General features: G+C 37.2%; 11 protein-coding genes, 1 long non-coding RNA gene, 1 other non-coding gene and 1 pseudogene across 20 annotated transcripts; 9 read left to right on the forward strand and 5 right to left on the reverse strand.

The window, feature by feature from the left end:
• Positions 1-9,503: 9,503 nt before the first annotated feature.
• On the forward strand, positions 9,504-16,707 carry AGO5 (Argonaute family protein). The gene is made up of 23 exons (XM_086654498.1): positions 9,504-10,114; positions 10,238-10,681; positions 11,662-11,855; positions 11,977-12,126; positions 12,210-12,343; positions 12,450-12,559; positions 12,703-12,806; positions 12,987-13,125; positions 13,225-13,341; positions 13,426-13,536; positions 13,621-13,692; positions 14,002-14,121; positions 14,188-14,344; positions 14,429-14,550; positions 14,694-14,831; positions 14,912-15,054; positions 15,146-15,208; positions 15,295-15,358; positions 15,459-15,594; positions 15,689-15,762; positions 15,854-15,948; positions 16,060-16,091; positions 16,188-16,707. The coding sequence occupies exons 2-23, from the start codon at positions 10,253-10,255 to the stop codon at positions 16,415-16,417; spliced, it is 2,934 nt and encodes a 977-aa protein (XP_086510624.1). The 5' UTR covers positions 9,504-10,114; positions 10,238-10,252; the 3' UTR covers positions 16,418-16,707.
• A 10,374-nt stretch (positions 16,708-27,081) lies between these two features.
• Positions 27,082-32,109, forward strand: LOC147568052 (aspartic proteinase 36-like). Its single transcript, XM_086654499.1, has 10 exons — positions 27,082-27,588; positions 28,964-29,093; positions 29,220-29,470; positions 29,563-29,790; positions 30,058-30,226; positions 30,600-30,676; positions 30,779-30,875; positions 30,985-31,048; positions 31,730-31,801; positions 31,884-32,109. The coding sequence occupies exons 1-10, from the start codon at positions 27,329-27,331 to the stop codon at positions 32,057-32,059; spliced, it is 1,524 nt and encodes a 507-aa protein (XP_086510625.1). The 5' UTR covers positions 27,082-27,328; the 3' UTR covers positions 32,060-32,109.
• Positions 32,110-33,397: 1,288 nt separating this feature from the next.
• Positions 33,398-37,824, forward strand: LOC147568053 (polyadenylate-binding protein 7-like). 2 transcript variants are annotated; one of them, XM_086654500.1, is made up of 10 exons: positions 33,398-34,123; positions 34,569-34,687; positions 34,788-34,981; positions 35,081-35,340; positions 35,430-35,536; positions 35,632-35,821; positions 36,262-36,545; positions 36,652-36,780; positions 37,032-37,241; positions 37,358-37,824. In XM_086654500.1, the coding sequence occupies exons 1-10, from the start codon at positions 33,670-33,672 to the stop codon at positions 37,556-37,558; spliced, it is 2,148 nt and encodes a 715-aa protein (XP_086510626.1). In that variant the 5' UTR covers positions 33,398-33,669; the 3' UTR covers positions 37,559-37,824. The 2 variants fall into 2 exon arrangements, with proteins under 2 accessions (XP_086510626.1, XP_086510627.1); XM_086654501.1 differs by having other exon boundaries at positions 33,472-34,123; positions 36,652-36,765.
• A 1,158-nt stretch (positions 37,825-38,982) lies between these two features.
• On the forward strand, positions 38,983-41,774 carry LOC147568054 (uncharacterized). The gene is made up of 3 exons (XM_086654502.1): positions 38,983-39,462; positions 40,645-40,975; positions 41,485-41,774. The coding sequence occupies exons 1-3, from the start codon at positions 39,191-39,193 to the stop codon at positions 41,569-41,571; spliced, it is 690 nt and encodes a 229-aa protein (XP_086510628.1). The 5' UTR covers positions 38,983-39,190; the 3' UTR covers positions 41,572-41,774.
• A 2,520-nt stretch (positions 41,775-44,294) lies between these two features.
• LOC147568055 (DNA binding protein) lies at positions 44,295-47,827 on the forward strand. 4 transcript variants are annotated; one of them, XM_086654503.1, is made up of 6 exons: positions 44,295-44,607; positions 45,346-45,420; positions 45,509-45,649; positions 45,768-46,644; positions 47,185-47,318; positions 47,437-47,827. In XM_086654503.1, exons 3-6 carry the CDS (start codon positions 45,516-45,518, stop codon positions 47,543-47,545), a joined length of 1,254 nt encoding a protein of 417 aa, XP_086510629.1. In that variant the 5' UTR covers positions 44,295-44,607; positions 45,346-45,420; positions 45,509-45,515; the 3' UTR covers positions 47,546-47,827. The 4 variants fall into 4 exon arrangements, 3 of the variants coding, with proteins under 3 accessions (XP_086510629.1, XP_086510630.1, XP_086510631.1); XR_015230947.1 differs by having other exon boundaries at positions 44,437-44,607; positions 45,768-46,961; positions 47,076-47,318; XM_086654504.1 differs by having other exon boundaries at positions 44,437-44,607; positions 45,768-46,626.
• A 6,008-nt stretch (positions 47,828-53,835) lies between these two features.
• On the reverse strand, positions 53,836-55,965 carry LOC147568056 (uncharacterized). Its single transcript, XM_086658939.1, has one exon. It carries the CDS (start codon positions 55,963-55,965, stop codon positions 53,836-53,838), a length of 2,130 nt encoding a protein of 709 aa, XP_086515065.1.
• Positions 55,966-87,397: 31,432 nt separating this feature from the next.
• On the forward strand, positions 87,398-102,268 carry LOC147568057 (coiled-coil protein). Of its 2 annotated transcripts, none has more exons than XM_086654506.1 (25): positions 87,398-87,983; positions 88,206-88,373; positions 89,940-90,014; positions 90,395-90,473; positions 91,098-91,162; positions 91,285-91,374; positions 91,748-91,837; positions 91,987-92,073; positions 92,328-92,411; positions 92,633-92,752; positions 92,910-92,941; positions 93,490-93,622; positions 95,553-96,107; positions 97,032-97,582; positions 97,681-97,744; positions 97,830-97,932; positions 98,050-98,201; positions 98,762-98,887; positions 99,078-99,148; positions 99,621-99,683; positions 100,184-100,256; positions 101,086-101,205; positions 101,616-101,693; positions 101,789-101,839; positions 101,938-102,268. In XM_086654506.1, the coding sequence occupies exons 1-25, from the start codon at positions 87,753-87,755 to the stop codon at positions 102,049-102,051; spliced, it is 3,375 nt and encodes a 1,124-aa protein (XP_086510632.1). In that variant the 5' UTR covers positions 87,398-87,752; the 3' UTR covers positions 102,052-102,268. The 2 variants fall into 2 exon arrangements, with proteins under 2 accessions (XP_086510632.1, XP_086510633.1); XM_086654507.1 differs by having other exon boundaries at positions 91,103-91,162.
• Positions 102,269-104,876: 2,608 nt separating this feature from the next.
• Positions 104,877-109,778, reverse strand: LOC147568058 (vacuolar protein-sorting-associated protein 37 homolog 1-like). Its single transcript, XM_086654508.1, has 7 exons — positions 109,498-109,778; positions 108,863-109,084; positions 108,554-108,641; positions 105,641-105,680; positions 105,519-105,565; positions 105,306-105,426; positions 104,877-105,192 (listed from the first exon to the last, which is right to left on the reverse strand). The coding sequence occupies exons 1-7, from the start codon at positions 109,512-109,514 to the stop codon at positions 105,032-105,034; spliced, it is 696 nt and encodes a 231-aa protein (XP_086510634.1). The 5' UTR covers positions 109,515-109,778; the 3' UTR covers positions 104,877-105,031.
• A 3,290-nt stretch (positions 109,779-113,068) lies between these two features.
• LOC147568059 (putative polygalacturonase) lies at positions 113,069-128,891 on the forward strand. Of its 2 annotated transcripts, XR_015230948.1 has the most exons (4): positions 113,069-113,453; positions 127,477-127,550; positions 127,632-128,506; positions 128,597-128,891. XR_015230948.1 is itself a non-coding variant. In XM_086654509.1 (3 exons), the coding sequence occupies exons 1-3, from the start codon at positions 113,377-113,379 to the stop codon at positions 128,279-128,281; spliced, it is 801 nt and encodes a 266-aa protein (XP_086510635.1). In that variant the 5' UTR covers positions 113,069-113,376; the 3' UTR covers positions 128,282-128,891. The 2 variants fall into 2 exon arrangements, 1 of the variants encoding a protein (XP_086510635.1); XM_086654509.1 differs by having other exon boundaries at positions 127,632-128,891.
• Positions 128,892-139,739: 10,848 nt separating this feature from the next.
• SCPL51 (serine carboxypeptidase-like 51) lies at positions 139,740-143,579 on the reverse strand. The gene is made up of 13 exons (XM_086654510.1): positions 143,337-143,579; positions 143,162-143,256; positions 142,966-143,073; positions 142,597-142,837; positions 142,404-142,447; positions 142,256-142,323; positions 142,053-142,158; positions 141,752-141,951; positions 141,562-141,631; positions 141,136-141,186; positions 140,928-140,980; positions 140,654-140,783; positions 139,740-140,114 (listed from the first exon to the last, which is right to left on the reverse strand). The coding sequence occupies exons 1-13, from the start codon at positions 143,470-143,472 to the stop codon at positions 140,037-140,039; spliced, it is 1,380 nt and encodes a 459-aa protein (XP_086510636.1). The 5' UTR covers positions 143,473-143,579; the 3' UTR covers positions 139,740-140,036.
• Positions 143,580-168,813: 25,234 nt separating this feature from the next.
• TRNAK-UUU (transfer RNA lysine (anticodon UUU)) lies at positions 168,814-168,886 on the reverse strand. Its single transcript has one exon. It is a non-coding gene; the product is annotated as a tRNA-Lys (tRNA).
• A 33,807-nt stretch (positions 168,887-202,693) lies between these two features.
• On the forward strand, positions 202,694-204,084 carry LOC147568062 (PLATZ transcription factor family protein). The gene is made up of 4 exons (XM_086670424.1): positions 202,694-202,890; positions 202,971-203,153; positions 203,238-203,462; positions 203,599-204,084. Exons 1-4 carry the CDS (start codon positions 202,888-202,890, stop codon positions 203,791-203,793), a joined length of 606 nt encoding a protein of 201 aa, XP_086526550.1. The 5' UTR covers positions 202,694-202,887; the 3' UTR covers positions 203,794-204,084.
• A 15,373-nt stretch (positions 204,085-219,457) lies between these two features.
• LOC147568063 (protein CLAVATA3 INSENSITIVE RECEPTOR KINASE 5-like) lies at positions 219,458-222,391 on the reverse strand (annotated as a pseudogene).
• A 21,926-nt stretch (positions 222,392-244,317) lies between these two features.
• Positions 244,318-247,244, forward strand: LOC147568064 (uncharacterized). 2 transcript variants are annotated; one of them, XR_015230949.1, is made up of 4 exons: positions 244,318-244,504; positions 244,578-244,636; positions 245,680-245,745; positions 246,809-247,244. It is a non-coding gene; the product is annotated as an uncharacterized LOC147568064 (long non-coding RNA). The 2 variants fall into 2 exon arrangements; XR_015230950.1 differs by lacking the exons at positions 244,318-244,504; positions 244,578-244,636 and adding an exon at positions 244,690-244,936.
• The last annotated feature ends 41,114 nt before the right edge of the window (positions 247,245-288,358 follow it).

Consider the following 288,358-nt stretch of genomic DNA (forward strand, 5'->3'; position numbering starts at 1 on the left):
ATTGCTACTTGTTCATTGTTTTTTTCCCCGTTTTCCTTTCTCATTCTTTTCTAGGTCATATGTTTGTTGATCATTGACCCAACTACAGTTTGTATCGAAAAACAACAGTTTGTATCCAAACTACTATTGTCTGTCTTGAACATACTACTGCCTGTCACGAATAAACTGTTATTTTCTTGAACAAGTTAATGTTCGTCTTGAACAAGTTAATGTTTGTCTTGAACAAACTAGCTGTTTGTTCATTGTTTTTTTATTTCTCTTTTCATTCTTTTCCAGATAACCTGTTTGTCCAATTGATCCAACTGTTTATACTGATCCAACAATAATATGTATTGAGTAAACAATATATAGTTGGTATCGAACGAGCAACTACTCTCTTATTAGTTTAGGAAATGGATTACAAATTGTATTATCTTCTTCTTCATCATAGGTTCTCTTATTAATTTGGGAAATCAATGGATTACAAATATTGAACTATATGTCCACAAAGTTCAATTTTACAGGGTAGTTTCATTTTGCCCACTAAAGATCACCAACTTTTTAAAACGACTCTTAGATATCACCAGCTTCCAAAATGTTTCCTTTTGCAAGTATTAACCGTTGACTTTTACTTTCATTTAGCCCCCTTTTTTTTCTTATTCTTATTCGTTAAAAGAAAATCGGCAGCAAATGGTCGGTCGGCCACCTGCCGGCGACCAATCTTCTCTTTTGCTCTTCATCCACCCTCCTCATTCCTACATCACCACTTCCTCCCACCATGACCACCAGATTCTCTTCCTCCCTCTCTCTCTCTCTCTCTCTCTCTCTCTCTCTCTCTTTATTTCTCTACAGAACCAACAAATCTTAGATATGTTGGGTAAGATGAAGACAAAGGGGGCGCCTCTTCGCCTTCATCGTTGCAGCAGGGCAACAGATATGCTGCGATTCTGTGAATACAGAGAGTTCATGATCATTTGTTTCAACAAGATAATAAATGAATGATTCCGATTGAGATTGATTTGTAGTTTCCAGTGCAGATTAAAGTTGGATCTATAAAAACATGGAAGATTACTCTTAAACATCACTATGAGATAATGGTAAATAAATTAGTTTCATCACATTCAAAAATTGTTTCTAAGGATTATGAGGTTAAAGTTAAGTCCAGGTGAGACTCATCTTAATAGATATTTATTGGTTATAAAATAAAATTTTAAACTGTTATACATCTATGTTAGGGATGTCAACGGGGCGGGTTTGGGACGGTTCATCCCCTTCCCAACTCCGTCCCGTTAGCAAACGGGTTTTACCATTACCGTCCCAATAATTATTCGGGGTGGATATTCAATTACCATACCCGCCCCAATTAAAAATTGCTAAACCATTACCGCCCCGCCCCGTTTAATACATTTTGTTTAACAAAAGTTAGTTTAGTTTGAAGTAATATAACAATCGTTAACAAAATTTTATGAGATTTTGAGTATATCAATCATAAACACTACAACAACTTAAATAATATATAACATAACATAGTTAAATTGATAATATAAGACTAAATTTTTTGAAACATAATCTTAAATAAAACATATATTTAATATATTCGTACTAATCGGTTCGGGGCGGAGTTTACTATCTAATACCAAACCCGCCCCGAACCCGATTATTTTTTTTAACTTCATACCAAACCCGAACCGTTTAATAAACGGGTCGGTAAAACCCGTTCCATTAGGGGCGGGTTTGGGAAAATACCCGCCGGTTCGGACCAAATTGCCACCCCTAATCTATGTACAGAAAATGTGGTAGAATTTTTTCTGTTCTTACTTCATGAAATTCTCTTTTCCTTTAAAACCAAAGAATCTACAGTAGAATCTTCTTTATTTTCCAGTTGAGATGAGGAAGACGATGGAGATGAAGAGAGATGGACTGAAAGAAAAAGAAAGTGTGTGTGCGTGTGTGTGTGTGAGAGAGAGGGAGAGGGAGAGGGAGATGGAGAGAGACTAATGGTGGGGGTTGGAGGGTGGTGGTGGAAGGTGGACAAAAGACGAAGAAGAACAAAAAGAACGTGGGTCGCCAACAGGTAGTCGATCATTTCCCCCTGCGCAGACAAAAAGGAGGAAGAAAAAAGGGTGAATATTTTTGAGAATAAGGGTAAAAAAGTAAATGTCAATTGTTAATATTGACTCACGGTTGACTGACAAAGAGTCACAAAATTGGAAGTTGATCATCTTTAAGGGATCATTTTAGTGAAGGGATAATTCCATTTTGGCCCCCTAAAAATGATAAGGTTCTATTTGGCTTCCTTTTTTATTTTTTTTGTTAGTCAACTTTGACGGTCAACATGATTTTTGCTATTTTACCCTTCGTTACAAAAAAATTCCTCCATGCCATTTTCTTTAAGTTTTTAGGTTAATTCAATTTTGGACCCCTTAAAGATGACCAACTCACCAAAATGGGCCCCTAAAGATGACCAGTTTCCAATTTGGTCTTTTTTTTCTATTTTCCGTTAGTGAGCTGACTTTTTATACCTAAAATGCCCATGCCCCAAGCTTTTGGGTATGAAAAAATCCAAGTTTGATAGATTTCTTAATTTTGGGTTTTAATAGTATTATGGTTGGAAGTGAGTGTTGATATATCTCTCCCCTCTAACACCACTGTCATCTTTCATCATCAATTATCATGGTTTCTTGGATACTTAGATCTTTTATTTGTGTAAATATTGGTTGGATGTTCCTCTCATTAGTTCCTATATTTCATACGCATTATTGCAGATTTATCATACTCAACTAGAGACATCAACCTTAAGAAGGAATTCTCACATTTTGGTGAAGTAGTAGAAGGTAAGCATGATCTTTAGACTCTAGTACACCTTTGTTTCTTCAGTTGTTTTTTTTTTAATGGTCAGGGTGCCTCGAACCTTTGACCTCTAAGGTGGAAGAGTAAACCTCTTACTATTCCAACCACGGGTTGTTGATGTTGTTTTGCTTTCTCGGTTCGTCTATCTCAGGTTTATGTTATACCGCAAGTTGTATTAGTGTAAAACTTATGATTTCATATTCTCTCGGTTCATTTATGTACCAAGAACATTTTTGATAAATCATGGCATAAGTTGCGCTTGTGTATTTCTTATTCCCTCGAGGTGTCAAAGAAGAGTAAAACTTAATTTTAAGGAGGAGACGTTGACACAATACTTGATGGTTAACCGTTGTGACAGTTAAACTAGCCTAAGATGAATTTGGAAAAAGATTAAAAGGGTATGATTTTATGCAATAAACTCCTCAAGATCATGCCATGTTAGCTTCAGACAACATGGATCACATGGTTAAGTGAACTTCCTTGCCTCTTCTTTCAACTTATTTTACTACTCTTGAATATGAAAACAATTAAAACTGGGTTGTCTTTTTGGTTGCAAAACATTATTGGATCGGTGGGTTGGGGAGAGAGTAGAAATTTAAAGAGTTGATGTGAAGAGAGAGAGAGAGAGAGAGACGAAAAGTAAACTTTAAAAATCAAGAAAAAACAAAGGGTTGATTTGACAGGTTATAATGAGTTTTGAAATCCAAAATAGTGTGGGTGACAAAAAAGTTGGGTCAGGGTAGTGTAGGTAGGAAAAGCCAGTTAGTTCATTAATGTTTGACGGAAAAAAAATAACCAAGAAATGAAAGGGGTCAAATTGGAAGCGGGTCATCTTTAGGGGTTATTTTGGTGAGTTGGTCATCTTTAAGGGGCCAAAATGGAATTAGCCGTTATTTTTTTCCTCCGATATGAGATGGCCGATGACTCCCATCACCCATAAAACTTTCTCCCTTCTTCTTCCCCGACTTCTCCTTCCACCACCTAACAACCACCACCACCATCATATCTCTTCTCCCCTTCTATTTTCTTAATCATCTCTAATATATCTTATTCCCCCACCCACTCCCATTTTTTCTCCCAAATCCCAAATCTAAGAGCAAAATTACATGCATTCCTATATTATAGAATAGTAGAAAAATTAGGAGATATAACAAACTGAAAATACCAATTGGCCGCAAAACATTAAAATCAAAATTCAAACCAAATCAATGCATTAGAAAGAGGGGGTTATGTGGTGGTGGAAGAGAATAGAGGGTTATGGAGGGAACAACTGAAAAAGAGAATCGACCAATTTCAAGAAGAATGCAACCATTGCTCGTTGAAGGACAAATATGTGATCGGATAAGAGAAAGAAAGAAGAGATATGATGGTGGTGATGGTTGTTTTGTGGTGGAAGGGAAAGAAAAAGAAATTCCAGGTGATAGGATCACTAGCGAGTCGTCGACGACCTCATCTTTGACGAAAAAATTAAAAAAAAAAAGAAGTAAAAGGAAGACTTTTTTTTTGTAATGAAGGAGAAAAAAGTATTAAAGTTGACTACAGGAAAAAAAAAATTGGGCATACATATAAGATCATCTTAGTGAATTAGTCATCTTTGAAAAGCCAAAATTAAATTAGGATTATTTCTCAAATGGTCCCATAATTTATGAACAGCTTCCCACCTAGCCCCCTAGTTTATCTAAAATACTTAGATGATCCCTTTTTGCAGTTTACGCCATAAGGTCGTTAAAGTCAACTTTTTTATTCCAAAGTTATCCTTTTTTAATTATTTCACATCAATTTTCTTTCTCTCTCCCAAAAAACTTTATCTCTCATCATCTATTTCTCTGTAAAACTCGCTCTTTATAAAAAAAAATTCAAAAGCCCATCTTCAAATGACTCAAATGCAATCAGATATGTCTTGGGATTCGCAAGAAGGTTGTGGAAGTCAACATAAGCAGGGTCAATATCTAAGCCTTAAATATGAGAAGGTAGAAGTGTGTAAAATGCTTATCGACGTAAGCCAGAATCTAATCAAATATCTCATTTGGTGAGGATCTTGAGTATTTGCCTAGCTTAGGCTTCAAGAGTCTCGAAGGAGGAAACTTCTCCTAAAGAATCAATCAACTCGGAAAGATATTTATCGAGGATCCTGGAACAGGAGAACTCCTAAATATCACGAGATGAACTCAAAAGGATCCCTCAACTACGCAATAGTAGTTCCAGTACAACATATTGAATCTCAACCGTCTCATCATCACCGTCTATTAACAGTCGGTCTAGAGCGGCATATAGAAGGTAATCAAATCACCTTAAAGAAGGTGTATTCACAAAAAGATTCAATCAACACTCAATCTTTTATCTCCAAGGCAATTTGGTTGTCTTAAGCGTCAAAGATATTTCTGAGGTCCTTGCAGATTTTTCCCCCAAGTTTCCAAGTGAAGAATATTCCTTTGTAAAGGAGATGTCCTTCGACCAAAGATGCAATCCGAGCAATTTTTCGAATATGACAATTGATGAAGAATATCATTAAGTCCGGTTGATTTAGGAGTCGTAGTGTTTAGCTAGAAACCAACTACGATCGTCGAATTACGAAGTAATTCGCGGCTAACTTCGACCGGATCCTACATTGGGTTACACATAAGAAAGTCTATTTGATCGGATGATATGACTGGTGGGAATAAGATATATAAACATGGGAGATCCCCATAAATATGTCTCGTAGGCCTAAAAGAAGTTTAGGAAAAGATTGTACAAAAGGTCCAAAAGAAGGGATTTTGGACTGGGTACCAAAAGGGTGTTTTGGGCCCAAAAGAGTGACCGACCATGATCAATGGGCTGCCCATAAGGGGCCAGCCAGATCTGGATATTCCCATGTGTATGGGACGTCCACACCTAAGGGAATTGAGAAAATAAAAACTAGTTTAAAATCAATGCGTGAATCATAACCCAACACCAAGAGTAGGAGCGGGATTGATCAAGGCGTGAATCAACAGATTAAAATCAATCAACTAGACGTGCTCCAACATCAAGTCTCTTTTATTCTGACTGCTACCAAGGTGACAAATTTTGACATCAGCAACAATCAAAACTAAGAATCTCATCATCGTGACCAAAGATTAATCATCATTATCTAGATTTTCTCGATATTTAATCCCTTACTGAAAGGGTAAAATTGTTTTAAATCTTAAAAACTCGTCATCATCATAACCAAAGGTTCATGTTCATCACTGTAGATTTAATTCCTTACTTAAAAGGTAAATCGGTTCAAATTTGTTCATGATGTCTGGATGTGAATTTCGTTTAGTTTATTCCAAAAGTCATTGTGGATCAAGGTTGGGTTTTGATTTTCCTTACATCGACTAAAAAATTTTCCTTTTTGGACCATTGATAGGTATAATCCCTCTAATTATGTTTATTGGGGTTTCTTGAATTCTTTAGCATCCCTTGATTGGTATAGACGAGAAAGATGAAGATGATACGAATAGGGAAGCTGCAGCGGTCATTTGTTCTTTTTTACTAAAATTCTTGAACTTTTATAGGTATAACTAGTATTTTTATTGGTATAACTTCAATAAAATAAAAACTTGTATTTTCAGAGAGAAAGCTTTTAGGAGAGAACGAGAGTTAATACGAAAGAATTAAAAGATTAGAAACTTTGAAATAAAAAAACAAACTTTACAGACGTATGACAATAATGACGAAAAAAAGATCATCTGGATATTTTCAAAAACTAGATAATTAGGCGAAAAATGGTTTGTAATTTGAAAAATAACACATAATATTATTCTTTTGGTGAATTGGTCATAGGCCAAAATAAAACTATCCTTTGTTTATGATTTTTTGTTTTTGATTCTTTTTTTTTATCTCAAGAAGTGATCAGAGATCATTAATGTGACATTAGCCTATCACATGTTAAAATATTGAAGGGTCATCAAAAAAATTTCGGTTCTGTTTTTTTGTTTCTTTCCTGGGTGGTGAAACATTCTGCGGGGACCTAAAGTATCATAGTTTCATTTAATGTGGCCCTCCCATTGGATGAACATCCCATTAATAACTTTCTATTTTAATCATACTGTTGCCAACTTTGGATCAGGTTAGTGGGTCCACCACGTCGACAATTAGCACGTCAGTAACAGACAGCAACGGCGCCAACACCTACTTTTACTTTTCCCGTACACCAATTACTTTACTTTCCTCAAAAAAAAAAAATTTTACTTTACTTTCCATTTTTACCCCTTTTTAGCTTCTTTTCTACTCTCTCTCTTGACATGATAAGCTCGGCAGCTTCGCAAGTTATGCTGTGTTTTTCCGGTTAAAAATGATTGTTTTCTACTCTCTCTCTTGTAATGCTTTCTCCTTGCTACCTATTCTAGTGTTAATCTCTACAACATATAATTATAGGCGGAGCCACGATTTGAACTCAGAAAACACTAACTTAAAATTACGAAGTTTGAAATTCTACCTTCAAAATATGTAGTACTTAGTACCTAAAATTTAAAAGTACTTTTTCATACAAAACTTTTTTATATTATACGCCTCATGGTATCGATATTTTCAAATTTTAGATTTCAAAATAAGTGAGTATGAAAAATAATAAAATGTAGGAAACAGAGTTCATCATAAAATAGAACTATGTCCAATTTGGTCTTGATAAGAAGAAGATGAGAAAAAAATACTTTTGAAGAAAATAATATATTGACTAGTGAAATATGATTTCAGAGATCATTTTTAAATATTAGACAAATACGGGAAGTTAAACTCTGAATAAGTCAAAAATTGAGGGCTGACAAATAGCGTGAGTTATACTCTGAATAAGTGAAAATTTTGGGGGCCAATTACAATAAACCTAAAAGAATAGAGACCAATAGCAAAAAGATTGTTAGGAAGCTTGAGGGAAAAGTGGAACTTGGGTCTTAGACACATTCATTCAACACTCCTGCCACAAGGCTAAAGGCCATTTCACTTTATAATGTCAGAGAAATTGACTATAGTACCCCAGGCTGGAGCCCTGTGCATTTTGCACAAAGCTCCGCCCCTGCACGCAACTGAGACAAAATGACTTATAAATGTGATTCAAAGTCATTTGATTTCATGTTTTGTCGGAAGTTAGATCAAAATGTCACTCAAAACAAAATCTTACTAGTTCTCAATGTTTTAAGCAAATGAAAGTTCTACGTAATTTCTTATTCTTTTATGGAATTTAGATCGAGGTGACTAATGTAATATGTCAAATCAAAATCTTACAAATTTATGCTTATTTTGAGTTTTGAACCTTAGGGCTTTAACTGTAGTGACAGTCAAAACAAAAACGAAGAAATTTCGAAGTTGTGCGAGATTCGATTGAAATAACAAGTCAAACGAAAATCGAAAGTAATTAAGTTTAGGCTTTAGGTCAAATCAAATTTCAAGTAACTTTTAAGTGAGTTTGGGCTCTTAATGAGAGTGATGCCTGAATCCAAACTCTAAACAATTGGAGAAGTTCAAAAGGTTCCACAAAATGTTACCTATCTCTTCTTTTTCTCGTACGCTTCTAAAACTGGTTTTAGAGAATGCGCCATTAACATTTATAGAGGACGCTTTTAATACTTCCCAAATAATTTTTAGTTGTTGCGGGCTTTAGGTCAAACTTAAGTCCTCAATAATTTTCATCAATTTTTAATTTTTGATTGAGGTGATGTATCACATCAAAGTCCAAGTAATTTTTAGCCTATCTCGCGCTTTACATTGAGACCGCGTCAAATCAAAGTCAAAGTAATTTTGAATCCATTTTGGGCTTAGATACAGACGTCTCAATATTGAAATCCAAATATTTTCTAGTTTGTCTTGTATTTTAAATGAGAAAATGTGTTAAATCAAAATCTAAGTGATTTCGTGTCTATTTTCGGCTTAGATTTAGGTAACACGTAAAATAAACGTCAAATTAATTTCCAGTCTATTTTGCAATATTGTATATTGAAGAAACAAGTCAATGAAAGTCAAAGTAATTTCCAGTCTATTTTGCAATATTGTGGATTGAAGAAACAAGTCAAATCAAAGTCCAAGTAGTTTCTAGTCGTTTTTGGGTCTACATTCTTTTTATATATCGAATCAAAGTGCAATTATTCCGTCTATCTTGTCTTGTAAATTGAGTAAATATGTTAAATGAAGATCCTAGTGATTCTTTTCAACAAAATCCAAGTGATTGTAGTCTATTTTCGAACTTAGTCGAGATAGGTGAACTCAATATGTTAAATGAAGATCCTAGTGATTCTTTTCAACAAAAAAAATCCAAGTGATTGTAGTCTATTTTCGAACTTAGTCGAGATAGGCGAACTCAATATGTTAAATGAAGATCCTAGTGATTCTTTTCAACAAAAAAAATCCAAGTGATTGTAGTCTATTTTCGAACTTAGTCGAGATAGGCGAACTCAATATGTTAAATGAAGATCCTAGTGATTCTTTTCAACCAAAAAAAATCCAACGGATTGTAGTCAATTTTCGAACCTAGTCGAGATAGGCGAACTCAATATGTTAAATGAAGATCCTAGTGATTCTTTTCAACAAAAAAAAAAATCCAAGTGATTGTAGTCTATTTTCGAACTTAGTCGAGATAGGTATCGTATCAAAGCCAAAGAAAATTTTAGTCTATATGCTAGGCACCCTCCATTGCATTTTTCTCTTATTAAATATTTAAAATACACAAATTATTACTTAATCTCCAAACCATATCTTTCTTAGAACAATTAATTATAAAGAAATCATTAACCTTCTTAACACACGTTGATTGGGCAATATACCTCGAGTCGAGCCATCACTAGGGAAGGAGAATAATAAACGTTCTCATTATCCAGAGAGAAAAACGCAGCATAGTTACTCAATAATTTACTAATTATAACCCTAATTAACCTCTAATCAATTGCTTTCAGCATTTAGAACAACGGTTAACCCAACTATTTTTTTCATTTCTCAATTATACCCTCACGATTTTACGTTCTTACCATTTGTGTTCTTTTACAAAGTTGGCGAATCACGCTTCCCGTACTTCCGTTTGATGTCAAAATAGTAAAATTTATTGGTTTTGAGGGTATAATTGACATTTGCGTTACAATATCCCTACTTTATTACCAACGTTTTTCTCTTTCTCTCTCGTCATTAGTTTTCTCTCTCTAGGTCATCTTTTTATCTTTCTCTCTCTATCTTTGTCCTATTTAAGGATAAAGACTTGATCAGTCCTCTCACTCAAAACTATTTCAGACCATCTTCTTCTTCCTCTCTCTTTCATCATCATCGTCTTCTCATTTTCCTTCTGAGTCTTCTTTACTAGGTTTTTCTCCGATCGTTCTCTGCTTCTTCTTCTTCTTCTTCTTCTTCTTCTTCTTCTATGTTTATATCTCTCTTGATTTGCATATTTTTCTAAGATCGCTTTGATTTTCTTCTCATTTTACAGGTTTTCTGAGAGAAAATGTCTAATCTAGGAAGAGGTAGAGGAAGATCTTCATCAGGATCTGCTCCATTTCCTCATGGAGACGGTGGAAGAGGTAGAGGACGGAACGGAGGCGTTGTAGGTCGTGGAACTGTTTCATCGACTGCTCCGCCTACTGCGTTTTCTCGCTCTGTAACTGAGATCGGTTCATCTTCATCAGCTGTTCCTCCTTTGACCGAAAAGTTGGAGCAGTCACTTACATTAACTGAGCGAGCCGATCCTTCACCAACTGTTCCTGTATCAGCGGCGGCTCCGGCATCAGCAACACATCCGGCGGTACCGCCGTCATCGACGAAGGATCAGAATCCTCCGAGGCGTCCTGGTCCCGGTACTGTTGGAACTCGCTGCTCTGTGAGAGCTAACCATTTTCTTGTCTCACTTGCTGACAAGGACCTCTATCACTATGATGTAAGCATTTTCTAGACTTCTCTTCTTCTTTATGTTATTTTCTGTTGAATGATCTGAAATTAAGTTGCCGATTCGTCTCTTGCTGAGTTTTACCTTTTCAAATTTCATCATGTTGAGTTAATCAGTTCATATCGTCTTTTTTTTTGTCTGTTCTTAATGTTATTTTGTTTTTCATGATTGATTTTCGATTTGTTTATTCTGTATGATCTGAAATTTGTTGAAGACTGTTGCCTTTTAGTCATGCTTTTTGATCCATCATTTCTCTGAAAAGATAAGTTTCGTCTTGTTTTTCATCATTTTCTTTGTAGGCTTTTCTATGCACAGATTTAAATACTCATACGTAGTCAATATTGTCTTGTTTTTCTGATTCTATGTTACTTTTTCATCATCTACTGTTACCTGGGATTATTTCATATTTTAAAAGTGTGATCCCCAAAGAAGTGGGCCGAAATCATAAGTGGATGGCCTAATTTCTCCCAATGGCACAATAAAAAAAAAGAGAGAAACGGGGCGAAATTCTATTTATCGGGCCCACTTTTTTGGCCCACTGTCATTTTTTTGTTGTTGTATTCAACTTTAGTTTCTGCAGAATTGAAATTCCTATAATGTTTTGTTTTGTTTTTTGTTGAATGTTTTGGACTCTTTCACTGATCATTTTCTTCAGGTTTCCCTGGCTTTAGATATTATTGTTTGTTTTCACTTTCAAGATTTATTTGGCACTCTGTGGTTTTTAGTGATATAATAGTTAATTAATGTTCTCTTAGTTCAGCAAAAAATATGTGAGATTAATACGTCGTTTCATGAATTTGTAATGCTTTTCATATTTCATCTTGTGTGAGTAAGGTTACACAAGTAGTTTTATATAAACTAAGATAAAGTGATCTTTTGTAGTTTAATAGTTGTTTCCAACTTCTCTGCTTGCTTTATAGTTGATTTTGATATTCTACTATTAGTGATAAATTGATTGTCTTAATGTATAGGTTGCGATTACTCCTGAGGTCACATCTAGAGGAGTAAACAGGGCTATAATAGGGGAGCTAACGAAGGCTTACCGTGCAAAACACTTGGGTAACAGACAGCCCGCATATGATGGTCGAAAGAGCCTCTTTACAGCGGGTCCCCTCCCGTTTAACTCAAAAGACTTTGTAATAGAGTTAGAGGACAAGCCAGGAAGGTTTGTTTGTTGATCCAGTATATTTGCTTCTAAGTTGTTTCTTTTCTCTGTAGCTTTTCAGATTTTGTTGATTCTTATGCTTGGTTTCTACTAAATTGTGTAATATTATGTGGGAATGCAGGGCCCCAAGGAAATTTCAGGTGACAATCAAGTTTGCGTCTCGTCCTGATTTGCACCACCTTCGTCAGTTTTTAGGTGGTCGGCAAAGGGATATACCCCAAGAAGCAATTCAAGTCCTCGACGTCGTGTTGAGGGAGTCACCTTCCAGAGAGTAAATCTATCTTTATGTTCCTCACTAGGTTTCTCTTATTTGTTAAGTGGTATATTAACTAACTAATTGAAATGTGGACACAGATATACTGTTGTAGGAAGATCTTTTTACTCCCCTGATCTTGGCCCAAGAGGAATCATTGGTGACGGTCTAGAGTGTTGGACTGGATACTATCAAAGTATCCGTCCTACCCAAATGGGACTGTCACTAAATATAGGTACATCTTCTCACGCATAATATTGAAATTGTATTGAAGTATTTCCAACATTATATTATATACGAAGTTACACTGTGTAATTTATTTTGTTGCTTAACTTATGCAGACGTTTCAGCTACATCGTTTTATGAGCCTATCAATGTCATAGACTATGTCATCAGCTATTTGAATGTTAGAGATCTCTCAAGGCCTCTGTCTGACACAGACCGTGTTAAGGTACAAATCTTGTTTTCCTTTATTTTAGTGTTCTGCTGTAGTTTTCCTTTCCTAAATCACTTCAACTTAACATCCTGATAGTATTGTATTTGTTTAATTGTTTCTGACAGCGACAAATTTTTTTTTCCCCATTATCCTGGCAGATCAAAAGGGCTTTGAAAGGAGTCAGAGTTCAGCTCAAACACAGAAATGACAATGTGCGCCAAAAAATTTCTGGTATTACGACTCTGCCAACAAACCAGTTAAGGTGAGTATATATACATGTTTTCTTAATACATCAAACTTATATAGTGATAGCTATGTTCACATGGGTATAATTTTTCTGAACCAATTTTCTTTTACTTTCCGTGTTTTTGTTCTTTGAGTTTTACACTCTGTTCTCTATACCCAAAACCAATATAATTTGTTATCTGTTCTCTTTGCTTAGGTTTCCTGTGGGGGACAAGGGAAACACCGAGTCAGTTGTGCAATACTTCTATGACAAATATCAAATTCCGCTAAAATTTTCTCATTTGCCTTGTCTTCAAGCTGGGAGCGATTCAAGACCTTCGTATTTGCCGATGGAGGTGTATATTTCCCACCTCCCCCTTGAGTATTTGTCTCTTTCAATTCTTTTAGATTCTAGTTAGCTTATCTGCTTTGGAATCTAATCCGTTTGATGACAGGTCTGCCAAATTGTTGAAGGGCAGAGATTCTCCAAGAAATTGAATGAGAAACAGGTAACAGGTCTCCTGAGAGCAGCTTGCAAGCGGCCAGCGGAAAGGGAAAGGACTGTTAGAGAGGTATTAATACTTCTGTTTAGCACTAGCCTTTCTGGGTAATTTTAGTGATTACTTTAGCTAATTGAACATAATATGCGTTTCCAGATGGTGGCTTACAACAATTACACGAACGATAGCTATGCTAAGGAATTTGGGATCGGTGTAACTGATAAACTTACAACCATCAACAATGCTCGAGTTTTGCCTCCTCCTATGGTAATTATTAGGTGCTAGATTGCTATTTAAGTTAGTGTTTTCATACTAATTTTTCATCTTCAAATTCTTCTTTTTGTGCTTCAGCTGAGGTATCATGATACTGGTCGGGAAGTTAAAGTTCAGCCTCGTGTTGGGCAGTGGAATATGATCAACTCGGTAAAACAAATAGACATTTATCTGATTTTTAGTTTGCTGGAATTATCTTCAATTTTAATTGCCTTCGTTTTCAATATTGTATTACTTTGCAAGGGATGATAGGAAGTAAACAGACAAGGAAGTCTTGTACTTGTTGTTTACATAGTTCAAATCACATCAATTTTCAGTACCTTCATTTCTGAACACAGCTAGATGTTTATAGCTTTTAAGCATCTTATGTTGATACCAAGTATTTATCAGTTTTGAAGTTTTTAGCAGGCGATTTTCAATCAGATTCATCAGAATATCATTATTGTAATTTGTGTGCAGAAAATGATTAATGGTGGAAAAGCTGATTGCTGGGCCTGCATCAACTTCTCCAGTATGCGACCAGATGAGGCTATCCGATTCTTTAAGGAACTGGTCGGCATGTGCTGTAGCAAAGGAATGGTAAATGCCCCTCTTCCTGTTGCTTTTTGGTCAAAGACAATTTACCAATGCTTTTCATTTTGTCAGGTTTTTAGCGGGAGTCCTGTAGTTCCGGTTCGGTCTGCACGTTCGAACCAAATCGAGTCAGCTCTTGCCAATCTCCATCGAGAGGCTCTTGCTAACTCGAAAGGGAGACGACTGCAGCTCCTCATAATCATATTGCCTGATTATACGGGAAGTTATGGTGAGCTGAACACCTTAATTTGACATGTAGGTTATCATATGCCTGCAAATTTGAAATCATGTTTTCTCATTGTTCTTTTTACAGGGATAATTAAGCGGGTATGTGAAACGGAACTAGGCATTGTCTCTCAATGCTGCCAACCCAGACAGGCAAAGAAGCTTAGCAAGCAGTATCTTGAAAACGTTGCTCTGAAGATCAACGTGAAGGTCTGTCCATTGAATTTTTAGTTCCATCTTCTTATGGTTTAACTTTTTGCTGAGTATGTAGTCTATTTTATTTCTGCAAGTTATAAATGTTGTTTCATTCTGAATATGACACATTAGTTTAATACTACTTGAATGAATGACAGGTAGGAGGGCGAAACACTGTTCTAGAAGATGCTGTAATGAGAAGAATTCCGATTGTTTCTGAAGAAACAACAATCATTTTTGGAGCTGATGTAACTCATCCTTCACCAGGCGAAGATTCCAGTCCTTCAATTGCAGCGGTTTGTCATTCAACTCTATCTTTATGAACATAAATAACTCATCGTTGGATCATGAGCTTTATCGAATGTCTATATTGCAGGTGGTTGCATCAATGGACTGGCCGGAAGTATCTAAATATAGATGTCTGGTTTCCGCTCAGCCTCACCGGGTAGAATTGATAAATGACCTGTACAAAGTAGTGCAAGATCCGGAAAAAGGCTTAGTTCACAGCGGAATGATTCGGTAATACTTTTTAAAACGCCAAGTGAAATGGTGTTTGGGTTAGTTTTCAATTTTTCTCATCTTTCGCTTTCTTTTCTCTGTCGTTTTTCAGGGACCATCTCATTGCTTTTAGGAGATCAACTGGATTAAAGCCTTCTAAGATTGTCTTCTACAGGTAACATTTAAAAACTTAACATTTCTTTTTACCTTTTTGTATTTCTCGAATTTTATAAGTGACAACTGTATCCTATATCGTTGCAGAGATGGAGTCAGTGAAGGCCAGTTTGCTCAAGTTCTGCTTCATGAAATCGATGCCATCCGACAGGTAATAACTAATCTATCTTAAACTAAAATAACGACTGTCATTTTCGCGCAGTTTTCTCTTACCTTCTGTTTTAACGAGTCTATTTTTTCCGTATGCCTAGGCATGTAATTCGTTGGAGCCAAATTACCTACCTCGAATCACCTTTGTAGTTGTGCAGAAGAGACACCACACTCGTCTCTTTCCTTCTAATCATAATGATAAGAATATGACTGATAGGAGCGGGAACATTCTACCAGGTTTAAATCATTGAATTTTAACACGAGAAGTTTCTTCCCCTTCTCCTACCGAAACAATATTATTTCTTAACATGAATTTTTATATTGGTATTAGGCACTGTCGTTGACACGACCATATGCCATCCATCTGAGTTCGACTTTTACCTCTGTAGCCACGCTGGCATTCAGGTAATTAAATCTGCCAATATTGAACAAAAGTATTATAATACTTGATCACAATATTAAGTTCTTATATCGTTTTTCTCCTAAATATTTGTAGGGTACTAGCAGGCCCACCCACTACCATGTTTTGTTTGATGAAAATAACTTCACTTCTGACGGATTGCAGATGTTGACTAATAGCCTCTGCTATACGTAAGTTTAAGAATTTATCTTTAAAATTTCTCCTTGTTTTTTCTTTTTCTTTCGGATAAGGTATTTACAAATAATAATAATAATAATATCATTTGTTTGAATATACTTCAGGTATGCTAGGTGCACCCGCAGCGTATCAGTAGGTTCGTTTTTTTGTCTTCTTGAACTTCATTTCTTTTCTCACATCTCATTTACATTGCTTATTAAGTGCTGACGATAGATGTTTTATTGTGTTTCAGTTCCTCCGGCTTACTATGCACATTTAGGTGCATTCAGAGCCCGCTACTACATCGAAGGTGAATTTGGAGATAGTGAATCATCGGTCCCTGGTGGTGGCGGTGGCGGTGCTGGTGGCGGTGCTGGTGGCAGCCGTGCTGGTGGTGGAAAAAACACAAGAGAGAGAAGTTCTGTGGTTCGTCCTCTCCCACAGATTAAGGAATCTGTGAGAGAGGTTATGTTTTTCTGTTGATGGATTATTTTATTCCAGTATCAAAGAAACTTCACTTCAGTTAGTTCTTCCTATTTGACTGGAGTTTTAAAACATAGGATATAGTAGAGTAATAGAAAGAGAGAGAGACAGATACTTATAGTTTGATCTGCTTTTTTGATGCTGAAAGGTTAATGGTCTGCTGGTGTAGGCCCTATATAGAGAGACGAAGATGTTTTGGTGCTTATTTTGTGATGATGTTTGGTTTCTGTTTTATGTGACAGTGAAGGTAAATTGATTTGTTTGAATCTAAAACATCATTTGGGGGCAAATTGATCTTTTTCAGATTGTTTTTCGGCTCTTATTTTGTTCCACTGATCAAGTTAAGTCTCAATTTCAAGGTTCAGTCCGAGTCAGACATCCAAACTAGTCAGATGAACGAAGTGTGGGTTGGATTAATTGATTGATTCAGATTTTGAGTTAGGTTTAAAGTATGATTTTCGAAAACAAAAAAGCACCTTTACCCAAGTTTGAGAGAGGGAGACAATGGCGTGAAAGATATTAGTATGTTCTATTGCTGAATTTGCTGTTCTTGTACATTTCCAAAACGGGAGGGGCTAAAGACCCCTGGTCGAAGTGTTGTAGGCACCTGAATTGCACATGGGACCTCTCCCAATGTGTGCTTAAATCGGGGGTTTACAACGGTTTGGCCGGGGGCTTACAGCGGTTTGGCCCGGGGCCTTTAGTCGCACATTGTGTAATAGCTTGAAATATAACTGAGCTGTGAACTATATAGTTAGTTTCAACAAGAAAGAAAAACTGTGACCTATATAGTTCTGCATTTTCTTGTTCTCTCTTGCTTTTGTCAGAGTGGGTCTTGTTTTGTGTTTTTCACGTATAAGCCCATTTTGTTAAGAGTTTATGGCTTTACAAAAATACACGTCTGAAACAAAAACAACTTTTTGACCATTTCATACCTCCAAATATTACAGGAAAGACAGTTTTAAAACGCCGCCCTTGGGTGAAACACGTAAAACTTATAGGGTAAAAATACCTAGGATTAAACTGATTCCTCTTTTCTCTCTCTGCATAACCGATTCTTCAGAATTTCCTAGATCTTCATATACCCTTGGGTGAAACACGTAAAACGCGTACGTCTCGGACTGGGACTTTCCAAACGCGTCCTACACGCGTCTGGGATGTCCGAGATTCGATAATCTCGGACTCCCAGTCCTGTTGGGACTAGGAATCCCGGTCCTACTCGGACTGTGACTTTCTGTCCCGTGTTTCTCGGTCTCGGGACAACAGCTAGCCGGTCCGGCCTATAGGTTTTTGGATTTTTTCAAAAACCTCCAACCGACTGTCTTCTTCCTTCTTCTTCCTTCTTCTTCCTAAAAACTGTTGTTTTTTCCATTATTCAACACCAAAACTTCATGATTTTGAAATTTCAAAATTTATAATCCGTTAGATCCGTTTCCGAAAACCCTTTTCAAAAACATCAAAATCTAATGATTTCATTCATTGAAGCTCTTTCAAATACATGTTTGATCATGTTTAAATCTAATTCAAAATAATCAAAGTTTTGTCCGAATATTTATTCAAACAATTCTGTCTATCAATCTCAAGTTTGGATCTAGTTCGTTCTAGCCAAAGATAGTTTCATGCAAACGGCTCGTGATGCCACTGTTGGGAATTAGATGTATCTAATACATATCCTAATAATGTTACCAGTATTGTAAGCGGAATCTCAATCATCATATGATTAACACTAAGTTGCCCAAGATCTATACATGAACTAATCTATGAACTAGAAGGAAGAAGAATAACTTTATTCGCTTTCCCACGAACTAAATTCAGACCAGTGTTCGGAAGATAAAGAGCTTCAAGTGTAGCTCCTCTACTCGAGACACCGAATGTATAACTCTAAACTCCCTCTTTTCAGTCAGCTAGGGCCTTCTTGAAGGTAGAGATGAAGAACTTCTTCTTCTAGACTTCGATAGATAGAACGGGGTCTTTTCTCTAAAATCCTCTCTCTACAATAGTTGTGTGAAGAGAGTGATTTCCTTATGAGAAATTTCCACACCTTTTCTGAACTCATAACTTGTCCTTATATAGGCATTACCTTAGTAGAGTTCTACTCAAATAAGGAATCCTAAAAGGTCCCTTAGAAAAGATAGGCACAAAAAGAGTTTAATTCTTCTGGGATTCCCTAATTAGGATAAACTCTAATTAGGGTTTGCCCTTTAGTGTGGCATGCCACAACAGCCCATAAGGGGAATCCCTTATATGGATTCCCTTCCCGACCCAAAAAGTGTGCTTTTGCCGGACTTCTCTTTCGAGCCCGATTCTTTTTTACCTTTTTAGTATCATCAGACTGGATCATATCCATCTATATACTAGTTCCCATCAGTCTATTCTCACTGTTCAAGTTATCATTCTTATGTCCAACTCGTTGTAGGACCCGGTCTATGTTAGCCGCGGAACGGCTTCTAGCTAAGCATTACGACTCCTAATTGAACCAGATTGATTGATCTGTTGGGATTGGTGGTGTCTACTAATGTTGTTAGCGGAATCTCAGACATCACATGTCTAACATTAGTATCCCAAGATCACATGCATAAACTAATAATCAACTAAGAGTTAGAGATTACTGATGTGACACGAAAATGTCACATTTGGAGAGCCTAACTTAGACTAACTAGTGCTTTTCGAGTGTTAGCAATAATATTTTATGTGTTTTTCTTGTTAGGTACCTATTTTGGAGTCAAGCGTGAGATTCGGAATAAAAGGAGTGAATTATCACTATCATTTCATGTGCCTAAAATAAGAGAAAATGACTTCAAGCAAATCAAATTACAAGTGGAGGTAATGACGAGTCCGACGGTGAAAACGGAAATCAATTTGAAGTTCGGACGGGAAAGTTGTGAATGAAAGAAGCCGAAGTCTTGTCTTGAAGTTAGATGGTAAAGAAGAAGCTAGAGGCACCCTCTTGGTTTATAAATCAAAGCCGAAAACCAAGTCCAAGCCCAAGAAATACTAAGAGAAGAAGAAATGTGTAGGGATTTTATGGGCACCCATTTGTGGTCTAAAGACTTAGTCAAGTTTGACTAAGTCTAGGGTTTTAATCAAGTTAGAGAAAAGGGTCAAAGGACTATTCATCTTCTTCCCCAAAAGTAAGAGAGAGAAAAGGAGGCAAAGAGGAAACTAGGGTTTTCTTGTTCTTGAGTCTTAAGGAGAGTTTGATAGAGAGAGCAAGAGAGGAAGAAGGAGGCCGGCCAAGCTTTGGCCGGCACAAGAGTGTGCACGGGATGCGACCAAAAGGGCGGGACATAGCTGCTGCTCGAGAAGCTTCCCGTGCTCGGACGGAAGCTTCCAGCAGCAGCAGCTGCTGAAGCGGAACAACAGCCGGAAGCTTCCAGTAACAGCAGCACGCGCGGACAGCAAGGAAGCAGAAACAGCTGCAACTCGCGAGCTCGGGCTGCAACTCGGACTTCACTCACGGACGCGGCTGCAGGTCGGACACGCTCGGGACAGCAGCTACCAGCTCGGGACGGCAGGAATGTGCACGGGAGCTGTTGGCCGGACCTTCATGGTTCTTGGCCGGAATTTCAAGCTTTCTTTGGCCGGATTTTTCTATACTTTCTGGTCACTTTCTTGACCGGAAACCTTAGAGCTTTGGTTCCCCTCATCCTTGGCTTGCTTCCCATGTGGTTTGATTTGATTTTGGTTGAAGATTTCTAGAAAGAGAAAACTAGGGTATAGCTTTAATGGAGGTTGAGTTCTAAATAGAGAAGATGATGATGGTCGTTATGGGGAACCCAAAATTTGCTAAGGGGAGATCGGCTGCAACTAAAAACTCATATTTTCCGACGATCTTAGCCTCGAACCACATCGAAAAAGGGGGATTCTCTCATCATTTTCTTTTCCATTTATTGTTCATTCAATATTTTAGTTAACTCTTGTATTCGAATACTTGTGAAGCATGATTTGATTTATGATGAATTACTTATTATTTCTTAAATGCGAGTTCAATAAACTTCGTCTAATTTTATGAATTAGAGGCCTCGATCTTAATCGTCGATTGACACGTAATTAGATAGTGCGTACATAGCTAGATAGTCGATGCATAGTAACTTGTGATCGATTATACTTATTGTGACGCATTATACTTTGGAATGTCATATTAGTTCATTGATACGTAATTAGATAGTGCGTACGTAGCTAGATAGTCGATGCATAGTAACTTGTGATCGATTATACTTATTGTGACGCATTATACTTTGGAGTGTCAATGTATGTGGGTGAAGTTAATTAACTTTCCATTCTAGTAGATAATTAGTAGAAATCGTTATCAATCTTGTGAACCAAAGTATCCCTCTCACTTGACTTTCACCCGAATCTTATCCGACTTCTTGCGACTCTTCTCCTGAATCTCTCTCACCTCTCACTTAGATAGTTTAGTTAGTTCTTTTTGTTTTCTTATTTCTTACCAATCAATCATCAAATTTATGAGTGGGGTGTGTGTGTGTTTTTTCTAAGTTAGTTATTGACATTTTGATTATTGGGCTAAACGCGCCGTCTATATCCGAAGTGCCTATCTATCCCTTGGGACGATTTCCCGATTTACTAACATACTATAACTTGACCCCGTATACTTGCGGGAATAGACCTATTTTTAGGCCTATCAATTACCTTAATCGCTAGTTTTTCCTCGAACCTCTCCAATCGTTTTGAGAAGATCAAGAGCTCCAATTGTAGCTCCTCTACTTGGGACACCGAATGGTCTACTTAATCTCCCACCTTGTAAGCTAGCTAGAACTCCAATGGTGGTTTGATAATAAGAAGAACTACTTCTTCTTTATTTGACTAGTTGATAGCTTTTGGGAATTAGCTTACTTTCTCATCTCTACTTGATGTTTAAGAGTAAGAAAGCTCTTAGAGAAATTCCACACCATATTCACTTCCCTAAGGGTCATTATATAGAACCCTAATAAGAGTCCCACTCAAATTTGGTTTCCTAAAAGACCCTTTTGAATAAGATTAAGGAAATAGTTGAAAATAGAAACTAGTTTATATTTTCTCAATTCCTTGATGAGGGGACGTCCAAACCAGACCAAAATTGGTACATCTAAACTTCCCTATTAAGGGAACCATGTAATGCCCCTATTTATCTAGTGGGTGCCTATAGCACCAACCCATAAACCTATTAATAGCCAAAAAAAACCTACTGCCCATTTCTTCTCCACCTTCATCCCTTAAACCGTGAGCTAGTGAGAGAAAGGGGGGTGGCGGGTATTGGATGCTCTTGTGAGTGGAGGCCAAGAAGAAGAAGAGGTAGATCAAGGTGTTGGTGGTTTTTTATTTCTTTGGTTCTTAGTGTGGGAGTTCCCCAACTTTCTTCATCTCTTCATTTTCTTAGTTTAGCCATTAGTGTTAGAGAGAGGGAGCTTGATTCTAAAGAGGGAAACTAGGGCAAGTAAAGGAGAAGAAGGAGGCATCAATCTTGGTGATTTTTCTTTGTTGTTCTTGGTGTGGAGCTTGGTTTACTTTGGATCTAAGGTAGATTTCTATCTCTCTAGGGCTTGAATTGCCATTTTTATAGCAAAACCTAGACAAATTAGATAACACTACAAACCCTATATTTTAGTATTACTTGAACATAGTTTAGGGTTCTTGACACAAATGTATATACTAGAAGTAGTAGATCCTTCATTTCTACAAACTCTTTTCTAGGTAACTCTGAAATCCTATCTATGTGTGTTAGGTTTTGTAGGATATTTTGCCCTAATGGCATACTTGATGAACCATACAATCTCTATTAACATTTTCATGCTACATTCATGTATTACAATGATATTTAGGGCTAGACCTCTTTATTTGCCATGATTTTAGTATATAACTCTTATAATTAGATGCCTCTCACTATTGGACAATATCCTTAATGTAGATACATGAACATGTGTTAGTACTCAACATGATATGGGAATCTTAGGCTATTGTTATACATCAATTCATTACTTGTAAAATATTATAAATATGAAACTCGTATGTCGTAATATACTAACGAATATGATTTTGATTTATGTATGTTGTGGTGTGATGCTATTATATGTGTGTGATGTGATGGAGTTGGTGGAGGGTTGTGAGAGTCTTGTGGTTGGTTCGACTCTCTCTACCGGATGTGATATAGGTATGGAGCGTATGGGGTCGGCGCTAACACAATGGATGACCTTGTGGACCACACTCTCATACAACGTGGATACCAACTTGTCATATTAGTTTTGGTTTTTTATTACAAATGGTGTGATATTATGTATGTGTGACGTGATGGAGTTGGTGAAGGGTTGTAAGAGTTTTGTGGTTGGTTCAACCCTCTCTACCGGATGTGATATAGGTATGGAGCGTATGGGGTCGGCGCTAACACAATGGATGACCTTGTGGACCACACTCTTACATAAGGTGGACACCAACTCGTCATGTCGCTTTTTGTTGTTTGTTACATATGTGTTACACTTTATTTCTAATGGTCACAACTCGGATACTATACTTGGACATCTTTACATGATATGTGGTTGTCTATTTGTTTTGGTAGCTCTTGAAACTGTCTATTGAGGCTTTAGAGGTTTCGAAATCTACTTGTTGGGGTCTGACCCAACCTTTTATTTTTCAGGACAAGGAAATCGGGAAGTGCCACCTGCTTGAGTCATAGTTAGCCGTTGAGGAGTTTCTTTAGTGGTTTTCTTTCTTTCTTTAGGTAGTTATTTGGAGTTGAATCTCCTAAATACTTGGTGTTGTTTTTGTTTCATCTTGTCCGACAGATGTGTCGATAATTTAGAGGCATCATGTGAGTTTTGAAAAACTTAGTAAAGTTTTATTAGATGATTTATTGTTACTTTTTGAGCTTCATGTTCGATACTATTTGTCTCCTTGATGAGTATATCGTATATGTTTACTGTTCTGCGGAGAAATGCTTTAAGTTTAGGTTTTCATGGCGGCCGACGTGGAAATCTGGATTTGGGGTGTTACAAAGTGGTATCAGAGCTCTAGGTTCATGAATCCTAGGGATTGTGTCTAGGGCTATTAGACAGTTAGAAGCAGTAGTGGCACTTTAATCTTTTCTTGGTTGTTGTGTGTGACTCTAATTTAGTTTATCTCCTTATTCTTCTCTTCATTAGATTCATGGACGGGGATGGAGTTATTGGTAGGGGACGTCGTAGTGCTCGCATCCGAGGCCGAGGTACAGGCCGAGGTGTAGGCAGGGGGAGAGGCCGAGGTGCAGGCAGGGCGATAGGTCGAGGAGTCTTTGCTGAGGATAGAGAATCAACAGAAACTGTGGGTACAACAACGCAAGCTGAGAGCAGTGCAACTCCAGTTCAAAACCCGAATGGAAGGGCAACGGTGACCATTGACGCAACTGCATTGCAAGATTTGATTAACATTGCAGCGGAGGCTAAACTGCGGGAGCGAGATCGAGTTCAGGTTCCAACACGGGAAACAGGAGGTCTTGTGGTACCTGTGGTGAATCAGAGACCACCGACTGAGATGACTTGGGTGCAGCATTATCACCATTTCAAGAAGATGGGGCCACCTGTATTTGATGGAATCGCAGGACCTTTAGGAGCACATGCATGGAGCAATATGAAATAATCTTCATCACCTACTACATCCCAAAAAATCTAAAGAAACAATATGAAATAATCTAAAGAAAAACAATAGATCTTCAAAAAACAGATCTTCATCTTCATCATCATCTATTCGTTGTTCTTCTTCTTTGTCATCCATTCGTTATTCTTTGTTCTTCTTCTTCTTCAACTTAGTTCTTCTTCTTCAACTTAGTTCTTTGTCTTCAAATTTGTTGTTCTTCTTCAACTTTGAGAGAACCCGTGAGACGAAAGAAAAAGAGATCTAGAGAGCTGGACAAAGACTATTCAGGAGACGAGAGAGATGAGTTCAGAGAGAAGTCTATGAGATGAAAGAGGAGACGAGAGAGAAGATGAGTTCGAGAGATGAGAGAGAAAGAGACATCTAGGTTATGAGGTTTTCTTCTTTAAAAAACCTATTTATACCCAGGGCGAAACCCTTAACCCAACGGTTGGTAATGTGACTTACGTCCTAATCTAGCGGTTCTTATGGCAACCGGTCCGGGCTCGGTCGGAGATCCGGACAACTTCAAAACTGAGACCGACCCGACAACTCTAATCAGTCGGTCCGGGTTTGGCCCGACCGGGTTTCAGACGATCTCGGGTGTCTCCAGACTCGGGTGGACACCGGGCGGCTCTCGATCAGCGAGTGTTTTTCCCAGCCTTAGTCCCAACCAGTTCAATACTGATTTCTGACAAGGGGATCTTCTCCTTCGTCGTAAAAACTGAAAAGAAAAGAAAAGGGGAGAAGAAGAGAGAGGGGGAAAAGAAATGGAGATGAAAGAAGAGAGAGAGAGAGAAAGAAAGAGAGAGAGAGAGAGAGTGGTGGGAGATGGTGGGCGGAGAAAAAAGATTTGTAAAAAGTTAAAGGTTGCCTATAATGGTTATTTGCCTGCTACCATCGCTCATATAGAAGAAAAATGGTGGAGTTGAGGGAACAAAAAGAAAAAACCAAAAGATTTCAGTTAAAATTATTTCTCCACAACAATTAGAAAATAAATTGGTCAACTAAAGTTCATTCCTTTAACCTAATCAAGTAAATCAGATCAAAATAGAGGGCCCGAAGTTCATTCCCCAAACATTTTTGCCCCGAGCCAAACCACCTCACCCATAGAACCTGTTTATTTTTTGGGTTATTTCCTAAATTTTCCCTAGTTTATCGAAAATACTGTGATCGTCCACATTTTGACGTTACCGTTCATTGATCGTTAACTTTTTTAAAATTTTCTAGAAATACCCTCTTTTATTACGACGTCGACACTCAACTCTCCTTTTTTTCACTTTACAAATTCTCTCTCTCCCATCATCTTTTTCTCCTTCTCTTCCTAAGATTTTCTCTCTCTCTAGAAGGCCATTTGGAAATTAAAAAAGGGCATTCATTCTCTTATCTATATCTCTCTAAGCTGACCTTCATGTCCTCCATTAATGGAGATCCTGAAGATCTTTTTATTCATTAAATTTAAAAATCAAATAAGAAGAGATTTTGATTCCAATTCTATTTTCACACATATACAACACCAGGACCTACATAGAATTAATACTTCAAAAAGAAAGCAGCACAACCATTCCTCATATGCTTTTAGTGGTTGATCAACAACCTCTTTCTATCATTACCACTCTTAAATTCTCCTTTTCTGGAAGCCATAATAATCCATTCCTCATAGCCATAATAATCCCCATTCAGGAAAGCTTACAATTAAAGCTCTAAAAGAATAAAAACCCTAAAATAAATCCAAGCACCAAGTAGATCAAAATTTACACAAATAAATGGAAAAGAAGAATAATCTCACATCTTATAGTAGAAACAGTGGATTCTCCAACTGATGATAAAGGAATAAGATGTTCTAGATCTGTCATGATATCATTGCAGATCTTTGTAATCTCGGATTCAACTCTCTGCTCATTTCCTTTACTCTCTTCCCTATCCTCAATCGAATATTAGATCGTCCGTGACACTCTCCGAGCTCCGATCACGTTCTTATAGCAAACAAAAAGTAGATATCGTTCCTCAACAGTTGATAAAAAATCAAAATGTATAAAAATAAACTCCAATCAGTTGAATATTTCAATAGAGAGAGAAAAAAAGGATCTGATGCTTAATTGGTCTATATTTTTCTACTCAATTACAAGGATTTTAACACAAGAAGACAAGATTACAACTGCGTGAAACTTCTTGAAATTATGATTACTCAAGAAATTCTTGAAATTAGATCACACTTTTAGTAGTTTATCTCATTTCACCCGTTGTTCAGTAAAGATATCTCCTAAACCTATCCCTAAAACATATTCCCATGAATCTGTTTGATCAATTTTTATAAGAAAATTACCCAATTAACAAATCTAGAGTGAAAAAATCCTCTTAGAGAGAGAAAAAAGAGAGAAGAAATGCCCTCTTCTAGAGAATTAGTGAAGAAAAAGGAAAAAAAAATATGATGGGAGAGATAAATTGAGAAATTTAGTGAATGATTTGAAGAAAAGTAATGAAGAATCTCAGAATGAAATCAATCAGATCTGGAAGGATTACGATTGTATTCTCGAACAGAAATCGGACTTGGAGATTAACTGTTATAATCTAGAGAGAGAAATGGTGAAAATTGTTAGAGAGATAAATGAACTTGAGAAAGAAAAGATTGATCGAGATGTTGAGATCAAGAAATTGCATAATCAGTTTGATATCGTTAAGAGAGCTAAATCGTGAAAGAAGTGTCTCTGAAGATTACATCTTTCTGTAAATTTATCTCATATGAGTTTTGGTGGGGGATTTGTTTTTGGTAGAGAAGTTGACATAATCAAAGATGAGAGAGAAAAAGTTCATTTAAGAAAGATAAACTCATAAATGATGAGACAGTTTTTAGAGGGAGGAAGAGATTTGACGTGAAAGAATTTAACGAAAGTTAATTTTAGGAGAGAACATATAAAGTTCACGGTCTTTCGACAGTAACGGCCAAAAAAAGACCATCTCGGTGTATTTGATAAATTAAGGAGCTACACGAGAAGCTAATCATCAGTTAAGGGGCCATTTGAGAAATAACCTTTATTTCTTAAGTTTTACGATTCCGAATATTTGTTCTCGAATTGTCACAAACACATATTGCTTTGTCTTTCCCCCTTTTCCTCGTCCTTTTTCACTTTCTCTCTCTCTCTCTCTAAAACTTTCACTTTCTCTCTCTCTAAAACTCTACCTTTCGCACTCTATGAGCTGCAAAGATGCAGAGAAATCCTCCGCCAGATCATCGCCATCTCTAAACTCATTCTCTTTTTTTCATTTCCTCCAACTTTTTGACAGAAGAGGAAAGTGAAAATTTGAACAGAAATGGTACCGGTACTTTACAATTTATGTTTCTTAGTACTTCTGTTTTCCGCATCACTGATGATCTTCTCCGTTAATAAAGTAGTTGATTGTAGTGATTTTCCGGCAACTCTGAAACTTGAAAGAGTTTTTCCGGCGAATAATAAAGTTGAATTGAGTGAACTTAGAGCTCGTGATCGAGCTCGTCATAATCGACTCTTACAGAGCTTCAGTGGTGTTATCAATTTTCCTCTTCATGGTTCATACGATCCATCCTCGTCAGGGTAAATTCTTATTGATAATTCGTTAATTACTTGTAAATTGGCTTGATCTCGGATTAATTTTTACTGATTTATAGTCATTAATTGTGGTTAATCACTCTCTTCCATTTCGGTTTTTGAGAAAGAGAGAGAGAGAGAGTGGTGGAGATGGAGATGGAGTGCTAGGGTTTCAGTTAGCTACAAAAACTTAAATCCTTGAGATATATTTGTAAACTTGTTCTTAATACATAGTGATAATCATCATCCCCATTATTAAGCTGTTGAGTAGGTCTCACCGGCAGAACCATGTAAATCTCTTCTATTCTGTATGATTGTTTACTTCTATTATTACTTTTATGGTTTCTTTAGATCCTTGTTATAACAGTTGACAAGAAGCTTCTTTGTTGCTTCTTCATGCTAGGATACCATTTGTAAATTGGTCTAGCTCTACTAGGATATGGCCATATGCCTACAATTCGGTAATACCATACCCCCTCAGTGTGGCATTTGCCCTTTCATAAGATTTAGAGATACCGCGAACCTTGGAATTTCGGACTACGACCCTCTTAAGGTCTTACTTCATACACAATGTATCATGAGCCTACACAAGTTTTTATTCTAAGCTTTAGAGTTCCACTTTTTAGCTTCAGACCGGATTACCCATTCCTTTCTAGTGTTTTCTACCGGAGTGCTGACTTTTTCCAGATGAATCATCAACTCCACAACTTAAACTTGCGCATATTCTTTGCTTTGCCAACTTCAGACCTTTCTCATGCCACTCGTGACTTTCGATCTTGGTTTCTGGCACTTATCTTGTTCGTTCTTTATGCAATTCGCAAAGTGAGCACAGGGAAGAACAAGATCAAAGACTTGAGGTCTGTTGGTTGAAAAGAGATAGGCTTACCGAGTTGTCCCATTAACCAGGCTACCTTTTGTAGTGATACTCCTATTTAGTGCCCTATTTTCTCCAGCAGTGGGAGTAATACTTGTATACTATAACTATTTTATTGTTTTTTACAATTTTATGTTTCTATCTTCAACCAGGTTCTGAAACTAAGGTATGTAAGATTTAAAAAACACAACCTGACAAGTTTTCTCTCAGTCTTTCTATGACTGTTTACGAAGGATTTCTTGTCAAATGGTTCGTATTCCTTATGCATTAAGATATGTAAACTTTCTTTACGAATAAATCTGGCATGGCATCTTATGCCGAAGGACATGTATGTTAGTTGATATTTCTCTTTGCTCTCATTTACCTTTTGATCTGGGTGTCAATTTTAGCCTGCCAGTGTTTCTCTTCTTTTATATTTCTCTGTTTTCTCTCATCATTCTTGTTTATCTTTTTATAGTATGATTCTCCCCATATGGTGGTTTATAATTAGTATTGATTTCGTTTTAGGCTTTACTCCACCAAAGTGACATTAGGCTCTCCTCCAAGAGAATTCCATGTGCAGATTGATACTGGAAGTGATGTCTTATGGGTCGCTTGTGATCCCTGCGATAATTGCCCAAAATCTAGTGTATTCAATGTAATTAACCCTTATCTCACCTCTTATAATTCCTTTCAGCTTTAAAAAATTCTTATCAAGTCTGTGAAACTAACAAATAGGATGTAGAGCTGAAATTCTTAAAACTAGTTTTTCTGTCTGTTACAGATCGAGTTTAGTTTCTTCAACCCAGATAGCTCGTCTTCAGCTTCTGTGGTTCCCTGTTCATCCAAGATGTGTGGTTCAGCCATCAAACCCACTGAATATGGTTGCTCTTCTCAGAACTCTCCATGTGGTTATTCTTTTGAGTATGGAGATGGCAGTGCAACATCAGGGTTTTATGTATCAGACGTTTTGTACTTCAATTCGTTCATTAGGGACTCTTTGACTGTAAACTCTTCAGCTCGCATTATTTTTGGGTGAGGTGTAACGAACGATTTTCTCCTGATTTTGTTACTTTTGACTCATTTATTTATGAATTTTTCGACTTGCTGTTGATGTTTAAAAATAGGTGTAGCAATTCTCAATCTGGGGACTTAGCAATGCCAACTAAAAGAGTTGATGGTATTTTTGGACTCGGGCAACACTCTGTTTCTGTCGTCTCGCAATTGTCTTCAGCAGGAATGGTACCAAGGGTGTTCGGACATTGCTTAAAGGGAGAGGACTATGGAGGAGGTTTTTTGATTCTTGGTGAGATTCAGGAACCGGGTATCGTTTATACCCCAATTGTTCCATCACAGTAGGTTATTTCTTTCCTTGCTAGATAGGAATGTAAAATGATTTATGGTTATGGTTCTGTCACAACAGTGCAGCTTTTCTTGTACAACTGTCATTTTTGGCGCATGACTATCTTGATACTTGCTAATTTCCGAGCTCTGAAAAGTTCCAACTATTTTGTTTTTTGTTTCTAGCTAGTTGCAATGAGCGTATGATAAAGATGCGACGTTTCATTATATATATGCTAATTGTGTGGCTCTTTGCTTGTTTTTCCCCTCCAAAATCCCAGGCCTCATTATAATTTGAATCTGCTAAGAATAGCTGTTGGTGAGCAAATTCTGCCCATTGATCCTTCCGTATTTGCTACATCAAGCAATGGATTACATGGAACAATAGTTGATTCTGGAACAACTTTAGCACACATTTCTGAAGAAGCTTATGATCCTCTTGTCAATTCTGTAAGTTAGTGCCCTTCAGTTTCTCTCTCTTACAGTAGCACAAAGTATTTATTATATACCATTTTCTTTGTGTCCTGGGTTTATTGCTAGATTTCACAAACACTTGGAGAAAGGTGTTTAATTCTATAAATTGATAAGTTAATAAAGTGACGAAGATGGAAAAAATCTACCTGGTGATTAAAAGTTTGACGTATTCCTTTATGTGAGGTTTTTTTTTCTTTGAATAAGAGAAAAAAAATATTACATTAATATGTCAAAGGTACAAGTTTGGGGCCAAATCTGCCCCAGCACTTCTCAAAAGGAAGCTCAAAACTACATTGTTGCAGAAAATTTCCTTCCAATCAACTCTTGTTCCCTTTTCTCTTACTTGCAGATAACAAGTGCTGTTTCACAATCTGCGAGTCCTACACCTAATTCCGAGAACTGGCAGTGTTATATGATCACAGACAGGTTCTTTTAGACGGAACATGATTCAATCTAACTCTGAAAAGTATCATCTTTCATTTGAGAGTTGTGGTACTAACCTTGTAATGCATTTTGTTCTGCTTTCAGTGTCGACTTGATATTTCCTCCGATTACTTTATTCTTCGAAGGTGGTGCATCCATGATTCTAAGACCTAGGGATTATCTTGTAGAGAGGCATTTTACTGTGAGTTGTTTGCCTTTCTTCCTTTTCTTTTTTATCATCTCTCATACCTGATTAAACTATATTCTATTTGATTTGGGCTCTGAGCGCTGACTTGTTTTTCTGACAACAGGATGGTCCCTCGTGGTGCATTGGCTTCCAGAAAGTAGTGGGACGAGGGTTAACAATTTTAGGAGGTATCATCAAGAAGCTACAAAGCCTTTTTTTCATTATTAGATACATGAAAAATGCTACCATAACATGCACAATCAAATTACTTATGGTTTTCATACATATTTCTGTCTACACTAAAATCCTGAGTTTTGATTAGGCCGAAGCCTTTTTGGTCTGGAATTCTATTGGGTTTTGTCGGGCTATGGGCACCAAAATCTTTGGAAGTGTCCAACCGAAGTCTCCTTAACAGTCCAATGGCAAGAAAATATTTAGCCCGCTCGGTCAGGCCCGATAAGATAACTACCAGTGTGTGCCTGACTTGGTTCAATTCCCACCCTTATTGGAGCATGTAAGATCGATTTGATCCTGGTGTTGCTCATTCACTTTTTTGATGAAAAACCTCCTTAGAAGCTTCAAGCAACGCGGTTACAATAGACAAGGACATCAATGTAGATAGGAAGATAGTTTGGTCAACATTATAAAAGAAGTTTGCTTGCTTTAGATGAAAGAATACCATGAAACTAAAGTTCTCATGTTTATACCTTCCTTGATATGCCCATGAATTTCATTTCTTACCGAACTTCGATTGAAATACTTGCATAAACACATACATATTATGAGAACACTATTTCAATTGTTTCTAAATACATCGACCTACATGGGCTGTTGTCTGAAAGAATATATATTCATTTCTTCTTTAACAGACCTTGTTCTAAAAGATAAGATCGTCATTTACGATCTTGCTCGTCAACGCATTGGATGGGTTAACTATGACTGTAAGTTATCCCAATACCCGATAATCTCTAATCTTTTCCGTAAACACTCTTAACTCTGTTTTTTTTTCCTTCCAAAATTCAGGTTCATCGACCGTCCACGTTTCCTCGACTTCTGGTAAGGATGAATTCGTTGGCACGGAACAGCAATCGAGTATGAGCAGCTCATCAGAAAATCTACTTTCGCTATTCATGACAACCGTCTTTCGATCTTTCGTTTTATACATACCATTATTATTATCTGGGTATCTATTGTTTTAACTTCTCTGAATGCACAAATTTTTGTTCTTCAAATATGGTTTTGCAGGCGAGTTTGTTTTCTTTTCAAGCCAAATGCAACTTTATATCTTACTTCTGACCTTCTCAAGGCCCAGATAAACATGGGCTCCTAGTAAAGGACATAGAATTCAGAAGTGGATAGTTTATACACGCCCCAACTCAGAATTGTTATAGGGGAAATTAGATAAGACCAAGTCTAAGTTTTATTGAACACACCAACCAAGGACCTCCTTCCCCATTTTCGTTGGCGACATCATCGACTACTTTCACTTCTCATTTAGCTCGCGGACCAAAACGAATAAGTAATTATTGAAATTTTGCCAAGATGTACAAAACAAATTTTGGTAAAAACTGAAATATGAGCTGGAATAGGTCGACGACCAAACCGAATAACTTTGATTTGGTGAAAATCTTCATAAGAGATGTTCTCTTTGGATCATAATATGTACGAAGTGAGGGTCAACTGGGCCAACTAGCAACTACTGTTGTGTTTTCTTCTCTTCCCCAAATCTCTAAGCAAGAGGGATAGATATCACGAATTTTATTACCATCGGCTGTAGTGTTGCCAGACTCTCTTCAACTATCATATTTAATGACTGTTGAGGAATTGTGGCAATCCTTTGCAGCAGTATTGCTATTACTAGATTCCAAGATTCCTAATGAAATCCATTGAGAAATTGAAGAAGCATGGTGCCAAATTATTTCAAATTTAAGAAACCAAAAATGTAAACCCTCTCCAATCCCAATTGATAAAGATATAAACATCAACACCGATAACAATAGCAAAAACAAATCGAAACTGTCAGAACGAGAGAGAGAGAGAGAGAGAACGCGAGGAAGCTAGCACAAAATTTGGATGAGCGTGGGAGATTGACTTTCCCACATTTTTGTAGTAAAATTTTGAGAGTTTTTTATCCCACTTTTTTTTTACGAGGAGAATTATTTTACCAAGTTTTTGTCCAAATCAATCAACATAAAATAGTTTTTGTCCAAATCAATCACATTTTTGTTGTGGCTTAGACTCTCTTTTCTGTTGGGTGGTGCCTCTCTCACCCCAAAAGCTAGCTCAAGAGGTAAGGCTTCTCCCACACTTAATAACACACAATATGTCCCTTCCACAATCAATGTGGGATTAACCTAACATTTTTTTTTTTTTTTTTGAACTTAACCTAACATTTTCTTAGAAAACAAAAATGATATAGGACCATTATCTTGCCTGAATTCTAATTAGATACGTGCTTGCAACAAAAAAACATCTCTCATCAAAAAAAAAAAACAAAAAAACATAGATATGTGGTCATCGGGTCTAGGTGACATTTCACAATTTCATGGAGGCGGTGATCTCGCATGGTATTCTAGAATTTCCGGTCCTCCAAATAGGAAAGATAGCTTTTCAGACAACAAAACGCAGAAGAAAACGGTTATTTTCGTGGGTCGACATTTGTAGTGAGATAAAGAGAGAGTGAAGCGGACTGACTTGGTCAGCCGGTAATGATTTGCCGAAATACCCTCACTGTCCACCCCGTTTTCTCTCTCTCTCTTCAACTGTCTCATCCGGTCAATTTATTACAACCACCAAGCTCATCCTTCCCATGCAAATCCACAAATTCCTCTCTCTCTCTCTCTCTCTCTCTCTCTCTACATTTTTGCACCTATATAAGTACTCACTTCCATCATTATTCACCATTCTGTTGTATTACCAAATAAGCAAATTCACTCACTACTTTCTCTCTCTCTCTCTAGACAGAGTAATCTCAGAAGGAAAAAAACAAATTAAATCAGCTTTTTCTTCTGTCTTTCTCTCTTCAGACGCTTTTATTGTATTGAAGCAGCTAGTTAGTTACAATTTCATGGAGGTTCCTCCTGATACTGTTTCTATTCCGGCTTCTCTTTACGTCGGAGATCTTCATCATGACGTTTCTGATTCACAACTCAGGGATGCCTTTAATGTCATTAATAATCTTTCTTCCGTACGAATTTGTAGAGATTCAACTTCTGGTAGATCGCTTGGTTATGGTTATGTCAACTTCTTAACCTCTGAAGACGGTAGTCATTTAAAACCTAATCACTCTCTCTCTCTCTCTTTTATTTTTCCTCTTCTTTTTCATTCTTCTTGATTCTTGAATATCTTGATTCTTCAATTTCTCTGTTTGTTTCGTACTGAAAATCTTCATTCTTGAATTTCTTCTCCCATTATGGACATTTCTTTGTTTTGATGTTCCCTTTTACTGTATGCGGTTTAGATTTGTTTGATTTTTTAGGTTTACTCTATTACATTTTAGGTTTAGGTTTTGCTTTATTCTTGTTGTTCTGTTCTTGAATGAATTTTAGGCAATTTGGGTGTAGGTTTAGCTCTATCTTGTTGTTCTGTTCTGTTCTTGAATGCATTTTAGGCAATTTAGGTTTAGGTTTTGCTCTATCTTGTAGTTCTGCATTTTATGTTTAGGTTTTCGTCATCTGTGATTTGATTGTTGTTTTCTTTATGACTTAGCAAACCAAGCTATTAAGGAACTGAATCATACTCTATTGAATGGGAAAATGATAAGAGTTATGTGGTGTCATCGGGATTCAGATGCAAGAAATAGTGGAGTTGGAAACCTATTTGTGAAGGTAAATGAATCTTGTCAAGTATTAGATTAGATGTGTCTGTTAATTACTCTTTTCTTTAGGGTTTTGAATGGAATGTTTGAGTTTGTGTTTTTATTGACAGAATCTGAATGATTCAATCAATAATGTGAAGCTTCATGAAATGTTTTCAAAGTTTGGGAACATCTTGTCTTGCAAAGTTGTTTTTTCTCAAGATGGTAAAAGCCAAGGTTATGGGTTTGTTCAATTTGAGACTGAGGAAGCTGCTAATAAGTCGATCGAAAATCTTAATGGATCGATGATGGAAGGCAAGCAAATGTATGTGCATCTTTTTATTTTCTCATTTACTTCAGTCTGTGATTCAGGTTTTATAGGAATTAAAATTAAATTCTTGTTTCGGGTTCTTGAACTGTATAGATATGTTGGCCATTTTGTGAAGAAGAGTGATCGATCTCCACCTCAAGCTGATGCTAAATTTACCAATTTGTATGTAAAGAATCTGGACCTAGATATCACAGAAGAGCTTCTTAAGGAGAAATTTTCTGAGTATGGAAAAGTTACAGAACTGGCTATCATGAAAGACAATGATGAGAAATCAAGGGGATTTGGCTTTGTGAACTTTGAGAGCCCTGACGAAGCAAAAGAGGCTATGGAGGCAATGAATGGAAAACAACTTGGTAAGTGTTCTTCCCTTTGATCTTGTTAAAATAATGTGAGCACAATCTCTATCTGACTTGCCATTTTATTTAATATTTGTGTCAAATAGGATCGAAAATCTTGTATGTTGCTAGGGCACAGAAAAAAGCAGAGCGCGAAAAGATATTATCTGAGATGTTCCAGGAACGGCGCAAGGAGCAAGAAGAGAAATTTAAGGTAGTAAATGCTCTCTCTCTGTCAATACACATATATTATGTATACACACTACATATACACTCCCTTATTTTTCTAATTATGTTCTTGGAATTCAGGGTTCGAATGTATATGTTAAGAACATTGATGACAGTGTTAATGATGATGAACTGAAAGATCGGTTCAGTCACTATGGTACAATCACTTCTGCAAAGATAATGCGAGATGACAAAGGAACGAGTAAGGGTTTTGGGTTTGTATGCTTCACAACTCCTGAAGCAGCCAAAGAAGCTGTGACGACTCTACACGGTAATTTAGTATCCTTCTTGCTCTGTATATATATACACATGGAAAACATAATAACATGATCCAATTCAGACATGAGTTATGGTATCTATTGGACACTAGCCAGAGGGAGTCAGTCAGGGCACCATGTTTAGGATACCCAAACCGAATATGGATGATAGAGTTATTTCTGCTCTCTCTTTTGTCTGTATGAATATTGATGAGGTGCCTTGAGCTAGATGACTCGATTAGCTAACTCAATGAATTAGACTGAATGTTGTTCTGCTTAGATTCAATTTATCAAGTTGCTTAATCCACAATAACAAATTGTAAGATGGGCAGCAGTTTCACGATACAAATTGTAGGAGATTTTGCTGCATTTTGCCGCAAATGAGTCAAAAGTACTTATGTTCATCTATGGTGCTTCCCTCATTCAGTGATCAATGTTTATTGCTATATGACAGGATACATGTTTCATGGGAAGCCTCTGTACGTAGCTATAGCCCAAAAGAAAGAGGAGAGACAAGCACAATTGCAGCTTCAGTTTTCACAGGGAATGGGAGGAATTGCAGTACAACCAGCTCCTGTCATCCCTGCTGGATATTCTCCTCTTTACTATACCGCTCCTCCTGGTGTAGTTCCACAGCAAGGGCTTATGTACCAACCTTTGGGACTCAGACCTGAATGGAGGACCAATAGATTTGTGCCTCCTCCCAGACCAACTCTTCAGCCGACACCACGTCCTACGGTGAGGGGCATAATATTTAGTTATTTTATTTCAACGCACTTTTGATAACCCATTGCCGATTTAGCAGATATACTTGGTTGGATATGCTTATTTTTCTATATTGCAGATGCTCAACACGTCCAGGCAATATAGGAAAAATAGGGGAAGGGTAAGCGGGCCAATGCTTCCTCAAAGTGGAGGTCAAACTGTGCCACAGTTGCAACAACCTGCATTACAAGATGTGAGCAATCAGCAGGTGCCTTCTCATCTTTGTGTGGAGTAAAGTGGATATAGAATTCTATTGCACTTCCCATTAGACATGCCTGTGTATGTGACTTTCGAGATTCATGACTCGTGCTTTTTGGTTGAAGACTCTCTTAGCTTTTCCTTCTCACTGCATCACGAAATTCCATTATTGATTGCTTCACCATAACATTTATCTTATTCCTGAATCAGAATGTGAGCTCAAGCTCTCATTTATCTGACGTCTTTTAATCTGGTCGACAGAACAACAATATAGCAAATGGCCAGACACGCGAGATGAACAATGGGCCTCGAGTTTCTTCTGGTATTTTCAAGTCTGCTGTTGGAGCACCTGCTGGATCGAAATCCCAAGGAACGTCTGAAATGTTGAGTAGTATACTTGCTGCTGCTTCTCCTGAGCACCAAAAACAGATGCTTGGTGAATGTCTCTACCCTCTTGTACTGAAACTCAAGGTAATCTTATTACTACAGGATGAATTGGCACTCGTGTTTCATGAAGCTTTATTTCCTTAAAGATTCACACTTGACCCAATTATTTCTTAATTGTGTTCTTCGTTTGGTGTTTTTAGCCCGATCTTGCGGCGAAGATAACAGGGATGCTATTGGAGATGGATAACTCGGAACTGCTTCTGTTATTGGAATCACCAGAATCGTTGGCTGCTAAAGTGGAGGAAGCAGTCCAGGTGCTGAAGCTGTCAAAGACGATATCTACTGGTGGCCAGGACACCCTTCAGGCCAATTTCTTATCAGCCCAGGTTGCTGTCAACTAATTAAGAAAGACAACAGACGGCTCCCAGCACGAATCTTTCTCTCTCTCTCTGTCTCTCTCAGGTTATGGCATATTTGGCCCAACAATGGGATTGTTGAAGATTTAAGTTTTGAGTAGCTAGCATTTAGAAAGTAAACGGCAGACTTGTTCAATTGTGGATGAGACTTTTCGAGTTTTCTTTCATAGTTTAGACGCTGTGATTTTCTTTCATAGTTTAGACGCTGTAATGTTTGAAGATCATCTATGGATTCTCTGTTTGATCTTGAATTTCAAGTACTATTCCGTTAGCACTTTTTTTGCTTTAAATATGTTAGTGAACAGGCCAGTTATGCCCAAGATGGAAATGGATTCCAGATCAGAACAGGCAAATATGAAACTCGGGACTGTTATAAGATTTTGGAGGAGATAGATAACACGTCCGGTTTTCAGGCATATGATTCAACTTTAAGTCACACGGCTAGCTAGTGTTCTTTAGCTTCTTCTATAACAACAAAGCTTTATGTTGCGGATTCTTGGCACGGTATATAGTTTGCCCATCTGGACAAAGAGAGCATTTCGTATTTCAGAGTTGGATAGTTTAAGTTTTGGATCCCCTGTATTTGTACCAACTAGGAAATCTGCACGCATAGTTTATCCAGCGCTCTAATCTGGCTCTGAAATATGATTGTAGTAGGCAAGTTTAACAAGCAACATTTTGTTTCATTTTTTGGCATTCTCTCCTTGTCCTACCCTCTTTCGCCTGGTTGAACAAAGTCGTTTGCCTTCCCCATCACCTCACTACTATCATTTTGTCCTCTCTCTCTCTCTCAAACTCTAAATTGGAGTTTAAATCGATTGATCTCTGCCTAAAACATCATGGAAGAGGAAGAAGATAGAAAAAAATAGTTGGAGGTTGCTGACGAATGTTTGGTCTACCATTTTTTGAATTGGTAAGCGTGTGCCTGGAACCTTTGACCTCTAAGTTGGAAGACTTACCTCTTACCACTTAAGCCAAGGGTTGTTGGCTCTTTGGTCTACCATTTACAAACTACCTATTGAAATATTTTACACGGGCAAAAATAGAAGAGAAATTATATTCATCCCTCGACTTGGTCCCTCTCCCAGCCCTCCACGTGATGTAGCGACATATCACTTGAGCATGAAACAAATGGAGAGAAAACGGTGAAAGTATATGTCAAGTGATATGTCGCCACATCAGACGGAGGGCTAAGGGGGACCAAAGGGACGGATGAATAAAATTTTTGAAAATAGAAAGAAAACCCTTGAATTTGATTAGGGCAATAATCATTTTAGAAACCAAATTAGAACTCTCCAGTCTCCACCACTATGGGTCCAAATTTTCCAATTGGGCACCAAGAGGCTGCCTATAGAACTCCCATACATGCAAAACTGCACACCAATAGAGCCTATAATGATTCTTTATTAGTCCGTTTGGGGATTGGTTGTTATAGAAAGTAGAGCCAAAATTGATTTGAGAACCATTTGACGGTTAAACTGATGACACGCGAGTCGCGAACCGACGCGTCAAATGATGTAACAGAGTCGGCGTGTCGGCGAGTATGAATCGTTAAAGCTAATTCTCAAGGAGCAACGTCGATCGAGAAGGAGATTTCCTCCCAGGTTGATCTTCCTAATGAGTTCAATCATGGCTTCGAGGTTGGGTAGAAGAACGATCCCAGCTATAGTAACAGTTGGATCATCGCCTCTCACGAAATCAAATTCACATATCCAGCAAAAAACCCGATTGGGTTCTTCTTCTTCACGAGCTCATTCCGAGCTGGAATCTGATTCCACCGCCACTTCCAAACCGGAGAAGAAGCTAGGTGATCGTTTATCTGCTGTTATCGACGCTGTCAATGATCGGAAACTCCCACCTGAACTTCGTGGCCAACGTAACGCCGTTAGGTATTCATCTTTTTCTAATCGTCTATTCCTTTGCTCATTTTGGTTAGGGTTTATACTTGTACATGATTACAGACCTTGAACCCTAGAAAGTTAATATGGAAATCTTCGTCATAAGTTTAGTATATCCTTCTATTTCATTTTTATGCGAGATGGAAACAGAGGTTTTTAATTTCATTAGATTATAGCCAAACATCAGATTATAGTCATGGAGTATGATTCTCAACCACAGTAGGGAATATGTATCAGAGGTTGTTATTTAGGTTTTTCTGCCTTTCTGAAAGAATGAATTGTGTGTACCAATTTCTTGTGTAAAACTTTGATAGATTAGGCATTTCCTTCGATTTAGTTTTTAGGGTTTTTGTTCATGGTTCATACTCCCAAATAATTAGCTGTTACACTATTCTTACCTAACAGGGTGATGCTATAGTACCTCAGAGTAGTTCGTGGTGTACCAATGATATTTAGCATGGTACAATCAATGTTTTAGGGTAGACGGTTTCTAGGGAGTCCCCAAATGGCGGGCTCCCTAGACTTTTTGTTTAGAATACATTTTTCGCCTGAAGGGGGTTTACTCTCACAAGGCGATGGGGCGCCTCGTGGTCCTTTTTTTTTAAGGAAAATGACATCAGTTGTGTAAAAACATATTACAGTTGTTTCTACTTTATTATTATAATATATAGTCTGAAGTGTTCAACAGAAAATACTAATGTTTGTATGTTGTCCAAAACTCGAAAACAGCGTGACTTCAGATGCACATGTTTTATTCTTGGGTTCAAATGCGTATGCCTTGAGGCATTAGGCAAGGCGCACCTCGAGGTGTACGGCTTCAACGTTTTTAAAACATTGCGTACAGTCATACTCTGAGTTAAAATCCTACTTAATGTCTTAATGTTGTATTGGTTTGATTTTCAGAAGAATATGTTAGAGCTCTTAGAACAGTTGACGTCTTTTAATCATTGTAATCTTATCTATACATCACTAGTTATGTCAGTTCCAATTATCTCAAGAAATATCTTCTTTAGGTTTTCTCTGTTTTGGTCGTACCCATGGGTTTTAGAAAATTGTCATGTAAGTCTACCAAAAAATATATTGAGAAGAAAAAAAGATGAAATGTTGTTTAGCATTTTAGCAAGTGCACGAAATTCAGCTACCTCTAATAGTCTGATATGTTGCAACTGACAGGTCCGAAACTGACATCATTAATGTGGTTGAGCAAAGAATATGGCAGTCGATGGAAGAAGGACAGTTTGAGAACTTACCCGGAAAAGGTAAACCCCTCGACCTTGCTACTAATCCTCATGCAGATCCAGCTGAAGACACTTTATACAGAATTCTCTCGCAGAATGGGTGTGCACCGGAGTGGGTCGAACTCAACAAAGAGATAAGGAGCAAAATTTCCGAGTGGCGAATGATCCTAAGAAGGGCACATACGAACAAATTAACTGGAGATGTCTCTGAATGGATCAAACATTCCGAAGCCCTCAAAATAGAGTTGCGTGCAATCAACGATAAGGTGAGTAATTAGCACCATCGCCAAAAATATGTATGAAAAATATTAGAGTAATTATAAATATACCTTCGCATTTAATCCACAAACTCGATAACTTATGTCTTTGCCTAAGCAGTTGGGGTTTTGATGAGGCATCTTAAGTCCTGAACTGGCTAAGTGACTGACTTGCCCGCCTGAATACCTACTTCGTGTATCTTTGATTTCTGCATATTTGAAGGGGTGGTGGGGACTAAACCAAGATCCATAAAACCTGATTTGGGCTATCGTGAGCCCAGGCAAACTAGCGAGCACAACTACTTCAAATTTACCTAGGAGAAATTAGCTTTACAAGGAAGAGACGAGTATAATAGGACATGGCCGAGCGGTCGAGCGGAGCATGTATTAACTTTTGTGGTTATGTTGGCACCTTGTATAGTTTAAGTTGGTACTGTCATGTTGCATTCTCAAAAGGCTTGAAGTAGAAACTAGTAGGACCCTCTTGTAACTAACTCACTTCATTGAACGAATTGCAGGTTTTCCGTTATAATCTCATTGTTCCTTTTGGTCGTCAGATGAATGGTCTGAAGTGGGAGAAAGAGATAGATCGATTGACAGAGTGATTCAATTTTGTTGTTCCCCTCATGGAAGAAGTAGATAAACTTAGGGCTTCGAACAACAATATCGTTCATTGTCTTGTATTTTTCCGCTTTTGTTGTAGAATATGAAAAGGTGCTCTTGTATTTTGTGGACTAGCTAATATTCACAAGTTCTTGTGATGAGATTATATATTGGGCACGTGAACTAGAAATGTTTCCTTGGTTAAGAATGTATTACAAGTAATCTTCATTTTTTTCCCTTTAAAGTCACTTCGGTTGTGTTTGATATCAGGGAAACAATTCCATGGAAATAAAAGAATTCCGTGGAAACTCTTCCACGGAATTTGTTATGTGGAAATAAGAGTTCTTTCGTTTGGTAGTCATTTATTATTCCGTGGAATTACGAACTCTGTTATTTGGTTGACAACTAACTTCTACGAATATAATATATAATTAAGAGTTTTATTTACTCTTTATATAGTCTAAATGATGATATTTTTACTTTTGCGAAAATTACATTTTCATCTTTATGTCTAAATTATATTTTCACCCTTATGTTTTCAAAATTATATTTTTACTCATATGTTGTAAAATTATTTAACCTTGTGTCACTTTACTAATTTAAAGGTAAAAATGTCATTTTGGTATTATACGAGGGTAAAAATGTCATTTTGACAACATAAGGGTAAAATGTAAATTTGATTTTATAAAAGGGCAAGAATGTAATTTTGGCTATAAAATTCCAAAATATCATTTTGACAACTTTGTAAACATGTCATTTGGTAAGCATTTGCCCAATGTATAAGTAAAAGTTTATTTTGCTAAATTTTATGGGTAAAAATATCATTTTGAACATATATGGAGATAAATATTAAGTTTCAAGTATCCGAATATATTAAAATATTTTTATTTTGATTTTTCGCTTTCCACGGAAACTAATTCCGAGGGGGGAGCAAGGAATTAAAAGTGGACTATTTCATGGAAACAGATTCCTTAGGGAATTAAAGCCATAGAATTACACTTCGTATCAAACGGTGGAAATACCTATTTCCATGGAAATTCTTTTATTTCCATGGAAATGGGAGATATCAAACATCCATTTCAATCATCAAAGTATTGGTGGAAGGTCTAAAATATGGACCCTAAGAGCATCTCCAATGGGACACTCAATCTTTAACACTTAGAGTGCCACATATGACTTTTTGGAGTTTTTGTTAAAAAACCATCTCCAATGGAACACTTTGTTAGACACTCTAATATGAGATGGACACATTTATTATACAGTGTCTAGAGAGAGAAACTCTAAAATGAGAGTGTCTACTTGAGACTCTCTAAGTGTTACTTTTAAATTTCAACCAATAGAAAATCTTGCTTTTCAACTACTTTTTATCTATTGAATTGAAGAAGGACTTGTGTATTAAATATAGACACTTTAGAGATCTCCATTGGAGACCAACAAAAATTAGAGTGTCTCTATATTGACATTCAGGAAAGAGAATCTCTATTGGTCCTTGACAACTAGGACTTTTAGAGTGTTTGTTAGAGTGTCCCATTGGAGATGCTTAGAGCATCTCCAATGGGACACTCAATCTCTAACACTTAGAGTGTCACACATGACTTTTTGGAGTTTTTGTTAAAAATCTATCTCCAATGGAACACTTTGTTAGACACTCTAATATGAGGTGGACACATTTATTATAGAGTGTCTAGAGAGAGAAACTCTAAAATGAGAGTGTCTACTTGAGACACTCTAAGTGTTACTTTTAAATTTCAACCAATAAAACATCTTGCTTTTCAACTACTTTTTATCAATTGAATTGAAGAAGGACATGTGTATTCAGTATAGACACTTTAGAGATCTCTATTGGAGACCAACAAAAATTAGAGTGTCTCTATATTGACATTTTGGAAAGAGAATCTCTATTGACCCTTGACAACTAGGACTTTTAGAGTGTTTGTTAGAGTGTCCCATTGGAGATGCTCTTAGGAAAGAGAATCTCTTTTGACCCTTGACACTTAGGATTTTTAGAGTGTTTGTTAAGTGTCCCATTGGAGATGCTCTTAGTTAGACACTCTAATATGAGATGGACACATTTATTATAGAATGTCTAGAGAGAGAATCTCTAAAATGAGAGTGTACAATAAGTCCACTATTAACACAAAATAGGCCAAAAGTCCAAAAAAAATCAAATTTTGAAATGCACCAAATAAATCATTTTTGCATATACTATTTTTTGAAATCCACAAAAAAAAATCATTTTTGGATGACAATGTTATTTTATTACATTAAACAAAATGTAAGTAATCCTGTACATTTTACTGTTAAACTCCACGCAATTTGGTCTGTGTTGCCTACAAAACAAACATATTTGTACACATATCTATAAATTCACTACATATTTATAAATTCACTAAACAATCAACACATTAGTGATACATTTGTGTATTTGTACGGCACAAAAACAAAATATACAAAAAGAGATGAACTTTTTACCTATTTTATATTAAGTTGCAACCTTAAACACAGTTAAATATTTATTTTGGACTTTTTGCCCACGACCCTTGAATCATACGGATTTCGATTCAGATTGAAGGCTAAATCACCTTTGCCCTTAGATAATAAGATTCACACTCTAAATCATAGTATATAAATTGCGAGCAAAGTATTTTAGATATCTCAATTAGAGACATGAAAAGTTTAGAGTCTCTTTTTTGCTACTTGAACAAAGAAAACCTTGATTGACATTGGACAACTAGAGTTTCAAAAAACTTTGTCTTCAGTGTCCATGGGACATTTTATTTTGTTGGAAGTGTCCCACGGGACATGCTAAAATATCAAAATTTCCTACACAACGACGCCAATTTCATAGAGATGTGTGATAGCTTTTCAGCGTCCAGGGTTTAGGGACGACAAAAGAAGGCACGGTCCTAGGGCTGACGGTTAAGTTGAACAAAATTACTGGAGCACCCTACTCGGTGCTCACTCAAGTGCTGGTATCGCGCCTTGTACCCTGTTAAGGGTTTTACTTCCTCTCTCTCTCTCTCGCTACAGAAATCCTGGTAAAGTCTTTCTCCCTTTCCTACAAATTTCTTGACTAGAGTTACTTAATGGCGCTCACTTCATCGCTGAATTCTTTTACTGGGGGTTCATAGTTCAATCATTTTGATGTGTTTCTTTTTTTGGATAAAATTGAGTGTTTAAACTTAAAATGTATGAATTTAGGTTTTCATTTGAATGTTTCGACGATTCTCTAGGGTTTTTGTTCTGGCTTGTGTTTTATGTTGTTACTTTTCTCTTTGCCATGGTCGATTGAAATGTGGTATTTATGAGTCATAGATTACAACTCGTTAGTAGTTATTGTTATTTGAGAACTTCAAAATGCTTTAAAGCTGAAGATGTTGATATAGGGTTAGGTTTAAGACAGTTCAACAATTGTTACAAACACTGTTAACGAAGAGCTAGTTTCAACCATTATTTCTATACCCTTAGTAACACAGTTTCAAAGTCTTGAGTTTCTACCTCCGATGAATGACAATCGAACTTGTGACCTCCGGGGTTTTCGAAGTGAGTAGTACATTTGAGACAATCCGACTATTGAAATGTCACATAACATGGGTTACGTTCCTAACTGTCAACGAGGTGCTTTTTTGAACTACACCATTTGTTATTCTTTACTATTGTTTGACTAATTGATTTATTATTTGCTCTCAAAGTATGACATGGTAGTTAAATACGTGATTCTTTACTATTTGTGTATTATTTTACAATGTTTAGTCGGATCTCTTATTTCCCTTTAGGGCTGAAACTGAATCATCGTTAGAGGTCCACGTCTCAGTTGGATCATCTCTTGGTCACAGCTTACTACTTGTGAGGTATTGTTTGAATATATTATATATTGAAATTGTTTGACGAATAAAACTTAAACCTGGACTTCTCCTCACCTTAATTGTGATATGGTAGGTTCCAAATGCAAGCTATGAAGGTTACCTGTCTAGGGCAAACGTTTGCCCTAGCCAACAACAGTGATTCTGGAGGTAAGAAATCACGGATTCGGCGATCAAAGGAGGAGAGGAAGGATATGGTTGTATCTTTTATAAAGAAGTAATGCCCTCTTTGAAGAACACTGTTGACTATACTTCTCCTGTTGATTTAACGTCAGTTTGTTAATTTCCAATCCGTAAACCAACTGTTCATGCAAACAATATTAACTTGTTTTCAGGTACCAGAATGCAAATGATGGAAGCTTTCCATCACTTAATCTCACACACAAAGAAGTTGGTGGATCTTTTTACACGGTCCGTGAAATTGTTCGAGAAGTAATTCAGGAAAATCGAGTGCTTGGTCCCGCAAAATTCACTTCAGATGAGCAGAAAAATGATGAATTTTCTGAACAATATCCTCTAGGATCAATTTCCACTCAACCTCCAAGTGATTTGAGCTTCTCTCCAAATGGAACCCATTTTGTTTCTCATGCTAACAGCGTAGAACTAATTAGTAATTCGACCGAGCAAATAAATGGTAAGCAGCAGCGGACATTTGACAATGATGAATCTAACAATGAGATTTTGGTGGATAAAGAAGTCAATGGAACTGATGCAACTAAATCTTCATCATCGGTGAATGGTGAGACGAAAGATTCGCATGTTGGAATCAACCATGAATTGCATGGTGAGTCGGAAAGGGTGGAAGAGTTTGTACGATCTCCCACTTCTAAAGTAACTTCTATAGCAACAGATGTTGTCGTGGAAACCTTTCCTTTAATATCTTCTCCCAAGCAGAAGCAAGGTGTGGATGAAACATCCGTTGAAGCAATAAACTCAACTACAGCTCTGGAAGAAGCATCTGAAACAGTCAAAACAGATTTATTAGAAAAAGTAGACTTATTGGAATCAGAAAATCAGCATTGTAGTTCCCTTGATGAAAAATCAACTAAAAAACCTGTTGATCCATTGTTTGAAAGTTCAAATTATTGTACAAGTGATAAAAATGTTATGGGTAGTAGTGTGGAGGAAACAGAAGTCCAAGTTGAGCCGTCTTCCGGTAATCTATCAACCTTACAGGATCCTCGTCAAAATCAGGTGGTTCCAGAAGTGGAGGTGAAAATCATTTTCCATTTTGCATGTTTATAATTATTCGTATTTTGCAACTTTTATGTTCATACACTCGATGTAGAGCAATAAAAGTTGTAAGACTGGGTCCTTGGGCCGTTTATTCTCTAAATATGACACAGTCAAAGCGTTACCAAAACCCTTATGGCTTTTGGTTGATTGTCCTATATAAATTTATACTCATAGGTCAGGTGAAGCTTTTTCATGCTGGAACTTGAAAACCACGATTAACACTTAACAGCCATTCAGTTGGTGGGTCTCCTCCGGGTTGCTCAATTTCTTAATCATGTCAATTTCTTGATCATGTCAATACCCAATCAGCCCAAGAATTTCCCATCTGTATCAGGAAGGTAGTTAATAGGTCACCATATATTCTTTTTCTTATCCACAAATAAGTCTACACATTAAGAAGGCCTTAGTTGTTGGGGTTTCTATGGGTATGGGGACCTTCAAATGTTAGTTGATTATGTATGTATCTCTTGTGAAGAGGACCTAAATTTTGTTGACGAATGTTCTGCTATGTTACAGACTAAACTTGCTCCAAACGGCATTGATGCCCAAAATAAAAACGCTAAAACAACTGTTACTGAAAGTACAGCGGTGACATCAGACAGCCTCAACACAGAGGAAGGAAGGAACTCCACGTTGAACCGGATTAACCTGTGAGTGTCTTTAGTGCTGGATTTTCAACTTACTAGCGTACTTTTCGTTTCCTGAAATTATTACAATTTACAACTCCTGTTCAAATATTTATCTTGTTTCTGGTGTTTCTTTGAGCAGTGAATCCTGGGACAGCGCATCCAAGAAACGTTTAGATGGTGAGACTAATCCAGCTTGGGCAATAATGAAAGCATTTATCAATGCCTTTGTGAAGTTTTGGACAGAATAAAGGCCTCCAGCATACTTCTAGCGTGAAATCTAGCAGGTTTTTGATCCAGTAACAAGTCTGAGTATGTCTTTTCATGTGCTGCCTTTGTTGTTCAAAATTCTTTGGTAGTTGTATTTTCTAGTGGTTGTTTTTGGTCGAGCCACAGTTTGTGCTTGAGAGCCCCGCCTGCTGAGTCAGTGTTATCTGAGTTGCCCTTGGTCTGATGTATTCTGTAGTAAATTCTAAAGATTTCTGGAAGGAAAACTATTTTGGAAATTGATGAAGGAGATAATGTTTCCCAGACCTCGTGGAGTTTGGTTATTGTTGCTGGTGACTTGATTTTTGTTGCTCAGACTCCATGGAGTTTCAAAATCTCATTCGTACATAATCTGATATCCCTTTTTGTTACTTAATTGTTACTATGAGAATCATTTAGGAAATTTTATGATCAAGTAAATAAAACCTAAGTTTCTTTACTCAGTGCCAGTTGGTTTGGTGTTCGATCTTAACAAACGCATGTGCTCTATGTCCCACAACAAGACATGTACGGCTCAAAGTGCTGCACTTGTGGGGGTGTGGGAGAATAGCGGAACACGGTCTGAATCTAACAATCGAGTTCGATAATGTATAGGAATGCTAGTTCTAAATGTCGTGATAACTTCATATAATTGATAGGGTTATTTCCCTAATGGCCCCCTACTTTGTGACCAGCTTCCTGCCTGGCCCCCTACTTTAGCAATAATTCCCGTATGGCCCCCTTTTTCCGTTATCTTTAACATTCCGTTACTCTCTCTCCTCCATCTCATTTTCTCTCTCTGCCACATCATCTTAGCACGACACATCATCATCTTCCCTGGCAAGGTCGCCGGCCGGCGACCTTCAAAAATATTAAAAAAAAAAAACATTTTTCTTTTATTTTCTCTCTCCTCTCTCTCTCTAATTTTTTTTTTTTTTTTTTTTTTAATATCATCTCTCTCTCTCCACACTCCGGCGAAGGGAAACCCTTCGCCGGAGTAGGTCTGTTCAAGAACAGACCTTCAAGGTCTTTTCTTGAACAGACCGTGATCTGTTCAAAGAACAAACCTTGAAGGTCTGTTCTTGAACAGATCGAGGTACTCCGGCGAAGGGAAACCCTTCGCCGGAGTGTGTAGAGAGAGAGAGAGAGGAAGAAGATGAGAGAGAGAGAGGAAGAAGATGAGAGAGAGAGGAAGAAGAAGAAGAGAGAGAAAATAGGAGAGAGAGAAGAAGAAGAGAGAGAAAATAGGAGAGAGAGAAGAAGAAGAGAATAAAAAAAAAATTTTTTTTTTTAGTTTGAAGGTCGCCGGCCGGCGACCTCTGCCGGAGAAGGTGATGAGGTGGCGTAACATATGATGTGGCGTGACATGGCAGAGAGAGAAAAAGAGATGGAGGAGAGAGAGTAACGGTGTTATAATGGAAGGGGGCCATATGGGAATTATTGCTAAAGTAGGGGGCCAGGCAGGAAGCTGGTCACAAAGTAGGGGGCCATTAGGGAAATAACCCTAATTGATAAGGATAGTAGATGTTGAAAAACCCACAATATGAGAGGTCTTGGAGTTTCTTTTTTTTTTTTGTTGAAGAGAGGTCTTAGAGTTGAACCTTGAGGCCCAATTTTCTCTCTTAGATCTGGTCTATTAATTTGTTGGTGAGCAAAACCTCTTTTGACCAAGTAGGCCGCGTGCAGTTGGCCCCGGAGATTGATAGTGTCTTTTTCTTCAGCTCGTCGAGCAGTAGCTTGTATTTTTCCATGGCACTTGTACAAATAATATTTTCATTGTTATGGGACTCTAGTTTGTAAGCTCATTTGAATTTTGATATCCACTCCTTTATGAATATCCTGATGTTATGATCTTTTGATTTAAGAAGACCGTGGAGTAGGGGTGGGATAACGGCCCAGAGGCCCGATACCCGCTTGGGTCCGCCCGGGTCCGTTAGGTACCGCAGGTACCCGATACCCGTGATGGGAAAAGCCCGGCCCGCCAGTCGGGTAGTTAGCAGGCGGGAAATGGTCATATTCCTTTGACCGGGTGACCGGACCGATTAACCCGTCCGATTAAAGACCGATGGTTAATACCGATATGCCCGACTATTAAGTACCGAAATAACAACCTACCCGACCGATAGGCCCGTCATATCCCTTTGTAACTAATATACTAATATCTCACTTTTCCCTTTTGTTAATTTAAATACCCCCAATATTGTAATGTTACTTTTTTTTTGTTGAAAGTATTATAGTCTTACATGTAAATTGTAAGTGACCAAGTCTAAGTCTAAGTGGTATTTAAGAGTATAAAAATAGTTAATGAAATCTAATTTTAACTTTTCATTTAGGTATTATTTAATTGTAAATTAGGTGGTTTGGCCCGATACCGTCCGACCGATACCGGTGAGTCCCGACCGGTCTCTCGGTCACAAGCGGGATTTGGTCAATAGAAATGTTGATTTTAACCGGACCGGACCGACCGAGTAAATAGGCGAACATTGATTTTGAGTGCCCGACCGAGACCGACCGATGAAGTTAAGGCCCGCGGTCGTCCCGACCGGACCGATTCCCACCCCTACCGTGGAGGATGATTGGATTAGAGGGTGAAAACTTTCTCTTGTAATGTCGAAACATTAAATTATTACTCCCTCAGTCCCAAAATGAATGACCTATTTTGAAAACCCAACTTATTAAGGGGACATCATTAATTGTTGTTTGACTTTCAAAAATAACATGATTTTTCCAATTGTATCCTTATTAATTTTTTTTATTTACAATGAAAAGTTGAACTTACCTTTAAATAAAGTTGTCATTAAATTTATAGTAATGGGTATTATTGGAAATAGCGAAAAGTTCATTTCTTTATTTTTAGAAATAGGACTCTAAAATGGGACAACCTAAAATAGAAATTAGGTCATTCATTTTGGGACGGAGGGAGTAGTATTATTCATTAAACACATAACCAACTCTCAACACGAGGGTATAACCGTAAATCCGTGTGCGGTGGAAACAAACAGTTGTATAATCTGAGCTCTTGGAGATAAGTTTAAGAGGTGTAATCATAGTCACTAAAGATATTTTAGGAGGTATAATCTTAACCTTTGGAGATAAATTCAAGAGATTTAATCTTAACTCCTGGAGATAAGTTTAGAAGGTTTAATCTTAACCATTGAAGAGGAGGGTATATTCTAAAAGATATACCCTCCTCCCTTATTATATACTAGGCATAACCCTCACCCTATGGGCGGGACAATATCCTTTACACAATACCGAAAAGTAGACATGATATTTGATTATATAATTTTTTTTCTCTATACATTTGGTACTTTCTCATCGTAATTTTAGTTTTTTGAGATTAGTACCCTCTTATGAAAAATATAGTTTTCTAGAGGTATAAAATTTATTGTAAATTATTTAAGATTTTTGAAATTACAAAACTTTTTTTGATAATCTTTTTAGAAATTTTTTTTAGAAAATCTTTTCAGAAAAGTTTCTAGTTTTCTTTTCTAGATAGCTCTCTGCCCCATGCTGGTTGAAGTCCAATTAAATGAAATCAATTTAGACCCCATTTAAAAAAAAACAACCCAAGGTGTAGCAGACATATATTTAAATTGTTTTGAAAAGTACAACTTACAAAAGAAATGAAAATTTGAACTCTACGATTCTAGTTTGTGCAAACAAAAATTCAATATAAAAACATAGAAGGCATCTCCGTTCTCAAAATGATCAATTCATAAAGAAGTGTTATTATATATTGTAACTTCACTTTCCTTGCTTTCTTGTTCACTGGATTATCAAACCGACTTCATATCACAACAACTCAAAGTAAAAACAGATTTTTAGCAAAAGTAAACTATGTGATAAATGAAGTTATGAGAGGGAAAGGAACACTTGTTTTTGTTTTTCTTTATAGGAAGGTAACACTTGATAATAAAATTAGATAAATGAAGGGTCAATGACGTGTACATAGAAAAAAATGATAATGAAGTATATATGGACATCCATATTTAATGTGGGAAAGAAAATGGATTGTTGGATTTGAACAAGAAGTGGTAATCCTAGTCATATGTCTGCCTGGTTGTCCAATCAACATCTAGTTTTTTTTATAATCAATCAACATCTAGTTGTCCTTATCATACTGATCTGTTTTGTATGATAGACTAGATATAACCCGTGCCTTCGACACATAATGTAAATTGAATGATTTATGTGTGTGAGGATGATTAAGTTATTATTTAACATAGTTTTGATATATAATGGATGAAGAAATTTACTTAGTAAATGACATTCATTAGTTGAAGTATTAATTTGATTCTTGGTTACATAATTATAACGAGAGAGATTTTTTATATTAAAAACTATTAAATCCAGATGTTGGAGACACCTAAGGAAGAGTTTTGAAATATATTAAATAACTACAACAAAACTTCATTATAAACAATATTGGTTGTACTAAAGAAATGCGATTGTTCAGACGATAATATATGCACTCTCTTGCGGTCAGTAGATCTAGACAGATCCACATATAATTGACTGTGACTAAATACTGGAAACCGCAGGTCTATTCCCACATGTATGACTGACTAACCTTGAGACTTGTTTATTGTCATTGCATATGCTAAACGAATAGAAAATTGACGTCTTGTGAATCGAATGTTCAACTCGGAAGAACTTGGGTTCAGAGAGATTCTAGGAATAGATACCATGTTACCACGTTTATCTCCAATCAAGATTTTTTGCTTCAAAAACTTGAGTTGCACAGTTGACAACCATCAATCTGGTAGTAACATAGTCAATCTTTCAGGGAAAAGTTCCTCAACAGCATAATTGGAGAACCGATTTTTAACTACAACTTGAATGGTGGTAATACGGAAGGATTAAGTGAGTTCAGGAACTCGTCTGCGTAGCGAGCATTTGAAGAGTAATCATTAACTTTAGTTTCGACCATTTTGTCAGCAGCCAGGTATGTGATCATTTCGCCAGGAGTTATGTTTAAAGTTGGAGTATTTATGGCTGACACATCTTTATTTCGCACAGACAAAATGGTTCGTTGTGTAAGATAATTCGCTGTAAGATTTTGATACATATTTAACTCGGGATAAACTGCATTTATGAGTTCTACCAGAGTACGACATCTATTTTGGTAAGAAGGTAATGATAAATTCTCCGAGTCATTTGTCTCTACCTACATAGGAAAGTGTAATATGTTATCATAAAAATATAACTCTTATTTTATAAATATTTTAATGTATAAAATAAATGTTAACAATAAGCTATGAAACTAAGTTTAAGAATATACATGTTCAAAGAAAGTCCGAAACATGTGATTGTCATTGTCATTCAATTGGAGGCGCATATTTTGTGAAAGAGTCAACACCTTAATGAGGCCCATACTATTTGCTCTCGCACTCCTTTTGGTACAACAGGAAGAATTTGACGAAAGTCACCACCAAAAACAACAGTCAGTTCGTCAAAAGGGTTTTGTTGTTATTACAAATATCTTGAAGTGAACGATCTACAACCTCGACGCAATACTTGTGTTGCATTGAAACGTCGTCCGATATAATCAATTTTGATGCTCAGAAAAATCGGCAAGTGCAGTTTGCTTACCAATGTTACAAACAGAATCTTCGTACACATCAAGAGGAATCCGAAAAGTTGAATGAGTTGTTCTCCCTCCGACCAGTAGTAATGTAGCAATACCGGATGAAGCAACAATAATAACTATATGCTCTTTTTCGACATGTTGCTACAATTGTGTTGTATAAAAATGTTTTTCCTATTCCTGCCCCACCATTGAGGAAAAATAGTAACCCTTCATTGTTATTTACATAACTAATAATAGCCTAAAAAGTGTGGCTTTCTGCACTATTCAAAAAGTTAACTTTTGAAGTCAATTCAGTATTACTTATTGATGTTTGTAGTTGCATATGTTCCCAGATAAACCGGTTGCCTGTAATTTGATTCCGTTGTTGATTAGGTTGAGGCATGGATGTGAAATCGTCTTTGAGGGATTTACCATACTCTAACAGGATTTCATTGAGGAGCAGTGGCGTGGCCGAGAATTTGGGGGCCCGGTGCGAAACTGCAGTATGGGGCCCTCCGTTCTATAATCGATAAATCGAATAAATCCACAAGTAAAAATTGAAAAGAAATTTTTAAACATTTTAATTAAATGAAAAATCGGATTTTAGATAAATTCAAACTACAAAGCAAACATAGCAAAAAATTGATAGAAAAACAAAATTAACAACTTCGTATCTTCATCATCTATTCAACTCTGTAATCCCTGGACTCCATGTAACAATCTTTACTTAAAATTTTTTCTTCTTGCATTTTTTGAAGCAAAATCATCTATCAAATCTTCATAATTGATATTGTCCAAAAATCCACTCTCGATAGTGAGCAAAGCTAACCCATTTAGTCTGTCTTGTAACATAGTCGATCTCAAGTATGATTTTAAAATTTTTAATTTTGAGAAGCTTCTTTCTGCTGATGAAACAGTCACTGGTATAGTTAACAAAATCCTGTACGCAATGCTAGCAGCAGGAAAACAATTCATTTTCTTCAAGAAATTCAATATCTCATCGACTTTTGTAATCTCAGTTGGCAAAACATCTTGCAAGAGTTTTAACTCGACAAATAATTCGTCCCCTTCAACGTCAAAATGATCATCTTTTTTTAGACTATTTGCAAGATTCTCACAAGAAACTTTTAATTCTTCATCATGATATCCACTTAACTTTTCCGGTCTCAACAAAAAACCAAATATTTTCTCATATACTTGATATTGTTCGAACCTTCTCTCCAATGAACCAATAGCTTGATCAACTAATAAAATGAAATAATGAACTTTAAAATATTCCTTACCAAATTGTGGAATTATTTGCGATGAGCTCTCAGCGGTCTCATCAAAATGTCTTTTTCGACGAATTACACGCCTCTCCGGAAACACTGGATCAACATCTAACTCATCAGCCATTCTCGTGGCATCGATCATTGCCTCTTCAAATCCAGTTTCTCTATACTTCTTGAACGAAGTAATTAAACCTTTTACAAGTGTCATAGCATCATCTATGTGAATATCCTTTGATTGCAAACATTTGCTGACCTTATTAACCATCACCAATATCTTGTACCAAATACAAATGCCTAATAAAAACTCGAAATCACCAAGCTCATGTCTTGCTATAGATTGTGCTTCACTTCTTGTTGTTGCCTCGGTGTCACTTTCTGCTAATTGAAGTAAAGCTTCTCTAATTTGTAGAGGTTGCGATATAATCGCTTTGACACTTTCAACACGACTTTCCCAACGTGTGGTTGATAGTGGTTTCAAAGTAACTCCTTTCAGATTCTCTTTTAAAATATGCCACCGCTTTGTAGAATTTGCGAATAAAGAATAAAGTCGTTGTACTACTCCAAAGAAGTCTTTAGCCTTACCATGACAATTTGCTATGTCACAAAGAGTCAAATTAAGACTATGACTACCACAAGGGGTGTAAAATGCTCTGGGATTTATATCTAAAATTCTTTTTTGTACTCCTTGTTTGCACCCTTTCATATTCGAACCATTATCGTATCCTTGTCCTCTCACATCATCAATCTCTAGACCCAAATTCTTTAAAGTTGTTTGTAGTTGTCCGAACAATCCAAGTCCAGTTGTGTCATTCACATTAACAAATTCAACAAAATATTCTTCTACTTTCACAGGAGTAGCAGACATATCTACACATCTTAAAATCAATGTCATTTGTTCTTCGTGATTCACATGAGGTGTACAATCAAGTATAATTGAAAAATACTTAGCTTCTCTAACTTTTTTAAGTATTGCACTTCTGACTTCGGCTGATAACAATTGTATCAACTCATTTTGAATTACATTACTTAAGTAATGGCATCGAATCTCATTATTTCGAATCCGACGGAGGTGTTCTTCCATAACTGGGTCATGTTCTGCTAACATTTCAACAAGCCCAACGAAGTTTCCATTGCTTTCCTGCCCAATCTTGTGTTTTCTTCCACGGAAAGCCAAAGTGTACTTGGAAAGATATTTTACTATTGAAATTAATCTTCGTAACAATAATCTCCAATGTTCTTTCTCCTTTTTAATACATTCTTGCACAGTTTTATCAATTGTTTGACTTTTTCCCAATCTAATTTGCGTCTCAATCCATGTAGCCATGTTAGCAATATGCTCAGTGGTAATCTCATGTTCTGTAAGTCTCACACCAAGATGTTGCCAATCTCCGTACCCGTCATTTGCTAATTGAGTTTTCAAAAACCTCTTCTTAAATAGTTTATAACAAAAACAAAATACTTTATCGGCATCTTTTGAATACACAAGCCAATTTCTATCATGCTTTTCTCCGTTTGATAAATATCGAGTATAGAATTCGGAAGAAAAATGTCTATTATTCCGATCATTGGGCCCACTTTTCATTGATAGATCTCTTATCGGACCTTTTTCAATTACTAAATCTCTCCATTTTCCCTCAAGATTATCCCAACTTCTAGGATCGTATATATTATCCAGAATTGGATCACACGGTTCTTCTTCAGAGTCATTAAAAACATCTTCGGAAATATCATTATCAAGGTCTTCACTCGCGGAACTATTACTAGAATTACCAATATAATGAAATTCATGATTTTGATGATCAACAATATTATTTTCATCTTGTATATGAGTTTCAATCAATTCTTTATCTTCATTTACTAAATCTTCATTTGAAGATGGTTGTTCTCTAACAATGAACTTGTCAAGAGCCCCTTTTTGTGTTTGGATAAATTGATTTTCTTTTTATTTCTCCCGCCTCTTCAAACTTCCGGACTTGTATTTCCTTGGTGCCATTGACTTTAACTATACAAAGAATAATATAAAATAAGTATATTAATACAAAATTACCATATAAAAAAGTAACTTTTATCTATCCAACAAGACAATAAACATAGAATCGTAGTTACAAGATAAAAAAAAAATATGCAATATTTGTAATCTATCTTTTAACTTCTAAGTTCTAACCCACATTATGGCAAATTAACAATTAAAAGTGCTTTTAAGTATTAAACAAACAATGAATCAAATATATAAAATAAAAAATAAGTGAGGGATTACGGGAGTACCTTTGCGATGGAAGACTTATGATTCACTACTTTGTCAATTCTAAAGAAATAAGAAAATTGTCTTGACTTGATCACTCGAAATTGAAATTTAGGAAAAAGAAAATCAATAAAATATGGATATGAGATGATCTACTTTACTTGAGTTCTCTGATGAGATGAGATAAAAAAAAAGATAAGAAAAGAACAAACATGGAAGATATATAAATAGTACACCACATTTAATGGGATATAACTAGTTTGAGAGAATTAATAGAGAAGTAAGTTAGAAAGATAGAAAGAGTCAAAGAAAAGGAATGTCCAACGGTCATTAGATAAAAAAAAGGACAAAAGTGAGAGAGAGAGAGAGAGAGAGAGAAAAACATTTAATAATGAGGTAAAGAAAAAGTTAGAAAGTTACACAATTAAAGTCCTAACCAGTATAAAGCTGCTGCTAGATGTACATTCCCAATGAGGATAGTACATTTTTTTTTTTGGAATACTTAGCATTACCTATTGGGTATAAAGGGGCCCCTGGGTAAAGTGGGGCCCGGTGCGACCGCACCGGATGCACCCCTGGGTAAAGTAGGGCCCGGTGCGACCGCACCGGATGCACCCCTTTACCCACGCCCCTGTTGAGGAGGTGCAATCCAGAAACCCGTATTTGAGAATCTGTTGGTTCTGTAATACCTCGTGTCGTACGAAGTTGATGTCCAAGATCATCAAAATGTTTAGGGCAAACCTATTCCATAAAGAAGATGGATTTAGTGGTACTCATTCTAATAGAATGATACAAAACAACCTTCGTAACTGGTAACCTGTATTTATTTTTGCAGCTTCTTCTAAACATAATATTCAGTCAGCATCATCTTCTAAAAGTCCACTGGCAACACATGCTGATTTGAAAGTGTCACGCACTTCACCATTTACTCTACGAAACTATTCGAATGATACTAGACTCTTCACAACAATTAATAATAACCGTAAATAGAGCCTTTCCCCTTCGTTAGGAATAACAAAATACATTCTTCTTATTGTAAATCTTTTTTTTCCTTTTCACCCAAAATTAGATTGTTTCTCCCACACATAGTGTTGAGGGAATTCTTGATAATTGTAATTTCTTGTCGTTGGATCTACGCCACAACAAAAGAAGAAATCCATTGAAGTGGATATTTGGTTATCAACTTTAAACTGGACGACATCTGGATTGTCCATAGGTTGAAAAACAACATGATGCGTACTAGGTAAATGCACAACCAACCTCACAACAGATGGATATTCTTCATTTAGTAAACGACCGAATAATCTTTATGCCGCCTCTCGTGGTGATATATATCGCGAGTCAAGATATTGTTGAATCTCATCTGTTGCACCCACAACCATTATAGTACAAACATCCCCATGTAGATATATTCGTTTATATATTTATCACAACGCACACTCGCACAAACTTCCACATTAATGTGACAATCATTACGGCGACGATATACTAGGTGTCCATCTTCTCCTATAGTTATTTTATTCACAAACTTACGAAGGTAACCTTTTGAACATTTTTTTCGTTTATCATACACGAAGACATCGGACATCGTAGACCACATGGACCGTGCACCATTCAACTTTTAACAGTCTCAAAAAACAGGGGATCTGCATGTTGATCTGGAAATTTAGGACAAATAAATTTATCAACTTGAGCAGGTGTGTGAATTTGTCTGGTTGTTGAAGGAAGATTAGAGCATGCATATGAGGTAATCTACGTTTCTGAAATTCTATTGTGCAAACATGAGCTACAACTTTTCCGAACAAACCATCCTTATTAATTACACTTATTAATTTTCTTTAACTCGAACACACGTGCAACTAAATCTGATCGATTAATAACGGTCTAATTGGGTAGTAGTGCAGTCATTATCTCTGGCCATTTTGGATTTGTAGTCATTGTTAAGAAAATATCTGATGGTGATAACGTGTGATTCTCGTGGAGTCTCGATATATTTCAAACAAATGTCTACTACTACCTGTAACGGATGAGGGTAATATAAACCGACGACCTACTTGATCAGGACGCGGCCTAGCACTTGCAATATTTGTGAGACCATTATACAGTTCGAAACATAACTTGCTCTGATTAAGTCTACTATAATTTAAGCGGTTCTGTTCAGTCGAGGCACATGCATCTGAAGGAGTTGAAGGAGATGTCCTTCGACCAAGATGGCAATGCGAGCAATTTGTCGGATAGGACAATTGATGTGGAAGATCATCAAGTCCGATTGATTTAGGGGTCGTAGAGTTGTAGCTAGAGACCAACTACGATCGTCGAATTACGAAGTAATTCGCGGCTAACTTCGATCGGATCTTACAACGGGTTACACATAAGAGTGACAAATTGATCTAGGATATGACTAGTGGGAGTGAGATATAATCATGGGAGTGTGCCATAGACATATCTCATAGGCCTAAAAAGGAATTAGGCAAAGATAGTACAAAAAGGCCAAAAACAGGGTTTTTGGGCCAGACCGGTTCGGGTACTTCTAGGACTCGGATTGGGCTGAATTTTGGAGGGTTAGTTTCTGATATAATAAACAGTATATCTGCTAATTTTCATGGTGTTTGGACGCTCTCTCCTTAGGGAATTGAGAAAATATCAATAGTTGCTATTTTCGACTATTTCCCTAAATCTTATTCTAAAGGGTGTTTTAGGAAACCTAAAAGGAGGTGGATTCTTATTAGGGTTATATATAAACACTCTTAGGGCAGAGAATAAGGTGTGGAATTTCTCTCTAAGCTTTCTTACTCTACTACATCAAGTAGAGAGGAGAAAGTGAGTTAATTCCCATTACTATCTACCTAGTCAAAGAAGAATGGTGTTCTTTTTCCAACCACCATTGGTGTGCTAGCTAAACAACAAGGTGGGAGATCAAGTTGATTGCTCGTGTCCCAAGTAGAGGAGCTACATTTGAAGCTCTTGGTCTTCTCAAAAGCGATTGGAAAGGTTCGAGGGAAAAAATAGCGAATAAGGTATTCATCTTCTAGTTTTTACTTGGTATTATTATGGGCTTATGCATGTGATCCTGGGAATACTAATGTAGACATTAGATGTCTTATTTCCGCCATAGACATTAGTATAAGGGTGTAAATCCCAACAGTGGTATCAAAGCCTCTTGCAATTAGCCTATCTTATATAAGTGTTGGACCAATTCCATGCTTTTCTAGATAGATAATGGTGTTTAAAAGTATTTCAAACACAAATTTGATTAATTGTGAATGGGATTCAAGAATTTTTCAAGTTGTTTTCAAAATTCGTTCTTGAAAGTGTTTCAAAAACCAAGATTTTGATCCAATCTATGCTTGTTCTAGATAGATTGTAATGTTTAAAAAAGTTTTAAACATAAAATTTGATTAATTTTGAATGAGATTCAAGAATTTTTCCAATTGGTTTCAAAATGCTTCTTGTAAAAAGTTTCAAAAACCTAGATTTTGATCCAAAATTGGTTTGATTAAAGAGTTGTTTTTGAGTTTTAGGAAACTCCCAAGAACAAAAATTTGGAATTTTAGAAGTGTTTTAAAAGGAGTTGTTTTGAGTTTGGGAATCTCCCAAAAACAAAATTTGGAAAATTTTAAATGCTTCTAAAAGTTTTGAAAAATTTTAGAAGTGTTCTAAAAAGATTTCAAAAGTTTAGAAAGAGTATTAAAATTGGAAATTTAGCAACTTAGAGTTGCAAAAAAAAAAAAAAAAATTGGAAACTAGAGTTTTTTGAAAACCCTAGTGTCCGGCCAGGAAGCTTCCTGGTCGGACCAGAAGCTCCTGGACGCGTCTTCTGGACGCGCCCAGAGCAGCTGCTGGACGCGACCAGCAGCTGCAACAAAAGCTTCTGGACGAGTCTTGGAGACGCGACCAGCAGCTGCAACGGAGCTTCCTGGACGCGTCTGGGAGGTTCTGGGTGTCTCGAACTAGGTCTGAGACACCTAGTGCTGGTCCGGTCCAGCACCAAAATTTCTTCCGATTCCAACCAAATAATTCCAAAGTTAATCCGGACCATCCGGAAGGCCAAAACGGATTTCTCTTTAAATTGATTTATGAAATCATTAAGAATCGAACCAAGTTTTTTCCGAAATTGACCCGGGCTTTCTCGAGCCCAAAACGGAGTTTTTCTTAAAGTTGATTTTAGAAATCATAAAAGATAAAACGAGAACGCACCATTAGTCGAATTCTTCGAATTTAGACTTAAGGTCCGTAATGTGACATGGGATGTCGACAAAAGTATCTCCCGAATTATCATGCATATATAATCTTAGCCTTGATATATTATATGATTGTATGTGGTGTGAATGTGGGAAACTAGTGTGGCCATAGATTTGTTTCTATATTCTTGTTTTAAGCACGGATGGGTGCATGCTTTGTAATTAATTTCAATTTCAAGTTTATACGATCTGCGAATCATTAGAGTCTTGTAATTAGAGTTTAGGGTCTATGAGTCCATTGAAGAAACTCAAGGATGGAATCCAAAGGCGAGTGGGAGAAATCAATGGAAGTTCAAAGATTTAGATCTAGACGAACCAAAAGGCGAAACAAGAAGCAAACCAAAGGATTTTAGATCTTTTAGGTTAGGGGTCATACTAGGATCCATGTCTGCTTGATTTACTTTCTCGCGCGCATTTACTTACTTATTTACGCTTTATGTCGTGGATGTTAGTTAGGCTAAATAGGTTCACTAACAAACGCCAGACTAGCGTAAAAGTCCCCAAAACGTAATCTTGAGTAATCGCCTATCCAGATTAAGACACTCGTTGCGCCCTTGTTCGAGGAAGGTGGGTCGGCCTTCGCAGAGTACCTCCTCTACCTTGGGACAATGCGGGTAGGTTTATAGAAGAGGCCTACATGTCTAAATGGTTCTACTCAACGAGATCAGCAAGAGAGTCTTGGATACTCGAGGCAAATTAAAGGATAGATTAGTCATTCATCAATGAAATCTATCAACCAAGAGTCATAAGGTATGATCAGTGAAGTAGTTCGCTCACCCGGAACGACGGAGTCAAAGGGTAGGGCCTTCGTCCGCTTTACTCCGAAGAACTGGGGTCTTGGAATCACTTATTCAATCGGGGACGATTTTATTGAATAATGTGGGAAAACTAATGTTTTTCAAAACTAAAGTTTTTCAAAAATGATAACGAGTTTTAAAACTTTGCCATTTCTTTATGTAGAATTAAGATGACCCATGAAAACAGTTTCAACATTGAATCACACCTAAAGGAGGTGTTGATCAACTTCCTAGAATGGAAGAATAAATCGAGTATGGTTCTCAGATTTAAAAGGAAAGCGTACTAGAATACCCAATCCCAATGTTGACTCATACCAAAGAAGGTCAAAAGCCATTTGCAAGCAATCGTATAACATTCTCTTTGGAAGAGTAATGAATGCTAGCATTACCATTAAGACACACTGAGGAAGAAATTCCTACAGAAGTCATAAATGGGGAGGTACGAGACCTCCAAGGTAATCTGAAAGTCATCCCAAGGGAAGACAACAAAATTCATCTATCACCCAATTCAATATCGATTGAACCTAGATAGAAAAGACCTTAGATGAGTCACTCAGATTGTTATGAACAACTGAGCAAAACACACGGGAACATCGAATCTAAGAAACAGTTCTTGAGATTCGATGGAAGGAATCTAAGAAAGAGTTCTTGAGATTCAAAAGGGCAAAGGATCAGTCAAGTGAGACAAATATTTGATCAAAGAAAAGCAGTTGCCGAGTACATGATCAAGAGTATTCCTCATTACTGTAAATGTTTCCAAATAATGGTTAGATCATTTAAAAAAGAAACTACCTTTAGCACCTGAAGGACAAAAGGAATGAAATTATGAATTCCGGTTCCAGTATCCTTGTTAACAAAGTTAAACAAGTATAATAGAATTCCTTTATCAGGTATTTAAGACCAGATGAGCGGCACAGTGGGAGCTGAAGGGAGTTATATACTTGACTAAAAGAAGTAAAGATCCAAGAGGGAGCAGAAGCTGAAATGCTAGGGATGCTGAAAGGGATCGAAGTCTTTTTTTAGACACCGATCTAGCTTAGAACTTAATAGTGATTATTTTGTTCTTCTAGAAACATCTGATGTTTTAAACCAGTGGTAAATTAACTAAAGGTTAACATTGATAATGGTTGATATCAAGAGATTCAAACTCATTAACTTCAGCATTGTCAATTAGGTCTTAAGGACTAAATTGACAAAGTCACCCTTTTCAAAAGGCATAGAGACTAGTAATCTATTAGGGCTCATACATTGTTATGCAGACCTATAAGTTTACTTGCAGAAGCTAACAAGAAAAACTTCAATACGTACTCTGACAACTTCATGAAGTATGGAAACATACAAATCATAAAGTATAAGTCGGAATGTTTGAAAGGTTCAAACGAAGTACACACCGAAGTAAAGAATCATTTTGACAAGAGAGTTTAAGTCATCCGATTAGATTGGAGTGGTAAAAACTTGTGTCAAACACTTGATAACCATCAAAGGAGTTGAGAAACCGTTTCCCAACTCGCTCCATAAGAACACATCTGAGGGATGGTGGATTCAGTGGGAGTAATCGAGCATTGCTATGCATGATTCGATCAATGATGGGTTTAAGCCAGTCTTCCAAATATTTTGGGATATATTCTAGAAACGATTGTTTTCACACTTACCAAAGTCCGTCTAACAGCTAAGCTTGTAAAAGCGTTACAAAAATCAGCTAAAGTCTGATGCAATTTCTTTAGAAGAAATTTGGGTTTTTTTTCCACAAGCAATCAAGAGAACAAAGTGTTTGTTGCTCATGATAGTATTCTTATAGTAATTAGCACACCTAGTAGTCTGGGAGAAAAGTGCTAATTGTTATAAGAATAAATGGGAGAAAAGTACAAGTCAAATTAATTCGATCATGAGAAAAATCATGAAGAGTCATGAAGAACAATCATGAAACTTGTACAGGACGATTAAGTTCGACCAAGAGCAACAAAACTGTTGAAAGACTATAAAACCGCAGTTCCTCGAAAAAGAAAAGGTAAAGATTAGATCTTAAAAACCTACCGCACAAAAGCGAATGTAACTCTCAAAGTAGTTGAAAGTGTCTCTAAAGGAATATCTCAAAGCCGTTGAGAATATTTCAAATTGTTGTTCAAAAGCCCTAAAAGGTCAAAAGTAAAATCTTAAAGATTCAGAAGATAAAGGTTATTTCTGAAGAGATAAAAAGACCGGCGCAGAGACGGAAAACTAACTCTAATTTTGGCATCTAGCCAAAACAATATGGAATCCACATCTCGTCAAGACATGTAGCTTGATAATTTAAGTCAACGGAAGACCTAAATTAGTTTTCCAGAGCAGAAAACTGAGAAGGATGGAAACATTCGAGTTTCCCGAAACTAGACAAAAGGAATTGGATTTCCCCAGTCTAGCTATGTCCATATGCATGCTTCAGGAATCCATCGACGGATTAAAACACGGAAGAGACGGAATCTTCGATTCACAGAGGCAATCAAAATGGTTTTGATTCCCGAGAAATGAGGAAATTCTTGAATCACAAAATTTCAAGAAGGCAAGTGAGAGTAAACAAACCTTCCGGGTCCGTATGCAGAGTACATACAAAAGACTGAGTACGACATAAGATGTTCTATAACAGTAACGAACTGACTCAATAAAGGACCACACACAAAAGGATAAAATGCCATTTTGGGCATCTAAAGGTCTACAAGCGTAGATAAAAAAAGATGATAGGATTAGAAATACTCAGTACGCTGAGACGCTTGAGATCCGAAACCGAAAATCTAAGACTCGGGAAAAGTCTAAAGGAATTTCGACCCAAAAACTCATGACAGAGAGCGTTGCGAGACTCGGAGTCTAAAGACACCGATGAGCAAGCAAGCATGAGAGAGACATTCATGTCAATCATGTTGGACATGATTAGCATTTAAACATCTGAATTCGGATTGGAAAACCGAAACACTACTTAGTATATCCTAGAAGGCTAAAGGATGAAGTAGTACAAAAGTTGAACATGTCATCGTAGCAAACTTCCAGACATGGAAGGAAAGTAGGCTAAAAGTGTTTAAGCCGAAAACTGTTGCAAATACTACACAAAGAATAAATAGCCTTAAATCTAGTAAAAGTTACTAGAAATTATCAACGTTGAAGAAAGCAATCTTCAAATTAATTGATGATTAGCAAAGTTTAAAACGGACTACATACGTAGTCAAACTAAACTGTCACCTAAGACATAGTATGAGACTCAGTCTAAGGCATGAGGTAAATTTGGAATAAACCTCGACGAGTAAAACTGAGTGGGTAAAAGGAGTTTTACGGAAGAGGCTCAGATTTACAACTCTCGTTATCGGAAATAATAGAGTTATTTCACAGTCGTCTAAATTTGGTTTAGTATTTAAACGACAGTCCATCGATAATAAAACGTTCCGAATAGGTTTGTCAGATACGTGATCTGATGAATGAAACCCTACTAAGTGAACTTGGAATATTTATTATCAAATCCCTGGTCCAGGTCATTGCATGGACAACAATGACTCACAAAGACTAGCACGGGAGTCGATGGGATAGCGCAATTTCATGGGCTATAGGAATAGTATATTCTATTCGACTACGTGGGTGTGTAAAAGGTTTATACACTGGATAACCCTCAAATGAGAAGTACATCACTCGTGATGAACGTCAATACTTCTCAAAAAGACAAGATTGGAGAGATTCCTCAAAACATGAGTGCTCCACTCATCTTATCTAAGGAATGTCCGAATTTGGTTCCGTCAAACACCGCGCCGTAAAAGGAGGTTATAAAGACAGATACTGGGAAGGACAGGATAGACATGAAGTTAAGTGGGAGCGCAAGAATCGATTGTGTCATCCTAATCACATTAGGTACAAAGTGTCTCAAGACCACTTGATGAGTAGCAACTGAAAATGCGTGGCCACGCTCAAACGGATTAAAAGTTAATCGTTTGTCTTTTAGAGTTGTACTCGGAGATCAAGAAAGTCTGAATGACTTGACGTATCAGATGGGATACTAAATTGACACGGGAATCGAGGCATTGCACTTGTTCTAAGTCCAAGTGGGAGTCTGAAGGTGTTGAAGGAGTCCTTCGATCAAGATGGTAATGCGAGCAATTTGTCGGATAGGACAATTGATGTGGAAGATCATCAAGTCCGATTGATTTAGGGATCGTAGAGTTGTAGCTAGAGACCAACTACGATTGTCGAATTACGAAGTAATTCGCGGCTAACTTCGATCGGATCCTACAACGGGTTACACATAAGAGTGACAAATTGATCTAGGATATGTCTAGTGGGAGTGAGATATAATCATGGGAGTGTCCCATAAACATATCTCATAGGCCTAAAAAGGAATTAGGCAAAGATAGTACAAAAAGGCAAAAAACAGGGTTTTTGGGCCTAGACCGGTTCGGGTACTTCTAGGACTCGGATTGGGCTGAATTTTGTAGGGTTAGTTCCTGATATAATAAAAAGTATATCTGCCAATTTTCGTGGTGTTTGGACGCTCCCTCCTTAGGTAATTGAGAAAATATTAATAGTTGCTATTTTCGACTATTTCCCTAAACCTTATTCTAAAGAGTGTTTTAGGAAACCTTAAAGGAGGTGGATTCTTATTAGGGTTCTATATAAACACTCTTAGAGCAGAGAATAAGGTGTGGAATTTCTCTCTAAGCTTTCTTACTCTACCACATCAAGTAGAGAGGAGAAAGTGAGCTAATTCCCATTAGTATCTACCTAGTCAAAGAAGAATTAATGGTGTTCTTCTTCCAACCACCATTGGTGTGCTAGCTAAAAAACAAGGTGGGAGATCAAGTTGATTGCTCGTGTCCCAAGTAGAGGAGCTACGTTTGAAGCTCTTGGTCTTCTCAAAAGCGATTGGAAAGGTTCGAGGGAAAAAATAGCGAATAAGGTATTCATCTTCTTGTTATTACTTGGTATTATTATGGGCTTATGCATGTGATCCTGGGAATACTAATGTAGACATTAGATATCTTATTTCCACCATATACATTAGTATAAGGGTGTAAATCCCAACAACATCTACCAAGAACTCTTCGAATAAATTACACTCCCTTAATATAGTTGAATATTCATCAAGACGCTAGAATAGACGATGACTGAAAAACTGAATTTGAGTTAGACCTTTTCTACTTATCTGGTTCAATTTTATATCCTATTGTTTTAGTTAGGTATACCATCTCAACTCTCCATACAAAAAAAATAAAGCATAATGTATCGAATAAGCAGGGTGACCGTCAGATATTCTCATTAATTCAGTATCCCCTTTCAAATGCAAGACTATATCACGAGATGAAGATATTTCACTGCCATCGCCAGGGGTTACTATAGCAATTTCACCAGTTGTAGGTAGTTATAACGTCGTATATCGGTTGATGCATTATATTGAAGACTAACGGACATGTCTTTGTCTGACGAATTCAAATGGACTAAAATTTCGCGAGATTGGAAAAAATGCATTATGATCTATTAAAGTGTCCTGGATAATTTAGAGGATTGAAACATCTAAACCGTTATTTCTACGACTACTGACGTTTAAAGCAGATGATGGATCATAAATATAAAGTTGAGCATATGAGGGAGTTGCTCCTAGCTCTGGTAAGAGTGATCCGGTTATGTGACACAATTCTTTATGTATAGTGAATGAAATATGTAACACCCAAATCTTTGAGTCAGAGAATCGGACGAGTTAGAGCGCCGAGCGGATTCAATGGTTTCTTTGGGGTTTGGTATTGGATACGTATTTTGATTGATTCAGATAACTCATTGAATAGTTCTCGAAAAATTATGAATTTTGACTGGTCACACGAAAAGATCGGACATTGTTTGGCTATCGTTTCGTATTCGGTAATTTTCTTCCAGGTCGAATTAATATTCATGGTTAGTTGTGGGATGAGAAAAAATCAAATTGAGTTTATAAGGTAATTAATACGGGCTGAATAAGTAAGATATAAATGTGGGGGGTTTTGTTTACGAGGAATATATAAATTAGGGACTGAAAAGTAATTAAATTTTTGTGGCCACTTTATACTGCGACATGTGGCACCCTATTTGCAATCCAAGTTTATGCCTTAACCGCGCATGTGTGACGCGTTTTGGAAGGGAATTAGTTTTATATCTCATGTGGACCCCACCTTAGACAATTAAGCCTGTTTCCCTTTGATTTCAAAATCAATTTGAAACCCATTCATCTGCGAGATCAAAAGAGAGTTATTTGGCCGTGAAATATTCCAATTTTCGTCTGTGGATTTCTTGGCGTCCGGTGGTCGGAATTCAATGAAACTTGTTCCAGGTAATTTTATTTGACTTGTTTTACATATCTAGCGGTTCAGAAATTTCTATTTCGTCCGGATTTGATGGTTTTATGATTATTATTTTGTATACTGTATAGTTATACTAATTTCATTTGGGATCGAAATTTGGAGCTATTTAGACGATTATTATTCAATTTCTTCGAATGATTTGTGTTCAGAAACATGTGTAGGAGATTATGGACTAATTCGGGGTGTCCAAATATAGATGGGGTGTTGCCGAATTATTTTAGTGTTCGAATTTCATATTTGGAATAGTTTGAAAATGAATTGGAATAGAGATAGTTCCCGAATTTTGTCATATTTCACCTAAATGGATAGTTTGAGTTATGAATTCGTAACATTGGGGTAATTTCATGATTTGATAGTTCTAGCTTCATAGTATTGAGTTCGTTATATAATTTGTCAGCTTATGAAGACTCGGAAATGTAAAATAGAATTTATGGGAAGTTGGTTGGTTGGTTTGTATGAATTTCAGGTATCCGGCGGAATGTTTCTGTGATCTGTATAGTGCCGATAGGACATTCTTAGTCTAGTTTCATTCATTTTATGCATTCTTGCTCTGCAAGAGGGCTCTTGACAGTTATGTAACTGTCAAATGACCGTTTTGTCTCTTTATATTCCAGTTGGACTAATGTACTGCAATAGGGAGCTCGAGGAGAAGTGGAGCTTAGTCAGGAGCATTGTTGGAAGCGCAAGAAGAGGTAGGATCCTATGAATCTTACTTGGAGCACGGGTATTCCCCGTTCCACTATTATATATATATTCAGTTATTATCTTCTTTTTATCTTTATCTAAATCAAATTATGATATGATATGGGATGACGTGAATGTATGTGGTCTGCTCTATGTTATGAATGTTTCTCTTTTAAAAAAAAAAATAGTTTTTCTGAAAGATAATCACATGGAGGCGGAATCACTTGATCTGTGTGATCGTTTTGTGTGAATTGTAAACACGTGGAGGCGGAATCGCTTGAGCTGCGTGTATAACATGGAGGCGGAATCGCTTGATCTGTGTTACGTGTATTGATTATTTGACGTCGGGCATTGGTTGGTCCCCTTGTTTATATTTCTGTTATGGATTAGCCATGAATTCATGTTAAGGGTTACACTCGCTGCGTGTGGTCAGCCGTTTGGTAACGACCATTCTTGTTTACCCGGAATGGGGTCCGAGAGAGATTGGGAGTTGGGGTATTCCGACCCTTGTAGTGATTAGGGGACTGACCAGTGCCATGTTTGTTATTCTGCTAAGCCACTGGTGAGTGTGGTTTGAATTCTGTAATGACATGTGGTTGATACTTACAATGTTTTCACCGAACTGAAAGTGGGTGTTTACTCGAGTTTTCTTAATAAGAAAATACTTAATCCCTGAAAGTGGACACTTATAAAAGCTTGGCTTTAAACAGGGTTTACCCTACCTTGAGAGACAAGAACGCTATTCTTCTTCGGTTGATGGGACTTGTTAGGAGGGCTCTGTTCTTGTAGCTTTGGGAGCCTATCGGATCATTTAATATTATTATAGGTTCATGCATATGTTTGGGTATTCTTCGAATGGTCAATGAGTTACCTTGCGAGGAAGCGTCAGATCTGGCCGGAGATAGGACGTGCCTCAAGACGAGATAATTGTATCGCCGTGGGTATATGGCTCTACTACGCGACGATACTCTTATAGTCGTTTGGGTAAGTCATGACATATTCTATGTGTATCATTGTTTGGGTGAGATTTACTATTCGATGCGTATTGAGATCACAAGCCAGCCCGATGGGCGATGATGACGAAGGGAGAGTTACGGAAGCTCTTACCGGGGTATTACGTGGATCCATGTGTACACTGCAGTAGTCAAACGTTCGAATAAGGCGCCGCCTGCCTACGCACTAACAAAGGCCTACCGGTTCTTCCTAGCCGAATAGTAGGTGACCCTGACTGAGGGCGTATTCAGTCGTGATCTTGGTAAGCTAGAAGAATTATCTTGCTATATTGCTTTGCTTCGTGTGCATATTGATATCTCTGTATATATGTAACACTTATAACTATTGATATATTAAGATGTTGATGTGTGTGGTGCGGGTAGGATGTCTAGGTATCCTACTGAGTTGACCTTCGGGTTATCTCATTCCTATTTGTTGTTGTTCAGTTGCAGGTATTGGTGACCCGGAGTGACATAGTTTACTACCACGGCTCACATTATGTAAGATTATAATTTATATTATATTTTCAACATAATCACAACGTTAATATTATATATGTATCATCTAGAATAGTTAGGATCGTTCTCTCACTCGTTTGCGATTGTACGCATGTAAATAGTATGCACATTATCACTTTTTATTTGATGCTATTGTTATTTAGAAGTTTGTGAGATATGTATGAATGTTGACAGGTTTTTCAGGTTTGATATGTTCAATTTATAGGGGAGACTCTGTCCAAATCCAGTCCCTTCTGTGAATTGTTCATATAAATGAATTCAAATTGTTCTCATTTTTATGAAAAACTATTTTTGGGTTACATATATTTTCCGAGCATATTTTCAAAAGGTTTAAACTATATTTGATGTTCCGCTGTGTTTTTTCTTGATTTGTAACCCGTGATGAGAGTTTTGGCTTGGGTTTATATTTGAAACTGGTTTGAGTTAGTATTAGACCGAGTTTCTTTTATAAACTGTCGGGCAAACCGTGATTCGAAATACGGGGCGTCACAAAATAGGACTTTGACCATTGAAATTTCCGTGATCCAAGATGCATCCTAGATTTATGAGCATTTAATGCGCTGTGACGTCGAATATTACATCGAAATGTTTACATTTAGCATCAGTGTCATCATATACTTCTTTTAATGACAAAGGGGGTTCACGCAGTTGGGGTAGTTGAATTTTCTCTTGTAATCAACATGTCCCAAATAATGGACCATTTGTACGAGAATTATTTAACTTTTCATCAAGCTAGTGGAGTGCTTTGTAATGTGGACAAACAACTTCCATTACTCCGAGGGAATGATGGTCCAAACTCACAGATGGTGTGCCCCCAATGATTAAAGATGCAAGCGGGGGGGATTCATCAACCGTATTGTCAGACGTGGTTCGAGAGCGGTTGGATGGTTCACCCTCTTCATAACAATTAAAATTAAACCCTACACGCTTAGCCAAATGTGTATGTTGATCTGCCGTGATGATTGCATATTCAAGTGTATATATATATACTAGTAGAGAAGATTTGATTTTGAATTAATATACAAGCTATACGAAGGTTGTTCGGAGATGTATTTCTTTACATCAAGAAAAAGATAATATCCGAATGGAAAGAGACCAAGAAGAGATGCTGGAGATGGTTGGTGGAAAGCTACTGGAACAGACACGATCATAGATTGTGGACATGGCACCCAAAGTGGTCGTAAGAAAGTTTTAGTTTTTCATAGAGGAAAAGATGACTTAAGACTGATTGGGTTATGCATGAATATGAGCTCTCTAACAAAGGTGACAAAATCAAGGTATATAATCAAGTCTTTAGCTCTTATTATTAATTACTTTTTTTTATTAATTTACATGAATTTGCAGCAAAGATTCAATTTCGCTTTAGTCTTTATTAAAATATACATGTAAAGATCTTTTTAGATTTTTGTATAAAGAATGACTTTTGTCTGATTTTAATGCTTAGGTTTATAATGTTTAACTCGTTCGAATGATTGATGTATTATTCTTGTTTTCTTATGCAGTTTGAGAGCACAACTCTTTGTAAGATTTATAAGAAACCTAATAATGTTGAAGATGAACCAGTAGTGGAGAAATGAACTCATCCGTCAATGGAGGTTGAAGCTGAGGTGAACGCTCCTGTTGAAGATCGAATGAATGACAATGTTGTTTCTGATCCCACCAACTTTAACAATTCGAGATACAATTTGGCTCCTAACATGTCCCATGTCCAATATCGGGTGAACGATAATGTTGCTTCTGATCATACTTGCTCTAGTTATTCGACGAACAACTTGCCATCTGCTCCAATGTATGTGGGGAACAATCAAGAGATGACTCATTCAGTAAACGTCGTGGTGAATGGGTTGTTCAACAATCAGACGGGGAATGTTGAAGATCTCATGAATGCGAATGATCCAGTTAACAGTTACCAACAATTTCTTATGCACTATAATAATCAGGTGAATGTTGAGATTCCAGTGAACAACCATGTTGCATCTGATAGGACGAACTTTAACAATTCGACATACAATCTGGTGAACAACCATGTTGCCTCTGATATGTATGTTGGGTATCCGGTGAATAAGAATGTTGCTACTACTAATGAGAGTCACTTCAACGATCCGGTGAACAACGTAGTTTTTAGTCCGATCAATTTCACTGCAAATCGGATGAACTCCTACTGTCCAGTGACAGTTGCGGCTTCAAGTCGGGTGACAAATGAAGCTCTAAACCCGATGAACTTGGACAATCGGGTGACAAATGCAACTTTAAGTCGTCGGATGACAAATGCAGCTTTTAGACGTCGGATGACAATGCAACTTTAAATCGTCGGATGGCAAATGCAGCTTTAAATCGTCGGATGGCAAGTGCAGCTTTAAATCGTCGGATGACAAGTGCAGCTCCAAATCTGTAGTCAAATTGTACAGTGAAAGTTTTCGACCACGACTGGTGTAAGCCCGGCGGAATCGACCGCACTCGCAGGACGCGGGAGGTACCTAGTTATTTATAAGGACAATAAAAAACCATTTCATTTACAGCTAGTGATTATACACGGAAGACTATGAGCAAGAAATTAGAATGTCCAGACAATAACCAATAAAAAATACAATGAGATTCAACATTAGAGATTAAAAAAAAATAAAAATACAACTATTATGGAATCAAAGAGGAAATGACTACAGACCCTACAATTGTGAAGTTCATCATCATATAACAAAGTCTTAAACCTAAAGATTTAGTAACATTAATTAGAAATATCTGTAGTCAAATTGATCATATCCCTCAGTACCATATCAAAATATTTTATGAGTTCTTTCGTTGATGTTTCGAGATTGTTATACCTGTCAACAGTTGGTAGCCCAAGTGATTCCAAGGTGTTGACATAAACTCCAGAAATTCCTGGAGGTCCCAGGTTCGAATCCCAGAGAAGGTGAATCTTTGGTTATTTGAATTGGGGTTATTAGGGTGTAAATAATGTCTTGTTGGGCTATAGGCCCGGTTCTGTTAGTGTTTGAGTAGGCGGTTATCGAGCTTATCACATCTATGATGTATCAAGTGCCAAATGTAACGACATATGTAGATCGTAGTCGACTTCCAAAAAAAAAAAAAAAGAGATTGTTATACCTGACCAAGAAACAAAAAACTAATTAATGTAACGGGAAACCTTGCCTCATTTACTACTTCATTGCACCTTTGCGAGATCCATTTGGTTTCATTTCAACTTTCGAACTGATGGTGTTATCTCGGTGCTGGAATGGATTCAGACCTGGCCAGCATTGGTTGATCCAACTATGGCGCTCCTCGCCAAAATCATGTGGTTTATCTGGAAAGCAAGATGTGATAAGTGCTTTGGAAGAACAGATAGTGTGCCTCAGCAGGTGATTAGGAAGATTCAATGTTATACTACAAGCGTCCAGGACGATCAAACTCCTACACACAAGGCCCCCCTTCAGATATGGCGGCCGCCACCTCACTCCTTCCTCAAAATAAATGTTAATGCTTCCTTCAGCATATACACAGATCCTGTAGGTATAGGTTGCATCATTCATGATGAAAACGGAGATTTCATTATAGCTAAGGCAGAGCCCGTTAGGGGACAGACGGCGGAGGAATGCGAATGTTTGGCAATTCTGAAGGCAGTACAATGGGTTGCGGAGCTCAAAATCTCTCATCTCTTCATCGAAAGCGATAATAATTAACAATCTGATAAATCATATCAAGGACAACAGCACGACAATAAACTGGCAGTCACTTCATCACATGGAAAGCATCAAAGCCCTCTGTATCAACTTCGAGCAAATACTATTTCACTACAGCCCGAGACAGACAAATATTTTAGCTGATGCTTTAGCCAAGTGGGGCAGAAAACAGGGGATCAGTCGTACGTGGCATTCGAAGGAGAGAATGAAGTGTGAGTTGAAGGTGTAACTACTTTGTAGTTTCGTTTTTTTGTGTTTTCCTCAACAAAAAAAAAAACTAAAAGAAGAAATGAGAGAGAGAGTTCTTTCCATTGAGCAAAATTGACATATGGACAAAAAAAATTGAATGAACTTACCAATTAAATTAATTTGTAAATGTATCTGCGAGTTGATTTTGAGAGTTCTTTTCATTTAGAAAATTTAAATCACATTAATCAACAACAACATTCAAAACATCCAGAACGAACAAAAAATTGAAAACGTACCAGTTACTGATTATAATAATTTCTATCTTCCTTTCTCCAACATGTTTAACAGAAAGTACTCATACATCAGTAACTTATAAGTAGCCAAATTTATCATATTATAGCTACATTGATTATGAGAGTGGATCAAGGGTGCAGTTATTGTTTCAGTTTTAGAAAAAAGCTACGGAAGAAACAGAATAAACCACTAAAAACTTATAGAAAAAGTTGTTAAAGAAGTAAATAAGAAAATTATAATTATAAGAAACTTAGAATTTCAATTGACGAATTTTCCAAATTCTAGTAAGACATTATTGTAAATAATGGTTCATAAATGTTTTAGCATTTGGAATAAGAGAAGTTGGAAAAATGTTTTAGAATGTGAAAGAACTAAAGAAATTACTAAATTTTAGAAAGATAATATTGGGTAGTTAACTTTCCGATGTATAATTGAAAAATTTGCATAGGAGTTGTAATATAAAGGTAATTATCATTTCTCATTTAGAAACATTAGATGAAGAAGAAGAGACACCACCTTCAAAGAAGGATGTGAAGTCATGTTTGCAGATAAAGCCTTCTAAACAATTCAAAATAATTCAATTAAACCAATTGACATAAAGAATTGAGAAGGAAAAAAAAAAGATAGATCACTGACATAATTCAACTTATTTTCTATTGTATTGATTGAACATAGTTCGAGAGAGTTAGAGAGTCAGAGAGTTCGATACCAAGATTACCATAAATATGATGATCTTCTTATCAGCCATCAAAAGATAGGAAGATTTTTAAAATGCAAAAGAAAATTGTAGTTTGATTAAGTAATTTCTTTTTTGCACTATTATCATAACAAAACATAACAACAATAGAATAAATTACCAAAATAATAAGGAATTACATGTATCTTTTCAATAACATTGATTTCTTTGAAGAATTTCATACAACTTTTACTCTCATCTCCATTCATTCTTGCAAAGGTATAGAATCCACCATTTGCTTTCAAATTCTTCTTACTTCTTCGACAAAAGATTTAACACCGTTCATTCGAAACTATTTGTACTAAAATGTGGGAGTTTCTCTACTCTCTAGCACAAAGTTTATCTTCTCCATTAATCATTTTTTCTTTATCTCCTTTTCTCCTTGGTAACAAAATAAACAAATTTTTTTAAAAGTTCTGCACAAACCACGCGTTGAGAAAATATTAATAATAACATCATATGCAAAAACAAAGAAGATTGTACAAAGTAAAGAAATTGAATGAAGGAGATTTGAAAAAATTAAAACTTTAAAAGAAAAAAATAATTTCCCTACAAAAAAAAAGATAAAATAAAATAAAATTTCACAAACGAATAGTTGTCTTAATTTCATAGTACGATTGGAGCTTATTTTTTCTAAAAAAACAAAGAAGATTGGTACAAAGTAAAGAAATTGAATCAAAGAGATTCGAAAAAATTAAAACTTTAAAAGAAAAAAATACTTTCTCAGCAAAAAAAAAAATTTCAGATACGATTGGGACTTCTTTCAATAGTCAAAAATTGAACCTAACGTCAATTAGCAAACCATGATTTATTATGGACAACAAAAATTCTTGCAAAGAGGAAAAAGATTTAGATGAAAATTCTTCTCATTCTGACTCCACCCAACTCACAATTCTTGTTCTTCTTGCCTCCTCTATCAATAGCATCATCATTGACCCATTCTTCTCTTCCAAACCCCCTTTATTTGCTCAAAATTAAACAATCACATATTCACTCCATAATATAGGAAAAAAAATGCAAAGAACATGAAAATGTGAAGTTAATGTGTGAGAGAGAGAAAGAGACTTACATGAACCAATCTAAACATGAAAAGGTGAAGTTAAAATAGGAAGAGAGCCGATCAGGTTTTTTTTGTTGGTCGATCAGTTTGGGTTCTTTTGCCCAAGAAGATGACATTACCTGCAAAAAAATTAGATAAAAAGAAATAGATGAGATCGAATCAACAATTTTAAGTGATGATCAATGACCAAAAAAAAAAGTAAAAGAGAAGCAAAACTGAAATTTTAAAACATGGGAGTTTGATGAATCACCCGTATATTAATCTCTCCACTTTTTCTCTCTCCCACGATTTCCTCCCATGTTTTAGGAGTTAAATGTTAAATGATGATAATACCCCTTCAAATATATTTTTAGATGTTAACCTACATGTTATTTTTGAAAAAAAATTAGGGTATAAAATTAATGTGACAGTTTTGATAACAAATAAACAACCGATTAGATCATGCTTGGAAGCTTCTAAAACAATGGTTAGGATTCACAAACGAAGATTGAACGGCCAAGATTTATAGAAATTGTTTATGACATGGCACTAAAACCTAGCTGAATTGTTATATATATATATATATATATATATATATATATATATATATATATACTAGGGTATATCCCGTGCCCTAGGTCACGAACAATTGTAAATCAAATTTGACGAATTTATTTTCTGTGTTTTATTTTTTTTAAATTGGTTATTTTAAATTAGTTAAAAGACTATTTTAAATTAGTTTTTTTAGATTAGTTATTTTTTTTTAAAGAGAGAGATTTCAATTTCTTGTTTTTTAACCCTTCCAATATCTTATGTTTCTTTTTTTTTTAAATTAGTCATTTTATTTTTAAGAAAGACACAGTTTTTTCCTTAAATGGGTTATTATATATTTCTAAAAAGGACTATAATTTAAATTTCGAGAAGGGCTTCTAGACAATATATTTTATTAAAAAATTATGTTTGTCTCAGTCATCGTTTTCCCTTCTGCTTTATTATATATATATATATATATATTTATGTAAGATAATATGAGTAATTGAGGGACACTAATTTTTAATTAAGATAATAGGACATACCTCAGGTTGAATTGCTATCGCTTTTCCGTTTCGACGTGTTACCCTTTCACTCCGGCGACGCGTGCGTTGAGATATACTTCGACTCTATATTGATATTATTGCGAATGTGTATTTATATTTATTATATTGGTGGAGATATTTCAAATTTAAAGCTCAAAGAGTGATGAATTAAAAAAATGACATGCCTGGGGTTGATTTGTCACTATTTTTTCTGCTCGTTGGTCTGTTACCATATCATTCCGACGACGCATGCGTTGAGATGTACTTCGAATCTATATTAATATTAAATAAACCAATTGAAATCTTGACAATAATTATTTTTTCTTAAATGAAATTTATGTAAGAAAATTTATGTTCGTAGAAGGGGATAAGGATGCGTTAACCGTATTATTAGACGTTCGAGAGCGGCTGAATATTTCACCTTCTTCATAACAACTATCAATAAACCTTGTACGATCACGCAAATGGGTACATTTATATGTCACGATGACTAGAGTTGGGAATCGGGACGTGCGGACCAGGCGCGGGCAATACATGTGTCAGGTCAGGCGGGTACGAGCAACCTAATGCAATGACCGCCAAATTATTTAGGCGGGTCAGGCAGGCAAGACACTTCTTTAGGTGCACCGTTACCCGCCCGTGCCCGCTTAAGCTACCGGGTTGATGAAGTAACGGGCGGGTAATGGTCGGGCAAATCCGAAAGCGCCCCTAAACACTTCAGCCAATGTCCCATTTTTTTTTTTTACTTCATATTGGAAGCCCAAAGAGCATGAGTAAATGCCATGAAGTTTGAATTTGCATGTAAAATGTACATGGAAACTTATATAAGAGCTCAAACTTCTTTTGGTCATTAACAATTTTCTACGTTGGACTTTGCTTGTCTTATAAATATGAGTTTCTTATGTTATTCGTTAGTCCAACACGGAAGGATGATAGAAACGAGAAGAGTTTTGAACATTATAATAGCTTCCAAACTTGTAAATATGAGTAATTAATTAATCCCACATGAAAAGATGAAAGAAATGAGAGGCGTTATGTGCATCATAATACTTCCCACTTGAAGCTATCTATTTATATGAAGTAGCCAATTTCTTGCTTCATATAGGAAGGCCAAATGACGTGGAAAATGTCATGCAATTTGAGTTTGTGCAACGATTGTATGTGGAAGCCTAAATATATGCTCAAGCTTCATTTGTTTATTAAGAATTTCCTATATAATAAGACTTTGCTTGTCTTGTAAATATGAGTTTGTTATGTTTTTCCTTCGTCCCACACTCAGATTTCTTGACAATGTAATAGGAGAGTTTTGAACGTTATAACAACTTCCAAAGAAATATTTGAATCTAATAAATTAGTCCCTGATGGAGAGATGAAAAAATTGAGAGGGTTATGTGCATTATAATATCTCTTACTTAAAGCTAATAATGCATAAGAAGTAGCTAATTTCTTGCTTCACATAGGAAACCCAAATAACATGGGAAATGCCATGAAATTTGAGACTGCGGAAAGGTTGTATGTGGAAGCCTATATATAAGTTCAAACTTATTTTGTTTAATACCAATTTTTTATGTGGGGCTTGTCTTGTAAATATGATCTTTTTATCTTTTTCCTCAGTTTCACACGAAAGGATGATAGTAAGGAAATGAGTTTTGAGCATTATAATAGCTTCAAAGATGAGAATTGAGTTTTAATAAGTTTGTCTCACACAGAATGATGAAAGAAATGAGAGGATTTATGTGTATTATAATACCTCCCACTTGATTCTAAGCATGCAGACATAGCAATTCCCGTAATCGGGCTTTATCGGGCCACAAAACGGTCCGCGATCGGGCGGACTGTCGGTTATGCTTTTAAACCTGAGCCCGCCCATTTTCTCATTTCAGGATGGGTCGGCTATTGCCTAGATCGGGCAACGGGACCAGTTTTGCATGACAGGTCACGGGTACCAGCGGGTTTTATTCCCACCTCTAACGATGACTGTCTATTCAAGTGAATATATGATGAAAAAACACATAAGTCAACTAAATTAGATGCATTATGTAGAAAAATCATGTGTACATATATTATTATACTTCTGTTGACCGTTTAAATTTACAGGTTTAAAAATGATACATTATAAAAAGCAGATACATTTGTTTCTCATACCTCTCGGGTGGATTTACTGTCGCTTTTCCTTTTTGTTGGCGTGTTAGTGTTTCATTTTGACAACGCGTTCATTGAGTTGTACTTCGATTCTATATTATTAAACAAATTAGTTGAAACATACAACTTATTTTTTATTCTTAATTTAAGATGTATGAACGAAAGATTACCTTCGTAGAAAGAGGTGCGTTAACTACTTGCGTTGTCTCTGACAACGACCATGACGCCCGTTTCCTTGCACGTCGAAGGCGTTGAGATAATGCGCGAGCCTTTTAAGTAAGACTTGTAATAAATATAAATATACTTAAATATATGCATTTAATTATTGTTTATACGAGGAAGTCCATCAATTCAACTATCAAAAGAAGTTGTACTTAAAGGAAATTTAGAGACATACATTTAGTTGTGGTGATTGTGAAGTTTCCAACGCATTATTCTGAAAATAAGAAAGTTGTGTACGGGCAGAATTATCCATTGAATTTGATAGTACATCCTTTGGAGAAGAGGGTAAAATCAAATACATTTGCAAAAGAGTATATGATAAAAATTAACAAGTAATTTATAACATTGAAAAACACTCAACATTAGTTAAAATCAACTGCTACACTATTATGAAATCAGAGTTGGGTAAACAATTCAAATATATTAGTGTATTTCAAATAACAATAAGGAAAGACTCATAATACATGGTAATTTTGTAATGAATACACATAAGCATTGCGGAAAAACAATGAAAAATACACGGTAGTAATATGATCAGAACAATAAAAGTTACAAAGATAAACTTCACATTTGAACAACCATTAACCGGACCTTGTAAATTAGTTGACTAAATTTAATCACTTGAAATGTTGTAATATGCAATTATGTCTAAATCATTATAAGTCAGGTAAATAAAGGAACAACAAATTGAAACAACTAAAACAATGCTAAAGCAAACCTGTCAAATGAATTAACTAAAACACTTAAAATGAATTAACTTCACTTTGTAGATTCAGAATCTGCAACGATAGCGTCAATTGAATCAAGAAGAATTTTGGACTCCATTCTGTAATTCAATTTCTCAGCCTTCATCACAACTACTCTCACTTGTTTTTCATCATTGAAAGTTTATTCTTTCACTCTTCGATGTAAGATATAAGGTGTTGAAATAACATTATTAATGGTGTATGTGAAATTTTCTTCATCTTTTTAATTCAAACAATACAAAGCTTCTGCTGAAATGCCCATGATATACTCGCCAGATTCCTGAAATGCAGTCACGTATGTAGCACCAGTGGAGTCGTGTAATTATAATTGCAGAATATACCTGTAGTTGCAATCAGCAAACAGGGCCGTGCCTGAGAATTTGGGGGCCCAGTGCAAAAGTTTAGTTTGGGCCCTTCGTATAATCAAAATATAAAAAAATTAGGCACAAAATGATAACGAATTCAAAATAATTTGACTATAAAGATAATTGATCGTTTATTTATCAACTCAAAATGTATTATTTAATAAAAGAAAAACTCAAAATGTATTTAAAAAGTATTTGAAGCAAAAAATATTACTTAAAATTTGTTCTCCTTGCATTTTTTGAAGCAAAATCATCAACTAAATGTTCGTAATCAATCTTGTCTAAGAACCCACTTTCAATGCTGAGCAAAGCTAATCCATTTAGTCTGTCTTGCGACATGCTTGATCTCAAGTATGATTTTAAGAGCTTTAACTTTGAGAAACTCCTTTCTGCTGATGCAACTGTGACTGGTATAATCAATAAAATTCTGTAAGCAATGCTACTAGCTGGAAAACAATTCATCTTCTTCAAAAATCTAATACATCAGTAGCTTTCGTAATCTCTCTTGGCAAAATAGTTTGCAAGAGAGAAAGGTGATTCCCTTGTAAGGAAAGGAAAGGAAAGGAAAGAGTAAAAGAAAATTGCCAAAAGAATATGGAGAGAGAAAGGGTAATAATCTAGAAAAGAAAGTAGAGAGAGAATTAGTAACTAGCCAGGAAAAAGAAAGTAGAGAGAGAAAGAGATATTCTTGGCTTCTTGCGTCAATGTTAGTGGAGAGTGGGCCCCTTCATTTACTTAAATATATATACCCTGGTTTTTTTTATGGAGTTTGACTTGTTCAAACTTCTTTTTTTGTTTTTTAATTGCTTTTTAATGGGAGTATGGGACACGGAACACAAGACTACAAGAGTATTAAAAATTTTTTTGGGCCCCTCATTTGTGCGGGGCCCAGTGCAGGCGCCCTGCCCGCACTGGGTACCGCACGGGCCTGTCAGCAAATGCCTTATCACATTTAGTGCAATGTTAGACCGTCGTCATTCATAATTACCTTCTTGTTGCATTGGCGTGTCCCGTTTTGTAGGGGACAAGCTGTATAAGCAAAGGTTTCAGTTTTGCAGATGATATTGTGACATTGATAGTGATGAAGTCAGGTTTTTCAGATGTTCTTAGTTGATCGCCTTTGATTTTGCATATAAATGTACAACATTTATTCATCATTCCCTGCGGATCCTTGGATAGCGAGATGGAATGGACATTGCTTTCCACTGTGTTAAACCAATTTTTAATTTCGCGGGCCTTTGGAAGGTCTGGATCCACGAACATTTAACTCGATGAAAGCATTCACAGTGATTTTCCATTAAAATCTGTAACTCTTTCCGACTTTACACACAAAACAGGAAACACTCCAGAGTCGACCATATGATGAATCTCCTGGCTTTCTTCAATTGCAGAATTTACCCCATAGAGTTAGGTCCACAGTATATCCAGAGTTATATCTCTTAATTGAAAAGTTCATTTCCGCATTTAGTACCATCTTTTTTCGTTACAGGTGTAGTAACATTTATTATGAGACCATCCCAATTATATCCACAACTGAATCAGATTGAATGGTTTTAATGTCACTAATGGGTATGAACTGAAAATGATATTAGAGGTATACGCATAACATCCTCTAGACACTTCTAAATCTTAGAGTATTTTTCTAGATACAACTCGTAATCGTTTTTCATGTAATTGAAATTCTGCGAGACCGGTTTCAATACTCCATTAGAAATCAAATAGACGTTGCCAACTTCGATGTAGTTGTAGAATTTATCGGTTACATCGCTAAAACATGTTACATGAAGTTCTCCATATTAAAAATCAAGGATATCGACTGAAAATAATTTTCCTTGTACCTGGGCAATACTGTATGTTTCGAGGGAACTTTTTGTTGTTACCTTCACTGTCCACCTTTTCAGGTAAGGGCCCGAGACCTAATGAGTAATACCTTTGATGGAGTTCCTTTCATATATACCAATGTCTGGCTCTTGGCTTTGATCTGACACACATTTCCTCTTCCTTGTCTACACAACATTTGCTAAGATTAATGATGATAAATATCTAACCACGTAAAAGGAAACCCACTGATAATAAACTATATCAAATTCTATCTCTAAAACAATGCTAGGAGAAAATTTCAGAGTGCATGAAACCTATATCAAATTATTACTATTAGAGAGGAATTGATTATAATTAAGACCTTCGACGACACATTCAATAATTTTATATAATAGATTGTTACTATAATGTAATCATTTGATCACTAATTGAAAATGAATTTAGAGCCATTCAAGTAATGAAATAAAGTACATATATGTGTTCATTTAGAAAATTGTTCGGAAGGGGGAAAATTTGATACATTAGGAATACTTTTGCATATATATTTATTGTCAACAATGGAGTTGATAAAAAAGGGATAAGTCTTACCTAAGAAAATACAGTTAGTGATCCGTATTGAGGATGTATCAAACTAAAAAATATGTAGAAAATATTTAGCGAGGTAAAGATAATCAACATATTGTATTTGGTCAATAAGGGCTATTTTGTTTTTTTTTCTTTCCCTCGATTGAATTGATAACCAACCATCCGATAAGATATCTTGAGGAAAAATAATGTTCCAGCACCAGGAAATGACAATATTCTCAATGCAATAGTTGGTTGAGAAAATATAATAACGGTAAATAAAGGAAACACAATTATAAAAGAAACAATCTACTCAAATTGTAATTAAGTGAAACCATGACATAAATAACAACGTCACCAATAACCAAGTTGTGAAAATAATTTCAACGGACTAACCACCCTTTATTTAATAAAAAAAAAGAACCAAACACAGAAGAGAATAGTTTTATTTAAAAAAATTACCAAATACAGAAGAAAATAGTTTCTTTCAATTCAACGATTGTAAGAAAAAGAGTCATTCTCAAACTAAACTGCAAGATTAAAGCTCGACATAAAAGTCATCATCGTTCTTATGGCGAAAGAGGCTCAGAAGAGCACGTTAGTTTATGGGTCTTCACATTCCGACTTAGCATAGTGTACTTTCGTTGGCATTTTTTACAACATATCACCATGTACATCATGCTCACCCCCTTGAATTTTCAGATATCATGCCACGGTGTATGACATCTAAGGCAAGGCGACTAACAAAAATATTCATGTTGTGGGTGGGCGTAGACGTTGTGGTGGGGGTATAACAAATAATGGAGATGAAGGGAAGTACACTGATAATGAAGATGAATACGACAACGTAGGGGATGACAGACTATTAACGGACGGTGATGACGCAACCGATGACAATGGCGAGGACGAGCGATTAATAGATGGTAAAGAAGCCAATTGTGGTTCAACTAGAATTGTTTTTCTCTTTTAGTGGAATGTGTTGTCTTCTTTTGCAGTAAATGGTAACATGTTTGAAAACTTTTGTTTCTCTTTTGAAAACATTGTGGGCCGTCAAAAAATTAGCTGGTGGGAACGTCCGAGAAAGCGAAACCTCCACATGCAAGATACAAAAGGGTTATAAGGAAAATATGGCAGGATAGTTCTGAGAAATTAAAATTAAGTAAACCAATTTATATAAAGAGATGAGATGAAAAACAACAATTTAGCTACTAAGTGACCCAATCTTCAGAATAAACTTTTGTCATTAAGTAAACAGAAGCGACTAAGGAACTAATGCAAGATATATATTTAATCAAAGACACTATGAGGGTATTCTTCAATACAAATTATTAATTTATCTGATTATTCCTTTTAGGTAAGAGTGGAAGACTCACAGTTTGGTTCTTAGAGTGACATTATATCAACACACTTTAGCATAAAATAAAAACCTAGAGCATGATGCACACCTTTAAGTTTATATAAAACTTTAACTAACATTCTATTGTCAGTAATATCACATAAAATAGCAGCAATATCATACTATGAACAGTGATGTTATGAAAGACTTGTCCGAAACAAATCCGATGGATATAGTTTAGTGTTGGTTGGAAATTAAACTATGAAAAATCGATACAAACAAACCTAATAGGTATAGTAAACACTTATCAGTTTCAAGTAAATGGGCTCCCTATATCTATTTCTTGGCAGGTTGCAACAATGACTACAAGGTCAGTATAGCCCTCATCTAAAGATTTAAATTATATCCTAATAGGTATTTACTTTCACTCCATCCCCACACAGGACGTGCTCCAAAGCAGGGAGTTTTGAATTTCTATTAGGTATTTACTTTCACTCAATAGAGTACTTTCGTTGTAATTTTGACAACATACCATCATGTGCATCATGATCACCCCCTTGAATTTTTAGATATCATGGCACAGTGTATGAGATTTGGGGCAAGACGGTCAATGAAAGTAGTCATAGGTTGTAGGTGGCCGTGGAAGTTGGGCGTGGCCAACAAAAGTAATTCTGGGAATCACATTCCATTCTCGCACACCAAACATAGCCGAAAAATCCAATTTTCCACTTGATTAGAAAGTGAAAGTCAAACTAAAATTAACCCAAAATACTAATGCTTTGAGCTAGAAATGGAAATAGAATACATTCACATAGAGAGCGATAAATATCTTTAATCGATTACCTGCACAAGCCAAAGACAACAATACATTGGCAAGCTATAGCGCACTTGACACAGATACAGATAAAAGAAACTGAATTTAAAGGAACCCGATTCACTTTTATCCCAAGGGAAGCAAATGTGAAAGCAGTTCAACTAGCTAAATGGGCAAATGAATGACAATGGATCTTCGAATTGGAATACCGCCCCTAGTTTCCTTTTATTGTAATTTTTCTATTGTACTAAAAAAAATGCTTGGCTTCTATACAGGGGCGGCCCAGGCCCAAAGCAGCCAAAGTGGCTGCTTTGGGCCCCTTTTTTGGGAGGGCCCCAAAATATTAGAGGCAGCCCCTAGAAGAAATAGTTTAAGCCCAACTAAACGCTAATCCTAGTTGAATCGTGGCCCAGAGTCTTTCGCTACTTTTCTTTTGCTTGCAAATTACTGTTCGCCTGGGAGGTGGAAACCAATTAAAGCGTGGGGTTCAGAAAGACAATTTAGAAACCTAGTCTACCCTGCCCGCCTAAATACTTTATTCTTTCTCTCTGGATGAATTTTTGTTGTCTCCATTCACTCTTTTTTTTGTTGCAATATCTCTTTACACTCTACATGCTACAAATCCTCTCTTTTCTACCTTGTTTCCTCTATTTTTGTGATATTTGTTCTTTTCTTTTCTGCTTCTTTAGTTTATTATATTTGATGTTCTCCTTTAGAAAGAATTAATTAATATCTTATTGTTAGAGAAATATTAATTTTATTAGTTTTAAAATTAGATCTCTACGAACAACAATTGTATTATCTGGTTCTCACATATTGTGATCTATTGATCTCCTCCACTCATTATAAGGCGTGTGTTTGAAAAACTATCAAAGCTAATTGTTTCTTATATATCGTCGATCAAGGTTGTATTTCATTGAAGACTAGGTTTGGGCAGTTTCAAGTTTATGGCGAAAATTTTGGGTTTTTATTTGGCCAGCGCTTTGGGGAAAGCTAAATAGTTTCCGGGGTAAGAAATTTTAAAGGGAATATGTAAAATTTTAGAGATTTTCCGGGGAAATAAATTTTAAGGGGAAATAAAAAAAAATACTCCACCTCACCTCAATCTATCTCCACCTCACCTCACCTCTTTGTCTTCTCCGATTTGGTCGCCGGCCGGAAAATTTTCCGGCCGGCGACCATTAAAAAAAAAAATATATTTTTTTCACTCTCTCTCTCTCTAGAAACTCCGGCGAAGGGCCCTTCGCCGGAGTCCCGGTCTGTTGACGATCTGGTCTGTTGAAGAACAGACCGGAACTCCGGCGAAGGGAAACCCCTTCGCCGGAGTTTCTAGAGAGAGAGAGTGAAAAAGAAATTTTTTTTTTTTTTTTAATGGTCGTCGGAGAAGATAGAGGTGAGGTGGAGAGAGAGTGAGGTGAGGTGGAGAGAGAGTGAGGTGAGGTGGAGAAGTATTTTGCTTTCCCCCTAAATAAAATTGGTCCAAGTCTTCACACCCCGGAAACTTTTTAGCTTTCCCCAAAGCGCTGGCCTTTTATTTGATCTGAAAATATTCACTATTACAGATGAAAGCTTAGAAGAATTTTGTCTTAAACTCGAAGGTTATTTGAAGTATGGCATGCGATCTGATATTGATGGAACTCATCAACTGTTTGCGGAACTCAAAGCTCTACAATTGATTGTACAACATAAGAAAAGCGATTGAAGTGATTGATTTCATTAGTTCTGATTATAGAGAGTTACATTTTCCAAATGCTTGGATTTCTTACAAGATTCTATTGACTATACCAATCACTGTAGCCTCTACTGAGAGAAGTTTTTCTAAGCTAAAATTGATCATGTCTTATCTTCGTTCCACCATGTCACAAGAAAGATGGAACGGGTAGCTAAGTTATCAATTTAACAAGATACGACGGAAGAATTTGACTATGAACGCATAATTAGTAATTTTGCATCTCGAAACGCAAGCAGAATGTTTTTGAAACATATCCCTTAGTTCATCTCTGTATGTAAATTGGATCTTCTTATATAATATATAGTTCAGGTTTACAGCAAAAAATTTATTTTTTTTTATAGCGAATTTGAGAAGGGTCCCAAGGTTTTCTTCGGTTTAGGCCCCTCAAATACTTGGGCCGGCCGTCCAGTTCTATATTAGTGCCCTCTGGCTCTTGCCTTCTATATTAGTGTCCTGTCACCATTTTGGAAGTCCCCAGAGCATCCTAAATTGTTCCAAGAAATTACTACTTACTTATTAATACCCTTCAGGGAGGGAACACAAGAAAGTAAACAGTAAACAATCCAACAATTGTTGCAGAGAAGAGAGAGAAAGATTAAAAAGAAAAAAGAATTTACCAACCCGATATCTTATTATTGTTCTCTTTCGACGAACTTCCTCCAACTTTCAACTCACCACAATTGGATCTGATCTCTGAAATTTCACAAAATTTTTTTCCCTAATTCAAATGAATGAGTTAATAATCGATTAAAAAGGATGGAGTTTCTTTCTCTTAATCTTGGAGCTATTAGTTAAAAATGCATTCAGAATCATCGTCGGCTTTCAATGAACAACTGATTGAGGGCTTTGGTAGTCCCTCTAGGGTTTTGTTCTTCGCTTCTTTTTTGTTTTCTCAAGCCGGTAGAGGAGTTGTATCAACCGGAGAAGGTGAAGGAATGGATTTGTCTAAGGTTGGAGAAAGGATTCTTAATTCTGTTCGATCTGCTAGATCTCTTGGCCTTTTACCTTCTACTTCTGATCGACCTGAGGTTTTCTTCTTTTCTCTTGATCTTCATTGGAATGATTCATGTTAAATTGTTATAGTTTTGTTTTCTAAGCAATTTATATTGACCTACTAAAATGTGGATTCATTCTTATGATCTTTTACCTATAGAATAAGAAGATAGTAAAATGAAACATGACTAGAATTTCTTAAGCTAATTGATGAAGTTTGAATGAAACGAGTTAGTTAAGCTGATCACTTGTTGCAGGTACCAGCACGGGTAGCTCAAGCAGCTGCTGTAGCGCGAGCTATTGCGTCACTCCCTCCCCATCAAAGACTATCTCTTCCATCAAGTTCTGAAGAATTGGTTTCCATTTATGGAAGCAGACCTCGTGGTCAGATCGTTGAGGAGCTAGAGGAAGACTTCTATGAAGAGGTTGGTCCATTGGTTCTAGTCTGTACTACTTGAGCTGTCTGTTTACAAAGTTCTTCCCGCCATCGACCTGGTCATGTTTAGTGTTTTGAGTCTGTTCTAGAATGAAATGAAACATCTTATGCTTAATGGCTAATGAGGTATATGAGATAGTGGTTGCTATTATTCTATAAACTATCAGCCTGTGGTGTGGCTGAGAATTTGGGGGCATGATGTGAAATTTTTTTTGGGGAAATTTTTTCTTTACGAGTAATGTATTTAGCAAAAATCCATAACGAACTAAGAGGGTGTATGATTTCCTAGCACTTATAAGATGAATCTAAGTTGGGTATTTCACTATTTTTTGCTCCTATATACTTTTAAGCAAGAACCACACACACTGAACTACACTTATTCCATAAAAACAATTAACAATAGCTACTGATTATCCATAACTAATGGTTGTTACTAATAGTTCGACATAATAATGAGTTGAGAAAATAAGCAAAAAGTTAATGAGGGAGAGTGTTGAACTTGTGACCTCATGCTTGCTGTTTAAGATGTAAACCGATGAAGCTACATTTCTTTTTTGAATCATTTCAGACTGTCAAATTATTAGATTTAAATTATGTATTTAGGAGCCCTTTGTTATTTGGGAAACTCTTGTAGTTTGAGGGGGCTGGAGTGACCGCTCTGGTCGCACCCCATCAAAGATCACCATGCCACTCTATTTTGAGCAATTTTACTTAATTATTTTTCAGTCTCCAAATCATCTCATAGTTTTTGACACGACTCGTGACTAGGTTCATCATAGGCTTCCCATTACATATTAGGCCATCAACCCATGAGAAAACCTTATCACCATTGTCGCTGATTGTGTAGAGCCAAACCAGTTCAGTTCACTTGCATTACATGAGCAGTAACTCAGAACCTTAAACAGTTGAGAAAACATGCTAATTGATGACGATTCTTATGCTGATGAAGATCATGAACTGGAACAAAAGAAAGGAGACAATTTTGACAGTATCAATGATCAGTCCCAATGAATAGGATAGAATGGAAAATCCACTCACTATCTAAAAAAGACCGCTATTGTGTAAAAAAGTTTATGGTTTCCCTTGGTAGAAAAACATTTGTTTAAAAGAAGTGTCAAATGTTTGCTTCAAGAATTGGGTCTTCTTTCTTCACTTATAATTTCTTCAAACTGTTTGATTCAGTTTTATTATATGTATATTCGTTTCTTTATCTCGTGTAGTTTGATCTGGTGGTATTTCATGGTTTACACATTAATGATTTTATAGATTCCTGTTGGTCTCATACAAACTGAAGAAAATATTAGTATAATGATATGCAAACTGGTGGTCTCATACAAGCTGCTGGACGATTCTATTTGAATAGTTGAGCATTCTCAATATTATTTTTGCTAACATGCATTTTATTTGTGTGTTATCCTCTTAACTTGCATAAAAGCATTATGCATTTCACTATTATGGATATCCACCAACAAGACTGAAGAAATTTTTCTACAGCATTCTCTTAGTTCTTATTTATTGTATTTGAATAAAAAATTGTTACATTTCATGTATGCAGGATTTTGATCCAGTTAAACATGTTTTAGACCATATTCCATCTGAAGAGAGTGATGCAACCTATTTTGAGGAAAAGGTAATACTGCAACATATTGTTGAGATTTGTCTTTCCTGAAGGTATCACGTTACTGCACAATGAACAATATCTATTTAAGAAATGTCTTCTTTTCCTGTTCCCGTGGTAGTTGTATATCGTGGATGCACTTTACTGATAACTGGCCGTCTACTACCCTATATAATTTTATTACGTGATACAGTTCATCTGAAGGCCGTCTATCATGCCGAAACAGTTACGGATTATTCTTCTTTCTTTTTGCCCGTCCGATTAGTTCCTCTTTTGTTTTTTTTGTATCAACAGGTTGTTGGTCTTTTGTCGTAGTCTCGTACATAATTATTCCTGAGACTGGTACATTTTATTCATGAATTATCAGCAGTTTGCATTCTTTCCTTTTACAGGCCACAACTAGATTAGCACAACTGGATCGGATATCTGAACGTTTGTCACGCCATGTTATGGAGCATCATGAAGAAATGGGTATGATATTCAAGTAAATCTACTGTGTACACATTATTTTGGTGGCTTCCAGGGCGCTAATTTGTGGAATACAACACATTAAAGTTCTGAGATGAGTCCATACTGCTTTATTTTTAGCTGCTTGTGGAATATCTCTAAACTTTGAGTTATACTGCCCTCCTGGTGTCCATCGATGAGACCTCATAGGCGCTCCATAAGATTAAGGGTGGAGAATCTTGTTGTGTGCATTCAAGTTTCTGTATGAACCATTTCTTATAAAACACAAGCAAGATATATACACTTATTTAACACATTTTTGTGTTGATTATTTTATATATTCAACATAAATTCGTTTCAGCTTTCAAATTTTTTATTTTATTTTATTGAACATTCACTATGATTGCCAATTTTTCTAACTACTAATGTGTTACATGTAGCCAAGGCTTCAAAAATTTCTTAGTTAATAAAATACCAGTTTCAAAAGTATTATGCAATAGACACGACGATCTTGATTTTGTTTCACTTATATGAGATGACGTTCCTGATCTTGTCAGACTTTCTACCTAGATTTGTTGAGGGGGCAAAACTAAAGTAAGGGTTCTATCATTCTCAAAGTTTAATGAAAATTTTATTATTTTCTGTTAGTGAAGGGGATGAATCTAGTGGGGGAACTGGAGCAAGATTTGAAAGTCGCAAACGTCATTTGCATGGTAAGCCTTGCTCACTAGGAAGCACGAGATTCATTCTTTCAGTAACAATGAGGAAATCTTATTTAAGTTCTTCAATGTATTAGGTACTTTTAAATGTAGTTAATCTTGTCGAAATTTTGCAGAACGGAAGGAGACATATAACCTCTTCAATGAACGAGGTATCACGGGATCTAGTTGTCAACTCAAAAGCCAGGAAGAAACAAGCTCTTCTGGTACAGATCTACTTGAGAAAAAAATTAATTGATAAATGTATCTAGGATATTGTAGTTGATTTTCAGTTGTCTATCTCCTCTATATGGGTGGTGGCATTGATTGCTTGAATTGCTTTGCTCCTATGCAACACAACCACAACCTACATAGTAGGGGGACTAAAGAGTGAAAAGGCAAGATTTTGTTATATCACACTTGATTATAGTAGATTTTTGTCGAAGGATTAGATTGACCATCAAGTAACCCAATCTGGATTCTGGAATTCTAGAAATGGTTATGTTATTTAACTAAGGTTGTAGGAGTAGATCACATTAAAATATTTATTGCCTTCATCGCGTTGGAGATTGTGGCTTTATGATATCTCGGAACTTGCAGGACATGCTCCCAATTCTAACTGAACTACGCCACGCAGCTGAGATGCAAATGTCACTTGAAGCCCATGTCGAGGAAGGAAATTTCTTTAAGGTGGGGGTGTTGTTCTTCATTTCACATACTGGTGGTTGACTTGGTGCTCCTTCTCCCTTTCCAGAAAAAAAGAGGGGGTGGGGCGCACTGTTCATTTGTAAATCATTGTACACACTATTGAATACTTATTTATTTATTTTCCGATTCAGGCATTTCAAGTTCTATCAGAGTATTTACAGGTTTTGGATAGTTTGTCAGAGCTTTCGGCTATACAGGAAATGAGCCGTGGAGTTGAGGTGAATTTTCTTTTTCTTTTGTTTGTGTGTTTTTGTTTTCTGGGGTACTCCTTTCGGTGTGCATTATAAGTCTGATATGTGATACCATGCATTGCTCTTGATCGAATGCAAAAAAAGCACAGGACTGGTTATGGTGTCTGTGAAACGAACTATGTTTATCTGTTCACCTTCGGTAGTAGTTTTTTTGTTACCTCTAGTGGGTAGTAGTTTTATTAGTTTTTACATCTTGTTTTGTATCTTAATGTTTTCGGCAGGTTTGGCTAGCAAAGACTCTTCAAAAGTTAGACTCGCTCTTGCTTGGAGTTTGCCAGAAATTCAAACAGGATAACTATCTGACTGTCAGTAAATCCATAACTATCTTATCTATGTTAGAATTAGAAGCATTATAGGCTGTTCAAACTTCAAAGCAGTTGTTTATTTTAATGATGAAATAAGAACCATATTTTGCAACTTCAAGCAAATGGATAAGCTGGATCACATCTCATGTATTTAGCTTGTTTTATATGACACAGCTTAATTTAATTCTTTGATCATTCTGAGTCTTGAAATTGCTTTCCAGGTGGTTGATGCATATGCACTCATTGGGGACATTGCTGGTCTTGCTGAAAAGATTCAGAGTTTCTTTATGCAAGAGGTTCTCTCAGAGACTCATTTTGTGTTGAAAAATATTCTGCAAGAGGTAAATGCACGCCAACTGAGCATCCTCTACCCCCAGTTATCTTTTGTCTTCATTTTTCATTATTTTGATATTTTTCTACAGCCTGCATCTTATTTAGTTTGTTTCATCATTTCATGGTGAACTGTCTTCTAAAATGGTTAGTTAATTTTTTTTGCAGGATCAAGAATTACATAATATGCAAAAGAGTAGGTATGGCTTTACACCTCAACCACCTTTCTACTCTTTCCTTGATGCAGCTAAACATTTTCTTATTAACTATTTGGATCGGAAATTATGAAGTTCTTACTACTTGATTCTTTCCTCTTGTAATTGTTTTCTGCCCGTGGTGCAAATTGCAAAAGTTGTATATTCCTTCTTTGTTTCTGCATTTTACCTCACATTTATTTCATATTTTAAATTGCCCCACCTTATCTTAGTATCTTAAAACTGTAACTAATTGCTTATTTCTTGATTTTCTCAAGCCTGCATTGTGCCATAGTAATGGCTTCTATGTTTAAGTTGATTAGTAAAAGTTAAGCTACCATGGTTGTAGTGAAAACAATTCGAGCAGATCAACATACTTGTACAGTTATACCTAAGTAGTTCGTTCTGGGTAGACAAGAGCAACACATATGTACGCAATTGTGAAAAAACCTTCAATCACTCAAAGTGAGAGGATACGATCCTCTTTCATTTCAGAGTGACCACATACACACATATGCATATATTATTTGTTTTAATCGAACTTTCTTTTCCAGACTTACCTACAGCGATCTCTGCCTTCAGATACCGGAATCCAAGTTCAGAGAGTGCCTGTTAAAAACGGTCGGAGTTTTATTTAAGTTGATGTGCTCTTATTATGCCATCATGGACTTTCAGCCAGACAGAAAGGTTAGCAAACTACATTTTCTACATCCTGATTGCTCTTGTTATTTACGTTTGCTTTATTTCAATACAGATTATTTATGTCTCAACTTTCAAGTGACTTAGGTTTCTGTTTTTCGAATAATAGGTTGGTTTTTCAGTGAGTTGATTCATTTGAATCACTAATTTTCTCATCTATATCTAGTGGCCATTTGGCCACTTATTTGCTTTCTTCACCAGGTGGTCGACTGGAATTATATTCGTTAAATAAGTTCAAGAATATCTTTGACTATTTGTGATTTTACTGTAAAGTTTCTCACTGCTGATTTTGTTACCTTCAAAAGTTTCAGTTCTTTGTTACTTTGTTGATTTCCTGTCTATCCCGAGGTAAATAGTAGATATAATAATTACAACAGTAGTAATAAAAATGATAATAATAATGGTAATGATAACAATTACTAATAATAAGTCTTCGCAACCTAAGTTGTTAAAGATTTTTTTTTTGAAAAGAAAATTCAATTAAAACGAAAAAGAAACTATACAAGAGACGGAGGGAGAGAGGAAAAGGGTTGGTTCAGTTATGCGACATTTCACATAACCCAAGCCTCCCAATTCCTAACTACATCCAAAAAAGAAAAAAATTTAAAGTCGTTGACCCCACTAATCCAGTAGTGTATAGTCCCTTTCACATCTTCCACATCAACTGTCGAAAATAGGTTTGATTCCTTAAAGATCTTATCGTTCCGGTCCTTCCATAGACACCAGACTATAGCTACCGGCACCAGATTCCAAATATCCTTTTTGGTTCCGGATTTCTTCAGACCATTCCACTGTTCGAACATGTTAATAATAGTGTTTGGTCTGCACCAATGAACTTTCAGGGAGGTTCCAAAATAGTCCCATAGGTCTGAAGCTACCTTGCATCTAAGGAATAGGTGATCAACCGATTCCTCCTCGGCTTTGCATAAAATGCATCTGTTTGCCATTTGAAATCCTCTATGCTGAAGCGATTCTACTGTAGGCACTCTTCTAATGAAGATAGCCCACACCAGAAGATTACCCTAGGAGGTGTATGTTTACAATGGAGAATTTTGACTTGGTTTAAACTCAGAACTTGATCTGAAGACGAGATCCTATCATAACACTCCTTCACACTTAGTGCTTTATCCGTTCCTTCCTTCCAAACTCTCTTGTCTTTATCGTTGTTCAGCTGAAACCCATGTAAGAATTCGCACAATGCCACATACTGGGGCACCTCCCAGTCATTTAGATTTCTCCTTGTGCACACATGCCAACTCGAGTGCTCCCTATCAAATATATCACTTACCCAAGCTTTTTGGTCTACCGTGATGTCGAAAATCATAGGAAATCTAAATGACTGGGAGGGTTGGCTTCATGACATTATCCCTTGTCTTGCATGGAAGAGCTTAAGCGTGGTATAGTCAGTTTCATTTTTTTGTTCAGAAAAGAGACACCAAATTGAATATCTTTTGCCCAAAAAGTATGATTTTGAAAGGGACCAAGAGAGGGAAGGGTTCTATATCTTCCGATTTATAATGGTTTTAATTTTGTTTCTGAAGAAATAATAATTATCCTCCATATTTGCTGAAAAATACTTTATCTATGAACACCTTTATAGTAGAAAGAAAATGACTCGTAGGTTTTGTGGAGGCTATGAGTAGTTACTTCGGCAAGCTGCACTAGGCAAGTTAACCAGACCATTCCTGGCCTTGCCTAGAGCTTAGACCAGTATGATACTGGTATACTTCACAATAACTTCGTTATTCATATGAACTGTAGATTTCCTTACGAGACCGTTTTTGTTTTGTATTTTTTATGGTGTTCATCTATAGGTTTGTCAATTTGAACAATATAGACCTAAAAATTGTTGGTTGTGTTTTATACATTTGTTGCTGGATAAATGGGGTGGTTTTGGATTTTTATACCTTTATTTCAGGATTCAGATAGCACTGCAAGTAATGGTTACTCAGAAGGCGTTCCTCACTCTGATTCTGTAACAAGTGTACCTAGTAACTCCAGCACTGAAAATGGCCATCAATCTGAATCTTCGGAAAGAAAACTGAGTTCGTCTGCAGCAAATGAAACCTTAGCAAGTAACTCATCTCTAGAAGACTTTCCTGGGAAGACTGAGGCCGCTTCTTCAGATGCTCTTAAACCAGTTTCCGGGGTACAGGAAGATGGTACTGGAACATCAAGCAGTGAATGGCCTTGGGATGAACTGAGGAAGGATGCTATAGGATTTGTTTCGCAGACATTACAGAGAGGGCGTAAGAATCTTTGGCAACTTACCACTAGTCGTGTGTCAGTGTTGCTTTCCTGCTCTGCCGTTTGTTCAACAAGTGTACACCAATTTCTGAGGAATTACGAAGACCTCAATGTCTTCATCTTGGCCGGTGAGGCTTTTTCCGGGGTCGAAGCAGTTGAGTTCAGACAAAAAGTTAAGGTTGTTTGTGAAAACTATTTTGCAGCCTTTCATCGACAAAATATTTATGTAAGTTTGATTCTGCTTTTAGTTCTGATTCATTTTAATTTTTAAATTGTTCGGAATTTCTTTATATCTGTTACTTTAGATACAGTGCAGCAAGGTGATTTTCCTCTTCAGAAGTCTTATCTAGAACTGGATTTATTTTGGGTTGACCCTATAGGTGCTTTGTATGTCATCTGGCGACTAGACTTGGATCTCTCAGTCTAATACTTCTCCTTAATTTGATTTTTCCAGCCATGGCCTCGGGGAATAATTTACTTTACAAACATGACAATAGAACTCTAGAATCCAGCTACCATATAGTATTCTGTTCATGTTAAAAATTAACTGGTTCTTTCTCAACCATATACATCTCTGATCTTCTTAGCACCTTTGAACTTCATCTTAGTGTTTGAATAAAATTGAAATATAAACAGATAGTGATATCAGAGTCCTAGCTCCTAGGTATGTTAGGTAGAGGGCGTCAGGGCGATGAATTGGTAAGCATAGGTTAGCAAATGCGTCATTGATTACAATGATTAATGATAACAATTGTAGTTGGAAGAAACTGTTTTTGGAGGCTGTTTCTTGACTATCACATTTATGTGCTTGAGTGCCAATTGCTAGTATCAGTTCAGTATGGAAACTTAACTCCTTTAAGATACTTTATATCTTTCATGTTCTACCTCAAAGAATACAAATTCCTTTTTTCATTTCCCATTTTTAAATTGGGATTATGGTATATCAGCTCTCTGTTTGAGCAGTTCTTGGTGGTGATGTATTCACTCACGGTTTACTAAGAAACTGTTCATGTGTTCGTTAACCGAGACAAGAAATATTGTTTTCTGAAACTGGGTTTCTCTATTATCATATTGACTTCATATCCTATGTTACTTCCTGAAAACGTGAAAATGTTATAAAAAAGATGATATAGATGGTTGTTTTTTCCAGGCACTAAAAATGGTTCTAGAAAGGGAGACGTGGTTGAAAATGTCACCGGACACGGTACAAGTTATTAGTTTTGCAGGGCTTGTTGGTGACGGCGCACCTATAATCGTTCCATCAGATGGTAAATCTGTGAAGATTCGAGGGTCTCATTCAATGAAACCAGCTGCCTTAATTCAAAATGGCAACCAGAACGGATTTGCTCAGTGGCTCAAAACAGGAAACCCATTTCTGTTAAAGCTGAGCCATGGTTCCAAAGAATCTCAGAATGCCTCCCTGCCATTCAATGAGGCAGCAGAATCTGGAGAGCACGAGGGGAAAGTAGTTGATATGTTACAGACTCATAAGTCAACTCGAAGAAAACCTGATGCAAATAATACGGGCTACAACAGTCCTGTTTCAGAAGATGAAAATGAGGACCTGCTTGCGGACTTTATTGATGAGGATAGTCAGCTTCCCAGTCGGATCTCTAGACCTAATAATTTGAGAAACCATTCTTCACATTGGAATGATGAGGATATTACAGCACAAACCGGGTCATCACTTTGTCTTCTAAGGTGAGAAGTTTTCTGAATCCTACATTTGGGACGTTAAGTTTATCCTATTTAGCTAATATTATGTATTTACTTTGAGCTATATGCGTGCATAAACATAGGTCAATGGACAAATACGCGAGGTTAATGCAGAAATTAGAAATAGTGAATATAGAGTTCTTTAAGGTACGCCCCAAAATGTGTTCTTCCTATTCTTGTCATCTGTCAACATTTTCATGTCATTTTTCTTAAATTATTTTCTATTTTTCAGGGAATCTGCCAGTTGTTTGAAGTTTTCTTCCATTTTATATTTGAAACTTTTGGTCAAAGGGACACTAATTCTAGTGGAAAGGGCTTGACGGATCCCCTGACATGTAAAAATTCACTTTAGCAAGCATCCTTCTTTCAATGGTCTTCAGTTTGCCGCTTCGGGTTGTTTTCGACTTCAGTAGTTCTAATGTTTCAAATATTGTCTCGTTTTTGGTGACCAGATCGGCTGAAGTCAGCCTTGTCTAGAGTTATGCAAGATTGTGATCAGTGGATAAAACCCCAGGCTGTATCATTTTCCTCCTCTTCACCCACATCTGAGGTGACACCTACTAGTCCTCTCAGCCTTGTGCCAAATACGACGTTTGGGCTGAAGGTATCTAACTTAATGTTGTATGCTGCACTTTATATGACATTTGTTTCCTGTTCTCGTTTGTACCCTTTTAAGTCTAAACAAATTGTTATCCTAGGCAAGTAGTTAGTTAATTTTGCTGTTGATTGCGAGCCTGATATTTTTGATTGTTATGTCTACTTTATGTTATTTCTTATATGAAGAACACTGTCACTGCAGCATATAAGGTGGTTACTTCATATTTTAGTGATTGTTATGTCTACTTTGATTGTTATGTCTACTTTATGTTATTTCTTATATGAAGAACACTGTCACTGCAGCATATAAGGTGTTAATTATGCTGATTGTTTAGACAATCTTAATACTAGAAAACTTTGACTTCTCTAATGAGACAATTATATATGAATATATGATTCAGAAGACTATTATGGTGTTTTAGCGTGGTCCACCCATGCATAATCTCTTCGAGGAGGTTACTTCATATTTTAGTGATTTGTGATTATACTGTAGTTTTTAATGTATTTTGGTAATTTAGGGATGCACAAGGATGTAATTTATGATATTAATATAGTTCTTTGTCACAGGAAAGATGTGCGGCGGCTGACACCATTTATCTAGTTGCACGAGTATTAAATAGATCGAAGGGCCATCTTCAGTCAATGCTTTCCCAAAATAAGACTGCTACAGTTGAAGATTTCTATGTTAATTTGGTTTGTTTACTTGCTAATTTATTTGTTATGACTTTGTTTCTTATGTACGCATATGCTGACATAGTTGTTGCAAATTTTGGTTCACTTTTACAGTTGATCACCGTGTGTGGTTTGTACAGGGTTTCTTGATTTTGTAAATGTATGAGGTTTAGTTTTTAAACTTATAGAAGAAAATTACTGCTGTCTGCAGGTGGAATGTGTACCAGATCTCACAGAACACATTCATAGAACAACTGCGAGGTTGCTTCTTCATATCAATGGGTAAACTCACTTACATATAGCTGAGTCATGCATGGAATAAAATCTTTTGCATGAAGCATTAGTTAATTAGTTGCATGGTTGCACCGGAGAGGATATTCTATCATGCTATTGCACATATAGAGAGTTTATTTTATGTATGGGTTGTTACCTTCATCTACAAGTTCCTACTGATCTGATTCCTAGTTAGATGCCAAGTTGTCCAGTGGCGGTCCTGATCCAGATAGGTTGTGTCCTCAACAGGCCAAATACCCCCGACTTAATTAATCAAAATTGGTCATAAATCAGGGAGAAATAGAGAGAAGATGGAGAAGGGGGCCTGTGGCAGAACTAAAGTGCTCGAGCAAGTTATCTCACGTTTAGGATTTCAATAATTATCTTTCTTATGTTCTTCAAATGTTTAAATTACGAACAAATTCGATGAACCAAGGACCATATGTATAGTAGACTGCTCTGATGGTAGACATTATTTCAGGTATGTGGATCGAATTGCTAATGCTAGATGGGAGCTGAAAGAGCTTGGACTAGAGCATAATGGGTAACCTTTCTTTGAATTCTCTTAGATAGTCGTGGTAGCTTGGCTGTAACATGTTTAAATGATTTCAGAAGTAATCATTTATGAATATGTGGCAGTAACTAGTAAGTATTAACCATTATAGGGAATTATGCGTAGCGATTTTGACATACACAGCGCATGATGATCTGTGTATGGGAGTATTAAGTGCGTGTAGTATTCAGGTTACTTCCTGCTTGTGGCTTAAACAATCAATGATGGACATCTTGCGACTTGCGAGACATTACCATATTGCTCAAGATTCATGCAATTTAGTTTCTAATGTAGTATTTGCTTTTCGGTGTGATGGCAGAGACCCTCTGTCATGGTGTGCTACTAAAATTTGTAACTTTCTTGTTGCAAATTCTGATCATTTTGATTTGACATGTCCCAGAACTCAGTGAATTATGTTAGTTTTCTACTAAGATCAAGCTTGTGTTTGATAAACAAACTCAGCCTTTGACCTGTGTATTTGAATTCTAAAGGTATGTTGATTTGTTGCTGGGAGAGTTTAAGCATTATAAAACAAGGCTGGCCCATGGGGGAATAAACAAGCAGGTAATACATCTTAGTATTGTTCTATTTTCTTCAAGCCATAAGTTTTGTGATTATGCCCTGATTTACCCATGTGTTCTTTTCTATGTGGAAATTCTGTTTTCTTTTGAACTTATTTGAAAATTTTTTCACCTGATGACTAGACGTTGATCCTACAATTGTTTATCTGTCTACGTATCACAATTTACATTTCAGGATATTTATTTGTTAATAATTTTGTTTCATTGCAAGAATTCGACTCCCTCTAGGCATACATAAATGGCCCATTAATTTACCAAATCAAAATGGACTCCTGCATTTTGAGTTGGAATGGACCAAGCGAAACCTGCAAGTTTCTTGGAAATTGAAACATTTAGAATTTAAAATAATTGTAAAGTAACCATATAAGGAAATAAGACGAGACATGAAACAATAAGCAAAAAAACTGGCCACCTAATGCGAAAAAGCGATATGTACATCTACATATATAAGTATTTATATGTATGTATATATATGTATGTATATATATGTATATGTATGTATATATATATGTATATGTATGTATATATATGTATATGTATGTATATATATGTATATGTATGTATATGTATGTATATGTATATGTATGTATATGTATATGGAGTTGCACATACTTTTCGATGTTCACATCCTTCAATCATCAGTTCGCTTTGGTACCTGAGTCCGTTTGTACTTGTCGAGATTCCCTACTCTCTGATAACATTCAACTTGTAGATGTTAATATTTTTATTTTTTTGGAGTAGAGATGCAGTAGTACAAGCAGACCCAAGATATTGGACTATTAGACACTAATCAGTAATAAGTATGATTTCAGGCTCAAGACCTCCTTTTGGAATATGGACTAGAAAATGTTGCCGAGACACTTATTGAAGGTCTATCAAAGGTCAAAAGGTGCACAGATGAAGGACGAGCTCTAATGTCACTAGACCTTCAGGTTATCTTCAAGCTAATATTCACGCATTTTACTATTTTGCTGATTGTCTATTAATGCCTTCTTTAGGGGTCCCTGTTGTTCTTTTCACCTTTTTAATTAGATCACACTGTACACAGAGAAGATGAAACTCTTAAAATTTTGAAATGATTTGAAAACAAAATCACATTTTCAAGTTAGGGTCTCTGTTCCTAATTAACTTCTTCATTGATATATGTATATCTCCACTAACACAATAGTTAATACTGGATTTTCACCCAAGGGTAATGAAAGCTGCATAATCTTTTTAATGGAAAGAAAACAGTTCATCAAACTAATGATGCATAGGATAAATATGGGTGAAATCAAGTTGTTAGCCGAACTTACTTGTTCCATTGACTAACAACATGAAAGTGCATAATTGTTGATTTCAGGTCTTAATTAATGGGCTAAAACATTTTGTGGCCATAGATGTGAGGCCTAAGTTGCAAATGGTTGAAACTTTCATCAAGGTAAACTATAAATTGATCAAATCTGAGTTCTAGATGTGTGTTTTACTTGAAGGACTTCAATTAGCTAATCGTATCCTCTTACTTGTATATTATAGGCTTACTACCTTCCCGAAACCGAATATGTTCATTGGGCTCGTGGTCATCCTGTAAGAAAATACTGTTTTTTAGTTGGACATGGTATCTTATTACCTTTGCCTATATCATTGGATAATGGATACTGAAAAATTAGCCTTTGCTCTTTCAGGAATATAGCAAAACTCAGATAGTAGGACTGGTCAACCTTGTCGCGGCAATGAAAAACTGGAAAAGAAAAACCAGGTTAGAAATTCTAGAAAAGATTGAATCAGGAGGTATGTAATTTTGTAACGGGTGTTTATATTCCGTTTGATTATTCCTTTTCTCATTGTATTTCGATAATGTAATGTCGATGTCGTCATAATCTCCATATAATGAGTGGACTTTCCAGGGTTTGTATATTTTACCAGTAAGCTCCAATAGTTCAGTATCATAATTTTTTACATTAACATGTAAGCTCGAAATCCAATCGAAGGCACCAATATATATATAATTTTTTTTGCATTGTGAATGTTATTTAAGGCAACTGTTACCCTTTGCAGATATAGTTGGTATTTTCTTTGGGTTTTTTTTCTTAAAGAGATGAAGCAGATGAGAGAAAGAAGTGAAACAGACTGAACAAGGAGAAAAACAATTAAGTCACAAGTATATATATATTGGTGAGAGCCCCTAGGAAAATGAGAAACTGTGAAATTCTTTCTCTCATCTCTCTGTTGACCAACACCATTTCTATCATATCTCTTTTTTCCTCTTTCCTATCTCCCCTCTCTCTTCTCTCTCTCTCTCTCTCACAGTTCCCATGAATAGAAAGAATTTCAGGCAAAACTTTGAAATCCTCATTTGAGAGAAGAGTTCTTTGCTACTCGACCAAATGAGTTCTTTGGGTGCTTATGTGGTCGATGAAACCTTCAAAGGAGGGTTTCATCGTAAACCTACTTGAGGGGATGAAACCCTCCATGTGTGTTCCCACAATTTGATAAAATTCGTTCTCTCTTTAAAATTTTATACTCTGCAACATTTTTTTGTTTTCCCTCTGCGGGCTAAAATTGCGACTGTAGTGCTAATCACCGCGAAATAGCGGGAACTAACCTAGGAGCATCTCCATGGAACACTCGAGAAAAACTTTAAGAATTGTAAGTGTTAATTAGATGCTCTTTCTTAAGAGCATCTCCAATGCAAAACCCAAAAAGTTTTCTATTGGTCTTATGTGTCAAATTCTAATAGAGATTCTCATTGTTACATGGCGAAAATAATCATGTCAATTCGTATGTGATATGGTTATTTCTTATAATAAATATTGAGTTATTTGGAAAATAAGAAGACTTGATTTCTGTTAGTTCAAACTCAAATACAGATTAGTTGGACAACTAGAGATATCTCAAGCGGGTCCTCCTTTAAGTTTAGTGTGTCCTCTTAAGGTATATCTATTAACTACCTCTACAATATACCGGAGATCCAGATTGAGTTTTGGATTAAACAATTTTTTTAACAAAAACTATAAAAATCATATGTGGCACTTAAAGTTTTTAAGACCGAGTGTTGAATGGGAGATGTTCCAACTGACAAAGAAATGACACTCTAGACTTTTTTGTTTCTCTAACGGATACCTAAAAAATAACTCGATCTAGCGCACTCTTAAATTCAATAGGAAAAAATAGTGAAAAAATAAATCTTAATCGATTTAAATTTTGAAGTTTAAATTTGATGAGGTGACACTTAGGGAAACTCAAGAAGAGTAGAAGACACTTTAATTTTAGAGTATAGTAAATGATCCACCATCATCATAGGGTGTTTGATGAAGTGTTCTATTGAAGAAGGTTTCTAACAAAAAATTTAAAAATCTCAAGTGACAATTTACGTGTTAGTGTTCGAGTGTCCCATTAGAGATGCTCTAACATGCCACTCACGCACATAAGCTGACATGTATTTCCAAAAAGGGTGTTAAGCTAACATGTGCAGCTGAATGAAACATTTTATTGCATTGTTTCTCTGCAGGCAACTCTCAAATTTTAAATGCAAGGCGTTAATCCACCACTATCTGGCTTAGTGGTTGGATCCACACTCTGCATACTGAAGGTCCTAAGTTCGATTTCCATGGAAATAGAAATCCATGATAATTGTACTTGGGTATAAATAAGATAAGTATGAATAAGCACGCTCTCATGCCCCATGACTGACCTAAGGGTTATATACGGTCCTTAGGGCACACGATGTCTTTGAGATGGTAGTTACTGAACCTATCCAGTTCATGATGTATGCATGTCATGTATTGATGTAATGACTCTTGAGTCCATATAAAAAAAGAAGTGTGCAAGAGATTATGGTAATAAAAAACCTAATTAGACGATCACATGCTTTAGGGAAACAACAAAAGTTTTTGGGTAAAAAATATTTGGCCAATTTTTTCAGTTAAAGGGGTTGCCAACAAACTGTCATTGTGATCTTTAACATAAATTTTTTTCAGAGTCCATGTCCCCTCTCATTCTCTAACCACTAATTCTCTCTCTCCCCCTCTCTCTCTCCTCCCTCTCACGGCTAAATCTCTCTCGCTTTCTATCTCATCTCACTGCTCCAGCGAAAGAATGGATTATATTCCTCGAAATTCCTTCGTTTTAGACAAAAGTATTGGGTTTTGCCTGAAACACTAAAAACCCTTTATCGTGGGTTTCTAGTGATAGCATCATCAACATTCAATCATGGGTTTCATCGTCGATCAACCACGAAATGTAGCATACATTTCATGGGTAGCTAACCACAGAGATGTGTGGTTGACCGACCATGAAACCCTCAAGAAATTTGTTGCCCTGAAATTTTTTATGACCCCCCAAAATTGTTGCAAATCCCTTCATAAAAAAAATCCATTGCTTGCTGACTTTACTACCAATCCATATTGAATTGCAAGAACGCCAATCTCATAAATACATTTTTTTTTTCTAATTTCAAGTTGGAACTCCATGGCTAAAATCTTTGAATGTGAGTGACCTTAAAACGTTTGCATAATATCATCCGAAACGAACCCATTGTCTACCTCTACCTGTCTTGTATAATGGTCATCCATATAAAGGATGGTAATGGATAGCACTAGGATTCTAAACAGAACAATAATAACATCCAACCACAATGATTATGAGTTCATGAGAAAATACAAGAAAAGTTTTTAATTGGAAATTGTTATTCTATTTGATACAACAATCAGATAACTAAAATAGAAAGAAAATCGTTTACTAATCATATATAGATATACATTTGATCCCCATCTCCATTTACCCAAAGGATGTCTTGGCAGCAAGGTGTGTAAGTGCTTGTTTGTGGTAACTCGTACGGAGCTTCTTGTACTTGTGAACAAATGCAACCAGATCGATTTCCTTCTCGATGAGTTTCTTATGAAGGATCTCTGATTCCTCGTCTGTCTTATTCATAGTATCTGCACAAAGGAAAACCAATACCATTCCCATTGATTAATATCTCGAAGGTGTGAGACCTCACCTCCTCAAAGCATGAGTGAGACTTCTTATCGACAACTAATGAACAACTTACCTTGCAATTTTTGAAGCAACATGGAAGGAGAAAACGACTGCAAGGTTTCTTCCTTCTGTCTTTCTAATTCATCCAGTTTCTCTTGAGCTGCAGCTAGCTCTGACGTTCGGATGATTCTGCACTGTCACTCCAAAAAGAGAATTGGATGTCAGTAAAGCAGCAAATTGCAAGCTTTTCAAGTAGAAAGTAATAAGAAGATCATCTAATGTTCACCTGATTCCTAAGCTCCAAGATGCTTGGCTCCTTTTCAATATTTTCTCCTAATTTATATAGAAAGATTAGAACATTGTGATCTTCAGAGAAATATAATAACATAAGTGTAAGAAGATACTAACTTGCGAGCTGCAAAGTTTCCTTCCGAAGTTCATCTCTTAGCTAATGATTGACAGGAAAAGGAAGAGAAAAGGTTAGAAAACAATCTTAAAGAAAACTAAAAGTTACAAACACAACAATTACGAGACTGGAATTAAAGTATAGAATAGAGGATAAAGATAAAGTGCAACCAAGGATTATATTAGTCCATAATTAATTAAAACGAAGACATCAATTTCGGTCGTTCTTGAAGCCCTGGATTTTGATTTATCCGTCCCTTGTCTATATATCGATGTTCCGGTATTTTCTGGAAGCCCAAACATTTGCTCATCTCTATATATCTGACACCAAATTCCATAACATTTGCAGTCCCCATGAACTCAACTTCCCTTTCCCCTAAGGTCTCGGTCTTGACCGAAGAGTCTTCAAACACAAGTCGAGATTCCCCATCACATTTATCAGCTGTTTCTTCCTCTATAATATTCTCTTGGCTGCCCAATCGAGAAAAACTAGCTGTTTCTGCCCAACCACCTGTCACCGTTAGTTATATGGAGGATGCCAGTGACGTATCCGGGGCAATACCTTCATTTTCCTGCTGATCATTACCATCTTCCACTATCTCCTGGTGAAATTTCCTCAGCCCGCCCTACATTTTCATTTGACGATGTCACTTGAACAGTCAAAGTTAGGTTCACAGGAATCGTCCCTATGGTTGAGTTATCGATATTAGGACCACTTCCTCTACTATCTTATTTCCTAAAGCCTTGTCCTCCACAAGATGCAAGCTAGATGCCTTCGAGCACTTCCCACTTGACTTCCATCCCACTTTCTTGGGCTTGTGATTCTATCTTCTTCTCTTGTATTTTCGCCCATTCACTTTCTGACAATGGGCCTCCAACTGGAACAGACTCGGGTAACACCCCGGCACAGAGATTGAGTCTCCAACGGTCAGATATGCTTAGTCAACCCACCTAAACCTAATTCTACTCAGTGTCATGTCCACCATATTGATTTTACAAGACTTTTTCACCAAAACGAGGCCGGCATTGAAGTCTTCAAACATCACTTGCCAACCCGACCTGAAAGGTCTAAGGTTCTGCACACCTTCCTCGGTTAACTTTTGAATCTCCGACATACCATCCAATCCAATTATGTAAAAAAAGTGGAATTCAACTCAATCAGATGAGGGTTATTGGCGGCTGACAGTCTGAAAGAAGAGGCACGATTAATGATTGGTGATGGGGGAGGAAGTTCTGGTAACTGTTTTGGCAGGGTTTAGATGGCAATGGTTGGATTGCAGGAAGTTGAGGTTGATCCAGGCGCGATAGAGGATGGTGGAAAGATGGTAGGACGTCTTGGTCGAAGGTGAAAAGGGAGGGGTGATAATTAAATTTGTTGCATGACTGAGAGGACCCCGCAACTAGGGTTTGTGACTAGTAGTTTGGATTCATGGATGTGTTGTCGGTGCAAGGGGGTAGAGGGGAGGGATGTCTGGTTTAGCTGCTGAAGGATAAGCAGTCCGAAAGGGTAAAGTAGGTTAGGTTTCAAGGTGCCGAAGGATATGGGGATTTAGTTGAAGGAAGAAAATTTGACGGCTCATGGTTCTTTGTCAAAGCCGTTAAATGTCGGGAACGTGAAGTGGTTTGACGTAGGAATTGTTGGGTTTTGAGATTCCTAAGACTTCAGTGTCTCCTGTAAGGGAACTTCCAAAACTTTGAGACAATTCTAATTCATTCTTCTTGTTTCCAATGCAGGGAAACAAAGAGAAGACCTATTCTCCGAGGAGTCTGCAATCATGTAGACACGTACACAGTTTACACAATCATTCTACATTCTTCCGAACACGCAAACCAGATCATTCTCACAGTATTTGTCCAGCCACTACTCACCTGAGTTCAGGCAAGTGTGTGTCTGAGCACGAGTTAAAACCGCAAGTTCCGCCACAGCGGCAGAGCCTTCGACGAGAACAATGTAGACTGATTAAAGTTCTTCCATTTTTCCACTATCTTTATCTTGTTCTTTGACAATCTTGAACTCGAAAGTTTTTCTTTCCAAGAGTAGAATCTTCTCGCTGATTCTGCAACGATTAGAATCAGCAAGGAGCTCCATACTGACTGTCTTAACCCCTTTAGGGACGTGAATGTGTAAGAGATTCTCTTTCCTCTCTCTCTCTCTCTCTCTCTCTCTCTCTCTCTCTCTCTCTCTGTCTATTTGGTAGTATTCTTTCAATTATCTATATAACTCTTTCACGCAAATATTTTCTCAGCAATCAAAGGGAAGAATGATAAGAAGCATCTAATGAGTATATCAAATTTCAGATGGTGTAGAAGTGTAGAACTACCCTTTATTCTTACAATACCCTGGGGTCTTCACAAACAAATGAGAAATGTGCGATACAGAAAACACTTGAATAATTGATTCCTATTTCAAGCCTATATGAGGGTCCTCGTATTCCTTTCTAATGTTAAAGCCAGAGACCCCCTTAGTGGAAATGATTTCAAGTTCACAACAAGGTTTCTCCTCGTCTAAAATGGACATCCTATTTTTGCTTACTTACGAGCATAGACTAACCCAAACTGTATCTTATGTTAATTAATTCTAATGTCCTAGACTTCTAGGTCAATCCTCCAACTCTATGGCACTTTATCTTTCTTATCTTTAGCAAATTGACACATTCAAAGCTAACAATGATCCCTGAAGACAGAATGATCCTACATTTCTTAAATGAACACCGAAGGGAGGGGATCATGATCAATTACAAGAAAGTATGCACTTTATTTCCCACTGAACAAATGGCGTGTTGATATTGCGAAAATGATTTAGAGAGCAATTTATGAATACTGAAGTTGAATGTGTGAAAATTCGGAATCTGCTCAAAGGAAGTTTCTAATCTACTTACCGTACGAAAAAACTTAAGAAAAGTTTATTCAACTTACATTGTTTTGAATTTTCACTTGATCAAGTGAAAATAAGAAATGGTTGTATGCATCTCTGTCAGATAGAAGCTTCCGTAACTCATCAACACTACAAATGTTAAAAATCAAAATAAATTATTTGGGCACCCAGTAGGACATGAGAGATATAATTAAAACCTTAAAATGCATTCAAACATCACTAATGAAATTGAACTTCAAATATTCCATATTCCCAAAGTCATTCGGACGCATAATATCATAACAACAACCAAGAAGAAACCAAAACAATTGGAACTAATAAAAGAAAGAAAGCTGCAAACAGAAACATACTTTTTGTCCTTCAACAGATAGATAATGCCAGCAGCCTCAGATGGTGATAGTTGAGTTTGTGAGGGGGATTGAGAGAGCTCTGAAGGTCTTTGAATATTAAGGCCACCGGAAGAAGTACTACCAGGCGTTGAGGGCCGAGAAGAATTTGTAGAGGCTCCCACTGATGGAGGATACCATGAAGATTGTGCAGGAGGGGTAGGAGGTTGTGGTTCTTGTGAACCCCTGTATATTAACAAGGTCAAAAGCTTCAAATTATGCCACAAAAAACAACTAAATACTAAAATGATCTCAAAGCTTCTCAATATAAACATAACTTAAATCTCTTCATAATAGGGTAAAATTTCAGAAATTAAGCAGTTTCAATTTCTTTTGCCCTAATATATCCAATCTCTTCGGTTAGTATAGAATCTAAGCTACGAATCAAGACACTGATTATTAGTTATTTTGATTTTGAGCTAAAACAAATAACAAGAAAGAAGGATCAAATCTGCGGTTGTACAATTTCAACCAAGTAAACATGGAAATGGAATCTAACTAGTGATTTTTATCAAAAAGCATAAAGTAAATACAATTAACAGTACTTCTCGATCAAAAGAAGATGAAACCTAAATTTAGAGAGAGAACCAGATGAATACCAGAAGGATTTGAACATGGTTGAGGGGATTGTTGGATCGTGGTATGAGATTAGATCGGGAAGTGAATAAATCCTAGAAAAACCTCTTCTCGTTCAAACAGAATAGGTAAGGAAATTAAGAGGAGAGAAAGGGATCGGTGTTGTCTAGCGGAGAAATTTCGAAGAGAGAGAGAGAGAGAGAGATCCTGCTCGTTCACAATTTGTCTCCGGGTTATTTCCCAATTAGCCCCAACTTTGTGACCAGCTTCCTGCTTAGCCCCCTACTTATATCAAAAATACCCTGATGACTCCCTTTTTCAATTACCGTTATAACACCGTTAACCAGTCATCACCTCTCTCTGCCACTTCATCTTCTCGCCACCTCATCGTCTTCACCGGTGAAGGTCGCCGGCCGGGCTATTTTCCGGCGACCTTAAACACAAAAAAAAACTTTTTCTCTCTCCTCTCTCTCTCTTTAAAAAGAATTTTTTTTTCCTCATAGATCTGTTCGCAGACCTTCGGCGAAGGGAAACCCCCTTCGCCAGAGTATTTATAGAGAGAGAAAGTGGGGAGAAATTTTTTTTTTTTTTATGTTTGAAGGTCGTCGAACGGAAAATTGGTCGGTCGGCAACCTTCGCCGGTGAAAACGATGAGGTGGCGAGAAGATGAAGTGGCAGAGAGAGGCGATGAGATGGAGGAGAGAGAAAAGATGACTGGTTAACGGTGTTATAACGGTAATTGACAAAAGGGGTCATTTAGGTATTTTTGATAAAGTAGGGGGCTAAGGAGGAAGCTGGTCACAAAGTTGGGGGCTATTTGGGAAATAACCCTTTCTCTCCTTACAAAAAGCTTTTTTTTTTGTTAAAAGCTCCTTACAAAAAGCTTGGAATTATGAATCGGTAAGTACATACGACAACCCTCAATCTCACCGTTCAATCTGTCTGCATAAAATATGTTAAGTTTTTTAAAGCCATCATCATTTGGCTGTCCAACTGGTCGATAGTGTTGACAGAAATTCCAAACAGGTCCGACCCTGTGGTGCAAGCTGGCAAAGCTTCACTTCGGCCCCCAGGGTCCAAGGGCCTCACATTAAGCTTACAAAGAAAGAATAAAAGGGGTCTATTTATTTTATCTCTATAATAAAATTATCAAAACAACAAGTATGTTACTTTCATTCAAGTGGTAATAAGCATGGTAAAGAGTCCAAACAAACTAGGTTCAATCTCATGCATAAGCTTTTTCTCCTTTTTAAATTGTATGTCTTTTTACTTACTTTGTTGACACTTTGAACACCATCAGAATTACTAAACATCCTCTACTACTTTACCTCCCTTACTATCACCACCATTAATTTTTTTTTTAAACTATTTTAGTTCACACTTCCACCACCGCGACGATTACTAAACATCTACACTGTACCTCCACTACCACTACCATGATTACTAAACCTCTGCCACTGTACCTCCACTATTACAACTATTACTAAACTTCAACATCACAACCACCACCAATATTAAACCTCCACCACCACAACCATTTTCTAATACTTTCTTTTTCCGGTTAAAAAAAAGGAAACTGAACAAGCTACTGACTCATCGAGTTCCTCGTTGAAGCACTTGATAGGGAGATCAACTAAGAGGACTGTCGAGGCTCTTCTCGAAATCAAATCGATTTTCGAGTAACTCAATCAGGTCGTTTGATTCGGATTAAAAGTCATGAACACAAGTTTCATGTGTCAAAACCTCACATTAGGTGCAAATAGAATGTAGAAAGTTTCAACATACAAATTTTTTTTTCTTGTGAAACGCGTGTAGGCCACATTCTTAAAACTCGCTTTGGGCCTCAGCAATCTCAGGACCGGCCTTGACTCCAAAACTTAGAGGTCCCAGGTTCGATTGTTGATTGAATTTGAGTTATTAAGGTATAACCAATGTACGTGGACTTTAAGCCATAGTTTAGTTGGTCTTCAGTCCGGTTCTTGTAAGAGTTTAAATTTGACGGTTGTCATGCTTATTGTTAGAAGTGACTCGAATATGGATTGGTATCAAACACGGTTTACGACCTACCAACCCGCTTAGGTCTCGGTGCCGAATTTTGGACTCGTTAGCAGAGCTGATTGCTGAGACAGGGCTAGTATGCGAAGCAGTGCTCCGAGGCAGAGCTGGTGATGTAGTCGCAGCGGAATTAAAGAAGAACAATAAAATAAACGAAGAACGATAAAGGAAACGATAAATAAATTAAAACTTTAATAACTTCAATGGTTTTTCTCTTCAATATATGAAGAATAAACAAGACTGGACCTCCTTTTATAGATTACTAACTTTCCTAGATACACATAAACTAGGATTCCTAAATAATAGAAATACCTAAAACTTCCTAAACCTAGATTCTTTATGAATCTTTCATAAAATAAAAACTTCCTAAACTAGCTAGTCCAGCCGACTAGGCCGTGGGCACGCGGGATCGCGGGCCCACACGTTATGCGCCTGCATCAGCTCCCTGTTCCCCAGAAGATTCGTCCCGAATCGATTTCTGTAGGTCGGTCAATTCAGTAGATCCATCTGCACTCGGCAGCAAAGTGATAATCTTCTTCTTCTTCCATGAAAACTCATAAACGTTCAAACGTCCTTTGTAAGTAGCATCAACATCCGATTGCCAAGGGCGGCCCAAAATAATGTGGCAGAGATTGTCGGTAACATCACAAGTAATACCGGACAAATAAGAAGAGCCAATAGAAAGGGAAAAAGTACACATGCGATCAACACGTGTAGCGGGACCGGATGGAATCCAAGCAGTACGATACGGATGAATCTTAGGAATCGTAGGAATACCCAAGTATGCGACAAGTCTAGCTGAAATTAAATTCTCCACGCAACCGTTATCAATAACAATGGAACAAACTTTGTCTAAAACCGTACCTCGAGTAACGAACAAGTTATTCCGTTGAGACCGATTGGTTGCGAAAGGAGTAAAAACTAAAAAGAACCCGTCGAGTGACAGGGTCAAGGTCGATACGTTCAATGTCGTCATCGCCCGAATCCACGTCAGAAACTTTCTCCACAAGATTTGCTTTTCCACGTAAAGGGCAAGCATTAGAATAATGACCTGTTTCAAAACAATGAAAGCACTTAACTGGAGGTGGTTTTTTATAAGGGTTTTCGGGCATCGTCTTTGATCCGTCATCCGTTGATTTTTGTTGATCCGGCTCCTCTGGTGGTGGTTTGGTATAAAAATTACGAGTGTTGTAACCCCGATAGATGGAACGAGAATCGGACTCGAACGAACGAGCTACACTAATACATTCAGAGACGGAATTGAAAGAACGGATGTTGACAAGATCCTTAATGTCACTACGAAGGCCATCTTTGAATTTTTCCAATTTCATGGATTCTGCATCGGGGAGATTAAGCCGAGTACTCAAACGCTGAAACTCAGAAGCATACTCTTCAACAGAGCGTCGGCCTTGGCTACAACGAAGATATTCCAAACACAATTGATTCTTGAAGTCAAGAGGGAGGAATCGAGCCATCATAAGCGGTTTAAGTTCGGACCAAGAGGATAGTGGAGGAAGATTCGATAATCGGTGTTTGGTTGCTTGTTTTAATCTAGCTGGCCTGGTAAGTCACCTAAACAGTAAGGGCAGATTTTAATTCTTGCTTATCCACGACAATTTCAATCTCAATCTCGGATACCCCAATCAGATATACACAAGAACCGACTATATTTTTTCATCAATTTTATTTAGTAACTAAGCAAGAAACAACTTTCCTAAAGTTTTTCTTTTCCCCTTGTTTTGGATGTTACAAGAGAGAATGGAACCATTGATGGACAAGGGAAGTTTTGGTGGGATCTATGGTGGAACAGAACACTTGAACACACGAGGGGTCACCTTCTTGAACTAATGAATTCGAATAACATTCTCGTTTCCAACCTCACCTTCATGAACTCTCCCTTTTGGACCATCCATCCTGTTTACTGCAGATATGCTCTTACTGAACACCAATTTCTTCTCTCTCCTCTCTCCATAGCAACAATTTATTCGTTCTGTTAGAGGTTGATGGGTTTTCCATCTACTGTTGGTCTTCATAAATCATGTGGATTCTATTGGTATCATCACTTTTTATAATCCTAGTATAAGATCGGCTCAACATTTCTGTTATCTGTCATTGGTGATTAGATTTAAGCCTATACTCTTAGCTCGGATATAAGTCCCTACTGTTAGAGTTCACTCCACTCGGCTAAACCGAGTGGATTAGGTCCACTTAATTATAGTAATCCTAGTAGGATTAGGATTCCTATTACTACCAAGATTGATGTAGTTTAGATAAACACATACTTAGATATAGTTTTATATTTCTTAAACACTTCTTGTAAACCTATATAAAGGATTAGATCCATAATGTAAAATCATGTTATTGTGAATAAAGAAAAGGTATTTACCTATCTCTCTCTCTCTCTCACGATTAACTCTTTGCTATCATCATCTTTGGTTCCAACCGAGAAGACTAGGATCAACTCTCAGGATTCAACCGAGTTCTCTAACCTTCTCTCTCGGTCTCACCCGATTATCTTCATCATCATCCTCTCGGTTTCACCCGAGAGGTCCTGCTGTCCCTCTCGGTTCCACCGAGGGATCAATCTCTCTTCATCTTCCTCGACTTCATCCGAGTCGATTATCAAGAGGTACGTACCTCTTCACATGGTATAAGAGTTAGAATTCAAATTTTTTGTAGAGATGACTACTCCCGAAACTTCGGAAACCTCTCAAGTTCATCACAACATCAATAGTGGGTCGTTTGATGTCCACCATTCGGATTCTCCCACTACTATTCTTATCACACCACTTCTAACCGGTGATAACTATCCCTCATGGTCACGAGGAATGACTAAAGCCTTAAGAGCTAAAGCTAAGTTAGGTTTTGTTGATGGAAGCATCGAAAAACCAACCGATCCTAATGAACTAGAACAATGGGGACGATGTAATGATCTCGTTTCTAGTTGGCTCATCAATTCCGTTGATCCACCTCTTCGATCATCCATCTTATATGATGAAACGGCCTCCGATATATGGCACAATCTCTATGACCGTTTCCATCAACGTAATGCTCCTAAAATTTTCCAATTAAAGAGAGTGATTTCTTGTCTTAGACAAGACAACTCCGATGTTTCTACATATTTCACCAACCTCAAGGCTCTTCAAGACGAACTCGATTCCTTGATTATCACCGAGCCTTGTACATGTGGACATGGTCGTTCCTTACTTGAAAGAACAAATCAAGATAGGGCTATGGAATTTCTTCAAGGACTTAACGATAGATTTTCATCTATTCGGAGTCAAATTTTATTGATTGAACCCTTCCCTTCGATTCTTCGAATCCATTCACTTATTAAACAAGAAGAGGTTCAACAAAACTTAGTCACTCCTATGAGTATTGACTCCAACAACTCGGCACTTGCCGTTGGAAACAATGAGTTTAATCAAACTCCTTTTAATGGAACCGAGAGACAACGTCCAAAACGTCCTCATCCTTTTTGTGAAACTTGCAAAATCCATGGACACGATGTTTCCTCTTGTTACAAGATACATGGGTATCCACCCAACTATGGTCAAAGAGGACGAACCCGCACCCGACAAGAGTCCATCAATCTCTCGGTTTCTGACAAAACCGGCCAGGGGGTGCCTCCAGCAACCTCCTTCACTAATGAGCAATACCAAGGCATATTGGCACTCCTTGACCGCAATAGGCAACCGTCCACAACCAATTCTCAAGGCGCCACCAACAAGGACCCTCTAATCAACCTTACCGGTAAGTACTACTCTTCTTTTCATCCTCCTTGGGTCATTGACTCGGGAGCCGCCAAGCATATTTGTTCAAATATATCTCGATTCTCCTCTTATTCCCTAGAACCACCGGATTTATACGTCCGTTTACCGGACGGTTCACGGGTAAAGGTTGAACATATTGGTATTGTCTATTTTTCCAATAGATTTTATCTTGAAGATGTTTTTCACATTCCATCTTTTCAATTTAATCTTATCTCTATTTCTCAAATCTCTAAATCACTTCGTTGTACCGTCTTATTTGACCGGAATTTGTGTCTTTTTCAGGACCGAACAACGAAGACGACGATTGGGCATGGTAGTCTTCATGATGATCTTTATTTCCTTCGCACGGAGCGTCCAATTTTTTCAATTTCTAGTCTTACTAAAGATAGTTCTAGTAATGAGTCTTTTGTTTTATGGCATTGGCGTTTAGGCCATCCATCTTTTAGTCGTTTTCAATATTTCCATTCCAAACTTCCTTGTTTGAATTTTAAATATTTATCTAATAAATTACCGTGCGATGTTTGTCCACTTTCTAAGCAATGTCGTTTACCTTTTCCAACTAGTACCACTTCTTCCTCTCACATATTTGAGTTGGTACATGCGGATTTGTGGGGACCTTTTCCGGTCCCATCCACCTCCGGGTGTCGATTTTTTCTCACCCTTGTCGACGATTATTCACGTTGTACTTGGATATTTCTTTTGGATTCTAAGTCCGATTCAAATAGGACAATTATGAATTTTTTTTACCTATGTCTCCACACAATTTAATTGTAAAATAAAGACTTTTCGATCGGACAATGGAACCGAATTTATCAATTCCTCTCTACAAGGTTGGTTTGTCGAAAAAGGGGTTACCCACCAACGTAGTTGTACTTATACACCCCAACAAAATGGGGTAGTTGAACGTAAACATCGCCATATCCTTGAAGTGGCACGTTCATTACGACTCCAAGCTCACCTTCCTCTCTCTTTTTGGGGAGAGTGTGTTCTCACCGCGGTTTATTTAATCAATAAATTACCGACACCCATTCTCGATGGAAAATCACCCCATGAAATCCTCATGGGTGTTGCTCCCAATCTTTCACATCTAAGTGTCTTTGGATGTCTTTGCTATGCTCGAATTCCTTTGGTTAAAACCAAGTTGGACGCCCGCTCTTCCGCCGGTATATTCCTTGGATATCCCAATGGAGAAAAAGGTTATCGTGTTTACGATATCTCCACACGACGAATATTTGTCTCTAGAGACGTCACGTTCGTTGAAAACAAATTTCCAATGTCTCCCTCATACTCTTCGGCTACACCGAACCACTCCGATCTGGAACCATTCCTTTCCATCGAAGATGATGACACCTTCAATTTTCCATCGACCGGCAAGACCTCCACTGTTTCGGCACCAAACAGCAGCACCATCACCGATGGACCTGCTGTTCCTGACGTCCAGCAGATTACCGATGGAGCTGCTGTTCGGCAAATTACCGATTCAGGGGTGCCTTCAGACACCCCTGCTAGACCGGGTTCCATTCCCGGTCCATTACAACAGGCACCATCACCCGAGGTGCCTTCAGCAGCTGCTAGTGACACTCCCCAATCAGGAGCGTCTCCAGCAGCCATGGACAGTCCTATACCCGACGTCCCCTCGACAGACCCAACACCACCCGAGGCTAATTCCGACCAGATGGTTGAGATTTCCGGCCGTCCAACAAGATCTCGCCAACCACCGTCCCACTTGAATGATTATGTGTGTTCCAACACAAGTTCCGTCAAGTACCCACTTGAAAACTACTTCTCCATCAATTCATTCTCCACATCTCATCAACAATTCCTCTCCTCTGTATTGTCAACTACCGAGCCTACCTCCTTCACTCAAGCAATGAAATCGTCTCATTGGAAGGAAGCTATGGCCAAAGAAATCTCCGCTTTGGAAGAAAACAAGACATGGTCCATCACTGATCTTCCACCCGGCAAGCGACCTATTGGTTGCAAATGGGTATACAAAATTAAATTCAATTCCGATGGTTCCATCGAACGCTATAAAGCTCGTCTAGTAGCTAAAGGTTACACCCAAATCGAGGGACTCGACTATAACGACACTTTTGCCCCAGTCGCAAAACTCGTTACTGTCCGTGTTATCTTATCTATTGCCGCCGTTAAAGGCTGGTCTCTCCACCAGTTGGATGTTAACAACGCCTTTCTCCAGGGCGATCTCCATGAAGAAGTCTACATGAAACTTCCTCCCGGTTTTTCATCTCAGGGGGAGTCTAAAGTATGTCGTCTTCATATCCTTATACGGTCTTAAACAGGCCTCCCGTCAATGGTTTTCAAAATTCTCCTCCGTTCTTATTGAACGAGGTTTTTCTCAGTCTAAAAGCGACTATTCTCTCTTCACTTTCCGTTCGCACTCCACTCAAATCTTTGTTCTCGTCTACGTAGACGACATAATCATCACTGGAAATAATGATAATGCTATTTCCAAGCTAAAATTATTTCTTAACAAATCTTTTTCACTAAAAGATTTAGGCCGTCTACAGTACTTCCTCGGTATTGAAGTATCTCGCTCATCGCAGGGCATTTTCCTATGTCAACGGAAATATGCTCTTGACATTCTAAAAGATTCTGGCCTAACTGCGGCACGTCCCTCTGAATTTCCTATGGATCAAAAGCTCCGTCTTAGTCCTACCGACGGTATTCCTTTAAAGGATCCGTCGGTCTACCGCCGACTCATTGGCCGATTACTATTTCTAACGGTCACACGGCCAGACATCACCTTCGCAGTAAATAATCTTAGTCAATTCATGCAGACACCTAGTCAAGTACACTTAGACGCTGCTCATCGCGTTCTACGATACTTGAAAGGCACCCTTGATAAAGGAGTCTTCTTATCAGCAAAAAGCTCTCTTCATATCACAGGATACTGTGACTCAGATTGGGCAGGTTGCCCTTCAACCCGTAGATCAACTACTGGATATTTTGCAATGATGGGTGATAGTCCACTCTCTTGGAAATCAAAGAAACAACCAACGGTTGCTAAATCATCTGCAGAAGCAGAATATCGAGCTTTGGCCATTCTCACTTGTGAACTACAATGGCTCAAGTATTTATTACTTGATTTTGGAATTGATCACACAGACCCGATGACAGTTTACTGTGACAATCGGGCTGCACTCCATATCGCTGATAACCCCGTATTCCACGAACGTACGAAACATATTGAAATAGATTGCCACATCGTTCGTGAGAAGATTAAAGACAACGTCATTGCCACTCGCTTCATCACTTCAGACAACAAGTTAGCGGATATCTTCACCAAACCACTTGGAGCAGAACCGTTCAAGAACATTATTGGCAAGTTAGGCGTTACTTCCATTCCCGCTCTAACTTGAGGGGGAGTGTTAGAGTTCACTCCACTCGGCTAAACCGAGTGGATTAGGTCGACTTAATTATAGTAATCCTAGTAGGATTAGGATTCCTATTACTACCAAGATTGATGTAGTTTAGATAAACACATACTTAGATATAGTTTTATATTTCTTAAACACTTCTTGTAAACCTATATAAAGGATTAGATCCATAATGTAAAATCATGTTATTGTGAATAAAGAAAAGGTATTTACCTATCTCTCTCTCTCTCTCACGATTAACACTTTGCTATCATCATCTTTGGTTCCAACCGAGAAGACTAGGATCAACTCTCTGGGTTCAACCGAGTTCTCTAACCTTCTCTCTCGGTCTCACCCGATTATCTTCATCATCATCCTCTCGGTTTCACCCGAGAGGTCCTGCTACCCTCTCGGTTCCACCGAGGGATCAATCTCTCTTCATCTTCCTCGGCTTCATCTGACGCAGCGGAAATCTCCGGAAAAGAATTAGAACTTCGTCTAAAACTCATATAACCCAGAAAAAAAAGTCTTTGATCTCCGTCTAAAGACTATTGAACCGAAATTGATAACAAGAATACTAAAATACTTGAATTTTATTGATTGAACTGAATGAATAAAACAACTCCTAGATTTCCTTTATATACTTAGGGTTTCCGTAACCTAATCAAACTCAAATAACAATTTCTAATAAATAAAATACTAGTTTCCTAAACCTAATCAAATTCTAATAACAACTTCTAAATAAATAAAATACTATAATCTAAAAGCTAAAAGGTTTCCTAAAAATATAAAACTGCTAAAAATAATAATTCTCTACGAACAAAAATATTATACTATTAAAATAACTAGATTTTAAGATATCCAAGATACTTGGAATATCTCATGAAAATCTCCCTGCATCAGTCTCCTCCACTTCAAAAAAACTCGCCTCGAGTTTACTAGTTGACTTGAATGTTATCTTGATTGACAGTCCCTTGATATATCCTTCTCGTGAACTATGCATAGGAATTACCAAACTTTCAGATTTGACTGACGATTTTACTAGGCCATAAAATATTTTCTGCCTATATTTGTAATTTGACTCAAGCTCTCTTTTCACCCAAAAAATAAACTTGTACAGATCATGAGTATAATGATTGAAAATTATGAACTTCGATGAAGACTTTCGAATAAAATTACTTGTCAATCCATGTGAAACAACTTGAGATTCGCAAAATTCTGAGAACGGGTCTTCGTATGAAGGAACTTCAATTGGACTAATGTCTAACTTCCGAAGCTTTTCACCTTCCTTTGATTCAGCTTCTTGAACAACGTCCTTTGTCTCAATTTCCTGAACAACGTCCGTTGTCTCAATTTCCTGAACAACTTCCTTTGACTCAATTGGTTGAACCACTTCCTTTAACTCAATTTTCTGAATAATTTCTTCAGAATTAATTATTTTATTGTGTAAATTGATTTTAGGAGACTTATCCTTGAACACAATAACGTCGGATTTTGCTTCATGAACAATATTGTTTGAATCGTCTATGGTGATAATTCGTGGTGGTTCAACATTCTCTAAGGGAGTCGTTTTTACCTTTTTAATAGTTAAGTGAGGTTGTTCTTCCCTCCGAAATCCAAACTTCCTATATTCCCGTTCCTCAGCTTCAATTTTTAGGGCCAAGTTGTACGCCTCCTGAATAGTCCATACTGTAACTATCCCCACTTTTTCTCGCAAACTAAATTTTAATCCGCTTAAAAATCGGTTTGCTACAACATCTTCATATTCTATAATGTTCTCCACATTGTTTCTTTGAGCCAGTTTTGAAAACTCCTCATAGTACTCACCCACCGAACGCAATCCTTGTCTACAATTCTGGTAAGTCATAAACAAGTGTTGTTGATAATCTGGTGGTAAGAACCTCTCTCTCAGGTTTTCTTTCATAGACGGCCAATTCTGAATTGGAGCCCTTCCTTGCCCCACTCTTTGACGTTGTAACTGATCCCACCAAACAGCAGCATTTCCTTTCAGTCTACAAGCAATAATGTTTACCATCTGTTCACCAGGAACAGTATATGACATATTCACTTGCCGCTCAACCTCATGTAGCCAATCAAGGAACTCTTCGACCGACAAATAACCATTGAAGAGTGGTATTTCTTCCTTGATTTTGTATTCATCATAATATCTACGCGTATATAATTGGTTAGGATAATAGTTACCTCTATTTTCTTGGTTGTCAGCATATTGTTGAAGTGGTTGTGCTCTGCCTTCGTTTCCATTAACAGCTTGGTTGTGGGCGAATCCCTCAACACGTTCTCTGTTAATAGGTTGCCTAGGGTTTGTATTGACATTCAGGTTGTTAATCATCTCCATAACTTGGGTTAGTTGATGACTCAAACCGTCAATTTTTGCCCACATGACATTGTTACCTCGTTCACCGTCGAGGTTTGTGTTTCTAGCTTCGTCTTCTGCCATTAAGCCAGGAGAAACCTCGCTCTGATACCAACTGACGCAGCGGAAATCTCCGGAAAAGAATTAGAACTTCGTCTAAAACTTATATAACCCAGAAAAAAAAGTCTTTGATCTCCGTCTAAAGACTATTGAACCGAAATTGATAACAAGAATACTAAAATACTTGAATTTTATTGATTGAACTGAATGAATAAAACAACTCCTAGATTTCCTTTATATACTTAGGGTTTCCGTAACCTAATCAAACTCAAATAACAATTTCTAATAAATAAAATACTAGTTTCCTAAACCTAATCAAATTCTAATAACAACTTCTAAATAAATAAAATACTATAATCTAAAAGCTAAAAGGTTTCCTAAAAATATAAAACTGCTAAAAATAATAATTCTCTACGAACAAAAATATTATACTATTAAAATAACTAGATTTTAAGATATCCAAGATACTTGGAATATCTCATGAAAATCTCCCTGCATCATCATCTGAGTCGATTATCAAGAGGTACGTACTGTTGGACTAATTAGTTTAATTGTCCTTCTCGAATACACAATTCGATAATGATTCCGCTCGACAAATTATAGAAGCAAATAAGTAAAAGAATAAGTAATAGTTTTATGACCGAGTCGAGTATTGGATACTCTCTCCTTAAGACGTTTTTCGTCCCGCAATGGTGCTAAGCCGGGTTGTATATACGAATCGTCTCCCAGGATAAAACAGTCTTACCTTCTTGAAGCGCAGCACTTCGTTCTTCAAGAAACTTCGAACCAAATACGTAGAGAACTCTCTTAACTTCTTAGACTTCTAATGCAAACTCTAAACTCAGAAAACTAATTGATTTTCTATGTCTAAAATGAAATCTGGATTATGTATATATAGAGATGATTGTGACTATATGGAGAGACATCTATATGGAAAGACATGATCCTAGGGATGTGTCTCTTTTAATTTTAATTCAACCAAGGCAATGGTTGAACCAAGGCAATGGTTCAAATTGCCAACAATCCCCCATATGAATTAAAATTTATTCTATATGAAGACTATGCAAACTGACAATGCATACAAACTAGGAGAGTTCATATGGAAGTTGTTGCATCAGGAGAGGTGGCTTTTGGCTTTGAACCTTCCTTAGTGTATGACTACCGGACTTACTAATTGATTAGTGAACATGATGTCTTGAACTATTCAATTTTCACAGTAAGTCGATACAATAGCCAACACACAACTTCTTCCGTACATATTTGATTCTTTGGTTGTGTCCTTTTCGGCCCTGGACAGCTCCTGGATTCATGAGTGCTTTAGAGAATTCCGCCTTAAGACATTCTCATAGAACCGACATCAGTTCTACACTCACATAGGTGATGTCCTATGAAGAGTACCCTGACGTACCCCACTTGTTTACACAAGAATATAGGCATCATTAAAAGCATCGCTTATCCTATCACCTGACAGGCAACACTGATACTTAGGAATGGGTAAGAGAATGACTCTTTCAGTGTTACTAGCGAGTATTTCACATTTATGTTGTCCCTTTTGAACCTAGATCTTGGGATCTCCAGTCAACTAGGTTGGTTTCTATTGCGATCTACTCATTTACTTTAGGCTTTAAGCCCATTCCCCTTGATAACTTGTACATTTGCTCTTTCGATAACCCCTTTGTAAACGGATCCGCTAGGTTATCCTTTGATTTTATATAATCAATTGTTATAATTCCACTTGAGAGCAAATGTTTAACGGTATTGTGTCTTCGACGTATGTGTCGAGATTTTCCGTTATACATTTTATTATGTGCCTTGCCAATTGCCGATTTACTATCGCAATGTATTTTAATAGCAGACACCGGTTTTGGCCAAATTGGAATATCCTCTAGAAAATTATGAAGCCATTCAGCTTCTTCTCCAGCTTTGTCAGCAATAAACTCTGACTCCATGGTTGATCTTGCTATGCAAGTTTGTTTTGAGGACTTCCATGAAACTGATGCACCACCTATAGTAAAAACATAACCGCTTGTGGATTTAGAATCGTTTGTATCTGAAATCCAATTTGCATCAGTATACCCTTCAAGAACTGCAGGGTATTTGGTAAAATGTAACCCATACTACTTAGTATATCTTAAATATCTAAGAACTCTTATCAGAGCACTCCAACGACTTGTACTTGGATTACTCGTAAGCCTACTAAATTTACTTACTGAATACGCAATATCAGGTCGTGTACAATTCATTAAATACATCAAATTACCAATTATGTGAGAGTATTCTAATTGGTTAAACCTATGTCCCGTATTTTTAGTTAAATGTAGAATAAGGTCTACAGGAGTTTTAACAACCTGATTATCATTTTTGTTAAACTTCTCTAAAATTTTCTCAATATTATGTGATTGAGATAAAACTATTCCGCTGGAAGTTCTACAAATCTTGATTCCAAGAATTAAGTTTGCTTGACCCAGATCTTTCATATCAAATACTTTTGATAGCATTTTCTTCGTAGATTTGATCATATCTAAATTGCTACCCATTATTAACATGTCGTCTACATACAAGCATAGAATTATAACTCCGTTGGTAGTAGATTTAGTGTAGACACATTTATCACACTCGTTAATACTAGAACCATTTGACAACATGGCTTTGTCGAATTTTTCATGCCACTGTTTTGGTGCTTCTTTTAGCCCATACAATGACCTTACTAATTTGCCAACTTTCTTTTCTTAACCAGATACTATAAACCCTTCTGGTTGTTCCATATAAATTTCTTCTTCTAATTCGCCATTCAAGAAAGTTGTTTTAACATCCATTTGATGTATCTCTAAATTTTATAGAGCTGCTATAGCAATTAGCACCCGAATTGATGTGATTCTCGTAACAGAAGAATACGTATCAAAATAGTCTAATCCTTCTTTTTATTTTTATTTTGTCTCTTGCCTCTTCGGGGTTCCTCTTTACTTTCTCCTGCTTGTGGTTCTTGAACCACATTCTCTTTATCATTTTGGTTTGTATTTTCATTGTTACCAATATTCTCAAATTTCCTCTTTTAAGAACTTTTCTCATCGTCTAATTTACATGGAAATATGTCTTCAAAAAATGTAACATTTCTTGATTCGATTACCGTATTAACATGTAAGTCTTGAATTTCAGATTTATGTATGAGAAATCTGTATGCACTACTATTATGTGCATATCCTATGAAAATACAATCGATAGTTTTTGGTCCACTTTTGACCTTCTTTGGTGTAGGAATCGCCACTTTTGCTAAACACCCCCACACTTTGAGATATTTATAAGAAGGCTTTTTTCCTTTCCATAACTCATAAGGATTTTTTATCCTTTTTTTTTTAGGCAATTTGTTCAGAATATAGTTTGCTGAAAGCAAAGCTTCCCCCCACAAATTTTGGGGTAATCCTGAACTTATAAGTAATGCGTTCATCATTTCTTTTAAAGTTCGATTTTTTCTTTCAGTGACTCCATTTTGCTGAGGCGAATAAGGAGCCGTTGTTTGATGGATAATACCAATTTCAGCACCAATATCAGCAAATGGTGACTCATATTCACCACCTCTACCACTTCGTAGAGTTTTGATCATTTGATCGAGTTGATTCTCAACTCTACTCTTATATATTTTAAATTTTTCTACGGCTTCGTCTTTACTTCTTAACAAGTAAACATGACAGTATCTAGTACTATCATCTATGAAAATGATGAACTATTTTTTTTTTCTTTTTCCGCCTCTTGTTTGAATCGTTTTTAAGTCCATACATCACTATGTATCAGTTTCTAACGGTTCTGTGTTTCTTTCAACTGAAAAGACGACTTAGTCATTTTAGTTTCGACACAAACTTCACATTTATGATTGGGATTTAAGTCGAATTTAGGTATAAGGTCCATGCTAATTAATATTCTTAAAGAATCGTAATTAACATGTCCTAACCTCTCGTGCCACTTAATACAAGAATCAATAATATAAGCATAATTATTAATTTTATTGATCTTAGGAATAACAGTGATTACATTCATCTTGAATAGACCTTCACTTAAATACCCTTTCCCACGTACATCTCATTTGTAGTAAGAACAAAATTACCCGATTCAAATACAAGCTTCAAGTCATTCTTAGTTAATAAAGAACCAGAAACTAAATTCTTTTGGATGCTGGGTACATGAAGAACATTTTTCAGAGTTACTTCCTTCCCAGATGTGACTTTCAGTATAACTGTCCCATTGCCTTCAACTTTCAAAGGTGTCGAATTTCCCATAACTAAAGGTTCGACATTTTCCACCTTCTTATAAGATGAAAATACTCCTTTATATGAACACATATGATGAGTAGCACCAGTATCTACCCACCATTCTCTTGGATGATTAACCAAGTTTGGCTCAGAAATAACGGCACACAAGTTAATCTCTTTAACACCACCAGACAAACTATCTATCACTTTGTCTTCCGTCTTTTTCCTGTCATTTTTCTTCCAAATTTTGGAGCGACAATCTTTGACAAGATGTCCTTTCTTGTTACAGTTATAACAAGTCTTTCTGAACTTCTTAGAATTCGCTTGATATTTTTCTTTACCAGAAAAATCAACGCCGAAAAACTTCTCAGGTCTTTCTCTATGAAAACCATGAGTTGGCTTGACGGGAATGTTGGTTCCGATATTACTTGCCATTTGTCTACTTAAATACACAATTTAAATTAGAATCTCGTAAAAGTAATATAGTAATTGCATTTCAATACACTGTTATGTATCTATCATATTCGTTTCAATCCAAAATAATTAATCAAAATTAATTGTATACATAAAAAGCACTTAATCACAACACATTATATATTTGACGACTCTATAGATTCAAACATAGTTAATGAAGAATCTAAATTATCACAGAACCTTCATGAGAAAGTCTAGTATACATACTACTTCTATCCTTATAAAAGAAATCGATAAATTGTGGCCACCACACAGGCCTAATTGTTTCTTATGGGATAGATAAGTTAACATGAAAGTGACAACTAAAGGTTCATGGAAATTGGAACCAGGGGCACATGGTATTCATCTGGACTACTAATGGAGAAAGGAACCGAATGTAATATGAATCATTGAATTGGACAGTAACTTTGGTAATCACTTTGTTACCAAACAGTGCTATTGTTTACTCACTTCGAATGGAATAAAAAGTCACCGCCTCATGCATTAGTATAGTTGGCATAACCCCATTAAGTTGAATAAGATAACAATTGGGCATCAACGGCGTAACTCGAACTAATTTCTCCAACAAGTACACTACTCATTTGGATGTATAGGTAGTTTGGATTGAAGTGTCAAAAAAGAACCACTTCTTTGTGATAAATAATAACATTCAATCTTTTAATTACAGAAAAAAATGAAGCATCAATAAACATTAACGAAACCAAACTCAGTTTAATATGTATATTAAACTCAAGACATGGATGATGTGATTGTATCCAAGTTATCTAGTAAATCGATTTGATACTACCATATACAAGTGGGCAAAACCATCTAATTAAAAGGATATGGTCAAGAATAACAGAGAAGTGCATTAAGTTTTCTTTTCATGTAATAGTCACTCACGTCCAATGGACATAGGTTTTCGGGGTTTAAGTTCTATAACAACGAAGAACAGATGACAAGTAACTGTACCGAATCTATGTATTGTTATTAGTGGAGGTTAATTTTCTGCTTCTACTTGTGAGGGTTGAATTTACAGGAAGGGTTAGAATACTCATCAGATCAAATAAATTTGACAAGCGAAATCCGACACACGAATTACGTCTTAAGATTGTTGGACTAATTAGTTTAATTGTCCTTCTCGAATACACAATTCGATAATGATTCCGCTCGACAAATTATAGAAGCAAATAAGTAAAAGAATAAGTAATAGTTTTATGACCGAGTCGAGTATTGGATACTCTCTCCTTAAGACGTTATTCGTCCCGCAATGGTGCTAAGCCGGGTTGTATATACGAATCGTCTCCCAGGATAAAACAGTCTTACCTTCTTGAAGCGCAGCACTTCGTTCTTCAAGAAACTTCGAACCAAATACGTAGAGAACTCTCTTAACTTCTTAGACTTCTAATGCAAACTCTCTCAACCGAGTTCTCTAACCTTCTCTCTCGGTCTCACCCGATTATCTTCATCATCATCCTCTCGGTTTCACCCGAGAGGTCCTGCTGTCCCTCTCGGTTCCACCGAGGGATCAATCTCTCTTCATCTTCCTCGGCTTCATCCGAGTCGATTATCAAGAGGTACGTACCTCTTCACACCTACCTTGTTGACTGTTCATTCCTAAATTCTTATATTTTTTTCCATTTAATGATTCAATAACTTTTGGTTTCAGCAATGTTGTTATCAAAGGAATGACGATTTTGGCTCCTCGAAATTCTCCAAACACAGATGGCATAGATCCAGGTACAAGATAATTCTTATTTGTCTTACTCTTCCATTTTCATGCAACAAATTGTTGATTTTGAAGCAAATAACGATCAACAGATTCAAGCACAAACGTTTGTATTGAAGACTGTTACGTCGAGAGTGGTGATGATCTTGTTGCGATAAAGAGCGGGTGGGACCAATATGGAATCACCATGGCTCGTCCAAGCTCAAATATCGTAGTAAGAAACGTCTCTGGTACAACTCCAACTTGCTCTGGTGTAGGAATTGGAAGTGAGATGTCTGGTGGGATTTTTAACATCCTTATCGAAAATATGCACATTTATAATTCAGCAGCTGGTATTCGAGTAAAAACTGACCGAGGAAGAGGAGGATACATAAACAATATCACGATAACAAATATATCCATGTATAAAGTGAAAATACCTATACGGTTTAGTCGGGGTTCTAACGACCACCCTGATGAAGGATGGAATCGAAATGCATTCCCCATTGTAGAAGGCATTTCTATTACTAATGTGATAAGTGTAAACACAATAAAAGCACCTGTTTTAGATGGTATAAAGGAATCACCCTTTGAAGGAATTTGTATGAGAAATATCACTCTTTTGGGGCTATCTCCTTCCTTGAATTGGCAATGTGAATTTGTTAATGGTTCAGCTTTTCAAGTATCTCCAGAACCATGTCAACGGCTCCAAACTACTGACACTTTATCCTCGTGTCAGAACTCTTTCATGTTCCGAGTTTGAACTATATTTGGATTTGTTTGTATTCGTTCATGTCTGAACTATACCAGATTCGGTTAACTTGACTTGTATTTGCTCGATGCTTGGAAATGAAGCAAGTTGGAGAACTTTTTCCAAAATATTTGATTCGACTTGAGCAATATGTACATGCTTTGACGGGTTTGAGGTGATGAAGTTCATGTTGTATGTATAGCAGAATTCAGCATCACTACCGAATATAGTTAAAAGGTACTTGTTTTTTTTTTTTGCCCTGTTTCTAATGTTTCCAGTCCGGGTTTCTGAAATACTCACAGATTTTTTTTTTGATAAAAAAAAAAGTGAAAGTAGTACACAAGACTTGTTGCTTCGATTCGATGATGAGTTCCTCATTTATTTTCTCGGGCTTACTGATTTTGTTTATTCAATTATAATGTAGGGTCCCTATAATGTACACATAACTCTACTCAGACTATAGTTTCAGATGTTTCTTTTGACATATTTCATTGTGAATCTAGTTGAACTAGTTCTTGAATTGATTTGGATATCGGATACTGCAGAAATTTTGTTATTAGAATTTTGATTGTACTGAATGAGAAGGACCCTGAGCTTGTTATTAATGAGAACAAACCCATTCATGTATCCTTGATTTCCTGCATCTTTGGTATTATAGTGATATTTTGCATCTTCATCCTTTCGTGACTATGTTAGAATTATCCAAGTATCTGTCCTTTCGTGACATTCGAACTTCGTTACATCTTGATTGTCGTTTAATTTCTCATGGAACTTGCACGTGCCAAATCCGACCAGTGTGTTCTCTGTGTATCGTTTTGCTCCAAATTGTAGCTACCCACTTGTATTCATATATTGTTCCTAGTAAAGAAATGCATATTTTGACAATTGAGAAAGGTGAATCTATCCTTGTTTAAACCTTGTTAGCTTTGCTCCTTTCAAGCTACTCATTCATGATTAATGATAAGTAGAGAGATGACTGTTTCAACAAACAATGGTGTTAATCTGAATTGCATTATTTCTTACATAAATTACTATCTCTTTCATTCGATCCTCTCAAGAACCGCCTTCTTGTTAGTCTCTTAAGTGCATGACTATCTATCGCTGGGGCCAACTGCACGCACCGAAGGGCCCTCTTTTGCTTTTCTGGTTAAGCTAATGCTCCACCAATGGGGCGAGAGCTGACTGTTCTAGTTGTTCGTCTATCAGGGAGCACCGGTCCTATAGAAGTATATACATAGAGGTTAACTGAGTTGATCTGTAGACACCAAGTGCTGGTCTAAACCGTCACAAATCGAAAAAAAACGACCATCTTTCCTTTCTCTATGTTGGCCATTCAGAAGTCCACATATTAGATCCATGTAACTACTTTTTACCTTCTCCAGTAATAGATAAAGATTAACTCATGGATAGCCGACTTAAATTGTGTCGAAAAGAGGTGGAGACATAGGGGCTTACCTTTTTCTCTGTAAGTTTGTGAGAGAACTTATATAAAGTGGTACTTTGCCTAATGCAAATGGTTCTTTCTTCACTGTCTTTTGTTTTGGCTTGTACTATGAACTGGTGAGAGTTTGGGTCGCATACATTTATCCAACAAGTGGTAAAACTCAATATTCATAATGTTATTTTATAAGGATGGAGATGAAACCACATTGAACACAATCAAAAACCAAATCTGAAACTTCAAATTCTATAAAACTGGAGATAAACCTAAGTTGCGTTGAACCCTAATTCATTTTTTTTTACTAAAATCACAAAACAACCTAGCTAATGATATATTAGTACAGGATACTAACAAAATTTAAAGACTTCATTGGCCAAATAAATAATCACTCATTATTTGTATCATTAAATCATTAACAAGAGATGCATAAAAAAAAAAAATAAAAGGTCACATACCCTAGTAAAAGATAAAAATTAGTATTAAACCTAGTAAAGTGCTAAAAAATTCACTGGGTGAAGCTAACCCCAAAATGGAAGGAGAAAGTTCCAAACCCTAGCAAGAAAGTGTAGGTTTGTGTTTCGGAGGAGCTTATCTTCCATTCGTTGTTGTTGGTATTGTATTTCGACATTGTGCTCATGCAATTTTTGATGTAGATCTTCGCGAAGTTCAAGCACTATGTCGGTCTTAATCTCCAAATTTTGCATAATTTCAATGATCGGATCAACAAGCAGGTTATAGTTTACGGTTGGGATATGCTTCAAACATGACTTTGCCGAAAGGCCTAAGTAATCTAAAGGGAGTGTAGAATCCGTAAGCTCATCCCACATCTCAGAATAAGTGGCGAGACTTTCATTAGTGAAGGTATGAGGATTCTCCGGAATAGATGTAGATAATTCTATTACTCTATCCAACATACTATCAGTTCGTCTTAGGGCTTGCATATACTTACCAACTATAAACTCCGGTGAGTATCCTTGCGGTGATTCCGCCATTGATTATCTATCAGTTTCTAGGTTAGAGGCTATGAGAAATCCAAAAGAACACAGAGAAATCAATCAAAGATGAGGGTTAGTTAGTAGGGCTTTCTTATTTAGGGATTTACCTATTCTTATAGCCTCATCCATTAATATAGAAAGTAGAAACAACTACCTTATTTGAGTGCCAGACGGAATCCCAGATCAACTACAAATAAAACAAATTTTATTCAGTTATTTTACATACAACCCCTAACTTTTTACCCGTTTACGGTCTAGCCCCTAAATTTTACCCCTAACTGTTTACCTGTTTACGGCCCAGCCCCTAAACTTTAGTGAAAGACGAATCTGTTTTAAAGTTCCATTCATTCATTTACTATCTATCTATTGAGTACAGCTGGTCTTTCTTCTTAACCATTACCTCATGTTCCTCTTGTAAGACAAAAAAAACTATTATTTCATAATAATATAAAAGTCACAAATTAGATTAAAGCATCAATGGATCACAAATACTTGTTTATTCAAGACTTAAAAGACGATGATGACTACTTTTAGTGTAAATATGGAGAGCTTTTAGAGAGAGAACGTCTTTCAAAATATGGAAGACACTTGGAGATATTTCGGTAATGTAGATAATAAAATTATTTTTGTTATTATTATTATTATCATTATTATTATCATAAATTAGATTAATAATGTATAATAACAACATTAATAATTTATATTTGACTAATAATATTATTATATTACGACATTATACTATTATATTAATATAATATTGTATTATATTAAAATAATAAATATTTGTCAATGTCTACAGATGTCTCAAAAGTAACAAAACATAATATTGAAGTATTAATAAAAATTTGTTGTTTCATTTGATAAGAAAATAAGAATAATAATAATAATATTTAAATATTTATCAATTGTCTACATATGTTTACGAAATTCGAAAAAAATATTTTTAAAATATTAACAAAAATATTTTATTTCATACCATAAGAAAAATATTTATCAAATGTCTGTGAATTAGAGCCTTAGACAACGAGGCAAAGCAAATGTTCAACGATTTTGATATATTATTGAACTATATGGTTACTGATCATGTGAATGAAGACAGACGGTGTTCTGACCAATGGGAAACTTTGCCTGTTGGAGTAATGAAACTTAGTTTCGACGGGGCTTTCAAAGAAGGAAAAGCTGTAATTGGTGTAGTTTGTAGAGATTGGAATGGTGAATTCGTATTGGCAGAAACAAAGTGTATGAAGGTGTTGAATGCAACAGAAGCTGAAGCTCATGCTTTAAAGCTTGTTGTCCACATTATTAATCGAAGACGATGGAAACCTGTTATCATTGTAGGAGATATAGCGCAAGTCATTAATGCTCACTTAAATATAAGTGGTGATTTTCCCTGAAAAATTCGACTTATTATATCTGAAATTTCGGAAGAAAGTCGATCCCTGGAACAGTCTCTTTGACATTTTTTTTGTTAATAAAAATAACAGTATAAACGGCATATGTAGTTCATATAAAAATTGTTAGGTCAACACATAGTTGTCCAAGTAGTTTATAGTATTGACGGGAACTTTAAAATCTTTGAAGTCTTAGGTTCGATTCCGAGAAGAGGCAAAATCCATCTTAACGAATTTAAGGGGGTGGTAGTGGTTCAGGACAGTGGAGGACATTTTTATGCCCCCTTATGTCCCTTTTATTGGTTGGTTGGAGACATTTCAAATGTTTCAAAATGTATGTGTTATTCATTTGAGACATTTTAAATATCACGAAATGTTTGTATTATTCATTTAAGATATTTCAAATGTCCAGGAATATTTGTGTTATTCGTTTGATACACAAAATGATGGACATTTCAAGACAAATTGGTTGCAAGGACGCTTGGGGACATTTTAGTGTAAATTTAGAGAGTTCTGAGAAAGAAAATATTTCTGAAAATATAGGAGACACTTGGAAACATTTCAGTAAGAAAACTAATAAAATAATTGTTATTATCAAATTAGATTAATAATATATGATAGTAATATTATTATATTACTATATTGTACTATTATTGTATTATTATATTATTGGGTTATTATACTAAATTATTATTATATTACTATATTCTTATACTATATTGAATACGTAGTAAATATCCACTAAATATCTATCAATCTCCACAATTGCCTACAAAAAGTACAAAAGAAATTATAGTTTTGAAATGTAAATAGTAATTTGTTCTTTAGGCACCAATAATAATATTAAATATAAATATTTACCAAAGTCTGTCAATGTCCACAGATGTGTACGAATGTTTACGAAAGTCAAAACATATATTTTTGAATATTAATAAAAATATTTTATTTCATGTGATAAGACAACAATAAATTAAATTATAAATATCAACCAACTGTCCATCAATGTCTACAAATATTCACGGATATCTAGTGAGATAACTGAAACTGGTAACTGAAGGGACATTAAATTTGCACATGAACAGTCAGATGCAATCTTGAAAAAGATAATGGAGTGTTGGATATGAATTTGTGAAGTTTTTGTCCTAATGAGCATTAATTTTGTCCTAGATTTTAGACCATTCATGTTCTAGAATCCGAGTAATATAAAGAGTTCGTTAACCAATCCTAGTAAATAGGTGAAGTTAACTAACTTTTCATGCTCTAGATAATTAGTTATAGTTATTATCGATCTTGAGAATCGAAGTATCCCTCTTACTGCATTCTTGCTTGACTTTTTCCGAGTCTCTCTCACCTCTCTTGTATATAGTTTAGTATACTTTTCATTATTTCCTATAAATCAATCTAAGAACCCAATTATCATCTTTTCATTTTTAGTCTTAGTTAGTCAGTGACACCTAGACCGGTGGGCTAGACCCTCTCGATATTCGAATTACCTCCATATCCTTGAGGATCGATCCTGATCTTACCGGGTTATTACTTGACGCCCGTATACTTGCGGGTGGAGACCTTTTAGGATAACATTCTAGGCCCATCACCACCGCCTCACCGACTCTCTACAACCGACTCTCTCTACAACCGACATTATACATAGATAACACTAATCACCGACATAAGCTTAGCTTCCGCATTCCAGCTCTGTCTCGGAGTCCAGCTCTGTCTCGGAGTCCAGCTCTGCCTCACAGCCCTGCTTCGAATACCAGCTTTGTCTCAATAATCAGCTCTGCTAACAGGTCCGAAGTTTAGCACCGAGACTTGTAAACGGGTTGGCGGGTCATAAACCGGGTTCGATACCAATCCATATTCGAGTCACTTCAAACATCAACTAGGGCCGGGAAAAAGTCCGTTGACCGTGAATCGATCGGTGTCCGCCCGAGTCCAGAGGCGACCGAAACCTCCCGAAATCCTATCGGGCTAAACCCGGACCGATCAATTAGAGTTGTCGGGCCGGTCCCGGGTATGAAGCTCTGCCCGACTATCACATTACCAAGCCCGGATTGCCCGGACCGATTTTACTTTGATGACCGTTACATTAAGACATTAGTCTCATCACCCAGCCGTTGGATTAAGGGTTTTTAACCCATAGATAGGTTTCTTTTGCAGACACCCTCATTAACCTAGAATCCTAGTTGCCTATCTCTCTCATCTCTCGAACTCATCCCCTCTCTCATCTCCTTTTTCACGAATAATCTTCTGGATTCCTCTTTCATCTCACCTCTCTTTCGCCTCGTGGACTCCTTTCTCTGTCTAATCTTTCTCTCTCGTTTCATGTACCCTCTCAAAGTTGTAGAAGAAGAAAAACGAAAATGTAAAAAAATGAACTTGGAAAAGGATGAAGAAGAACGAAGTTAAGAAAGAAAAAAGAAGAATGAAGAAGAACAAAGTTGAACCTAAAACGAAGATCTGTTTTTTCTTCATAAGATTTATTTCATGTTGTTTCTTAAGATTTGTTTCGTGTTGTTTCTGAAGTCTGTTTCATAATCTTGTATGTTCTTAGGAGGTGGTGAAGATCTAATTTTTGCCCAATTTTTGTGTTGTTTCTTGCCCTAATTTTCGTGTTGTTTCTTGCCCTAATTTTCACCCCATTTTTCCCCTTGATTTGGCCCCAATTTTGTCCTAATTTTGACCCCGAATTTGTGCCCTAACTTCTAACCCTAAATTTTGCCCCAATTTGTGCCCTAATTTCTAACCCTACATTTTGTCCCAGAAATCAGGTTTTACCCGGACCGACCCAGACCGGTACCCGAAGGAAAAATCCAGTCTTGGGTGGGCTTTGGGCAAGGTAATTTTGGATTTTGACCGGACCAGACCGGAAATCCAATCTGTCATTGTGTTTTAGAGCCCGGATCGCCCGAGCCCGATGAAATTGGCCCGCGGGCAAGCCCGACCGGACCGATTCCCACCCCTAACTTCAACCTTTCTTCCTCCTTCATTCTCATTTAGCTTCTCCTTCATTGAAAATCTATCTCTATCTCTATATTTTCTTACTAATCTTGTAACTGATAGCGTCATCTCCTTCTCTCTGTCTCTCTCTATAATCACAAATTTGTTTGTTTCAGAGCCAAATAAGTTCTCATTTTCCCTAGACCATTCTAGAATTTGAAGATTTTGCTTAATTCGAGTACAATAGTTTGAGCGCTTCAACCAACTGTTTAGGAACGTTTCAGAAGGTTATTTGAAGACAATGTATCGGCTCATTTGATGTTCGTTACATGTGATGTTAGATATTTTTAGGTTTGATTTTTAAGCTTTCGTTCAGTCGAACCAGACCGCAACTTGTATCAAATAGGCATGGACGTGTCGAATTCAACTCTAGCAACAAAGATGGGCTACTAGAGTGAGGTGGGCTCGAACCAAATAGTCACTTGTGAATTCGGTGGACTCGAACCAAATAGTCTATTCTAAATTTTGTGGACTCGTACCGAAGGGTCTCTTGCGAATTCGGTGGACTCGAATCGGTTGGTCTCTTGTGAATTCGGTTGAACCAGACCGAATTTACTTTCGTCCCCCACAAATTTTTTTCTTCATATACCCAGCAAATAAATCATTAAACATGTGAAAATTTGTTAGGATATGTTCATATACTTCTTTATAGACTAAATCATGTCCAAAAATTGATTTTATAGAGTCCTTTGCTATTTCCTCAAAACTTTTGGAAGTTGTTTCGTCCATGCTGGTTTGTAACAATGAAGATACCAAAGAGATGGATCACCAAAGAAATTTCGGTGAGTGTTTAGGTATTTGACTTTTAAAGAGATTTAGGGTTGAGAAAGATTGGTAATTAATGTGGGTGATAGAAACCATTAAAGTGGGTTTTTAGATCTTAATAAATTTTTCAAAAAAAAAGGAACTGAAACAGATGAAAACATTTGTGGTTAAAAATTTGAATGAAATTTTATTGGTCTTTTATTTTGTATCTTTTTAGTTCCCAACCCCTACAACCACTTTTTTATACGACGATAGTAGTCGTTTCCAACAATCTTTAATTTTTTCAAAAAAAAACTTTTATCTTCTAGCCACCCCTATCATTTATCTCTTTCTTTTCTCTTTCCTCATTCATATCTCTGTCCTCTTCCATCTCTCTTTTTTATCTCTATTTGTCCCAGCAAAGGGTGTTGGGAATTACATGTGTCTTATCCATAACCTAATCATCTAACTAGTGTTGGTAGAGGAATCTCAATCACCATATGATTAACACTAAGTTATCCAGGATCTTATACATGAACTAATCAATGAACTAGAAGAAAGAATAATACTTGGATTCGCTTTCCCACGAACTAAATCCCGACCAGTATTCGGAAGATATAGAGCTTCAAGTGTAGCTCCTTTACTTGAGACACCGAATGTATAACTTGAACTCCCTCCTTTAAGTCAGCTAGGATTTTCTTGAAGGTTGAGATGAAGAACTTCTTCTTCTAGACTTGATAGATAGATTGAAAACTTTTCTTTAAAATCTTCTCTCTCCAATACTTGTGTGAAGAGAGGGATTGCCCTCTGAGAAATTTCCACACCTTTTCTGAACTCTAAACTGGTCCTTATATAGGCATTACCTTAGTAGGGTCCTACTCAAATAAGAAATCTTAAAAGTCCCTCAGAAAAAATAAGTACAAGTTAGAGTTTAATCTAACTAAAACCCTAATTAGGGTTTCCTTATGCTATGGCCTGCCCGACTAGCCCTTAATGGGCTTAGTCTGTTCGGCCCACCCCTTTTATTAGGCCGGCCAGGGATTTCCCCTTAAGGGAATCCCTTGTTGGCCCGATTCTTTTCTATCTTTTAAGTATTATCAGACTGTATCATACCCATCTATATACTAGTTCCCATCAATCTATTCTCACTGTTCAAGTTACCATTCTTATGTCTAACCCGTTGTAGGATCCGGTCTATGTTAGCCGCGGATTACCGAAGTGATCCGACAGTCGTAAGCGGCTTCTAGCTAAGCATTACGACTTCTAATTGAACCGGATTGATTGATCTTCCAAATAAGGTCATCATTATCCTATAAGTCAAATCGTACGCATTGCCATCTTAGTCGAAGGACATTCCTACTGAAGGATATACCTTCAGACCTCAAGGATATATATCCTTCAAAGGGTACATTCCACTTTGCCGGACACAAATGAAGAGAGAGCGAGAAAAAAATAATAGAGGTGGTGGTGGGAGAAGAGGAGGAGAGAAATGGTGGTGGGTGCTAATGTCGATTTTTAACAATCCAGTATCAGTCAGAATAAAGATGACTTGATGCTGGATCACGTCTAATTGATTGATTATGCTTCGTTAATGCCTTCCACCATCGATCCTGCTCCCGCTCTTGGAAATTTAGAGGAAAACCTGAAAGAAGCTCAGAAACCTCTCCGATGCTTAAGACAGTCAGATTGCCCTTGCAGACAAAAATCTGAGTATTGAATGAACCTTCGAGTTCGTACCTTGTTCTAGGTTATTTGACGCCTTTTATAGGCTGCTTTGGATTGACTGTTAATAGACGGTGATGATGAGGCGGTTGAGATCCACCGTGTCGTATTGGAACTACTATTCTGTAGTTAAGAGATTTAGAGTTTCCTTTTGAGTTTATCTTGTATCTTACATATTAGGAGTTTTTTAATTTCAGGATATTCGATAGATATCTTTTTAAGTCTAGGAGATGTTTCCTCCTTTAAAGAATTTTGAAGCCCAAGTTAGACAAATATTTAATATCTACATCGACTGATATCTTTGATCAGATTCATGATTAAGTCTGTGAGCGTTTGGCACGATTCTACCTTCCCATATTTAGGGCTTAAGGTACCAGGCTTGCTTACGTGGACCCCTTAGCCTTTTCACAAATCCAGGACAGACCAGGTTGTATTTGAGTCAGGACAGGGCTTAGGCGCCTAAGGCAATCGTGTCGATCCCGGGCTTGAGTGGTAGTCCTCCTTCGGATTCGACCTCCCTTGCTGACGTGACGCGGGTTGATCCACAAGTCTTCTCTTGACTCAATTACCTTAGTCAACTAATGACCACTTTTTTTATCATCACACATAGCTGTTTTATTAAACTTTGCTATAAATAAGGTAGCCGGGAAGAATAAATAGTCTTTCAAACATTATATGATAGTTTTAAGAGTATTTATATAACTCCTCCGAAGATGTCTTTGTGATGGTAGTTACATAAGTTATAGTTTTTTTATTTTATTTATACCCTTTAACACAAGTCAATAAATGGTGATTCCAACTACACCGTGAATCAAACGTGTGACCTCCGGTTTTTGGAGTAGATATCCAACCAACTGGCCAGACAGTTGTTGGCATATTACTAATATTAACAATATATCATTATATAACAATATATCATACATATTATTATTATTATGATAATGGTGTAATTTGGGTCAACTGGATTCCATCAACATAGACAAGATGGATTAGGCAGACCATATATCTTTGAAATAACAAGGTAGATTTTGAAATATCAAGATACTTGTAAAATATCGGTAAAAATATGTCATTTGAGATGATAATAATAATAATAATACTAATAATAATTTTTAATTACCATTATTGGTATTAATTATTAATTAAAGTAGGACCCACGAAAATGTCCATGAAAGTCACTCTTTTCTTGTTCGACAAATTAAACGCTCTTTTACCCTAGAATCCATCAAAATGTCAATGAAGGTCCAAATCTAACAAAGTCGATGGATTTGTGAACGTCACTGACATTCACAGACTTTAAAATGTCTGCGATTGAATGCTTCGGATAGGGGTGGGAAAAAGGCCTACGAGCCCGGATCGCCAAGTTTAGTCGAACCGATAAGCCTGACCGACCTTCTATCCAAGTCTGGCCGATAAGTCTGATCGGTTGATATTTTCAACTTACTTATACATTTTAATCATATATAGATACTTACGACCAATTAATAGGGCTAAAATTTAGATTGCACATTTAAACTTATGTGCATGGTAAGATTAAGATTCACACATTCCTTAGATATAAAGCTTCGCAGCTCTTTCATCTCAAAGAGTTTACAATGTAAAACTATGTTATCATTAAAAAATAAGTTTTGTTTTTCACATTTTAATTCCACGTCACTAATGATAAAGAAAAAAGTAATTGGAGTTTTTTTATAAAGGGTTGAGAGATGGGACAGTCTTGATTGGGCTACGGCTTTGCTCGGGTGAAATCTTAATGAGTATTTTTCGTAGGCGCTCAAAACAAAAATTTAACATTGTCTCTGAGTCCGAATGGTCCGGTCTCGGATTGCACGAAAAATTAGGCGGGTTCGGACGGGCAACACACAACGAAACTTTGTCAAGTGCCCACTCGATTTGTCCATATGTCCGAGTAGACAAATTGAAATCCGTATGTCCGAGTGGACAAATTGAAATCGTGTCCATTCCGTCCAGACCGAAAGAGCAAGTGACCGCGGACTGTCCCGCTTCCCACCCCTAGCTTTAGACATCCACAGAATTTAGAATGTTTGTGAATGAATGCACCGTTATAATAGTGGGCTTTGAAATGTCATCCAAAATCACCATTGACTACCCCTCATCTAAAAAAAAATGGAAATGAAGAAGTCTTGACTTGTACCCACTCAAGGTGGGAGGAATTATTGAAATAAGAAGACACACTAGTATTTGTTTATTCATCAATCATGTGTTTGTTGCAATCATGTTTCATTCTCTCTCTCTCTCTCTCTCTCTATCTTCTCTGATCTATTTCATGACTTTGTGACAGACAATCTTTCTTTCTGTTTATTCGTTTTCGTGTAGATTTCTCCTTTCAATCTGTACCCCATACCATAATTACTAACTTCTTTCCTTTATTCCTCTCACTCTATCTTATATATCTGTGGCTCTTCACCATTCATGTAATTGCATGAGAAGTTTTCTTCCTTGTCTATTTGTGGTTAAGATGATGATGAGACAGGAGACTGTGTGATGTCACCTACCATCTTCAATGACACACAAGGCTGATCTACTGGCACCTGCACCCACCAATACATATATGTTAGAGAGAGAGAGAGAGAGAGAGAGAGAGAGAGAGAGAGAACATCATAATCAGAGCACTCTCTCCTGCTAGCAAAAACTACAGTATCAAGATATTATTGTGTTTTCAGTACTCTCTCTCTCTCTCTGCTTTGACATTTTTTTACTTCCTGGGTTTTCTTTTACCTTCTTAGACTTGTCATATTTTGTCCTTGGAAAAACTTTTTCTTTACTTATTATTATTATTGTCTTATAATATACATTTTGGCTAACAAAAATGTGGTATCTGTTTTTATTTCATTTTGTATATTTGTATCTAATTATATGTTTGAATAAGTTAGTCATTTAGACTCGTCAAACATCATAAATGAAATACGACTCATCGGACAAATACCAGACACTACCTCCTATGTCATAAAAGGGAAATTAAATCTTAACAAGAGTGGATTTAGATCTTGGATGTGACATGGGGAAAACCAGACACTGCCTCCTATGTCATAAAAGGGAAATTGAAGAGTGATGAAGATGAGTAACTTACAAAGTGGCCAGCACCCAATATCCAATAGAAATGGAGGTTCTTGTAATGCTTGCTGAACCCTTTCGTATCAGAACTTCCACAATAAATAGGATTTCTCTCCAGATTCATGAAACTTTTAAGCCCTTCCCACCTGATCACTAAAATTAGTTAAAAAAAATCCCTTTTTTTTGTTGAAATAATTAAAAAAAAAATCCTAATCCGTCTTTTTTTTTTTCTCATTTTTCAGAGAAAGAGAGAAAATTGCGAAAGAGAAAGAGAAAGAGTGAGAGATTACTTGAGTTTCTCAACCCATGCTTCAGTTCCTTTAGTTGAACAAATGAGATCAATCTACAAAGCAAACAAAATGTCATCAAGATTTAATCACAAGTATTTCTTTAAGTGAGTGATGCAAAAGTGACTTATTTCTTTTTCTAAAAGGACTTATTTTGGTGGAATGACTTCTATTATATATTGTTAAACTAAAAAGGACTTAAAATTCATACCTGCCCATTATACACTGTCACATTAACCCCATATGATAGTAGCTCATCAACCTTCACCAAATTATAACCCATGTTAATTCTCATTTTTTTTTATCTGCCTTAACTTGTTATAACCAAATAATAATCAAGGTTAAGCTCATAATTATTTATTTTAAAGATTACTCGACCTACGGAAAATTATCTGTCGACCACGAGATAGGAATAAGTATGGTCAATAACTAGAATTATTTTCAATTGAGAAATTAGTAACAAAAAAGGATTTAGAGTGATAAGAGGCTTAGTCTTCCAGCTTAAAGATAAAGAGTTCGAGGTACGCTGACAATTAAAAAAAAAAAAAAAGGAAAAATGCTCTGATGTTACTCCAATCTTATTAAAAAATGGAGCTTGTTTAAACAATCTAATTAAAAAATGGTACTAGTATTTTACCTCTTTAATCCTAGGTTTCATGAAGTCACTTCCTAGAGCTGTAAACACAGACCCTGATTGGCCTCCCCATCTGAAACAATGACCCCAACCAAATAGATGAAAAAAAATCTTTTATTAGTGGCAAATTTAAGGTTCTAAGAGATTAATTAGGGTTTAAGTGGGTTTTTACTTTGTAGCTCAAGAAACTTACGTTACGTTATTGGGGATGATCTTAAGTTTCATTTTAATGGCGCCATTCATCAAACTACCTAAATTTCCATGACCTCCGGGCGAAAATTTTACGGAGTCGAGATATCTTGAATATCTCTGCAATGTTGTTCCTTTGGTTGATTTTAAAGTTGATACTGAAAGTGGGTCTTCCCTTGAATCCAACATGAAATTGTAGAAGTCCTGCAATGCCAAAATGAAGTAGTAGAGAAATAGAGAGAGAAAATGGGGATGAGAGAGAGAGAGAGAGAGAGAGAGAGAGAGAGAGTGAGAGAGATGGGTACCACATAATTGCTGTCCCTACTAATGACATTCTCAAGTCTAGCCCATGTATCTGTGGCTTCTTGAAATTGACCATTCTCAATTTGATGCTTAATTAGTTCAGCTAATCTGTTTTATGAAGTAAAATTAAATATCTAAATTGAATTTCACAAATCAAATTAAGTTATCTTCCCCATTTTAATCAAAAGAATTTCAATTTTTCGACCTGTTCGATCTTTCTAGTCCTTTGTTATCCAACCTTGATACATCTTTAAGCAGAGGCCCCCATGAAAACTGCATTTCCAAAATCATAATTCTTAAAATCCACTAGATTGAGAGGATCAAATAATGTGGATGATTAATTTTTCTCTCACCACAAAATCTTCAGGTGAAATCCAACTATCACCCAAAGCAACTCCTGTACTTGAAAAAACAGGGGATTTTTTTATTTCAGAATTGAGAAACTTGATTATGAACAAAACCCAAGTACTAATTATACTTGATTAACAAAAAATTGAATCAATTTGAAGAAAACCCATTTATCTTAAAGGCATATGAATTAAGAACCTCCAAGTTTCAGCTTCAATTCTCCAGCTTTAATGGCTTTAAAAGCTGATAATCCAAGAGTAACAGCAAATTTTCCACCATAAGATTCTGCTACAATATAAAGAGGACTTTTTTGAAGGTTTTCATCTTCATTGAAAAGTGATTTCAATAATGTAGTTAAATCAGTTGCTGCTTCTTCATCAGTTTTCACTAAAAATTTCTCATCTTCCACATAACTGTATCCAGTTCCTACTGGATTATCCTTCAATCATTCAAAAATTAATCAAAATCAATCAAACCCATTAACAATTCTCTGTTTTTCAACAAAAAACATCAGTTTTTGAATAGAAATTAAAAAACAGAGGATTAAGTATATATGGAAGAACTTACTACAAATAAAAGATCAGTTTTCTGTAACCAAGTTGAATTTCTAGGGTTCAATTGGGTATCCAATGGTCCAATTTCTTGAAAATTACCAATCCCAACTCCTGATCCACCCTGTTAAAAAAAAGAATTTGAATCCTGATAAAAATGGGTTCTCCATTTTTCAAGTAGATTTAGTGAAATTGATTAAAATATTACTTACTGGTCCACCTTGTAACCATAAAATAATTGGCCATGGTTTTGAAGGATCTTCAACTTTATTTGGACTTTTATAAAGCCACCAAAACATATGTGCTTCTACAAAAATGCAAGAAATCAGGATTCTAGTGAGAGAGAAAGTAATGAAGATTTTAAAGTATTCTGTTTTTTTTACTTACTAGGTCTAACTTCAACATATCCCCATTTTTCAGACCCATCTTCTGTTCCAGTAGCTAAGGCAAAGACTCTTCCATTAAAGATTTGAAGAAGACAAACTAGAAGAGAGAGAAGAAGGTAGAGAGAGAAAATTTTCATTTCAAAGTTCAAAGTAGGAAAGATAATACAAAGTCAAAAACCCACTTGAGAGGTATAAGAAGAACAAAAGGTTCTCAAGAAAAGAAAGAATTGTTTGTTTCTGTAACAGAACAAACCTAAAAATTTATGTAACAACAAAATAAAAGTTAAAGCAAATAAATATACCAAAAAGGCAAAGTCTTTTGATGATAAAATCAAGGTATGATGAATATAATGTGAGTATCATAAATTTAAAGAATGGGTAAAATAAAATATTTATTAAACATTTGAAAAACCAAAGAAAATCATGAAAAAGATAAGAAGGGTGTGTCTATTTTATTTTATATTTATTATTTGTTTATATTTTTATATTCAATAATATATAATAATAATAATAATATAAATTATTTCAACAAGAAAACATCAATAACTTGTTGACACTTGACCTACATTTTAATTACAATCACTGATTTATTAACTAGAATCTTATCAATAGAGCTAAGGGTGGGCTTGGGTAGAGGTTCTCTGAGAGTGTTATTTGAGAGAGACTGGCAGGTAATTGCAAAAACATTTTAGTGGCAGAAATGGACGACCACATCAATAGTGACCGAGACAAGAGCAATTTTGGATTTTTTTTTATACTTTTTGGTGCCACTTGATTCCTCAGTCCTAATGAAAATGATAGAAAGTCTACTAAGAGAAACTATAATCAACCGTCCTGATTTGAGGGTCAACAAATTCAGGATTTATGTATCAAATCTTGAGAAAATCGTGACTGTTTGATTTCATTTTGTCTAGATTTTCCCTGGGTGTTTCACTGCTCAATGGAAAAATGGATAAACTGAAAGCAAATGTACATTATTCTCTTTTTTTTTTGTTAAAGGTGTACATTATTCTCAATTAGAAGTTTTCCTCTCTTGTCTAATTTTGTTTTTTTGGGTGGAAGTCTTGTTCAAGTGTGGCATGGTAACAGGTTGGACGATTGATATAAGTATAACTATGACTAGGACTGGGAAAACGGTCCGAGACTCCGGGGTCCGAGCCGGGCTTACCCGGCCCGATGGCCCGGGCTTATAGGGCCGGGACTCGGACAGGGACTCAAAACCCTTCAAACAAAAACCCTCTCCGCCTCCTCTTTCTCTCTCCGCCTCCTGTCTCTAGTCTCTCTCCGCCTCCTGTCTCTAGTCTCTCTCCCTTCTCACCAAAGATGAAACAAAGAATACCACCTCCATTAAACCCTAAAAGGCTAAAATCATTACACCTTCTCACCTATTCAACTTATAAAAACTAAAGTTTGAAGCATCTCCGGTGTCCCTCACCTTATTGTTCTCTGAAAATGGTTATATCGAAACCCTTGTTTCAGTCAAAAGTGTAATGTTTTGTTGGTTGTACGCTGATGATCTACGGATCAGAGGAAGCGGTTAAAGCCTTCGAACACCTACTTTGTTATTATTTATCTTGTGTTCTGTTTTTTTTTTTTTTAAATAGTACAAAGTTGTTAAATATTAGTCATCTAGGTTTTACTATAATGTTGTAATTTTGTTAGTTTCTTTATGTGTTCTTGTTTGATAAACCAAACATTTGAGATGTGTATGTTTATTATTTTGTTGTAATTTTGTTTAGTATGTTTAGTTTAGTTGTTCTTGTTTAGTAATGTTTAGATTAGTTTAGTTTGGTATCCTCTATCTTATCTCTTTATATTTTAGTTCTTATTTTTCTTTTTTTGTGTACCAGATGGAAGCAAAAATTGTTTACAGTGGAGGTATGGATCTTGATATTTTAGCACAAGGTGCTGGCAAAGGAATTGTCTGAGTCTAGTTAAAAATGAAAAATTGTATAACTCCCAAAGGCAACATAAAGTGATGAATTTTCCTTAATTTTTTGAATAGTTGGAAACCTAATCAAGAGTGAAGTTGGGTACAAAAAGTGAGGATACTCCAACAGCGGTCATGTTCTTGTTTTTAGGGTTTAGTGAAGGAAGAAGGGGATTATTATACATGGGCCCGGAAATGAAACTCTTTTTTGATATATGTGTTTGGAATTCTAAGTTTACTACATGCATAAGTTTCATTTTTTTTTTCTGTTGAAAAACATGGATATGTTTCATGTTCATGTTATATAAACTTTTTTTCCTCTTGAAAGATGTTATATAAACTACTTAGAAATTAGACAACACTTTATATAACGAGGGGATAGTGGCTAAAAAAAGGCATTTAAATAACTATAAATGAAATGGTTAATTATAAATTAGTAATTTTTTTCTGAAAATTACCCGAGCCCGTCCGGCCCGAGTCCGGTGGAACCCGCTCGGGCAGTCGGGCTCGGACGGCCTACGGGCTCTGATATTTGGAATTCTGTCCGGCCCGATCCGCCCGACTCCCTATCGCGGGCTCAGGTTATCCAGCCCGATCCGCCCGAGTCCGGCTCATAGTTGCTCGAGCCCGTCCGAACCCGTCCGATTCCCAACCCTAACTATGGAAAATCATAATTTTTTCCATATTACAATTATGGTTATTTGTTGTTTGACCTCTTAGTTTATGATCAGTTTTATGCGTGACCCATAGTTTAGGTAAAATACTCAAATGAATCTCTTTTTGCATTTACTCTGCGTTGACTAAATGACCTCTTAGTTTATGATCAGTTTTATGCATGACCCATAGTTTTATGCATGCCCCTTTTTTACTTATTTATGTATTTTTTGTATCTTTTCATTCTTTCTTTCTCATTCATTCGCCGTCCTCCACTCTCACTGTTTACTCTAATGCACTCTATTTCCCTATCTCTAATAACGGAATCTTCAAGTTCACGCTTCAAGACGGTATTATAAAGAGTAACCCATATCTAGGAAAAAGGCTCCTGCAAGGAGATGCAAGGAAAAAGATAAGTGTTAATAACGTTTTTACCCCCAATTTTTGAACAACGGGCCGATTTGACCCCCATAAGTGTGAGGGCTTTCTGTTTAGCCCCCAATTATGTTCGGGAGTTCGATTTGGCCCCCAAAGTTTGTGTAGTCTTCCATTTTTACCCTTATGGCATTTCTATAATTAAAAATTTTCTTTTAATTATCTAACTCATACTTATTTCCTCCCCACCTCATCCATCTCTTTCTTCCACCTCATCCTCATATTTCCTCCACCTCATCCTCATCTTTCCTCCACCTCACCTTCTTCTACCCAAGATGGTCGCCAGAAAAATTTGTCGACCTGCCACTTTTTTTCGAGAACCTATTTTTTCAATTCCTTCCACAAACTTCATCACAATCTCCTTCTTTCTTTCTCTCTCTGCCTCTCTATCATATCCATCTCTTTGTCTGAGATCCAAAAGGAGTACATAATAAGGTTGAACAAAGAGAACCATCATATTATAACAAAATCTTCTACACTATAATTTCACCACAATGAATGGCGAAATGAAATATGTAACAATCGAATTTCTTCAAGATAAGAAACAAGCGTAAGAGTAAACACGTGAAGTAAGCCGAACAAAACAGATCCAATATATTTGATACTAATTATCAATCTTCTACACTATAGATTGAACAAACAAATCCATTATATGCAATACTAATTATCAGCATAAAAAAACATTAAATGGAGAGATTTTTTTAACTAGAAAGGAAACCGAACAAAACTAGATGAAGAAATAGATAGAATGATCATCTACCTAATGAAGTTCGGCTAGATCTGTGTTCCTTTTTTGCTCATATACCACTTTTATTAGCTTTAGAGGGGTAGAGCGAGGAGAAGATCAAATGATAGAAAGAAGAGGAGATAGAAGAGTGGAGATATTTGCATTGTTGGTACTGTCTGACTAAACAATTCAAATATTAATTTATAGAGAGAGAAAGTAAGAAAATCATGGTAAAATTTTGGAATATTTGGTGAAAATTTACCTGAACAAAAGTGAGAGAATATTTTAGAGAGAGGAAAACAAGGGAAAGGGAAGGATGCCTTATTAACCTGAAGCAAGCGACTTAAACTATGATGATTAAGGCAGTGAGTACAGATAGAAAGTGAACAACCTAAGCAAAAGGTGTTATTTTCTTTCTTCTCAGAGTACACGTGAGGAAGACAAGGGATGAAGAAAGTTTCAGACAGTTATGTGAATACTCAGTCTTCTTGTTGCTGCTGCTTCTTGAAGGATATATTCCCTCGGTCTGAAGGAATAGTGTCCTTCCGAAAGAATGTCCTTCGACCAAGATGGAAATGCATACGATTTGGCCAATAGGATCATGATGACCTTACTCAGAAGATCATCAAGTCGAGACGAATTAGAGGTCGTAATGCTTAGCTAGAAGCCGGTTATGATCATCGGATCACTTCGGTAATCCGCGGCTAACATATACCGGATCCTACAACGGGTTACACAAAGAGTGATGGTTTAAACGGAGAGAACTGACTAGTGGGAGATTGACAAATAGATGGATTAGATCCACTTTTGGTAAGTCCAATTAGTTCGGAGGAGTCCAGACGAGGATAAACATATCCGGCCCAAAAGGGAGGCCCAGATAGGTTATATGCGGGCTGACCATGAGATGGCCGACCTAGGCAAGGGTCCGGCTATATCAGGGTCGACAAAGAGGGAGTGGGCCGGCCAGGCCGAGCCCATTAAGAGGCTACTTTGGCCGGCCATCCTTTATGTAACCCTAAAGTGCCTAAAAGGGTATTTAGGGAAATACTCTCTAATTAGGTCTTTATAAATCCTAGTTTGGGTCAAACAACTATTCTAGGGACTTTATATAAGGACCAGGTTCGAAAACCTAAAGGCCAAGCAAAACAGAACTCAATTCACACAGAATTCAGAGTAACTTTTGATGTGACACGAAAATGTGACATTTGGAGCACCTAATTTAGACTAATTAGTCCTTTTCGAGTGTTATCAATAATATTTTATGTGTTTTTCTTATTAGGTATCATATTTGGAGTTAAACATGAAATTTGTAATAAAAGGAGCGAATTATCACTATTATTTCATGTGCCCAAAATGAGAGAAAATGACTTCAAGCAAATCAAATTACAAGTGGAGGCAATGACGATTCCGACGGTTAAAACGGAAGTCAATTCCGAGTTTGGACGGGGAAGTTCTGAAAGAAGAAGTCCTAAGGTATTTTAGTCCTTTGTGACAATTTGAAGATGTAGAGACAGGGATGGAGGCACCTCTTGGTTTCTAAATCAAGCCCAAAACCAAGCCCAAAGCCCACACAAGCCCAAAGAAGAATGACAAGGAAGAATTATATGAGCACCCTGTCTTTATGGATTAAAGTCAACAAAGTCAAATGAATTGATTAAGTCAAGGGACTCTAGGGTTTCAGTAGTTTAGGCTACTATTCATCATCTTCTTCATTCAACAATCAACCAACCACCAAAGGAAAGAAGAGAGAGAGGAGGCAAAGAGGCTAGGGTTTGAGGGCTCTTAGAGATCCAGGGTTTTAAAGAGTTGCTAGAGAGAGAAAAGGAGAGAAGAAGGAGGTGACCGGCCAAGCTAGGCCGGCCAACACTAGGGCCGACCTAGCCTTGGCCGGCAGTAGCTCGGGCTGCTCAGCAAGGTTGCTCGGGACGACTTCAAGGGACGTGCACAGGAGCACGGCGCTGGTACGGGACTCCTTCATGGGAGTAGTAGACCGGCAGCAACAGCACACAACAACAACTATGAAGGACGCGCCCACGGGATGAGCAGCTCGAGATCCGGCACTATGAAGGTATTGAAGGAGATGTCCTTCGACCAAGGTGGAAACGCGACAAATTTGTCGGATTGGACAATTGATGAAGAAGATCATCAAGTCCGGTTGATTTAGGGATCATAGAGTTTAAGCTAGAAACCAACTACGATCGTCGAAATACGAAGTCATTCGCGGCTAACTTCAACCGGATCCTACAACAGGTTACACACAAGAGTGTTAATTTGATCTAGATATGACTAGTGGGAGTGAGATACAACCATGGGAATGTCCCATAAACATATCTCATAGGCCTAAAAAGGAATTAGGCAAAGATAGTACAAAAAGGCCAAAAACAAGAATTTTGGGCCTAAGCCGATTAGGGAACTTTTAGGGCTCGGATTGGGCTGAATTTTTTAGGGTAGATTTCTGATATATACATAAATATATATACAAATTTTCGTGGTGTTTGGACACTTACTCCTTAGGGAATTGAGAAAATATCAATAGTTGCTATTTTCGATAATTTCCCTAAATCTTATTCTAAAGGGTGTTTTAGGAAACCTTTAAGGAGGTGTATTCTCATTAGGGTTCTATATAAACACTCTTAGGACAGAGAATAAGGTGTGGAATTTCTCTCTAAGCTTTCTTACTCTACCACATTAAGTAGAGAGGAGAAAGTGAGCTAATTCCCATAACTATCTATCTAGTCAAAGAAGAAAGGTGTTCTTCTTCCAACCACTATTGGAGTTCTAGCTAACAACAAGGTGGGAGATCAAGTTGATTGCTCGTGTCCCAAGTAGAGGAGCTACGTTTGAAGCTCTTGGTCTTCTCAAAAGCAATTGGAAAGGTTCGAGGGAAAACTAGCGAATAAGGTATTCATCTTTCTAGTTTTAATTAATGATTATCATAGGCTTATGCATGTGATCTTGGGGATGCTAATGTTAGACATTAGATGTCGTTATCTGCTATAAACATTAGTAGAAGGGTGTAAAAACCAACAGTGGCGTCAGAGCCTCTTGCAAATAGCCTATCTTATCTAAGTTTTGGACCAATTCCATGCTTTTCTAGATAGATTATAGTGTTTAAAATTGTTTTAAACATAAAATTTTGATTGATTTTGAATAAGATTCAAGAATTTATCAAATTGTTTTCAAAATTTGTTCTTGAAATTGTTTCAAAAACCTAGATTTTGATCTAAATATTGGTTGATCAAGAGTTGTTTTTTAAGTTTTGGAAACTTTTGAAAAACAAAATTTGGAAATTTTAGAAGTTTTCTAAAAGATTTGAAAGATTTGGAAATAGCAACTTAGAGTTGCAAAAGAAAAAAAAAGGAAACTTGAGTTTTTAGAAACTCAAGAAATCCGGCCAGGAAGCTTCCTTGCCGGACCAGTAGCCTATGGGGACGCGTCCCAACACTGGAGGACGCGTCTGGCAGACGCGTCCGGTAGCTCTCGACCAGACGCGTATTGGAGATGCGTCTGGGAGAGTCCGAGACACCTAGTGCTGGTCCGGTCCAGCACCAGATGCGTCTAGGACGCGTCTGGTGCATGAACTAGCGTCCTGGCTCCGGCCAGGCGAGACCAGGCCTAAAGGCCTCGGCAAGGACATGCCTAAAGGCCTCGGCAAGGACATGCCTAAAGGCCTCGGCAAGGACATGCCTAAAGGCCTCGGCAAGGACATGCCTAAAGGCCTCGGCAAGGACATGCCAGCCTTATGGGCCGTGCCATGTCCGGACCCTGTCTGAGCCCTTTTGTGGGCTTGGGCCGGGACTTGTCTAGGACTTGTCCCGGGCTTTTTCAAGGCTTTTCGGACCACGAAAGGAACCATCATTCGAGGGAGAGTTTTATCAAATTTTTCTCCCGATTTCAATCCAAATATTTCTGAAATTGACCCGGGCCATTCGAGGCCCAAACGGAATTTCTCTTTAAAATCGGATTTTAAAATCAAACCAAGACGTATCATTAGTCTAATTCTTTGATATAGACTTAAGGTTCGTACATGACATATAGATGTCAAACAAAAGTATCTCCCGAATATACATGCATATATAATTGTTAGCCTTGAAATATTATATGATTGCATGTGATGTGAATGCGGAAACTAGTATGGGCATAGAATGTATTTCTTATTCTTGTTTTAAGCAAGGATGGGTGCATAATTTGTAATAATTATAATTTCAAGTTTACACGATCTGCGAATCGTCTGAGTCTTGTGATTAGAGTTTAGGGTATATAAGTCCATTAAATCCAAAGGCGAGTGGGAGAAATCAATGGAGGTTCAAAGACAGAGATCTAGACGAACCAAAAGCGAAACAAGAAGCAAACCAAAGGAGATTAGATCTTCTAGGTTAGGGGATATACTAGAATCCATATGTGCTTGATTTACTTTCTCGCGTGCATTTATTTATTTATTTACGCTTTATGTCGTGGATGTTAGTTAGGCTAATTAGTTCACTAAAACAAACGCCAGACTAGTGTAAAAGTCCCTAAAAGTAATTTTGAGTATAGTGTCTATCCAAATTAAGACACTCCTTGCGCCCTTGTTCGAGGAAGGTGGGTCGGCCTTCGCAGAGTACCTCCTCTACCTTGGGACATTGCGGGTAGGCTTATAGAAGAGCCCTACATGTCTAAATGGTTCTACTCAACAAGATCAGCAAGAGAGTCTTGGATACTCGAGGCAAAAGGATGGCTTTAACATTTAAACCATCAACCGAGAATCATATGGTATGATCAGTGAAGGAGTTCACTCACCTAAATCAATGGGAATTAAGAGCAGGGCCCTAGTCCGCTTAATTCCTTGAGAGATGGGATCTCGGAATCACATTATTCAATTAGGGACACGTTTTATCTTGAATAAATGTGGCAAAAACTTAAGATTTTTTGCAAAAATTATCGAATGTAATACTTAGCGAAATCCTTTTTTTGTTTCATGTAGTTTTACTATGGCGAAAAATAATCTTTTCAACCCGTGTTCAATCCTCGATGAAGATAAATTGAACATAGACATCTTCCTCGATTGGGAAAAGATATTGAGAAACGTTCTCAAGTCTACAAACAAAGAAAGCGTACTAGATACCCCTATTCCAAGGATAACTGCGAACACAAAGGTTGAGGAACAAAAGCAGGCCAAAAGTATCCGGATGAAATCAGTTTCAGTAACTTGCCTTATGTTGGCCACCATGGAACCTAATCTTCAAAAGAGATTCAGGAAAATGGATGCGCACACAATCATCTGTCGATTAAGGGACATGTCTCGAAACTAATCACGGTTGAGGAAGTACGGGACTTCCAAGGCAATCCGGAATGGCATTGGAATGTCTTAATCAAAGAAAGAACTTCAACTGATTCAGAAGAACAAAGGGAAGAAGGAAGGAACTCGCGGTTCCGACCAAGGTATCTATGTTATCGAACTTAACTTAGCAAATATACATGATTCTCAATCCTGGGTATTTGATACCGGATGTGGCACTCATATCATTTCTGATGTGCAGGGCCTTAAGGGAATCAGATAATTATCTACAAGGGAGCTTGTCATACAAGTAGCAAATAGAGCAACGGTTGATGCGAAAGCTGTAGGAACATTCAGTTTACCTTTAGAAACTGGTCTAGTTTTAGGACTTCATAAATGCTATTATGTACCCTCTATTTCTAGAAACATTATCTCTGTCTCAGTGATAGACAAAGAGGGATATCACTTATTAATAAAAAACTAACGTTGTTCTTTATATAAAGGTGAAATGTTTTATACCAATGCTAAGTTATACAACGGTCTATATATTACGAATATTGAGAACGAAGTCTTTAACATAGAAACCAAAAGAGTACGGTCAGATGATTCGAATCCAAGTTACCTTTGGCATTGTCGTTTGGGTCACATTAATATGACACGCATGAAGAAGCTCCATGAGCATGGACTTCTAGGCTCGTATTATTTAGAATTGTATGACACGTGCGAATCATGTTTAATGGGTAAAATGATGAGGTCTTCCTTTAAAGGAAAAGGAGACCGTGCCAAAGAACAATTAGAACTCATACATACGGATGTATATGGACTAATGAGTACTCCGGCGAGAGGTAACTATGGCTACTTCATCATGTTCACGGATGACTTCACTCGTTATGGTTACATATACTTGATGAGGCATAAATCCGAACCGTTTGACATGTTCAAACAATTTAAGAACGAAGTAAGGAATCAACTTGGTAAGAAAATAAAAAAGCCAATCAATCTGATCGAGGTGGTGAATATTTGAGTCAAGAATTTGACGCTCATCTTAGGAGTTGTGGTATAGTAGCTCAACTCACTCCGCCAGGAACACCTCAGATGAACGGTGTTTCCGAAAGGAGAAATCGCACCTTGTTAGACATGGTCCAATCTATGATGAGTCTAGCCAATCTTCCTAATACGTTCTGGGGATATGCTCTGAAAACGACTGCTTTCACACTTAACCGAGCTCCGTCAAAAGCTGTAGAAAAGACGCCATACGAGTTATGGTTTGGAAAAGTTCCAAAGTTGTCTTTTCTCAAAGTCTGGGGATGCGATGTCTATATAAAACGTTTACAAGGAGATAAACTCGCACCCAAATCAGACAAATGTCTCTTTGTGGGCTATCCAAAAGAAACAAGGGGTTACTACTTCTACCACGAATCTGAGAACAAAGTATTTATTGCTCGAGATGGTGTCTTTCTTGAAAAAGAATTCCTTTCCAAGAAGACAAGTGGGAGAAATGTAGATATCGATGAAATTCGATATGAGCAACAAATAAACACGGATATGGAAATATCTAGAAGTTTAGCGGCTCCTATCTATCTACAAAATGTGGAAGAGGATAATGAGGTCGAGATAGAGAAACTCGTGGAACCTCCCGCACAAGTCGAATCAAATTTGCAGGAGACATCTCAAATGGTTGAGAACACTGCAAAAGTTGCTCAGGCCCTTCGTAGGTCTCAAAGGCTCCAGGAAATAACTCAGAAAACTAATATCCTACTGTTAGAAGACAATGAGCCGAGTACCTACAACCAAGCAATGACGAGCCCCGACTCCGAAAAATGGCTAAAGGCCGTGAGATCGGAAATTGATTCCATGTCAGAAAATCAAGTATGGGACTTGATCGATTTGCCCGATGGAGCAAAATCTATCGGTTGCAAATGGGTTTTCAAAGTGAAAACTGACAAGGATGGAAACGTTAGCGTTTTCAAAGCTAGACTCATGGCAAAAGGATACAAATAGATTCATGGTAAAGACTATGATGAAACTTTTTCCCCGGTCGTAATGCTTAAATCCATTCGGATCATTCTAGCAATTGCAGCTCATTATGAATATGAGATTTGACAAATGGATGTCAAAACCGCCTTCCTAAACGGACATTTGGAAGAGGATGTGTACATGACACAACCCGAAGGTTTTGTAGATTCCAAAAATGCTGGAAAAGTTTGCAAGCTTAAGAAATCCATTTATGGACTCAAGCAAGCAAGCAGGAGTTGGAATCTTCGATTCGACGAGAAAATCAAAGAATTTGGATTTCTCAAGAATGCAGAAGAGTCTTGTGTTTACAAGAAGGTTAGTGGGAGCAACCTAGTTTTCTTGGTCCTTTATGTCGATGACATTTTAATCATAGGAAACAATATTTCGATGCTAGAATCAGTTACAAACTGGCTTCGGAAATGCTTTTCTATGAAGGACCCAGAAGAAGCAGAATACATATTTGGAATCAAGATCTATAGGGATAGATCAAGGAGGATGATCGGACTCAGTCAAGAAACTTATATAGATAAGATTCTTCAACGGTTCGAAATGAAAAACACCAAAAGAGGATTTCTTCCCATGTCACATGGTATGGTGCTTAGCAAAGAACAGTGTCCTAAGAGTCCTGATGAGCTACCACACATGATGAAAGTGCCCTATGCTTCGGCAATAGGATCAATCATGTACGCCATGATCTGCACTTGCCCAGACGTCTCATGTGCTTTGAGCATGTGCAGCCGTTACCAATCAAATCCAGGCGAAGTGCACTGGCACGCTGCCAAGAATATCCTAAAGTACTTGAAAAGAACTAAGGATCATTTTCTGGTATATGGCGGGGAAGATACACTAAAGGTTGTAGGCCATGTGGATGCAAGCTTTCAAACGGATAGAGACGACTTCAAATCACAATCCAGTTTCGTCTACTGTCTGAATGGAGGAACGGTATGTTGGAAAAGTTTCAAGCAGAGAACAGTTGCAGACTCTACCACTGAAGCAGAATACCTAGCGGCCAAGGCCTCGGAAGCTGCAAAGGAAGGAGTTTGGATCAAGAAGTTCATAATAGAACTTGGTGTCGTACCTGGCATAGAAAAGGGCGTAACTCTCTATTGTGACAACAACGGAGCAATAGCCCAAGCCAAGGAACCAAGAGCACACAAAAAATCCAAAGGAAGTACCACTTGATTAGAGAAATCATAGAGAGAAAAGATGTGGTCATTTGCAAGGTTCATACGGATGACAACGTTGCAGATCCGTTAACTAAATCGTTACCTCAGCCCAAACACGACTCACACTTGAGGGGCATTGGTATAAAGCGCATTGGGGAATGGCAACAAATGTAATTTGGATTCATAAAGGAGTTTATGTACCTAATTACTTACATTCGATAAATAAAAGAAAAGAAATTTTATTTGGTCCTTAAAATTTGGTTTGGTATTTTAAGAGACAGTCCACACGATAAAGAAAACACTCCGAGTAGGCTTGTCAGATACGTGATCTGATAAATGAAACCCCTACTAAGTTAACTTAGAGTAATTCATTATCAAATCCCTAGTCCAGGTCATTGCATGGACAACAATGACTCACGAAGAGTAGCACGGGAGTCGATGAGATAGCGCAGTTTCATGGGCTATAGGAATAAGTGTATTCGATTCGACTACGTGGGTGTGTATAAAGTTTATACACTGGATAACCCTCTAATTATAAGTACATCACTTTTGATGAATGTCAAATACTTCTCAAAAGACAAGATTGGAGAGATTCCTCAAAACATGAGTGTTCAACTCATCTTATGTAAGGAATGTCTGAGTTTGGTTCCGTTAAACGCCGCACTGTAAAAGGAGGTTATAAAAGCGGATACTGGGAAGGACAGGATAGACATGAAGTTGAGTGGGAGCGCAAGAATAGATTACGTCCTCCTAATAACATTAGGATACAGTGTCCTCGGGTCACTTGACGAGTAGCAACTGAAAATGCATGGCCGTGCTCAAATGGATTAAAAGTTAATCATTTGTTTTGACAGTTGTACTCGCGATCAAGAAAGTCTGAATGACGTGACGTATCAGATGGGATACTAAGTGACATGGGAATCGAGCATTGCACCTGTTCTAAGGCCAAGTGGGAGTCTGAAGGTATTGAAGGAGATGTCCTTCGACCAAGGTGGCAATGCGACAAATTTGTCGGATAGGATAATTGATGAAGAAGATCATCGAGTCCGGTTGATTTAGGGATCGTAAAGTTTAAGTTAGAAACCAACTACGATCGTCGAATTACGAAGTAATTTGCGGCTAACTTCAACCGGATCCTACAACGGGTTACACACAAGAGTGTCAATTTGATATAGGATATGACTAGTGGGAGTGAGATACAATCATGGGAATGCCCCATAAATATATCTCATAGGCCTAAAAAATAATTAGGCAAAGATAGTACAAAAAGGCCAAAAACAAGGTTTTGGGGCCTAATCCGATTCGGGCACTTTTAGGACTTGGATTGGGCTGAATTTTTGAGGGTAGATTTCTGATATAACAGAAATATATTTACAAATCTTATTCTAAAGGGTGTTTTAGGAAACCTTTAAGGAGGTGCATTCTCATTAGGGTTCTATATAAACACTCTTAGGGCAGAAAATAAAGTGTGGAATTTCTCTCTAAGCTTTCTCTACCACATCAAGTAGAGAGGAGAAAGTGAGCTAATTCCCATAACTATCTATCTAGTCAAAGAAGAAAGGTGTTCTTCTTCCAACCACTATTGGAGTTCTAGCTAACAACAAGGTGGGAGATCAAGTTAATTGCTCGTGTCCCAAGTAGAGGAGCTACGTTTGAAGCTCTTGGTCTTCTCAAAAGCAATTGGAAAGGTTCGAGGGAAAACTAGCGAATAAGGTATTCATCTTTCTAGTTTTAATTAATGATTATCATAGGCTTATGCATGTGATCTTGGGGATGCTAATGTTAGACATTAGATGTCGTTATCCGCTATAAAAATTAGTAGAAGGGTGTAAACCCAACACACTAGGGACGCGTCTACAGCTCGGGACGCCTTCACGGACGCGACTGCAAGCATGGGACGCACGGACGGGACGCGGCTGCGGGCACGGGAAGCTTCTACGGGAGCTGCTGGCCGGACCTTCTTGTTTCTTGGCCGGAAGTTGTTTTTGCCGGATTTATAGGGTTCTGGCCACCTTCTTGGTCGGAAATTTTAGGGCTTTTACTCCCCATGCCATGATCTTGCTTCTTATGTGGTTTGATTTGATTTTGGGTTAAAAACTGCTAGAGAGAGAAAGCTAGGGTTAGATTTAATGGAGGTTGGGTTCGAGATGGAGAAGCTGATGATAGTCGCTACGGGGAACCCAGAAAATTGCTAAGGGGAGATCGACTGCAATTAAAAACTCATATTTTCCGACGATCTTAGCCTCGAACCACATCGAAAAATGGGGATTCTCTAATCATTTTCTTTCCATTTCTTATTCATTCACCATGTTTAGCTAACTTTAGTGTGTCGATTATATGAGATGAAACGTGATGAATTTGTGATTACGTTTAATACGATTTGATGTTTTGATTATATATTGATGTTCATTTATTTCGATTATCGTTTCGATCGTAGTTTCATGTGTCTTGTCAAACACTTCACATAGTTAATAGGCGAAACGAAGTATTCGATTTCGATCGTAGTCTAAGTCATATTTTCATGTGTCTTGTCATGCACTTCACATAGTTAGGCGACTAGACAACACCCTCGATGACTCGGGTTTAACCGATTTAGACGTTTGTTTGGCTAAGTATGATCTCCGGATATACGTAGTACTTAGAGACATCTACTTTAGGAGTCGAACATCGATTATACTTTGAAACATTAGATCGGACTGCATATATTCGTAGGTTTATCATTATGGATTCCCGAACTTTGACACCTCGCTCACTTATTTGTCTCCCGACTTTTGTTGCCTCCCGAATCTTGTTTCCTTTGACTATTCTCTCGAATCTCTCTCGCCCGTTTTACTTTGATTGTTTAGTAGTTTTATTTGTTTTCTTTATTTCCTTTTAAATCAATCCTAAAAAACCCCGTTATCTTTGGTTTTTTCCGTCTTAGTCTAATTTAGCTTGTGATACCCAGACCGGCGAATGAGACTCCTTCGTTATCCGAATCACCTTCCTATCCTTGGATCGAATCCGGTTTTTCCGGGTACTACTTGATACCTCCTCTTGGGTGTGCAACCTTTTCGGGTGAATCAACTTTCTCAGAGAGAGACATAGAGAGCTGTCCGAGAGAGAGAGAGAGAGAGAGAGAGCGCGAGAGAGAGAGTCTCTCACAACTATCTAGTCAAGAAGAAGAAATTCTTCATCTCAACCTTCAAGAAGGTCCTAGCTGACTGAAAGGAGGAAGTTCAAGTCATACGCTCAGTGTCTCAAGTAGAGGAGCTACACTTGAAGCTTTTATCTTCCGAATACTAGTCGGAGTTTAGTTCGTGGGAAAGCGAATAAGGTATTCTTCTTTCCTTCTAGTTCATCTTTAGGTCATGCATATGATCCTGGATAATCTAGTGTTAAACATATGATGTTTGAGATCCCGCAACCAACACTAGTTAGATGATTATGGTAGTCTTAGAGACGTATAAAACCCAACACTCCTTCATCTTCTCTTTCCTGAAAAAAAACTAAAGCAACTAATAAATCTAGATAAAGACAGAGTTGGGAAGAGAGAGGAGGTGAGTTGGACAAAAGATTGAAGAAGGTGACGTGGAAGAAAGAGAATGATGATGTGGAGGCGAGTTGGAAACAAAGAAAAATATTATTACAAAAGTGCCATGAAGGTAGAATATGAAGACTTGTCAAAGTTTGGGGAAAACAGGAAGGCCATACACTTATGGGGGTCAAATCGGCCAGCTGGTCACAAATTGAGGCAAAATGAATTAATCTAAAAGATAAAGTAGAGGTAAAGAGAGTGGGCTTTATGGAAGGACCAAGAAGATCGATTCTCGATAGCTTTGCCAGAAAGTTCACCGGTCTTGATTATGGTAGATCCTTTTGCTAACGACTTATAGAAATCATATGTACCGGTAAGTTAATAAATTGATCAATATCATGTATCTGTTTCTTTTCTAGCTGGGCTAATAAGCCATCAGAAAACACCATTGATGATGAAATATGATTATAAGACTTAGTTGAAACTACTTGATTACCATCATAACCCAAATCCAAGTTCTGATTATTTTGAACTTTTTGTCGACTCATGTTTATCATCATTTGTTGCTGCTGCTGTTTTATTGGTGTTGAAGATAAAGGAAAAGTTTTTATTAAATCCACCACCACACCCACCTCTACTGACAGTTTCAATACCTTCTTGTGAACCCTAAAAAGCAAAACCACCAGCACCCATATTCTATTGTTGAGCTTGAACAACCATCTTCAACTAATGAAGAGTACACACACCCAACAAACCCACTCTGTTTGTGGTTTGAAACCAGTGTTGACGACGACGAACGATTCAAGACGTGTCTTATATCTTGTACCAACCTATTTTGTTTCTGGTTTGTACAAGATTAAATTAATAGCCTAACCTTATGTATATTGATTATCAACATATATTATTTAATTAATGGATAACAAATATCAATTCATGATAATCAACCGAAGAATTTTAACTCATGCATAAACTAAAAGACATTAAAATTTTTTTAGACATGCTTCATAAAAACAAAAAACATACCTAATATATGGAATCAAAAGTATCAATTTATTTTTGTTACGGTATCAAAAACAATTTTGATTCAGTCAAAACTCATTTTAGGAGGAAGTGATACTTTCTTTCGCCGAATCTCTGTTGCAAGTTGTTAACATAATCTTAAGATTACAGTAACCAATATTTATGTTATTTCATTAAAGAACTGAAATAAGAGAGATTATATTATGGGAGAGAGAAGTTAATAACTAATCAATATTTATCTGTTAACTAATTAATGAGGGAAGATATAGTAATATAGTAATTCACCAGAAGATAATAATCTTTGAAAGATAATAATTAATCGATCTTTAATATTTTAAAAATAAAGGTAGTTAATGATACTTTATGAAATATAGGATCTCCCTAATATTTTTCAGAAACTAAAAGATCTAAGGATAATCCAAAAGAAAACAATTTCTCACAGATTATCTTAAACGTCATAAACATGGTGGATAGAACACATAAAAATATCTTAAAATTAATGCAAATAGTGGCTCTGATATCAGTTGTTGGGAAATTTCATCATTTTAACATGAATCAAACATATTATCAAGTCTAAACAATGAAAACATTTCAGGAGTCTTTGATGAATAGAGGGATGAAATTTAAATAAGTTACTTACTTGAATCATTCGAAGCCATGATGATTTGAAGCAAACTCTTCTGAGCCTAGAAAAATCTCTTTGATGATTTTGTCTGAATGGAATGAAAACAAAAACAGAGTTGTATCTCTGGTTTAGGAATTTGCCCATTTATTCACTGAAACTGCCAATTAGTTATTAGACGTTACCAAAAAAAGAACCCATCATTCTTTAGTAATAATCTACACAATGCGTATTTATGATATGCCCCACACAATGTAACTGATATAAAATAGGTCAAAATGATAATTAATTGGACCACTAAGGACCCTTAGTCGAACCACCCAATTGTATTATATATTATAAGTCTTCATATTTAGTGGTGGGAAATAAATCCGGAACACCGCTACCCAATTCGTTCGACGGAGACAAAAAGTGTCCATGGACACCCTATGGTCATAACAGTCAGTGCCCGACCGGACCAAAAGAATTGGCGAACGATCACAGTCGAAATTCTATGTCGACTGACCGCCCGCTAACCGACTGACTAATATTGCCCGTCCAAATACCCGACTGGTATTAGTGACCGAATAAGCCCGTCCTCATTTTCAAAGGTTATAGACCGTCGGATTTTATAGACTTCTGATGGTCGTTGGATATAGAAGACCAAACCGACCCCAAAACCCAACTCTTTATAAATACCACCTAAGTAACCCTACTTCACTTTTCCTCTCTGTTCTTCCAAGGTCAAAGTTAGTAACCCTAAATTCGTAACCTGAACAGTTGTGGGCTATAGTCTCGAGCATCATACTACGAAGATCTGTATAACTCTGTGTAATGTTTTTCTCTGAATCTTTAGTCCTTACTGGTTCGATTCCTACTTAATTACTTACTGCTGGTTTCGTTCATATTTTCTGTATCAATCTCGTTTTGTCTGGAAACCCGAAGTTTCCACTGAACGGAAGGATCCCTTCGCTGTAGACAAAGGAAAGAGATAAAGAGAAGAAAAAGGAAGAAGAAGAGAATTTCTTTTCTTTAAAAAAATTTCAAGTAAAGTCGTCGGCCAGAGGTTGCTGCCGAGGGTCTTTGAATTCTCGGGGGGGCGGTTTTTTGCATGAGAGTAAGGTAAATGGCATTGCCTGTAATAAAACTTTGTTTTGAGTCTAAAAATTGACTTTTTACCAAGTCCAAATACTATTTACCTTTTTAGGATAGGTCCTTCTCTCAAAATTTAACCTAAACCCCACTTCCCCCCTTGTTCTTACCTTCTTTAGCAGCCAAAAATCTTAAGAGAGAGAGAGAAACAAAAATTTAGAGAGAATCTTCTTCATCAAGCATCAACAATCATCTTTAGCAGTAATCATGGTTCGTTCAAAGGCTTCTTCAAGCATTAATCTTCAAGAGAGGTACACATTCTTCCCATTAAACCTAGGGTTTTGATTTTTGTAATATTGGGTGTTTAGATCTACTAGTTATTTAGGGTATAATGGATGATTCTTTTGTGTTTGTTTGGGTTTTGTTTGGGTTTTGTTTGAAAACGAGTAAGTAGATAACTAGGTTTTGTTTGGGTAACTAGGGTTTTGTTTGGGAAGCAGGAGGATAGCACGAACAGTTCGTGGCTCTTAGAAACCATACATTTCTTGTAATGGTTTGTGCTATCCTCCTCCTTCCCATAGACCATAGATTTGAGTATATACATAGATTCATCTCCTGTATATGTTTGGTTGTTTCAGGAAATGATGATGTATTTGCGAATGATTCGATAAAATTTAATGAAATTCTGTAATAGTCTTCATTGGTGGTGGTGTATTTGATAAAATTGGCCATTCTTTATTGCAACTCCTTATCAACTCTAATAGTATAGGGTAGTAGTCTTCATTTCTGTTGGATTTCTCGGAAACTTAAGGTTCGTTTGATACGTGGGAAAATGGGGTTGGGAAAGTCGTTTCCTTAGTAGAGTGGACTTTCGTGTGTTTGATTGGGTTAAAAAGGTGTGAAGTCACTTTCTTATGGGAAAAACAGATAAGGAAATGTGAGAGGCAGTTTCTAATTCAAAAGAGGCGGTTTGGTTTCAAATTGAATAGGCGGTTTCATGGCTTGTGGCGGTTTGGAATGTGGATGGCGGTTTCAATTTAGTTTCCAAAAATTGGAATTGGTTTCCAAAATTTGGTTCCCTCACCGGCTTATATTATAATATATAAATAGGGGGTCTTGAGTCCAATAAAAGACACAACAACAACAACACAACAACTACTCAATAGAGAGTTAGAGAGTGTGAGCAAGTAAGAGAGAAAATTTTTTCATAGTTTTTGAGCGGTGTTAAATTTCTCGGTCGTCGAAGATTTAGTATAGAAGGTTATTACTATACGGTACCATCTTGGGACGAACTTGCGGGTTGTGTTAGTCGTCTTCATCTATCCTTCAATAAAGATTTCTTGTTCGCCCGAGGACGTAGGCTTTAGGCCGAACCTCGTTAATTTCTGTTTGCATATTTAGATTTTGGCTTAGCTTTTCGATTAATCTTCATAATCGGATCAATTTCTAGGATAGGTTCGATAGCTTCCGCGACTTTTATTTCTAACAGGAAATAAGGTCATAAATTTTCCCACCCAAAAGGTGGGAAAACACAATTCTCACCCTCCAAATTAAAAACGCGCTCTCTCTCTCTTTTTTCTAAACCCGCTCTATCCTTCTTCCTTGTTCTTTCTCTAAACAATATATGTTCTTCATCTTCCTCTCTTAAAAGTTCATGTGAGGTTTATCAACTTCTTAAACTCCCAATCAATCAAGGTTAACAATCAATTGATGAAGGGCCCAAATAAATCCAACCTCCAAAGAAATCCAATTGATGAAGAATCCATCGGGTTCTACTATTAGCTTTCTTCATCAAAGATGAACACCAGAGAAGAAAACCAAATCGGCGCCATTGGGTTTTACTACTTTCTTCATCAATTGTATCTATTTGGAGGTTGAATCGATATCTGAAATTTAGGGTTTTTGTTGTAGTATTAAAATGGGATTATAGGTTAAATCTATATCTGAAATTAAGGTTATCAACAATGTGATTATGAGGTTTTTGATGTTAGCATTAAAATGGGAGCATTACTTTGGTGAATTGTTGAATAAATGGAAGATGAGGACCCCATTGGTGAATTAAAATTGGAGCATGACATTAGGGTTTCTAACATTAATTAGAATGGAAGATGAAGATCACGAAATTCCTATGGCACCTCCTTGAATTGGTCAACAAAAAAAGAGAACTAAGTCTTTTTTAAAGCACTCCACGATTTTCTTACAACCCTACCAAACACTTTACAAAGTCAATTCACATGTGAAAACAATTGTTTTCTTTCCCATCAGAAAAAGGTTGATTTTCTTACTCAAACATCCCTACGTATCAAAGGGACCCTTAATTAAGTTAACCCTAGTATTTGAATGATTTGTTTGCTAAATTTGCAGTTTTTCTTCACTTAGTTTTTTCTCTTCTTCTGTCTTCTTATAGTTTTACTTGAAATATTTTGATGTGTAGGAGTAAAAAACAAAGAGTGGATCAATCTGCTCAAGTGTCCCCTCCACGTGAAGTGGTTCCTCGCAGGAGGCCTACCGTGTCTGCACGTGATAGACGCCAAGGGGTACACACGAAATCGATGGTTGCAAGAAGTAGTAGAACACAACGTCCTAACTTGTCGGAGGACGAGTCTCGTGATGAAATCCTGAACGTAGAGCAGGTCGAAGAATCACGGGACGTCTCGGGCGAGGAGTCCGGCGAGGAAGGAGGCGAAGGAGACGAAGGAGGCGAAGAAGGAGACAGAGAAGGAGGCGAAGAAGGAGACGGAGAAGGAGGCGAAGAAGGAGACAAAGAAGGAGGCGAAGAAGGAGACAAAGAAGGAGGCGAATCGGAAGAAGAGGCACAAGAAGTTGAACAATCCTATTGACTGACGATGTTGGATTCCCTGTGGACCGATCGTTACTTAAGTTCTATAGGTGGCACATTGCCAACCATATATGGCGTGGCGAGGTATGTTTTTATATTTGAATGGTCAATTATTTTAATCTTTTCACTTACGTATTTTGTTTTTTTTTTCCTTAATTACGCGTTGGTTTCTAGCTTTTGGAAAGAGTTTTGACTGTGAAGCCCACAGTTGGGTGGATTGATAGATGGGAGCTCAACAACAAGTGCATCTTTATAAAAGAAACGGTTCGAAATTCTGAATTTCAATCAATCATTGACCATGTGTATCGAAGGCTAGACGAGGCACTTATTAGTGTTTTTATGGAGAGGTTTTATCCAGAGACCAACACCTTTCATTTACCGTTTAGGGAGATGATGATCACACTTAACGATGTGAAACACACTGCTAAGCTCCCTACTGGTGGAGATGCAGTAAATGGTGTAACATACAGTACAACGAACGTGGAACAAATGTTTGATTTAATGAATAGAACTCTGGGACTTGACCATAATGAGTCGAGGGGAGCTTAAAGGACGGGCATTTGAAAACAATGAAGTTAGATTTTCTTAAGAAAAAATTTGGAAATTCGAAGAATAATCACTCGAGGCAGAAGAAGGAGTATGCGGCGAGGGCGTATTTACTTTACGTTGTGGGATCTTGTATTTGTCCCGACAAGAGTGGGAACAGGGTGAATGTTCAATACCTTCAGTGTTTTGAAGAGTTGGACAAGGTCCATAAGTACTCATGGGGCTCTGCCTGCCTTGCTAACCTGCTGCATCAAATGTCAACTGCGACCAGGTTTGAAGTGAAACAGATGGGTGGATGCTTTACCCTTCTTATGGTACGTGCGAGTTTCGTACTCAATCATCTTCTTCTACCTTTTTATAATTAGTTTATTGAATATCTGAAGCATTTTCCGATTATTTTCCTAGTCTTAATGAATGGGATGTTAAACCGGATTTTCAACAAGGGTTGGCATTGGCTGGGAAATGGTTACCTGAGCCTACAAGGGTCCAATTTAAAAGAAAGCACTTATAGATTATAGGCAGAAACTGGACAACCTTTCAGCTGCAGAAGTAAGTTATAAACTCCATTTCATTTCATACGTAAAATAGTTTCAGTTACTTCGAAATGAAAATTTATAATGTAAGTTGTTTGGGACAGGTTGATTGGACTCCGTACGTGAAGTATGGACATCATTATGAGCCTGGCGAGTTGTTATACTACTATGGAATGATTGTCTCTTTCGATATCACTGGTTTATTATACCCTCAACGAACCCTCCGTCAGTTCGCATATCTTCAGACCATTCCAACACCTCCTCGCAAACATGATACAATGAAGTCTGTATTGAAGAGCAAGAGGTACGTGCCTTATTACGGACCATCAATTGCCTGGAATGGGAAAGCAGAGAAGACCAGATCTTATCTGTGTCATCTCGTTGCCCTATGTCTACTTCCAATGATACTGTAGAGGGTTACATGTCGTGGTATGCAACGGTTCCTCACCTAAAGGTATGTAACCCAAATGTAAGAGCTGAAGAACTTCCTCCTCCTCCACCAGCCCCAAAAGATTATGAAAGCAAGTTCAAAAAAATGGTAAGTAATACACCTTACGAAATTAAATTCTTATTAATCACTGAACTTTAGTACCAAATTGAAAGCAAGTTGCTTCATCAACTCATGTTTACAGAGTAAACCATGCGTACGCCTAAGTATACGAAGGCAAACATTCTCACTACCATAATCATCCCGACTCATCTCTTTCAACATCATATCCATCGCACGATGTGCAACCACTTTCCTTAATTTGTCGAAAAGCTTAATTTGATGGGGATGCAACACCTTTCTCAAATTATTCTCAAATGAGTCTGTGAGGCCAATAAACTGAACATCTAAGCAATTATGAGCAGCTTCCCAACATGAAACAAAATTTCCTAACAAATTATTCAAGAAATACTTGAGCCTCCCGTGTTCTCCCTCAGCTCTACTTGTTGATGTGGTGCCGTAATGTCGCATCTGGTTTGTCCAAAAATTAACAAATCTCTCTTTGTAGAGTGACAACCATGTATCTTGACAATAACTTACTAACTCTACGGAGATTTTTCTCTATTTCTCTACGAGCTTATTAACTCGGGTCTTGTATAATTCCTCGGTATTTGCCCACGCGACAAGCTGCCATTCATTGAAAAACTATCAACCATTTTATCTTTCTCAAGTTTCTTCTCACTTGCATCCATCTTCTAATCCTTATTTACAATCTCTAAGTATTTTTCAGCCTTGGCCCGGACATTCTTGTTTATATGCCATATACGAAGTATATTTTTCGCATCTGGAAATATGATCTCAATTGCATTCATCAATGCGAGTTCCCTAACAGTAATGAATACAGTAGGAGAGTCACCAATACTATATAACTCTCGCAAACATTCCATAACCCAAGTATAATGTTCCGTCTTTTCGTTGTTTATAAATGCGTTTGCCACTGTGAAGGTCTTCCTAGTCGAAGTGGCTGAGACTACCTGGAGCAAAGGGAGTTTGAACTTGTTGATTTTATAAGTGCAATCAATGACAACAAACTGAGGGAAACACAACGCAAGCTGAGCACTCCTACGGTGTGCAAAAAACAAGTCCTTTACCTCTTCGGAACTTTCATACCATCTATACTTGACTACATAGTGGTAATCCATGCACAACTTCATAAACTGTTGCATTACTGAGCTACCTTCACTTTCCTCACACTTGACCTTTCGTTGTGCATTGTACACAGTCCTCATTGTAGAAAAGTTAGGCCTATTTTTCTTCATTTGCTTTATATGAAACAATATATATTTCGGACGTGATCCACTTTTAGTTAATGCAGTAACTAATTCTAGCTCATCTTCTTTAAACCTAGCTGCATATGGGTGACCCGTGACGCTCTTCTCCAATGGGTGGTTGTGGTGTCCATCGAGTAATTCAACGATCTACTTGTCGTGAGATACGCTATATTTTACCTTTATACCAAATGGGCAATCACATTTAGAAGAACCTGTACGCCTCTTTTTACTTGGGTCCGTATTAGAGACCCAATTTTCCCTTTGTGGCTACCAAAAACACCACTTGACTACACTGAAACAAGGTATACGACCCCTTTCCTTCATTGTTTACTGACCTCACTCATTTTTTCACAATAACAAATCGAGCTTCTATAGTAGTTTCGGAGCACCAAACTATTACGTCATTCCTCGAATCAAACAACTGCGACATATAAAAAAATACATTATGTGGTTTACAAGAATGAATCAATAACATCGGTGATAACGATAACAAGGTGTACCACAAATTATATACCATGCCTTTTGGAAATAAATGTGATACATAGACAAATACTGTAATAGGTGTTGCATCTCCGGACATTGAAGAAGCATTTGAATCATGTTTAAAAGACTGAAAAAAGAATGAAACAGAAAAAAGTACATAAAAAATCTAAAGGAAGAAAAAATGCACTGAACCATTTTGTGGAATGCAAAACCACGAAATATTTCGTGCTGAAAGGTTTCGTGGTCCATACACCCACGAAACCCCGAAGCGATTTTATCCTGTCTCTCACGAACCAGCTGGGATTTAAGGGTTAAAAAAACTCGTGATAAATAAAGTAAAAAATCATTGCCTCTTCAATGTCATCTAAACCCAACCATGATTCTTGGTCTTCTTGATTGATGCTATCTTTAGCTATACTTCCATCAACATTATCAATTTTATTAGGGTTTTTCTCCATATTTTAGGTTTAAGAGAGGGTCACTAACCTGAGATTTTTGAAGAAAAACAAAATTGTTTAATGGTTCAAAGATGAAGATGAAGAGTAGTTATGAATAAAAGATGAAGAAAAATCATGGATATGAAGAACTTGAAGAACAATAATGGAGGTTTAATGGGGCTAGAAGTTTTAAAACACAACTTGCCTTTTAGTTGATCCCTAGGAAGATTTTGTAGGTTTTGTTTGTTTATTGGATTCCATCCAAAATTTTTGAAATTGTTTTTTAAGTCCCTAAATTTATTTCCCCATAACAAATTAAAAAAGAAATTTGTCAAACCAAATTGACCAAAATTTGACCAAGTCTTTACACCCCGAAAACTATTTTGCTATTGCTGGCCTTAAATTTTAATGCCCATCTTTCAAATGCCCAAAAGTCGCCGCTTACCAAAGGAGAAAAATGAAAAACACGCCGTCTGTGGGAATCGAACCCACGACCACACGGTTAAAAGCCGTGCGCTCTACCAGCTGAGCTAAGACGGCTTTTGTTAACTGAGCCAAGGATCAACTTAATTATACCGTAATATGCCATACTCGGCCGTTTCTCAACTGACACAGTTCAATGATGAACTGAAGCTATGTGGATGACTATCCACCACAATGTCCCATTTCCAAACAGAAACGGTTAGTTGGTAAACTCTAGCTGGACTGATGATCCACAACAATATGGTCCGTTAATAAGCTCTAGCCAGGGGCCAAACTGACACAGTCAATTGGTAACTCTATCTAGGTTGATTATTTTATCCCCAACAATGCATTCTGAGTGCTAACAGGGGCCATTTCCAACCTGATATTGGCCGTTGATAAACTGTAGCTAAGTTTCTTTTTTGTTGAGATCTGTAGCTAAGTTGATGCTTTATCCATAAGAATGTCTTCTAAGTGCTACCATGACCCATTTCCAAACTGATATTGTCCATTAGTAAATTCTAGCTAGCTTGATGACTCTATCCATGCCAACATCTTCTACGTACCAACTAGTTCCCTATCCTTTACGATAAGCAACCCTTTGATAAAGTCAATGATTTCAAGTGAGAAGAGTTGGGGGAAAAAAATGTACATTTGAAATGGGGTTATCTTATTTTGGAAGATTCTCTCCTAACTTCAAACAAAACCTTGACAAATTGTCAAATTGAATCTAGACTTCTAAATGTCAATGTCAGAAATGGTCCATCTCTTTATCATTTAGGAAGCAGCTAATAACACCCGCTAAAAGTGTTGTTAGCCTCCAACCTCTGTAGTCATCCGGTACGGACTGGGTGCCTACAACGGAGGCACCCCTCCCCCCTTTTACTCTTGTTCTTCTCCTTCTTCTCTTTCTTCTTTTTCATCTCTTCTCCTTCTTCGAATCATAATCAACAATTTATCATGGAAAAAACCCTTACTTGTAAAAGTAGCATTATTGTTTTACATTTTATGACCTAAAGCCGTTACTTGTTTTTTTTTTATGAAAGAAAGCCCTTACTTGTTAAAGTAGCATTGATTATTAAGTCTTAATAAAATTGAGTCTTCAAGTGTCAGGAATCTTGATGCTCATATCAAGTAATAACATGATTCCGTTAAGGAGAATATAGAACTAGAAAGTACCAAAATGTTACAAGGTCCAAAGTTCTACACATCTTCGAAAGTTTGGAAATAATTAGTTATTAAGTCGGCCAATTCTACAAAAACTTTAAAAGTATTTTATGATTGTAAGTTACCACTTTCTTAATCAAATTAAAATAAAGGACCGCTTATTTCTTTGAGGGAAAAATGAATTGGAGGTCTAATTTTTGGGAGGTAAATTCAAACCAAATCTAACAAAGAATAAGAATTCAAAACACGTCTAAATGTCAGAGAAAGTACAACTTTGTTTTTCTTCCCCTCTTGCCCTTGGACATGACATTCAACATCTTCTCCTCTTTTCTGACTAAAGATGACTTCAACATTAAATTCATGTCCAATCATGAGATGTAAATCTTCCATAAACCCTACAAATTTTCATTTTCCAGCTAAAACTGAGATATTTCCTTCTCTTTCTCCCTCTAAATCATTCAGATCTTATCTTCTTCCTCTCTTTCACTCTAAAATTTTGTTCAGCGGCGCCATTTTCTCCGAAAGATTGTGCGAAATATTTCGATCTCGTCCATTATTGTGTTCGAATTCCTTCTTGTTTACACATCAAAAGATCTTAAACATTACAAAGTTTTCTGTGCTTCTTTTACAGGTGAGTTGTGACGCCCCGTGTTCCGAACCACAGTTTGTCAGGCAGTTTATAAAAGAAACTTGGTCTAATACTAACTCAAACCAGTTTCAAATAAAAACCCAAGCCAACACTTTCATCACGGGTTACAAAGCAAGAACAAACGCAGCAAAAAATCAATTATAGTTTAAACCTTTTGAAAAATATGTTCGGAAAACGTATCTCCCAAAATAGTTTTCGTAAAGAGAAATACAACTTGAATTCACGTATATAAACAATTCACAAAAGAAACTGAATTTGGATAGAGTCTCCTCTCTAAATTGAAAAATATCAAACCTGAACAACCTGTCAAACATTCATACATGTTTTCATAAACTTCAACAGATCAATAACATCAAATTCAAAGTGATAGTGTGCATAGTATTTACATGTGTACAATCACAAACAGGTGAGAGAACGATCTTAACTATTCTAGATGATACATGTATGATATTGACGTTGCGATAAAATCATAAGTTGAAAATATAATAAAAATTATATCGAGCTTACATAATGTGAGCCATTAAAGCAAACTATGTCACTTCGGTCACCAATACTTGCAACTGAACAAAAACAAATAGGGATGAGATAACCCGAAGGTCAGTTCAGTAGGATACCTAGACATCCTACCCGCACTACACACATCAACATTTTAATATAACAATAATTATAGGTGTTACATATATATATATATATATATATATATATATATATATATATATATATATATATATATCGAGGCCTGGGCTATAGGTGTATGCTCAAGCTTGGTAAGTGTCGAGGCCTTTTGGGGGAGTCCGTGGTGCTCTCGCCAAGAACAAAACCTCCTACCATCCGTGCGAGGGTGGTGGCGAAAGGGAGGACAATATCGGCAATTGCTGGGCTTGGGGCGTCACAAGTGGTATCAGAGCCGAGGACGGCTCTTCGCTGAGGGTGGGGGATTGTGATAGTCCCACATCGCTCACGAGAGTGTCCGGAGCCTGGGCTATAGGTGTATGCTCAAGCTTGGTAAGTGTCGAGGCCTTTTGGGGGAGCTGGGAGTGCTCTCGCCACGAACAAAACCTCCTACCATCCGTTCGAGGGTGGTGGCGTAAAGGGAGGACAATATCGGCAACTACTGGGCTTGGAGCGTCACAAGTGGTATCAGAGCCGAGGACGGCTCTTCGTTGAGGGTGGGGGGATTGTGATAGTCCCACATCGCTCACGAGAGTGTCCGGAGCCTGGGCTATAGGTGTATGCTCAAGCTTGGTAAGTGTCGAGGCTTTTTGGGGGAGTCCGTGGTGCTCTTGATGGGCCTAAAAGGTTACCCTAAAAGGTCTCCACCCGCAAGTATACGGGCGTCAAGTAATAAGTCCGGTAAGACCGGTTCGTTCCTCAGAGACTAAGTTAAACTAAAATCTAACCTTAAAACTATTGAGATTTAAAAATGGTTTGATTGAGGTAAAATAAAAATAAAATATAAAACTCAAAAATAAATAAATAAGTCGGTATTCAGAAAAAGGGAACCTAGGGTTTTCGAGTCCGTCTTCCTAACAATTCTAACGACAATTTAATTTTGATCTAATTAGAGAGTTCTTTATATAACTCAGGTTTTAGTCCATGAACGGTCTAAAAACCCGGAGGATTTTATCGTTAAAATAGTAAAAACTTTAATAAAATTATCGAGAAAATAATTATTATGACTTCATCTAAAACCCTAGATAGAAAAGATTTAGCTACTCATGCTAGAAACGATAAATATTTGAATTAGTATAAGAAAAAGAAGAAAGAAACTTAACTTTTCTGCGATTTTCCCACCAAACAGAGCCTAAGGAAGTGATTTCCTTCTGATTTTTCAGAGAATTCTGCCAAACGCACCCCTAGAGAAAACGATTTTCTCGTCTTCCCGAAAATATTTTCCTCTCTGAGAAAATTATTTTCTCGCCTTCCTTAACTCTCTTTCTCTCTCTAAACTTTCTGTTTTCTCTCTCTATTCTTAATCTCTCTATATAATCCTTCTCTCTCACAAAGAAAGATAATACAAGAAACAAAAGAAACAAAAGAAACAAATCGAAAACAAATTTCTTTAAACTCCAATATTCATTAATGGTGGTTCTTGTTTTTCTCTCTCTACAATGTCCTTCTATCTCTCTGTTAATTCTCTCTCTCTCTTAATTCTATCTCTCTCACAAAGACAGAACTAATAAGAAGAAGACAATAAAAAAAAATGTAAAATTAAAATCAATGAAAAACCTCCATGGAAGCTCTCGGTTCTCTCCCTTTTTGTTCCCGGTCGTGATATTCTCTTTAATGGCCGACCCCCTCCTGTAATCTGCTTCTCCTTGTTATATAGACCCGAAAAACCCTTCAATCTCTCCACCCAAATCCGAACAACTCCGATTCTGTTGTTATCTTCCCTTTTGGCCGTGATTTTTCTTCTCTGTAGATAGACATAAATTTCTCTCTTTAATGTAGATAAGAAAGCTCCCAAAATCTGCAACTATTCTCTCCCTCTATATCTCTTTTTAGTTTCCTGTTTACACTGCCCACAATAGGTAGATACGAGAGAAAGAAGAGAGAAAGAATCTTGCCGTTCCAATCTTTCCCTTTGATATTATATTTGTTTCTAAAATAATGGGATAAGAGTAAAAGGAGGGAAACACGTTTGAAAAAATGAAATTGGTCACGGGTGGGATAGCTGAGTTGTTTAAGAAAATTATTGGGTGTATCATGGAGCTATGTAAGAAGTTGCAACACTAACCATGATGAAGCCACATGTGAGTAAAGCCTTTCAGCCGTTAGATGTATTTGGTACACGGTCATATATTGCACCTGGTTACATGGGGTCAAGAACTCCCAAAAATCCCAACGTGCACCAGCCCTCTGACAAAACATAGCCCACACACGATTGGCGCTGCACACGTGTCCCTCTAGCTGATTTGGTGAACTCTCTTTGACTACAACTTTGACGTGGCCTAACTTTCTCATCTGGATTCCGATTTCACTTCCGTTTTCGCCTACGGACTCGTCATGGACTCTAGTTTTCATTTAAGCACTGAAATTTCCAGAATACCCTAACCTCCAAATGACCGAACTGCCCTTAATGCATCTTTCTCCCGATCTTAACTATTTTTCACACAGAACTCCGTAAAAGACACCTGAGAAAGAAAATCAAACAAATTATCAGAGTAACCGCTCGAACTGGACTAACTAACCCGAATTAAGAGATTCAGATGGGACATTTTCATGTCTCATCAGCTCTCGCCAAGAACAAAACCTCCTACCATCCGTGCGAGGGTGGTGGCGAAAGGGAGGACAATATCGGCAACTACTAGGCTTGGGGCGTCACAGTGTTTCTCATGATGGTATCCTCCTAATAATTAGTTCTGAAAAGAATAATTAGTTACGAAGGATAAGTGGGAGGAAAAGTCGAATGAGTTCGACCAAGAGTAACAAAATTGTTGAGAACAGTTAGTCGCGGTTCCTAAAGGTAAAAAAAATAGATGGGATCTAAGTACTTAATGCGCAAGACGAATGGAAATTTGTCAGAGAACTATCAAGAAATATCTCAAGTTTTGAGAGTATTATGTTGTTCATAAGCCTTGAAGGACGTTAAAGCTTATCTAACAAGCTCAGAAGATTGAAATTTTATTAATAAAAGATAAGAGCATAGACCTGTGTAGAGACGGAAACTAACTCTAAAATTGCCTGGGAGCCAATAGATCATGGAATCCATATCTCACCAAGTTTGGAACTTGATAATTTGGTCAATGGAGTAAAACCATTAGACAGAAATTAGTTTTCAAAGGTGAAAACTAAGATTGATGGAAACATTGGAGTTTTCCAAAACTAGACAAAGAAGATTAAGATCTTGGATTCATAAGATGAACGAGATCTTACGACAGTCTAAGTTTGAGTCCATGAATGCTCCGGAGATCCATCGAGGGAGTGAAGTAGGCAAGAGTTGAAATCTTCGATTCAACGAGGAAATCAAAGACGTTTGATTCCTGAAAGAATGAAGAGAATCTTGAATCTCAGGATTTCAAGAAGGTTAGTGGGAGTAACGGGTTTCCAAGTCTGGTGTGCAGAGTACATACCAGGATTGAGAACAACATAGGGATGTTGGAATCAGTTGAGAACTGGCTCAATGAAGGACCACAAAGGATGAAATGCTTTTGGCATTAAAGTTCTATGAGGATAGATCGAAAGATGATAAGACTAAGATAAGAAACTTGAGATTCCTAAAAGTCCAAATGTGAAAGACTCTAAAAGAGAAATTCGACCCAAATTTCATGGTGCATAGCTCGGCAAGACTCAGAGTCTGGGAGACCCTGATGAGCAAGCACGCATGAGGAAGATAGTTATGCTATAGGCATAAGATCGGTCATGTGGGACATGATTTAGCATTTTCCCAAGACATCTCGAATATTGGGGTATTAAGAGATGTTAACATCCGAATCCAGATAAGACAATTTGAACCACATCTGATATCCTAAAAGGCTTGTTAAGTTCTAGGATGAGTTAGAGTGGAAAGAAAGTTGAACATGTTAATGCAAACTTCCAAACATGGAAGGAAAGTAGGTTGAAGATGTTTCGAGTCGGAAACTGTTGCAGACTCTACAAATAAAATAATGGAAGCCTTAATTCTAGTAAAGGGTTACTAGAAATTATCAAAAGAAAATCGAAGGAAGAGACCTCCGATAATAGACAAAGTTTTTATCGGACTACATCCGTAGTCAAACTAAACTATCACCTAAGACAAAGTATGAGAGTCATACATAAGTCTAAGGCATGAGGTATATTTTGAGAATAACCTAGACTAAGAAATTCAGTGGGTAAAAGGGGTTTTACAGAAGAGGCTTAAATTTACAAACTCTCGTTATCGGAAATAAATTAATTATTTCGTAGTCGTCTAAATTCGGTTTAGTATTTGAACGACAACCCATGGATAATAATATATTCCAAATAGGTTTGTCAGATAAGTGATCTGATAAATGAAACCCTATTAAGTGAACTTTGAATATTTCATTATCATCTCCCTAATCCAGGTCATTGCATGGACAACAATGACTTACGAAGACTAGCACGAACGTCGACGAGATAGTGATGTTTCATGGCCTATAGGAATAGGAGTATTCAAATCGACTACGTGGGTGTATTATTAGGAATATAGACTGGATAACCCACAAGTGAGAAGTACATCAATCGGGATGAACGTCAAACGCTTCTCATTGACAAGATTGGAGAGATTCCTCAGAACATGAGTGCTTCACTCATCTTATGTAAGGAATGTCCGACTTTAGTTCCGCCAAACGCCGCACCGTAAAAGGAGGTCATAAAAGCGGATACTGGGAAAGACATGATAGACATAAAGCTGAGTGGGAGTACAAGAATTGATTGTGTCGTCCTAATTAAATTAGGAAAAAGTATCTCAAGGCCACTTGATGAGTAGAAACTGAAAATGTGTGGCCGCGCTCAAATGAATAAAAAGTAAATCATTTGTCTTTGAAAATTGTACTCGGGATGAAGAAAGTCTGAAAGATGTGACGTATCAGATGAGATACAAATTGACACGGGAATCAAGCATTGCACTTGTTCTAAGTACAAGCGGGAGCCTGAAGAAGATGTCTTTCAACCAAAGATGCAATGCGAGAAATTTTTCGGATAGGAAAATTGATGAGGAATATCATCAAGTCCGGATGATTTAAGGGTCGTAGTGTTTAGCTAGAAACCAACTATGATCGTCGAATCACGAAGCGATTCGCGGTTAACTTCGTCCGGATTCTACATCGGGTTACACCAAAGAATGTCGATTTGAGCGGATGATATGACTAGAGGGATGAGACATATATACATGGATAATACCCATAAATATGTCCCAAAGGCCTAAAATAAGTTTAGGCAAAGATAGTATAAAAGGCCCAAAGGAAGGGTATTTGGGCCAGGCACAAAAAGGGGTGTTTTGGGGCCCAAAAGGGAACTACCAAGCTTGGGCGTGTTCCCCTAGTGGGACCAGCCAGATCTTTCCAATTGGGCATGGTTTGGGCGGCTACAAGTTAGGGAAAGAGAAAAATAGAAACTAGTTTCTGTTTTTGACTATTTCCTTAATCTTATTCAAAAGGGACTTTTTGGAAAACCTAATTAGGGTTGAACTCTAACTTAGGGTTCTATATAATGTCTCTTAGGACTTGAATAAGAGTGTGGAAGAATTCTCAAGGAGTTTTCTTCTCTACAACATCAAGTAGAGAAAGAAAAAGAGATAATTCCCAACTATCTATCTTAGTCAAAAGAAGTTCTTCATCAAACCACCATTGGTATTCTAGCTAGCAACAAGGTGTGAGATCAGGTTGATCATTCGGGTGTCTTGAGTAGCGGAACAACAATTGGAGCTTTTGGTCTTCACTTTCGATTGGAAAAGTTCGAGGGAAAAATTAGCTAGTAAGATAATCTCTGACTCTAGTTATTAGCTTATGCATGAGATCCTGGGATACTAGTGTTAGACATTAGATGTCTGAGATTCCGCTAACAACACTAGGAGACACCATAACCCAACACATTCATACTGCGTTTGGCACTTGCAGAACAATTTGAATGTACGTATAAAGAATGGTGTAAAAAAGTCCGACTATTTCCAGTTGCTAATGTTCAAAGCGGCTCGTGCGCTTAATGTATTGAATTTTCATAAGTACACTTCAGAACTGGTTGTCATGGGTGGATCTGGTTGGACTCATTTTTATAATATGTCAATCCTGAACATTGGGCTGGTGCGTTCTTTCCGCGCAAAAGGTATGGTTTAATATGTTTTCCCGTTCAGAGTCCTTCAATTCATGAATCAGGGACGAGAGACTTGTTCCAATATCTATCATGTTTGATCTGTTGCGGATGAAGATAATGAATGAAAGAAGAATTGAGTCGACATCTTGGGTATCATTCCTATGCCCTAAGGTGAATGAAGAAATTCAGTTTAGATACAACGTTGCTTGCAGTTGGAAGTGTATTCAATCAGGTGAATTCAAGCATGAAGTATTGTCCATGCTGAGCCACTCCTTAGAGCTTGTGAAGGATATGATGCCTAAAGTCTGAAGGAATGGTATCCTTCCGAAGGAGTGTCCTTCGACCAAGGATGCAATGCGTGCAATTTGGCTATTAGGATCTTAATGACCTTATTGGGAAGATCATTAGTCCGGTCCAATTAGGGGTCGTAATGCTTAGCTAAAAGCCAACTACGATCTTCGAATCAAGAGTTGATTCGAGGCTAACATAGACCGGATCCTACAAGGGTTACACAACAGAGTAATGATTTGAACGGAGAGAATTGACTAGATGGATAATGGCAAATAAGTGGATTGGATCCGTTATTGGTAAGTCCTGAAAGATTCGGAGAAGTCCGAAGAGATAAACATGTCCGGGCCCAAAAGGGAGGCCCGAAATGGCTTTAGGGAGGCCGGCCATGTGATGGCCGGCCCAGGCAATAGGGCCGGCCATGTGATGGCCGGCTAGGCCCTAAGTCGGCCGGCCAAGGAAGCCCATAAAGGGCTATGTTGGCCGGCCACACTTAAGAGACCCAATGGAGGGTATTTTGGGTGTTGCCTAATAGTTAGGTTTATGGAATCCTAGTTTGAGTCTAATACCTCTTCTAGGGATTTCTATATATACCTAATTATACAACCTAAAGAAAAGAGACAATTTCAGAGATTGAATTCTCAACAACTGAGAGGGTTAACTGAAAGAGTTTCAGAATATACATCTCAGAGAGAGAGAGAGAGAAAAGGAGTTTTCTCAAGTATCTAGTCAAGAAGAAGGAGTTCTTCATCTCAACCTTCAAGAAGGTCCTAGCTGACTGAAAGGAGGGAGTTCAAGTCATTACTCGGTGTCTCAAGTAGAGGAGCTACACTTGGAGCTCTTATCTTCCGAATACTGATCGGAATTTAGTTCGTGGGAAAGCGATTAAGAGGTAATCATCTTTCCAATCTAGTTCATTGGTATGTTCATGTATAGATCCTGGAAATAGTGTTGAACATATGATGTTTGAGATTCCGCTACCAACGCTATTCAATTAGGTGTATGAGATACACTAGGTTATTCCCCTTCAGTGGCATCACGAGCCGTTTGCATGAACTATCTTTGACTAGATGAATTAGATTCTTACTTGAACAACTAGATATTAGTGTTTTAATGTTTGAATAGAGATTTAAACATAAGTTTGATGAGATCAAATTAGGGTTTTGGATGAGATTCATGACCTAGAAACACTAGAAACATAGTTTTATGAAAAGAGTTTTCATAAACAAGTGTTAGGGTATTAGAATTTTGATAAAAATCATCAAAACCATGAAGATTGGTTGATGAATTGATCAAAAACAGTACCTAACAGCAGCTGGAACAAAAGAAAAGAAAAGAAAAATCAGTCGGGACGGTTGGATTTCCAAAAAGTTTGGAAACCCTACTGGCCGGACCGGCCAGGACGCGTCCAGGACGCGTCTGGGCCGGACCAGCACGTCTCGGACAGACAGTTCGAGACAGACAGGGACACGGACTGGAAATCCCAGTCCGTGAAGGACCGGGAATCCCAGTCCGTGAAGGACCGGTGAAGGATATGGTGCCTGAAGTCTGAAGGAATGGTATCCTTCCGAAGGAGTGTCCTTCGACCAAGGATGCAATGCGTGCAATTTGGCTATTAGGATCTTAATGACCTTATTCGGAAGATCATTAGTCCGGTCCAATTAGGGGTCGTAATGCTTAGCTAGAAGCCAACTACGATCGTCGAATCAAGAGTTGATTCGCGGCTAACATAGACCGGATCCTACAAGGGTTACACAACAGAATAATGATTTGAACGGAGAGAATTGACTAGATGGATAATGGCAAATAAGTGGATTGGATCCGTTATTGGTAAGTCCAGAAAGATTCGGAGAAGTCCGAAAGAGATAAACATGTCCGGGCCCAAAAGGGAGGCCCGGAATGGCTTTAGGGAAGCCGGCCATGTGATGGCCGGCCAAGGCAATAGGGCCGGCCATGTGATGGCCAGCTAGGCCCTAAGTGGGCCGGCCAAGGAAGCCCATAAAGGGCTATGTTGGCCGGCCACACTTAAGTGACCCAAAGGAGGGTATTTTGGGTGTTGCCTAATAATTAGGTTTATGGAATCCTAGTTTGAGTCTAATACCTCTTCTAGGGACTTCTATATATACCTAATTATACAACCTAAAGAGAGAGGCAATTTCATAAGAGAAATTTCCAAGAGTCTGAAAGAGTTTCAGAATATACATCTCAGAGAGAGAGAGAGAAAAGGAGTTTTCTCAAGTATCTAGTCAAGAAGAAGGAGTTCTTCATCTCAACCTTCAAGAAGGTCCTAGCTGACTGAAAGGAGGGAGTTCAAGTCATTATTCGGTGTCTCAAGTAGAGGAGCTACACTTGGAGCTCTTATCTTCCGAATACTGATCGGAATTTAGTTCGTGGGAAAGCGATTAAGAGGTAATCTTCTTTCCAATCTAGTTCATTGGTATGTTCATGTATAGATCCTGGAATTAGTGTTAAACATATGATGTTTGAGATTCCGCTACCAACACTAATAGACAATTAGGTGTATGAGATACACTAGGTTATTCCCCTTCAGTGGCATCACGAGCCGTTTGCATGAACTATCTTTGACTAGATGAATTAGATTCATACTTGAACAACTAGATATTAGTGTTTTAATGTTTGAATAGAGATTTAAACATAAGTTTGATGAGATCAAATTAGGGTTTTGGATGAGATTCATGGCCTAGAAACACTAGAAACAAAGTTTTATGAAAAGAGTTTTCATAAACAAGTGTTAGGGTTTTAGAATTTTGATAGAAATTATCAAAACCATGAAGATTGGTTGATGAATTGATCAAAAACAGTACCTAACAGCAGCTGGAACAGAAAGAAAGAAAAGAAAAAGAAGTTGGAACGGCAGGATTTCCCAAAAATTAGGAAACCCTACTGGCCGGACCGGCCAGGACGCGACCAGGACGCGTCCGGGCCGGACCAGCACGTCTCGGACAGACAGTCCGAGACAGACAGGGACACGGACTGGAAATCCCAGTCCGTGAAGGACCGGGAATCCTAGTCCGAGCTGGACTAGGAGTCCGAGACTCTCGGGTCTCGGACATCCCAGAGCGTCTAGGACGCGTCTGGGAATCCCAGTCCAACACGGACTAGGAGTCCGAGACTCTCGGGTCTCGGACGTCCCAGCGCGTGGGACGCGTCTGGGACATCCCAGTCCGAGACGGAATAGGATTCCGAGACAGGAGCGTCTCGGATATCCCTGACGCGTCTGGGACGCGCTCGAGGGAACCTATTTAGAGTCTCGGTCTAGGACCGAGACACTGGACGGGCGTCCGGATGCATCGAGGATGCGTCTGGAGCAACCAGAAGCATCTCAGATGCGACTGGAAGCTTCCGGACGCAACTCGGATGCGACCGGAGCATCCAGAAGCGTCTAGGACGCGTCTGGACGCGTCCAGAAGGCATCCCAGATGGGATGGCCTAGCCGTCTGTGCACAGAAGCGTCTGGGACGCGACTGTGGGGCACGGATGCATCCCGGACCAAAAATCCGAGATGGCACGTGTGCTGTCCCGAGACCAGACACGTCGGGGACGCGTCTGGGAGTTCCAACAGCTCTCGGATTAAGCGTCCGAGAGGCATATGCAGCAACCGGATGGTCTGGACGCGTCTAGGACGCGACCAGGACGCATCCTAGACATCTCACCCGAGATGTCTATGGTCTGTCCTAGGACAGATGCGTCTAGCTGGGCTAGGACGCGTCTGCCCGAGAGACATAGCACGGCAGGAAGGTGCTGTCTCTAGGACCGGACCTTGACCAGGCTGAGTCAAGAGTTGACCAGAGACCAGTCAAGGGGCTTTGACCAGGGTTGACTCAGATTCTTTTGAGTGAGACTCAAGGGCCTTTTGGGCCATGATCTGAAAGGGAGTTTTTCAGACTTTTCTCCCGGTTCCGAGCATAATTTTTCCGACTTAGACCCGGGTTAGAGGAGTACCCGAACGGAGTTTTTCCTTATTTTGATTTTGGAAACAATTAAGGAAGAAACGTAATGTTTTAGTTTAAGTATTGAGAATACGAAACTTTAGAAACATTAGACATAGAGATGTCACAAAATCCCACGAATAGCTATGCGATAGCAAAACCTAGAAACGAATCTAGGATACATACTTTATTTATTATGATTGTCATATTTTTGTATGTATGGATGTATGTGATTGCGTAGAATAGTATACCTTTAGATAGGATTATCGTTTCTTGTTCTAAGCGCAAGGAGTTGTGCCCGAATAATACTTAGAGTATAGGGTCTTAGAATCTATTGACGAACTGAATGATGAGATCATGGTTCAAGTGGGAGTAGTCAATAGAGGTTCTTGGATATGAATCCAATCGAACCATAGGCGAACAAGAAATAAACTTAAAAGATGGGATCTTTTAAGGGGTAATACTAAGATTTAACAAATCTTTACGCAAACCCACATAAACTTTTACGTAATAAATCATGAATGGTTATGCAAGAGTTCACAGTAACGCAACTTGATAAATTACGTAATAAGTCCCAAAAAGAATTTTTAGTAAAGCCTACCCAGATTAAGACACCTGTTGAGCCCTTGTTCATCGATGGTGGGTCATGCCAAAGCAGGGTGCCATCTTTTACCTCGGGACAATACGGGTAGATCTATGAAGAGGTCTACATGTCTAAATGGTTATTCTCAAACGAGTCAGCAAAAGGGTTTTGGATTTCGAGGCTAAAGGACGATTTAATGTTTAAATCGTTAACCAAGAGTCATATGAGATATGATCAGTAAGGAGTTACTCACCCAGGAGGGTGAAGTTAAGGGCAGTGCCAAAGTACGCTTAGCTTCACAGGAATGGGATCTTGGAATTATATTATTCTAAGGGGACAACAAAAGTAGAATAATATAGGCAAATTAGGAAAATTGCCAGGATAACAAGTTTAATCACTTTCGCATTTCTTACATGTAGTTTAATTATGACAACAAACATCTTCAACCTCTACACCATACTTGAGAAATTGAACGACACCAACTTCGTTCAATGGGAGAGGAACCTAAGAAAGGTTCTAGGAAAAAGCGCAGAAATATTGGACATTCCGATCCCCGTGCTTTCAGAAACTTCTTCTGATGAAGAATGTAAGCAAGTAGACGATATTCGAAGGAAGTCAGCGCCAGTAACCGGTTTAATGCTAATGGCCATGGAAAGAAAATATATAGATATGTTCATTGAAATGGAGGCATACACCATTATTCGACGGCTAAGAGAAGTGCTTGGAACACAATGTCGAATAGAGAGATTTAGAATCACAATGGTGATACTGGGGATGAGACTGGAGAAAGGGAAACCCGTTCGTTATCATGTTTTGGAGATGATTGATCACTTCAAAGACATGGAATGGATGGGATCTCCTATGCCAGTCGAACTGGCTGTTGACATCATCCTGAATTCATTGGATGAAAGGTTTAAGGATGTAGTAGCAAACTTTGAAGATAAGTTTGGACGGGTATCCTTCGAAAGTCTACTGGCGATTCTGGAAGTTGCTGAAAGTGGTTTCAGCACCCCTGAAACTCTAGAAGAGATTCTAGGGATTCAGGAAACTATAAACACGAGAACGGAAGACGTTAGGAGAAGGAAGCCATCTGGCAGGAGAATGGGCAAGAAAGCACCAAGACCCAGAACCATCCTTCCTAACAAGAGATGTCTTGTGTGCGGTAGTACATCTCATATTCGATTAAGAGATTGCCCGCGATTCTTGGAAGAACAAAACGACGGAGTTGGGAGTTCCGGTCAAGGTAAAAATTGTTAAAAGTTATTCAATTAAATACACATTCCTCAAGGTATGCGATACCTAAAAGACTCTTATCATTATGAATGACTGGAGCGAGAGGGAGCTGAGTATTTATTGAAGAGGAGATGAACCTGTCGAAAGCTGAAGAAGGCAAGAGTTGCTGGAAAAGCTCAAGAAGGATCATAGACTCGATAGGCAATACTTTAAAGTAGTTTTAGTATTTCTATTTCTTTTTAGAACATTGACTCTGTAATGAGATTATGGGAGTGAATAAAATATGAGATATTTTATGATGTTCTTAAAAGAGCCTATCTAACTTTTAAGTAAATTTTAACGGACGATCCGACTTAGTCATTCTAAATCTTGTAAGAGTATACAAGAGTACAGTTAATCGTAGAAAACAATGTTGGACATGAAAGTCTGCGATCAGTGTGATTAGAATGGACATAAGACTTGATTGTGGAGGAGTTTTAGAAACAAATCCAAAATCGAGAAGTGGATCTGGATGATTAAAGAATAAGATGAGATCATGAGTTCGATAGTCATCGGTCTTCCAAAACACAAAGTCTAATACGTATCTGCCAAACCACTAAAAACCTAAAAGCTATAGTGAATAATTGAGTCCATACGGATATGGACATCATTTTAGAAGGAGTTCTAAAATTATCGATTATTCCAATGTCTAAAGCGTGTTAGACATAGGTTCTTCAAGAAGAAGAACGGGGTTTTTCTCGCCAAACATCGGAACACAATGAGATTGTTGCTCTCGATGATGTCTTCATTAAAAGGAGGGTCCTTCTAAGAAGGCAAGTGGGAGGAAAAATCGAATGGGATTCGATAAAGAGCAACAAGAGGAAGTAAGGAGTTACTTGCCTTTAAACAAAAGAGAGTAAGAGTTACTCGACTTAAAACGAAAGAGAGTAAGAGTTACTCGTCTTACGTGACAAGGGATGTCGACTTGAATGGTTCAAGGGACGATCGCCTAGAAACTTCTTAAGGAGTTAAGAAGGTTGCTCAAAAACCCCAATGAGTCTTGGGAAGATTCAAAAGAACTATAGCAGAAACCACTCTGAAATTGGATCGGAAATCCAAAGAGATAAGAGTAAGAATGGTTGAATCTTGTGAGACAAGAAGGTAAGTGGGAGTGAAACAAGAGTTGTTTCAGGTCCTGTATGTGGGAGACATACAAGAAAGGACAAGAAGACGAGGGTGAATTAACCATGGGCATCAAAAGTCTATGGAGATAGACTTTAGATGATAAAGACTCGTTCAAAAGGAGTTTTGGAGAGGTCTGAATAAGAAGTTCTCTTGAAGAGAAATTCTACCCAACTCCCGTGACAAACACAGGAGAGACACTTATGTTAGGAAACATAAGAACGATCATGAGATGATTGTTGTTTACCCGTACATCTAAAAGGTACTTGGAGTACGAAAAGATGTCGTCGCCCATACAAGTCAGAAGATTGAAGAAAGTCATAAAAGTAATCTTCCGAAAACAAAGATAGGAATCTTTTAGGAAGGGCTATCAGTTGGGAAAGAGTTTTCCATGCTGGGAGTCGTTACTTAACTCTACTAGATAAGAAAGTAAAATTAGAACTTGGGAAGTACTAATTTCAGTGGGAGAAAAGTGATAATATCATAACAGCTTACGAAGAGTTCGAAAGCAAGATAATTACAAAGCGAAGTGAAAAGGAAACTAAACTGTCACCTTAGAACGATCATGAGATGCTCGGGTCTAAGGAATTAGGATCCAGGAGGAGAATCCTAAAAAGACTTGTAAAATTGAGAACGTGAAGGAGTTCACGCGGGTGTTCAAATTTTACAAACTCTTGTTATCCGAAATAAACTGGGTTTATTTCGTCATCTAAATTGTGGTTTAGAATTTAGACGACAGTCCAAAAGGATGGAGTGTTCCAGGTAGGTTTATTAGATACGTGATCTAATGAAAGAAACCCTACTAAGTGAACATGGAAGCACATCATCCTACTATCCCTAGTCCAGGTCATTAGTTGGACAATAATGACTTATGAAGACTAGCATGAGTGATTGACAAGATAGCGCTGTTTCTTGGGCTATGGGAATAGGAGTATTCAAAGGTCAACTTCATGGGTGTATAGTTGATACACTGGAAACCCGCCGAATGAGAGTACTTCAAGAGTTGAAGTTATAAAATGTCATAACTCTCATTTAAGCAAATTGGAGAGATTCCTCAAAACATGAGTACTCACTCAGTTTATGGAAGGAATGTCGAACTTTGGTACCGTCAAACGCCATCCGTAAAAAGTGGTTATAAAAGCGGCATACTGGGGGAGACAGGATAGACATGAAATTGAGTGGGAGTACAAGAATGGATTATGTTTTCCTGAGTAAAATCGGGATAAAGTATCTCCGGGCCACTTGATGAGAAACAACTGAAAAATGCATGGCCGTGCTCAAACGGATTAAGAGTTAATCGTTTGGATTGGAAGTTGTTCTCGGGATCAAGAGAGTCTGATAAATATGACATATCAGATGAGATACGAAAAAACATGGGAATCGAGCATTGCACTTGTTCTAAGTACAAGTGGGAGACTGAAGGATATGGTGCCTGAAGTCTGAAGGAATGGTATCCTTCCGAAGGAGTGTCCTTCGACCAAGGATGCAATGCGTGCAATTTGGCTATTAGGATCTTAATGACCTTATTCGGAAGATCATTAGTCCCGTCCAATTAGGGGTCGTAATGCTTAGCTAGAAGCCAACTACGATCGTCGAATCAAGAGTTGATTCGCGGCTAACATAGACCGGATCCTACAAGGGTTACACAACAAAATAATGATTTGAACGGAGAGAATTGATTAGATGGATAATGGCAAATAAGTGGATTGGATCCGTTATTGGTAAGTCCAGAAAGATTCGGAGAAGTCCGAAAGAGATAAACATGTCCGGGCCCAAAAGGGAGGCCCGGAATGGCTTTAGGGAAGCCGGCCATGTGATGGCCGGCCAAGGCAATAGGGCCGGCCATGTGATGGCCGGCTAGGCCCTAAGTGGGCCGGCCAAGGAAGCCCATAAAGGGCTATGTTGGCCGGCCACACTTAAGTGACCCAAAGGAGGGTATTTTGGGTGTTGCCTAATAATTAGGTTTATGGAATCCTAGTTTGAGTCTAATACCTCTTCTAGGGACTTCTATATATACCTAATTATACAACCTAAAGAGAGAGGCAATTTCATAAGAGAAATTTCCAAGAGTCTGAAAGAGTTTCAGAATATACATCTCAGAGAGAGAGAGAGAAAAGGAGTTTTCTCAAGTATCTAGTCAAGAAGAAGGAGTTCTTCATCTCAACCTTCAAGAAGGTCCTAGCTGACTGAAAGGAGGGAGTTCAAGTCATTATTCGGTGTCTCAAGTAGAGGAGCTACACTTGGAGCTCTTATCTTCCGAATACTGATCGGAATTTAGTTCGTGGGAAAGCGATTAAGAGGTAATCTTCTTTCCAATCTAGTTCATTGGTATGTTCATGTATAGATCCTGGAATTAGTGTTAAACATATGATGTTTGAGATTCCGCTACCAACACTAATAGACAATTAGGTGTATGAGATACACTAGGTTATTCCCCTTCAACCGGAGCATCCAGAAGCGTCTAGGACGCGTCTGGACGCGTCCAGAAGGCATCCCAGATGGGATGGCCTTGCCGTCTGTGCACAAAAGCGTCTGGGATGCGACTGTGGAGCACGGGTGCATCTCGGACCGAACATCCGAGATGGCACATGTGCTGTCCCGAGACACGACAAGTCTGGGACGCGTCTGGGAGTTCCAACAGCTCTCGGATTGAGCATCCGAGAGGCATATAAAGCGACCGGATGGTCTGGACGCGTCTGGGACGCGACCAGGACGCATCCTAGACATCTCACCCGAGATGTCTATGGTCTGTCCTAGGACAAAAGCGTCTAGCTGGGCTAGGACGCGTCTGCCCGAGAGACAAAGCACGGCAGGAAGGTGCTGTCTCTAGGACCGGAGCTTGACCAGGCTGAGTCAAGAGTTGACCAGAGACCAGTCAAGGGACTTTGACCAGGGTTGACTCAGATCTTTTTGAGTGAGACTCAAGGGCTTTTTGGGCCATGATCTGAAAGGGAGTTTTTCAGCCTTTTCTCCCGGTTCCGAGCACAATTTTTTTTTTTTTCCGACATAGACCCGGGTTAGAGGAGAACCCGAACGGAGTTTTTCCTTATATTGATTTTGGAAACAATTAAGGAAGAAAGATAATGTGCTTCTAGTTTAAGTATTGAGAATACGAAACTTTAGAAACGTTAGACATAGAGATGTCACAAATTCCCACGAATAGCTATACGATAGCAAAACCTAGAAACGAATCTAGGATACATACTTTATTTTTTATGATTGTCATATTTTTGTATGTGTGGATGTGTGTGATTGCGTAGAATAGTATACCTTTAGATAGGATTATCGTTTCTTGTTCTAAGCGCAAGGAGTTGTGCCCGAATAATACTTAGAGTATAGGGTCTTAGAATCTATTGACGAACTGAATGATGAGATCATGGTTCAAGTGGGAGTAGTCAATAGAGGTTCTTGGGTATGAATCCAATCGAACCATAGGCGAACAAGAAATAAACTTAAAAGATGGGATCTTTTAAGGGGTAATACTAAGATTTAACAAATCATTACGCAAACCCACATAAACTTTTACGTAATAAATCATGAATGGTTATGCAAGAGTTCACAGTAACGCAACTTGATAAATTACGTAATAAGTCCCAAAAAGAATTTTTAGTAAAGCCTACCCAGATTAAGACACCTGTTGAGCCCTTGTTCATCGATGGTGGGTCATGCCAAAGCAGGGTGCCATCTTTTACCTCGGGACAATACGGGTAGATCTATGAAGAGGTCTACATGTCTAAATGGTTATTCTCAAACGAGTCAGCAAAAGGGTTTTGGACTTCGAGGCTAAAGGACGATTTAATGTTTAAATCGTTAACCAAGAGTCATATGAGATATGATCAGTAAGGAGTTACTCACCCAGGACGACGAATTAAGGGCAGTGCCAAAGTACGCTTAATTTCGAAGGAATGGGATCTTGGAATTATATTATTCTAAGGGGACAAAAAAAGTAGAATAATATAGGCAAATTAAGAAAAATTGCCAGGATAACAAGTTTAATCACTTTCGCATTTCTTACATGTAGTTTAATTATGACAACAAAAGACTCAAGCAGCATACGCTGGCTTCTGGAAAAAGAAACGTTGAATGGTGACAACTTTATGGTATGGGAAAGGAATCTAGGACTTGTCTTAAGATCCGAACATAAGGCAAACGTATTAGACACACCTATTCCTGTTCTCAATGAAGATTCGACTGAACAAGAAAGGGAGCAAGAGAGGAACATTCGGAAGAGGTCCGAACCCATAACATGCCTCATGTTGGCAACCATGGAACCTAATCTTCAGGATAAGTTCATAGAAATGGATGCCTACACCATGATTCGACAACTTAGGAATTTGTTCCAAAAGAAGTCAAGAATGGAGAGGTATGAGATTTCAAGGACGATATTGGATATGCGTCTTGAAAAGGGTAAGCCTGTAGGGCCACATGTTTTCAAAATGATTAGTCTTTTTGAAAAACTAAATCGACTGGGAGTCGATAATGGCCGAGATTTTGCCACTGATATTATTTTGCATTCACTTCATAGTGGGTTTAATCAATTCAGAATGCACTATAATATGAATGGCTGGGACAAATCTCTAGAAGAACTACACGCTATGCTTCAAACAGCCGAAGAGAACATTGTAATAGCTGAACCTAAGAAAGAAGTTCTAATGGTTCATAAAGAAAAGGGATTTAAGAGGGACGGGAAGCAGAAATTCAAAAAGAAGAAAACGAGTAAAGTGAAAGGTAAGGAGGTTGCCATGAACAAAAGTACCCATTCTGATTCCAAGTGTTTCTATTGCGATGGCACGGGCCATTGGAAAAGAAACTGTCCAAAATTCCTGGAAGACAGAAAGAGCGGAGCTGGGAGTTCCGGTCAAGGTAAAAATTATTAAAAGTTATTCAATTAAATACACATTCCTCGAGGTATGTGATACCTAAAAGACTCTTATCATTATGAATGACAGGAGCAAGAGGGATCTGAGTATTTATTGAAGAGGAGATGAACCTGTCGAAAGCTGAGAAGGCAAGAGTTGCTGGAAAAGCTCAAGAAGGATCATAGACTTGATAGGCAATACTTTAAAGTAGTTTTAGTATTTCTTTTTCTTTTTAGAACAATGACTCTGTAATGAGATTATGGGAGTGAATAAAATATGAGATATTTTATGATGTTCTTAAAAGAGCCTATCTAACTTTTAAGTAATTTTAACGAATGATCCGACTTAGTCATTCTAAATCTTGTAAGAGTACAAGAGTTCAGTTAATCGTAGAAAATAATGTTAGACATGAAAGTCTGCGATTAGTGTGATTAGAATGGACGTAAGACTTGATTGTGGAGAAGTTCTAGAAACAAATCCAAAATCAAGAAGTGGGTCTGGATGACTAAAGAATATGATGAGATCATAAGTTCGATAGTCATCGGTCTTCCAAAACACAAAGTCTAATACGTATCTGCCAAACCACTAAAAACCTAAAAAGCTATAGTGAATAATTGAGTCCATCTGAATATGGATATTATTTTTTTAGAAGGAGTTCTAAAATTTGTCAATTATTCTAATGTCTAAAGCGTGTTAGACATAAGTTCTTCAAGAAGAAGAACGGGGTTTTCTCGCCAATCATCGGAACACAATGAGATTGTTGCTCTCGATGGTGTCTTCATTAAAAGGAGGGTCCTTCTAAGAAGACAAGTGGGACGAAAAATCGAATGGGATTCGATAAAGAGCAACAAGAGGAAGTAAGGAGTTACTTGCCTTGAAACAAAAGAGAGTAAGAGTTACTCGGCTTAAAACGAAAGAGAGTAAGAGTTACTCGGCTTACGTGACAAGGGATGTCGACTTGAATGGTTCAAAGAGACGATCGCCTGGAAACTTCTTAAGGAGTTAAGAAGGTTGCTCAAAAACCCCAAGGAATCTTTAGAAGATTCAAAAGAACTATAGCAGAAACCACTCTGAAATTGGATCGGAAATCCAAAGAGATAAGAGTAAGAATGGTTAAATCTTGTGAGACAAGAAGGTAAGTGGGAGTGAAACAAGAGTTGTTTCAGGTCCTGTATGTAGGAGACATACAAGAAAGGACAAGAAGACGAGGGTGAATTAACCATGGGCATCAAAAGTCTATGGAGATAGACCGGAGGATGATAAAGACTCGTTCAAAAGGAGTTTGGAAGAGGTCTGAATAAGAAGTTCTCTTGGAGAGAAATTCTACCCAACTCCCGTGATAAACACAGGAGAGACACTTATGTTAGAAAACATAAGAACGATCATGAGATGATTGTTGTTTACCCGAACATCTATAAGTACTTGGAGTACGAAAGGATGACGTCGCCCATACAAGTCAGAAGATTGAAGAAAGTCATAAAAGTAATCTTCCGAAAATAAAGATAGGAATCTTTTAGGAAGGGCTAACAGATGGGAAAGAGTTTTCCATGCTGGGAGTCGTTGCTTAACTCTACTAGATAAGAAAGTAAAATTAGAACTTGGGAAGTGCTAATTTCAGTGGGAGAAAACTGATATTATCATAACAGCTTAAGAAGAGTTCGAAAGCAAGATAATAACAAAGCGAAGTGAAAAGGAAACTAAACTGTCACCTTAGAACGATCATGAGATGCTCGGGTCTAAGGAATTAGGATCAAGGAGGAGAATCCTAAAAAGACTTGTAAAATTGAGAACGTGAAGGAGTTCACGCGGGTGCTCAAATTTTACAGACTCTTGTTATCCGAAATAAACTGGGTTTATTTTATCATCTAAATTGTGGTTTAGAATTTAGACGACAGTCCAAAAGGATGGAGTGTTCCAGGTAGGTTTATTAGATACGTGATCTAATGAAAGAAACCCTACTGAGTGAACATGGAAGCACATCATCCTACTATCCCTAGTCCAGGTCATTAGTTGGACAATAATGACTTAGGAAGACTAGCATGAGTGATTGACAAGATAGCGCTGTTTCTTGGGCTATGTGAATAGGAGTATTCAAAGGTCAACTTCATGGGTGTATAGTTGATACACTGGAAACCCGCCGAATGAGAGTACTTCAAGAGTTGAAGTTATAAGATGTCATAACTCTCATTTAAGCAAATTGGAGAGATTCCTCAAAACATGAGTACTCACTCAGTTTATGGAAGGAATGTCGAACTTTGGTACCGTCAAACGCCATCCGTAAAAAGTGGTTATAAAAGCGGCATACTGGGGGAGACAGGATAGACATGAAATTGAGTGGGAGTACAAGAATGGATTATGTTTTCCTGAGTAAAATCAGGATAAAGTATCTCCGGGCCACTTGATGAGAAACAACTGAAAAATGCATGGCCGTGCTCAAACGGATTAAGAGTTAATCGTTTGGATTGGAAGTTGTTCTCGGGATCAAGAGAGTCTGATAAATATGACATATCAGATGAGATACGAAAAAACATGGGAATCGAGCATTGCACTTGTTCTAAGTACAAGTGGGAGACTGAAGGATATGATGCCTAAAGTCTGAAGGAATGGTATCCTTCCGAAGGAGTGTCCTTCGACCAAGGATGCAATGCGTGCAATTTGGCTATTAGGATCTTAATGACCTTATTCGGAAGATCATTAGTCCGGTCCAATTAGGGGTCGTAATGCTTAGCTAGAAGCCAACTACGATCGTCGAATCAAGAGTTGATTCGAGGCTAACATAGACCGGATCCTACAAGGGTTACACAACAGAGTAATGATTTGAACGGAGAGAATTGACTAGATGGATAATGGCAAATAAGTGGATTGGATCCGTTATTGGTAAGTCCTGAAAGATTCGGAGAAGTCCGAAGAGATAAACATGTCCGGGCCCAAAAGGAGGCCCGGAATGGCTTTAGGGAGGCCGGCTATGTGATGGCCGGCCCAGGCAATAGGGCCGGCCATGTGATGGCCGGCTAGGCCCTAAGTGGGCCGGCCAAGGAAGCCCATAAAGGGCCATGTTGGCCGGCCACACTTAAGAGACCCAATGGAGGGTATTTTGGGTGTTGCCTAATAGTTAGGTTTATGGAATCCTAGTTTGAGTCTAATACCTCTTCTAGGGATTTCTATATATACCTAATTATACAACCTAAATAAAAGAGACAATTTCAGAGATTGAATTCTCAACAACTGAGAGGGTTAACTGAAAGAGTTTCAGAATATACATCTCAGAGAGAGAGAGAGAGAAAAGGAGTTTTCTCAAGTATCTAGTCAAGAAGAAGGAGTTCTTCATCTCAACCTTCAAGAAGGTCCTAGCTGACTGAAAGGAGGGAGTTCAAGTCATTACTCGGTGTCTCAAGTAGAGGAGCTACACTTGGAGCTCTTATCTTCCGAATACTGATCGGAATTTAGTTCGTGGGAAAGCGATTAAGAGGTAATCATCTTTCCAATCTAGTTCATTGGTATGTTCATGTATAGATCCTGGAAATAGTGTTAAACATATGATGTTTGAGATTCCGCTACCAACGCTATTCAATTAGGTGTATGAGATACACTAGGTTATTCCCCTTCACCTTGCGCATCTAATTTGCACATGTTGTAAGTGACAAGTTCAAGGTATTCCATGAGAGCATGTCATATTGTGTATTAAAGTGCATGGAGGGGATTCATCAACATTCTGTGATCCCGTCGTTACCAGGGACGCCTAGTGTAAGACATATAGTCAGTCCATCAACCCGATCCCAACATTTGATGAACCAAAATCATTCGAGAAAGACACCATGATACTTCATCCTCTAATAAAGAAGCGTCCTGGCAGACAACGGTCTGTTAGAATTGAAAGTTCCGGGAACTTTCCTAAAAGACAGAGGGTATGCGGTGGATATAACAAACTTACTTATCACAAACGTTCTTCGTGCAACAAACCAATCTAGTGATGGAAACTGTTGTTCATATCAGGAGCAGAAACTTGTGGACCGGGCACTCTAAAATTGATGAAAAACATCTACAGTTTGGGAGCCTTTCAGATTTTGTAGAGTCTTTCCTCTTGTTCACTTTCTACTGATGTTACCTTTCGTTAAGTTTCTTCGCAAATGTTTTGCATAATATCGTGCGTTGCACTGAAATCTGATGTTGCTCTTTCACATTCTCCAATGTTGATCTTTGCAGTGGAATCCAATGTTGATTTTTGCACTGCAAATTTTATATATAGTACATCCGAGAAGATATATAATGTCTGGAGCAAACTTCTATGTACTGTACATTTACCAATTTACAGTAAATTTTCAAATGTACTCTTTCATAATTTTGTTTTCCAAGCTAGGAGAACATGTCTTATGTGGATTACATCCTTTTATGTATAGGACATGCATTATAAAACGTACACTTAGAGGTCTGAATATGGGGTGCAAACACATTTGCATAGTATATCTGATAATGTACTATCCACTTGATAATGTATTGTACATTTGATAACATTGTTCGTGTCAGGAGTAGAAACTTGTAGACCGAGCACTCTATAATTTATGAAAAGCATTTACAGTTTGAGAGCCTTTCAGATTCTATATAGAGTCTTTCCTTTTGTTAACTTTCTGCTGGTATCTTTTGTTAAGTTTCTTTGTAAATATTTTGCATAGTGTTGTACGATGTAGTGAAATCAGATGTCGCTTTTTCAGATTTTCCAATGTTGCACCAAATCCCAATGTTGATTTTTGCACTAAAAATTCTATGTACAGTTCATCTGAGAACGTATCTAATGTGTGGTGCAAATTTCGATGTACTGTACAGTTAACAATATACAATAAATTTCCAAATGTACTCTTTCAACGTTTTGTTTTCCAAGTTAGGAGAACATACCTTATGTGGATTACATCCTTTTATGTACAGGAAATTATAAAATGTACACTTAGATAAGGTCCTAAATGGGGGCGGGGGGTGGGGGTGGGTGAAAACATACTTGTATAGTACATTTGATAATGTATTATGTGAATGGTTTGTAATCTAAGTTAGCTTGAGGTATTTTTACTTCGAGTTTTGGCCAGGAACCTACTATTTATTTTTAATATTGTTTTGTTTTGTCATCATTTGCAATAAGAAGTTTCTCATAGTACGTTTTTGTAAAGTTCTGGGTATATACGTCAATGTTTGGTACACAGTTTCATGTACAGTGAAGTGTTGGAAAGTTAACAAAAACAGGAGTTGAAATCATTATTGCTACCAAAACATAGTTGTTACTAAAACATACAAAAACAGGAGCATAAGTGTAATAATTGTTACAAAAGGAGGTACCAAACAAATGTATAAACTTAGTACAACAACAATGACATTTAAGACACTTCTTCTTGAATTATCTTTCTCCATCCCTCTTGAGATTCCTCCACAATGAGGTAGGTTACCTCTGTCTGCTTCCTTCTTGCTTTATCTGCAAATGTTTCCATTTGCGAGCACTTTCTAGGCAAATTCTCATCAATGCCCTCTAGAAATATTTCTTCTAAATTAGGCATTACGTACAAGCCGCAATCTGGACTGATGGATTGAAAAAAAATGCACTTTATTTCAAGAAGCTTATAGTATACTAAAGTAAGGAAGAAGTAACTGAACTTACCTTGCCCCTTGTTGGGGGCATTAAACATCCTTCAGAAAGGTACCCTTTTTCTTAATTCTTTTGTGGATGCAGTTCATCTAGGTTAGTGTTACAACCAACCATTCTGCAAATTGTTTTGTGTTCTAGTTGCATCTTTCAGCCAGGTCGATGTCACATTGTAAAGAGTTGTAGTGGCTCCACCCATTTTCATGGAAGTCGTACACAAGTAATGTCAAGTGATGTCCCTCGAATTGTATATGTAGTATTGAGTGGAGCGCATAATGTTACTGTATGATTTTTGATAAACTGCTTTTGAATCTGCTCATTTAAATTTACATATATTTTTTGTGGATTCAATTTCTGCTTTATCATTGTTTGCAAATAGTCATAGATGTATACTAGTAAATACCCCGATTCCTCTGAAAATGTAATATAGATTTGGTTAAAGGAATCTTAAATAACGCAATGACAACATGATGATCACATCCTGATTCATGTTTCTTGGTCCCAAGATTAGGTGGTCTGCAAACCATTCAATGATTTGTGAGTCGCAACTATGGTTCATCATTAATTCGTCTAAATTCCTTTCTGTTAAGCAGTGGTCCTTCTTCCACAGATATATGTTGTACAAAATAGGTTACAATTTACGAGTTACAGAATAGTGTGCCAGACAGTGACACAGGTACTATCCACTTACTAGTATACCAGACATTGATTTGTATACGAGCCACTCACTAGTTTATTGTCTGCAATAAAATAGAAATAACATAGGAACAGTTTCAATGATGTGATAATACCTTTTCTCCTCATTATTCATGAACTCTTACATAAGTGGTCTTTCTTTTTCCTGCACAACGCCCATCATCCTCCCTTCTTCTAGTCACTCGGTTTAACATGAACTTCCTTCTTTGGTGGTGTGGACTCGAGATCAACTACATTGCCTCCACCTGCAGCTGCTTTCATTGTTTGTTTTTAGAATCTTGGGTTATCCTTTATCCTTTTGATGAGGGATGTTGGTTGACGCATAAACTCTTCAAAAAATTTCGATGATACTCTTTTCGGAGGGCAAACATGCGGTGTTTTTCAGTTTGATATGTAGTGTTCATTGTTTTTTGACACTTCTTCCACTGAAGCTCTACCCATTTCTGCAATATTGTAGGATTAACTATTTGTCAGTGTACACGCTTCATCTTCTTTTGTTGGCAACTCAGTCTGTGGTGTCCATTCAACAATTTGTGTCCCAAGGTTAAGGTTAGGATCAAAACTTGAGAATTGTCTTCTGTCTTATTGTGTTACTCTCTAGATTATGTTCATACAAACCCAAATTTCACTTTCTATTCAAAGTAATAATAAAAAAAATAAGAAAGAAATTTCTTCTTTCACCAAATAATTTGCGAACCTTACTGCTGATGTCAAAAAATGGCTTTTCATTTTATCAGCATGAAACAGGGAGTTGATGCATGACAGCCTCCGTTAAGTTGATTATTTTGTTGAGTCAGGTCAAACTCTAGCGGTTGAATCTGCTTCCAGCTCTGGTTCTCTGATTCTCATGCTCCTCGCTTCTATCTCCTTGCTTCTGTTCCTTGTTCCTTGTTCCTGTTCGTTTGATCCCGAGGGGGGAAAACCTGCAAAGGGTTCGAAACCCGCTCCGACGCTCAAGACAGTCAGGGTGCTCTTTGCAGTAAAAGAATGAATATTGATTGATCCTTTTGGGGGTGAGTTATAAGAACTCTAAGTTTCTTGTCATCTCTTTGGGGTAAAGAGATCGTGTCTTGTGAAGGACGATGTGAGGGGCCCTTTATAGGCGATGTTAGGCCGACTGTGATTAGTGGCGGTGGTGAGGCGGATGTCGTCAAATCGAAGGGAAAGTTTCCTCCCTTGAGTATCTAGGGTTTCTCTCAGAGTCTATCCCGGATCTTTGATAAGTGGAAGTTCCTAAGTTGAAGGATTCTCCGTAGCTAGATATCTTGCCGGTGTGAAAGACTCTAAAAGAGAAGTTTCCTCCTTTAGATACGTGGAGTCCAAACTGGCTTAAACACTACGAGATGTGTAGCCGGCTGAGATCTTTCTAGAAGTTTCGGGATTAAGTCGGTAGGTTGTTTGGTGTTGCTGCCTTCCCAGTTCTGGGTGTAAGACACTGGCCGAACCTGTGTGGACCCCCCTCACTCTTTTGAAGACCCCAGGGCTGATCTGTCCATGCCAAGGGCGTCTTGCAGGCCTGGTTCTTCTGGCCGACCTCCCAGTTAGTGAAACATTCGGTGGACCATCAGGAGCTCAACGGTCCTGCTGCTTTAAGCCGGCTTGACCCTGTAGACTTCAGGTCTGATCTTGACTCTTCAGACGTTAGTCAACGTCTGGACATTTTATGCATCATCACTTACCTGTTATTTTTGTGAGTTTTTTTTAAGAATCTTTGCCAGCCAACCTTCATCTTCGCTGGATAAATTCATTTCCTCCTAATCATGTTTTTGTTGCACTTCTTTGCTTTGTTTTATTGTTATTTAAGTGAAAATACCATAAAGTCCTTTACCAGAGTCATCCAAATTTACTTAACATGAAATAAAAAATTTTATAGGAACAAATTTTGAATCCATGTAAATTTTGAATCAAACAAACTTCAAACTTCCTTTTTTCATAAAACTTCCAAGCTCGAAAGCTACGGCATAAAAACGGATTAGCATAAATATTCAAAAGTTCCATTAGTAATTTATATAATGAGTTAAAGATCCAAAAACACCCTCCCTTATGGGCCAACAATCCAAGTCAGGAAGAAAACGGGACAGAGGTCCAAATGGTTAGAATTTGTATGCCCAAAAGAAAAATGACAGCCAACTATTTACTAATACCCTAAACACCCTTCAAGCTTGTTTATCTACCCACTTCTCTCTCTTTTAACTTGTTATCACTCTCTCTACGTCTTTTCTCTGCATTACTCTTCCTTTTCTCTCTCTCTACTTTAACTTTCCATATTCAAGAGAGCGACTCTTTAGATTTAGATTTTTGGAGTGTTGGATTTTTCTTCAATAACACAATAGCACCCATCCAAACTACTTTACTTTCCAGATTCAAGAGATCAACTCTTTAGATTTAAATTTTTGGAGTGTTGGGTTATTCTTCAAGAATACAATAACACCCATCAGTAATTTCTTCGAAAATATAGACCTGTTTACATTTAGTTTCGTTTTTTTAAGGATTGATCACCAACCAATTTAGATTATGATTTTGGAAAGGGATTCGTTAGTTTTAGAGGAGATGTATTACCAAGTTTAGATCTGATATTTTTCTCTGGTGAAGATCAAAGAGGTTTAGATCTAAATTCAATACCCTAATTTTGTTCTTATTAAGTGATTTGTAGGATTAGAATTCCTTAGATGTGTGAATCAAAATTTGTTTCACATATGTAAGAGAAATTTTCTAAAATTTTCTGATACATTTGATTATGATATTAAGAAGAATTATGTTTTTTATGTACAATGTTGTTGATGATGATAAATGAGGATGGCTATGTAATTTATTTGTTGATGTTAACAAACTAGATTATAATCTTCTTAAAATCTGTAAGAAACTTGAAAGCTTGCAGATGAAAATATTTTGTCTCTTTTCGTGAGTATGAGGATGACAATGATGATGATATTAGGAAAGGATTATACAATAAGTTGTTAAATGTTCAGTAAAATATTATGTGTATAGTACATTACAAAATGTAAAATACCCTCTTGATTTTTTGTTATATTTGGCGTCATAGATTTACGTTAGCATGTTGAAGTGTAGTGTACACTCTTCAGTTCCCACTACATTACCAAGTTCATGTTACCTGTGGATGTGCCTGTGCACTGTACACACTACATTCTTTCTCCGGCGAATATTGAAATGTAATGTGTACAAAAATATTTACTATGCATTGATAAGTCCCGATATTTTTCACTACACATCTTAAAGTTCCCTAACATTTGAAAGTTCCCTTTAAAGATTGTACCACCTTTTGTTATATTCAACGTGATTGATACACCTTTTCGGCCAAATGTGGGGTGGATCATTCTATGTACACATTACAAAATAGAATGTGGGGTAAAAACTTCTATTTGGAGCACATAAGAAAATGTACTGTAAATTTCAAAACGTACTACACATTTCCGAATGTACTGTACATTTCAAAATGTACACTTTGAACGCTTTATAAACTAAGCCAGGAGAGGTATTTTTTTTTAATTTTGCACAGGAACCTACTGTAAGTTTCACTTTGTACAATTTTTTTTATTATTTACATCTTAGACGTTTCACATAGTATGTTTTGTAAAGTTCAAGAAAAGCCATGTAATGTAGGGTGCATTATTCTATGTAGAGTACCTTTCCAAATGTACAGTTGGAACGCATTGTAAACCAAGTAAGGAGAAGGCTTGTAATGTATAGGATACATACTTCTATGTACAATAAATAATCAAATGTACAAATAGAATGTTTTGCTTATTAAGTCTGGAGAAGGTACCTAATGTGGGGTGCAAACTTCTATGTGGAGTACATTTGAAAATGTATTGTAGATTTCCTAATGTATTGTACATTTCAAAATGTGAAGTACATTAGAAAGTGCTCTTTTCAAGATGTGGGTTGCAAACTTTTATGTGGAGTACATATGAAAATGAATTTACATATGAAAATGTGTTGCACATTTCAGAATGTATTGTTCATTTGCGAATGTACACTTTGAACGTTTTTTAAACTAAGTTAAGAGATGTATCTAATTTCAAATTTTGCACTAGAACATTACAGGTGTGTTAGTGCATGAGCAAAAGTATAGTAAATGTTACAAAAAGTGGTACCAAACGAATGTGTAAACTTAGTACAACAACAACATTTAAGACACTTCATCTTCAATTCTCTTTCTCCATCCCTCTTGTGACTTATTCATATCATGTTAGTCATACTCTTGTCGTGTTTCTTGGCTTAGAAACAATAAAGGTAGTGGACTCCACATTTTCTTACTGTAAAAGAGAAACATTTAGTGGTAAGTACATCTCTAATAACACCATCCAATGAATTATGTACAGGGAGTACAACAAAGACTAACACATTCTCATCCACATTTCAAATATAGCATACACATAAATATTTCCAAGGAACAAACATGTGTACAGGGAACTAAATCTTGTTCGGTGAACAAACTATGTACGGTGAACAAAAACATGTAGAGGAAACTGCCCAGAACACAATAGTTAGGCAGAAATTGCCTTAGTCAATTTCTTGGATGTATATAACATTTTCAAGTGAACAATGTACAGGGAACCAAATAACACATTTAGTACATGTTGTCATGTTCTCCGAACAGTTGGGTGGATAGAAAAAATCAATGATAAACTACTAAACAAAACAGATGTCAGAATGTCCTAGTACATCCATTTATACTGTAAATTTATTTATTAGAGGTACACGATATTATGTACTGTAATCGAAATATGATCTTAGTCAATGGGTATATGTACAGGTAACTATTTACTAGGAAGAAAACAGTTTACAGGATAGGAAACTAGGTATTGAAAAGATCATACCGAAAAGTTTTGTCAGATTTAGGTTTCTCCAACAAAAATGTAACAGAAAAGTTTTATCAGATTCAGAGTTCTTAAATAAAATGAAAGAGGAAAGCTTTTTCAGATTTAGGGTTCTTAAAAAAATCGAATTGGAAAGTTTCTAAGTTTACAGCACCTGCCTCACATTCTTTTCTGGGGCGGACTCGGTTCTTATTAATGGGCTCATTTTGGGCCTTTTACCCAACCCCTCTTAGTAATATTAATTGAAATTTGATTATTTAAGAAATTAGATTTGCCTTCTTCATGTGGTTGCTTGCATTTGTTTTCAGCATCGTCACACTCACATATAACCACTAGTTGAATTACTTCATCATTATCAGTGATCTAGTTAGCATGATAGTAACCTTCCAGAACAATTGGGAACTTACCATAATGCAAGCCTAGATCAATTGTGCCTCGTAAGTACTTAAGCAAGCGTTGAAGGACATTTCAGTGTTCCTTACTAGGATTATGAGTACATCTACTAAGTCTGTTGACCGCAATCTTAATGTCAAGTTCTAGTGTTGTTCATCAAGAACATCACACTTCGTATGATCTTAGCATACTCTGCTTGTGAAACACTCACATCTTTATTCTTCAAAAGAGTTGCCCTAGGATCATAAGGAGTTCTCTTATGAGTTATATCATAAGAGTTGAACTTTTTCAATAATCGTTTTAACATAGTGAAATTGGATCAGAGAGATGTCATTTTGGGTTCTCTTGACCTTAACCATTAAGATGAAATCTGCCTTTCCTAAGTCCTTCATCTCAAACTTAGATGAAAAAACCGTTTTGGTCTCATTAACATCATTCAAATCAGTACAAAAAATAAACATGTCATCAACATATAAGTAAATTATCACATACCAGAACTTATTCAGTTTAGAATTAACACACGAATCTGAGTTATTTACAGTAAAACCATTACGTAACAGGTAGTATTAAATTTCTCATACCATTTCTCGGGTTCCTGTTTCAAATCATACATGGACTTCTTCAGTCTACACACCTTACTCTCTTAACATATAAATCTCTTCATCTAGCTCTTCATCGAAGAAGACTCTCTTAACATCAGGGTTTTCCATAAACATAACACAACCCCTTTGGCTTCTGAGTCAGGTTTGAAGTTTCGTGTCTTTTTGTTCTTTTTCTGGTCTTCACCAAACTTCATATTTTTCACGAATTTTGGACTTGTCTTTGTTTTCAGAAGGGATAAATTCAACTAGGTTAGCATTAAAAGAATGTAAACATCGAGATGATACATTTTGTGTGTTTCCGCTTTGGCTGAAAAGCTAAACTTAAACTTTGCATTATTAATCTTTTGTCCTTTTCTTCTATTTTTTTTATTCCTTATTATCACTTATCACTTTTGATCTTCATCATCTCTCGTCTTATTTCCTTTTCTAAGATGGAGGTCCTCAAATTATTTTTCTTTTTAAATCAAAAATTAAAATAAATTGTAGGATTCATCTACTTCTGAAATAAAATTTAAACATAACGTGAAATAAAACAATTTTGATTGGAAAAACAGACTTCCATTAATGGAGGATTGCTCGTGAAGAACAGATGTGGTTTGTTCTTCACAAGCAAACTTCCATTAATGAATCAGGTTTGTTCTTCATGCGCAAATAGTCACTAATGGAGGTTTGTTCGTAAATAACATTTAGAACCTACTCACGAAGAGTACATCAAATCTTCAGTAATGGCGAAGAGACTTCCATTAAAGGAAGTATTCATAGAGATGGAAAAAAAAGAAAAAGATTAAAAGTACGACGAGAGAAAAATACTAAAAAGTTTAATTTTGACTTCTTAATCAATGCTTGTAAATGCACAAAAGGGGTCATCTCGGGTTTTATCGTAACTTAGGGGGACTGCGTGGGAAGTTGATCACACTTTAGGGGCCAATATGGAAGTAACCCATATTTTTTTTAATTTGCTTTGTCCACTAGTACTCTTAACTCTTAAGACTTCAAATTGTTGAATCCCAAGTTACAGGGCTCTCTCTCTCTTTCTCTCTCTCTCTCTCTCTCTCTCTCTCTCTCTCTCTCTCTCTCTCTCTCTCTCTCTCTCTCTCTCTCTCTCTCTCTCTCTCTCTCTCTCTCTCTCTCTCTCTAGGTCTCTCTCTCTTCTGGCTCCTGCATTTCATGACATTCTGTGAGATTTCAAATTACTAAATTCAACAGTTGTCAAATTAAGTCTTAAAGTAAGAGATAATTTGGTGCTCCTGCCTCATCCTTCTCATCATCAAAATCAGCATTGAAATGGTAAGAAACTTCAAAAAAAGTACTAATTCCTTCAATGATTTATCATACATTTCTCATTTTTCATACTACATTTGATTCAGGAAGAGTCAATGTTGATACCTTCATGGTTAGAATCACTTCTATCAATCAAATTCTTCTCAATTTGTCGATCTCATCAAGATTCAGCTAGAAATGAATGCAATATGTATTGCTTAGATTGCAAGGTTTCTGCATTTTGCTTTTACTGCAAATCATCTAAACACAAAGATCATCCTGTTATTCAAGTGGGTTTTCCTCAAATTTCAATCTTGATTTCACTTTCATTCTCGATTTCATATTCATTCTTGATTTGGGTATTTTATGAACAGATAAGAAGATCATCATATCATGATGTGGTGAGAGTGGATGAAATTCAAAATTTCATAGACATTGATGGAGTTCAAACTTATGTGATTAATAGTGCCAAGATCTTGTTTCTTAATGAAAGACCTCAACCAAGAAATGCCACTACTAAAGGAGGAGTTTCTCATATTTGTGAGATTTGTGGGAGAAGTCTCTTAGACCCATTTCGATTTTGTTCTTTGGGTTGCAAGGTAATTGATTATTACTACCTACATTCATAATCACAATGAGGGGGATTATCCATTCATAAAATGATCTTGTCAATTTTGATTAAATTAGATTATTGATGTAAATTTTCATTTTTTTGTGGGGGGGTAATTTTATTAGCTTGTAGGAATAAAGAAGAATAAGGATGCAAGTTTTGTCAATGAAAGAAAGAATGAAGTAATGGGGAATGAAGAAGGGGTATCAAGAAGGAGATCAATAGTTGGAGTTACACAAGAGGAAGGAGTACAATTGGGTAAAAGTACAATACAACACTCAAGAAGAAGGAAAGGTATTCCTCATAGGTCACCCTTTTAGTTTGGTACCTAAAGATGGGTTGAAAATTCTATGGGACAACTATTTGTATAGACAAACGTTACATTATTATGCTTTGTTGAATTCCCATAAAAAGATAAACTTATAACAATAATCGTTAGATTCGAGTGGGTTTCGACAAGAACATGATATTGTGAATTGGGTTTTTCTGAAAACTCCCTCCATTTTATTTCTCTTTCGTGAAGGAAACAATAATGTATGGTTATTGGTGGAAGTTGTAATGATGTAAATGTATTAATTAATATTATATTAAATTAATTAATTAAAGAGCAAGTCATTGTTTATGTTGTTTATTTCTCTGGCTTAGAAAAGGTTAGATGGACCACCACAACTAATTAGGGCACCAACCACATGCATCTTATTAGATAGAATATAACAGCCAGCAAATAAGATGAACAAACCAACTTTCCCAAATTGTCTCCTTCCCAACTGGGCCATTTTGAAGGATAAGTTTTAGACGCACTACCATCTTTATCCTCCCTATGGGTATTGGTACCCCAAATTTAGTTTATTAAAGGGTCGGTGGGTATATAGACCAAAATAATGTTCAAAAAAGGTTTATGATCAAATCTTCTCAAAATATGGATATTTAGTCCTTTTACATTATGGACATAAAAACCCTCACTTTCTAAACACATTACCGTCAATGTCCCACGCTCAAATTTGACGTGGAGATTTATTAGCAAAAATTGTGGAGATTTATTAGCAAAAAATATAGAGATTTATTAGAAAAAAAATGGATAGAAACAAATCATAATTTCTCTCTCCTCTAAACAGATTTGGAAAGCAAAATTTCTCTTTCCTATTATCCGAATCAATCAGAAACAAAAACCCCAACCAAAACGAAACGTCATCACCACGGATATTTCCAAATTAATTTTCTCTCTCTTCTTTACAGATTTAGAAACCAAATCAATTTTCTCTTTCCTATTATCCGAATCAATCAGAAACAAAAATCCTAACTAAAACTACTGTAAAGTATGTATAATTTATTCACATGTTTTTTTTGTATGGTTATTTTTTATCATAAAGAAGTTTGTTTCAACGTTATGGTGAGATTTTGGGTTGATTTTTATAGATTTTTCTGTTGTGACATAGTTTCTGATGTTCAAAGCTTCGTCATAAATCAATTTTTAGAGATCTGTTTGATAAATTATGTCAATTTCTGTCTGGTATAACTTAAACTACTGTAAAGTATGTATAATTTATTCACAAGTATCCGTGATTTACCACAGGATTCGGTAATTTTTTATAAATAACCAATGGTAACAGCAAAAATTTAAAAGTTTTTAATTGTTCAAACCTTGTAATTTCTGATAGTGGTCATTTATATGAAGGAATTTATATTGTATACTGATATACAATAAGTATGTTTTACAATGGGATTTAATGATGTACAACAAATTCTGATATACTAATGATAAAGTATAATTTTAAACGTTATATACCTAAACTGTAAATACGATATTATGTATAATTTACCATAAATTATGCAAACTTTATGAAAAATAATGAGACATTTATCACAAATAATGAAATCATGTTTCCTTTCCATGTCTTTCAATATGAACATAGAATCGCATTTCAATGGTGTCCATCCATGCACTATCCATTTGCAATCTTCAACAGGACAGCAGTAACACGCTTAGAATCATTCTTTATGAATTTGAAATCATGCCCGGTGTTGATGCTATATTGCCTAAGAGCATATCGAAAAGCTTTTGCACCCCCAGGAAATAACTGTCCTAGTTCTGTAAATATCTTATCCCAACCATTTGATTTCAGTTTGATTTCCTTATTTTGATTTGATGATTCTGTCTGGAACTCCATCTGTGATAACAAAGTGAGATAGATTAATTCAAATAAATTATATATACAAGTATATTATTTGCAGTAAATTATATGAACATTTGAATAAATTACATGTACTTTACAGAAAAGTACACAGGATTTACATATGTAAATCAAAGATGTTCTAATAATGAAACGAGAACTGTTTTGATATTAAATCATACATAATGTTCCATAAATTGCGTATGATTTACACAAAATAATATAATGTTAATGTTATTCGTGAAAAATTTGCAGAACCAGAACATATATCATGTTCTCAATTTGATAAACATCGCAGGGAAAAGTTTATATAATTTACGTTACATTATGGTAATTTATTCTAAAGTATATATAATGTTAATTCTGTTATGAGTAACCGTGCGAAAAAATCACGTTTCATCAATCTGTACGGAAAAAAATCAGATCTGAAGAAAATTTAAATATCATACTTTGCATAAACTCCAAATCTATTGATAATTGATATGACGATTGATTGCAAACAATAAGTAAACTCGATTTGTAAGATTTAGAAATGAAGTATTAATCTCATGAAGATCGTGATCATTAATACAAACTTTAGAGAGAGAAAGACAATAATAACTTTCTTGATCTGAAACATAATCATCAAATAAGAAAATTGTTTACCTGATTAACGATTAAGATGATGATTTTGAATAGCTCTAATGATAATGAAACAAGTTAATGAAAGATTTTCAATCGAAACATAATCAGAAAACATAAAATTTGGTTTGAGTTTTACCTGAACTTAGAAACTCAGTTTTCTGTTTTAATGGAGGATAGTTTCAGAAGATGAAGATGTAGAGAGAGAGAGAAAGATAGGACGAGAAGGTTTCGGTTACAAAGTTTTTTGTTTTAATGGAGGATAGTTTCAGAAGATGAAGATGTAGAGAGAGAGAGAAAGATAGGAAGAGAAGGTTTCGGTTACAAATTTAAGGAAGATAAAGATTTCTTTCTTCCTTTAGAGTCGGTAATTGGAGAGAGAAACAGGGAGATAAAATAGGAAAACGAATATTGGTTGATTTGAGCTTAAATTAGATTTTATATATATGGAAGGTTAGTTTAGGTATTATAAATTATTTGGTATTCTAGGGATTTGTGTTTTCTCTCTAGATGACACAAATGGACTAGATATCCATTTGTATTATTTTTTTGGTTTTGAAACCCTTTATAGGATTAGAGAGGACTAAAAGTCCTATTAGGGTCCGTTTTTTTGGATTATAAGCCCAAAAATTCTTTATTAAATCTATTACATGTTTTATCTATAATACCACATGTTTTATCAACCGATCATCAATTCAGGACAATACGGGGTGTTTTTTTTTTTGTTGAAGGAAGAAAAACAACACAAACAAAACGAATACAAACCAAACCAATTACATCTTCAACTCACGCCTCATTCTCTCCTTCGAGTGCCACGTACGACTGACCTCATGTTTCCTCCCCCACTTAGCTAAAGCATCCGCTAGATTATTGATCGTTCTCAGGCCGTAGTGAAATTGTATTTGAATGAAGTTAGTGCACGGAGCTCTGATGTCTTCCATGTGATTTAGAGATTGCCAGTTGATATCCTTGTTTTTATTATGTAGGTGGTTGATCAAGTTGTTGTTATCACTTTCAATCATAAGATGAGAGATATTAAGCTCAGCTGCCCATTGAACTGCTCTCAAGATAGCCAGACATTCGCATTCTTCCGCGGTTTGTCCCCTAATGGTCTCCGCCTTGGCTATAATAAGGTCTCCGCCTTAGCTATAATAAAGTCTCCATTCTCATCGTGAATAATACAACCTATGCCTGCTGGAGCTATGTAATTACTGAAGGAGGCATCGACGTGTATTTTGAGGAATGATTGAGGCGGCGGCTGCCACGTTGGAGAAGAGGTCGTGCTTTTGGGAGTCTGTTCTTCATGGATGCTCGTTGTGTAACTTTGAATCATCCTGATAACCTGCATGGGCAAAATATCTTTCTTTCCAAAGCATTGTTCACATCTTGCTTTCCAACTAAACCACATTAGTTAGGTCTTAGTAATTTGACCAATCTTTTTTGAAAACATCCCAACTCGGGTGTGCAAAGTAAAAAATCCATTTTTTTTAAAACTTGGGTTAGCTAAGGTAGAAAAAAAAGGAATAAATGACCTCTATGCACATATTACATATTCATGGTGTACCAATTATACCTAATGAATTAATGATTCTTTTTTTTTTGATGAGAGGAATTAATGATTCTTAAGAGTCCCAAAAAAATCACAAATAACTTTATCACATAATTGTTTTTTAGTAGTATAATAATTTGGGGCAGTTGGAAAGGAAAAACAATATTTGGAGCTACTTATGGAATTGTTGTAATATGAGGCCAATTCACTAAAGTCGTGTTTGTTTTTCGGTTATTTCCCTTATAGTCCCTCACTTTGTGACCAGCTTCCGGCCTAGCTCCTAATTTTATCAAAAATTCTCAGATGGCCCCTTTTTAAGTTACCGTTAGAACACCGTTAAACAGTCATCAACTCTCTCTCCTACATCTCTTCCTCTCTCTCTGCCACCTCATCTTCTCGCCACCTCATCGTCTTCTCCGGCGAAGGTCGCCGGCCAACCAATTTTCTGGTCGACGACCTTCAAACATTAAAATTTTCTTTTTTTCACTCTTCCTCTCTCTCTAACACTCCGGCGAAGGGAAACCTTCATTGGAGGTCTGGTCTATTCTCACGAACAGACAAGACTGTCGGCGAAAGTTTCCCTTCGCCGGAGTGTTAGAGAGAGAGAGAGGAAGAGATAAATTTTTTTTAATGTTTGAAGGTCGCCGGCGATTCTCGCCGGAGAAGATAGGAGTTGGCTAAAAGATGAGGTGGCAGAGAGAGGTTATGAGATGGAGGAGAGAGAAATGTTGACTGGTTAACGGTGTTATAACGGAATCTTAAAAAGGGGGCCATATGGATGTTTTTGCTAATCTAGGGGGTTAGGAAGGAAGCTGGTCACAAAGTTGGGGGCCATTTGAGAAATAACCCTTAAATAAAATTTAGTTGAATTTTGGTTTTGTCTGAGTGGCTGAAAATAACCTACATTTTTCAGTCTTTAAATAAGTATGAAACAAAAGCCCAATATCTGAAATGTGCTAAATGACACTTACGCCCCTAATAATTAGAATTTTTTTCTCATATTCGAATATTTACAACCACTACCACTCCAACCACCAGGCCACCACCACGAACCATACCGACAATGCCACCATAAACCAGACCACCGCAATATTCAATTCCACCACCACCATATCAAACGGGTGCGCTCTGTACTATTACCACCATAATAAACCCACCATCACAAAATATACCACCACCACAACACACATCACCACCACAGCTGGAAGATCGGTGAACCCTCGCTGGATCCAACGAGGGTTATCTTGTTCGAACCCTCGTCAGATCTAGTAAAGGTCATCGTGCTTAAACCCTCTCTAGATCCGTAACTTTGTCGATCTTCGACTAGAGAAAAAGAGAGACTGCACCCTCAGAGGACCTAACTAGGATTGTGGTTAGAGAGAAAAAAGAGACGTGGTGAGAGAGAAAAAAGAGACTCAGAGAGAGAGAGAGGGAGACCGTAGAGAGACGGAGAAAGAGAGAAGGAGGAGTTTAGGATTTTCTTTTTCTTTTTATTCATACACGAGAAAAGAAGTACTAAGAGAAATAGAAATACGCTTTTTGTCAAAAACATCAAATAGGATTACAAATGTCAAAATTTTGAAACAAGCCTAATAATTTAGAAAACAAACATCTTCCAAACAATTCAGTTTCTATCAACAAACCAAAAAAAAAACCAATTCAGTTTAGTAAATTCAGATTGAGACATACCCAAAAAAGCAAACACAACCTAAGTCTTTGTTGTGCCTTTAAATGTTTACTTGTGTCACAACTTGGGTGTCCAAAGCTACAAGAACCTAACGGGGGAGGTTAAGGTTAAGAGGTAATAACTAGAAAGGTCAAAATAATATTGAAAATGAGTAGAAAAGCACAAAACATTTGAAAATTATTATTCAGGTCAAAAAGTATAGAAAGACTGAATTACCCTTTCTTGTCTTTTTGTGTAACTAAATTCTTTTATTTTTCTTTAAACTTTAAATTGATATAACTTTCGTTTGAGATGTCGGATTTCAATAAAATTTATATATTTAGAAATGATTTTGTATTAGCTTTCTAACAAGATCCACTTTCAATACTTTTTTTTTTCAAAAAAAAACCCAGAAAAATCGGTGTTTTTTCCCTTACGTTTTTCTGCAAACACATGTTTGCAACAATCTGTTCTGCAAACATGTGTTTGCATTTGCGATACTGCAAACATGTGTTTGCATTTGCGATACTGCAAACATGTGTTTGCATTTGCGATTTGCGATTTTGCAAACTGCGTTTGCATGTGCGACAATGCAAACTGAGTTTGCATTTGCGACATTACAAACTTAGTTTGCACACATTTACATCTTCACAAATTACTTAAAGTCAACTTTTGGTTTCCAGTTAAGAACTTTCCTTGTTTTACTACTATTGATCTCTCCCTATATACGAAAATTTTCATCGTATTCATTAAATAAATAGTTTACAGAATATAATCTTGAGTTGCATATCTTGCAAGCTCGATTTGCAAATCAGAGAACAAAAAAGACTGAAGTTTATTCTCCAAATCTGAAATTTTTTTTCTTCATCATCAAATAAAACCTCATTAGGATTTCAAATCTGGTTGTGCATCATCATCAACATCAAAATCAAATTCATCATCAACATCAGGTAGAACATAACCAAATTCACCTAAAGCCCCACTTATAAATGTACTATCATGAGTGACATCTGAATTTATAAGTTTCCCAAGGCCAATATCGATTATTCGAGCTTCAAAGTCATCATCAAGAAGAATCGAATCAGAACTAATATTTTGGTGCAGAAATGGAGGTTGACAGCCATGGTGAAGCCAAGTTAGTCCTCTTGAAATACCAATACAAATTTTTAGTCTTAAGGACCAATCCAACATCCCATTTTGACTATTGAATTCTGATTCACTGTGTAACATAGAATACTGAGTCCCATTTGGCATATGTTTATATACCAAAAGTTTGTCATCTTCCACAACACAAAACCCTAAAGGAGGAACCAAATTAGGATGTCTGACTTGCCCTAATCTGATCATCTCGGATCGAAAATGCTTCTCGTTAAGGTTACAACTATGGAGTCTTTTGATAGCAAGGCATGATCCATCACTAAGAATCGCTTTATAAGAAGTACTCATTCTTGTTGATATGATAACGTTTTCTTTACTAAAATTCTTAGTTGCATATAGTAAATCTGCTAATTTGATCTTCACAATAGGTTTCTTAAACAAATTAACCTGATTAAGTTTTCAATGTTTCAACCTCTCTCCCCATCTAGTATCATCAAATTTACCAGATCCTGCCCTACCCTTACCTCCACGACTTGATCTTAAGAAGAACCACCACCAAATAGCAAACCCTAACAACAATGAAACAACAACACCCAAAACACCAGCAACAATTATAATCATCAAATTTCTCTTCTTCTTACCACTACAGTTTGATACGAGAGGACCACCATATGGAACATCAAACTCATCATCTTTGGATGAAGAAGATGAAGAACACGAACCTCAAACTTAGGTTTTGTCGAGTCAAGAAGAAGATGATTTGAATAAGAAGAACGAGTAGAAGAAAGGAAAAAAACCCTAATGTGTTTTTAGAGAGAGAGAGGGAGAGTTTTATTAAGTAAGGGTATTGTGGGAATGATAAAAAAGGAAAATGACCTTAATAATAATTATCAATATTATTTTAAACTTCACCTAGTATTACACATAATATTGTGGTAACTTCTACCTAATACAAAAAAGTCTAGGTTTTTTTAGTTATTATGATATTTTTTGAGACCTAAACAACCATTTTCCCTAAGGTTAATGTGCTCCCAACTAACCACCTAATCTTTTTAGGAACAGCCACTACAAGAAAAATATTGTCCTTTTATCTCCTAGTTCTAATTCTTTTCATATATTTAGAGATAAAAACAATTTAAGAAATAAAAAAGATACTACAACAAGTTAAAAAAGATTTAAACTTCGGTCTGTTTACAAAAATAAAAACAAAATCACCAAGGCCACATTACAAGTTTTCCAACATAGAAACGAATCGTCTTGTAATCAATTACGTACGGTCATTCTACAACAAGCTCATTGTATCAGACCTCAGATCAACCTAAGACTAAATCTTAGGCACGCCCAACCCAGCTTCTGAACTGTTTGAGTCTCAATTCGGCCGAGCTCATTGTATCAGAGTCATGTCGGATCAGCCTAAGCGTAAACTGTAGGCAAGCCGAACCTAGCTTCCGAACTGTTTGAGTCTCAATTCAGTAGGTGGAGCCACCTCGGATTTAAGCGCATATTTTGTATATATTTTTCAATTAGTCGTTGAGAGTAATTATATCTAACACCCAAAAATAGGCATGAATTTCAGTCCCGTCATAATCCTGAGCCCCATAAGGCCAAAGCAATGGACCCACCAAGCTGATATCAAAGAATACCCACCCATTACCACAATTATTTCCACAAAAAATGAATTCAATTTCAATTTTTTAATGAAAACCAAACAAACCAACTCCTGTGTTTGTTTTTGTCTATATAATAATAATAATTCAATTTGATTGTTAAGGAAAATAAAAGTAACAAACTAACAGCCCTTTATTATAGAAGGAAGTTGGTAAAGGGTAGCCTTCAAACATCAACATTTTTTTTAGGGTAAATGGTATCCTATGCTCTCCCTCCCACTAGTCTATGTTTTTATCTCTTGATGAGTCTATGTTAAGGGAGGAAGAAAACAGAAATTTAGGAATAAAGAGAAAGAAGACAATAGGAAGAAATGTAAGAGAATGACTTTTAGGAGAATGGAGAAAAAGAGAAGAGATAAGGTGATGGATGTTGTAGGTTAAAAAGAGAAGTAATCCAATCACTTAATTACAGTCTTACTCGAATCTTACAAGACAATTCATCATTTTAATTTTAAATCAGTGAGATAGAATAGTGGGGTGGGACTTGATAGTGATATAATAACAAGTACAAATAATTTTCTCTATTTTCCCTAAAAAGAATGTACACCCACTAGTCTATTTTCTCAATAGCCTTCTAAATTTTAATACCAAGTACAAATAATTTCTCAAAAGTCAAGTCAACCGTACCAAGTCATGCACTAGGAATATCAAAGTCTAAGTACAAGTCTTCTGCAAGGGCTGATATTTGTGATAATAGCCTCCCCTCGTTGCCAATTGGTGTTGAGTCGGATGATCACAAACTTAACATTATATCAGAGTTAGGGTCACACATGATAAACTTAAAAACTACACGTGTTTCACGTTACCCGAAAAAAATACGTGTTAGGCTAACCACGCCAAACATGAAGAAGCGTGTGAGAATAGCCCCACATGGAGAAGGCCTATTTAACAATCAAGAATATAATTCTTATATCCTCTCCTCTCATTGTCAATTAGTATTGAGGTGGATGACCACAAACTTAACAATATTGATTATCCAGTGGGTCTCATGCCCACCTAAGTCCTACCCTTTCTTACAAGTTATTATAACCATCCATATCAAAGAACTAACTTAAGAGAGATAGAGAGATGAAAAAGTTAATTAAAAGATAAACAAAAGTAAGAATTTGATTCTCTTTGTTTTAAAAAGAGAACATTTTAAAACAACCCATCTCTCTCTCTCTCTCTCTCTCTCACACCTTCATCATCTCTATCCCTCCTTCATATACATGTCTAAGGATCATGAATTAGGGCAAGTTAGCCTACCCATGATAAGCAAACAACCAATTGATGATCAAGTACTACCCAAACAATCTTCACCACCCAAAGTTAATTTATTGATTGATCAAGAAACTGAAATTGATAAGGTAATTGATAAGATAGAAGATGATGACTATCAAACACCGGAATCCCATGAACACAAGATACCAATGATCAAAAGCTGTCCAGAAGCTCCTAGGAAGAAAAAGGCTGTTATTTTGTGCAAGAGAAAATTGACATTTGAGTTAAACTTCTTTGAAATTATTCGTCACGAAGAGGTGAATTCTTTCTTCGATATGGAGAACGTCAAGAACAGCCGTCGACGACTTTGCAGATCATCCGAGTATCAAAATTAAAAAAATGATGCAACCAGGTACGGTTATGTACTGTTTCTCCACCACGACCGAGACCAGGGTTCGAGTCTTACAGTATCCAGAAAAGGTATGGTTAATTTCTAAGGAAAAAATTGTGGAGTGGGTCTCTCATAGATCTCCTTAAGTGCTACTGTGCTAGTAGTAACCTAGCTATTTTCTCAATATATATGTAGTCCCACACTCATAGTTCTCATGTATTTGTTCATAATTAATCACTATAGTACTATACCTACTTCTCATGTAGAAGTTTTCCTTTCATTAATCTCTTAGATTTTAATTTCTCTCTCTTTGTTTGGTTTTTCTCTGGGTTTGCTTCTTGACCTCTCTCTCTCTCTCTATCTCTATCTATCTATCTATCTCTCTCTCTCTCTATATATATATATATATACTTAGAAATTAGGAGATGAAATTAAGAAGATATTCAAATGAGGAACCAAATTGGGTTGAAAGTGCATTAATCAAATTTATTAACAGTGAATTACATGTGTGGAATATAGAGAGAGATGGGAGAAGAAGATGAGGAATTTCAATTTCAAGTAATGGATTGATATTTACTGTAAATTTGGATTGATGTATGATTTGAAGATGTGGATTGGAACGGTTCTCATCAATTCCTAATTTGCTGCGTTTTTCTCATAATTATTTCAACCTTACTCGTCCTGATTTAGATCTTTAGAAGCAAATGAATACAAATGAGTCAAATATTACGAGTCACATGATAGGATTATTTTGAATCTGACTAGAGACAATCAAGTGAGTTAGAAATTTGAGAGACGGAGATTAAATTGAACTTAAAACATGGAATATGTAGAACATGTTGTAAAGAAAGAGAGCTTGAAAAAGAAACGGAACCAATATGAGAGACACGAACCCGACTATCATCGGGTAAACGGACATAAAAATTAGGAGGGGGCGAGATAATAAATAGTAAATAAAGATAAATCCGAACAAATATGTCGTGAAGCACCTGAGTCTATAACCCAGGGGGTGTCATTAGAGATTTTACCTGTTAGATTCACGTGTGGGTCAGAGGAGGAGGGCCTAGGAGAGTTCGTTGTAGTCTGGACAGAGGGGGTGCCTGTAGACGCTCGCTGGTGGGTCAGAATGTTGCACAAGTTCACATATTGTTCTTGAGACATGGAGGTGGCTAGAGGCACCTCGTTGTTATTAGGGACCGAATGAACAATGGCAGAAGTGACGTTTTGGCGAGGACGTGGTGGATAACCATGTATTTTGTAACATGTGGTGATCAAATGGCCATGCATACGACAATTATCACAGAATGGACGTGGACGCTTGGGTCGTGGTTTGTCCATATGGTCCACCTTTTCCGATCGATTGAATTGTCCATGATTCGAGTGATGAACAACAAGGGCAGCATCTTCGGGATTGATGGTGGTCTCATTCATAAGATTTTGTTGGACCTCTTCTTGCTTGCATAAACTATGAATACGAAGTATTGATGGGAAAGGATCCATGAGCAAAATCTGACTCCTAATGGATGAGAACCGATCATGTAAGCCTTGGAGAAATTTCATGGCACGATCTTGGTTTAAACGATCCATCATGATCTTACCATGACCACAAATACATGGTTCAAAAGAAATAAGCGATTGAAGTTCGTCTTGGAGTGACACGTCGGATCCATCTTGTCTAAAACATGAAATAACACGTTTGAGTTGAAAAATTTTGGGAGCGTTAGTTTGGTAGATACGCTCATGTAAATTTCTCCATATTTCCGCGGCATTGTCATCGTAGAGAATCGACTGACGAATGTCGGGATCCCCTGAATTCAAAAGCCAATTTGTTACCAAATCATTACAACGATTCCATGAATGGAGATCGATTGGAGAAGTTGGACGAGGAAGAGTGCCATCGACAAAGGCGAACTTGTCTTTCGCACGTATATCCATCTTCATGGCACGAGACCATGAAGGATAATTGTCACCCGAGAGAAGGGGTGTAATCAAGATGGTTATGGGTGAGTCCGAATGGTGGACATCAAACAAAGGAGATGATTGAGTGATAGTGGCAGCCGAAGTGTCCATTGAAGTAGTCATTGATGATAAAAAAAAAAATTACTGCTCTGTTACCATATGAAATGGAAAACGATTGAGAGTCAGGGAGAAACCGAGTGATCGAATGAGAGAGTCAGGGAGAAACCGAGTGATAGAGATAGAGATGTATTTCAAATAGATTTCTTTGTTATTCATTAATGAAGTTGGTTTACATGTATATATAGGTTGGGTTAGGATAAGATACAACGAGGATACAATCTTAGTAAATCTTAACAATCTAAATGGTTAGTTTTGTTGGAATCGGAGCCGATTTTGGCTCTACCTGACTTGTCAAACTTAGAAACAGAATGCACCATTGTGTTCGTCTCGTCGAGCTCTTTAATTTAAAGTCAAGAATCACTCAAATCCGATTCCGGATGAATGAGAAATTCAAGTTTAAAGTTTGGACGAAAATCGGTTAAGGATCAAACCATCAAAAGGGACAAAGTTAGATTTGGGGCCATTTCAGCGAAGCAAGCTCGTCCAAATCTGGATGGCTAGCGTTCATCGCGCGGAGTTGCGCCAGATCCAACGCCGAGCGTTCATCCCGCTTCGGGCACACTTTGGGATATCTCTAGATCTTCATCTAACGGCATCTGGTTAGCTCTGTTGGGCATGGTTCGGGACAGAACCAATGAAATCCAACGGTAGGCGTTTCTTCCTTGTTTTTTAGCCAAATCGGACGCTCCAAATTGCAACCGAAATATCCAGTTAAATAACCAACTCTTATCAAAGAGTTGTGTCCCAAAAACTAAGAGTTTTGTCCCCAAAACTCAAGAGATATGTCCCAAACTAATGTGCCTACTCGATTCCTATATAAACCCACCAAACCCACTTCATTTTTCATCAATTCAATTCATTCTCCACTTTTCTTCCCTTCTAACAATTAGAGGTTCTAGTTTGCCTAGAATATCTGATTGAGAAGTATTTCTAGAGGTTCTGGTTTGCCTAAAATATCTTGAAAAAGGAAGAAAGAAGTTTCGAGTGAAGTTTGAATTTCCAAAGCGTCTAAAAGATCATCCGCATTAGTCCAAGAGCTCATAATATTTACAAAGGTTCGTCCGCTTTCAGAATATAGAAGTACCATCTTAAAACTCAGAAAAAAAAGTCGTTGTATCCCGAAGGCATACACCCTAACATTTGGTACTGTTGCGGGGGTGTAAAATGTCTTAAGGAAAGAGAATTTATTCTCGCCTCGACTACATTAACGTCTATCTCGGTTAATCCAAAAGAAAGAATATTGATAAATCATAATTCTTTAATAGTCTATCTCTCTATAAGTTAGAGAAAGGAAACTCTGTCTAAATCAAGCCAAAACAGAGAGAAATCGACTTATCGATTGATAACCAGAGGAACAACAAGTTTGACTTGGTATACGGGTTCACTTGTTGAGTCATTGACACACCCGAGTGGTCGGGTGTGTACACGATAATAGTTCTCATGTATTTGTTCATAATTAATCACTATAGTACGGTACCTACTTCTCATGTAGAAGTTTTCCTTTCATTAATCTCTTAGATTTTAATTTCTCTCTCTCTTTGCTTGGTTTTTCACTGGGTTTGATTCTTGACCTCTCTCTCTCTATATATATATATATATATATATCTACTTAGAAATTAGGAGATGAAATTAAGAAGATATTCAAATGAGGAACCAAATTGGGTTGAAAGTGCATTAACCAAATTTATTAACAGTGAATTATGTTAGTAGTAGGGTTTGAATAAAATCTAATAACTACTTCTATTGAGCTAAAGAGACTTTCACACACAAATATCTTTAGTCCCACATCTCTCAAAGAGAAAAACAAACTTGTGTTTATAAGTATAAAGTTGGGTGTAAAGGGGTGTGGCCCTTGGGGTTACAATAGTGCTCTCCGGAGGAGAGACCCATCACTTTTTAGAGGCACCCTTACCTTAGGCACACTTAGATTTATATCTTTCACACCCTCGCGGGGTCGGGTCCCCGACCCGAACCCGGACTCGGCCTAGGTCTAGGTCTAGGTCTTGGTTTACCAGAGAAATGCCCTAATTTTTCTCTGACCTTTTCCTCCCCTACTGGCTAGTGGAAAGAGTCCACTGCCTTAAGTTTCTCAGACTTTTTCTTCCACTACTGGCTAATGGAAAGAGTCCACTGCCTTAAGTTTCTCAGACTTTTTCTTCCACTACTGGCTAGTGGAAAGAGTCCACTGCCTTAATTTTCTCACACCTCTTCTTTTTCTACTGGCTACTTTTTCTCCACCGTTGGATCAAAACAACCCAAGGTTTTATGATCTAGTTTCGTACTCTATAAATAGGGATAAACTCTCAGAAGGAAAACACACAGAAAAAGATTTCGTCTTCTATCTCTCTCTCACAGTTCTCTGTTTACTTCTCTCTGCCTTTAAATTCTGTCAAGATCAGGAGATCAAAATTGAAGTTTGCTTCTTCATTTTTGATAAGGAATAGTTGAATCCTAGGGGATTATGTTCACATACTGCAAAGCAATACCTAATTCTACAGTAGCAGGGGCATTTAAAGTCTTCAGGAAAGCGAGTTAAACTTGTGCCTCTGTTCCACCATTATTATACTACGGTCTATTTGCAGGTTCATTCTTTCTGGTTGGTTCGATTAATACTTGATTTCAGCTCTCCAAAAAGATAAGTGACTTATTTTAATTTACTGTTTATTGCTCATTGAAATTTTCCTTTTACTATTCGGTTTTTAATACTATTTCTGTAACAAATTATATGTGTGGAATATAGAGAGAGATGGGAGAAGAAGATGAAGAATTTCAATTTCAAGTAATTGATTGATATTTACTGTCAATTTGGATTGATGTATGATTTGAAGATGTGGATTGGAAGGGTTCTCATCAATTCCTAATTTGCTGCGTTTTTTTCATAATTATTTCAACCTTACTCGTCCTGATTTAGATCTTTATAAGCAAATGAATCCAAATGAGTCAAATATTACGAGTCAGATGATAGGATTATTTTGAATCTGACTAGATTTAGATTTGACATTCTTTTTTGTTAAATACAAATTTGATTCGGTTGCTTCCTTTTTTTATCTTATTTTAATTTGCTGAACTAAATTTGTTTAATCGTTTTCCAATTAGAAAGTTTTTTTTTTAATTTGAATGGTTGTGTCTGAATTATTATTTTTACACATAGACTGAAGTAACTTCCTATAGGTGTGTCACTTGTTATTTTTGCAGGTATCATTTGTTTACAACATTTATAGGTGTGGTGGTGTTTAAGAGCAAGATAGGCTTTCTTACGGCGCATTTTTCTTTTTCACTTTCTCTTTCTCTTTGAATAAGACTTCGGTATTATCACTTAACTAGGCATAACTCCCGCCCTACGGGCGGGAGAATGCCCTTTATGCAATGTGGAAAATATAATATTATTGTAGAGAGTTAACCATAGTAGACATAGCCAAATCTTTTACGTTTTTTTAATTCATATGATGTTATACATGAAAATCAAATATGATATTCCAGGTTGTTACGAGTTAATTAGTACTACTTTTAGCACAACCTCTTAGTCCTCTTCTAGAGAATTTTCACCGTGAGTTAGAAGCCTTCAAAGTTTGTTCTTCAATTGAGTCTTCTATCATTATCTGTTCTTCAACAACAATGAAATTCAACTCATCAACTAATAGTTCATCTACGTATTTTGACTCTTCAATAAAGCATTCAACATAAGAGAAATTAGGAGTTATTCATATAAGAAATTTGATCCTTATTTAATTTTTTCACTTTGGAATCATGTCTTGTTTACTATTGTATGGTTTTGAGAAATAATTATCGACATACTCTTCTTGTTTCGTGTGCATAAGTTAGCGAAGGGCTTGTAAATGTTGTCGTTTTACTCTTGTGTTGCCTCAAACTTTTTTCTACATAGAATTATGTATCTATCTGCGAGTAGTATGTTTTTAGAGAATCATGTCCATAATGTCATGAATTGCGTGAAATAAATAGTTCATTGCACAAGACTTCAATATGATATCCATTATTACCTAAACTAATTAAGGTTCAATGATGATAAAAAAAAAATGATGTAAAATATTTTTAGAGAACATGAAAAGGAAAACAAAAATGAGAAACTTAACTGGCCGAAAATATGAACGTTGCAAGTCCTATTAGCAAAGATAGTTAGCAATCACAGTCAACGAAGTCGTGGGCCTTATACCAACCTTAAACAATTTTCTTTTAATAAATTAGAACTATTTAATACATACATTTACACAAAGCAATCAAAACAAAAATAAAAAAGTAACAAACAAATAAATAAAATTTTAAAATGACATAAAAATCATATAAAGAAATCTAATAGAAAATTTTAAAATAACACCTTTAACATGTATAAGTAAAGCTTATACGAAACAAACAAATAACTGAACGTCAAATCGATGAAAATAAAACCACTTCAAAACTCCAATTATTGTACATACCAGCAAGTCTAAGAGTAGATTGATTGCCTCAAGAAAACAATAGATTTAGAAGAACTTGAAACATACCTTACCAGCAAACATGGAAGTATGGTGATTGCGCCACTGAAACAACAAATTTGGACAAAATGCAGCATACCTTGTTGGGAAGCCTGTGACCAGAGCCAATGTCTCATACTACAGGCAGTTTAAGGACAATGTCATTAGTGTTCAGTGTTCTGTCTACCACATTATATGAAGTTGTGCATAGGTGTACATTGAAGAAAAATCAATTAAAAAAAAAACAAATATGGAGAAAAAAAAGGAATAAAACTAAGAAAAATAAGACTGATTAATGACTTTACAAGTAATTTCTCAATTCCACTACAGTTTTAAATTAGGGGAATTTTTAAAACGAGGTGCAATTCTTGGCCGCCACTTTTGAGGTATGAAAGAAATTTTTAGTATTAAAAATTTTTGGGCGAGAAAATTTCATTATATGCTAAAAATTCGACTCGCCACTCTAATGATTCGAATTCAAGTCAACAATTTTTTCTCGGTTATTTCTGTTTACTAAATTCTGTCAAAGCTAAAGATTATTTGGCTCATCACTACTAAATAATAGTTCAGTGTTTTGGAACATAACTATATAAGAAACGGTTGCAAGAACACATAAACAAATACTTCTAACTAATAATTCTTGATATATTATTCTTGTATGGAATTTAGTGGCTAATCACATAACTGCATGTCTAAACTATAATAACCGATGATGTTATGATAATCATCTCAAATGGAATTTTCAACATTAGGTATTCAAATTGAACCAAAGAAATACAACATTATAACCGTTAATAAGGGAACAAATTGAGAAAATTAAAATATTATTGTCAGAGAAATATAACCACATATATAACAACAATTTTGAGCTCTCATATGGTACTAACTATACAACAAAAACTTCCAATACCATAAATTCTTCGAACAATCATTTTTCTACTTATTTCTATTGGTGAATGCCGAATTCTTCATGAGAATCGTCTTACCTTGGGCAGAGAGTTCCATTGCTTGGGCCAGTAAAGAGGAGTCATCAGTGAGATCCAAGTACCGCTCTGAAGATGAAAACTCGTGGGCAGATCTTCCTCGAGTCGATTCAAATCTTTGAGAAGCTTCCCATCTCTCATCAAGTCCGTCTCCTTCGAGCATCCGAACTACTTCAGACATCTTGGGCCTTTGGCCTGGAAGGTATTGGGTACATAACAGAGCTACTTGAACCGTTTCTTCGAGCTCAATCCAATCATAGTTAGCTTTTTAGTCATTGTCCACAAGCAAGTCTAGCTTCTTTTCTTCACCTATAGGCTATAACCATAAGTTTTGAATTTAGACCAAGAATATCATCTCTGTCAGAAGAAGTTATGAGAGTCCTTGCCCGAACTTATGAGTTATGAACAAGACATAAATAAAATCGTAAATGAAATATGTTCGATACTACTTACCAGTCAAGCATGACTCCTTTCTGGTTCGCTGCCTTACCGAATTCTAAGGCTCTCTGTCCTGTGATCAATTCAAGAAGAAGAATCTCAAATCCAAAAACATCAGTCTTCTCAGAGGACTGTCCTGTCGAAATATATTCAGGAGCTATATGACCCACAGTGCCCCTAACTGCAGTAGTGACATGAGAATCTTGGTGATCTAAAAGCTTTGCCAACCCAAAATCTCCCACAACAGCTCCGCAATAGTCATCAAGCAATATATTTGCAGCCTTCACATCTCTTTGGATTATCTTAGGATCACATTGTTCATGAAGGTATAGTAAGCCCCTGGCTGCTCCATACGGGCTGAGGATGCCCTTTACGCAAAGCGGAGAAGTAAACTTACAAAATACAATCTAAAAAAAGATCTATTGAACCAAATAATAGCCTAAATAAGAACAAAACGTTACTTTGACCAATGTAAAATGATAACGAAAACCAATATAAAATTTTATTTGCGTAATAATCGTGTAAATTGAGGAATATAGTTTTCACTTACGGATAACAAAAATAGATTATCAGCAGAATCATCCATTCCTATTCCAAAAAATTAGAGCAGACATTACTTGTTGAAGAGCATGCATTGTGGTTTATTAGAAATAACTCGACGACAAATAAAGGATAATTTCGAATTTAACAAGGCAAACCATTGTGTTAGATTATATCATGACATAGAGATCAAACCACCTGAAGACGTTATTCGTAACTCCCTTATCCTAAAGAGTCATTTACTCGCTCAAAGAGAACTAAGATGAATTGATCACGATTTGGCTTACATGGACCAATTGTTAATATATGTAGTAAGGAAGTTATTGAGTTTTTGGAAGTGTTGAAAATGAAGTCACTAATCTTCACTTATTTTCCGTTGATGGAATTACTACGTTACTTTCCAAAGAGCGAAATTACCGATTCATATATTAGTGTTTGTCAATTTCATGTAAAGCAACTGCTTAAATAGCTCAGCAACAATAATTTAAACAAAAATTTAAGTTAAGAAAGCCTATAACAAAAATAATCATTTGATCACGAAAGGAGAATATAAATAACAAATAAGATACTTCAAATTTTAAGAATATTTAGTCAATCTAATCCAACCAAATTAAAATTTACTTCATTGTCAAAAATAAACTAACCACGCAGAGAGTAACCCACAAATCAAAATTAAAAAAACTAACAAGGGAGGGACCTTTCTGACTCGTCACTAAATAGGTCAGGCAAATCAGATTTTTTTAGCTGCACGAAGGGGAGGTGGCAGTGGTGCAAGGTCTGAAGATGGTAGAGGTGGGGTAGACAATGCCATACAAAATGGGGTCGGAATTGTCATTTTATTCATCACATGTAATACCTGCATCAAATGTTTCACATCATTTCAAGGCATCATGATAACCTACAATTCTCTAAATGAAAACAACTAAAGAGGTGAAAAAAAAAGAGAAGTAATGTTAGTGTGTCAGTAACGAATATCAGTGATTCAATCTGTGTATAAAACCAAGGCATCCTCATTTCTTAATTCAATCAACTAATAGGCAAATTTGTTATTTGGTTTGTCATTCAAGTTTCATGTTCTCCTCATTAACAAATAATGCAGAGGAAAGGGAAGTATCATACTCAAGATGAGGAGGAAATGGGCATTTCATGCCAAGTCTTGCAGCTATAGGTTCAACTACAGGAAGAGACCCCATAGTTACTCCTTTACTTAGGTTTCCAGTAAAGGTGCCATCTTTGGTCAGCGATGTCGATAGGCAACTCCAGTCCTTCACACCTTGTGCTTCGTTTTGTTGATTCCTATTATCTGTTAATGTTGGCTTAGTTGTTGAATAAAATTTGACTTTTTAGCTTAATTTGAAGTTGGTAAGTTAGGGGGAGAATTATTTCCCTGCAAAGTTATAAAACACATAGAAACTAAAGTTGTCTTTCCCTAAAAGTAGAGGTCAATCATACACAAGTTAATGGTAATAGGAACAAAACATATATGTACTTGTTAAGTTGTGTTAGTGCTTCATAAGCCAAGTTTCCGTCTTTGAAATCCACAAATGCACAGTTCCTAGGCCTGCATATAGGAAGAAATATTGATTAAGCGAATGAATAGTGAATACAAAGTCCCACCTAATTAAATCAACCACAAAAAATATGCAGCCATGTGTGAAAAATTACCAATTTATAGTTCATGGATCTTGTAGGATCAAAAGTAGGCATTAATTTTTCTTATCTTTTTGTACTACAATAGTTAGGACATGAGTATTCAAAATGACAACGTCAATATCTGTTAGAAGCAAAACCGAACACTCCCATGTAAAAAATAGATATATTTGAACATGATTCACTCCATAGAACGGCTTAAAAGAACAATCTAATCAATACCCAAAAATTTATTGAAACAACAATAGGCCAGTTTGAATTATGAGGTTGTAACTGAGAAGACAGCAGTACCTTCCACTGGGGAAAGGACGGATAGAGGAAGCACCTCAGTGAGAAAAGAGTCAAGAGATGGTCTCATGAGGTATTGCTTCTTGCAGATGCCGAACTAAAAGGGTCCCTCCTACAAGTGATTTTTCTTATTGTCTCAGTGGTTTTGGTGTTTTCTGCTGTTTTCTGCATCTGATGATGAACATAATTCATCTACTGCTGTTGTAATGGAGGACCTAATCCAGGAGAGGAATCAATAATAAGCATATGACGAAAGTTAATGAAAAGAAGGTCATACCAGATGAGAACGTAAAATGATTGTTGTCTATTGTTATATTTATACGAAATAAAATTTGATTGAATAGATCGATGTTTTGCTCAGGTAGTTGTCCTGTTACACCATCAATGGATTCACAGAAGAACAAATAATCTCATCGGCCATTGATATAACAGGAACAAAATATATCATAGTACTTATAAGTAATATCATTATATATTTCTTAAGATGTCAAGTTCTTCTTTTCTCCTTTTAAATGAACAAAAAGGTTGTCTTTAAGGCTTTTTACGCCATGAACAAACTAAACCCCAGATATTAAAGTTGAAGATCGAGGAAGATTGTAACGGCCAGTTCGATTGATTGAGTCTTTTCGCCAAACAGGTTTGGTGATAAATAGAAAAATATCTAGATTACTCGAGGATGAAATTGAGTCAATATCGTCCAATACTCGGTAATTCAAAATTCCAGAAAACAATAATAATTTCAATGAAGCAAGGAGACAAAGATGTGATAATATGAGACACTAAGAGAGGAGGTGAGATTATAATAGAATTAAAACCTGAAATACTTACAAAGAAATTGAGGTTTGAGAGTGGAGCAGGAAGAGGTGAAAAAGGTGAAATTGTTGAAAGGCAAGATACCCTCATTAGGGCTTGTCACTTGTATTTATAGAAGTATAATGTACATGAATTACAATAATAGACATTGAGAACAAAGACAATTACAAGTATGTATAAATATATGTTATCACCCCCCCTCAAGCCGAACGACGGGTCCCAAGTGAAAGCTTGAAACATAGCTCTTCAAACTTTGACGTTGAAAGTCCCTTAGTAAAGATATCCGCTAGTTGAGACTCACTTGGTAGATATTGCACACGTAACTTGCCTTCATTTACTTGCTCACGAACAAAGTGAAAATCAATGGCCGAATGACGAGTCTTGGAGTGTAAGATTGGATTTACCGCCAAATATGTTGTGCTTAAATTGTCGCAATGAATAATTGGTGAAGTAGGAGACACATAACCCAATTCATTCAACAAATTCTTTAGCCAAATGATGTCAGCAGCCGTATGAGCCACGGCTCGATACTCAGCCTCGGTCGATGACCGAGCCACGGTTGGCTGAGTCTTTGAGGCCCACATGATTAAGTTAGGGCCAAGAAATATACATGAGCCGGTTACGGATCTTCTATCATCGGGTGACCCGGCCCAATCCGCATCTGAGAAGCCTAACAATGGCAGAGATGAAGATGATCGAAGTGTAAGTCCGGTTGTAACCGATCCTTTGAGAAATCGAAGGATTCGTTTGGCTGCTTTCCAGTGAATAGTGGTGGGATTATGCATGAATTTAGACACCTGATTGACTGAGTATGCAATGTCCGGCCGAGTTAGTGTTAGGTATTGTAATGCTCCGACGAGACTTCGATACTCTTGTGGATTCGACAGAGGATCACCATCAAGCTTAGATAGCTTCTTACCAGTTAAAGAAGGAGTAGACACAGGCTTTGAATGTAATAAACCAAACTTAGATATTAAATCAATTGTGTATTTTTGCTGAGTAAGAAGAAGAGAGGAGGAATCTCGAATTGCCTCCATCCCCTAAAAAATAACTTAATGATCCCAAATCAGTAATATCAAATTGGGATTTTAATTTTGAAATCAGAGATTGTAAAATTTCAGGTGAAGAACCGGTGACAACTATGTCGTCCACATAGAGTAATAAAATGGTAATACCTGAAGAGGAACGAATGATGAACATTGAGGGATCTGAAATCGATTGATTGAACCCTAATTCAAACAAAAACGAACTGAACCGATGATGCCAAGCCCTTGGTGCTTGTTTAAGACCATAAATCGCCTTTTGTAGTTGACAAACATAATCAGGATGATCCTTATCTTCAAAACCCTTAGGCTGAGACATAAACACAGTTTCTTGAAGATCACCATGCAAGAAAGCACTCTTAACGTCCAATTGACGAATTTCCCAATTTCCATTAACAGCAAGTGAAAGGACTGTTCGAATTGTGGCCGGACGAACAACGGGACTGAAAGTTTCGGTGTAATCAATACCTTGCTGTTGAGTAAACCCACGGGCAACAAGCCGAGCCTTATGACGAGCTATCGATCCATCCGAATTTTGTTTGACTCGAAAAACCCACTTGCAGTCAACCAAATTCATATTTGAATTCTTGGGAACTAATTTCCAAGTTTTGTTTTTATGTAAAGCATTAATTTCGTCTGCCATAGCTGCACGCCAGTGTTCATGTTTGAATGCTTGAAGGAACGTTGAGGGTTCGTCAAGCAGAGATGAATTTTCTAAAAGAGGTAATTTGGACAAACTGGTTGTAAAAAGAATCTTTGCCTTTCTCGTACCATCACGACTGCGAGTTATCATGTGATGCTTTGAAGAGGTAACAGTGTTGTCGGTGGTTGAGGACGGTGGTGGTAAAGGATTTGCAGTAGAGAGAGAGAGAGGTGCAGAGTGGTGGTCCTCTGAATTAGGGTTTTGGGACGAAAGTGAATCAGAGGAGTGGGAGAGGACATTTGAGTGAAAAGAGCAGAGGGTTGAGGAGTTGGAGGTTGAAGGAGCTGAAGACGACATTCATGAGTTAAGAGATGAGAATGTAATTCAGAGGAGGTAGGTGGTGTGAGTCTGGTGGTCATTGAGGTTACAAAACCTTCATAAGAAGGACCAAGACCAGAGAGAGTGATTAAGACTAATTCATCATCAGCCACTGGATGACCAATGGCAGCTAGGGAGTCAGAAAGGGTTTTGAGACGAAGAAGATACTCAGAAACAGAGAGTGAGCCCTTCTTGGTTGTTTGTAGCTGAAGCTTGAGGTTCATGAGACGAGCTGAGTTGAGAGAAGAAAAGGTATTCTCAAGAGATTCCCAAACAGCTCGAGAAGAGGTAAGACCCAGTACCTGAAGTAGAATAGGTTCAGTGAGAGTGGCATTGATCCATGAGAGTAGCATTTGATCTACTCGATACCAGTAAGCAAAGTCTGGATTAGGAGTGAGCTCAGAGGAGCCTTCAGCTGAAGCAGGAAGAAATTCATTTGGAGGAAGAAGACTGCCATTAATGAACTTGTAGAGATCCTGGGAATGAAGAATGGGAAGAAGTTGGCTGCGCCAAAGAAGGTAGTTGGAAGAATCCAATCGAATGGAAATGAGATTGGAGATATTTGTTAAAGAAGGAAGAGTAGAGACAGAGGGAGTGAGAGAAGAGGAAGAGGGTTGAGGGTTAGGAGATGAAATAGGGGAGATAGGGATTTGATCTGCCATTGAAGAAAGGATGAAGAAGAAGAAGGGATAAAGGAGACGCTGAAATCAAGGGTGGGAGGGAGGGAAAAACTTTTAGAAGTTGTTGGCTAGCTCTGATACCATGAAATTGTTGAAAGGCAAGATACCCTCATTAGGGCTTGTCACTTGTATTTATAGAAGTATAATGTACATGAATTACAATAATAGACATTGAGAACAAAGACAATTACAAGTATGTATAAATATATGTTATCAAAAGGAGGGCCGAGAATTTGAGAGAGGAAGGATAGACGTTGAAGTAGAAGAGGGAGAGATATTGTAGAGAATTGGTGATTGCAGATTAAATGAAGCGTGCATGAGAGGGGAGGATTTTGGTGTTTCAAATTCATGGGGCGCGAATAGGAGTTGATCCGGCGAGGAAGACAAATGGGAAGAATTTGGAACGTTTGATTCTTAGTCTATACAAGGTCATTAATGTTAGGTTTTGCCCTAGTCACATTGATCTGTTTTGTGTAATAGATATAGATATAGATATGTACTAGGAATACCCGTGCCTCCGGCACGAGATTTTTAATTCAGTGCTTTAAATGTAAGCAGATAATTATGACATTTTTTATGTATATAACTTGAGAAATCTACTTAGCAATCGTTCTTCACTATTTGAAGTATTCATTTAATTTTTGAAGTCAAAAAACAAAGAAGAGATATGAGTAGGCGAAATAGACGGTGGTGACATGTGGTGTTGTTTGTGATGGTTGTAACAGTTGAAAAGATGGAGCTTTTTGTTCGATGAGGGAGAATAGTGCCCTCTAGAGAGGCTGAATATTAAGTTTAGTTTTTTTTTTTGTGTTTAACAATTAACTCGGTCCACAGGAACCGAGTCAATGATGTAGATTTGTGGGGGTTTATAAAACTATGTGGAACTACATATAACTTAACTTTAAGTAAATATCGACAGTTTGCCGTTTCATGTAAATAATTGCGGACAATTTTTCAGTTATCAAAAACTGAAATTTTCATACGGGTGTGGGAAATAGTTCCTCTTATGACTCCTCCCACGCAAATCGCTCGCTAAAATATAGCATGTTTCCCGCCTCTCAAAATCAACTTGCCCTCGGGCTGCTCAGTTTGTCGCATGACCGTTCCAACCCACCTCTCAAAATCAACTTGCCGCCCTAGGTCTGCTCGATTTGCCCTAGCCGCTCCAACAGAGGGGTATGTTCAATCTGATTGAAAATTTTGAACCTAATTAGTATATTGATAAAGAATCAAATGAATAATTCAACAACCTATTGACATGATAGAAATTTCAAGAGTACAACCCTTCAAGATCCATGGGTAGCATAATTATTATGAAACCTTCATGTTTAAATAAAATGTAATCATCAATAGTTTATGGGTTCTTGTTACTTGATTTTTTTCCTTATTATGTACGTCCACGTGGGCTTAATAATCTAAATTCAATGGGAGATGTTCACGAAATACTAACAAAAAATGAAATGCAAAACGAATATATCGATTGGATTCTTACCATTGATATTTAGGATTGCAGAAACAAGCTAACAAAATACATAGGACTTCAAGCTCTTGAAAGCAACAATCACCTAAGAAATAAATCCCTAAATCAGATAAAAGGTCATAGACCACCAACTTAAACTAAAGACCAATCACAAACTGAAAGTAGACATTGAGTATCATGAAAGCTAGAAACAAAAAACATAATCTTCACCATTTACGGCGGCCAATATGATCCATAATCTTGGCCACTACATCTTTGGACTCCTCAAGAAGCTTAATAATTAAACTAAACTTCCGAGGCTTAGTAGCAATAGAAGGAGATTCCTCTAGCATCCTTTCAATACCACCACCTTTTGGACCGCCCATCAACTCATTCACGATCTCCTCTTCCATCTCTTTGTTTCTGAAGTTCTCAATACTAAAAAGCAGATGCAATGCTCAGCTATCCACCATTAAGCTTACAATCTTCCAGTAAGCTATGAGATTCGTTCTAAAATCAAATATCTGCTGAACCACAGAACTTTGTGCAAATGATCGAATTCAACTTCACCACCTGAATTATTGTTGTTGCAACATTACATTCACAATGAGATATAGTATGTAAATCATAAAAAAGATGTTAAGAAGAAAGGGGAAATGAAATCCCTGATTCCCAAATATTTGAAAATCTAAACAATTAAATTGAATATTAGGGTTTTTGATTTACCATATTAAGTTGTCAAATTAGAATAGTCGGTAAACTCGAGCTGGTAATCAAAGGAAGTTGCTTCTTTCACCTGTGGGATGGACAACAGATAATAACAAAGAAGAATAGTAAACCATTACCAAACTTTGACAGAAATAAATCAAATTGACAAAAGTTAAAAGAACATATACCTTGATTCAGTGAAAGGAGTTGTAATTGTTTGGAAGGGGTGGTTGGATTAGTCGGTAAACTCGAGCTGGTAATCAAAGGAAGTTGCTCCTTTCAAATGTGGGATGGATAACAGATAATAACAAAGAAGAATAGTAAACCATTACCAAACTTTGACGAAGTGAATCAAATTGACAAAAGTTAAAAGAACATATACCTTGATTCAGTGAAAGGAGTTGTAATTGTTTGGGAAGGGTGGAAAAATTATGATGAACTGCTCTGGTTTTTATAAAGAAGGAAAGTAACTGAAATTCCTCTATTGATGAGGATTAATGTATTGAAGATGATGGGTAGGAGTGCAGGATTATAGGAGAGAGAGACAAGGAAAAGGTCACGGAAAAGGAAGAAAAAAATTTATTGGCAATTTGATGAAAAAGATGGAACAGGAGAGAGTAGTAGTGTTGTAGTGAGGTATGGAACGGCTGATCCACTTAATCTCAAGTCCCACTCAAAACTCAATGGAATTTAACAGCCAGAGAAAGAGATAAAAATTGGAAATGGGAGGGACTTTGAGACTTAACCGCCCATTAATAAAAAAAATTAATTATCGTATTTAATGAATTTAAGAGAGAATATGAGGGGATACGCACATTTATAGTTTTAATGGGGTAGATGGAACTAATGCATCTAACGGCTAACACTTGATCTAAAACAAAACAGACGATCATGATTTTCATAGGGTTTGTTATATAGAGTTAGTGAGTGGGTGAACTAATATTTTCTTTTTGAGGTGGGTAACAGATCAAAGGGAGTGGATTATATCAAAATCGCAACGGACGGACAAATTTGTCTTTCGGTTTGTCCCAGTCAGCACAAAACATTGTGTTTTGTTATATAGATATAGTTTTATTTTTGTTTTTAAAATATCTGCTGCATTAAAAAAAATCTGGGTCAACACCAATAGATTTGCTTGAGGATGTTGGTGAACAACTAGAAAACAAGTTATCCTTTCATCTTATGTGTAGTTCCTCTTATGGGGCTTGTGCGTGGTTGCTACTAGATAAATTTAGAAGGCATTTGTTGTTCAAAATCCAAAGGAGTGAAAGCTTATTGGCTTTTTACTAGATTGCTAGGCTTAGGGATGTCAACGGGGCGGGTTTGGGACGGTTCATCCCCTTCCCAACTCCGTCCCGTTAGTAAACGGGTTTTACCATAACCGTCCCAATAATTAATCGGGGTGGATATTCAATTACCATAACCGTCCCAATTAAAAATTGCTAAACCATTACCGACCCGCCCCGCCCCGTTTAATATAAAACGAGTCGGGTCGGGTCGGGTTCAATGTATTTTGTTTCACAAAAGTTATTTTAGTTTGAAGTAACATAACAATTGTTAACACAACTTTGTAAGACTTTGAGTTTATCAATCATAAACACTACAACTACTTAATAATATAAAACATAAAATAATTAAATTGATAATATAAGATTAAAGTTTTAGAAACATAACCTTAAATAAAACAAATATTTAAAATATAACATACTAATCGGTTCGGGGCGGAGTTTACTATCTAATACCAAACCCGCCCTGAACCCGATTAGTTTTTTTAACTTTATACCAAACCCGAACCGTTTAATTAAAGGGGCGGTAAAACCCGTCCCATTAGGGGCGAGTTTGGGAAAAAAACCGCCGGTTCGGGTCAAATTGCCACCCCTAGCTAGGCTGCTTTACTAATATGGGTGCCGACTGCCGAGGCTTGTGGCTATTGACTTTGAAGTTGTTCCCACTATGACCAAAATGGGATAGGGGTCAAAGTTTACCAATTTGATCATATCTAAAATTTTCGTTCATTTTGGCTCTTCTGTTCAAGTGTTTGGCTTGTTTAGTTCAACAAAAAAAAAAAAAAGTGTTTGGCTTGTTTGAAGTGTGGTATTAATTTCAAATTGGTATTTTTGTAATCAGGCAAGTAAATATATTGGAGCACTACGACGTAGTTTCTACGAAGAGCGTCTCAACAACTTCTCTACAATATTTGCAGCATGTTTAATGAATACTAGTGAAAGGATTACGACAACTTTCGCATACAATACTTTGTCATTTTTTGTTGTTCAGTTGACTCTTACAATGGAAGGATTAAGCTGAAGATTTAATGAAGGAAATTATATGACAAACTTTTTGTATTTATTAGTTCGTCTATCATCTAATTAAGTTATTTAAGAAATTCTAGGCTATTGATTATTATCAGCGATATTGTAGTTAAAGTGAATCAATGCGGATTTTGTAATTGAAAAGCTGTAACAAATATATTAGTTACGATCGTTTTGTTACGACCACTGTTGTAAGCAAAAAGTACCAACGGTCATATTTTTTGTAATTAATTTCATGTGTTGTTATGGTTTAGGGTATAACAAGAACCTACACATCAGTTATGGAGTCCAGAGCCGTAACAAATAATTCGTAGCAAAAACAATTTGTTACGGACTATCAACTACGGATCGATGTCCATACCAAAAACCCATTTGCTATGGATTTCTATATATTTGCTATGGTCTATGACCATAACAAAAGACCGTTTGTTTTGTAATGCAATTGGTTATATAGACTTTTGAGGACAATTTAGTGTAAATTTTGAGAGACAACATTTCTAAAAATATGGAAGACACTTGAGGACACATGGAGACATTTCAGTAAAGACTATAATAAAAATAATTATTATTATCAAATAGGATTATTAATTTATAATAAATAATATATAAAAAATTTAATTATTGTGATACTATATTAGAGTAATAATAATAATAATAATATTATTATTATTATTATTATTATTATTATTATTATATTGGTCTATTATTATATTATTATAATACTATCTTATTATTTTATTACTATGTTATTGTATTATATTATATTATATTATATTATATTATATTATATTATATTATATTATATTATATTATACTATGATTATATTACTATATTATATTAATATCATATTATATTATATTATATTATTATCATAGAAATTTGTTCTTTTATATGATAAGAAAATAATAATAATGATAATAAATTATGATAGCATCTGCATCGTAACAAAGAAAGTTAGACCTATTCTATCATGTCCTAGTCTTACTAATTCCCTCTGCAAAATAAAAACCAAGTTAGCCCTGTGTAGTATATTTTGGAACAACTTCATAGTTTAACTAAGACTTCCCCTTGGGCCCCTGCTCGTCGCTTTCGCTAACAAGACTATTTCGTCGACTTAAGCACAACTAGTTTAACTAGGACTTCTCTTTGGGCCCCTTGTCGTGGCTTTCGCTACCAGGGATGTTTCGTCGACTTGAACATGACTAGTTTAACTAGGACTTCTCCTTGGCTCTGGTCATGACTTGGTCTACCAGGGCTGTTTCGTCGGCTTGAGCACGACTAGTTTCACTAGGACTTCTCCTTAGGCCCCTGATCGTGGCTTGGGCTACCAGGATTGTTTCGTCAGCTTGAGGACGAGTAGTTTCACTAGGACTTCTCCTTGGGCCCCTGGTCGTGGCTTGGGCTACCAGAGCTGTTTCGTCGGCTTGAGCACGACTAGGTTAACTAGGACTTCTCCTTGGGCCTCTGGTCGTGACTTTCGCTACCAGGGTTGTTTCGTCGGCTTGAGCTCGACTAGGTTAACTAGAATGTCATGGGAGTGGAAAGGAAAAGAAACTATTCAAGTTGAACTTGAGCTTGAAGGTGAAAAAGAAGAAGAAACACCAAAAGAACTTCAAAGAGAACAACAAACAACAATTTGTAGAGCGTCATCATAATCACCATCATCTTCATCTCCATCATCCTCATCATCGGAAGGAAGTTCTAGTGAAAGACCAATGAAAACAAGAAGCTTGTGAGAGATTTATGAAGTTATTGATAATGAAGAAGAAGTGAACTTATGTTGCTTTCTCATGGATTTTGATTCTATTAGTCATAAAGAAGTAATTCAAGGAGAAAAAAATGAAAAATGCCATGAATGAAGAACTTAATGCGATTCAAAAGAATGATACTTGAAAGTTGACAAATTTGCCAAAAGGATACAAACCTATTGGTATGAAGTGGGTATAAACAAAGAAGAATGCAAGTCGAGAAGTCCAAAGATACAAAGCAAGACTTGTAGATAAAAGTTAGAAGCAAAGAGTCGACATTGATTTTAGTAAAGTATTTATTCATTTTGTTCATATGAAAATATGGATCTATATAGTAGGTAAATATTCATGGAAAAGTTATCAATTTGATGTCAAGTCGACAATCTTGAATCGTGTGGTTGAAGAAGAAAATTTTGATGAACAACTTTTGAAGTATAATATCTTTGAAGGATTGAAATGGATGTTTAGATATGAAGAGTTGTAGAAATTTGGTTTAAGGGGGAATGTTGAAAATTGAATTAAACCAAATTGGGCTTTAAACTAAATTGGACTTTTATCTAGTATTGGGCTTGACCTCCTTATTCAATTAAGTGAATGTAGAAAACAAAAAGAAGGTTCAAGAAGCATTATTAGATTTTGAGCATTTGGTTCTTAAGAAAAAAAAAGAGGATTTTTAGTGAGAGAAACAAGTGAATGTTGAAAGTGTTGTGATTTAAAGAAGAGATTGGGTTGAAGATACACGTATCCAAGGTAAGTACCAATATCAAAATTAGTTTGTTGTTGAAAACCTAAGTTTTTGTTGATTTATTTGAATGTGTGTTGATTGAAGTTTATTGAATGAAACAGATTGAGTTGATTTGAGTATTGGTTTTACTACTTGTGTTATTGTGATTATATACTCCTTAATCTCCAACAAGACTTACAACGAAAAAGTATCCGGACGTGGCATCCTTGGGAATTTAAATAGCATTTAACACAACTTTCTCTCTTCCTAAAGTATATCCTCATCCCTATCCTGTTTCTCCCATTTAAGTTTTTCTCAATGAACTTTCCTCTCTTTGAACTTCAATAATTTTCTTATGATCTCCACTACATCACAAGAAAGATCACCAGTGACCAGACCATGAACGTTTTTCTCTCTTTCTTATTGTTTTTCTTTCTAAACGTTTCCCTCTTTCTTTTATTTTAAAGACCACCTAAAATTCTTAACACTCGGATCATCAGACCATGAATGCAACCCTGAAGTAATATCATAGAGTCATCTTTCCATCACAAACATGATCCCTCTCTCTCTCGCTCTCTCTCTCTCTCTCTCTCTCTCTCTCTCTCTTTCTCTCTCTCTCTCTATCTCTCGCTCTCTTTTAATCCATCTATGTGTATTGTTTGTTGCAAACATTGTTTAACTGTTTTATTTGTTAAACTAGGGATAAGTTTCATGAACAAGAATTTGAGTGTTAGAAAGATATTTTTGTAATTGATTGAGAGATTTCCAGGATTGATTGTGAGGTTTACGTAATAAATGATGAGATTTTCGTGATTGAGTGTGACTTTCCATAAATGGAAGATTTTATTTCTCAAAAGAAAAAATGACAGATTTTATTTCTCAAAAAAATGGCAGATTTTGGGTTATTTCCCAGATAGCTCCCAACTTTGTGACCGGTTTCCTGCCTAGCCCCCTACTTTATCAAAAATACCTAGATGACCCCCTTTTCATATTCCATTAACTAGTCATCACCTCTCTCTAATCCAACTCATTGCCTCTCTCTGCCACCTCATCATCTTCACCGAAGGTCGCCGGCCGACAACCTTCAAACATTAAAAAAAAATAAAAATTCTCTCTTCCTCTCTCTCTCTCTCTTTGATACTCCGGCGAAGGGAAACCTTCGCCGGAGTATCAGAGAGAGAGATAGAGGAAGAGAGAAAAAAAATTTAATGTTTGAAGGTCGCCGACCGGAAAATTGGTCGGTCGGCGATCTTCACCGGTGAAGATGATGAGGTGGCGAGAAGATGAGGTGGCAAAGAGATGCGATGAGTTGGATGAGAGAGAGGTGATGACTAGTTAACGATGTTATAACAGAATCTGAAAAAGTGGGCCATCTGGGTATTTTTGATAAAGTAGGGGGCTAGGCAGGAAACCGGTCATAAAGTTGGGGGCTATTTAGGAAATAACCCCAGATTTTAGGAAGAAAGAGGTTAATGAGTAAGAGAAATTTTTTAAGTTTTATTAGAAAAATCTGAATGCTATAGATAGATCACTTTATTAGGCCAACGTTTTGGGGAAAGCAGAAAAGTTTCCGAGGAAGACGGTGAAAAACCAAAAAACTCAAACCAAACACTCCCCCTCTATCAGCCTCTCTCTTTCTCTTTCTCTCTTCTTCTCAAACTGAAATTTCACCATGGAACCTGGAGAGTCTTCTGGAACAGCAGAACCATATGAAGTTCCTTGGGCAAAACTTGGCATCAATCACTTCCCCCTCTTTGATTCTTACACTGTTCTTCCATAAACTTCCCCTAAGATCACATTTTTCTTCAAGCTTCTGACTTTAGGGTTCACATCAACCGCTCAATTTCGCTGCAAAATTGAGGGGTTTATTGAGTTTCTCCGTGGTTGATCACTTGGTTTATTACCATTTTCCAAATAAAACTCAGTAATTTCAATCTTTATATGGTTGGTACAAATCAAAATGTCAATTGTCTGTTATTTTACTTAGCCCTAATCAATAAACAGTTGTCCAACTCAACCATGCATAAACTTACTAGGGCTTAATTCAGTTTCATATCATCCTTTTGGTGTCTGGGTAGGTGTTTTATCTATCTGATGCTAACTAGAATGTTTAATTTGATTAATCTAACCATTACCCATTAACCCAGTCGGTTGACTTTCCCTTTTTTTTTTTACAGTTCCGGCGAAGGGGTTCCTTCGTCTTGAAACCAGACGAAGGTGTCTGGATCTGGAAGAACCAAATCCAGATGAGTTTCCGGCGAAGGGAGATCCCCTTCGCTTAAAATCTCGTGAGATAATGAGAGAGGGAGAGAGGATAAGAGGAGAGAGAGAGAAGAAAAAAGAAAGAACTTTATCGACAGTATCGCCGGCATTAATGGTGGAAGTTGCCGGAATCCGGTGGAGGTCGTCGGAGTTCTAGTTGAGGTGAGAGGAGAAGAAGAAAGAATAAAATATTGAAAGGGTGATGTTTGGAGGAAACAAAAACAATTTGTTTCCACCCAAAACTTATTGTCCCGGAAACTTTACTTATTTCCCCGAAACACTGCCCCTTTATTATCAAAAGAAAATTTTGCTAGTTCACGAGTTTTAATTTTCTTCTCTGACAAATAGTTCATTCCCAAATGAAAGTTCAATCAGAATTACCACAAGATGTTCAGGAGTATTGGATGTTTCAATGTGGACTTTCAAGTACCAAATAAATTTCTTCTCAGAAATAACGACTTTTTAAATAGATTGGGAGAAGAAGTCCCTTTGTGATTTCTAAATATAGATTCTTTAAGAAGAAGACAAGTAAAAGATGAAAAAGAAGTTACAGTTGATTTCCCGTGAAACGAGGGAAATTTAGAGAGAGAAACATGAGGAAGAGGAAGAGATGGTACTTCAGGAAGAGAGGAAGTGGTATTAAATGTTATTTAATTCCCAACGGTGCCACATAAGATCTGGAGACTTTTTTTAGATTTTTTGGTTGTAAATCTAGCATTTCTCCACAAAATTATATATAGGTACCTAATATAAGATAATTCACATGTACGTGAGGGAGCTAAATTAAATGAAAACAAAACTTGGCGCCACTTTGGTGAGGTGAACACCATTTTCTTGGTGCAGAAGAAATCTCTCTCTCTCTAGACTGTAGTGTTTCACAATCACTAACTATATCAGGGAACGTGAAACCCTGAAAGTCAGTTACGAAGAAATGTTTTTAGCTATATCAATTTCTACTAAGTTCTATTGATCCTCTGTAGTCCAAAACCCAATTGGAATTTACTTTGATTCTTTTTAGTGTTTATGTTAGGAATTATTTTTTATTTTGTTGATGTCATAATTTTCTACTTCACTTCTGCATTATTTTGAAGGATGCGAGATCCATTTCACGTATTGATAGCAAGAGAAGAAGCTCTTCAAATGAATCAGTTGGAGTTTAAATTTTGTATCGGAAAGATAACGTAACAATTCATCCAACTAAGTATGAGTCCCAAAGAATAAAAGGTCGATTACTACTTATCAAATATCAAGAGTTCGATATTCATGATATTATAACCTTGTGACCTAAACAGTATTGGGGTAAACAGTGGTAGTTTGTTTCAGTAATTTAATAATTTTTTAATTTTATCTCTAATTTTCTATAACAAGAAGTGGTACTGATTTTGTTTCCCACCGTCCGAGATTATCCCAAAGAGGTTATACCTGCCCCATTTTCTAGGTTTTTCTTCCAAATTTTGTAGCCACTCAACAAATTTCAACAGATATGGTGTTGGTGGTGTGTTTTTGTGAATTTCACACTCACGCGAGAGAAACCGTGAGGGAGAAAGATAGCCGAGAGAGATGGTAGAGAGAGAGAGCTCTTGGTAAAATATTCTTGTGTATTATAACAATGAGTATACAACCATATTATAGTAGTAGAAGACTAATCCTAGTACAAGTACAAATACTATTTGATATGTACAAAACTCTCTTGATGGTTATCTTAATAATGATAACCATTAAAACCCTCAGACTAAACCGACCGGGTCGGTGGACCCAGTCTGATCGGATAGGCGGGCCGCCTATCCTAATACTCCCCCTCAAGTTGGAGCAGGAATGGTAATGAGGCCGAACTTGTCAGTTAGCTTCTGTAAGGCTTCAGCTCCAAGTGGCTTCGCAAAGATGTCTGCGAGTTGTTCGGAAGTCGATGTGTATTGAGGGAGGATGAGTTTGGATTTGATCTTTTCACGAACTAAGTGAAAATGAAAAGTACTGATTGAAGGTCACCCGAATTTTTTGAGGAGAGAGAGTCTGCAGTGACGTCACTGACCTTTTTTCCTCTTCCCTCTCCTTTCCCCAAACTCAACCAGCAAACCCTAATCGTTCATATGTACAGTAGGATCCATCTCTGATTCACTCAAGAATCAGCTGCATCACCACTCACCACTTCGAATTAACTCTAATAATCTTTCCCTTCATTCCCAAGCTTACGAGTTTTTTTACTTTAGAGGCTATTTAAGATCAGCATCATTCCCCACCAACCTTCTTGCATGCATGATACGCCTTCCCGAGAAGACGACTAACAAGGATTGGGTAGAATTCAACACTAACTGATAGTCCATCTGAAGCAATACAGATACCAACGTCAGCAAAGACAGCAAGCACGCCACCTAACGCATTGCATTCAATCCTCTAAAATAAGTTCTTCTTAACTCTTTGATTTGCGTGTGCTTTTGGCTTTTCTAGTTTGGTTTCTTCCCCTTATTCTCTCTCTTCTTTCTCTCGTCTTTTCTACCTGTTAAATCGAGTCGATTTCATTGCTAGTAGTTGGATTTCTCTTTTAGTTTCTCTCTCTAGAATGTCAATCGCCTTCACCGGCGTGAGAGAGTAGACAACTCTGGTGGAGTCCCCGACCAATACCCTGGCATGCAAGATCATTATGCTATCTTGGCGCTTCCTCTCCACTCTAATCTCCTCCCTTCCTCTTCTGTTATTTATATACATCAGTCCCCCCATGAAGTCTTCATTCACCCCTCTGCTGTTTTTCTTCTCTATCATTGCTTACACATTTTCTTTTCCTTATCTTCTTTAACCTCCATGGCCACCCATTTTGCTCTCTCCCCTCGTGGACGATTATCCCTCAAATTCTCAAAACCTTCGACTATCCAAGATCTCCAGACTATCAACCAATGTGTCGTAGGACGTTGGTGTTGTCCTTATGAAGTTTCTCTGGCTCAACTCAAGAGACTCCTGTTCCCACAGTCTCGTTTTTGCAGACACTGTGATTACTACCCAGTGAAAGGGTCAATCAATACGTTTCTAATCAAACCAAAAAGTTCATTCATTCTCAACGTCCTTAATTTTGGTACGCCATGGATCATGAGGGGTAGTATGCTTGTTCTCAAACAAGTTGATTTCTCTTTCTCTGAAGCAGTGGATGACTTGTACTTCGAACTAATGTGGTGTACTATGTATAAGTTACCACTGGCCATCCAAAAGAAGGCAGATTTAGATATTATCTTCGAGAGGATGGGTAAGATAATTCAAGTCAAGCCGAGGAATCTTGGTTTTGTCAACAACCAAATCATCCGAGTCCACTTTTTGTATGACGTGAGATATCTTCTTCTAGCTGTCATTAATCCCATCTTTGTGGAAAAATAGATGGAGATTAAGCTTAGTTACCCGAAATTCCCGGGGGCGATTTGTCAACAATGCAGAATAGTCGAGCATCCTTTGACTCACTGCCCCTCGGAAAACCCTAACTCTCCATCCGATGAAGAGGAGGAGTCAAATCAGGACCCTATGGATGCTACCATCATCATCTCACCTGATCATGAACCAAAAGCACCCATTCTTGTGGCACCTCCACCATCCCCAGTCCATCAACCAACCCCCCCTCACTTCATCTTCACTGCTTCAGGTAAGAGGACTAGAACCAGCCCTAGCCACCAGTCCATTTGTTCGTCAGACCCATCCGAAGAATCTGTTCAATCTCATTCCATGTTCGTTGACAACCAAGAAGCTCGCAGACTCCTGGACGAATCCTCAATCCTGACTAAGAGTCTAGCCATTTTAACCGATAGGGAGATGGGACGGGACTCAACACCACCGGAGTAGTCTACTGGCAGTTTCTTTCTTGTTTAGTGTTTTAAGTTTTCTTTTGTTAGTTTGTTTGTGTTGTTGGGTTTGTTTGTCTTTTTTATTTCACTTTCTAGTTAGTACAAGTGCAAGAGAAACCCTCCTCCTGATACAAGTGAGATCAGGAGTTGACAGGTGAGCCTGCTTGCTCACTGGTGTTCGACACAAAGACAGGAACACCCTTTTGCCTTCTCTTGCAAGTTGTACCAGGTAGCTCTCATTTTTTGTGGTTAATGCTACTTTGATCTGTTAGTGTTTTGCTGTTATCCTGCTGTCTTTTTTCCTTCTTTTTTTTTTGTCTCGGAGGTGCCTACAGAGTCGATTCCGTTTCTGCTGGGTGTTTGGCCCTCGTCTCTGGGGTGCCCGCAAAATCTGGTTTCCTTTTCTTGTGTGTGCGCCCGTATAGTTGGATTCCCTAGTTAGCTCATCTAGAGATTATTGTGAGACTTTCTTATTCCTCTATGGATACCATTCTCACCGAGCTATCAGTCTTAGCGTGGAATGTTCGAGGGTGCGGAAACTTTCTTAATAGAAAGCATCAGTGGACCCTTATTAGAGACCATAAACCGGACTTAATGTTTTTGTCGGAAACCAAATGCATGAATACTAATATTAATAAACTTTTGAATCTCCAAACTACTTATAATCAATTCACTGTTGAGCCTAAAAGGCGGAGGGGCTAGCTATCTTTTGGACCCAAACCTTAACTCTCGAGTTCCTCCATTCAGACAATAACATCATTCATGCTAAGGGTACTCACATAGATAGCAACAACAATTTTATCATCTCTTGCTTTTATGGGTGCCCTTATAACAACAACCGCATGAAGCCCTGGAATCAAATACAAAACTTAGCTCTCAATGATAATTTACCTTGGATGTTGATTGGAGATCTTAACACCATTCTTCATCTTGATGACAAACTAGGAGGAAATGAAGTCTTTCCGACTCATGCCAAACAAATCAAGTATATTAATCAATTGGGCCTTCATGATATTGGATTCAGTGGCCCCCCTTTTACTTGGTCGAATAGACAATTCACCGGTAAACTTATCCAAGAGAGACTTGATCAAGCATTGACTAACTACCAATGACTTAAAGAATTCCCCTATTCTTCTCTTAACCATCTACCCGGGGTAGGATCTGATCACATTCCGATCATTCTTACCACTTATACCTGTCCCAAGCTAGGCTCCAGACCCTTCAAATTCATTCACACTTGGATGTCGCATCCAGATTGCAGTGATTTCATCAATAACAACTGGATCTCTTCTCCCACCCATACCTAACATAAGCTTAACTCTCTAGCGGTTAAGCTCTCCAAATGGAACAAAAATGTCTTCGGGCACTTGGACACAACAATCAAGAACATCACTTCCATTCTACAGTAGGTGAACAACCAAGAAACCTATCAGTAGTTACTGCAGCAGCTTGAAGAAGCCTATAACCAACAAGAAAGTTTGTGGAGGGGAAAAATCTCGAATAGCAAACATCCATCTCGGAGACCGTAACACTAAATACTTCCACTCCAAAGTCATTCATCGCAATAGAAAGAACCAAATCATGGCTATTAAAAAAGAGGACAACATCTGGATCAGTAACCATGAGGAAATAGCCAATATCTTCTCCGAAAATCTTCGTAACACATCCACCTCCTTGGGCTCTCAAATGTCAGAAGATATTCTCATTCTTTTTCCCCGTCAGATTTCTGATTTCCAAAATCTCATACTTACTAGTACCCCGGACAAGAAAGAAATTAGAAGTGTGGTTTTCTCCCTTAAAACCGATGCTTCCCCAGGTCCAGATGGTTACCCTCCTTTCTTCTACCAATCCAACTGGAACACAGTTAAACAAGATGTGATAACATTGATCTTGAACTTCTTCCAGACGTCTCAGCTTCCACCTATGGCTAATCACACACACATTTGCCTCATCCCCAAAAACAAAACCCCCCAAAATACTTCTGACTACAGACCAATCAGTTTACTCAATACCACATATAAAATCATCACCAAGATTCTAGCCAACAGACTGAAAAGAACTCTCCCCGACCTCATCTCCCCTTACCAAGCAGCCTATGTTCCCGGTCGACATATAACTTACAATATCATTATTAGCCAGGAGCTCACTCACTACTTCAAGACGGTCAAAGGTTCCAAAAGTTATTTTGACCTCAAATTAGACATGTCCAAGGCTTTTGACCGCATTGAATGAAAATTCCTTGAGACTATAATGGACAAGCTGGGGTTTGACAATAATTGGATTCAGCTCATCCACTCGTGCCTTGCAACTTCTTCCATGGAAGTCCTTATCAATGGTAGGCCAGGTCCCGAATTCAACGTTTCTAAAGGAATCCGTCAAGGGGACCCTCTATCCCTGTTCCTGTGCACCCTGGCTATGGAAGGTCTTAGTAGACTCCTGAAAACAATAATCACCCCAATGACTTCCTAGGGTTTCCGATTCCTAAATCTCAAATAACCATCAAACATCTGTTGTTTGTAGATGACTGTATCATTTTTGGGCAAAACTCCCTGGATAACATCTCAAACCTGAAACACATTCTTAGCATCTTTAGCAAAGCTTCAGGTCAGATGATCAACTACAACAAATCCACTATTTTCTTCTCCAAGAACTCTCACCCGAAGTTTAAAAAAATGATCATCCGCAACCTGAAAGTTCATCAGAGCTCCTCTCTCGACAAATACCTCAGAACTCTCTTATTCATTGGAGCCAACAAAAAGAAGGCTTTCTCCTCTCTTCTTGCTCAAATTCAAAACAAGCTCTCCAAGTGGCAAACAAACCTTCTCTCTCAAGCTGACCACTCAGTAGTTATCTCAACTATTGCAGCGGCCGTTCCCCGATACCAAATGCAATGCTGTTCCATCCCGAAGGGCATCAATCAGCGCATTGAGACCTTGCAGAGGTCTTTCTGGTGGGGAAAATCCAAATGTTCTGGTGGGGAAAATCCAAATCCATTCACACTATCAACTGGTCTAAAATCTGTCTTCCTAGGAAACTGGGAGGAATTGGATTCAGAACCCCCTCCCTTGACAACCAAGCCTTCCTTAGCAAACTGGCTTGGAGAACCTTAAAAAATACAGACACCCCCTGGGCGCAGATCCTCAAAGTTAAGTATTTCCCCAAGAACTCCATACCTAGCAAAGCCAAATCCAATCATTCTTGGATGTGGAAATCGCTTGTAAAACATTTTGAGAAAGTCTCCAGTCTCATCTTCTGGGATGTTAACAAAGGCACGAACATCAACATTTGGAGCGACTACTGTGTAACATCCCGTGTTTTAAAAGGTTGGTTTAGGGGCTATTTAACATTTGGGTCAAGTCAAATCAGGGTCTAAATCAGCAAAGAGGACAATTTAGGGGTTATTTTGCAATCCAGTCAAATTCAGGGACCAAACAGGAATTTCGTGAAACTTCTTAAAAGAAAGAAAAATCAGAACTTCTTTCTCTCTCTGGTCGACTTTTCAGCAAGGCTAGGGTTTGGAGGAAGCAAAATTTGATCAAGAGAGGAGTTGGGATGATTTCAAAGGGGAATACTTGATTTTTATCGGATTCAAGCATGAAGAGATGATTTAAGCATGGTTACATGGAATTTGGGTAAGAGATTTACTGTTTCTCTCTCTAGAACTCATTGTTTCTATGGTTTGAGTTTTTCAATTCGAATTTGTAGGAAATTTGGAAGGAATTGATGAAGATAGGAAGTAAACCAAAGACAACCTAGGCTTCAAGGTAACAAACCAATGAATTAGATGTTTTGATGTAAATATTTTTAATTCTAGGGTTTAAGGTTTATGGAATTTGGGGATTTTGATGATTCATGTTGTTTTAGGGTTTATCTAGTTGACAATTATACAATTTTGATATAAAAGAAACTTTAGAGAGATTATGTGATATAGGTTATCGATCGAACGACAACTCGAGGGACTGAATTAAACCTACTGTCCGAGCCAATCTGGGATTGATATGTTGCTCGTACGTACTTTCATAAAACACGAAAGTCGTAGCTTAGGTTGTTAGCTTTCCGAAAAGGTATGGTACAAGTAATTTCGATAACGGACGAAAGAATTATGACTGTTTTACCGAGCAGCGCGCAGTTTACCAAACATGAAAACTGCTTACTGTTTTTAGTGGTTATCTAATCATAGATGTTTCAAATGTTATTTGAGTCTTCTCCATTATTGTAGCTTGTCTCGATACGATTCCAGAAAGGTATAGTACGAGTTTATTGGAGCTCGGATGAGGGAAATATGAGCAATTTAATACGCAGCGTACGATCAGTGAAACTAATGAGCTGTTGCGTATGTTTTGTGATTTTCGGAGATGCCCTAATTGAAATTAGAGGAGACCCCTTTAGAGGAAAACTTCAGAAATGATATAAGCTTTCCAACGATATAAAATTGGGTTGAAACGAAATAACCACGAGACAATTATGATTGTTTTACCGAACAGTGCGCTGTTGAGAAAATTCAGTTTTGTTGTTGTATGAATTTTGCAAATTCCGAAGATGACTAACTTGGAATTTGGCCGAGACCTTTAGTAACTAAATTGTAAGGATATAATTAAGTTTCCAACACTATTTGATCGACTTGAATTGGACATGGTTATGAAGTTAGACGATGGATCGATATTCGGTTATAGTTGAAGTCTTCGTGAGTTAGCGGTTTTGCTATTGTTTTAAAGATTTCATCGTTTTCTTTTAATTATTGTTTTTGTCGTATGAAGGTTCTTATCGAAGAACCTAGTGTTTATCTCTTTTATTTATGGATTGGTAGAGGGGGGAGCCGGAGCTTATCGTTGACGATGATGCTACGGTTTCGGCGGAGCAGAAGTACCGCCAGGTAGGGGTTCTGAATCATTTATCCAGCATGGTTTTATAGATAATGAATATGCTAGATTATACAGTTATGTATGCGCCATTATAACTAGAGTTTAGGTAGCATGAAACTCGATTTATGTGATGAATTGAAATATGGTTGAATGGTTTTACTGAGACATGAGAAATGCTTTCGAACTGTTTTTACTGTGATTGCGAACTACTGGGATTTTCTTGTATGTACCCGACTGCGGATTATGTCAACCTACGGGCACGTAGCCATTGAGGGTAGGTGACATGTGGACACGGTTGTGATCCGTGTGAGACCGGTGAGGTGGGCGACACTAGTCATGAGACCTGTGGGAGTAGAGTGCTTCACTTGCTGGCCATTGGTGCTCGTGCCTCCAGCTCGAGGCTCAGGGCCGTACACCCTGACCGCTCGCCTGGGAGGTGACATTGATTGGGATCCCTCTGCTTTGTGGCGATATGACTCTTGGTTGTTCCACTTCCGTGTTTGATAAGATAATGAATCGAATATGAATATTGGTTTTGATAAATGAATGAAACTGATTTTAAAAGATCGCATTAGATGCATGACAGGGTACCGAAGAGAATGAGGTTCAGGTCCTTCCATGGGTATTGGGGGACGGCTCTCTTATTCGAACTCGGTGATCAAAAACTTATTTAGATACTTAAGGTATATATGTATAATGAGGTAAACTCTTCAATGATTGCGGAGTCCCTTAGTGGGAGAGGGACTTACCGGCTAGGGGTAAGTCTCTTTCTCGAGGAGACGTAGTGCATTAGCTAGTGCCATAAATGGGCTGGTACTATCTAACGCACTCTAGGTTCTCCTGAGGAACTCTCCTCTTATTGGGAGCGCACCATGGATGGGCAGCTAACCACTGCTATTGCTTGCTAGATTAAGGAAAACGATTTTGTATATAGTATATATGGTAACTGGTTTGATAACTCGTTTTGTCACAATGTTTACAACTTATTAAATGAACTTTTGAAAACGTGATGGGTTTTGGATTGGTCTTCTACCAGAATAACTCGTGTCGGTGAGTATTCTGACCCCCTACCAGTTGTTAGTGTGCAGGTGCTTGGTTGTAGCCTCGAGGCGGAGTTGTATTCCAGCCGGTGATCTTGTCTAATGAGGCTAGAGGTGTTGCGTCATTTTGTTTGGTTTTCGTTTATTGGTTTTCCAATATTTTAAATTTATGTAGTTCTTGGAGAACTGAACTCGAATATGTATATATATAACACTTAGAGTTGCTTATAAGTTGCATCGATGTGTAAGAGGCTTTTATATTTTGTTATGTGGTTCGGGTTTCGACCCGAAACTGAGTTGAGTTTGTTTAGCTTCCGCTTAATAGTTTATTCTTGTTTATGCGAATGTATGGTTTGCATGACAGGTTTTGCAGGTGCGACCGGTTCGATTTACAGAGGAGACTCTGCCAGATTTTAGTCTCGTATGTGAATTGCCGGGGCGTGGTCGTGTCTATTTTGGGACACGGGGCGTCACATACTGGATCCCAGATCATTCACCGTCGATTGCTAATGTGAACAATTGCAATCTGACCAGGGTTTGTCAACTTATAGTCACTAACTCCTGGAATTTCAATGTTATATCACAAATCTTTACTAATGATATATGTAACGCTATTAGTAGTATCAATTTGCAGGAATCACGGGAGGACGCAATGAAATGGACTTTGACCAAATCTTGTAACTTCACTATACGATTTATGTACCATCATCTTCGGACTAACAATTACGAGTATGAAATGCCTAAATGAAAATTTATATGGAATATTAACACTACTCCACGAATCAAACTATTTCTTTGGAAATGTTGCAGAAATAGTCTACCAGTGCGGAACAAGATAGGAAAATTTATCGGAAACAGTATAAAATGTTCCTACTGTGACAATGATGAAACAATTTTACATGTTCTTCTGCAATGCGTCTACGCACACACAATTTGGTTTCACTTTAATGTCATGACAGACAATATCAGTAACGTCTGTGAATGGATAATACAATGGAAAAATATGGAAGAAGAATAGGTAACTTTATTGGCAAAAATTTTATGGTCTATCTGGAAAGCGAGATGTGATAAAACGTTTTCCTCGAAAGATTAATCTCCCTTGCAGGTAATCAACAATATTAAAGGCACGATGACAAGCATTACCCGAAAGAAAAAGGATAAACAAGTTGACCAATCAAGTGAATGGACCCCACCGACGAACCCATACATCAAAATCAATGTAGACGTATCTTTCATCACTCTTAATGAACCAGCAGGCATTGGATGCATAATGTACGATGAACAATCAACTTTCGTAGCAGCGTTAGCAGACACTATTTGAGGTCAGAACTCAGAAGAATGCGAATGCCAGGCGATCCTTCATGCTCTCAAATGGGCGGATAATCTCAAATTGCGGCACATACAAATAGAAAGTGACAACCAGAACTTAATTAGGCACCTCAATGATCCCTCCTCAGTAATTCAATGGCAGTCAGGCAAACACCTGAACGACATGTCTGAGCACAAAAAAGTATTCGACGGTCTGATTTTCTCATACGCCCCGAGACAAGCTAATAAGGAAGCGGACAAATTAGCAAAATGGGGAAGGAAAAACCATAGTCGTCAATCGTGGCACTCGGTGTCAGATCTTGTTGCCTCTCTCTTTCTGTAATACTCTGTATTCACTTAAAAAAAAAAAAACTAAGTGACAATCTATTTCAATATGCTTAGTTCGTTCATGAAAAACTGGATTGTCAGCGATGTGAAGAGTTTCCTTGTTCTCACAATGCACATGCATTAGACTAGAGTGTGGAATACCAAAATCCTGAAGAAGGGGTTTCAGCATTGAAGTTCACATGTTAGGGTGGCCAATGCCCGATAATCTGCTTCAGTAGAGGAACGAGCAACTGTATGTTGCTTCTTTGATTTCCAGGACACAACAGACTACATCCTAACAAGGTAAAATATCCAGTAGTGGAACGACGTGTCGAAGGACATCCCGCCCGATCAGAGTCGGTGTATCCTGAAATAATGAGTGAGTTATTGGCCGAGAGGAAGAGTCCTTTGCCAATAGACCCTTTGAGATAACACAGAACTCGGTCAGCGGCCATAAGATGAATGTCTGTAGGATTTTGCATGAATTAACTTAGATTATTAACCGCATAACAGATATCAGTACGTGTAACAGTTAAGTACAGTAGACGACCAATCAAACGGCAAAAAACCGATGGATCGGTGAGTGGCGTATCGTCTGAATCAGTTAAGCGAGACTTTTGTTCAATGGGAAATGGAGAGACTTTAGAAGCCGTGAAGCCGGAGTCGTGTAGGATATCGACGATATACTTTCTCTGACAGAGAAAGATGCCTTTCCGAGCGAGAGACTTTAATATTGAAGTCGGCCAAGATCCTTTAAGGAAAAAGTGTTGTCAAGGAAAGAGTTTAAAGCAGAGATAGCCTTAGAAGCATTGCTAGTGATAACAATGTCATCGACATAAACAAGTACGTAGATCTGGACTGATTTTTGAGAATACGTGAAAAATGAGTAATCAGAGAGAGATTGCACGAAACCATGCTTGATTAAGATAGAAAAAAATTTTGAGAACCACTGTCGAGAAGCCTGTTTGAGACCGTAAAAGGATTTATTTAATTTACAGACTCGATTCTCCCCCTTACTGTGAAATCCTGGAGGTGGTTTCATGAAAACCTCTTGATCCAGATCGCCTTGTAAAAAGGCATTGTTAACATCCAACTGATGGAGAGGTCAGCCTTTGATGGCGGCAATGGAAAGAAGGACTTGCACAGTCACCAGTTTAGCAACTGGTGCAAATGTGTCATGATAATCCAGTCCCTGTATCTGAGTGTAACCCTTAGCGACCAGGAGGCCTTTGTAGCGTTCAATCGAACCATCGGATTGCACTTGATTTTATAAACCCACTTGCATCCAATTGGACGTTTACCAGGTAGGAATTCTGTGAGGGTCCAAGTGTTATTGGATTCAAGAGCGGTGATCTCTTTAGACATTGCCTCCCGTCAGAGAGGAGAGGTCACCGTCTGTTTAAAGGAAGTGGGTTCCTGAGCATTGAGAATCGTAGTGAGAAAAACCTGATGAGATGGAGAGAACTGTGAGACTGATAGACAGTTGGATAGAGGATGGTGAACGTAAGTAGAGGTATCTGAAAAAGGCATTGTAAGAGCATTGCACTCATAGTCGGCCAGGCGAATCGGCGGACGGCGAGTGCGTGCTGGTCGACGCGGAGTAGGGTGCGAAGACGATGTGGGCACAGTGGTGCCTATAGAATCATCTGATGTGTCGGGAGTGCCTGTAGAGGAAACAGGGAAAGTCTCATTAAGAGACGTGGGAGTGCGCGCAGGAGGAGTGTTTTCAATCAAACTCGAAGGTTTAGCAGTCGTCTGTGGGAACTCACTAGACGAACTGAGAGGAAGTGATTGGGTGGTCGTCGGATAGACGTAAGAGCCATCGTCCGACAACGTTATGAAAGGACGAGAAGGCCTGACGGTGCCGGTCGGTGAGTGCATCGGGAACATATTCTCATGAATAACGTCGTTGCGAGAAGAGAAAATTTTGTTGGTGGAGGGATCGTAAATGCGATAACCCTTTTGACCGTGCAATAACCAACGAATATGCCCTCTATAGTTCGTGCATCGAACTTATTCTTGATATAATTGTTGTAGGCAAAACAACGACAACCAAAAACCCGAAGATGAGTGATGGAAGGCGGAGAGCTAATTAACATCTCATGAGGTGATTTTCTATCCAAGAGAGGAGTTGGTAATTTATTAATGAGATAAACGGCTGTAAGGACGCATTCCCCCCAAAAGGAGAGAGGAAGATTTGCTTGAAGGCGAAGAGCTATGGCAAAATCAAGAATGTGCCTATGTTTTCTTTCAACGACCCCATTTTGTTGAGGTGTGTATACACAACAATGTCGGTGGATGATACCCTTTTCTTGAAACCAACGTTGAAGGTCATGAGCTAAAAACTCGGTGTAATTATCAGAACGAAATGTCTGTAGTTGAGGGAATAGTAAGTCACCATTATCAGATTTGATAAAGGAGTTTTTGTGATGAAATTGAGTAGACGCATAAGCGAAGAAGTTAATGATAATCTTCATAGTATCTGATTTTGTATGCATGAGAAAGATCCAAGTGCATCGAGTGAAATCGTCTACTATCGTGAGAAAATACCGACAACCGGAGTGAGAAGGGATAGAGAAAGGTCCCCCATATGTCCGCGTGAATTAATTCGAAAGGACGATTAGAACGAGTAGTACTACGACTAAAAGATAGACGAGTTTGTTTTGAAAGAGGACAAATAAAACACGGAGATTTATTCACTAAAATAGACTTAATACATGGAAATTTGTCCAAGATTAAATTAAAACGAGTTAATGATGGGTGGCCTAAATGCCAATGTCATATGTCAAAATCCCTCGTATCACTAGAAACTGAAATTGAAAAAATCCTAGGCTCCGTGCATAGAAAATAGAGACCTTCAAGTTGATCACCAAATCCAATCGTTCGATTCGTCGTTGGGTCCTGAAAGACGCAAGAAGATGAGTTAAAATTAACATCACACGAGAGAGACTTGGTAACTTGGGAGACAGATATAAGATTGAATTTGAAAATTGGAATTTGTAAGACATTACATAGAGATAGTTCTTTAGAGAAAGAAATAGAACCAATATGATGTACCTGACATGAAGAACCAACCGGTAAGCGAACAAAGTAATTAGGCGGAGCAATTACATAATTAGAAAACGATGAAAGGGTGCAAAAAATATGCTTAGCCACACCTGAATCGACGATCCAAGGAATAGAAGAGAATAACTTACCAGCTAGGTTGATGCTCGGGTCGGCATTGCTACCTTCTTGACTGCTACTGTTCAGGAGAAGCTGTTGATTGGAGACAGAGAAAGCGGTGCCCCCAGCGAGGGTGCCTGCAGCAGAACTTTGTTGGTCTAACAGGCTATTCAGGAAATTGAATTGTTCCAAGGTCATAGACGTGGCTGAAGGCACCTCCTAAAAGTTGTTATTGTTTGAAACCGAGGCAATGGTCGGAGGATAACAATGAAGTTTGTAGTATGTTTCCTTCACATGCCCATACATGTGGCAATGATCGCAATACGGATGAACACGCTTGGAACGCGTTTTGTCGGAACAATCCAAAGAGGGAGGCTGCAAGGAATCAAAACGTTGAACGCCTAAAGCCGTCGCTTCGGTTCTATGGCTAGTATCATACATAATGGTTTGTTGTGTTTCTTCTTGCTTGACCAAACTATGTATCTTTAAGAGAGTTGGAAAGGGATCCATTAAGGGTATCTGGCTTCGAATAGCCGAAAACCGGTCATGGAGTCCTTGAAGAAACTCCGTTGCCCAATCTTGATTAGTATGATCAAGGATTGACTCACCTTGACCACAAAGACCGGTTCGAGCCCCATAAGCGACTGAAGCTCATCTTGAAGAGGTTTAAGCTTAGTGAAATAGGTAGAAACATCTATTCCATCTTGCTTAAGAGAAGAGATAACACGCTTAAGTTGAAATACCGTAGGTGCATTGGTTTAATGGAATCGTTCATACAAGTTTTGCCAAATAGCAGCAACCAATTCATCATAGAGAATTGATTGCCGGATATTAGGAGTAACTGAATTAACCAACCAACTTGCAACTAGCTCATTACAACGTCCCCATGCATGCAAGTCGGTGGGTGAAGAAGGTTTTGGAATTTTTCCATCACCAAAACCGAATTTGTCTTTAGCCCTTAAGGCCATCTTCATCCCACGAGATCAGGAGGCATAGTTATCTCCGCCTAAAAGTTAGGTGATGTGGTGTTAAAATGCCACATTTGTATCACTTAACTTGGATGAGTTAGTTCATTTTCGGTTTTATTTCTAATTACTTATGTGTTTTTCTTGGTAGGTACTTTATTTGGAGTTTGACGCTTAATTCGGAATAAAACGGAGCATTTATCACATTTTCATCTCATGTGGAAGAGACCGGAAGGAGAGAGCACCAAAGGTATTTTGGTAATTTTATGAAAATCAGAGGTTAAATGGCAAGTGGAGTCCATGATGAACCCGACGGCGAAAACAGAAGTCCGATCGGAATTCGGACGGAGAAGTTATGAAAGAAAGAAAGAAATTGAGAAGCATTCGAGAAACTTATAGGCATCCCCTTTGATTTCTTAATGAGAAACAACAGCCCAAACCCAAGCCCAAGAGTGTAAAGAAGAGAAGCAATTAGAGATTTTATGAGCACCCTCATCAAGAGTATGACCAAGTCAAACTTGCTTAGGGTTTTAATGGAAATAACAAAAGAGAAAAAGGGGGTCTGACTTCATCATCTTCCACATTAGAGTTTGAGGATTCTTGGTAGTGGTGGTCAAAAGGCCTGGCCGGCCTGGAATAGAACGGTCCAGGCCGGGTTGCGGGCCGGGCCCAAGCAACCCGGGCTGGAATAGCCCCGGGCCGGGTCGGTCCCAGGTTAGCTAAACCTATGGCCCAACCCGGAACCGTGACTTGACCCAGGCCAGGCCTATCCGGGCCGGGCCAAACCCGGGTTTGACCAGGCTAATCTGTTTTTTTTCTTTTCCTGTTTTTTAATATGAAACTCAATTAAAACTTAACTAATTCTAAAAGTAAATTAAAAAGAAATATTACAAATATAAAACTATTTGTAATAGAACTTACTTAAAAGAAAATAAGACTTATCACGTAGTATTAAAGTAATGACTATTTACCTAAAAAAATCGAATTTACTTAAAGTAAATTAAAACAAAATGGAACTTACTTAAAAAATTTATAGTATTTACTAAAAATTTCTTCTCTTACTCGAAAAGAAAATATTTTCTAAAACTTACACAAAAATGGTTTAATGAAACTTACCTATATATTCTTTTTATATTCTCTAACTTAAAAAAGGAAAAGATTTTCTAAACTTACATAAGGATATGAATCCTTAACATAAATATAAATATTTCTTTCTAACTCAACAACTTACCTAAATTTATTTTTAGATAAGATTTTTTAAAGCTTACCAAAAATTTCTTCTCCAACTTAAGTTTGTTATATTTTCTAAATAGGATATAAATGATTAGGAGGAATATAAATATTTAAAGAAAGAAAAATAGAAAAAGAAAAAAAAAAACAAGTTGCCAGGCTCAACCCGGGCTTTTCCGGGCCGGGCCTAGTCCGTCGGGCCCAAAATAGAGGCCCAGCCCAGGCCCGGGACAGAACCCGGGTTGACCTGGCCCGTTTTCCATACGGGCCTTGCCGGTCCGGGCCTGTACGGAACGAGCCGGTTCCGGGCCCAATCCGGGCCGGCCCGGCCTTTTGAGCACCTCTAGTTCTTGGTAAGAGTTCAAGCAAGAGATAGAAAGGAAGGAGAGTGCCGGCCTAGCTAGACCGGCCAGCACTTCTGGCCGGAAGTTAGAGCCGGCACGGCAAGAGGAGAACACGGGCTGAACTTTATACCAGCTCGGGACAACAAGGAATCGTCGGATTTACAAGCTGCTCGGGACTCAATTGCAGCAGATGGGCTGCAGCAAATCAAGAGAAAAAACATCACACAACACCATCTCGGGACTTAGCAGATCAGAGCTCATGAATAACGGCAACCGGCGGATCGGGAGAGCTTGGGACTTGTCTTGGTCGGAAAAGTGAAATCTTACTGGACCTGTTTGTGGCGATTCCGGCCACTCTTTTGCTCGGGAAATTTCAAGGGGTTTTACTCCTATTATCATTTTCTAATTATCCTTGTGTTTGATTGAGTTGTGGTGTTCAAATTTCTAGTGATAGAAAGCTTGATCAAGCTTTCATGGTAGTTGTTGATTGAGAGGAAGAAGAAGGTACTGATTACTAAAGGGAACCCTGGTTTCACTGAGGGGACACCTAATCTGCATTGTTAAGGAGAAATCTGGACATTGCTAGGGGGAGATCGGCATCACTTAATGAACCATTTATTCCGACTATCCTAGCCTCGCGCCATCATCGAAATAGGGAGATTTTCACCTTAACTCATATCTTTCTATATTTTCTTCTCGTTTATCATGTGTTTCACCATGTCTAGCTAGCTTTTGTATTCGGGTACTCGTGAAACATGATTCGATATGTGATAAATGACTCTTTGCTTATTAAATGTTAGTTTGATTAACTTTGTCTAATGTTATGAATTAGAAGCCTTGATCTTTATCGTCTATTGACATATAGTTTGATAATACGTGCTTAATTTGATATCCGATGCTTGTAACATTTGATCGGTTATACTTAGTTTGACGTATTATACTTATTAGTGTCATAGTTATTCATTGTCAACTTATTTCATAGTGTGTCCTTAGTTTGATAGTCAATTCTTAGTGACCTTTTATCGACTATGCTTAGTTTTACACATTATGCTTACAATTGTCAATGTGGGTGAAGTTCGCAAAACTTTCATGCTTTAGATATTTAGTTATTGTCATTATCGATCTTGTGGATCGAAGTATCCTTCTCAATCGACTCTTCTTGCAACTTTTCTCCCACTTCTAGCTTAGTTAGTTTTATTTGTTTATTTTTTATAAATCATTCAAAAACCCAATTATCATCTTTTATTTTTATTCTGAGTTGATCAGTGGAACCTAGACCAGTGGGCTAGACTCTCTCGATATCTGAACCACCTTCCTATCTCCGAGGATCGATCCCGATCTTACTGGGTTTTATTACTTGACGCCCGTATACTTGCGGGTGGAGACCTTTTAGGGTAACCTTTTAGGCCCATCATGAGGTAATTAGAATTGAAGTCGGAGAATCCGAATGACGAACATCAAAGATGGGAGTAGTAGAAGTAGGAATAGTTTCCGAACTAGTATCATGAGAAGAAGCCATAGAGAGGAAAAAAATATTAAACCAACGATTGATTAATAGTAATGTTGCTCTTATACCATGTGAATTTCACACTCACGCGAGAGAAACCGTGAGGGAGAGAGATAGCCGAGAGAGATGGTAGAGAGAGAGCTCTTGGTAAAATATTCTTGTGTATTATAACAATGAGTATACAGTCATATTTATAGTAGTATAAGACTAATCCTAGTACAAGTACAAATACTATTTGAAATATACAAAACTCTCTTGATGGTTATCTTAATAATGATAACCATTACAACCCTAAGACTAAACCGACCGGGTCGGTGGACCCAGTCGGATCGGATAGGCGGGTCGGGCCGCCTATCCTACTAGGTTTGGTGATATTTTTTGCAGATAGAAACTTATATACCATTACAACTGTTTCTCTGGCTGATGTTTATTCTATCTGTAGTCATACTCCTACACTTGGGTGGCAGTACATAGTTGTTGCATTGTCATCAGGTAATTTAACTTGTAACCATTTTAAAGCTACTTATTTCACTTAGGTTGTGTTTGATATCAGAGAAACAATTCTATGAAAATAAAAGACTTCCATGGAAAGTCTTCCACGGAATTTATTCCGTGGAAATAGGAGTTCTTTCGTTTGATAGTCATTTGTTATTCCGTGGAATTACGAACTCTGTTATTTGGTTGACAACTAACTTCTACGAATATAATATTCAATTAAGAGTTTTTATTTACTTTTTATGTAGTCAAAATGATATTTTTACTTTTATGTTGTCAAAATTACGTTTTCATCCTTATGCTGTCTAAATTACATTCTTACCCTTATGCTTTCAAAATTATATTTTTATCTCTATGTTGTAAAATTATTTAACCTTGTGTCAGTTTGCTAATTTAAGAGTAAGAATGTCAAGTTGTGAATAAAACAAGATAAAAATGTAAATTTGACAAAGTATGGATAAAAAAGAGATTTTACTAATATAAAAGGGTAAAATTGTCATTTTAATGTAAAGGTGTAGACATGCCATTTTTACAAGATAAATGTAAGAATGTTATTCAGACAACATAAGGGTAAAAATGTCATAGTGATATTATACGAGGGTAAAAATGTCATTTTGACAACATAAGGGTAAAATGTCAATTTGATATTATAAAAGGGTAAGAATGTAATTTTGGTTATAGAAAGTCAAAATGTCATTTTGACAACTTTGTAAACATGTCATTTGGTAAGGACAAAATTATCATTTGCCCAATGTATAAGTAAAAGTTTATTTCGCTAAATTTTATGGATAAAAATATCATTTTTAACATATATGGAGATAAATATTAAGTTTCAAGTATCCGAATATATTAAAATATTGACTTATTTCCTTTTTGGCCCCCCTACTTTGTGACCAGCTTCCTTCTTGGCTCCCTATTTTTCATAAAATTCAAATTTGACCCCCTATTTTCAAGTAAATGCCATAACTACTCAAAAAATTTTCTTTTTTTTTAATAATATTTTTAATATATTTTTTGATGTTTTTATTTTGAAATTAGGATGGGTAGTTACGTCATTTACTTGAAAATAGGGAGTCAAACTTAAATTTATAAAAAATAGGGGGCCATTAAAATTTTGACACCAAAGGCCCACCTTTCCACGGTTCTGCCCATACTTTGTACTGGTTACACGTGGATTTTAAGTTGCAACAATTATTTGAAAATGTTAATTCCATGTTAGCCCCTAATTGTGACTCATTCAAACTCTAACCCCTATATTTATCTAGCAATAAAATTTGACCCAAAACCTTCATCCCGTCTAACTTTAGCTTTTGGTTTTCGATTTTCCTTTTTACCATTTCTTTTGAACCTATTTTCTTCCGCATCCTTTCTTTTTAACTTCTTGAGCAAACTCGTGCACAATTAATAAACCTTTGTAGCGTGTATATCTTTCACAATATGTGTGATTATCTATAAACCTTACTATGTGCAAACCTATGAGAACTTACAAAAGAAATTGACCCAAAGAGTTTTGACAAAACAAACTTATATACATATATAAACGAATTGTGAGGCCACAATTTCTTAATTCGCTTCGGGCCTCACTAAAGTCAGGGGCGACCCTGCTTAAAAGCAAGAGTTAGTAACTCATCTCTGGAATTAGCAATCTATTGAGTAAACATCATAAAAAACATGTCCCTAATAAATTAATAATGCAACGAGAGATGTAGTTAATATATCTACTTTTATATAGTCATTGGTTTGTTCCTTGTGGTTGTATCTGGTTACACTCAACTTGAAGTAGATACAAACAGTTCAATCGTTAGAATAACTGCAATTAACAAATGGTTTCGGGACAATTATTTGTGGCTTGTCCTAAAATTTTGGTTCCAAATGTCCCTTGATATCTCTTGTGATTTAATTATCTTCGTAATGAATAAGCTGGATACACTACATACACCATTTCTTAGCTTATTATTTTATCCCCACTTTCATGATATTCTTCTACCCTTGACTATTCAAGCTTTCATCTTTGTTACAATATGTTTTTCAATGTTTGGAACTCGTTTCTTACGTTTTGTATCAAAAATGCAATTGAAAACTTCATGTAGGACTTGCATTTACACCTCTTTACTCTACAATGGAGGTGTTCGTCAATTCTTTGAAACATTAAAAGAACATGTTTTTCTTGTGAGGTTACTTCTATTTGTTTTCAATGTGAAGCCTTACTTATCTATGATTAGGTTTTTGGCTTTGTTGATGCAGACTTCTGTCTGTGTCTAACACTCGTATAAAGGAAACCAAATGAAAGAAGAGAACCTGACAAATCTAATGAAAGATACCCTATACACTTCATGAAAAGAAAACGAGATCCTATTTGAAGTCATCAAAATAATTAATTTAATAAAGAATTAAAAAATATTTAATTTAATAAACAATTAAAAAGTATTTAATTAAAAAAAACTTAAAAATAATATTTTATAAAGATACCTTAAGATTTTATTTTAGTAAAAGTATACAATAATAAATATATCTTTATTTATAAAATATAAAATTATTTACAAAATTGTTTATATAAAAAGATATACTTATTTTTATGTATTTGTATTAGAAAAAATTTTGAAGGTATCTTTTATTTAATTAATTATTTTTTAGAGTCTCTATTAAATTAATTATTTTGATGTCTTTATAAAATAATTACTTTTTAGTGTATTAATAATTCTAAAGTAGGTAAACGTTTGACAAAAAGTTATTTTTACCTGATTATTACGTCTATAACCTGTCATTCTAATATACTGCTTACGTTTTAAATAGCTAAGAAAACAAAAGAACGACTATCTATTTTTGAAATAGATCGAATGGTAATATTTTTTATGAAATATAACAGTATCCATGTTATTACAATCTTAGCCGGTTGAACAAGATTGAAGGCAGCGAGAAGTTATTATGATGCTAGTCGACAAAAGTTTTTCTTTACCAATAAAAAATATATCTTTATTTATTTTTATCATTATTTATAAAATAAATAATTAATTAGAAAATTGATTACATAAAAAAGGATATATTTATTTTTATATATTTCTAATAAAACAAATTCTGAAGGTATTTTATTTAATTGATTATTTTTAGTTTATTTATTAAATTAATTATTTTGATGTCTTTATAAAATTAATTATTTACTACAACATGAAAAAGTTAATTTAATAAAAGACAATAAGTAAATATTTTAATAAGAACTTTAAAAACTTTTGAATCGTTTTTTATCTTCCTATCTTTTAATTTTAAATCTCATCTAAATCATCGATTGTTATTACATAATTTATCTAATAAAGACATCAAAATAATTAATTTGATAAAGACATTAATATATATATATATATATATATATATATATATATATATATATATTTTGTTTTAGGGTTATTTCTCTAATAGCCCCTAACTTTGTGACCAGCTTTCTGCCTAGCCCTTACCTTTATAAAAAATTCTTGGATGACCCTTTTTTTCAGTTACCGTTAGAACACCGTTAAATAGTGATCAACTCTCTCTCCTACATCTCATCACCTCTCTCTGCCACCTCATCTTCTCCGGCGAAGGTCGCCGGGCGAAAAATTGGCCGGCCGGCCACCTTCGTCGGAGAAGAAGATGAAGTGGCGAGAAGATGAGGTGGCAGAAAGAGGTGATGAGATGTAGGAGAGAGAGTTGATGGCTGGTAAAGGGTGTTCTAACGGTAACTGAAAAAAATGGCCATTTGGGAAATTTTGATAAAATTAGGGGCTAGGCAAGAAGCTGGTCACAAAGTTAGGGGCTATTAAAGAAATAACCCTTGATTTTATCAAAACATGTGGATTTCCACGATAGAGTGAAAAAACTGAAAGTATGGTGTCTCTCTAAGAGATGTAAATACCTTGGTAAAATAATTCACACTACCTTTTACCTTTTGTTGCATATTCTTATCCAGACAAGATGGTATTTGTTTGAACAATTATTTTATGTGTGGCCCATATAAAAAATTTCTCACGGTACTGCGAATGTTTTCAAGCAGATAACTACAATTAGATACTCAAATTTTAATGGAGAGAGATCAAACAACTACTAAATCACAAAAGATGAAGATGTTGTAAATTCTTAAAGTAGTGTTCATGTGAGAAATTAGTAATTCATAATTTTCTCATGAACACACAAGAATCTAAGGACTCATGTTTGTCACAAAATCAATATGGAAATCTGCACATTAAGACATTAAGTAATTATCAACATGAAATAATTGCATACCTTTTTCCATTGTAGAGATTAGAAACAACTTCTTACACTTTAAATATAAGCTCCATACTTCCTAGAAGATGAACTTGTATGCTCAGTTCTCTTCTATTCTTCAAGCACTATTTCCATTATAGAGATTAGAAACAACTTCTTACACTTTAAATATTAGCTCCTTACTTCCTAGAAGATGAACTTGTATACTTTTTTTCTCTTATGATCTTCAAGCACTAGTGATTGAGAGACTAGCTTGAGTTAGTGAGCAAGAGCATAGCTATCATCTTGTACTCCATCTCTATATATACTAGTACAAGTCTCTAATCCATCATAGAGTTTGTACAAGTTACTACATGGGTGGCAAGTGTCCTTTATGTGTCAAACAACAAACCATTAAGTGTAGACACAAGACAAGTGCCCCTTATGTGTCAAACAACAAACCATTAAGTGTAGACACAAGACAAGTGCCCCTTATGTGTCAAACAACAAACCATTAAGTGTAGACACAAGACAAGTGTCCCTTATGCTTATAGATTTATCTTGTTGTCAACACATAAATAGTGTTCATAGATTCAATACATGAATGAGTTTTATGAGCCCAACAAATCTTTAGCCCAACAAGTCTAAACATGGTCTTATGTATGGGCTATAGTAATGGGCCTTGTTCATGAAAATTGGCCAATGAGCCTTACATGTACATAGTCCACGTTACATTCTCCCACTTGGACCATACAATCGAAAACAAAAGATAAGGGTTTTCGAAGATCATTTAAAACTTTTAGTAAATGACTTGGTTAAGGTGTAGGCTCCAAATATACACGCGCGTAAAATAACTCAATTCATATCTAGTGAACACAACCACATTTACATGTAGGCTACTAATGCGAGTCAAAGCGGTTACATGTCTTAAAGCGACAAATTTCCTTCCATGTACCATGACATTAGCAACTTCCTAACATTACCATTCAATGGACATTAGATACAAAACAAAGTAGACAAGTGGTTTTTGTTTCAATTTAGCTATGTCTGATTAAGACTATTCCTGTCTAATCGAGACTATTCTTGTCATTTTCACTCATTTCGATTATGCACATATGAGTAAACATGAATTTGGAAACATAAAATTCGTGAAGAGACTCCATCTCTTCTTGCATAGCAACCAACCAACTCTCTCTTACCTCCGCGGTAATAGCTTGTTTGAAGGTAACCGGCTCGTCGGCTTTCACCGAGAGTGCATATTCAACCACATTTGCCTGCCCGTAATGTCTAAGAGATTTGTCTGACCCTAACCTCTGTACCGGCTTATATAATCGTTTCGGCCTAGTGTGTACCGAAACATCCTGCTGATGTTGTTATAAAACTTGTGTACCTTCCCCTTGAACCTCCTCATGACCGGGTTCATCAAATTCCTCATCTTGAGTACTATCCTGATGCTCCACCTGAGCATGGTTCCTAGAAACCCATTGCTCTTCGGCGTCTACTTCCACTACTTGAGCTTTAGTAGACCCAACATCACCACAACTAGGCACCGTAGCTTTCGCCATAGCTACAATAGATGACTCATCAAACACCACAACTCTGCTGATTACAAACTTCTTGTCTTCCGTACACCATAGCCGATAACCCTTGACTCCTGTAACATATCCTAAGAAAATTGCCTTCTTTGCTCTATTATCAAGTTTGTTACCTTTAACATGGTAATCGGCCGTACAACCGAAAACCCTAAGTCTCCCGTAAACTGCATGTTCACCTGACCACACCTCGTAAGGTATGCCGCCATCTAAAGCAGAATGTGGAGAGTTGTTCACAATATAACAAGATGTAGCAACAGATTCTGCCCACCATTCTACACCTAATCCCGAATTGGAGCGCATACATCTAGCCTTCTCAAGTGGTTTACAGTTCAATCTCTGTGCGACTCCATTCTGTTGAGGTGTGTTTACTACTGTCCAGTGCCTCACAATGCCTTCCTGATTACAAAAATACTTGAATGCCCCATCCGTGTACTCGGTCCCATTATCCGATCTTAACGTCTTCAGCTTTCGACCAGTTTCGTTCTCAACCATTGCTTTCCACACCAGGAACGTGTTGAATACCTCATTCTTACGCTTCAGAAAATAAAGCCAGACAAATCTTGAATGATAATCAACGAATGTAACAAAATACCTGGAACCACCCATGGAAGCTAACTTTGCCAGTCCCAGACATCGGTATGTACGTAGTCTAATACCTCTCTGCTCCTGTGCTTGCTTAAGGAGAACATCACCCTGTGTGCCTTCCCGAACACCCAATGCCCACAAAACTCCATGCAAGGCTTCTTCATCTCCTTCGACAAGCCTTTCCCGCACATCAAAGATAGACCCTTTTCCGACATATGCCCTAGGCGCATATGCCAAACCCTCGTAAAAGCCGTTGGATCCCTTCCACGGATTCCTACTGCTACAGCTCCCGTAATTGTTGTCCCCAAAAGTTTGTATAAATTACCGTAACGAGTACCTCTCATCACCACCAAAGAATCCTTAACGACTTTTATGGAGTCATTCTCTATAATTATCTTACAGCCGTTCCGCTCTAACACACCGAGGGAAATTAGATTTTTCCGCAAATCGGGTATGTGTCTTACGTCCGTCAATGTTCTCACAACTCCATCGTGCATCTTGATACGTATTGTTCCGAGTCCCACAGTTTTACATGTATTAATTATCATTACCCATTATAACTGTACCACCATCTATACTCCTATAGGTAGAAAACCACTTCCAATTAGGACACATGTGGTGCGACGCCCCTGAATCAAACATCCACTTACCGGAGATATCCTCAGACACCTATGTCACCGAGAAACATTCGTCAGGGTCTTCTGACACATATCCGGCCTCTTGCATATCTTGTTTCTCCTTGTAGCCTTCGTTCTTTTGCTTCAACTTTCTCTTTGGACAAGGCGCTTTAAAGTGGCCAATGATGGGCCTCAAAGGTGTCCCTAAAAGGTCTCCGCCCGCAAGTATACGGGCGTCAAGTAATAACCCAATAAGACCGGGATCGATCCACGAAGATAGGAAGGTAATACAAATATCGAGAAAGTCTAACCCACCGGTTTAAGTGTCAGTCACTAACTCAGACTAAAACAAAAGATGATAATTTGGTTTTTAGATTGATTTATAGAAAACAAAGAAAAAAGTAAACTAAAACTATATATAGGAGAGGTGAAAGTGAATCGCGAGAAGAGTTGAACAAGAATAGAGTGAGGATGATATTCTGATCCACAAGATTGATAATGACAATAACTAATTATCTAAAGCATGAAAGTTTAGCTAACTTCATCCACATTAACAATCCTAAGCATAATATGTCAAACCAAGAATAATCGATCAAAAGTTACTAAGTATCAACTATCAAACTAATAACATACTATAAAATCAGTTGACAATGATCAAAGTATGGCACTAATAAGCATAGTCCATCAAACTAAGTATAACCGATCAAAAGTTACTAAGCATCGGTTATCAAACTAAACACGTACTATCAAACTATATGTCAATAAACGATTAAGGTTAAGGCTTCTAATTCATAAAATTAGACGAAGACAACTAAATTAACATTCAAGCAAATCAAAAGTCATTTATCACATCAAAACATGTTTCACGAGTACCCTAATACAAGAATTAGCTAGACATGGTGAAACAATTAACAAACAGGAATAAGATGAAGAAAAACATAAGTTAAGGTTAAAATCCCCCCTTTTTCGATGAGACGCGAGGCTAGGATCGTCAGAAAATATATGTGTTAACTGTTGCCGATCTCCCTAGCAATGTCCTGATTCCCTTTAACTGTGCAGATTAGGTTTCCCCTCAGTGAAACCAGGGTTCCCCTTATCAGTCAGTATCATCTTCTTCATCTCAACGCAAAATCCACCATGAAAGCAACCTTAAAGCATTCTCTCTCTAAAATTTTGGCAACCAAACCTCAATCAAACAACAAAAAAACCCAGACAATAATATATCAATCAAAAGCCCTAAGGTTTTCTGACCCAATTGATGGCTGGAAAACCTAGAAACTCCGGCCAAATGTGTCAAGATCGGGTAAAACAGAGCTGATGTTTCGTGCTTCAAGAACCGAGCTAGTGATGAAGGTAGGAGCTGCTGTCCGTGTCATTCGAGCTTATCCAATGGTGTAAACACGTCGAGGTTGCTGCTGTTGAAGAGCTGCTGTCGTCCGAATCTGTTCGTCCCGAGCCTAGCTGTGCCGAGCTTCTGTTCCGGTGATGCTGTTCTCAACAGAAACCCGAGTTACAGCTGCTGTTCTCAACAGAAACCCGAGTTGCAACTGCTGTTCTTGCCAAAATCCCCAGCTACTCCGTCACCTCTTCCCGAGTAGGTGTTTCCGCCGCTCCTCCTCTCGGCAATACCGTGTCGACCAAGCTCTGACAGGCCTAGTGTGCTGGCCGGCCAAGCTTTGGCAGGCAACTCCTTCTTGATCCCTTTCTCAAACTTTTCCTCCCCGAAACCCTAGAACCAGCCTAATGGAGAAGATCCTGTTTTTTCTCAAACCTTAACTTTTTTTAATAATAAAAATCCTCCCCACATTCAGACTTGTCACTTTCTTTTGTTCCGAAGAGTAAAACTTGGGCCCACATGACTTAGCCCACTTTAGTAGACTCTTTTGACTTGCCCATAAAAAGGGTGCCTACAAGTTTCTCACTTTCTTTCTTCTTCTTGGCCTTTTGGAGTTTGAGCTTGGGCTTTGACGAGGGGGTGCGTTCACCTGTTCACCATGTCTATGCACACATCTAATCTCCAGAAAAGACTAAAATGTCCCACGACTTCGTTCCTTTACAACTTCTCCATCCGAACTCCGATTTGACTTCCGTCTTTGCCGTCGGACTCGTCATTGACTCCACTTGCCATTTAACCTCTAGTTTCACAAAATTACCAAAATACCCCTGACGCTCTTTCCTTCCAGTCTCTTCCACATGAGATGAAAAATGTGATAAATGCTTCGTTTTATACCGGATTAAGCATCAGACTCTAAATTGGAAATAAAACTCGAAACGAACTAACTCATCTGAGTTAAGTGATCCAAATTTGGCATTTAACGCCACATCGGCCAAGCTCACCACAACTAAAGCATGTTTTCTTGAAAGAACCTCTAGATTTGGATTTAGATTTCCCGAAAAACACATAAATAATTGGAAATAAAACCCGAAACGAACTAACTCATTGTAGACGGTAAAATGTCTACGGGTCGGAAAGTTTGACAGTCAACGGGTCAACGGTCAAAGTCCTGTCGGGTCGGGTCGGATGCTTCGGGGACCGGCTACGTGTCGAAAAGAACCTGCACACAAAAAGAGAGAAAAGATCGTGAAGCCTCTGGGACACCGGGATGGTGCCGGCCTAAGGGGGCTCCGACGGTCAAGTCAGATACTCGATCAAATATAATTAAAGTGAAAATGGGCGATAGGGAGGTAACCGTCGTTGGAGTGCTTAGGTGTCGCGGCTCGTGGAGTTGTCGGAACAGATCCCCACGGTAATGATATACTTACTGTAATTAAGAGGATGACGGTATCGTTAACTTGCTAGTCGTAAGTGAACTTGCGATAAGGTGCTAGTCGTAAAGGGATCAGCAATAAGGTGCTTATCGTAAGAGGATCAGATGGCGAGAATCGTTGGATGAATGAAGATGATACGTCAAGCGTCTTATCGCTAGATGAATGATGCGATAAGGAGGTGGCGGTATTAGGAAGGTGATACGGCCAGCTAGCTACTGTTGGATGGGTGTTACCGTCAGCTCGTTACCGTTGGTTGGGGAATATATCAGACCAGAGAGTTCTTTGAGAGGCTTATCGGAGTGAATGCTTGAGAAGATGGATAGGATTACTTGAGTATTGTTGTCGAATCTTGGATGCCTTGGTCTGGTTGTAGCCTCTTGTATTTATAGTGGTAGAGGAGGGTCGTCTTGATGACGGTCAGCTCGTAACCGATGTAATTATTCTGTGACATTACTCATGGAAGTACGTTAAGAGATAGGGGATCTGACGTACTGACCGTCAGATGAGAATTCGAATCTCTTGGGGGACGGTCAGGATGCTACCGCGTGTGCGATAAGCTACTGGCCGGTAACGTCCGTCTTTAAGTGGAAGATACGGAATATTCACCATTAGTGCGGTTATGGATTGCGCGATAACCTTCTAGCCGTCAGATAGCTTAGTACTAGGAGGTGGTTATTGCGCGACACGTGTCAGATACGCTTAGTGTTAAGCGGGTATGGATCTGGTGATCATGCTAGCGTCTTGGGCCGTTACCGGGCCTCCTTATCAAGCTTCGCGGATTTTATCCTTACGAAGCGGTTGTTCATAAATTCTTCGGGCACCTCGTGGGGCGGATATTTGCCCATACACTCATCCAAGTTAAGTTATCCAAATGTGGCATTTAAACGCCACATCGGCCAAGCTCACCACAACTAAAGCACGTTTTCTTGAAAGAACCTCTAGATTTGGATCTAGATTTCCCGCCCTTTCTCTTTCCTCTTTCATCACTTCTCCCCCTCGTTACAAACAACCCTTGTGCTTGATCCTTGTCTACTCCACCTGTCGTCATACTGCTAGTAGCAACCTTACGAAGGTCATCCGCTAATAACGAATTTCTCGTCTCTTCCATGCTTAGACTATCAACAACAAGCATCAAAGTTTGAACAAGGTTCTCATAGGATTTAGGCAATGAAAGTAACAATATGAGGGCTTGGTCCTCAACCTTAACATCAATATCCTTAAAATGTGAGATAATCTTGTCAAACCTGTTCACATATTCCTGAATAGAAGAATCCTCTTCCATTCTACACGTGAATAATTTGGATTTTAAGTAGACCCAATTTGTTAAAGTTTTCGTCATGAAATTGCTTTGTAGCTGTAACCACACACTTGTCGCCGTTGTTTCTCTGTCTACTAGGAACGCCACGTCCCTCTCAAGACATAACATAATGGTTGCCTGTGCTTCGAGATCTAACTCCTCCCAATCCTCACCTGACATATCTCCTAGTTTCTTTCCCGTCAACGTCTTGTGTAATTTCTGCGAGATTAGCAGATTATTCATCCGCATCCGCCAATAAGAACAATTGTTTTTCCCATTAAAGTTCTCTATCTCAAATTTCCCTGATTTGACCGTACCACTTCTCGATCCCATCTTCTCTTCGTTCAATCTCAACAAAGCTCTGGTACCAATTGTTAGTACTAAAAGTTCGCGGAAGCTATCAAACCTACCTTGAAATTGATCCGCCTATGAAAATTAATCGAAAAGCTAAACCAAAACTAAATATATAAACAGAATTATCGAGGTTCGGCTTAAAGCTTACGTCATCGGGCAAACAAGAAAACTTTTTTTAGGGATAGATGAAGACGACTCACACAACCCGCAAGTTCGTCCCACGATGGTACCGTATAGAAATTAACCTTCTATACTAGATTTTCGACGACCGAGAAATTAAACACCGCTAAAAAATAATGAATAAAATTTCTCTCACAATTGCTCTCTCTCTAGCTCTCTATTGAATTGATGTTGTTTGTGTTTGTTGTACTTTAATTGGAACTTAACCCCCCTATATATATTCATGCAACCACCGACCATAATAGGGACTTAGGAAATTAGTTTCTGACTTTTAGAAACCAATTCAAACCGCTTACAACCAAAAACTGCCTATGAGTTTTGTAAAAACCGCCTCAATTTGAAACCAATTGAAACCGCCCAATTGAAACCCCTAATTGAAACCGCCTCTTACAGAAACATTTCTATTCACTCGCTGTTTATGAGTTTGCAATGTTCCCATTAATTCATCCACCGTCATAGATTCCAAGTCTTTTGACTCTCCAACAACAATAACCACATTATCAAACTTAGGTGTCAAAGAGCGTAAAATCTTCTCCATCACCCTAACATCATCACATTTTTCACCACACCTTTTCATTTCGTTAACATTAGACAATACTTTTGAAACATAACCGAAGACAAGTTCTCCTTCATTCATACTTACCCTTTCAAATTCACCACACAAAATTTGAAGTCGAGTCTTCACCACTTTATCAACTCATCTAAAAGAATTCTTGAGAATATTCCAATCCAAGCCTCTTTCGATGATTTTGCTTCGGATACTTTTTTAAATGTAGAACTATCAATCCCTTGATATATAAGAAACAAAACTTTTTTATCATTCTTTCTTGAATATTTAGGGACACTTTTTTGCAAGTCCTTCATAATATCCCCTTCTTCTAAAGTTGGCTCTACATAACCATTTTGAACAATGTCCCATAAATCTTGAGATCCCAACAATACACTCATTAGGATAGACTAATGTCCATAGTTTTCTTTTGTTAACCTAGGTATTTGAGATTGCGCCATATTTGACATTTTTTTCAAGATCCCCAAAATTTTCAAACCCTAGATTCTCAAAATATTGAAATGACAAAATAACATAGCTCTGATACCATTTGTTGGAGATGAAGGAGTATATAATCACAATAACACAAGTAGTAAAACCAATACTCAAATTAACTCAATCTATTTCGTTCAATAAGCTTCAATCAACACAGATTCAAATAAATCAACAAAAACTTAGTTTTTCAACAACAAACTAATTTTGATATTGGTACTTACCTTGGATACAAGTATCTTCAACCCAATCTCTTCTTTAAATCACAACTCTTTCAATATTCACTTGTTTCTCTCACTAGAAACTCTTTTTTTTCCCTTAAGAACCAAAGGCTCAAAATCTAATAATGCTTCTTGAACCTTCTCTTTGTTTTCTACCTTCACTTAATTGAATAAGGAGGTCAAGCCCAATATTGATTAAAAGCCCAATTTAGTTTAAAGCTCAATTTGGTTTAACCCAATTTTCAACAAGTTTAGCATTTTTTTTTGTTTTGTTAGTTTACAGTCAATTTTAATAGGAAAGTTAGGCAATACCTTATGTCGTTAGCAATTTAATTTTCAGCTTTAGACTTGGGTGCTGTTTGTTTTTTCAAAATTTTCAGATCTGAAATCTGAATTAGTATCAATTCAGATTTCAGATGTTTGTTTTTCGTATTTAAGAAAATCTGAAACATTGTCTGAATCTGGTCATGATCTAAATTGACTGAAAAATATGCCACAGTTTTCAGACTTCAAAATAAGTCTGAAAACAGAGGTCCTGGGCTGAAATGTGTAAAATTCCAATTATACCCCACGAATTATAAATATTTCTAGTCAATTTTTTTATGGAGGAACACCACCTCCACCACCGTCACCACCTTCCCGACCACAACCACCAGCACCACCACCAACCAGACCACCTTCCCGACCACCACCTCCACCACGACTACCACCACCACCCAGTCCACGATCACCACCACCACCCAGACCACAATCACCACCACCAAAGCCAACATGACTAAGACCACCACCACCAAAACCAACACCACGATTACCACAACCAAACACCACTCAAGATCACCACCATCATTACAAGTAAAAACCCCCACCACCAAAAGAACCAGACAGCCACCTCCACCAGAAACTAACCCTTAGCCACCACCAAAAACCAACCCTTCGCCACAAAATGCCACTACTACTCGTCGCCGATGAGAGTGAGAGACCGACAGAGAGAGAGCCTACCTTCTCTTATCTTGTAGAGAGATAGAAGGACGAAGAGGGACAGACGGAGCCCTCGCCGGCTCCGGCGAGGGTTTCAGTTCGAAAATCTAGTCAAGAGAGGAATAGGGACTGAGAGAGAGAGAGAGAGAGAGAGAGAGAGAGAGAGAGAGAGGGACTAAGAGATATAGTAAAAAGGAATTGACCCTGGATGCACCTCCATTGCCGGGCTTCATTGCCGGACTTTATTCTGTTAGTGATGGAGGGTTGAGGAGAGAAGGGAATGACAGAAATATGAGAGCATTTTAGGGTTTGGTTTTCTATTTATTTTAGATATGAGAGGAAAAAAATTAGGGTTTAGGGTGTGTTTGTCTAAAATATAAAATAAGGGTAAAAATGTCAAAATTGTAATTCAGATCTATTAATTCAGATTGAGAAAACAAACATCCAAGTTGTAAAGTTATTCAGTCAATTCAGATTCAACAAATTCAGTTCAGCAAATTCAGATTCAGACATCGAAAAAAAAACAAACAGCACCTTGGCCAATTCGTTTGATAAGTATGAATGAAGAAGTTGTAGATTAGTTTTTTGTAATAACACGTGCCATCAAAAGAATGAAAGAGATTACAATAAGTCTTGGGAGCCCGCCACTTGGGACTCCCAAGTGAACCGTCCTACCCAAATGGGACAAAAAGACAAGGACCAACTACTTTCTCTCTCTAGATAGTTCCTTGTCATTTTGTCCCATTTGGGTAGGACGGTTCACTTGGGAGTCCCAAGTGACGGGCTCCCTAGACTCATTGAAGAGATTAAATGTGCACATATTACTACATCTGAACTCAAAACAGAGTAAACATAAAATGGAATATGCATCATTATATGGGGAGTATAATTAACATTTCTTGAACAATGGGAGATTGAAATTTGTCTTTGGCTGAGATTGACGCGTAATGTTTTCAGTTCATGCGCTATCCGCCAATGGGCTTCATCCTGGTCGCTAGTTAATTAGAAAGGTTACGATAGTCATTGAATCACCCCTCTGGAGCATATTCATATAAATTCATTCTTTCACCTAGTCGAATATCCTAACTCAAGGCTTTTCATTTCACTGTGTAGCGATGAAACCGGTGAAAATGTTTGGATTAGTGAATCTATGACATCTCCCCTCGAATTTCTTGTTATTGTCGTTGCAGTAGTGTTTATTCTTTTCTGACTTATTTGAATTATTGTTTTGAATTATTATTTTCTGCTTAAACAAAAATGGCCTAATGATTATTGTTTTTTTTGAATAAAATAAGCGGAGTAAGGGGACCGACCCAATTACAAAAGGGTAAAAAAAACTAACAAAAATAAAAAATACAATAACAAATTGGCTCAAAGGCTAGTACATTAGTCCACCCTAATGATTATTGTTGTTATCGATTTAAGATGGAAAAGGAGAAATTGTTTATACATAAATGATAGGATAGAGTAAAACCAAATCGGGAAATTAGGCTAAGGCCCAATTTTCGAATTTTTTAGTTAAAAAGACATCTCATCTTTTTAAAGAGCTAGGCCCCAAATAACTTTTCAAAATGTTCTTGGAGCACAATCTTGTAGGCACTCACATTCTTAAGGTCAGAAATACCCTTTGTCTAATGAAAAATACCAAAAAAAACAAATTTCTAATAAACTATGAAGTTGTTTTCTACCAATGAAAAAGTCAAACGAGCGTGGTGGATTGGACGATTTTTCCGAGTTGATTCTATAATGTCGAAAACGATTTCCTGATCTTTTTATCATCAATATATTTTAGGTTTTTGTAATTGGATCTCTTTAATTGTTGTTTGAAGATGATTCTGAAGGTTTTGAGTTAGTTTTTTGTGAAGAATTCTAGAGAGAGAAAGTTGCAATTTTCAAGTTTTCAGCCTTTAGGATTGAAGTAATTTTTTTGCTATGTTAGTTATGATGTTTTGATGTTTATGTTCAAACTTATTTGTTGGATTTATATGGAAGTTGTGGAAGTTTGTTCTTGGACAATCATGATAAGTGCAATGTTAGTTAGTTATAAAAGATTAGGGTTGGTTGAAATAGTTATAAAGTTGTTTGATGAAATGCCCGTGGGAATGTTTGTTATTGGACAATGATGATAAGTGCTTATGTTTAAATTGAAAATTTCATAGAAGCTTTGGAAGTTTTTCGAAGAAATATAAAAAGATGGTGCTAGAGCTTATAAAATGACTATTATGATTTTGTAGGGGGTTTAGCTAGTTTTTTGATACAACATTCTATTAGACAAAATATAATAATTTGTAACAAAGTCAATGTTAAATCAATTCAAAAACTAATTTGCAAACTATTTGCAAGGTGTTTGCAATGTTATAGCAAGGCTGTGCAAATTGTTTGCAAAGCACTGCAAGCTCATTGCAAGGCTCTGCAAGGTGTTTGCAAGGCTATCCAAGGTGTTTACAAAAATCATGCAAGGTGTTTGCAAGGCTCTGCAAGGTGTTTGCGAGGCTCTCCAAGGTGTTTGCAAGGTTATGCAAGGTGTTTGCAAAAGTCATGCAAGGTGTTCGCAAGGCTCTGCAAAGTGTTTGCAAGGCTCTGCAAGGTCTTTGCAAGGTTATCCAAGGTGTTTGCAAAAACCATGCAAGGTATTTGCAAGGCTCTGCAAGGTATTTGCAAGGCAGTGCAAAGTGTTTGCAAGGCAGTGCAAGGTGTTTGCAAGGTATTTTCTTATATTAGGGTTAAGTTGGTCTTGTCACTGAAATAGAAAATTACATAATTGCCACCAGGGAGGTGAAGCCTAAAAAACTTTGATGTATCTTTCTTAACCAAAGTCACAACTTCTTAGGGATTTTTGGCCAAATTCCCCAAACCAAATATCCAAACAAATATGTTAATTTTTATTACAACAAAGAAAAACATACATACAATAGATAAAGGGAAGATGAAAGACGTTGTAAATTAGTTATGAACTAATAATGAAAGTGTTTTTTTATAACTCATTTAAATTGTTGTTCTGGATTCAATTTAATATCATAACGGAGAAAGCAAAAAAAAAGACCACCACCTAAATTTATCGATAGATGAGTGATGAGTCTGAGATTTTTTTAATAACACAATAATTTAAATTTTCTTTTGTACAAGAACAAGACATCAGAGGTTGTTCCATTTTTCGAAAGTAAGTCTGTAATTGGTTGTAAATGGGTGTACAAGAAGAAAGATGATTTTTCCAAGATCAAGGGTACAAGGTATAAGGCAAGACTAGTGGCCAAGGGTTATGCACAGAAAGAAGGGGTCGACTACAATGAGATTTTCTCTCCGGTCGTGAAACATACTTCTATTCGGGTGCTATTGAGTATTGTTGCTCAGGGTGATCTTGAGCTGGAACAACCCGATGTTAAAACCCCCTTCTTGCACGGTGATTTGGAAGAAGAAATTTATATGGCTCAACCTGAGGGATACAAGATTGAGGGCAAAGAAAATCAAATATGTCGTTTGAGAAAGTCTCTTTACGGATTGAAACAATCCCCTCGCCAATGGTACAAACGATTTGATTTTTTCATGCTAAAGCATGTTTTTCGCAGAAGTGACTATGATTGTTGTGTATACATCAAGAAGCTTCGCGATGGTGACTTTGTTTATCTCCTTTTGTATGTGGATGGCATGATTATTGCTTGTCGAAGCATGGTGGAGATAGATAAGTTGAAATCTCAACTCAGTCAAGAGTTTGAGATGAAAGACATGGGCGCTGCAAAGAAGATATTGGGAATAGAGATTAAGAGAGAGCGGTCAAGTAAGAAATTGTACTTGAGTCAGAAAGGTTACATCGAACGAGTAGTTTCTCGATTCGAGATGCAGAATGCGAAGGCGGTGTTAACACCTTTGGCACCACATTTCAGGCTCTCGGCAAGACAATCTCCTACTACTACGGTGGAGAAGAATCATATGAATCGTATACCTTATGCTAGTGCAGTTGCCAGTTTGATGTACCCTATGGTGTGTACTCATCTAGATATTTCACAGGCGGTTAGTGTGGTTAGTGGGTTTATGGCAAACCCGGGGAAGACACATTGGGAAGTGGGTCTTGAGGTACTTGAAGGGTACCGCTGATACGGGTTTGTGCTTTGGTGGAGACACATGTCAAGTAAGCGGTTATGTATTTAGGGTGCATGGTGCTCAAGTTAGTTGGCGATCGATGTTACAATCTACAGTTGCGTTATCTACTACAGAGGCCGAGTATATGGCTATGGCCGAGGGTGTGAAGGAAGCATTGTGGTTGTGGGGTCTTCTGGATGATCTAGGGATTAAGCAGGAATGCGTAGATGTATGGTGTGATAGTCAAAGTGCGATCCACTTGGCGAAGAATCAGGTTCATCATGATCGTACTATGCATATCGATGTTAGGTATCATTTTGTACGAGATGTCATAGAGGAAGGTGATGTTTCTCTCATGAAGGTTCACACAGATGAGAATCCCGCGGACATGTTGACTAAAGTGGTGATGTGTAGCAAGTTTCAGCATTGCTTGAAATTGCTACAAATCGGCACGTGTTAAGTTGCCCGAAAGGGCGTAATGGCGACAAGGTAAACTTTATGTGAAGGGTTGGTAGAACTACGGTAGGGGGTTTGTTTCAATCCGTAAACAGACTCCCGTAAAGAGACTTCCGTAAAGAGACATACTTCATTTTCTTTACCCTCAACCTTGTATCCCTCAGGTTAAGCCATATAAATTTCTTCTTCCAAATCTCCGTGCAAGAAGGCGTTTTAACATCGAGTTGTTCCAGCTCAAGATCATTGTGAGCAACAATACTCAATAGCACCCGAATAAAAATATGTTTCACGACCGGGGAGAAAATCTCATTGTGGCCGACCCCTTCTTTCTGTGCGTAACCCTTGGCCACTAGTCTTGCCTTATACCTTGTACCCTTGATCTCGGAAGAATCCTCTTTCTTCTTGTACACCCATTTACAACCAATAACAGACTTACCTTCGGGCAATGGGACAATCTCCCATGTCTTGTTCTTGTGAAGAGACTCCATCTCTTCTTGCATAGCAACCAACCAACTCTCTCTTTCCTCCGCGGTAATAGCTTGTTTGAAGGTGGTCGGCTCGTCGTCTTCCACCGAGAGTGCATATTCAACCACATTTGCCTGCCCCTAATGCCTAAGAGGTTTGTCTGACCCTAACCTCTGTACCGGCTTATATAACCGTTTCGGCCTAGTGTGTACCGAAACATCCTGCTGCTGTTGTTGTAAAACTTGTGTACCTTCCCCTTGAACCTCCTCATGATCGGGTTCATCAATCTCCTCATCCTGAGTATTATCCTGATGCTCCACCTGATCATGATTCCTAGAAACCCGTTGGTCTTCGGCTTCTACTTCCACTACTTGAGCTCCAATAGACCCAACATCACCATAACTAGGCACCGTAGCTTTCGCCATAGGTACAATAGATGACTCATTAAACACCACATCTCTGCTGATTAGAAACTTCTTGTCTTCAGTACACCATAGCCGATAACCCTTGACTCATGTAGCATATCCTAAGAAAATTGCCTTCTTTGCTCTATTGTCAAGTTTGTTACCTTTAACATGGTAATAGGCCGTACAACCGAAAACTCTAAGTCTCCCGTAATCTGCATGTTCACCTGACCACACCTCGTAAGGTATGCCGCCATCTAGAGAAGAATGTGGAGACCTGTTCACAATATAACAAGCTGTAGCAACAGATTCTGCTCACCATTTTAAGCCTAATCCCGAATTGGAGCGCATACATCTAGCCTTCTCAAGTAATGTACGGTGCAATCTCTCTGCGACTCAATTCTGCTGAGGTGTGATTACTACTGTCCAGTGCCTCATAATGCCTTCCTGATTACAAAACTCCTTGAATGCCCCATCCGTGTACTCGGTCCCATTATCTGATCTTAACGTCTTCAGCTTTCGACCAGTTTTGTTCTCAACCATTGCTTTCCACACCAGGAATGTGTTGAATACCTCATTCTTACGCTTCAGAAAATAAAGGCAGACAAATCTCGAATGATCATCAACGAATGTAACAAAATATCTGGAACCACCCTTAGAAGCTAACTTTTGCCGGTCCCCAGACATCGGTATGTACGTAGTCTAATTCCTATTTTCTCATGTGCTTGCTTGTAGAGAACGTCGCCCTGTGTGCCTTCCCGAAACACACAATGCTCACAAAACTCTATGCAAAGCTTCTTCATGTCCATCAAAAAGCCTTTCCAGCACATCAAAGATAGACCCTTTTCTGACATATGCCCAAGGCGCATATGCCAAAGCCTCGTACTAGTCGTTGGAGCCCTTCCACTGGTTCCTACTGCTACATCTCCCATAATTGTTGTCCCCAAAAGTTTGTAGAAATTACCGTAACGAGTACCTCTCATTACCACCAAAGAACCCTTAACGACTTTTATGGAGTCATTCTCTATAATTATCTTACAGTCATTCCGCTCTAACACACCGAGGGAAATTAGATTTTTCTGCAAATCGGGTATGTGTCTTACGTCCGTCAATGTTCTCACCACTCCATCGTGCATCTTGATACGTATTTTTTGAGTCCCACAGTTTTACACGTTTTCTTGAAAGAGCCTCTAGATTTGGATCTAGATTTCCCGCCCTTTCTCTTTCCTCTTTCATTACTCCTCCCCTTGTTGCAAACAACCCTTGTGCTTGTTCCTTGTCTACTTCACCCGACGTCATACTTCTAGTAGAAACCTTACGAAGGTCATTTGCTAATAACGAATTTCTCGTATCTTCCATGCTTAGACTATCACCAACAAGCATCAAAGTTTGAACAAGGTTCTCATAGGATTTAGGCAATGAAAGTAACAATATGAGGGCTTGGTCCTCATCCTCAACCTTAACATCAATATCCTTCAAGTTTGAGATAATCCTGTCAAACCTGTTCACATAATCCTGAATCGAAGAACCCTCTTCCATTCTACACGTGAATAATTTGGATTTTAAGTAGACTCGATTCGTTAAAGTTTTCGTCATGAAATTTCTTTCTAGCTTTAACCACACACTCGCCGCTGTTGTTTCTTCGTCTACTAGGACACCACGTCCCTCTCAAGACATAACATAATGGTAGCCCGTGCTTCGAGATCTAACTCTTCCTAATCCTCACCTGACATATCTTCTGGTTTCTTTCCCGTCAACGTCTTGTGTAATTTCTGTTAGATTAACAGATTTTTCTTCTGCATCCGCCAATAAGAAAAATCGTTTTTCCCATTGGACTTCTCTATCTCATATTTCCTTGCTTTGACCGTACCACTTCTCAATCCCATCTTCTCTTCGTTCAATCTCAACAAGGCTCTGGTACCAATTGTTAGAACTAAAAGTCGAATTGTTAGTACTAAACGTTCACGGAAGCTATCGAACCTATCCTAGAAATGGATCCGATTATGAAAATTAATCGAAAAGCTAAGCCAAAGCTAAATATGCAAACAGAATTAACGAGGTTCGGCTTAAAGCCTACGTCCTCGGGCGAATAAGAAATCTTTATTGAAGGATAGATGTAGACGACTCACACAACTCACAAGTTCGTCCCAAGATTGTACCGTATAGAATTAACTTTCTAACTAGATCTTCGACGACCGAGAAATTAAACACCACTCAAAACTATGAACAAAATTTCTCTCTCACTTGCTCTCTCTCTAACTCTCTCTAAGGAAGAGTTGTTGTGTTTGTTGTTGATTTAACAAGCACTCAAGCATATCCTATATATAGGATTTAGAAACCGCCTATGGAGCTTTAAACCACCTTTATTGGCTTTGTTAAACGGCCTTGATTTGTTAAACCGCCTATCAACAATTTGGAAACTGCCTCTTACAGACCTTATAATAGGCAAGGTGGAGATAAAAGGGATATTGAATGCTATAATTGTCACAAACTTGGACATTATAGTAATGAATGTTGGTAGAACCAAAAAAGTGAGGTACGTAAAGATGCAAATCTTGTTGAGAAGGATGTAGAAATCAATGTAGATCCTACATTATTTTTTTCTTGTGATGGACTTGATGAATCACAAATAAACACTTGGTATTTTGATACCGGTGCAAGTAATCATATTTGTAGAAAAAAAGAATTGTTTGATGAAGTGAATGAAAGTGTGAAAGGGTGTGTAAAGTTCGGCGACTCCTCAAAGATCCCGGTGTTAGGGAAAGGTATTATCCTCATTCAACTAAAAAATAGAAAACATAACTATATTTCCGATGTTTATTATGTTCCCGTAATGAAAAATAACATTTTGAGTTTGGGACTACTTTTAGAAAAAGGCTATGGTATAAGATTAAAGGATCTTCATCTCACATTAGGTAGAAGTGGAATTCGAATTGCTAAGGTGAAGATGGCAAAGAATAGATTATTTCCTTTAAATATTCAACATGGTGATGCAAAATGCTTAAACTCTATTGTGAAAGATAAATCTTGGTTGTGGCATTTGGGACTTGCGCATTTAAACTTTGATGGAATGAAAGATTTGGCAACCAAGAATATGATAAGGGGATTGCTATATATTGATCACCCAAATAAAGTGTGTGAAGGATGTATCTTTGGGAAGCATCATACATCAACTTTTTCTAAAGAAGGAAGGTGGAGAGCTCACAATCCTTTGGAGCTTGTGCATACCGATGTTTGTGGTCCATTGTACCCAATGACAAATGAAGGTAACAATTACTTTCTCACTTTTATTGATGATTATAGTAGAAAAACATGGGTATACTTCTTGAAAAATAAATCCGAAGTATTTAAAGTGTTTAAGGAATTCAAGAATATGGTTGATTAACAAAGTGGGTAAGTTGTCAAGAAACTAATATCGGATAGAGGTGAGGAATTTACTTCAAGAGACTTTGATATGTTTTGTGAAGAACATGAAATTTATCACGAACTTACCCCATCATACACACCACAACAAAATGAAGTAGCCGAGAGAAAAAATAGCACCATATTAAATATGGCAAGAAGCATGTTGAAACAAAAAATGTTACCTAGAGAATTTTGGGGGAGAAGCCGTGGCATGTGCCGTATATTTATTAAATAGATGTCCGACTAAAAGTGTTCATATGAAGACACCGGAAGAAGCATGGGGTTATTACAATCCAAGTGTAGCTCATCTAAAAGTATTTGGGTGTATTGGTTATGCAAAGATACCGGAAGCAAGAAGAACAAAACTTGATGACAAAGGTGAAAATTGCATCTTTCTTGGTTATAGTGAGCAAACAAAGTGTTAAAAATTATTCAATCCAACTACAAATACAGTTCTCCTTAGTAGAGATATTGTATTTGAAGAAGAAGTAACTCGTGTGTTTTTTAACTATTGAAGACTCTGAAGTCAGAGGATTTTACCTCGACCAGAGCTGTTACGTGAAGCTTGGTCTTTAGCTGATTTTCAAAAACTGCACATTTTTTAGCTGATTAGTACTGAGTTCTTAGAGACTGCTCTCGGTACAACCTTTTTCCTTTAAAGCTATTTTCTCGCCAGAGCTGATTCAAGCTGTACTTACCTTGGGTTGATGGACGCGTGGTTTGTTCTCCCAAGACACGTTTCGATTTCTGCCCAAGCGATTGACTTCCTTTCCATGCGTGATTCTATGAAGTCACAGATTTGATCTTCTGATCACGCGTTTTCGGCGCTAACCCTTGAGGTTACTGTACACGGCAGTTCCTTCGTCTGTCACAGACACGTGGTGGTCGATTAGTGAGAGAACGGGTACACTCCCCAGGGTTTTTCTTAACTCCTACGCCGGCTTTCATCCATCTGAACCGTCGGTGATCTTGATCGGTAACAAAGGGGGCGCTGGGGTTTCTTCAGTGCGTAGCGATACTTGCCACGTGCCATACTTCTATTGGCTTCCTTCGCGTCGGCTCGCTTTCGAGATTTCCTTACTGTATTTAAATGCCTTGATTTGCTGCACCTACTTCTTTCTCACCCCTCTTGTTTTTCTTGCTAAGTCTTTATTTTTCTTGACCTCTTTCTTGTTGCCTCTTTGCTGCGTTTCTTTTCTTTCGTCTAGCAAGAACCATGGCCGCTTCTTCCCCTGCTGCTGATTTTTCCGGTTAGATGCGCTTCTGCAGTCGGATGACTCAACAAGATCTTGATACCCTTCATGTTGATCATGTGATTCCAACTTTCGTTGAGCTCATTCTCCCATCTCCCGAAGACAATATATGCTTAACCGACAATCGTCGTGTCGGAGTCTATGAGGTTTTTTTCAACTTGGGTTTGGTTCTTCCCTTTCCTCCTTTTATTGTCGAACTGCTGAATCACTATGGGCTTCAACTTTTTCAATTGAGCCCTAACGCCGTGATGACTATCATGGCGTTTTATTTCCTTTGCGTTCAACAGGGCGAGAAAGTCAGCCTTTATATATGCTTTCGATAAGTTTTTCTCCGTCAAGTCTAGTGATCGATGTTGGTATTATTTTTCTACTCGTGTTGGTCCGTTCTTTTCTGCTCTTAATATCCCTAAGGATTATAAGGAGAGGTTTTTCTTTGTCCGTCATTCTCTTGCGACTGAAGATTTTGGTTTGGTTGCTCGTACCGCTGGTTCTTCCCATGATCGTCCCAAGATCATTCCCGACGCCGAAGACGTTAAATGTTTTGAAGTTCTAACCGCTCTGATAAAGGTAAAAAGGGGTTAGCTCCCGAAAGTGTAGCAAATCTTCATGACTTGCATCGATCTCAAGTGCTACCTTCTCTCCCAGGTATATCTTTTTCGGATATCTTCTTTCCACCTTTTTCTTTTGGGCACTTTTTTGTTATCCTTCCATTTTCCTTGGCTGTCAGGGTTCCTAAAGAGGCGGGCCAGAGCCGATGACCTCTCGTCTTCCTCTACCGTTAAGAAGGCTCGTACTAAACCTGCGGGTGCTCGAGGTTTCAGCGGCATTATCATCCGTGAGCTTGGTGGTCCAGTTTCCCCTTCAGTTCTCAAAGTTTCTCCGTTGATCAGAAGCGGTACCGTTGCTTCTCGAACTAGGGTTAGCGTTCACTCCTCAGCTGGCAAGGGGAAAGCTTCGCCTGTTATGGATTTATCTGCTAAAATGGTTTGCTGGCCTAAAGGTCTTCCTCGTTATGTGACTTCCTTGATTGATGGTTTCTACCATCATTTCCATAGTGAGGTACTCAAACTTGTGTTCCCTGTTTGCTGGTTTTCTCCCTCTTTTTATCTAAGCAACCTACCGACTTAATCCCGAAACTTCTAGAGTTTAGTCAGTCACACATCTCGAACTGTTTAAGCTAGTTTAGACTCAACGTATCTAAAGGAGGAAACTTCTCCTTTAGAGTCTATCACTTTGCCAAGATATCTACGAAGGATCCTTGAACTTAGGAACTTCCACTTATCAGAGATCCGAGATAGACTCTAAGATAAACCCTAGATACTCAAGAGAGGAAACTTCTCTCTTGGATGGACGGCAACCGCCTCCTCACCGCCACTAATCATAGTCAGCCTGACATTGCCTATAAAAGCCCCCCACATCGTCCTTCAAAGGACACGATCTCTTAACCCTAAAAGATCACCCAAACTCAGAGTTCCCATAACTCGCCCTCCAAAAGGATCGGGCAATATCCGTTCTTTTATTGCAAAGAGCACCCTGACTTTCTTGAACGTCGGAGCGGTTTTCAAACCCTTTGCAAGTTTTCTCCCCTCGAAAACAGACGAACAGGAGGAGCTGGAACCAGGAGCAAGTAGCTGGAACAGGAGAAGGAGCAGGAGCTGGAAGCTGGAACAGGAGACGAAGCCACACTCAACTTAGCGAAACAATCGAACATAACGGAGGCTATCATGCATCAACTCCCTTTTTCATGTTGATCTAACGGAAAACCTTTTTTTGATATCAGCAATAAGCAAACAAGTTTATACAAGAGATTTCGTGAGATTGTGCTTTTGATATCTCCTTAGGGTTTAGTTTATATAGCCACTAAACCCTAATCCCACCGCTTCACTGACTATCTCTCTCTTAGACCGACATTATACATGAATAACACTAATCACCGACATAAGCCTAGCTTCTGCATTCCAGCTTTGTCTCGGAGTCCAGCTCTGCCTCGGAGCACTGCTTCGCATACCAGCTCTGTCTCAGCAATCAGCTCCATTAACGGGTTCAAGATTCGGCAGGTTGTAAATCGGGTTGGATACCAATCCATATTCGAGTCACTTCTAACAATTCTCCACCGTGAGTTGAATATGCTCCTCTGGACTTAAATCTGCCACCGTCATAGCTCAACGCCTCTGAGCCATCATCGCTCCAGCCCTGGTAGGGCTAACATCTGGAGATCCCAATCAAGTCTAAGCAATGTTTAAACTTGAAAGTTGTAACTTCCTTGGTCAGCATATCCGCTGGATTATCCTTCTTCATTGTGACCTCCCCTTCTTCAATCACGTCCTTGATAAAGTGATACCTGACATCAATGTGTTTAGTATTCGTTTCAATGACATTATAGCTTCCACATGAGGGTCTTCATCCTCATATTATGAGTTTTCAGTTAAAATCTCTGAGGTATATTATCGGATCATGTCTCAAGTTCTGGTCATTATTGAATCCTTTACTCTAAACTAACAGCACCATATATGTCAAAACAAAAATAACATGAATCTACGTAGTTTGAAACTCAATTTCTAAAATAATTAGTTGCAAATATAGTATTGATTTCTTGAGGACATTCTATGGAACAGATTTTATGCATATTTTTGACATGGGTATTAACCAATGCAGCCAAGTTAACATTTTCCAAAAGCAAAGATGACTTAAATAAGTCATGCATTTAAGCATAACAAAACAACATCACAACTTCACTTTTCATGGTGGTGGAAGCCAACCAATGATGATGATGGTAGTAGGACATAGACATGTCCATCAGAATCACTATTGTCGTCTCAACAGGAACTATAAAGCTTTCAACAAAAACAAACATGAAGAATAAAGACCCAGTAAAATTTATCTGGTTGATGATGTGTGTGGTTCATGTAGACCTTTCTGGAACAAGGTCCATGTAACTTGGACACACATCAGGCTTCTACTCGGTTCACCAAGATTAACAAGTGGTTTTTCAACATAAAATTTAAAAATCCAGTAAGCAAACTAAAAGTAATACGGCATGGGGAATAGTCAAGAATTGAAACCAAAACCGAGCAATGATTGTCTTATGGTTGTTGGTTTCGAGAAGTCTAATCTGGTTAGCAAACTCAAAGAACTCAGGTTGGAACTATCAGATGATATTTTTGTTCATTGGATCCTCATTTCACTTCCTGCTCAGTATAACACACTGAAGATCTCTTACAATACTCAGAAGGACAAATGGAGTTTGAAGGAGCTCATAGCACAGTGTGTTCAGGAAGAAGAGAGGATCAATCGAGAAATGTCAGAAAGTGCTCACTTAGCCTCGACCTCACTTTGCTCATAACCTATAAGTAATCTCAAGTTGGAGAGGGAGCAAATATTGCTTTAAGGAAAGTGTATTTAAATACACGTTTCAAGTCTCTATAATACCTAATTTAATTTGTTGTATTACTAATTTTTCTAACAATTTTAAAGCAATATTTTGATGGAGACCGAGACTACTTATTTGTAGAGGTCATATTTTAAATGCTCTGTCTCATCGATTGTATGGCCTCTATAGGGATACTCGTTCTGCAAAAGATATTTGGAATGCTCTTGAATTTAAACAGAATGTTGAAGAAGAATGTACCAAAAAAATTCTTATTTCTAAATATTTTGATTTTAAGATGTTTGATAAACTCATTTTAACCCAAATTCATGAATTACAAATTATTGTGAATAAAATGGGAGTTGCCAAAATTGACATTCCTGAATCTTTTCAAGTTGGTGTAATTATAGCAAAATTACCACCAAGTTAGAAAAACTATAGGAATAGGATTCTTCACAAATCCGAAGATTTTACATTGGAGGAAATCCAAAAACGTCTTCGGATAGAAGAAGAATCAAGGTCAAGAGACAACAAGGTGGAGAATGATATTGGCATATCTAAAGCCAACATGGTGAAAAAATCAAATCACAACAAGAAGAATAAAGAAAAGATTTTGGGTCCAAAGAGGTTTGAAGGAAAATTTAAAAAGACTTTCCAAGCTATGAAGAAACCTAAAGGTTGTTTTGTGTGCTGAAAAGTGGGATATTATGCTCGAGATTGTAAATTTCGTAAGGAAAAAATGCAAGAGGCAAATGCAATAAATGAAGAAATTGTTGCAGTTTTAAGCGAAATCAATGCAATTCATGGGAAAGTTCCAGGATGGTGGTATCACACATGTACCACGGTTCATGTATCTTATGATCGATCAATATTCAAAAACTTATAATTCAGTAAATGATGGCCAAAAAATTCAAATGGGAAATGAAGTGCGTTGAACTTGTATTCACATCGGGAAAGAAAATTACTTTATCAAATGTACTTCATGCTCCTGATATGAATAGAAACCTAGTAAGTGGTGACTTATTGGGAAAACCTGGAATAAAAGTCGGTGTATGAATCAGGCAAATTAATTTTGTCTAAAAATTGTGTATTTGTTGGGAAAGGTTATTCTTGTGATGGAATGGTGAAACTATGTACTACGGACAATAAAATTAATAATAATATTATATCTTCTACTTATATTCATGATTATTTTAATTTATGGCATAATAGACTAGCACATATTGGTGTGAGTACTATTAAAAGAATGGTTAAATGTGGTTTATTATCATGTGATACTAACAACTTGAACAAATGTGAAGTATGTATAAAGTCTAAAATGGTGAAGAAACCATTTCAAAGTGTTACTAGAACATCAAAAATTTTAGACTTAATACATATCGACATTTGTGAATTAAATGGAATTTTAACTAGAAGGGCAAACGATACTTTATTACTTTTATAGATGATTGTTCTAGGTACACTTATTTTTACTTGTTAAAAAATAAAAGTGATGCTTTTGATGCTTTTAAAATTTACAAGGCCGAAGTAAAAAATCAATTAGAAAAGAAAATTAAGATAATTAGGAGTGATAGAGGTGGTGAATATTATAGTGATTATTTTAATAAATTTTGTGAGACACATGAAATTATACATCAATGCACCACACCTTTTACACCTCAACAAAATGGCTTAGCCGAAAGAAAAAAAATCGTACTTTTGTTGAAATGGTAAATGCTATGTTATTAAATGCTAAGTCATCATTTGCATTATGGGGGGAAGCAATTTTAACGGCTTGCCATATTTTAAATCGTATTCCTTCAAAGAAAACTAAAATATCTCCATATGAAATTTGGAGAGGAAGAAAACCAAACATTAACTATTTTAAAGTGTGAGGGTGTCTTGCCTATTGTAGAACTACTAATCCTTAAAGGACTAAGTTAGGGGCTAGGGCTATAAGTGTATGTTTATTGGATATTCAGAAAATAGCAAGGCCTATAGACTCTTAGATTTAGATTCTAATGTTGTAATTGAATCAAGAAAAGTACATTTTTTTTAGAACTTGTTATCTAGTGATAATAATTCTCAGATTGATGTTCATCAAAATAAGTCTCAAAATGAGATACTTTCAAAAATTCATGAACTTCCCAATGAACCTTGAAAAAGTCAAAGAATAGAAAAAGATTTAGGTTTGGATCAATATGACTCTCAAAGATTTTCTTTCAATTTAGTTGAAGGAAATAAAGAAAATGTGATTAATGTGAGTCAAATCAATTTAGAAATTGGAGATGATCCTAAATCTTTCAAAGAAGCAATGGCTTCTACAGATTCGGCATTTTGGAAGGAAGCTATTAATGATGAGATGGATTCAATTATGTCAAACCATAATTGGAAATTAGTTGATCTACCACCCGGTTCAAAGGCAATTGAGTCTAAATGGGTATTTAAAAAGAAATACCATACCAATGGTACACTTCAAACATTTAAGGCTAGATTATTAGCCAAGGGTTTTCGACAAAAAGAAGGAATAGATTATTTTGACACATATGCACCCGTAGCTAGAATTATTTCTATTAGATTAATGTTTGCGCATCTATTCATAACCTTCATGTGCATCAAATGGACGTTAGAACCGCATTCTTAAATGGAGACCTTAATGTGGAGGTCTATATGGAACAACCAGAAGGATTTATTCTTCAAGAAAATGAAAATAAAGCATGCAAACTTGAAAAATCTTTATATGGTTTAAAACAAGCTCCTTAACAATGGCATAATAAAATTGATAGTGCTAGTACTTTAAATGGTTTTAAACATAATAATGCGGATAAATGTTTGTATTTTAAAACTTGTGATAGATATACAATTATTATTTGTTTGTATGTTGATGATATGTTACTAATTTGTAATAAACTAGAAGGCATTATAGAAACTAAGACATTTTTGTATCTACTTTTAAAATGAAAGATCTTGGAGAAGTTGACACTATTTTGGGTATAAAAATAAAGAAAAATAGTGGGGGTTATTCTTTATGTCAATCCCATTATATTGAAAAAGTACATAACAAATTTAGTCATCTTAATATAAAAGAGACTAATACCCCATTTAATCCAAGTATCAAATTGATTCAAAATAGTGAAAGAGCGGTTGCTCAACTTGAGTATGCATGTGTTATTGGAAGTCTTATGTATGCGACACAATGCACAAGACCAGATATAGCATTTGCAGTAAGTAAATTAAGTAGATATAGAAGTAACCCAGGTATTGCACATTGGGAAACAATCAAAAGAGTTTTTAGGTTATCTTAAAAAGACTAAAAATTTTAACCTGCAACATTTCCTGAAATTTTGGAAGGATATTCAGATGCAAAATCTAGTGGAGATGATAAAAAATCAACCACGGGTTGGATATTTACTTTTGGCGGTGGAGCAATTTCTTGGGGATCCAAGAAACAAACTTGTATAACTCATTCGACTATGGAATCCGAATTCATAGCATAAGCGGCAACGGGAAAATAAGCTGAGTAGTTAAGAGACCTACTCATTGAGACTCCGTTCATCAAAAAACCAATTCCACCTGTTTAAATATTTTGTCATAGTCAAGCCACATTAGCACGTGCATATAGTGGAATATATAGTGGCAAGTCTAGACATATTAGTCTACGACATGAGTATGTAAAATAATTAATTCAAGATGGAATTATTTCAATTACAGTTGTGAGATCAAATCAAAATCTAGCGAATCCTTTTACCAAACCTTTACCGAGAGATATGGTAAAATCAACATCTAGTGGGATGGGGTTGAAACTCTTAAATTAACAGTCACCAATGACGACAACCAAACCTAATACTAGGAAATAACTAGTCTTAGGTTTAATGGGTAACAACAAGTTATTGATAAAGTGGCTAGTTCATCACTTTAACTTGTATATAACCCCATCAAAGATGAAAAGTGTTGGTTGCTACGAAGTGAGTTTGAGTTTAAAGCTACAAACTACCTGGGATTTCAATAGAACTTTGTGCACTTACACTAAGGTATGGTTCAAATCGAAAGATACAATACTTATGCATTAATACTACCTAAATATATTTGATTTCTAATAAAATTGTTCTAAGTGGAGGATTGTTGGAAAAATGAATAATTTATTATATATGTAAAATTGATATAAATTAATGTGAATGCTTTATATTTTGAAATCAATTTTGAATTCAAATTTATGTCTACTAATTTTTAAATTTGAATTCGAAGTTTTAATTTCAAATTAAAAAGTTGTTTCTTTGCTTATAAATAAGAGAATTGGTAAGACAAACTAACTCACTTAGAAAATCAGAAAACTAGTTATCTTTTTATTCTATAATAATCTTTTAACCAAATCTTGTTTGTTCTTGTGCTCCTTAAGTAAATCTTCACCTATTACTTTGTGCAGATTTACATAAGGCTTGTCATATCTTGGGAGGCAATTTGCTCATAACCTATAAGTAATCTCAAGTTGGAGAAGGAGCAAATATTGCTTTAAGGAAAATGTATTTCAATACACGTTTCAAGTCTCTATAATCCCTAATTTAATTTGTTGAATTACTAATTTTTCTAACACTTGCTCCCTCCTTCGTTCTCTCTTTGTCGCACCCAAACTTTTTTCTCTCTGTACTCCAAACCAGAAAAGAGTATCAATGCGAATTCTTCGATGGAAAATCACCAATGACCACCGTATCTTGCTCATACAATCTCTGTCTCTCAGGTTCTCTGCCTTCCTTACTTTTAACAGGAGAGGGGGATATAGGAAAAAATGGATATTTCATTAAATGTCATAACCACTTTGTAGTTCTTCTCAGGAAATTGAGGCAAATTGGAGAACAATTGAAATAGATTTGATAGATGCTCAACTTATGCTTCTAGTAATCGGTCAAAATGGAATTATCTCTAAGAACGTCATTAGAATTGTTGATATGCCAGCAACACCATCGAGAAGAACAAAAACTACTCTTTTTCG

This window comes from Eschscholzia californica, unplaced genomic scaffold (genome assembly GCF_041429995.1).
Source record: "Eschscholzia californica isolate CP2 unplaced genomic scaffold, dmEscCali1.0.p SCAF_1, whole genome shotgun sequence".
Taxonomy (NCBI): domain Eukaryota; kingdom Viridiplantae; phylum Streptophyta; class Magnoliopsida; order Ranunculales; family Papaveraceae; genus Eschscholzia; species Eschscholzia californica.

Coding starts and splice junctions, on each gene's coding strand:
- AGO5 (XM_086654498.1), top strand. CDS start 10,253: ATGTCTAATCTAGGAAGAGGTAGAGGAAGATCTTCATCAGGATCTGCT. Junction 12,807..12,986: donor CTGCCAACAAACCAGTTAAG/GTGAGTATATAT, acceptor CTCTTTGCTTAG/GTTTCCTGTGGGGGACAAGG. Junction 15,763..15,853: donor GTAGCCACGCTGGCATTCAG/GTAATTAAATCT, acceptor AAATATTTGTAG/GGTACTAGCAGGCCCACCCA.
- LOC147568052 (XM_086654499.1), top strand. CDS start 27,329: ATGGTACCGGTACTTTACAATTTATGTTTCTTAGTACTTCTGTTTTCC. Junction 29,094..29,219: donor CAAAATCTAGTGTATTCAAT/GTAATTAACCCT, acceptor TGTCTGTTACAG/ATCGAGTTTAGTTTCTTCAA. Junction 29,471..29,562: donor TCAGCTCGCATTATTTTTGG/GTGAGGTGTAAC, acceptor GTTTAAAAATAG/GTGTAGCAATTCTCAATCTG.
- LOC147568053 (XM_086654500.1), top strand. CDS start 33,670: ATGCAAATCCACAAATTCCTCTCTCTCTCTCTCTCTCTCTCTCTCTCT. Junction 34,124..34,568: donor CTTCTTAACCTCTGAAGACG/GTAGTCATTTAA, acceptor TTTATGACTTAG/CAAACCAAGCTATTAAGGAA. Junction 35,822..36,261: donor AGCTGTGACGACTCTACACG/GTAATTTAGTAT, acceptor GCTATATGACAG/GATACATGTTTCATGGGAAG.
- LOC147568054 (XM_086654502.1), top strand. CDS start 39,191: ATGAGTTCAATCATGGCTTCGAGGTTGGGTAGAAGAACGATCCCAGCT. Junction 39,463..40,644: donor GGCCAACGTAACGCCGTTAG/GTATTCATCTTT, acceptor TGCAACTGACAG/GTCCGAAACTGACATCATTA. Junction 40,976..41,484: donor TGCGTGCAATCAACGATAAG/GTGAGTAATTAG, acceptor AACGAATTGCAG/GTTTTCCGTTATAATCTCAT.
- LOC147568055 (XM_086654503.1), top strand. CDS start 45,516: ATGCAAGCTATGAAGGTTACCTGTCTAGGGCAAACGTTTGCCCTAGCC. Junction 46,645..47,184: donor AGGTGGTTCCAGAAGTGGAG/GTGAAAATCATT, acceptor GCTATGTTACAG/ACTAAACTTGCTCCAAACGG. Junction 47,319..47,436: donor ACGTTGAACCGGATTAACCT/GTGAGTGTCTTT, acceptor TTCTTTGAGCAG/TGAATCCTGGGACAGCGCAT.
- LOC147568056 (XM_086658939.1), bottom strand. CDS start 55,965: ATGAAAAGTGGGCCCAATGATCGGAATAATAGACATTTTTCTTCCGAA.
- LOC147568057 (XM_086654506.1), top strand. CDS start 87,753: ATGCATTCAGAATCATCGTCGGCTTTCAATGAACAACTGATTGAGGGC. Junction 92,074..92,327: donor AAATGAGCCGTGGAGTTGAG/GTGAATTTTCTT, acceptor TGTTTTCGGCAG/GTTTGGCTAGCAAAGACTCT. Junction 92,412..92,632: donor AACAGGATAACTATCTGACT/GTCAGTAAATCC, acceptor ATTGCTTTCCAG/GTGGTTGATGCATATGCACT.
- LOC147568058 (XM_086654508.1), bottom strand. Junction 108,642..108,862: donor TATCTGTTGAAGGACAAAAA/GTATGTTTCTGT, acceptor TAACATTTGTAG/TGTTGATGAGTTACGGAAGC. Junction 105,427..105,518: donor TCTTGGAGCTTAGGAATCAG/GTGAACATTAGA, acceptor TTGGAGTGACAG/TGCAGAATCATCCGAACGTC.
- LOC147568059 (XM_086654509.1), top strand. CDS start 113,377: ATGAATTCGAATAACATTCTCGTTTCCAACCTCACCTTCATGAACTCT. Junction 113,454..127,476: donor ACCATCCATCCTGTTTACTG/CAGATATGCTCT, acceptor AACTTTTGGTTT/CAGCAATGTTGTTATCAAAG. Junction 127,551..127,631: donor CACAGATGGCATAGATCCAG/GTACAAGATAAT, acceptor AACGATCAACAG/ATTCAAGCACAAACGTTTGT.
- SCPL51 (XM_086654510.1), bottom strand. CDS start 143,472: ATGAAAATTTTCTCTCTCTACCTTCTTCTCTCTCTTCTAGTTTGTCTT. Junction 143,257..143,336: donor ATATGTTGAAGTTAGACCTA/GTAAGTAAAAAA, acceptor GCATTTTTGTAG/AAGCACATATGTTTTGGTGG. Junction 142,324..142,403: donor TTTCACCTGAAGATTTTGTG/GTGAGAGAAAAA, acceptor TTGGAAATGCAG/TTTTCATGGGGGCCTCTGCT.
- LOC147568062 (XM_086670424.1), top strand. Junction 203,154..203,237: donor AAGATCATCCTGTTATTCAA/GTGGGTTTTCCT, acceptor TTTTATGAACAG/ATAAGAAGATCATCATATCA. Junction 203,463..203,598: donor TTTGTTCTTTGGGTTGCAAG/GTAATTGATTAT, acceptor TAATTTTATTAG/CTTGTAGGAATAAAGAAGAA.